The sequence below is a fragment of the Odocoileus virginianus genome, chromosome 1 (genome assembly GCF_023699985.2).
Source record: "Odocoileus virginianus isolate 20LAN1187 ecotype Illinois chromosome 1, Ovbor_1.2, whole genome shotgun sequence".
NCBI lineage: Eukaryota > Metazoa > Chordata > Mammalia > Artiodactyla > Cervidae > Odocoileus > Odocoileus virginianus.
Window position 1 is genome coordinate 39,429,764 of NC_069674.1, and position 264,900 is coordinate 39,694,663.

The window sequence follows — 264,900 nt, forward strand, 5'->3', positions numbered from 1 at the left end:
ATTCTGGATATGTTTTGAAGGTAAAGCCAAGAGGATTTACTTACAAAATGGATGAGGGGTGTGAGAGAAAAAGAGGAGTCAGTGTTGACCCCAAGGTTTTTGGCTTGAACCACTGGAAGGATGGAAATCCATTTACTGAGGTGCGGAAACTTGGTCGGAGTGCATTTATGAAGGATGATCGGGAGATGACTTCTGCTCGTTAAATTTGAGATGCTAATTTAGCATCCAACTGGTGATGCCAAGTGTATATTTCAATATATGAGTTTGAAGTTCAGAGAATGATTGGAAGCTGGAGATAAAAAATTTGTAGTCATGAGCATACGGATGTAATTAAAACCACAAGACCGGATGAGAGCACCTTGAAAGTTAAATACAGAGAAGGCTGTAGGACTGGTATGCTGGCTTAAAAATATTTGTCCATCTCTTGCCTTCACGTCCTCCTCTCAGTGTGGGAAGGTCCTAGATGCCCCAGGCAACTTCCACGTGCTGTAGAGCAGCCCTGATCTGAGTCGCATCACCTCTCCTGACCCGCCCAAGGGAAGGGATCGTGAAGCTCCGGCTGATAGCTCCTACGCATTTTCATTAATGCAGGACTCAGATTTGCAACATTCAGATGTTCAGCAGGTGCGTAACTGGCTGACGCAGCGGGTCCTCCAGCCAGAAGGGTGGTGCTGTCGGTAGCCTGCAGATTGCCTGGGCCAGCCGCGCGGCCGCCCGCCAGGCTGCACCTTCTCCCCCTCAGCTGCAGAGGGCGCGCGTGAGGCACTCAGAAGGGGGTAGCTCAGCGGGGGTAGCTCAGCGGGGGGCGGGGGAGAGGCGGGGCCGGACGCGGGGCGGGGCCGGGCGGCCTGGAGACAGCCGGCTGCAGTCTGTGCGCAGCTTCGGGCAGAGCGGTTGGCGTCCTCGCGCCGGCTCGAGGAAGCTGGAGGCGGGGCCGTTACCCGCCGGGAGCTCCGAGCGAGCCGGGCGGCAGGCAAGGAAAGCACGCCCGTGCGCCATGATTCCTCTCGAGAAGCCGGGCAGCGGCGGCTCTTCCCCGGCCGTCGCCTCCGGCTCGGGTCGGGCTGGCCGGGGTCTGAGCACGCCGCGCCGGCCGCCGCCCCCGACCCAGGCCCGCGGACTGCTGACGGAGATCCGCACCGCCGTGCGGACCGAGCCCTTTCAGGACGCCTACACCCTGACCCCCGGCCGGGAGTTGGGCAGGTGAAGCCGGCGGGCGCGCGCAGATAAGTGCGGGAGGCGGGCCGGCGCGGGCGCAGATAGCGCGCCGGGACCGGGTACAGACGTGGGTGCGGGCGGCGATTAGGGCGGCGGGGCCCCCCAGCCTCCAGTCCACGCGCGGCGTCCCCCAAAGCCGTGGTAGCGGCCATGAGAAAGGCTCCCCCCAGAACCTTGACCCCTTCCTCTCTCTGCTGCGGGCGTTTCAGCCTCTGTGGTCCCTTGTGCGGTAATTTAACAAGGCGGCGTGGGAACCACGCTGCGAACCTTTCCCCGCGGCAGCGAGTCTGAAGTCAGCACAGGTGTGGAGTCAGCTTTGGTTTTGCCTACGAACTTGTGGGTTCCTGCCTCTCGCTCTGTGGCTGTGGTAGAGGAGCGCAGAACCCCGAGCGTGACAGCTTCCTTCGCACCAGCGCTGGGCCAGTTTCCGTCAGCCGCTTTCTGCTAACTTCAGTTGCGGATTCTTGGGTTTGTGCAGTTTGCGTTCTGAAATATTTAGGTCCGTGTGCTTTTTAAGTTCACATCGGTTTCACTTGTGGAGTCTGGGCCCTTGTCTGACTCTTTCTACGCCGTGATACGGCCCTTGCCTTTTCTTCCGCATCCCATTGTTGTTTTGTAGGGGTAGGGAGAGCTTAGAATTTGGTCTGTTTTTAAAATCGCAGAAGGTGAAGGCTGTTTGGATACTTTACGTCTCTTGTACGTTGAAGAGGGGTCACAGAGTGATAGCTTTTGTTGTTCAGTCGTAAGTCATGTCTGACTTTTGCGACCCCATGGGCTGTAGCCCACCAGGCTCCTCCGTCCGTGAGGTTTCCCAGGCAAGAAAAACTGGAGTGGGGTATTGCCATTTCCTTCTGCAGGGGATCTTCCCGACCAGGGATTGAACCCGCATCTCCATGCAGGCAGATTTTTGTTCTTTCTCTCCTTCTTCTTCTTCTTCTTTTTTTAACTGCTGACCCACAGGGAACAGTAGAGTTTTGGGGACTGACTTTTTCTCTGAAAACAGTTTGAAGAAATTGTCAGAAGCACTGGCTTTGGGGTCAGACCCGAGCTCAGACCCCCACTCTATGTGCCTTTGGACGGTGACTTAGTCTCCCCGGCCTCACGTTTCCCACCCGTAAAATCAGCATAGGGACAGTACATCCCTCATGGGGGTGCAGAGAAGGTGCAGGGGCTGCGCAGCTCAAACCACTGGTCCTGGCACACAGCATTTGATAAGTGTTAGCAGCTGTTGCAGACATTTATCAAGGTTGCAAAATCTCACCATGTTGTAATGGGGAGTGGGCCTGACAGTTAATAACAGCCTTCATTTGAGGGGCTTGGAAAAAGGTCTTATAACAGTGATTACAACGTTAAAAACAAGCCGCCTTACAAATATTGGGGTAACCTTTAGAAATCGTTTTTTGGCAAAGAAACCGACCTTAAAAGTGTCTTATTTATTCCACATGAGAAAAGGAAAGACGTCTTCAGGGCCAAGCTTTACTTCACTCTGCTAGGCACTAATTAACTGGATCTGTGTGCACTTTATGACAAAAGAAGACAGCTACTGACTCATCTAGGTATTCTAATTGGTGAAAATTCCAGACATTCTGAAGTAACTGATTTCTTGAAGAAGGAAAACTGGGACTTCCATTGTTTGGTTGTCTGGCTTCATTCCACAGAAGAGAAAACACATTACACAACTGAAAAATGTCTTCAGGTGGCAAGCACTCTCTTGTAGTCTTGTAATAGATGATTTAAACGGAAAACAATTGATTTGCTCCCTACCAGGTGTTGTGACAATCCCTCCAGGAACCAAGGAGGTTAAATCAACTTTCATTTTAACCTCTATTATAAAATTAGTTTGTCTATAAAGTTGTGTTCCTTTGCTTGAAGGTTATGACATCTTTTACATATCTTATATGAATTTCTTTACATAAGCCATAACTCCTGAAGCACAGAACAATACAGTTAGATACTTGATATAGAGCCTAAAACTGAAAAAGAAAATAAATGTATTTGTTTCTTTTTGGTTCCCTTTTTCTCATGGAGAAGTGTAATGCAGTGCTTAAGAACATGGACTTAGGAGTCAGTCTGTGATCGAGTCTTGGCTCTTTACTTACTGGCTATGTGTACTTGAGTGAGTTACCTAATCTCTGATTACCTCACAGAGTTGTTGAAAGAAATAAATTAACAGCACATCTGTAGCATAAAGGTTGTGCTTGACTTAGGGCATGCACTCAAAAACTGTAATGCGTTGAGTATCTCAGTGAATGGTATTTTACATGTAACCAAAACGCAAAAACAGGCGAACCTGCACGACCTCAAAATGTGCTTCTGTCTGTTGCAGAAGTAGAAAACCTCATTGCAAAAGACCAGGGAACTGTTTAGAAGTCTCAGGAAGTGAAAGTTCTGTTTTGTATTAGAAGCAGTTTATGTTTAAGGTTTATGAGTTTTGCCTGAATGTTGTAGTTTTGACAGAATGAAGTGTGTTTTTGTGTAATTCTTTCAGTAGTAAGAAAAGTAGCCTCTTTTCCTAGGTGTTGACTCTGGTTGCATTTCTGATATAAGGAACTGATCTCATGCTGATATAGAACTTTAAAATTACTCATGTTATACTTTAATGATGTGGTATGAAAAACAAAGGTCTATTCACTTTGTTCTCTGGCCTTTCATTTAGTGAAAATGTTGAAGAGGTGTGAAGAGCTGACTGTTCAAAGAAATCAAGTTTTTGCAGGCATTCCCATTATTTTATAGAAATGCAAAGCTTTCCGTGAAATGGTTGTTTGGAGAAGACATTTTAAATGATCAGTATTGATTCCCTAGTAATGAGAGGATGTAATGTTGATTATTTTAAGAAATGCCACATTCTTTCATGTCTCCAGCAGAGTCCATAGCAGCCTAAATGTGGGTAAATATATGATGTAGAATTTTCTTTTATTGCTTGAAACTTGACTTGTTATTCCTGAGGCTTGTTACCTTTCTTTTGAGTCAGGACATGTGCCAGTGTAAACCACAGTAACGATTCAAGGTGCAGGAGACATGACCTTGGGTTCCAAGAATTTTTTCAGAGTTGACTTTCCTGGAGCTTTTATTGATAGTGTAGGAACAAAAAAAATATTTCTAGAAATTTAAAATTACACTAATTTCATATCAAGTGATTTGCCTAGTCTTCAACTTTTAACATTTTTTGATATATGCATAAATTTTATCCTAAGAAAAAAGATATTTTAAAGCCAAAAGAATATCTTGTTTTTTATACTATTACATACTGACAGTTGAATTTTCCTGTGAGGAGAAAAGGTATAAATAAATCCAAGTTCTCTGTTGAAATGGGTACTTCATACGTGGGGCGCTTTACAGTTTTATACGGACTTTCACATACATTATCTCATTTACTTCTTATCCCAGGCAGATTTGGGAAGTCCCGTTTTTCAGATGAGAAAATCAAGATACCAGTAGATTGACTCATATGCGAGACAGCTGAGCTGGGACTCCTTGCAGTCACTTCCATTATGCAGCAGATGTTTCTCAAAAAAAAAAAGCTGTAGTCTATCTTGTGGCTAAAGCAGTTTGCCATCGTTTTTGTAAGAGGACATGTTAATGGGTTCCAAATTGGAGCAAGCACTGCCAAGCTTAAGTGTCATGGGCTTCCCTCCCCGGCTGTGTTACCCACCTGGGTCCCTGGACTCTAATCAATGGAAATTGATAAGAGGCCAGATGAGAATTCCGGGAGAGCCTTTTCTGGGACTTGGACTGTAACTCTCAGGAGTGAAAACAAGAACCAGATGCCCTTGCTTATGCCCCTGGGTGGGAGGGGAAGGGGGCAAGCTGGTCCCTTGGATGGGGTAAGGTTAGGGGCCGATGGGTGGGTTTGGCTGGAGGGGGGCTTCAGTGATTCGTCTACCCCCTTGGTGTGCAGGCCCCTGCTTTTTCTCCCAGCACCTCAGAAATGGCTGTCGGTTTGTGGCCTTTTTTCTAGCTTATTGTTCATAATTGACCCCACCGGTGCATGCATGAAGTTATTTTTTGAGTCCCTTATAGTTCCTTTGTATTCTGTTGCTTGAGGAGATGTTTGTACAGGTGCAGGCACTCAGGTGAAGGGTCCCAGATCCCAGCCTGTCTCAGCTGGGCCTCATGATGGGTAGGGACACCCTATCTCATTCTCCTCAAAGCGGTTGGGAGTAACGGGAACAAGGAAGGAATTTTATCAGAAAATAAGAGGATGTACAAGCTGAAGAGGATGCACAGGTGGAGGTGTTTTAGAAAGTGGATGTCCTTTACCTAAATTCATGTCTGTAGGTAATGGCTTCAGGTTGAGGACCTTATACTACTTGAGCATGTGTCATAAATTGTAAGTCGTAATTTCTTTAGAAATAAAGACCCTTGTTAAATACCATCCATGTAAAAATTGTGCCTTGTTTTAGGAAAATTATTAAGATTTCTTGGCGGCTTATCATCAGTTTGAAAGATATTTACAGTTTTGAATAATCTGATATTTTTGGATGGGTAAAAACAACTAGCCGTGTTTGTGGTTCAGCAGCAGACTTTGCTAGGAAGTATGGCTCCTTCTCTAAGGCACGTGCTTCATTAGGTCAACTGTTTTAATTTTGAAAAGTTGGAGCCTATGTTAAAAGTAAAAACTTAATTTAAATATATAAACCTCCCAATATAAAAGTTTAAAAATATATAAGCTTAAGGATTTAATGAATTTCCACCACTTTACGAACCTAACAAAATTTTATAAAATCCAATTATTGAACCAAATGCATTAGAAAGTTAGGTAGTTATAATCATTAGTTCACCTATTCAGAAAAGGAAGGAGGAACTCCATTTATATAGGAATTATATGCATCAAGTAGAGAGTTCAAATTAAATCACCTCCAAAACTCTTCAGTTCTGTATGATTTTTTTTTATAAATTATCATAGATCTGAAATTAATGCCCCATACAATAAAAATAGCTGCTGTTACTAATTGCAGAGCATTTCCTAGAGGCTACACACTTTGGAAATGTCTTTTTCTTTTGTCTTCACTACCCTACAGGGTTAAGTGCCATCAACCTCATTTTGTAGGTGAGAAATCTTAAGATTCAGAAAAGTTGAACAAATTGCCCGAACTTCAAACCAAGTCTGGCTTTTGGTTCTACCTGTTCTTGTCACTCATGCTGACTGATCTGATGGACTCGCTGATTTTTACACTTAGGGTCAGCAGATGGTTTGGTTTTTGTTCTTTCAGAGGTAAGGAAGACAGATCTGATCTAGGTCATTCTTGAACAGAACTTCTTTGCACCTAAGGCTGTACCCCAGTGCTATTAAGCAAATATTGGACTTGGCATGTTGAGCACATAAGGCTCTTTGGTAGGCTCTGGAAATTATTCCCAAATCTAACAAATCAGTCACTACTCCTTTTATGGGCAAAGTGACATGCCACATGGGAAAATCTTGTGGGGAAAACAACATTTGAGCTGAGCCTGAAAGAATGGATGGAATTTCAGTAGCAGTAGCAATGCAAGACGTTCCAGCCATTGGCAATGAAACAAGCACAGTGCAGAAAAATTCAGTGAAAAAGAGAACAGCAAGTAGCCCTATGTGGCTAAAATATTAAACCTTATGAGGCTGAGTTGCCACAGAACTTCTATTTAGCAAACTAACAAAAACAGTGTATGTATCTAGGGTGTTATCTGAGCACCTGCCATGTGCCAGGCACTACACAAGGAGATGCAAAGATGAAGAGGCCAGGTCCCTGAAACTCATAGTAGGGCCAGGGAGATAGTAGTAGCCAAAAAATTGTAACATGTCAGAAGAACTTAAATAATAGGATACACGTGGAAACAAAGCCCTTTACTGTAATCTAGAATCAAACCTGGAACCTTGGAACTCACTTTTATTTTGCTTCCTCTATATACACTCAAATCAGCACCTCCAGTTTTTTTATCTTTGCCTGAGCCTTATGTATTCTAATGTGTGTTCACCTTTGTGTGGTAACCCAACACTGGTTATATTTGGAATCCATCTATTAGTAAATAAAATTCTCTTTACAGAGAAAGGCACATCAAACATCTCCCTTTTGAAGCCTAACACATGCTCCCCTCCCTCCACCATCTGCAGATCTGTTACCATTCTTCTGATTTTTCTTCTCAGTGGATGGTACCGCATTACCCAGGACCCAGGACAAAGATCTCCAGTCCTCTCCCACCCTCATCTCTCTGCCCGAAGCTCAGTCTGTCTTGACCTTGAGTGCCTTGTAAATTACTTCCTCTCTTCCCAGCCTTTGCTGCTGCTGCTACTTTAGTTCATAGACCCCTTCCCTTGAGCTATTTTCTTAGCTTCCCTAGTTTCTAGTTAACACTTGGCAATACACTCAGAATTAGCTTTTTAAAACATTTATCTTAGCTTTTTTAAACTTTTACTAAGGTAAAAGTCTCATAGGTGCCCGTTCTTCCCTTGAGAAATAAAGCACCAGCTACTTAGCCTGTCATACCTACTGATGTTCACTGAGCCTTCCTAAGCTTTTCCAGTTGCGCACTGGTAATAGAGATCAGTAAAAACCCAGCCCTTGTTCTGAGGAAGCTTAGACTGGTGGGTCTGACTCAAATGTCTCTTCCTGTTGTGATCTTTGTTTATCCTTCCTGTCTTACTACCCTGGAGTGTGTTATCATTGTTATTCTGAAATGTAGTCATTCCTAATATCCCTCCCACCCCCTGCCAAAATGATTAATGAAAATCAGAGTTTTCAGTTTAGTGTGTAATAGTGAACTAGAGATGTTTGTGAAATGGGTGAAGACCTCTGGAAACTGAAACATCCTGATAATCTAGGAAGAATTTTGGCTAAGTCAGCTGAGGAAGTAAACGTGAAACAGACGTCTTATGTCCTTTGAACCTCATCAGTCTCAAGTCCCTGCGTATAACTACAGCCCTGAGAGTCAGAGAAACATCATTTATTTCGTGCTTTGGAGAGGCCTCAATAACTTAAAGGGTTGAGACACAATCACAGTTTTACGGTGAAGTTGTGGTAAAGCAGGCATACCAGAGCACTGCAGGGTGTGGGGTTGAGGGAAACCGTGACTGTCTAATTCTTAGTTCACTCGACCCCCGCGCCTTCAAGACCGAGTCCCACATTTCTGTTTGCCTTGTGGCTCTTGAGAAAGAACAGTTCCTGGAAACCTGGCTTCATCTCTGACCCCCTGAATAGTATTAAGGGTTCCCCTCCCATCACCCCAGTCATCCCGAGATGAAGGCGGTGCCTGTTTCCTGTGATCTGCTGTCCTGCTGTCTGCTTCCGTGGTGCACAGTATCAGAACCGTGGAAGAGTTCTCTTAGCCTGGAATAGGGCGCAAGCTGGTCACCCACTGCTGGCTGCCTGTTTTGATGAGGCTCACTAGCTATATAGAATGATCTGTACATTTTTAAATGATTGAAAAGTCAAAAGAAGAGTCATATTTAATGACATGGAAACTATGTGACATTGACATTTCAGTGCTGGTGAAGTTGTGTTTTGTTTTTTGTTTTTTTAAATCCTGCCTCCCCTGTACTGACCTGTTGTCTGCAGCTGCTTTCACTTACAGCAGCAGACTTGAATGGTAGTGATCAAATCAGCTGGCCAGCAGAACCGAAAGTATTTGCTATCTGGCCCTTTACAGAAAGGTTGGCTGACTCCCAGGATAGTGCATGATATGGGGGAGAGAAAGGGTAAACCTACAGCTGAATGCTTCCTCAAAAACAAGGGTGGTGTCAAGATTAGTGATTGGTGTGCGAACGACTGTGGTGACCCAAAGAAATGGATGCCTAGCAGGAGACCCAGGGTAAGTATAGGTCTCTCCTTTGGTTACTTCTGGCCTCTGAATTAAGCAACGGCTCTTTTATAACAAAGGTTCCCAGAGTTTATAGGCTAGGGATCCATTCATCTGTTGCGTCTCTGGTCTTCGGAAATATCAGGACAGGTATGTAAGCCACAATATTTTACTATAATTTTACACAGGACGATATTGCCTAGAGTGTCAGGTGTGGTAATAGTAAATACCTATGTGTTTGCTGTGGGAATTCTTTGAGGACAGTTCAACCCGCGCATTTCTAATTTAATAGCAATATGCTTGTTGTCAATTACATGTTGGTCAGTTTTTTACAAATTAGACTTTCTCTTTTTCCTCTTTTGAAACTTCAGAAATATAAGTATAAAAAGAAACAAATGATTAATGATTTTTTTTCTCTTCCTTAAATCCAAAGATCATTAGGAACCTTTTAAAACTCAATGGAGATGTTATTAGCCTAATGATTTTGTGGGGCTAAATAAAAAGAGGCATTAGCCTGTGATGCATAGTTTATTGTTGACTCTCTCTAGTGATCTGAAGAAGTGTTTCATCTCACATTCCCGTTGGGCACAGAGAGCCTTGTTCTGAATTAGGGTGCTGTTAGGTAGATTGCCATCTAATTGATCAGCTGTAGGGCTGTGCCTAAGAATTTTTCATGTAACATTTTTATTACTGATGGTAACAAAAATTCAGAGGGGATGAACACCATATTTGTGGTTAACAGCAGCAAAGAAGGAAGGATCAGTCCTCAAAATTACATTGGTAGTCTAGAATGCTGGGCCCAGACCCAGAAAGTAGAATTTAACAGCAAGTTAAAAAATTTCAATGCAAGGCTTTAAGTATATTTCTGAAACATAGTATCAAGACACTGGCTTGAAAGAATCCAAGAGGAGAAGGTTTTATTTGTGAAATACAAAAAACTTGTCAAGTTTTTTTCAAAAGTCATATTAATTTGTATTGGGCCAGCCTCAGCAAAATAATAATCATGAAGCACTTTGAGCTTAGACTTGGAGCAGGTGCTTCAGATTTGGTTGACGCGTTTTACCAGCAAAGACCCTGAGGGGATGAGGAATGATTGAAAATTGGAAAGGGGGAGTAGCAATTAACAGATCACATCAGCTGTGTCCAATAATACCTGATAGACTGTCAGGTTGAAGCTTCTGTATCGCTCAGCAAAAGATATGGACAACAGCTCTTCTCTTGAAGCCAGGTTTAGGCTTATAATGAAAATCTTACTAAAATAATGTGTGCCCACAAGAGGAAAAAACTACCTCACAGTTTGAAAGAAAGACATTGGCTTTGGCATTTGGCAGTAGATTAAAAAAAAAATTATTTGATTTCTAAGTTGCCTTCCAGCTTGAGTACTGGGTGTTTATGGGTGATAATTATTACGGCTCAATGATTTGTTTGCTTCATAGTACTTTATTGAGTATGTGGCAAGTACCATGCTAAGCAGCTGACATGTATTCTTTAATTCTCACAACAACCCTGTGAAATAGATTGTTTGTGTTCTCCTCTATAGATTAAGAAAATGAGATTTTTTTCTTAAGTTGGAGCTTAAATTGCCCAAGGTTATGCATCAAGTGAGTGGATGGAGCCGTTCTTTGGGATTCATGCCCAAATCTAATTCCAGACCTTATTCCATAATCAACATGCTGTGCTGATCCCCTGTGTGACTTATTAGTGTAATAACATGGCAGTAGAGTGTGTCAAAGAAGGCTTGTTATATCTGTCTTTATAGAAAAGCTAGACATTTCCAGCTGATGCTGTAGTTGAAATGATGTCATACAAATGAGATCCCTACCTTTAAATAACTTTGGAAGGTGATCGGGTCTTTTTAGAGTCAATTAGTGACAGTGAAATCCATTGTTTTAGGAATTTTGATAACCAGTTTCTCTTAAAAAGTCAGATGGCTTTTTTAAGATTCAAATTATTTTATGTATAAATGTGTAAAAATTAAGTTATTTATATATATATAAAATGCTACAAAGAAATATTGGCTTAAATATTTGGTTATGCTGTATTTAGAAGAATGAATCTTGCAGATTTTCCCATTGCATTTTATTTATAGAGAGGTGTTTCCCAAGTTATATTGCTACTTGAGTGTTAGCATATGACCTAAATTTAAATACCCACTGATGACTGTTTGGAAATTTCATTAAAATTTATCATCTCTGAAAAGTCAACTTTAACAGTGACTGTGTTTTGCTTAATTCTAGAGGGAAATTTGCAGTGGTGAGGAAATGCATAAAGAAAGATTCTGGAAAAGAATTTGCCGCCAAGTTCATGAGAAAAAGAAGAAAAGGCCAAGATTGTCGGATGGAAATAGTTCATGAAATCGCTGTACTCGAGCTAGCCCAGGACAATCCATGGGTCATTAATTTACATGAAGTCTACGAGACACCATCGGAAATGATCTTAGTTCTGGAATAGTAAGTATTGTCCTCCTTACTGAGTTTGTTTGCTAGTCCACACTCCTTTATACATACCACTCATCTGTGATAACCTGGCAAGCCCCGGTTCTCTGGAAATCTGAAGATTTTCCAAAACTTTTTCGTGAATTTATCGACATATCCCAGATTTGCAAGGATACGTATGTTGTATTTTTCATCTTCATTCTTTAGTGAAATTCTTTTGAAAATAAAGTTCTCTTACGTTCTTATTAGAGGCCTTCTTAAGGAGGTAACTGGTGCAATAATAAAAGGCATTTTACATAATTTCTTATACGTTCATATGATCTAAGTTAATAATCCTTCTTTCAGAAATAATTGTTGGGATTCATACCATGCTTTCAATTTGGGTAAGTAGGTAGGGACAGCAGAGAAAACAGCTTTGGGACATGAAGGACAGTTTTTTCTTCTTAAGAAATCCTGTCAGACTTTGGGGTACAAACAGATGGATTCCAAGGGGGAAAGAGTGGAGTGGGCTGAACCGGGAGATTGGGATTGACATAATACAGTATCTGTGTGTAAAATAGATATCTGTATCAACCTAGAGGGGTGGTATGGGAAGGGAGATGGGAGGGAGTTTCAAAAGGGAGGGGATATATGTATACGCATGGCTGATTCATGTTGAGGTTTGAGAGAAAACAGCAAAATTGTGTAAAGCAATTATCCTTCAATTAAAAAAATAATTTTAAAAAGATATCTAAGGAGAGCCTACTGTATAGCACAGGAAACTCTATCCAATACTCTGTGTTGACTTAGAGGAAACATGTGCCATCTGTAGAACTGAGTCACTTTGCTTTGTACAGCAGAAACTGACAACATTGTAAAGCAACTGAACTCCACTTAAAAAAAGAAGTTGTTTCTCCTGCCAGAGGAGAAGATTGATAGATTTGAATACATTCAGGAGCATTATTAGTAAAACACAAAATGAAAACACAAACTCAGGGGAAAATAGTTTTGATATCTGTTCACCCAAAATGATTTCTCTAAATGATTTCTATAAATATATAGCTAGATCTTACCAGTATACACAAAAGCATGAACCTCTTAGTTTAAAAAAAATGGACAAAGGATATAAAGAGAAATTCCACATAGAAGCATATATGTAAGTAGCCTATACATACATGAAAAATATTGATTCTTGTTTTTATAATGTAAAATAAGTTGCCAGTTTCACCCTGTATAAGATTGGCAAGCATCATAAAGAAAAGTGATATTCATGGATTGGATCATCTCATTTATACTACAGAAATCTCAGTGAAGTTGTTTTTCATTTTCAAAAAACCTTGGTTTAGAGGTTTCTGGTCTTCAGTTTGTTCTGGAGAGGATTGGTTAGAATTGGAAATTGATCCGAAAGGGACTGTCTGAAATGTGATGCTCTGATCATCTTCTCTCTCTCCCTTTCTCACAGAACCTGCTCTGAACCTTCCCTCCTGTCTCCCCTGAGTCCTCCATCATCTCCCGCCTTCACTTCCCTTACATTCCCTTCGCTTCTGGGGTAGTTACTGCAGCTAGTCCCTCACCAGTGCCTCACATGATGCCTTTCTTCTTCTGTTCCTCTGCAATCCATTCTGCCAGTTTAAAACACGGGACCTAAGCTGTTGTCTTTCCTCCTGCCCATTCTTGGGAGGATTTGCATAGTCTTCCATCTGCTTACTACACGAGGAAGAGTTCCATCCTCAGCTGGGCTCTTGGTGTAGTTTTGTAATTCTTTACCTGATCTCTCATCCCCTTCTTTTAACATCCCCAGCAGGAGGGCAGGAGCTTATGAAATCTTTGATCACACGTACTGTCACCCACTTCCCACTTGTTAGATACCAAGCCTTCTCTTCCTTTCCTGAGAAGATGAAGGCCATCAGATGCACACTGCTCAGCATCACCCACTCTGTACACTCTCACTGCCTTTCCTCTGTTCCCAGGAATAGATTCCTTTCCTTAACTCCGAGGCTAAAACTTTGACTTCTGTTCTTTAATTCTCTTCCTGCCTTTTCTAGGACCTGTGTTGTGTGTTTTACTCACTTTTCTAACCTCTCCGAGAGTCCCTCCCACCTCAAGGGATTTTTTTCCATCCATCTTCCAATAATTCAGTCACTTCTCTCCTAAAATTCCTGGTCCTCAGCTTGGACTCTTTTGAACTATTGTCTTGCCCTTTTCTTCTGAATTTACAGCTTTCCTCACCTTCTAGTCAATTTTGTTCTACTTCATTGAACCATCCATTTGTTTATCTGCCAATACTCCATCACTTTTCAATCTGATGCCATCTGCTCCTCTAAAACTTTCATGAGGTCATCAGCCCTGTTTGCTGGAATCGATCTCCTCGTTTTAGTGTTCATTCTGCTTTTAATGCTCTTTAAACACTCGATGTTACACCATCTTCATTGAAATTATGTTCTTCCTTAGCTTTTATGGCTCTCTCTCTCTTTTTTTTAATCTTAGCTCCTTTCCCCCTCCTTCTACTATATAAGTGCTCCCCACAGTTCATTAGTATTACTCTTGTCATGCGTTTATGATCTGCACATTTACCCTGGATGATAACTCTCCATCTTTGTGGCTTCAGCTTTTACTTACATGCTGGATGTTTCCGAATCTTTGTCTCCAACATTAGACCTTTACCTAAGCTCCAGCTGTGTAGTGCATATCCCTTAATCCAGCTGCACATTGTGCCCAATGCAGGGTCAATGTGTGTGCACCTCTGCATTGCTGGGCTTCTAATGCCTGTGTTTTGTTCCCCATTTCCCCTGGTGTCCCAATCTATTTCATCGCTCAAATGTAAACCTTGGCTCTATCCTTGATTGCTTTGTCTCCTTTAATGCTCTTGTATGATGAATTACCCAGTCTTCCACTTAACTCGCTCCCATGCTGGTGCCCTTTCCTCTGTGCTTGCTGTTTTCCCCCGTGTTGGGTCCTCACTGCCTCTCCTGTGGACTGTCCCTGTAACTGTCCCTGATCCCCCAGCTTCAATCCTAGGGCATCCCTCAGGCTCCCATTGGGTAGGTAACCAGCACACAGATGTGGTGATACTATTCCCTTGCTTAGAAACTTTTGGTGGCTTCTGTTGCTTTCATGGTTATGATTCTAGAACCACAAAACCATATGGTTTGGCCAAAATTTTTTTTGTTTTGCATTTTGCTTGAAGAGGAAGTCTTCAAATTAGACTTTAGACATTGAGGTATTAAAATTCTTGGCCCTATCAGCAGATTGTTGTTATGGAAACAGACAGATTTATGATTACTGTGTTACTCATTCCACCTGCCGTGTGCACTGGATACTAATGGGCGCTGGTAATAGGAAAGTGAAAACAGCATAATCCCTTCACTCCAAAAAATGTTTAGTGAAAGAGATAATTTTTTTAATTTTCTCCAGCTTTACAAGATATAATTTAGATAAAACATGTTATAAGTTTGAGGTCTGCAATGTTTTGATATACTTGTATCTTGCAATGTTAGAGCATTAGCTAACACCTGCATCACATAATTACTATTTCTTTTTTGTGGTGAGAACATTTAAGATCTGTTCTCTTAGCAACTTTTAAGTATATAATACAGTATTATTAACTATAATAATTATAGTTACATTAGATCCCCAGAACTTACCTTGTAACTAGAAGTTTATACTCTGACTAACAGCTCCCCTATTCCCCACCCACTAGTCCCTAGTAACCACCATTCTAATCTCTGTTTCTGTGAGTTTGGCTTTATTAGATTCCACGTATGTGATATACAGTATCTGTCCTTCTCTGTGTGACTTGTTTCACTTAGCACAATGCCCCAAGTCCCATCCACATTGTTGTGAATGTAGAATGTCTTTCTTTCTCATGGCTGAATAATAGTCCATTGTATATGTATCCTGCATCTTCTTTATCCATTTATGTTTTGACAGACACTTTAGGTTGTTTCTGTATCTTGGCTATTGTGAATAAGGCATGGGAGTGTAGATATCCCTTTGAGATCCTGTTTTCATTTCTTTTGGATGCATACCCAAAAGTGGAATTGCTGGATCATATGGCAGTCCTACTTTTAATTTTTGGAGGAATCTTTGTACTGTTTTCCAGAGTGGCTGTACCAATTTATGTTCCCATCAGCGGTGCACAGGGCTCGCTTTCTTCCACATCCTTGCCAACACTCGTTGTCTCTTGTCTTTTTGATGATAGCTGTCTTAACAGGTGTGTGTTGATAGCTCACTGTGGTTTTGATTTGCATTTCCCTGACTGTTAGTGATGTTGCGGACCTTTGCATGTGTCTGTTGGCCATTTGTACTCCTTCTTTGTGAGCATGTCTATTGTTCCTCTGCCCATTTTTTAAAAATTGAAGTATTTGGTTTTTTGCTATTCAGTGGTATGAGACCTTTATATATTTTGGATACTATCCCCTTATCAGATATATGATTTGCAAATATTTTCTCCCACTTCATAGTTGCCTTTTCATTTTGTGATGACTTTCTAAGCTCTGCAGAAGCTTTCTAATTTGATGTAATACCAATTGTTTATTTTCCCTTCTGTTGTCAAATCCAAAAATATCTTTGCTAAGACTGATTTTAAGGAACTTACCCCGAATGTTTAGGAGTTTTATGATTTCAGGTCTTACATTCAAGTCTTTGATCCATTTTGAGTTGACTTTTGTGTATGCGTAAGATTCATTCATTTGCATGTGAATATTGAGTTTTCCAAACACCATTCATTGAAGAGACTGTTCTTTCCCTGTTTTGTACTCTTGGCTCCTTCATCATAAATAAAGTGATGATACATGCATGTTTTTATTTCTTGGTGCTCTGTTCTGTTCCATTGACCTGTATATCTATTTCTACGCCAATACCATACTGTTTTGATTATTGTAGTTTTGTAATATATTTTGAAACTGGGAAGATGCCTCCAGATTTGTTCTTTCTCAAGATTGCTTTGAATTTTTGGAGTCTTTTGTGGTTCCATACAAATTTTGGGATAGTTTTTTCTATTTGAAAAATGCTGTTGAAGTTTTGATAGGAATTTCATTGAATCTGTAGGTCGTTTTTGGGTAGCATGTGTATTTAGTGATATTAATTCTTCAGATCATGATCAGACAGACTATCCTTCCATTTATTTGTGTCTTCTTTAGTTTTTTTCACCAGCATCTTAGTTTTCCATGTACAGATGTTTGACTTCTTGGTTAAAAATATTCGTAAGAATTATTATTTTTGATGTTACTGAAAATGGGATGTTTGGTTGATTTCTCTTTCTGATAGTTCATTGTTAGTATATAAAAGGAACACATTGACTTCAGTATACTGATTTTGAATGCTGCAACTGAATTTACTTACAAATTTTAGAACAAGATTTTATATGTGAGAAAAATATCAGAATAATAATTCAGCCTAAGATCACACCACAAGTAGTAGAGCCAAGATTTAGCACAAGAGTATGTGAGTCCAAAGCCTTTGGCCATGAGCTGTCCACCTTTACTTCAAGGGAGAGGCCCAGGAGTGCCCTTGGAGGAGACATTTAGCATTATATACTAGCCATCACTGCCTTACTCAGGACTTTTCAGGCTGTTTGGACCACATCCCATGCTTTTCTGTCTGACTTCTATCTCATCTACTGCTGGTACTGCTCCAGCCTCACCTTCCATTCTGGCCACGCTTTTTTCTCAGTTCTTTAAGGTGTCATTGCACCATTACCTGCCTTACATCACTTATGATGAAATCTGCATTGATTCTTAATTCCCCTGTACATGTGCCTTTTTAAAGATTTTTCTCTTTCACACTGGTTTTCAGCAATTTGAGCAAAATGTGCCTTGATTTTCTTCATTTATCTTGCTTGGGGTTTATTGAGCTATGTGGATCTTTTTGTTTTTAACAGATTTGCGGATTTTTCAGCCTTTATTTTTAAGAGATCTTTTTCTGTCCCCACTTATCTTGTTCCTTCAATTACAGTGTGTTAAATTGTTTGATCCCTGGGTTCAGAAGATCCCCTGGAGGAGGGCCTGGCAGCCCACTCCAGTATTCTTGCCTGGAGAAGCCCCATGGACAGAGGTACCTGGCAGGCTACAGTCCATGGGGGGTTGCAGAGTTGGATACGACTAAGCGACTAAGCACGAACTGTTCCATATTGTCGCTCAAATCCCTTTGTTGTTGATCTCCTTTAGGATTGCTGGTTTGATTTCCTTGCAGTCCAAAGGACTCTAAAATTGTCTTCTCCAGCACCACAGTTGAAAAGCGTCAATTCTTTGGTGCTCAGCATTCTTTGTGGTCCAACTCTCACATCTGTACATGACTGCTGGAAAAACCATAGCTTTGACTGTATAGACCTTTGTCTGCAAAGTAATGCTCTTTAATATTCTGTCTAGGTTTCTCATAGCTCAGGTCCCTAGGTCTTGTTTATTATTTCTCCACCCCACCACCCATACTTTAGACAGATGGCTTCCATTTCTGTCTCCAGATTTGCTGATTCTTCTGTAGGGTCTGATATGCTCTAAAGCCCAGTGAAATCTTAACTATAAATGTTTTTGTTTTTGTTTTTATATCTCTAGCAGTTCCATTTGGTTCTTTTCATACTTTCTATTTCCTTGTTATGGGTATTTTATTTTAAATCCCTGGGTGTATCTATAATACCTGTTTTAAAGTCCTTACCTAGCAATTCCATCATCTCTGGGTCTGTTTTTATTTTCCTGTTAGTTGTAAATTATGGCATTTTCAGATGTCTAGTCATTTTTGGAAGGATGCCAGACGTTTAGAATGGCATAGTGCTTGGGTGGATTTTATGATCTTCCACTAAAAGAATGGTGGTATTTATTTTGGCAGGCGGTTAAATTACTTGTGGATCAGCCTTATTAGTGCAGGTCTAGGAGTACTTTAGCCTTTAATAAGACTATAATATGACATCCTGGGGGGTCTGCTGAATGCCCCAGGTGCTTGGCATGGTTTTTCTACTCAAAATGGGCAACATTCAAATATCCTCTGTCCTCTGTGAATGCTAAGAATTGTTCAGCTTGTGATTTCCTGGCAGTTTTTTGCCTGACCTCACAGTTTTACCCAGTGAATGTGCATATAAGTATCTTGTCTAAGACTCTGGGATATGACTGAACAGATGTCTACAGATCTCTCTCTGTGTAGGACCCTCCTCCCTGGTGCTCTGCTTGTGAGATCCAGCTGCCTTAGCCTTGCCCAACCTCTACTTCTCAGCTTAGCACGGCTGTCTGCCGTATTCTGCTTGGGTTCCTCCCCTGCCCTATACCGCATTCCATAAATTACCTCCAAGTAGGAAGTGAAATGAAAGTAGCTCAGTCATGTCCAACTCTTTGTGACCCCATGGACTATACAGCCCATGGAATTCTCTAGGCCAGAATACTGGAGTGGGTAGCCTATACCTTCTCCAGGGGATCTTCCCAACCCAGGTCTCCCACATTGCAGGCAGATTCTTTACCAACTGAGTTATAAACTGAGCATAGAGCTCAGCTTGTTTGTGCCCCCACCTCAGAGATCATGGTCTTAACTGCCTGTTGTTCTTATGTCTGAAAATACTTGATTCATATATTTGGCTCATTGTTTATGGCTAGAGGGCAAGTTCCATAGCATTTGGCTGCAAGGGGAAATAGCTACTTATCCTTCTGGGGTATATCCTGTATTTTCACACCACCCTTATGTGTGTCCACGCTTCCTAGTATGGACTCTCTGGGTTTTGTTTTTGTGTTTTTGGGTTTTTTTTGTCTTTATTGAGTTTGTTGCAGTACTGCTTCTGTTTTAAGTTTTGAGTTTGGGCCTTGAGACATGTGGAATCTTAGCTCCCCAACCAGGGATCTAACCCACATCCCCTGCATTGGAAAGGGAGGTCTCAACCACTGGATCACCAGGGAAGTCCCCTCACTCTTGGCCATTTCATCTAGTGGGTTCCTGTCCATTCTTGAAGACTGAGAATAAGTATAATCTTTCTAATACTTTTTTCCTTCCAATTAATTGCTCACTTGCTAAATTATCAATAACTTGATGTGTAATTTCATACCTAGATATATTTATGCATTTGTTGTTGTTTAGTCGATAAGTTGTGTCCAACCCTTTTTAACCCCATGGATGATAGCCCACCAGGCTCCTTTGTTCATGGGACTTCCCAGGCAAGAATACTGGAGTGGGTTGTCATTTCCTTCTCCAGGGGATCTTCCATATTCTTAAAAATATCTTTCATTTTTTTCTTCCCCACTAGTACAAGAAATCTCATACATACTTATTCATAATTTATCTCTTTATCCCTAGCACATAGCACAGGGCCTCTAATATATTTGAATGATATTTGTTAAATTTGAATAGTGAGGGAGTAAAGATCCATACTGAGCCTCTAAGCAGGATAGAAATGGAAATGCTAGTTTAGATAGAAAAAGGAGTGTTTGGTGTCAGGTTGGGAGCTATGAGCTCACTAAGGTGCAGGCTGCCAGGGGAACTCGGTTAATCTTACCTTCTAAATATCATTTATTTGACTCTGAATAATGTAAACAAAGAGATACTTGTAATTTTCTGAGGACCATTAGAAAGTTGAAACTCATAGTTCTTAACATTTTCTATAAAAATAGTTTTAGTAAAATTTTTTGAAAAGTCCTTCAGTTAATCATTCTGTAAAAAATACTTGGATAAGAAGTTATATGAATTAAACTTAGTTTCTGAATAATTTAAAGTCATGGAAAATAAGCACTACTAGAGTACTACAGTAAAGCTGAAAATTTTGCTGTAGTGAAAGATGGGCCTAGCAAAACTCCTCCTGCTGTTCTAGCTTCTGTGTGAATGAAGGTGCTTTGTGCAAAGCAGATGTTAATATTTTTGCATTTTCTGTTGCCATACTCGACAGATGCTTTTACCATCTCAAGTTGTTCCATAGTAAAACTTCACTTGGTTCCATTAGTTTAAATGACAGTTGGTTAATGGGTCAGGCTTAAATGTAAACAGGGTAAAATGACTTGGTGATTGTACATTGTACCTAGAGGGTACGTAAGCCTTACTGATCACTGAAGGCTGGTTTATATAGCTTCTTTACAGTAGTCTCTATTTGAAGTGTTAGATTGGCCAAAAAGTTCTTTCAAGTCTTTTTTTTTTTTTTTTTTTTCTTTTCCTTTTTCCCCATAAGATCTTGTGGCACAACCCATTGGCCAACCCAATATAGCCTTCAGAATTTTTAGAAAACTAACTTTGCCCTTCATATCTTGTGTTTGGGAAAACAGAGGAAATCCTTTAGTTAAAGCAAGAATGAGTGAATAGCTAGTGGAAAAGACTTGTAATAAATTGTTCTTAATCTTAGGTAAAGAGATCCTTGAATTTGTGTAAATCGAGCTCTATTTGGTTTTATTGTGGATGGTGGTGTTGAGCTGAGGGGCCCAGAGGACAGAAGATTGAGCTTGAGAAACTTTCTGGCAACTGGACGACAGTCCTCTGTCTCAGCTGAGGCGCGCAGGCCGTCCTGCGTGTACTCCGCAGGTTGTGGCCTGTGTGTGCAGACCCTGCCCTGACTGCACATCGCGCTCGGGCGCGTCTGTAGCTGCTGGGGCCGCGTGGACTCCGCTCATCTTATCTCCCTGTTCATAGCAGACAGCCTGTCAGACTGTCATGAATTTACTTTTTTTTTTTTTTTTGCTGTAAATGCTCACTATTTCCTTTCTTTCGAATTAAATAGTACTTTTAACTTTGCCTGAATATGTCATGGCCATTTTACAGTTAATTACATAAAAATTGTTTTGATGCTTTCACATATGGTTTTCTCATACGGTAATTAAAATATAACAAAAGAGTCAGTTGTATAGGTTTAACCAAAATGAAAATCTAAACCAGCCAATGAATTATTTTCTTTTACTCTTATCACCTGCAGTTCTTTAACCAAACTTAAGTAGGTTCTTATATGGTTTTTGTGAAAATTTTTGTTTCCTTATCTAGACACAATTGGAGAATAGGTTGCTCTAATAAAAAAGAAAAGAACTAAGTTACCTTATGAAAAGGAAATGAATGAGCAGCTTTTGTTTGACAGAAGCATGGCTGCCTGGTGTTATATATTTCACACTAATTCTGTAGCAACTTCATGAAAGCAACCCAGTCTTTTTTTTTTAAACACAGAAAAGAAAATTTGAAGTATGACATGAGTTGTCACTTATGGTAAGGAAAAATTGTATAAATATGGAACTTCTGCTGAAAGGAAAGGAAAGGAAAAATTATAAATGATTTTTTTTTTAATTAGCAAAGTTATTCACAGGGAAAAACCAGGAACTGAGTTGCGTTGGCCAGAGGGTAGAAGAAACCAGAAGGCCGTACTGCTCTTTCGTGAGCCTGAGTCATAGCTACCGAAGTTTGAGAAGCACAGTCCCTTCACGCCAGCGCTTTTCTCCCAGTATCTAAGTTGAAGACTGCAGGCACAGGAGCAGACCAGAACATTCATGCACCTTCTCATCACGATGTCTGTAATCATGAATAATTAGACAAAAAAAAAAAAACCTAAATGTCCTTCAAAGGGGAATAGCTAACTAAAGTATGAGGTTTTTAAAATTATTTTATTGAGGCATACTTTACATAGTATATAATTCAGAGGCTTCAAGTGTGTAATTCAATGGGTTTTAGTAAGTTTACCAAGTTGTACAACCATCACAATAAACCTGTTTTAAAACATTTGTATGCTTTCAGTAACATCCTTATGCACATTATACCCCCCTGCCCCAGGCAGCTACTTCTGTGCTCTCTTTCTCTATAAATTTGCCTTTTGGGACATTTCATATATAAACTATGGTTTATCTATTCACAAGGTTGTAGAAATGGAAAATCATGAGGTAGATAGATAAACCATCATGGAAAAAACACATAAGGCATGTTTAATTTTTAAAAAGTAGTAGTACAGGATAAGTAGAATGTGTCCTGTGTTACCACTTATGTGTTCTTTAGAAATCCACGAAACTGATATTTTTGTATGCATTTTAAGTGTGGTTTTTAAAAACAAAACTGGAAGGATGGAGTATGGCCAAGTGCCAAGAGCTTATCTCTAAGTGTGGCTCTTGGATTGGGGAATGGGTCATCAGTGGAGGGTATTTGCTTTATTTTCATTATTTGCATTTTTTGCAAAAATAGTGTTTTTATGTATTCTGTAACCAAAAATTCTTGAAAATTTTTACTTGAAACTGTTAATATATTTTACCACTTAGGTTTAGTTTTTAAAAGTTTTTTAAGCTGTTTTTATTTAGCTTTGGAAATGCTAAAATGAGCTCATATTAAAGATTTTACTTTTTATTTTAAAAAGTGGATTTCAGCATATAAATAGACAAAAGTTTACACACATTCAAATTAATAGTCTTATCTAAATAAGAATTCCTTCATTGGAGAAGACTCTTGAGAGTCCCTTGGACTGCAAGGAGATCCAACCAGTCCATCCTAAAGGAGATCAGTCCTGAGTGTTCATTGGAAGGACTGATGCTGAAGCTGAAACTCCAATACTTTGGCCACCTCATGCGAAGAGTTGACTCATTGGAAAAGACCCTGATGCTGGGAGGGATTGGGGGCAGGAGGAGAAGGGGACGACAGAGGATGAGATGGCTGGATGGCATCACCGATTCAATGGGCATGAGTTTGAGTGAACTCTGGGAGTTGGTGATGGACAGGGAGGCCTGGCGTGCTGCGATTCATGGGGTCGCAAAGAGTCGGACACGAGTGAGTAACTGAACTGAACTGAATGTGTATAAATATTAGAAACAAAAAAACTTAACTATTTTTAATGAGTCCTTTTCCTCTTAAATTGTGCTTCTCCTCTTTTCTAGTGCGGCTGGAGGTGAAATCTTTGACCAGTGTGTTGCAGACAGAGATGAAGCCTTCACAGAAAAAGATGTTCAGAGACTCATGAGGCAGATTTTAGAAGGTGTTTGCTTCCTACATGCTCATGATGTCGTTCATCTTGATTTGAAGGTAAGAAAACTGAATCACTTTCCAGCTTTAAGGTTGCTGGAGAATCACACCCCAGATGTGAAATGTTTCACAGTGATTTATTCAAACATTTGTAAGAGTTGAATCTTTATTCTTATCCTCTAGCCAGTTTTATCAGGGAGAGAATGCACATGTGTGTACCTGGAAAGATAAATAGTGACACATTGCCCTAGAAATGGAGCTTCAACAATATTTCTGGGTGGGTGCAGGCTACATGGTGTAGACAGGGCTTGGAATGCTGGCGGTGGTGGTGGTTTAGTTGCTCAGTCAGGTCCGACTCTTTGTGGGCTTCCTGGTGATGCCAGTCCTGGGGATCTGGGTGCCACCCACAATTGCTGCTGGATGGTACGCTCCGACACCTTCCACACACCATACTCCATCCATCCTGTTCTGTATCAGCAGCTGTGTTCAGTCTGCATTGCGTGAAGGCACACTCTCAAGGAGAAGTGTGCAATGTGTAACAGGGAGGTTGACTCTTCAAGGAAACTTGGGCAAATTTCATTTGAAATAAAGTGGAAGGGGAATAGATACTTCTTTGAATACCAGTTTCCTATAGGAAAATACAGGGGAAAGGAAACAATTTGGAAATTTTCTTGTTCTCTTCTGAAAGATATCAGGTAGATTCATTCTGTAAATAGTTCTCTTTTTCCAGGTTATTGATTTCTTAGAGTGTCAAAAGTGGGCAGTTACACCACAATAGACCATGGGAAGTGCCTGTGGGACATTTTTTGAAGGCAGGTGTGGACACGTGTGCACCCACGTGTAGTCCCAGGAGGCTGATGCTGCAGTGGCCTTAGAGATCACCTGGTGAAACCCTAAGAGCATGCGCCAGGCACCTGGAGCTCTTGTTTTTTCCCTTGAATGTGTCGTGTGCATTAGAAATGTAAAAAATCCTTGCTGCAAGACATAGCCACCCATGCTTCCCAAGGGAACACTTGCCAGGAAGGGATGGTCTTTGCAGTCCAGCCTTCAGTGAACTCAGACTTTTAAGAAGCCTCAGTATCAGACGTGCAAAAAAAATTCCCCAAAGTCGTGTTTGTGCTGAGCATTCTCTCATGTTTGGTTTTCCACAGTCAACTTTGATTTTACATACATTTAATTTTATGACATTTTGCTAGTTTTATGATGTAGACAGGACCTCCATGAACAGAACCCCGATTTAAATAATATCACACCTTTAGGAAATGAGCTCTCAATTTATGACAGCTCCACCTGTGACATTATCCAGACTAGGAACTAATTAAGTAGCAAGTCAGACAGGTTGCCGACACCGTGTGTCATGCATCTTTGATGTTACTTGAAAGTAGTCAAGGGTGAATGTTAAGTTCTTGACTGCCAGGTTCGACTGTGTATTTACACAAGGAAATTATATCCCTTTCTCCCCAATACACTCAGAATAAATTGTATTCCTTTCTCCCCAGTATACTCCGTGTGGAATACTTTGCAGATTTAATAGAGGCTTTGATGATGGGCCTTTGATGTTGGAAACAGGACTCTTCCATGTTTCCCAGACCCAGAGGAGCTTAAAGACACGGCGGCCTGGAGATGTCTCAGCATCTCTCCTGCCCTCTCGCTCTTCACACACATAGTCCAGCTTGGCTCTTAATGAACTGTGGGGGGAAAGGTCAGGGGTGGGGTTGGGAAGGCAACCATGCAGATGGGAATGATTTCCACCAAAAGGTCATTCCAAGGTTGGCTCCCATGACCCTTGTGAGTCTGGACAAGGAGTGTCTACTGTCCTTTTAGCAGCCATCTGCCCAGTGACAGTGTATTTATAATGTTGACTCTCATTCTTGAAAGACTAAGCTACAGAGCTAAATGTATATTCAGTGTGTGCTAAGTCACTTCAGTCATGTCGGATTCTTTGTAACCCCATGGACTACAGCCCACCAGGCTCCTCTGTCCATGGGATTCTCCAGGCAAGAATACTGGAGTGGGTTGCCATTTTCCTTCTTCGGGGGATCTTCCTGACCCAGGGATCAAACCCTCATCTCTTATGTCTCCTGCATTGGCAGGCAGGTTCTTTACCACTCGTGCCACCTGGGAAGCCCTGTAAAAAATGATAAGCCATATATATATTTATATATATAGTAACTTTGAGTCATTAGACCATTTTTATTCCCCATGATGATGAAAATGGGCAAGTATTGTCCCAGAGACAGAAGTAAGTTAGTTAGGCGACTGTTAGAGTTGCCCCTATGAAAAGAGATAATTGCAAGAATGGGAAATACACTCTTCAGTCAAGACGCTGGGCAGTCAGTTTGCCCAAAGACTGGTTCACTGAAGACCCTCAGCCAGATGCAGGCAGGCCTCGGAGAAGTCGCAGGTTTGCTTCCAGACACACAGTAAAGTGAATATCTCAATAAAGAAAGTGTCACTATCTTTCCCAGTGCCAAGGTTATTGATCACAGATCAGCACGACAAATATAATGAAAATGTTTGAGGTATTTTGAGGATTACCAAAATGTTCAGAGTCAGAACAAAGCTCAAGTCTCAAAATCATCTCAGTAATGTGAGCTGGTCCTGGGTGTAGTGGCCTGCTTTTACATCAAGAGGAGGACTGACCAGAAGGGGCACATATATTTAGTCTTAAAATCCAAGGTTGGGGCTTCCCTGGTGGTCCAGTGGTTTAGGCTCTGCACTTCCAATACAGGGGATGCAGGCTCGAGGCTCCATCCTTGGTCAGGGCACTAAGATCCCACATGTTTCCAAAAAATAAAAGTCAAAAAAATTAAAATAACCAAGGCTGTTTGTGTTCCAGTGGTCTTGTACTGGTCAGATCTTTCGTGTTCTGTACTAGGTGTTCAGTCATTAAACCTGCCCCCACTGCAGTGTGTATGATGGGAAGGAGAGGAGCAGCCTATGCATTAGAAGCTGGAACTTTTCCATTTGAGATTAAATTGATCACTGAAAGTTTAGGCATCAGCGTTTTACTTGAAAGATTGGTATCATGTAACATTTCTAAATAGTTCCTCCAATTGATTTAGGCAGGATTATTAACCTATTTCTGTATTCTGACCTGGGTTTTAGTGCATAAAAAGTCAATTTAACTTAAACTTTCATTGCCTGATAAAATGTTGCTCAAAATTTTGTCCATGGTAACTTAAACTTTATTGAACAGATTAGCCTCAACTTTACAATGATCTTATCCAGTGCTGACTCTCAGTAAATGGTAAATAGACCATGTGCAGAGGTGAAGATACCCAGATAAAGAAAAGGATTCTCCCTTGAAGCTGAGAAATAAGATTTTGGGAAGATGTCTCTATTCCCATTGTCTGAGGATGGTTTGTATGTTTCCTGTGTATTCCACCCCCATTACCCCTCAGTGGACCTTCTTTTTTTTTTTTTTTTGGACCTTCTTTCTTTGTTTCTTTCTACTCGAGATGCGTGCATCTTAAAAATTAGAATTAAGTATTGTGAGCCACAGCCTTGATCGTGAACTGGATTCTACAAAATAGAGGACTGACTGAGCTGTAAATTTTAAGCTTATCTTTGTTTTTAGCACTTATTTTCACTTATGGAAGTGGATTTATTTCTCCATCAGAGACTGATGGAGACTATAGTCTTTTATTTAGAAGAGTAAGTTCTACTTTAAAAATGTACTGGTGGTCAAACCAGGGCACAGTAGGTCGAGAGGACACAAAAAACATAACTGTGAAAATCCATGAAATGGCTGTGATTTTATTATGAGACATGTGTTTTCTCTAGTAATCTCTCACTTTGGCAGATCATGGACACTTGTGACTAAACCTCGATTTCAACTACTACGTAACATTCTAATAATTTGGTCACACAAATACAGAATTTATTGCATTACCTCTCAACCAGCAAGCTTTTGAATAACAACTGAAGAAAGTGTTTCCCAGGGAATATAAAGGGTAAACCAAATGTAAGGGGAAAAGATTTAAGGGAATAAATGGCATTTACAGACATCCCCAGAATGAGCATGTCTTATTAATCACAAATGAAGCTTCAGATCCAGTGATTAGCAGTACTTCTCTTGGCGCTTTTGGTGTACTGGGAGGGGTGAAGCATCCACAGTGATGAACGTATATTCAGAGCCAAACGCCTCTCATCTAATTTGCCTGAAAAATGACATTTGATTGCAAGTAGTATTTCTTTATTGTAATTAAATTACAGTTGCTTTGAGAAGTTGGGGACTTACAATCACAGTGCTGTATAGGATTTTTTTCCCTGAAAAATTAGCAAAAAGCTAAGTAAGAAAGAGAACGTGGCTTTATAAGAGGTTACCAGAACCTCACTGAAAAGAGAAATTGATTCTAACACTGATCAGTTAAGCTTCTCAATCTTTGTGGGCAGGAGAGTGCTTATCTGGTTGGGGTATTTATAATCACTGAGCACGCCTCTGCAGTGGAGACTTCTGTAGTGACAGCAGTCTGTTGCTTTAGCTTTTTATTCAGTTTCAGGTGTTTACTGTAGCCAAACTTTTTGTAATTTAAAAAACAAAACAGGTTTTTATACAAAATTAGAGATAACGCTGGCCATGGTATGGTTTTTTCACTATAGGCAGAAAAGCTTTAGTTATTCTGATGAATTTGTTTTCAAAATAAACTCTCATTCCATTAATTGCATAGTGGTAATAATTAGAACATTGAATAAGAGACACTCAGAATTCTCTGACCATTTCTTGGGGTATCATTTGGATCTTTTTTCCCCCTCTTAAGGAATTTATGGCTGCACCATCAGCCCAGTGGCACTGGCTGAGTGGTGCCGAACTGAAATGGGCTCTAAGTGTGAAGTCCACACCAGAGCTCCGAGACTTGGTGTGGGAAAAAAAGTAAAATATTTAAATAATTTTGCATATTAGTTACCTGTTGAAGGTATGAACTTTTAGATAAATTGAGTTAAATGAATATATCTAATTTCACCCATTTCATTTTACTATTTGTAATATGGGTGCTAGGTAATTTTAAGCTGCCTTCTGTGACTCACATAACCTTTTTGTAACAGGACAGCGCTGGTTTCAAGGGGATCAGGAGACGTTTAAGCCAAAACAACCTGTACTATATCTCTTAGCTTCTCCATTCATTTTTCCGCCTACTGTAAGCTAGTTTTTTCTCCCACAGCTTTACTGAAAGTTACTTTGTCCGAGTTCCTTCATGGTCCTCGTTCTTCCTCTTGTCCTGTTTGATGGAGCACTTCGTCATGGCTCCCCTTCACTGATGTTACACCTGGGTTCTCACTCTCAGACCAGCTTCTCCTCCTCCTGATTCTCGTTGTGTCCCCAAACATAGGTATCAGCAAGCCTTCATCCCGGCCCACTGCTCTTCTGCCTCGCACACACGTCCTCTTGTGTGTGTCACGCTTAATCTTCCTGTGTGCTCTTGGCCCCAAAGCCCTGTCCTCGGCCTTGCTCTCCAGATTGAATTTCCAACTGTCCTGGGGAAACTGAAGTGATGGTCCTGTCTGTGGACCTGACGGATCAGTCAGCGAATGACACGGGCTCCCTCTTTGTGTTCCTTCATGTCATCAGTCACAGTGGCCTGTGCATTTTGCCTCTGATGTGTGAGATTTCTTCTCTTTTCTTTCATTCCATGCTTCATCACATCTGCCTCAGCCTCTCCCCCTCTGGAGGCTTTTAAAGACAGGCTAAAGGCACGTGTTTTAGAAGGCTGTTTGCAGCCACAGGCTTGTATCTGACGGTCCCTTGCACATGTCACGCTGTGGGATGGCTCCCTGCTGTCCTTTGGCCTGTGGTCATGTTCCCCTGGGATGTCCCCTTGTGCCTCCCCTTGCTCTGCCTGCTGCCAGGTGCTCCCGAGTGGCCCACTGCGCCCTGCAAGTCCTGCCCCCAACCCCATTGCCTTCCAGCCTCACACTTGCCTCCCACTTCTGTGTTTGTCTCCAGCTTGCAGTTCATCCTTTTGCCTCCCCCAACCCCTAGATGCTCCACCTTGACTGGCTCCTTCTTAACATTCGTCTCCCTTCAAATACTGCTTCCTCCAGGAAGCCTTCCCTGACTGTCCTAGAAATAGCATCCATACACATACATACTTGGTAGGTGTGCTGTCACCCCTTACCCACTCTGGGTTTTCTGTAGAGCTAAACATTACCTGGAGTTATACTATCTGTTGGTACTTACTTGACCCTATTCCAACAGGGACACATCTTGTTTTCTGCCATTTCCCCTGGTCACAGCTCACTAGGCAGTCCGTGAAACTTGGCTGAGTAAATGGTGAAGTCCTTTTTCCCCTTCAGGGTCTGCTCCCTGGCCTCCTCTGGAACTCTCCAAGGTAGAATCCCTTCCTCCAGTGCATTTAGTGCCCAAACGCTTCGTGGACTGCAGTACTCAACGATGCACAGCAGAGTCAGTTGAGCCTGACAGGCCCATATGCTTCTCTTCTGATTATGAAGTAAGGACAGTAAGGGCTTATTGTTCATAGTCATGTTACCACCTGTCCTGACACGAAGTAGAGACCCTCTAAGGCATTTTTGTAGAGTCCCCTTTCTTCTTTTCATTTACTCAGTGAATACCAGTGCCTGTCTGCCAAGGGCGGAGCCCTGAGCCTGGAGATGCCTCAGTGACCAGGGCTGTGGCTCTGGTTCCCACCGAGCTGGAGGCTCTTCCCACTCTCCACTTCTGAATCCAGACTGTGATAGACCTAGAGCACTTTCATAGTAGAGAAGGGTAGGCAGGATGGTTCGGTCAACAGTAAGACCCCTTTTCCTTAAATTTTTTTTTGTTGTTATTTGCTTTTAAATGCCTTTTAAGACTTTTTTTTTTTTTGGCCATGAGGCACCTGGAATCTTAGTTCCCTGACCAGGGATCAAACCCGCACCGCTTGCATTGGAAACGCGGAGCTTAACCACTGGCCTGCCAGGGAAGCCCTACGACCCCTTTTTAAAGAGAGCGCCTGTCTGTACCTCAGCGTCCTGTGTCGTAGCACAGCCCTTCATGACGCTGCTTCCCTCCCGTGCCAGATCCTCTCACCAAGATGACAGGAGGCAGAGCAGGACAGAGCAGAGTGTTCTGGGTGGAGGACGGGCGGTGTACAGAGATGTGAGAGAGCAGCGCAGGTGCGAGTGGCTGGCAGTGTCCCAGAGCCTGACTTTCCCTGAGCGCGGGAAGCAGGTGCGTGGGGAGTCTGGGGAGCCGGGCCGGAGCTCGCCCTGCCAGGGGCTTCTGGACCACAGTGAGCAGTGGGGAGGTTATTGTAGGAGCTGGGGACAGCTACTGAAAGGGTGTGGGCATGGCACAGAGGACAAAAGACCCTGCTGGCTGCAGTTCAGGCAGTTTTCTGCTGCAACTGAGCAAACAGTGATGGTAGCTGGAGTTAGCAGCCTGTGGTGGGAGAGGAGAAGACCAAGTCTGGAAATGCCTGCGTCTGGGATTTAAAGTCCGTGTGATATGGTGACAGACTAGCTAGATGGCAGAGCGGGGAGGGGGGAGGAAGATGGAGATGCTTCTGTGTTGTGTCCTGGCGGCTGCAAAGAGCATCAGCTGGGATGCCCACAGAGGGTAGGAGAGTCTGACTTGGGAGGAAAATAGGAGTGAGTCTGACTGGAGCTTTTAGAATCTGAGGTTGAGACATCAGAGAGGAGAGATTAGGTAGGAGTTGGTTGAAGAGATCTGAGCCAGAGATGAGGATGGTGACTCCTGAGGTGCGGGTGACAGTTCCGCCTGTGATGCGGGTGGGTGCTGTGGTGGGAGTGGGGTGACGAGACGAAGGAGCCTCCAGGTCAGACTGTGGGGACCCAGTGATTAGCAGGCGGGTAATGGGAGACCGACCACAGAGGAGATAGCAGCAGCCGAGAGTTAGGACGACAGCCAGGAGTGTTTTTTTCTGGAAGCCAAGAGAAAAGGAGCAGTAGTGTCAAGTGCCACTGAGACGGTGCTCAGAGGAGAGCCAAGACGTGCCGTTGACCTCTAGTGACCTGGGCCGCAGATGAGAAGATGGAGCAGCTGGGTGTGAGTGGAAGGAAAGGCGGGTGGCCGTCAGTACCACCCTCGAGAGCCCGTGTGTGGCGGGGGAAATAGGAAATTACTGTTAGAGCAGTTTGTCTTGTATGAGCCTTTGCAGAGGAGACCCACCCACCATGGCTGGAGTGAGAGGCAAGGATAAACCTGTCAGGCAGTGCAGGAGGGGGCTTCCCAAGCAGAGGCAAGGCCGGAGGTGTGTCCCATGTGTGGTGTTTAGGGACTGCAGCCTGATCGATTGGGAACAGATTCCCCACAGAATCCCCTGGGAGGGGGGACGTGGCGACTCACTCCAGTATTCTTGCCTGGAGAATCCCGCGGACAGGGGAGCCTGGTGGGTGCAGTCCACGGGGTCGCCGAGAGTCAGACACGACTAAGCATGTGGGTTTCTCAGTTTATCTTCTTAATAACGAAAGACAGTAAATGCAGACACTTTATGAAGCAAATGTAAACTCATGTTTCGTACTTTATTTTAAAAATTCTAATGAATCTTACATTCTAGTCCATATATATCTGCTTGACTTTTTATGCCAAAGTGTCTGCTTCAAATGAGTGAAAATGGCTCCAAGGATATGAAGCTTATTGATTCTGTGGCTTTGGGTAGTACTCACCATCACCATGTACATCCACCCTCTACCCCCACTCCATTGGAGTGTTGTGTGTTGCTGAAGAATGGCAGCTGGACAACATAGGGAGAATATCATGATCAGACTTCCATTATGGGAAGATTATTGTGTGAGAAGGATGGGCTGAAGGTAGGGAAAACTAGAGACGCAGGGTCATGGTCCAAGTAGGAAATAATGAAACCCCAAACTTTAAGCAGAGGAGATACTGAGGTCTAAGAACTAGAATGAGCATGACTGGTGACTTCACTTGATCTGACAGTGGTAGAAAATGGAGACAGAATTTTATGATGATTCCCAGTGTTTGACTTGGGCATTGAGATGGGAATCTGTGCCCAAGGTGTTTACTGCATTGAAGGCCTTATCCCGAGGTGGAAGCCGAAGGTGTGGCACATTTCAGCAAGATGAAAAGATCTGATTTTAATTGGTTCTGTGAGTCTGGAGAGGACCGAAACTTTGCTGGTAGATAAAATTGCTCAGAAATAGAATGCAGAGTATTGGGAGAAGGTCAGTCAGCAAGAGATCTTGAGCAACACCAATACTTAAAAGGAGGACAAAGAAACCCGGAAAAAAGGGAGAGGATCTATAGAGGGAGGGATATATCCAAGAGGGACTGTGAGGATGTCCAGGAAGGAGTTCCTGATTGTCCAGTGGTCAGTGCCTGCAGGACACCCGGACTTGGCGGGCCTTCGACTGTTAAAGATACTGTGACCTTAGTGACAGCAGATTGTGAGCCAAAGGGGCAAATCTTGATTCAGCTGGATTGAGAAGTGGTCGAAGGTCTGGTGACCTTGCTTTCAACAGCTGAGCTTTGAGGGAGGGAGTGGGTTGGGTAGAAAGAGATTCAGGGTCATAGGGGAGGGTTTTTTTGTTTTTTAATAAGTGGTTTGGTTTTTAAGATAGGAATAGGTGCATATTTATGTGCTGAGGAGGAGCTAGCATCAGAAGAGATGGTGCGAAGCCTCCTGCCGTACACATAGAAGTGTGCTGTAAGCAGAGCTGCTTAATGAATGACTGTCCACTGTAAATTTCTCACTCTTAGTTCCACAGGTAAAATTTGTATGTCTTACAGGCAACCTGTTCTTTTTGCTTTTCATACACAATCATGGTTTATTAATTTGGGGGTGTCATTTTTTAGCCTCAGAATATTCTGCTGACAAGTGAATCTCCACTGGGTGACATTAAGATAGTGGATTTTGGCCTTTCAAGAATAATGAAGAAGAGCGAAGAACTCCGAGAGATCATGGGCACTCCTGAGTATGTGGGTGAGTATTTGTCAGAGCGGGGTGTGTCTTCTGTTTAGGGACAGGCGTCACCTTCACTGGGGAGCTCACACGTGGTGTGATTAGTGGTGGGGCAAGCCATCCACTGTGTTGAAATTCTGCTGGCAGAGAGCCCTTCCTTTGAGTTAAAAAACAGAAAACTTTAAGGTACCAAATTGGTGCTTCATTCTAAATGGAGTGGGCTTCCCTTGTGGCTCAGATGGTAAAGAATCTGCCTGCAATGAAGGAGACCTGGGTTCCATCCCGGGGTTGGGAAGATCCCCTGGAGAAGGGAACAGCAATCCACTCCAGTATCCTGGCCTGGAGAATTCCGTGAAATGTATAGTTCATGGGGTGTAAGAGAGTCAGACACGACTGAGCGACTTCACTTCACTTAGCAGCATAGGATATCAGGTTATCTGAGGGTGGAAGGATATTGAACAAGTAAAGGACCTGTTAAGAACTTCGAGTTGATAATAAATATCGTGAAAGTCATCACAAGGCCTGTGATTGCACACGTTTGGGAAATACTGGGTATTCTGCTAGGTTGATACAAAGCTGAAAGCTCCTGGCAGAGAGAAAAAGGAGAGAGCCGTTCAGGTCATGAACCGTGGCTTCTAGGTTGGTAGATAAAGTAAACTAAGACTTTTTTGATAGACAAGAAGAAAGGTGGAGCACAGAAGGATTAGTGGTTTGAATGAGGTTAAAAAAAGATTTCTACAGAAGAGCAAAGCAGTGAAATAATTTAAAGGTTGTGACCGGGGATTACAGTTTTATTTAAAATCTGAGTAGAAATGGCTCTTTGTGATGACAAGACCTTGGATGTAGCTCTGGAAGTTCAGCTTTAGACCAGGGGTCAGGTGTCGCAGGTCAGTGTGGAAGCTGCCTGGGATGATGTCAGCCCTGGGAGGAGGATGGCTTTTGGGGCTGCAGGTGAGAGCTGAAGATGACAGAGAAGACTGTGGCCCTGTCTGGGGGGGAAAGGTTTGCTTGCGGGCAGAGGTGTGAAGAGGATGGAGAGGCAGTCTCCTCCTAGACAGCCTGGAGGCTTGGCAAAAAGTAGAATGAGAAGGGAGAGTGGTATGTAGAAAGGAAAAAAGGATTCCAGGGCATACAGAAAGCCCCAGGGCACAGTTAGGCTTGAGAAAAACAAAGCTATAGGGCTTTTTTTTTTTTTTTTTTTGATAGCACAAAAAATAATTTGAAATTTTAAACTGTTTTCTAAAGTCCTGCTATTTGAAACCGCAGACCCTTTATTAGGTAATAAAAGATAGCACAGGCAGAAAAAACACCCTTCAAATATTGATTTTTGGGTTTTTTTGGTGGACTAGAACACTTAATTTCCTGTATGCAGACTGATAAGGCCTCATGACCACAGTGTAAGGGTTAGGAATGTGGCTTAATGTGCTGCTTCAGGGCAAGTAGCCTGATGTGTTAGCCAGCGATTAGTGGGTGGCCTTGTAAACTAGAAGAAACACAGACGACTGCAGACTGAAAGGCTATGGGCTGAGACGCCTGCAGGAATTATTGCCCTGAATGAGTTTTGGGCTTTGTTTGCTTGTTTTCCAGTGTTTTCTGCTCTATGGTAAATTCTCAATTTTCTATCAAGAGCTTTTTTCCCTCCAAAAAAATGAAACTTTATTATTATAAAAAAAAATAGTATAAGCCCAATTGGGAAAACCTGAAAATAATTCAGGATATAATACAGAAAAACGTGAGGGCTCTCCTGCCTGCCTTCCCCTGGCCTGCCTTTTAAGGGGAGTTGAAGCCTCCACTGCGCCAACCGCCTTTGCCCGGCTGTGTTCTGCCCTTCACTGGCGAGCTGCGTGACCTCGGTCCCCAAGCCTGTTTGTGCTGCACGCCTCTCTGTCCATGAAACAAGGCTGTGAAAGTCCTGCCTCATTGGATCTGCTCAGTGATGTTCTTCTGTGGGTGTTGAGCACATCATAAACACTCAGAAAAGTAACTGATGTTACCTCCTCCCCCTCTACCCACCATCTACTGCTCTCTTGGCTGTTTTACTTTTTCCCCTTCAGTAATTTGGATTTTATGCATTTGATTTTAAACTTCCTAGTAGTTTCTTTTGAAACTTTTAAGTAATATTCATAATCTGTCTCTCAGCTTGGTGTCTTCAGATAGGAGTGGAAGAAATCTGCCCTCCCCACTTCTCCCCCTTGTACCCCCCCTCCCCCCTCATATTTGGGGGCATGTTTGACCCCAACTGTTCATGCATGTGTGACTTTGAGTGTTTTGGTTTTCCCTTCAACATTTTCATTCCCTTTTTTATGGTAATTACCAGTTTTTTAGTCTTTGATCCGTTTTTAAATGGATTCAGTACTTAACTGTCTGTCTTTGCATAGCCTGGCCTTCCTATCTGTATACTGAAAAAGAAATCATCTTTGGGTTGGCTGGCTTGTGTCAGTGAGTAGTTTCCAAGGAGGAGTTTCCTGAATTTTGCCTGCGGCCTCGCACACTTGGGACTGCCTTCCTGTTGCCTTGGCTGGGCGGCAGCGGTCTAGTTACAGCGAGCAAAGCAGACTGCTTTCTTCACCCTGTGGAGCTGTCCTTGTTTTCTATGATGATGCACGTCATCCGAAGATGCCCAGGCTGTTGTCTAACCTTGTTGACTGACTCTGAGTTAATGGGCATTTTAAAAGCTCACTCCAGCCACAGCCTAGAGTAGATCAGAAGCAGGTCCTAAGGGGTCTGGGGGGAAGTGCTGCAGACTCAAGGCAAGGTTTAAAAGCAGGAACTGGTTAGAACCGATGCTTGATTAGACAGAGGGTGTGGGAAGAGGGGGGATAAAAGTAAAAGTTACCACTTTATATTGTAGTGTTTATGTATTCAAATATCTTTTTAAAAAATTGCTAGGATCCAGCATTGGAGGTTAGAAGTACAAAAAGGAATTAAGTTAATTACAAATGTCTAGTTAGACTTTACACTAATTCATATTAATTTGATTTATAATGTGAACTTATTTTACCCCAAACCTTGATAATGTCATACAGTTTTGAGTATTTAAATTTTTATTTCTAACAGCAAATTTGACATTTTTCCACAAAACTAAGTGTTTTCTTTTGTTTCTGATACTAGCTCCTGAAGTTCTTAGTTACGATCCTATCAGCCTGGCAACAGATATGTGGTAAGAATCACTGATGAAAAATTGATCAAATCAGTCTTAAGAAATGAATCTGATACTGATTTTTCTTTCCTTTTCATTCTGATTTAGGAGCATTGGAGTGTTAGCATATGTCATGCTGACCGGAATATCACCTTTCCTGGGTGATGATAAACAGGAAACTTTCCTCAACATCTCACAGATGAATTTAAGTTATTCTGAGGAAGAATTTGACGTTGTGTCTGAGTCAGCTGTTGACTTCATCAAGACACTTTTAGTTAAGAAACCTGAGTAAGTATTAGTTAATACTGATCTTTATCCATTTTTGAGTCATCTACTCTGAATAAAAGCAGATTAACAACTCAAACCCCAAAATGAAGACATAAAAATGTAGACATAAAACTAGATTAAAATCTTTGGCTTTTTATGTCTGTTGAAAGGAAAAGTGGCAGAAGTGAAAATGTTTTCAGAAAATGTGAATTGCACCTCAGGGTAACAGATATTTTCCATCTGTTCTTGGTCTTTCTTTCAAGGGGGCTTTTCGGAGATAACTTGCTTAAAATACTATTTTTCAACATTGTGGGGAATGGTTTTTACAAGCAAATACAAAAACTTTGTTTAATTCAGGAACTATGGTAAGATTTTTACCAGTTCTTCATATGTCCCAAAATATAACCCCTTAGACTCTGACTTATTTATGATTGAAGTTTTAAGGCATCTTGTCTAAAGTGTAAACTGTGTACCCCACCCAGAGATCGCGCCACTGCAGAGGAGTGTCTGCAACACCCGTGGCTGACTCAGAGCAGCGTTCAGGAGCCTGCTTTCAAGGTCAGAGGGGCCTCAGAGGCAGCACATGCCCTCCAGGAAGCAGATTCTGTGTCTGAAAGTAATTCAGATACTCAGAAGCCAGAAACCGAGGAATCCATCGTAACAGAGGAGCTGATTGTAGTGACTTCGTATACTTTAGGACAATGCAGACAGTCTGAAAAGGAGAAGATGGAGCAAAAGGCCATTTCCAAACGATTTAAATTTGAGGAACCTTTGCTACAAGACATTCCAGGAGATTTTATCTACTGAGCAGTATTTCCCTTTAGAACTTTAAGATTTCTACATTGGAAACATTATTTATGGACTTCTGGCCAAATGGTACATGGACTGAAAGTGGATGACCAGGTATCAGTGATAGAAACTTAAAATAACTTTGTCAAACTTGTGGAGTGAGAGAAATCAAGCCAGATTTATCAAGTGGCCAACCAGGAGGCTTAACGGGTGAAGTTTCCTTTTTCAATGTTCTTTTTCAGAAGGGAGATGTTTGAACCTTTTATTTCTGCATCCTGCTTCTCCAGAATGAGAATTTGTATGCAAAGACATCTGTATTCACTTTCTGTAAAAATCCAAGTAAAAGTGCCAAAATTAACACCTATGTAAATCTGTTTTGCATTATTCATATGTATATCTGCATATATATATGTTGATACCTTTACTAAAATTGATACTTTTTCACTTTGGGTTTTTTTAGAGGGCATAAGATTTTAATTTAAGTATTTTCCAATTTTTTGAGACCTAGAATAAATCCACTAGTTTAAAAATGTCTTATTTTTATATTTTATTACTGCTTTATGTTGACTTAATTTGGCTTCTGTTGTCTGTTTTTTTCTCTAATGCTTGTCACCCCATCAGTGAAAAACCCTGGCTAATTTGTTTTTCTTCAACATCACTAGTAACAAACAGTGGTGTGATTTTTCACCTCTGAAATGGTTCTGGTTTTCAAGGCCAAGGTTAAGTCATCCTGTGATATTCCACCAGCGTCAGCCCACGTCTCCTCCGTCACACCTTCCTTCATAGGCCACATCCCTGCACAGGTCTGTCACTTTGGTCTCTAGGAGAGTCACCTCTTACATGATTGGATCAACACAGTGGTGCTTTGGTCAGTGAGAAGATGGTATAATGCTGTTTTTGTTCATATAATCCCTAGGTGTCGGGAGAAGAAATAACAAAGCATATTCATGCTGACCATCAAGCCTCTATTTCTGCTGTTATATTAGCCCCCAAGTTATATTGAGAAAATTTACAAAAAGCCAGAATATTATAAACCTTTACTTTGTTCATAAGCAATTTGACTTTGGAGACTGTCATTAGGGAGGGTACCCTTCCTTGTCCCCAGAAGACTTAGAATATACTCAGTAGCATTTCTTTAGGGTTGAGTACTTCAGTTGTATCTGGGCCCCACAGTGAACAGTAAATTCCTATTTTAAAAAATGCAAATGGATGCTGTATAACTTAAAGCAACTAAATATCCTTCTTACATGGAACAGTCTGAGCGTCTTTATTTATCTTGTGTTAGGTCCTAGTATCAGGTTAATACAACCTGTCTGTGACCCGTATGCCGTGTGCACACATGTGTGCTGTAATGTCAGCTACTCAGGCCGGTCTCTACACATCTGCTAGGGTATCACACAGGGCTCTCTTCCCCGCCTGCTTGCTCAGTTGTCAGCATCAGGATGAAAGGGCACCAAGCCATCTCTTTAGGTCTGTGCAGGGTACCAGGCTGGACTTGGACACGCATGGTCTGCGTGTGCTTCCAGTCCTGCCATGTGAGCACTGCAGCCTCTGTTGTCCCAATGCCATCAGATGAAACTGATTAGGTAGTTCGAACCCTCAGGTTGCAGTGTTTTCTCCTAAATTGGCATATTGATTTGTACAGTTTCCTAGAAACCAGCTTTTCTAAACAAGCTCTACAAAGAGGAAGAGGAAATTCTGCTGCAGTGGCGGTTTTTAGTGAAAACACAACGGCTGCAATGCTAAGTCTCAGGTAAGTCTTGAAAAGAGGTAAAAAATAATTTTAGTCAAATTTTTATAAATATCTCTGACAAAAATAGGGAGGTGAGAAAAAATACCTACTATTTGAATGAAGCAGTTTTATACTTGATGGACTTGTTCAGTTTTAAAATCAGAATCATGTGGACTACAGTTTATAGACTTTTTCCAAACAGTTTTAAAATTGTATTCATAATGGATACATTTAATTTCTGTATTTGTAAAAGAGAAAAGATGTATTTTCTTTTAGCTGGCCACTTTGCCACTTGTAGTACACTACTATCCTTAGCTGCCTTTGTGCCTTATTTTTTTTTAATTCTCATATTTTTACTTTAACATATAAGGGTAAGTTTATTTGATCTTTCTGATAGGTCTGAAATGCATTTAAAAGGTAAGGTTTATACAATGCTTTATTATTTTTAAAGCCTGGTACTAATAACTTTACTGGGTCGCAGAAACCTGAACGGCTCTGAATGTATGTCAAGCTTCATTCAGTTCAACAAAAACATCTTCAACCCCCTCCAGCTGCCTAGATCACACCTGCCTGTGATGGAAGCAATAGCGTGAAGTCAACCGTTTGAATTCATGGGGCATTTTGCTAATATTTTTCTTAAATATTTGCTTTTGTGTCCTGAAGTGAGAAATTGTACAGTTTCTTTAGAAGCACACTGGTAAAGGGATATATCAACACTTTTTGGTTTCTGTAATATAAGTAGAGCATTCAGAGTCTTCACAATTTTGAACCAAACCATTACTTTACTTACCAACTAGCTCTGCATTTATCTAAAGCTGTTCATGTTAATTTTTTCTTTTCACTAGTTTACAAAGGACTAAACTATACTATTGAGTTATCCATGCAGTTTAGAAATCCAGTTTTAATTATCATAAAATTCAACATTATATTTTAGCTTGATGAGTTGTTTATGAATTATGCAAAATGTACAAGTGGTTTCAGTCAATTGGGAAATTGTGTCCTAATGTTGTGTCCATTTTGTTGTTTTCACCTGAAAAGCAGAATATGGCTTTCTCCAGTAGTTACAGAGAAAGGTCAGATGCTAATTGTGGTATATCTTAAGCTTTTCCTACCAACCTCAGTTTGGAAGAAAGCATACAAGAGAAGAGGTCACTACGAGAACGCCGGACAAGAGGTGAATGCTGTGTGGCTCTGTTCACGGAGGCCTGAGCCAACACTGCTCCATGGAGACCAACATGGATCATTCCAAGGTACCAACAAACCAAGCCTGAATACAGTTTAACCTCACACTTGTAGGATTTTGAATTAGACTGATAAAAATAAGATAGCCAAAACTGTGAAAGATCATTTAGCACTTGACCTTCAATTTGTTACAGAACTGAAAGAGCTGGATTAAAAATGTTAATCTCAAGAGCCTTAGCTATTTTATTGTAGGAAGGGGGATATAATTTACAGGTAATGAAAATGTACAGCTCTAAATCCATTGCAGCCTCTCGAGCTTGACAAATGAATATATTTGTGTAGAGGGAAATTATATGGCATGTCCCCCTGGTGAGGCTCTGACTCCGTGTGGTGAATTTGAGGCTCATCCACACAGGCAGCTGTATCAGTAGTGTGTTCTTGTCACCATAAGGTGCTGTGTGCACACACTACAGTTCATATAAAACTGCATCTCTGTGGACCCCAGGTCTGTTTCAGGTTTTGTCTAATAGGAATAAAACTGCTATAGATATTCTTGCCTAGGAATTATTTATGGACACGTTTTCATTCTTTTCAGATGGAATTTCTAGGCCACAGGATAGATGGCTGTGTATCCATCTTTTTAAGAAAATGACCATTTCCAAAGTGACTGTACATTTCCATTCCTGCCAACAAAATATGAGAGTTCTGGTTGCTTAACATTTGGTGTTGGCCATCTTTTGTTTTAGCCGTTCTCATGGGTATGCAGTGGTGTCTCAAGGTGGTCTAATCTGCATTTCCATGATGACTAATGAACAAATATTTCACGTGTTTGAACCAGTTTTTTGTCCTTTTTAACTGGATAGTGACTAGTGATAATCTTTTAAGATAGGAGTCCTGGATATAAGTCCTTTGTAAGATTTACAGTAGACATTTTTTCCTGCCATAAGTTGTCTGTTTTCTCATGTGTCTTGTGATGAGAAGGTGCTTTTAACTTCAGTGAAGTCCAATTCATCAATTTTTGTTTTATGGTTAATACTTTGTGTCCTCTTTAAGAAGTCTTTACCAACCGCAAAGTCAGGAGTATTTTTCTAAGCTTTACAGTTTTACCTTTTGTGTTCAGGTCCATGATCCACTTTGAATTAAAATTTTTTCCCCTTTGTTATTAGGTAGGGGTCAGAAATGGCAACCCACTCCAATATTCTTGCCTGGAGAATTCCATGGGCAGAGGAGCCTGGCAGGCTACAGTCCATGGGGTCACAGAGTCAGACACGATTGAGCAACTAAGACACACACAGGGCTCAAATATTGTTGTTTTCCATGTGAATATTTAGTTTGTTCCAGCACCATTTGTCACAGCAATTTTCCTTTACTCACTGAATTGTTTTGGTATCACTGTCTAAAACCATCTGACCATATGTCTATGGATCTACTTATGTACTTTCTTCTGTTTTATTAATCTATTTGCTTATCTTTTTGTCAGAACTTTTTAAGTCCTGATGTCAAGTACAACAGGACTTTCAATTCCTTCTAAGGTTGTTCAAAAATGTAAAGGACCTAGAAAAAAACAATATAGTGTGTATTCCTACTTATTTCACTTAAATTCTTCTCAACATTGTTTAATATTTTTCAGTGTAGAGACCTTTGTACATCCTTTGCTAACTTTATTCCTGCGTATGCTGTAATTTGATGCTATTGTTTTGGATACTCATTAAATTTTTCAGTTTTGGTTTTTGATACTCCTAATCCTCCAATGCTAAGTTTTAGCTCATTGTGCTTAATCAGACCTACATTATAAATTATTCAAGTAAAAAGGAGTGTACCTTTCTTCTGAAACTCTTCATTTAAAGTTTTGTTGGTAAGACTGGAAGGAGTTCTGCCGACATAGTACCAAAATTAGGAATGAATAACACTCCCTCCTCTAATTCTCTCAAAGTGGAGATGAAGTGATAGAATCTCAAAATATGTGATTGCCTGAGATCTTACAGCTGCCGACAGAACCAGGATAGAATCACTGTGCTTTCTAGGGCTTTTACTTCAGTGGAGTCTACTTCTGGCTACATCTTAGATAATGTTCACAAAATAATGATATCTAAAAATTATTTCAGTGTAGCTAGATTGTGGATGGATCATTTTTTAATAAATGGAGTATAAGTATCCTGAGACTAGGCTGGTACAGAGGTTGGCGCCTTATGCCCTGTGGCGTGTTTGATAAATGAAGCTTTCTTGGAACACAGCCCATTCATTTACATTTGTCTGCAGCTGCTTTCACAGGAAAATTTGCAGGGTTGAGTCGCTGCAACAGACATCCTAAGGCCTAATCAACCTAAAATAGATACTGTCTGGCCCCTTTCCGAATAAGTCTGCCAACCCCCGGGCTATTGTCATCTAAACATATTTTAAACAGGAGATTTTCCTATTTCAAACCAATATTGACGCAGTCCTTTGGGGAGCAGTTTATTTTACATGACAGAAGAATCTTAGTACTTTGCATTCCTTCTTACAGTTTTTATTAAAATAAGTGAATTTTTATCTACTAAAACTATTTTTACTAAATATGTTACCAGCAACAGTATGACTTTTTACATAAAAATGTTCTTACTGTTGATATACTGTAATGGGTTTTCATGAAAATTAGTATCATGTTAGTTTTCTCCAATATTATAAAGTGACCAGCTTTCTAACAAATTGTGAGAGAAATATACCTAGAAGAAAAAAAACCAAGATTCTTAGGAAGAGATATGTTTAATCCTCAGAGAGTGGAAATCCCTCTGGAGGGAAGGATTATCCATCATCTGTGCCCCCTTCAAAGCAGCATATTCTATGTCCTCATCCTACATCTTTAAAAACTTTGCATTTTGAAATAATTTGAGACTTACAGGGAGTTGGCAAGATAGTACAGACACATACAGCTGTAGTGAAATAGCAAAACCAGGGGGCTGACATTCATGTAGATGCCCTTTTATCACATGTAGTTTCCTATAACCACAATTTATATACATAACTGTTCAATCTCAACAAAAATGGGTTGGTATCAACATTTTACCAGTTTGGGTAAAGTATTATATCAATGCTATCTGTTTTGTTTCCACTATCAAACAATTGAGAAAACACAATAGATGGACAGTTTATCATATTTACCCATATTTTTGCTCTATCGTTCTTCCTTCCTGATGTTCTAAGACTTTTTTTTTTTAAGCATTTCCTTTCTATTTCAAGAACTTCCCTTAGTCACTCTATTAAGGTAGGCCTAGTCAGCAGATTGTTTTTGCTTTCCATCATCTGGAATGTCTTTATTTTTCCTTCATTCCTGAAGAATAATTGTATCAGATACAGAATTCGGAGTTGACAGTTCTTTTAGTTCTGTGCCGTTTCTTGTCCTCCACGGTTTCTGAGGAGACATCTCTCACCTGGATTACTTCCCAGGGTAGGTAAGGTGGTATTTCTGTCTTGCTGCTCTCAGGACTTTTTCTTCACCTGTATTTTTCAGAAGTTTGTCTTATCATAGATTTCTTTAGGTTTACGTTGTTTGGGTTTCACCCAGTTTCTTAAAGGTATAGGTTTATGTCTTTTGCCACATTTGGAAACTTGTCAGCCATTAATTCTTTCAAATGCTTTTTCAGCCCCACCCTTATCTTCTCTCCTGGGATTCCAGTGACATGAATGCTGGATTTTTTTTATTACAGACTCACATGTACTATTTTTGGACTATTTTCTCTTGGTTCAGATTGGGTAATTTGTAATTTCCTGATCCTTTCCTTAAGTTGAGATTTTCCTGGTTCTTGGTATACAAAAATACAATTTTCTCTTGTATACTGGACACTTGGTTTTATGTTAAAAGGCTGTGGATGTTGTTTAAATCTTCTGTTTTAGCACATCTTCTCTGACACCATGCTGGTGGGCAAAGTGGGGGTACGTATGCTGCCTCTTCACTGCTGCCAGTTGTAGGGTGAAGATCCAGGTTCACCACTTGGCCTCCTTTGACACCCTGGCAGGGGTTAAGGGTACCTGTTTACTGTCTGAAGAACACGGGCCTCATTGACACTATGAGAATGGCTGGTAGGTGTAGAAGGGTGGGCTGGCTCCCTGTGTGGCATCCACTGATGCCACAGGGATGGTGAGAGGATATCCTTGGCAGGGATGGAGTCCTAGCTCCCCACTGCCTAGCTCCGCACTGAGCCTTCTCTGCCACCACCCCTGCAGAGGACCAGGGGCAGCCTCAAGAGAGCTGAGTAAGGAAGAAAGTCTAGGCTCTCCACCCGGCCTCAGCTGACAGGAGAAGGCTGGGGCCCTGTTTTTATCCATGGTATCTGGCAATTACTGTGTGGAACTTCTTTGGCTTGAGAAAGCCAGCTTTTCTTGGCTTTAGTTATCTCTGCCATCAGTGTTTTGAGGCTGCTGGTTTTACCAGCACCTAGTCTGGGAAAAATGAGGTAAAAGAAAACACAGGAACTCATTGCTGTGTTACTGTTTGGGTCCAAAGTCCTTAGCCAGTCTGCTGCCTTTTCATTTTTCAGGTTGTTTCTGTTGCTTTGATAAGTATCCTGGGTTTTAGCTATGCTTAATGGGAAGAACAGGGAAAAGGTCTCTATCTTGTCCCTCCTAGGGGGTTTTGCTTCTTAAGACTTGACAGTGGTTCAGTGTATTTTAGGTCTGAGAAAATTAGTAAATTCACCTCAGATTACAAAAGCCAGGTTTGTGGAAAGGAGGAAGTCTCCAGTGAATGAGTGTGAGCGTGTGCGCACACACACACAGTAACACTAGACCAGTCGTAGTTTAAAATTTCTTGGGATTTCTTTTTGCCAGGAGAATATATCCTACTAAGGATGTTAAGGCAGAAAGTCACTAAAAATATTTTAACAAATGAGTCATATAGAGAAGAAATATTTCAAAAGTATTTTAAAGATTTTTTTTCTTTGCAGTTTTATTTTTTAATTATGTAAAAACAAAATAGCATGGTTTCAAAGTCTCAACTGTAAGACAAGGTACGTTGTGGAAATTATAGCTTCCATCCCTGTTTCCTGCTAAGATCCTCTTGCTGTTTACTTCCCCAAAGGTAACTACTGCTACTGACTTTATTCTTCCATTGTTTCTTTTTGAAAGTAAAAGCTAATATATACATAAACATGCCTATGTAAAATTCCTTTTCACAAGTACAGACTCCTCAGTTATAAGGAAATCCCCAAACTGATTTAACCCACTCTCTCTTGATGGATAGTTGGGTTACACTCAGGTTGTTTACAGTTTTTTCCTGTTACAAGCAATGTTGCATTAAATAATCTGTACAAAGGTGGCATTTTGTATTTTTTTGCCGGCATATCTTTGGGATAGAATCTTAGTGCAGTGGGACTGCTGCATATAATGGTAAGTGTACATGACATTATTGTAGATAGCATCAAATGTCCTTCTACAGGTGGTGTTGCATTTTTGTCTTCAAACCAGCAATTTAAATATGCCTGTTTACCCACAGTCTTTTGAGAAAAGTTTCTCAGATTTGAGGATCATTGCCCATTTGCTAGAAGAAAAATGGTATTTTCCTATAATTTGAATTTGTAGTCTTTTTAATAGTGAGGCTGACCATTTTTTTAAATGTTTGAGTCACCTGAATTTCTTTTCTGCGAATTTGTAGTATCTTTTGCCTATTTTTCCCATGGGTTTACTGTTTTCTCAACTTTCACTGTAGAGCTCAGAGATATTAAATTTTTGTAATTTAAACTGTAAATATTTTCCCATTTATCATTTGCTTTTTGCTTTGCTTTTGGTATTTTTAGACATGCAGCAATTTGTTTTTATATAGTCAATTTCCCTTATTTTACAATGAATCATGGTTAGGTAAGTTTCTCCACTTGTGGGTTATAAAAGAATTCACCCATGGTTTTTTGCTAGTGCCTAGATGGTTTCATTTTTATATTTAGATCTTTGTTCCAATTAGAATTTGTATGAGCAGTAGATTCCATTTCATCTTTTCTGTGTATGGCTATAAGGTTGTTCCAACATCATTTTTCAAACATCTTCCTCCCCGTCTCTGCCTTAGAGCTGCTTTGTCATAACCAGGTTTCCATTGCATTGTCTCTTCATGTGCCAGCACACCATCAGTATTTACAGATATGTTTGAATGGATGTGAGACTACCTTCCCTCCTTGCTCTTCCTTTGCAGGGATTTCCTGGCCATCTTTGCTTATGTTTCCTTCCAAATGAATTTATAATTAATTAGCTTATCTAACTTTTAAAAGTCACCAATAAAAATATTAGGGACTTTTAAAAGTTAGACAAGCTACTTAATTAATAAAGATGTCAGGGAGAACTGACATCTTTATGGTGAGGAATCTTGCCATCCAAGAACACCATGTCTTTTCTTTTGTTCAGTTCTGCATTTGGACCTCAGGGAGTGTCTTTTAGCACATCTAAGTTTTGCAGATTTCTTGCTAAGTTTTTTTCCTAAGTAGTTTTTGCGATTCTAAACACTGCTCTCCCTTATTTCTTTTGATTATTATTTATGTGAAGAATATTGGTTTTATAATTTACTAAATACACAGTACTGATCCGTGGATTGCCTTGGGTTTTGCAGATATATAAAATCATCTATGTAAACAGTAACCGCATTACTCTTTCTCATGTTTTAGGCCTTTTAAAAAATATCTAATTGTACTAGATACAATACAGTGTTAAATAATAGTCAATATAATGCACCCTTATCTTGTAAAAAACCTCTACCAGTTTCCCAATTAAGATGTTGGCTTTGAGAATATAATGTATACACACACACACCCCTTAAGAATTATCCATTAATTCTCATTTTTAATATGAATACTTAATTTTAGTCAAATGCCTTTTTGTATCTTTTAAAATTAGTATATATACTTTCCTTCTTAGCTTTTTATTAATGTGATGAACTATACTAGTGGTTCTCCTAATATGAAACCACCCTTCCATTTCTGAAATAGACCTCTCAGTCACTGTTGGAAGTCCAGTTAAGCTGGAGTGAAAATGTCCCCAGTTGTAAGGACTTAGAAGGGTTTACTTCTCATTCAGGCTACCTGTCTCATTTTGGATCATCTATATTCTAGCACCCAGGTCCTGGGAATAGCTGCCATCTGGGACATTACTGATTTTAAGGAAGAGAGAAAAAGAAGACGTGGTGAACCGAGGGCTGGCAGGGAAGTATAGTCTCCCCATAGAGAAGGGCACTGCGAGGGAGGCACCAAAATACTTTGTGAGAAATACAATATACCACTTACTGTATGTCACTAGACTCAGTTTGCTAACATTTTCTTTAGAATTTTGCTACAGTCACAGAGATTGGCCTATAGTTTCGTGAAAGTCACTCAGTCATGTCCAACTCTTTGCGAACCCAAGTCCATGGAATTCTCCAGGCCAGAATACTGGAGTGGGTAGCCTTTCCCTTCTCCAGGGGAGCTTTCCAACCCAGGAATCAAACCTGGGTGTCCTGAATTGGAGATGGATTCTTTACCAACTGAGCTATCAGGGAAGCCCATAGTTTTATAGTTTCTTATTTTATAAAAAAAATTTGTAAGTAAAAAATTACCTTCATATTAAGACTGCAAGGTAACTGACACATGGTAGCCAAATTTAAAAGTATAATGGTTACGTGGTGGCAGAAAAATAACTTCTGCCTTGGAGGATCATTATTTAATAATGAAAGGTGTTTAATGTGCCACATGTGGTCTATGATACATACCCCTGTCTGAGACATGTTTCTAACATTTTCATCTCCCACTTTTGAACCCTGGATCATAAAACGTCAGCTTCTCTTTACATATTCCTGACAGGACTTTTAACTGAACGGGTTCCTGAAGAGTCGAGTCTTCCTGTGGGTGGAGCCTGGAGGTTTTCCCTCACCCTCTCACCACCTCCTTAATACCCTGCCACCATCATCAGGGCTCCTTTGGCCAAGCCTCCAAACAAGCAGTAGGAACACTGCCTCACCTGTAAGACTGGTAACCGATAGGTATTTATTCATATCTATTCATGTCTTTAATATGGACAAGCTGAAAACGCCAGAGTCCATAGCCTAACAGTAGAATCATATACTTACTCCAAAATCTGATGGCTATAAGCTGCATGTAAATTGCTAACACTGGCCACCTTACCTGTCCAGAGCTTGCTTTTACTGTATCTTCAGCTAACTGGCCAAAGGGCAGATCATCTTTCTGGAGCAGAGCTCACACTTTCCCTGCTGAGACCTTTTTTCATGTTCTTTCTGTCTATAAGGCAGTCTCCATCATATCTGAAATCTTAGACCTCAAGGCCCATAGAGTCACCAGTCCACCAAGAGGGAGGGGTGACTCAACTGGCCTCTTGGATTCCTTCTAACTGGTCTCTCTCTCCTACTACATTACTTTCGCACCACTGCTTGGAACTGCTGTGAGTGGACACCAGGCAGCATCTTATTTAGTAAATGCAGGACTGGGAGTCCTCCTGCCATTTGTGGGCTGTGATTGCTTGTCTGCTGTTTTCATAAGTTGATTATTCTTACAATGCTAGTGAAGCCCTTTCTCCAGTGGTGGCTTGGAGCATTTGCTCAGATGGTAAAAAGTCACCTTTGCCTCTGATGATGATGTATATTATCCAAGATTTCTTCAAGGTCATTCCTGGGAGACCATGGCTGAGGCACAGTGATTGCTGGATACACAAGAAGTAGTGGGCTGCACCAATTCAAGAAAAGAATGGACAATGTCTACTACAGTGACTGCATTCTGGCCTGTTCAGAATCAGCCATGAAGGCATTAAGAAGTAAATACACTCAATATGCTTAACTGGAAAAAAGTACCCAAGATGGTGACTTTCAAATAGAAATGAAGGACCTTTTCACTACGTAATACTAGAGGAAAGCCTCTTAATCCAAATTTTACACAAAAATTGTTACTTGCTTTTCCTTCAGAACAGATGATCCACTTGGGTTTTCTAGGGTTTGGCCACAGCAAGAAAAAAATCCAGCAAACACTGAAAGGAAGTAAAAGCTGTTAACAGAACAGCACATAATTGTTAAAAGAATAGAGCAGCGCAAAAAAGACTCCACAGATTGTAATATTTATCAACGAACACACTGGAAAAAGTGCGCTCAGGGGAAAGACTTCTCCACTTAATATTCTAGTCAGAGTATTTTTTAAAGAAACAAACTGTAGAACAGAAATAACAAACTACAGAACAATGATGAAAGGCCTCATACCCTACCAGCATATTTAAGCATAACCTTTTTGAAGTTTCCCTTCAATGAATATTAAGAGGGCAGGGAAAGAGCTGATGAACATCCTTGATTATAACTTCATTAAGGTTAATAACACTGAGGGGGTTAAATTGGCCTTTCCAAAGCAAAAGTGGCAGATTTCTGGGTTTTGCAGGCTCTGGTGCTCAGAAGATCTTGTCCCCCTGCAAGACTAATAAAACCTACAGGTAAGATTCTCTAAAATGTGGTTGTTTTAAGCTTTTGAAATGTTTGGATTAAAGTAGTTATTTTGTGAATCTTCAATTAGGCAGACAGTTGGTGACTAAAACAAGAAAATAAAACAATGAAGAAAAAAGATTCTAAGTACTTGAGAGTGACCAACAAGCTACTTAACATAAATTTAGGATCGAGCAACCAGATAGAAGTGCTTGTCTGTCTCCCTTGGCATTCTGATGTTAACAATTAAAAACCTTGTCAGTGCTAGAAAACCTCAGTGAAAACTTTTTTTTTTGGCGGGGTGGGTTGGTGAGAGATGAGAAATCAACATTATTAATACTGATTCCTTTAATTCTATACTTTGCTTCTATACAGAGAACTTTCAAATTATTATAAATTTTAGTAAGTTTCTGATTAAACTAAAAACTTCAGTAGGGTTCACTGTGGTTAAATTAAAATGACACAGAGATCACCATATGGCCGCACCTGCAGCCCTGGGGGGCACATGGTGAGCAGCGAGGCCAGGAGCAGAGGGAGCTGATCATTTTCACTCCTTTTTCACCTCGTCGTTGTCCCTGCTGGGCTTGAACAGGGGAATCTGCTGACCGTCCTTGAGCTCTAAGAAGACCTCCTGAAGGTTCCACCTGAGAAAAACGAAAAGTATAGTCTCTCATCAACAAAACACTGAGGCAAAAGACATGGTTTAAGAGGAAATAAACAGTTGTTTGGAATGTCTTAAATTTTTAAAACTATATTATGTTAGCAATGTTTTAACCTTTTATTCCAGGCTATCTTTATTTAAATCGCCATCAAGGCAAGTTTCACAATGAATGGCTGGCATCAGAGAAGGAGCACCTCATTCCTGGTTTCCTAATTCCCCTCGACCTTCAGCTCCTCCTCTAATCCCAGGCTCAGGGGTCAGCGAGGCCAGGCAGGGACTGCCTGCTCCTTTTGTCCCCAGGAATTAAAACATATCCTGGCTAAAGAGCAAACATCTCAGAGAGAGGCTTCCCGTGGGGGAAGTGAGTGACTTAGCTCCTGGCAACCAGACAAGAAAAGCCAATTAATGGGGGTGGAGGGAGAGCTTACATAAAGAATGTGATGAATAACTCTGGAAGAGGAACCCAGGCTTTTATTCACTTGTAACGACAGAGGCAGCAGTGTTGGAAACTGTGACACAGCACGGCAGACCTAGACCACACCAACTGTAAAGCTCCTCAAATTCAGTAACATGAGGAGAGGACGATTCAATAATTTGCATTGGATAAAATGTCCGGACTGAGCTAAGAGCAAAAGCACTGGCATGCATGTCGTCCTGGCTGTGAAACTAATTCTTGGTGCCGCACTCATACAACTGCAGTTGAAAAAGGAAATCAAGATTGTTTCCAGAAGAAGGTTCTCCTCCTGCTCCCCACCCACTTTCCCATCATACCTCTTAAAGGGGGCATCTCTGGATGAGCTGACATAGAGATGGCCCTCTGACTTTGGTCCAGAGACAGGGATCTTCAGCTGGGAGGTATAAAGAGACATAAGTGGATACAACGCTGTTCTCTCAGAGATAGCTATAACGTGAGAAGAGCATGAGGCCACACTCAGGTGATAGTAACAGTCTATAATATCTAGGTAGGGGCTTGATTGAGTTGCATAGAGGGATGCATTTGTTAAAATTCATCAGATAGGAGACATAGATCACAGAGGGTAAATTTTATGTCAAAAAAAAAAACAACTATAAACTAGTTAATGATATACAGCTTATGAATTTAAAGGTTAAGTGTATGGATATTTGAAATAATAAGATAGGTTCATGAACAAACAGAGGTAGGCAAATAGGTATGGGATAAAGCACACTGAGAATCCAGGTAGCAGCTATATGGGCTCCAGAGCATAAATTCTTTCATCGTTTCCATATACTTGAAACTTTTCATAATAGAAAAACAAAAAAGTCCACTGTTTGTTTAACTATTAGTAGCAAATTGGTCCATACTCTGATCTGGACCATAAAGGAGTTAGAAAAAGAACAAAGCCCAAAGTCAGTGAAAGGAAATAATAAAAATCAGAGGAAATTAACAGATTTTAAAAAAAACAATAGAAAAGATAAAATCAACAAACCTCTAGCCAGACTCAAGAAAATAGGAGTGGACCCAAATAAGAAATGAAAGAGAAAAAAAAAAAGAAAAAGGATGAGCCACAACTCTTAGTATAGATACAGAATCATAGGAGAAAACTATGAACAGTTTATGCCAACAAACTGTACTAATTAATATAAAATCAACTAGATGTCAAAAGTTTTTTTAAACCACTGACTACTTTTAGCAGAATACTTGAGCACAAATTGCTTTTGTAGTTAGGGGGAGAATTCCAATAGAACTGTTTCTGTTAATAAAACAACAAAAACAAAAATAAACTAGGTTAGATCAGCTCACTCTTATCCTCCAAATACTCCAGGCCTTCTGCTTGTCGCAGAATCAAATGCACACCTCACAAGATGATGTCACAGCCCTTTCATTGCCTCACTCAGCCCATTCTCCCAGCTATGAACTCCCTCAAAGTCTTCTCTGTATTCCCCACACAACTTAGAATCATTCCTCTAACATATTAGACAGAAGGGGAAAAAATGCTTTTTATATTCAGTTGAGTTTTATCAGTTGAACTATAAAAGTGAGATATAGCTGAAAAAATGGACTGGCATTGCATGGAAGCTTTTACATTTAAAACTAGACTTTAAAGAGTTTTTAGATTTGAATGAGCACCAATTAGCTGTAGGTATATTTCAAGTTCAGAATTGAAATACTGGCATACCACCACTGATCATTTCTCGACAACCTTCAGTTCAAGATGGCGACCTGAGCACAAACAGGCTTTTCCTTGCCACATCAATTCCCCGGAAAGGAAGAAAACTTATGTAAAAGTTAATTAATCCACAATGCTTTTTTTTTTTTTTTTTTAAAGGTGCTAAGTAACACCCAGTGGCAGTTTTACATAGTGGATTTTCCCATCTCACACCTGTTTCTCCAGCTTGTTCCAAGACCCTTTCCAGATTACAGCAGCCCCTCCTCAACCCAGTGGGCACCCAGCCGACAGTTCGCAGGGGGAGCAGGTTACCTTTGCATCGGCGATGTCCACGAAGTTGTACTTGTCAGTGAGCTTTAGGTAGTGAACGTTGAGAGGAGTGCCCAGAGCTTCCAGTGCCTCAGGGTGGCTGTGCAGCTGCTCCAGAGCCAGCTGGTAATAGGAAGCTCTGGAAAAAGTTTCTAAGTGTAAAAGAGAGGGGTTACATTTATTTCCTTTATTGAACGTGTAGAAAGTTAGACGACACAATTCACGTACAACATGGAAAACAGAAACAAACATGAAATTAATAGAATTATTATTAAGGTCTATCTAATCTGTCCATTTTAGAGACTCCAAAACCAAAACATAGGAAATAAGCATCTGTAGGGGTGTGGCAGGTGACCTTGAGCAAGGTATTTGATCTTTCTGTGTCAATTTCTTCATTTCTTATTTCCTCACCTCATTCACTGCCTCTCTTCACGTAAGGCGTCTGATCAGACCTTCTCTAACTTTCTATTTATGTCCCGTGATTTCATGACTTGCTCAGTGACACGGCTAATCTGAAGCAGAGTTAGGGCTAGAATCTACCTTGATTTCTGAACATTACTCCTTCCTCTAAGAGGAAGGTCCTGATAAACCAGCAAAATATAAACAGACTGAACCACCAGAAACAAAACCCTTAGGCCAAGTAATAGGACATGAAAAGGCTAACTTGTCAAGTTTACAGATTTATGCCAACATTTCATGTAGATAAACTGCTCTCAGCCTCAGGTATCCTTGGCCCAAAGGCTACTGGGAACTCCAGGAAGCACTTCTCTGAAAGCATCAGGTACGACAAGCCTCCCCAGGGAGAGACCAAAGGAAGCTAAGCTTCTCAAGTATGGTTGTCAGTGCGGCAACAAGAAAGGTTGTGGGTCAGATCACTGTAACGGACGGGAAAGGCGGCTTGAGCCTGGAGAGGTCAAGGAGAATGCCCTTCCAGGATGGCCTCCCAGGAGAGGGCTGCAGGCGCGAGCAAGGTCCCAGCCATGATAAGCGGAGGAGCAGAGGTGGCATCCAGACCACCTTCCCTGAGCAATTTCTTTGTATCCCACAAGTTGTGAGATTGATTTAATTTTTACAACAACCTCACACGTAGGCCCTGAATATTACCCCTCATCACATAGATAACTCACGCCCAGGAAGAAGACAGACTCCCCAGTAAGGTCACACAGCTAGGCCAGAGTTGGGAGTTGGGATTCAACCCAGGCAGTTGATGGCAGAGCCCACTGTACTGTCACTATTAGCTGACCCCAGCTCCCTCAGAAGGAAAGGCTGCCAGGCCCTCAACTTGAAACTGGATTCATTCCTGTCATGTTCTGCCTCCATTGCTCTGGCAGAGGGACAGTGGTGCTGAGCTATTCCAGTATGAATTATCCCTGGGAATGCTCATCTCTGGCCACCTCTAGACCGAGAGACCTCTGGGTCAGCCCTGAAGGAAGCTGGGGAAGAAAGGGTGGAGGGGGCTGAAGCTATCTGCCTGGCTGTGGGTGATGCTCATGTCATGGCAGGAAGTAACAGGGTGAGGAGCCAAGCTGGGCAGGCATAAAAAATCTTCAAAGAAAGTCAGTCGAGAAAAAACTACTGCTGCTTCGCAACTAGTAGCACTGAAATGCCCTTAAATGTCTCGGCTGCTCACAAGAATCGTGGCCTATCTTTACATATTCAAATTTAGGAGCAGTGGGGCTGAAAGCCAGATCTGTCAGGATTTTGCCAGCCTCGACTCTGCTTTTAACTTCTGCTTCTGCCCCAGTCCCCAGCTCAAGGTGTCCTGTCCTCCACTAAATGAACAGCAGAGAATGGCAGGGTGAACAGGCTAAGGACACTGGAGAAAGCCAGTTTTCCACACCTGGGAACCATCTGGTAGTCCCCTTTCCTTTGTTCTTTACATAATCTCAGAAGTCTTGATGGATCCCCTGCGTGTGCACAGGGGTGAAAGCCCATCTTGCTTTATCAAGGCTTCTTATGCAAATGAATCCTGTTTCTTTTATTTGTTCTTGTGGCTCCTGGGAAAACTGGGCTTATAGGGTGAGAAGGAAGCTATAGCCAATGGAGTGGTGTACTGGCTGCTCAGAATAGCCCTTTCCTTCTTTCTCTAATCTGCTGAAAGCATCTGAAGTATTTCCTTCGATGGAGGAAGGGGCCAAGAGAACCAGGATGCGGCCTTGCCGTGGGCACTTCATCGGATACTTACTCTGGACCAGGTAGTACACAATGGCGCAGCTCCCACTAGCTGCCACTCCGGCGAAAAAGACCTGTTTCCCCAGAGGCATTGGCATCCTGCTTCCTAGAGACTTAGGAACAAAAGATGTGAATTTATGGTGAGATTCAGGTTCGTGCCAAGGGCTCTGCCTGGACTGGGCCCCATGGGGAAGGGAAAGCTAAGGAGGAAGCCAGCAAGGAGGCAAGGCCGCCTTCCCTTTCAGAAGGCCAGGGCCAGTTCTGGAGCCCAAGCAAAAGTGCCCTCCGGAGGGTGGCCTGCATCCAGGACCGGGGCCACAGGGGCAAGGGCTGAGCACAGAGCAGGCATTCAGCCCTGCCATCCTGATGGACAGAATGTGGCCCGCGTGCCAAGTCCCACACAGCCAGGAAGCACCACCACTTTGTCTCATGCCGGCTGGTAAACAGGAAGCTTCTCCCTTTGTGGCAATAGCTGGTCTTGTAAGCCTACAAGCGGGCCAGAGCAGTCACTGGCTGCTTTCTTTCATATTCTGAGAAATGCCCCACCCCCTGGATAAGGAAACTGGCCATGACTTTCAGGCTGAATGAAGACATGGAGAGGAGCCAACTCAGCAAGTTCAGTGCACCAAACCCATTGTACTGGACTCAGATCAGCGAGAGTCTCTGCTAACCAACCTGAGTCAAGATGAACACATTCCCGCCGTCTGCTCCTCCATCTTCTAGGGGATGGAGAGTAAGAACAGCTGCCTGCCTATCATTTCTGCAACCTGAAGGTAAATGAATCCTGAAGGTTCAGAAGAAGGCCTGTTAGAGAAAGTTCCTCATGTAGATACTCTTTCTGGGAACTGATCATTAAACACACCCTCTGACGGGCTAAAGCTGACCAGTTCTACACAGAAATATCAAGCTCAGGGTTTAGATAAATCGAATTTAAAAAGATGAAGTTTCTGATCATCCCTATATTGTTTGGATTCTTCCCTGGTGGCTCAGACGGTAAAGCGTCTGTCTACAATGCAGGACACCCAGGTTCAATCCCTGGGTCGGGAAGATCCGTTGGAGAAGGAAATGGCAACCCACTCCAGTACTATTGCTTGGAAAATCCCATGGACAGAGAGACCTGGTAGACTACAGTCTATGGGGTCTCAAAGAGTCAGACATGACTGAGAGACTTCACTAAATTGTTTACTCATATACTGTTCAACTAAGGAAAAGGTACCAAAACTCCAAATCAGTGTACTCCAATGCCGTGGGAGTCTCTGCAGTGCTCTCTGGTAGGTAAGGATATTTCTCAAAGTGGAGGGTAAACTCAATTACAGTAGTGTGATCTGGGAAAAAACCATTTAGTCTCATGATGAAAACAGGCAGAGCATCTCCAAAGAATGCATTAGTCAGATCTTGCTTAACGTGAAGGAGAGTTCAACAGGGTGTGGCGGTGAGCAGGAGTCATGCACAGCTTCCTATACGGCTGTTGTTTCTCAAGCGAGCATGAGATAGGAGGAAAAGTCCTAAGCAATTCAGAGAAGAGCCACTGCATCCCTGACATGGTCTTGCAGCCAGCCACAAGTGAACAGTGACGACCAGGGGAATCCACGACTATTTGGGGAGAGACATCCATCTACTGTCTAACTTGAGGACACCAGGAGGCATCAGATGGGGAGCTAGACCCCAGAACAGTCATTACCTTTGCCACTTCGTAGCCCAGTTTCCTTGAAAACCATCTAAGGAAGGTTGCCCTGCAATCAGACAAACACTTTACATTAGAAGAACTTTTTCAGGGAATTCCCCAGTGGTCCACAGGGTAAGACTCCAGGCTCTCACTGCCAAGAGCCTGAGTTCAATCCCTGGTCAGGGAACTAAAATCCAAAACGCTGCTTAGTGCAGTGAATGAATTAATGGATAAATAATCACCTTCTCAAATATAATTTTCTTTGGTTGATAGTTTTACACAGCTAAGATTACCAATCTAAGCTTTGGAGAAGTTACATTCTAAAATGAGCCTTATCTGGTTTTCCCCTCTTTCTCTTTTGCTATATTAAGAAGAACAAACAAAGCCTGCTGGTTTCCTGTCAGTGTACTGTGCATGTTCTCTTGCAGCAAAGCAGAAAACTGGTGCAGGCAAGAGAGGGTGTTCCACCTCAGCACACAGAATGGGGCCAGTCCGCAGCTGCTGACACAGGATGCTTATCCATGTGAGCTGGGCTCCATGGATTAAGACACCTTTTCAGGGTTAAAAGGAAACAGCAACATAGTAAGTGTCTATGTAGCCTTTAATGGTACTGCTAACAGCTATTACTCATATCTCTTACTATTTATTATGTGCCTGGTGATATTCTAAGCACTGCACATATATTAATCCATTGCACTCTCACTACAACCCCAGGAAGTAGAGGAATAAACTACTGTTAAAACCGAGGCACAAAAAGGTTAAGTAAAATGCCCAGAATCTCACAAATAAGTGTGTAAGTAGCCCTGGGATTCAGGCCCAAGCAGTCCAGCTCCAGGGGCTGTGTCCTCACCTACCACAGTCCACTGACTAAGGTGTCTGTCATTTCAGAAATACTGAGATTGGGGGAGGGGGGGGGAGGTGGAATACATCTCAGCATTATAATATATTCATAACATTCAGTGCAAAAGCCTTGTCAAGTGTGCTTTCCCTGCTATTTTTCAGACAAGAGCATGGTGTGAATTCACACGTTTGTTCTTCCTTTAGCTTAGCAAACAGGTGTTGAGGGCCTGCCCTGGCCAGACTGACGGTGCTGGGGATATGGACAGTTCCCACCAGTTACAACACGGGGCCACTGAGCACAACTGCACAGGCAGGCATCCCCCACCCCCCACACTCAGGGCGCCCCTCACAGGGTAAACAGCCTGGACTCATTCATCCATCAGATGGGTTTCCAGTAGTAGGAAGTCCTACGCAGTACCTTGTTCTAATCTGCACAAAGGCCCCTGTGGGTGAGCAGCCCAGTCAGCGTGACCCAACACATGCAGCAGGAGCAGCAGCAGCACCCAGGAAGTGGTCCGCCCTGCTTTCACAGAGGAAACTGACTCAGAGCAGACAGAGATGAAGGGGTGGGAAGAGGGCTTCAGATTCACAGAAATGACAAGGCCGGGGGGTGGCGGGCGGCAGAGTGGCAGAACCAGAGCTGCAGAAGTGCAGAAGGGGAACCATGGGAAAGGTCTAGAGGGTCTAGAAATGGAGGCATTTGCTCAGAGAGGCGTGCGTCTACCCTGCGCGGCCGGGTCGACTCTGCAGGAAGGAGATGGATGGGATAGGGCACGAGCAGCCAGGTGACTTCTTCAACAGCCCAGCCTACAGCTCAGACCAGAGTGGTTAAGAATCCATCAAGAGGACGGTTTCTTAAAGTATTTAGGACAGTTCTTATGTATTTGCTAATTAATACACCAACTTCTTCTAAAAAGAATGATGGGGCTAATAAGGATATTACATGTCAGAAGAGAAGTAAACAGATGGATAAGGAAATGAAGACAAATGGAAAACAATTTTAAGAAGAAAAGGCTGGGGTAAAGTTAGTACCCCAAACTACACACTGTCATGCACTAGCCGTTCCCTCAAGGTGGCCACAGTCTTGACACTGAGCTTCCTATGTGCTCAGCAGAAAAGGGAGCCTAAGTAGCTACAAGGTCCAGAGCGTCCATGGAGGAACACCACCCTCCTAATACCATACATGCTATCTCTCCCACATGTGTTCAGAAAGGCAATCTCTCAAGTGGGTGGTGTTACAAACAGCACCCCTAGATCTTTTTATAAAATATCATAATCAAAACCATAATCACAGTCCAAGAAAAAAAAGCATAAATGGAATCTCACAAGTGACCCAAGTAGTGAGGACTTCGTCGGGAGCTCTACTGGGCTACTCTGACTCTGTGGAGCACTAAGGCAGTCATGATCCACCTGGTCTCCAGGGAGCCACTGAGTGTGTCCAAGCGAGAAGAAGGGATTGGGATGGGAGAAAGGGGGGGGGGGGGCTCAGTCTCTGCTCCTTTTTACCCAGCTTCAGTTTCCCTGCCCCATTGGCTAACTTTTGAATAAAGTATTCAGCAGCCCCTAATCTCACAAAAAAATTCAAAAAGGTTCTGTAAAACTAGAGACAGACTTTAGGCTACCTCCAGGAAGGTGACATTTTATATCTAAGTGTTTGATAAGAAGTGAAGATTTTTTAACGAAGTGAAAATCTCCCGAGAAACTCAAATTCAACTACTCGTTATTGGTTAGTCACTAAGTTATGTCTGACTCTTTGCAACCGCAGGACTGTAGCCCGTCAGGCTCCTCTGTCCTTGGGAATTCTCTAGGCAAGAATACTGGAGTGGGTTGCCATTTCCTTCTCTAGGGGATCTTCTCAATACAGGGATCAAACCCACATCTCCTGCATTGGCAGGTGAATTCTTTATCACCAAGCCACCAGGAAGCCCTCAATTAGCCTACTACATAACCAAGAAGAATTTTTTTTTTTTTGCTTTACAATTAACCAAGAGGAAAGGGTTGCAACTCATTTTGAAAACTAAGGGATGGTTAGCCACAGGAAGGTGTAACAAAGTACAGGCAAGATGTCTCCAGAAAGCAGTCCTAACAGCTCTGCTCTGACACACAAAGGGTGACTTGGGCCCCAGTCGTTTCAAAGTGCTGACCGCCTTTCTAGAATCAAAAGGCGATCTGTTAGACAGCTGTGAGAGCTGGCACAAGGTTGGAGACTACCTCCTGGCTGCTCCCCTCAAGCCCCTGCAGATGAAGGAGGTCTGCAGAAGCCTCACCAGAGGGGTGGACAGAAGAACCCCTGAGGGTTTGAGCCACAGGAGAAACCTGGGCCGGAAGGAGGGAAGCCGTCCCACGGTGCAATATCAACCTCTGCACATCAGAACCCCGAGGACAGCTCAGGGTCATGTAGCTCTTCCACAGAAGAGCCATGACGTCCGTCTGTCTGACCCTGCAGGCCACGGTCTTTCCACCGAGTGACCAAACACACGTTACAGATCATACATTTCAGAACAGTCAGATTCTCACACAGGTGGTATGTACTGTCCAAAAGTCACTCTAAAGTTCACGTGTCACTATACCCCCAAGTCATCATTTCAGGGGTCAAGACAGAACACTGATCCAGAAAACACTGGACGGAGGAGAGGCAGGTCTCCCCATCTGCTGAATGACACGGCCTACAATACTGCCACTCTCAGAGGGCCACACATCCTTACAGCCTTCAGAAAATCAAACCATGGGGGGAAGAGAGGCCAGAGGAGGGGAAATCTGACTTAAGAAAACAGACATGAAAAAATTAAGGCAGTAAGAAATAAAATTAAAGTGAAGGAATAAGGAAGGACTAGACCAAAAAAGACCAAAAATAGGCAAAAAATAAAAGAAGTAGGACTAGCAAAAAAGAAAATAGGGGCTAAACTTTAAAAGAATGAAATGTAGTATATTTGAGATAAGGCAGACAAAAGAAGCTAAAAACAAAAACCAAAAATACAGCAGCATGCAAATAAATGTGATTAAAAGATTTTTTTAATTAAAAGACAATAAATATTCTCACCAAAAATAATTGAAAGTTAAGTGATGGATTTCTTAGAGGGTATCCATTCACAGTGTTTACATTATATATATTAGATCATCACAGTTGTGTATTTTAAACATCTGACAATTTTATTTGTCAATTACACCGCAATAAAAATGAGAAAGAAAAAAAAAGGTGATCATGTTAAAATGAGACCAGGAAGGTGGAGTTCTAGCCCATTATGACTAATGTCCTCATAAGAAGAGGAAGACACACCAGGGATGCGGGTGCGCAAAGAAAGTCGTGTGAAGAGGCAGCAAGAGGGAGACCACCTGCAAGCCAGGCAACAGGCCTCAGAAGAAACCACCCACCGACACCTGGGTCTCGGTCCCCCAGCCTCCAGAGCTCTGACAGCACACATTTCTGTTGTTTAAACCCCTTCCCTGAATTAAAAGACTAAGAAGGTAAGCATTTTAAAAGTTAAGCTTTCTAACCAGTTTTGGCTCTGTAGTCTTAGAATAACCAAGTGCGTCTAGAAGAAAACTTTCTATTCTGAACTCAGGATAATCATGAGGAACGCACCTGGCAGGAGTCAACCTTCCCCCTGGGTTAAGGTGAGTTAGGTATGTTGATAAAAGGCTGCCCAATGTTGATAACAGACTGAAGTTCCTGTTAGTGATTCCAGGGAAACAATGACTACCTGGAAGAGATCCTGGTGCCGATAAAAAGGACTGTGCTCAGTCACTCAGCTGTTTCTGACTCTGTGACACCAGGGACTACAGCCTGCCAGGCTCCTCTGTCCATGGAGTTTTCCAGGCAAGGATACGGAGTGCGTTGCCATTTCCTACTCCAAGGGATCTTCTTGACCCAGGGATTGAACCTGCGTCTCCTGCACTGGCAGGCAGATTCTTTACCACTGACTCACCTAGAAAGCTCCTTAATATTTTTTTAAAAATAAATGAAAGATAGGATGAAAAAAAAAAAATCTAGCTTAAGGGGGAACCAGGCGACCTGACATGAATTTTTAAATCCCATTTAAAACACCTAGAAAGACACACACAAAAAAAGACAGAAAGCAGAGCCTACTTCAGACAGTATATTACTAAAATCTGGGAGAAAGTTCCACTAACTAGTGTGAAGGAAGAGAGAGACACAGTTCAATGGCCAACCGCAGCCCCACCTACCTCTGAAGGGTGAGAGCACAGCTGCCAGGAAGTGCGTGGGAAGAGGGTGCAGCCCTTCACCTCTCTCCACCCCCAGCCCAGGGTTCCTGGGTTTGCAGCAATCAGGAAGCAGGCAGCCAGCTCCACACTGGGTGAGCCCTGACAGCCACGATCCCTTCCCCATCCAGAGGTAGTTCTTCTATACCCATTCAGAGGCTACAATCCTAATCAGTAAAACTTCACAGTAAGTAGAGACAGGACTGGCACTGGCAACGATTTACTCCAAGAAGTAAAATAATATGAAAAAGAGCACTGATTTGGACACATCCTTAGCTGGACGGAGAAGCCTGGTGGGCCACAGTCCATGGGGTCACAAAGAGTCAGACACGACTGAGCGACTTTGCTCACTTTTTAGTTATTGAAAGACACCGCCTGTAAGAACCAAGTAAGATGGGCTTCCCTGGTGGCTCAGACGGTAAAGAATCTGCGTGCAGTGCAGGAGACCTGGGTTCAACCCCTGGGTTGGGAAGATCCCCTGGAGGAGGGCAAGGCAACCCATTCTGACATTCTTGCCTGGAGAATCCCCAGGGGCAGAGGAGCCGGGTAGGCTACAGTTCATGGGGTCACAGAGTCAGACACGACTAAGTGACTAAGAACACACAAGATGGGAATAAAGAGACATCATGCTAAGAAGGAAACAGAAGAAACTCAGGTAAGATTCCAAGGAAACTTGAAAATGCAACAGCACACCTGACATTAGCGCTGGAGAAAAACAGCAGAATTAACATGACCAGAAAAGCTGAATTCATAATGAGGAAGTTACATTCAAGAAGTTACATTCAAGTCTTCCCACGGACTGGCCTAGTGGCCCAGTGGTTAAGACTCCATCTTCCAGTGCATGGGGCATATGTTTGATCCCTGGTTGATCAGGAAACTAAGATCTCACATGTTATGTAGTGTGGCTAAAAGTTAAAAAAGAAAAGTTTTTACAATTAAAAAAGCTGTACAACAAAAGACCAAAAACAGTAAACGACAAACGCCAATTTTAGAACTAAGATCTAACAAACCTGATCATCATCAGTTCAGTTCAGTTCAGTTACTCAGTCATGTCTGACTCTGCGACCCCATGAATCGCAGCACGCCAGGCCTCCCTGTCCATCACAAACTCCCGGAGTTTACTCAAACTCATGCCCATCAAGTAGGTGATGCCATCCAACCATCTCATCCTCTGTCGTCCCCTTCTCCTGCCCCCAATCCCTCCCAGCATCAGGGTCTTTTCCAATGAGTCAACTCTTCTCATGAGGTGGCCAAAGTATTGGAGTTCCAGCTTCAGCATCAGTCCTTCCAATGAACGCCCAGGACTGATCTCCTTTAGGATGGAGGTTGGATCTCCTTGCAGTCCAAGGGACTCTCAAAGAGAGTCTTCTCCAACACCATAGTTCAAAAGCATCAATTTTTCGGCGCTCAGCTTTCCCCACAGTCCAACTCTCACATCCATACATGACCACTGGCAAAACCATAGCCTTGACCAGACAGACCTTTGTTGGCAAAGTAATGTCTCTGCTTTTTAATATGCTATCTAGGTTGGTCATAACTTTCCTCCCAAGGAGTAAGCGTCTTTTAATTTCATGGCTGCAATCACCATCTGCAGTGATTTTGGAGCCCCCCAAAAAATAAAGTCAGCCACTGTTTACACTGTCTCCCCATCTATTTCCCATGAAGTGATAGGACCAGATGCCATGATCTTCGTTTTCTGAATGCTGAGCTTTAAGCCAACTTTTTCACTCATAACTGCTGTTAAATTGAAGATGAGACAAAACAGAATTATACTAGAAGAAAACAAAATTGAAGAAAGACAAAAATGTACACCATCTTCCAGATCTATTCACCAACCCTCACTGGCAAAAACTTTATATTACAGGGGGAGAAAAAAAATCCAGTACCCTAAAATGGTATACCCATAAATGACAATAAATTTCCTAAGACAAAAGAATAATAACAACAAATTCCTGGGAAGCACTGAGTGTGATCCAAGACCTCTAAAACCAGGAGTTCCCTGGCAATTCAGTGATTAGGACTCAGCACTTTCACTGCTAGGGGCCCTGGTCAAGGAACTAAGATCCCACAAGTTGTGTGGTATGGCCAAAAACAAACAAAAACCTTATAGCCAATCAAACTGTGTGAAGACAGAGGAAGTTATTATATATTTGGAAAGAATGCAGATGTTACATAATCTATACAGCCTTCCTGAAACATTATCTAGGAAAAAAGTGTATTAGGAAAGACAACATGCAATTAATTGGATTTAATTAGATCTCGATTTAATTAGATCCAATTAATTAGATCTAAAAAATTATTGTTTATACAGTTACAAAATGAATGAAAACACCTAAAACTTTTAAAAAAATACATATAATATTCAAATTTATAACATGGCCTAAAATTTCACATAGTATGTATAAAACATAGTAAAATCATGCTGAAGCCCCCAATCATCATAACTGATTCCATTGTGCAGCCTGCAAGGCTCCTCTGTCCATAGAATTCTCCAGGCAAAAATACTAGAGTGGGTTATCTTTCCCTTCTCCAGGGGATCTTCCCAGCCCAGAGATCGAACCCAGGTCTCCTGCATTACAGGCAGACTCTTTATCATCTGAGCTAAATTGGAGTACAAGTACTATTATTTTTCTCGATGTTGATAGAGAAGTTAACAGAATTAAAAGCATATGCAAATTCACTAAAGGAAGTAAAAGTCTAAGCCCTGAGAACAATACCGTGTCAATTAAAATAATAAATGTGAAGGGTTTAGACTCTCATATTGTGGTAAACAGGCTCCCAGAATGCCCTCAGTGAACCACACCTCCTGGTATTCACACCTTGATACGAACCTGGGCTGGCTCTAGGACTCCTTCAGCCAACAGAACGAGGCTGAACTGACCCTGTGGCAGTTCTATGCCTCAGCCTTAAGGAGGCCTGGCAGCTTTCACTTCAGCACTGTTGCGAGTCCCAAGCCATCATATAAAAAGTATGGCTACTCTGCCCTGCTGTAGCGATCATATAAAAAGAATAAGTGAAGACACCACTGGTAAGGGAGAGGACTGAGGCTACAGAGTAGGTAGACAGATAAACAGACAGTACGCCCCACTGTCCCAAGAACTATCCCTGCACCAAGGCACTAATAACCACATGAATGAGCCTTCATGGACATACTAGTCCTAGTGAGCCACCAGATGACTGCAGTACAAGCTGAATAACCATGGAACAGAAGAACTATCCAGCCCAACTATAAATCATGAGAGGTAACAAAACAGTTCTAGCTTAAAGCCACTAAGTTTCTAAACGGTTTGTTATGCAGCAACAGAGAACCAAAACATTTTTTAAAAGCTTTTCTAAAGGATTTTTAAAAACTAAACTCTTTCAAATTTACATTATTTTTAAGAGCAACAATCTAAAATGCAATGAAAGGGTTAAAAACAGAAGACTTGGCATATTCATACAAAAACAAAGCAGAGTGGAAACAAAGAGTCAGTTCAAGGCAAAAAGCATTAATTGGGATAAAAATAGACAAAAATATAATAGTTATAAAAATTAGTGGCAAACAACACTAAAATATACAGCCAAAAACAACTAAAGATAAAATTAAAAAAACTGAAAATAACCATAGTAGGAGACCAACATGTCATTTCCCATCTTTAACAAATCCAATTAACAAAAAAGCAATCGAGAACAGGGAATTTTTTGAACCTTGCAAGGCTCCATGTGTGTGTGTGTAGATACATATTTGAACATACTAAGACTCTGAGGTGTCTTAACAGGTGGCCTTCCTTCCATAAGGCTTTGTGGGACTGATGCAAACATTCTCCTGTTCTCACTGCCCAACCCTGTGACAACTTCTTGGAGAATAAATCTGTATAGCTCATGAGAGGGCAAAACAAGTATAGATCAGTAATTAGATGTCTCAAACCAATTAATCTGAGCCACTGTGGAAATTCATCTCATACTATTACTAGTGGCTAGTATCCTTAATTTGAAGATAAAATGGTAAAATTTTGAAACTGAGTTTTAAATAAGAAGATGGAAGAACATAAATCAGTTTAATACTATTTTCATTAAGAATAAAACAAACTAAAAATGTTAACAGTGGTTATCCATTCAATCAACAAATATTTGTCATCCAAAATATCAAGCATTATATTGTGCACTGGAAATATAGTAGAAAGCAAGACAGTTGTTTGTGAATTTTACACTGTAGTGGGAGGAGATATACAATAAACAATAAGACTATTTTAGTTAGTGATGAATACTTTTGGAAAAAATAGTATGTCAAGAGAACTAGAAGACAAGCCGCAGACTAGGAGGAAGTATTTGCAAAAGATATATCTGATAAAAGACTTCTATCTAAAATATACAAAGAACTCATAAAACTCATTAAGAAAATGAATTAATTAAAAATGGGCAAAATTTTAACAGTTCAACAAAAAGAAATACAGATGACATAAGCATTCAAAAGACACTCAGTGTCAAATGTTACTAGGAAACTACAAATTAAAAGAACAATGAGATACCATATGTATCTATTAGAACCACTAAAATCCAAAACACTGGCAGCACGAAATGCTGGATGTGGATCAACCATTGCTGGTGGGAGTGTACATCCATTTTGGAGGACAGTTTGACAGTTCCTTACAAAACTATGCTACTCACTCACTCACGTGCAACATAAACATGACATGCTAGAGTATGAAAATGGGAAAGAGCAACTTTAGCTGTGGAGTGAGGGAAGGCCTCTCTGCCAAGTTCTGAGTTGAGACTGAAGGAGTAATCTGAAAACTACCGGAAGGGCTAAGGCCCTAAAGCACCCACCATCTTGGTTTGTTCAAAGCAGCAGGAAGCAGACTAGTGCGGTAAACAAGGGTGGGCAGGGTCTTCACCACATAAAACTTTGTAGGGTATGGTATTGAATTTGAATTTTATTCCAAGTTTAATGAGAAACTGCTGAAGATTTCCATCAGGTTTTGTTTGGGGGGGGGTACTTTTTAGACTTCTCTAGAAAAGGAAAGAAGGAAGGAGAAAGTCTAGTTACAAGTCTGTTGCAGCAGTCCACACTGAAGATGATGGCACTGCTGATAGCAGTGGAGATACAAAGAAGGCAAGAGATGTCTGATAGGAAGCAAAATAACAAGGGTGAAGGACAAGGCATGTAGCAGACTGACTTCACAGAATTTATCATTACACTTAAACCTCTTCACAAATACTCTGAGCATTCAAAACTACCATGCAGTTAGAATTTAGAAATGATAAAAACGAGTCTTGGGAGAAAGCTTTAAACAGTAAACTAGGATTCCTAAAATGTGAACATCAACATTTTAGGAATGCATGAACTAAAATGGACGGGAATGGGCAAATTTAATTCAGATGACCATTATATCTACTACTGTGGGCAAGAATCCCTTAGAAGGAATGGAATAGCTCTCACAGAAAACAAAAGAGTCTGAAATGCAGTACTTGGATGCAATCTCAAAAATGACAGAATGATCTTGGTTCATTTCTAAGGCAAACTATTAATATCACAGTAATCCAAGGCTGTGTCCCAACCTCTAATGCTGAAGAAGCTGAAGTTGAACGATTCTATGAAGACCTACAAGACCTCCTAGAACTAACACCAAAAAAGAATGTCCATTTCATCATAGGGGACTGGAGTGCAAAAGTAGGAAGTCAAGAGATACCTGGAATAACAGGCAAGTTTGACCTTGGAGTACAAAAATGAAGCAGTACAGAGGTTAACAGAGTTTTGTCAAGAGAACACGCTGGTCAGAGCAAACACCCTCTTCCAACAAGACAAGAGACAACTCTACACATGGACATCACCAGACGGTCAGTACCAAAATCAGACTGATTATATTCTTTGCAACCAAAGATGGAGAAGCTCTGTACAGTCAGAAAAAAAAAAAAAAAAGACCTGGAGCTGACTGTGGCTCAGATCACTAGCTCCTTACTGAAAAATTCAGGCTCAAAATGAAGAAAGTATGGAAAACCACTAGGCCTTTCGTGTATGACCTAAATTAAATCCCTTATGATTATACAAGGACTTCCCTTGCAGCTCAGTATAAAGGATGTGCCTATAGTGCAGGAGACCCGGGTTCGATCCATGGGTTGGGAAGATCCCCTGGAGAAGGAAATGGCAACCCACTCCAGTATCCTTGCCTGGAAAATCTCATGGACATAGGAGCCTGGTGGGCTGCAGTCCATGGGGTCGCAAAGAGCTGGGCACGACTGAGCAACTAACATTTACTTACTTTACAATTATACAGTGGAGGTGACGAATAGATTCAAGGGACTAGATCTGGTACACAGAGTGCCAGGAGAACTATGGACAGAGGTTTGCAACATTGTACAGGAGGTGATGGCCAAAACCATACCCAAAAAAAGGAAATGCAAGAAGGCAAGGTGGTTTTCTGAGGAGGCCTTACAAATAGCTAAGAAAAGAGAAGCAAAAAGCAAAGGAGAAAGGGAAAGATATACTCAACTGAATGCAGATTTACAAAAAATAGCAAGGAGAGATAAGAAAGCCTTCTTAAGTGACCAACGCAAAGAGAGAGAGGAAAACAACAGAATGGGAAAGACTAGAGATCTCTTCAAGAAAACTGGAGATACCAAGGGAACATTTCAAGCAAAGATGGGCACAATAAACGACGAAAACAGCAAGAACCTAACAGAAGCAGAGGATATTAAAAAGAGGTGGTAAGAGTACACAAAAGAACTGTACAAAAAAGCTCCTAATGACCTAGATAACTATGATGGTGTGGCCACTCACCTAGAGCCAGACATCCTGGAGTGTGAAGTCAAGTGCACCTTAAAAAGCACTACTACGAATGAAGCTAATGGAGGTGATGGAATTCCAGCTGAGCTATTTCAAATCTTAAAAGATGATGTTGTCAAAAGATGATGCTGCACTCATTTTGCCAGCAAATTTGGAAAACTCAGTGGTGTCCACAGGACTGGAAAAGGTCAGTTTTCATTCCAATCCCAAATAAAGGCAATGCCAAAGAATGTTCAAATTACTGTACAATTACACTCATTTCACATGCCAGCATGATTATGCTCAAAATTCTCCAAGCTAGGCTTCAACAGTACATGAGCCAAGAACTTCCAGATGTACAAGCTGGATTTAGAAAAGGCAGAGGAACCAGAGATGAAATTGCCAACATATGCTGGATCATAGAAAAAGCAAGGGAATTAAAAAAAAAAAAATCTACTTCTGCTTCATTGACTATGCTGAAGCCTTTGATGGTGTGGATGACAACAAACTGTGGAATATTTTTAATGAGATGGAAATACCAGACCACCTTTCCTGCATCCAGAGAAACCTGTATGCAGGACAAGAAGCAAGAGTTAGAACCAGATATGGAACAATGACTGCTTCAAAATTGAAAAAGGAGTTCATCAAGGATGTATATTGTTAAAAAAAAAAAAAAAAAGGATGTATATTGTCACCCTGCTTATTTAACTTATATGTAGAGTACACCACATGAAATGTTGGGCTGGATGAATCACAAGCTGGAATCAAGACTGCAGGGAGAAATATCAACAACCTCAGATATGCAGAAGATACCACTTTAAAGACAGAAAGTGAAGAGGAACTAAAGAACCTTGTCATGAAGGTGAAAGAGGAGAGTGAAAAAGCTGGCTTAAAACTCAACATTCAAAAAACTAAGATCATGGTATCTGGTACTATCACTTCATGGCAGATAGATGGGGAAAATGTCAGATTTCACTTTCTTGGGCTCCAAAATCACTGTGATGGTAACTGCAGCCACAAAACTAAAAGACGCTTGCTCCTTGGAAGAACAGTTATGAAAAGCCTAGACAGTGCATTAAAAACCAGACACATCACTTTGCCATCAAACGTCCGTATAGTCAAAGCTAAGGTTTTTTCAGTAGTCATGTATGGATATGACAGTTGGGCCATAAAGAAGGCTGATTGCCAAAGATTTGACGCTTTCAATCTGTGGTGCTGGAGAAGACTCTTTTAAGAGTTCCTTGGACAGCAAGGAGATCAAACCAGTTAACCCTAAAGGAAATCAACCCTGAGTATTCACTGGAAGGACTGATGCTGAGCTGAAGTTCCAATACTTTGGCCACCTGATGTGAAGAGCCAACTCATTGGAAAAGCCCTGATGCTGGGAAAGATAGAGGGCAAGAGGAGAAGGGGGCGACAGAGGATGAGATGGTTGGATGGCATCACTAACTCAATGGACATGTGCTTGAACAAACTCAGGGAGATGGTGAAGGACAGAGAAGCCTGGCGTGCTGCAGTTCATGGGGTCGCAGAGTCGCACACAACTTAGCAACTGAACAACAACAAGGATTCCTAAATCTGACTGCTTGTGATGTCTCATCTATTTGAACAAAATACATTTCAAGACCATTATACCAAAGATTTGAAAACACAGCAAGAAGATAACTGAGTATTTTCCAGCATCCAAAACTTCAAATAATAAACTGATTCATAACTATTTTGCAAGTATGAGTAACACAAACCCTATAAAACATTTACTTCAGCATTTCTATTAAAAGCTCCCATTTTATGAAAAGAAAGTAAAATAATTTGTTATAGGGGATTAGATGATTTAGAATCTGGGAGGCCTGTGGTCTACTCTACCATTCCTGAAACCCTCCCCTTATTTGCACAAACTTAATTCTCTACCTGTTTTCCTTTTACCTCTCTGGCCAGTCCTCTTTAGTTTCTTACGTCACTCTGTAGTCCTCTAGCCACTCTGTAGTCCTCTAGCCATCCTATATTCCCCCTTATTCTATCTTATGGACAGAACATGCCCTCCCACGCCTCACTCACCACATTCATATGTTGAAGCCTTAATACTCAGAATGTAATTATATTTGAAAATAAGGTCTTTAAAGAGGTAATTAGGGCTTCCCTGATAGCTCAGTTGGTAAAGAATCCGCTTGCAATGCAGGAGACCCTGGTTCGATTCCTGGGTCAGGAAGATTGGCTGGAGAAGGGATAGGCTACACACTCCAGTACTCTGGGGCTTCTCTTGTGGCTCAGCTGGTAAAGAATCCGCCTGCAATGCAGGAGACCTGGGTTTGATCGCTGGATTGGGAAGATCCCCTGGAGAAAGGAAAGGCTACCCACTCCAGTATTCTGACCTGGAGAATTCCACAGACTGTATAGTCCATGGGGTCACAAAGAGTTGGACACAACTGAGCGACTTTCACTTTCTTTTTCACTTCAAAGAGATAATTAAGTTAAAATGAGGTCTTTAGGGTAAGCCCTAATCCAATAATGACTGCTGTCCTCATAAGACGAAATTTGTATAGGGACACGTAGGCAAACAGACGAAGGACTGAGTGAAGGCAAATGGAGAAGGTGGCCATCTACAACCAAAGGAGAGAGGCCTCAGAAGAAACTAAAATTGGTTACACCTCTAGAACTGTAAGGAAATCCATTTTTATTGTTTAAGCCACCCAGGCTGTTGTGTTTTGTCATGACGGTCATAGCAAACTAACATACACCATTTCCCCTCTTCCACCAAATTCCATTCCCATCAAAATCTTCACCTAAGATGTTATTCAGTGACTTGAGTCTGGGTCTACTAAGATTCTTAAATTTCTATCTCTAGGCCAGGCATCCCTGGGGGCTTAAACTAAATCTCTCTTAAACACTCACCCATATCCCCAGGTGAGCTCCTTTCCCTACCGCTCCTCCCCATGCCAGCTCTCCCTTATCTGAATTCCCTACTGCAGTCGATGGAACCAACACAGGCAGTTCCAGCAGATAAGTAAGGTATCCAGAAGTCATCTTCATAGAAACAAAAATAGCTACCACATATTTACTAAACATGTGAGAGCTTTACACACATCTCCTCAAAGAGACCAGAACATTCATACACTGATGCTAGGGTATAACCACCATGGACAACTATTTGACAGTATCTATTAAAGTGTACAGGTACATACCCAATAACTCAGAAATCCCACTCCAAGATACACAGAAAAACATACACACATACATCAAAAAGCACATACAAGAAAGTTCATAGCCATATTATTTATAATAGGCCCCAAATAAGAATGTCCGCAATAATGGAATGGAGAATAAAACAGCAATGAAAATGAATGAGAATAAACCTTAGAAACACCATATTGAGCAAGAGAAATCTGGATCCTAAACACTGCACACTGAATAATTCTCTGCACATAAAATGTCTTTCCTCCCCAAATGGTGCATGCGTGTGTGTGTGTGTACACACACGCACGCATGGTAAAAAAACACACAACATACGATGACATCAGCAATAAGGCACAGTAACAGACCCCAGCCTCCATCTCCCAACAAAGAACAATTAGCCAGCTATCCATAAAACAAAATACCTCCTGGAGAAGGAAATGGCAACCCACTCCAGTATTCTTGCCTGGAAAAGTCCATGGACAGAGGAGCCTGGCGGGCTGAAGTCCATGGGATTACATGACTGAGCATGTGTGCAGGAGGGTGGAGGGAGATGGGTTGGTAGCAATAAAGTGGTAGAACTTAAAAAAAAAAAGAAAGAAAATACCTCCTGGAGAGTTCATAGATTCACCTAAGAAGCATCAGCAACACAGTAAAAGAAAAAGTCTGAGAAAAACTGCACATAAAAGGTTAAAAGATTGATTTGCCTTTACCAGCCCAACCCCAGGCCTGCCCTGCTCAGTGCCAAGAGGGAACTTCCCCATGGGAGAGAGTTCTCCTTACCAGGAAAAGGGAAGCAGGTGAGCGACCAGCTTTCCCAGCCTTCCAGGGCACTGCACATAGGACCTGCTGCACTTTCACCCCAGCAGAGACTAGCAAAGCTGACCTGTACAGAGAGGGCTCAGAAAGGGAGGAAGGGCCATATGGCAGGAGTAACACAGTTCCCAGCGGCCTCATCTGCAGAGGATCCCAGCAGCCTTCACTTCTGAGGACAACAACAGGCTTGTGGACGCTGCAGATCTGGCATCCTCATCCCTGAGGACCTCACTGTGGACCCCAGTAGCTTTCACAGCTGACAAAACCAATAGCCAGTACAGCCACTGTGGACCCCCTGCCGGCTTTACCACTGAGATTCTCACCCATAGGTTTTTTCATATTCACAGTCCACACGGCCCATGTCCCTCCCCATTCCTTCCCCAACCTCCTGCTTGAGCCCAGAATCCTCCCCAGCAGCCAACTCTGGCTGCTACTGCTACAGGCAAGCAAGGCACCAGCCTGCCCCACGGCTAGTCCTGGCAGCCACACGCATGCACATCAACAGGCAAGGCCCACGTAAGACTCTGACTCCTGTCACTGGTCTGCACAGCTCCACATGCTGGCAGCTAGCCCCTGTAGGCCACTGGCCCCAGTTCCTGTCACAAGCCTCCAATGTCATGTACATGCCTGTGGCAAGGCCCTGAAGCCACACAAGTGTATGCTGACAGTCCAGATCCCCACAGCTGCTCAAGCACCCAGAGCAGACCCAACTCCAGTCACTGGCCTGCACTTACATGTGCCCAAGATTGTCCCAGGAGCCACACCCCTATACTCAACCACCTTGATCCCAGATGTTGTCATTCAGTCGCAAAGTCAGGTCCAACTCTCTGCCACCACATGAACTGTAGCCCTCCAGGCTCCATTGTCCACAGGATTTCCCAGGCAAGAATACTAGAGTGGGTTGCCATTTCCTTTTCAGGGATCTTCCTAACCGAGGGATCAAACCCATATCTCCTGCATTGGCAGGAAGATTCTTTACCACTGAGCCACCAAGGAAGCCAAGATTCCAGATACCAGCTCCCAAAGTTATGCATGCCGCCGTGGCTAGGTCCTACAGATTTACAAGTAAACTCTTCTAACAGCCAGGTCTCCTAGAGCTGGTCCCAGACCCTGCTACTCTGGCCTTGCATTGCACATGTATCTCCAGCCAATCCTGCCCACACAGGCAACTGCAGCAGCCCTCACACTCAAGCATGCACATCCCACCAACTCTGGCCACACCAGGCCGCCACCACCACCGCCTGTCCTGGAACCTAACTGCTGGATCTACAGGCACTGCTGAGGACCTCGGGAGCCTTTGCAACCACAGTGGACTGCCTCTGGCTCACAACAAGGGTCACACAGTTGTCATGACTGCTTGAACTCACAAGATACCACATACCATGGGGCCTAGAGATGCCATACATTTGGCACCTTGCACCACTGGACCCAAGTTTATAGTGCAGTCCAGTGGGCCCCTACCTGGAGGTGAAGGTCTTTCCTTAGTGAAATCAGTCCATAAAATCTATGAATACAGAGATTCATAGACTTTGAATATAGAGATACCCATTCAAGGCTACAACTGTCAGAAAGAAACAAGGAAAAATGAACCAAACACATACACACAAAAACAGTAAAATTCCAGTACCTGACCTCCCTGCAAAATGGAGACAGATAAACTACCTGACAAAGAATTCAGAGAACTATTATAAAGATGGTCAGAGAGCTACAAGAGATGACACATAAACAATTTAATGCAATCAGGAAAATCATACAAGAACAAAATGAGATGTATAAGAGATAGAAAACCTAAAAAAGTACCAAACAAATTTTGGAGCTGATGAATACAATCACTGAACTAAAGAATTCAACAAGAGCTTTAACAGCAGACTAGATCAAACAGAAAAAACAATCAATGAACTCAAAGACAGGTCATTTGAAAGTATCCAGTAAGAGACATGAAAATAAAAAAGAATGAAAAGGAATGAAGTAAGCCTACAGAACTTATGGGACACCATGAGAAGAAATAATGTATTATGGGAGTCCCAAGAGAAGAGACAGAGAAAGAGCTGAAAGCTTGTATAAAGATAAAATGGCAGAGAACTTTCCAAATTTGGACATCTGAGTTCTTGAAGCTCATAGGTCTACAAACAATTCAATCAAAATATACCTTCTCCATGATACATTATAATAAAGCAGTCAAAAAGTTAAAAAGAGAATTACCAAAATATCCAGTAACTCCATTTCTGGGTATATATCCAAAGAAATGAAAATAGGTTATTTAAGAGATATATGTACACCCATGTTTAATGCATCCTTATCACTATAGGAAAACAACATAAGTACTTGTCAACAGATGAATGGATAAAGAAGATATGGTAGGCATGTACATATATATACCATAAACACACAGTGGAATATATTTAGCCATGAGAAAGGAAACCCGACCATTTGTGACAACATGGATGGACCTTGAGGACATTATGCTAAGTGAGATAAACCAAAGACAAAGGCAAATACAATATGTCATCACTTATATCTGGAATCTAAAAAAGCCAAACTCTAAACAATAGAGAGGAAATTGGTAGTTACCAGGGAATTTAGGATTGCAGAATAGGACAGACTACATTGCTTAAGGGCACAAACATACAACAAGTAGCAAAAAGTCCTAGATATCTAATGAATAGTATAGTAAATATAGTTAACACTATTGTATCATAATCAAACTTGCTAAGAGGCTAGATCTTAATTATCTAACTACTTAAAGAAATTATAATTATGTGATGTAACAAAGGTGCTAAACACTGCTACAAAGACAATTGTTATAGTATAAAAATAAATCCAATCAATATGTTGTATACTTTAAATTTACAGAATGTTGTACGTCAAGTATACTTTAAAAAAAGATAATAACAACTGTTGGTAAGGGTGTAGAAAAACTGAAACTTTTATATACTGCTTATGAAAATATAAAAAGTAAAGTTGTTGGGGAAAATAGTTTGGAAGTTCCTCCAAATGTTAAACATAGAATTACCAAATAACTCAGCAACTACTCTCCTAGGTGTATACCCAAAAGAACTGAAAACAGGCATTCAGACAAAACTTACACAAGTTTAAACTGGGACAAAATAATCCCTATGCCCGAACTACTCAAGAAATAGTATCCAGAAAATAAATCTTACAAACTAATTAAAAAAAAAAAAAAAGCAAACAACCCAAAAGAAAAAATGAGCAAGAAACATAAACAGACATTTCACAGAGGACTTATGACAGTTAACACTTGAAAGTGTTTAATCTCATTAGTTTTCGTTATTCATTAGTTTTTCTCATTAGTTTTAAGACCACAGACTAATACTGCATATCCATTAGAAATGCAAAAATCAAGAAACAAGAAATGTTAAGTGTTGGCAAGGATTCAGATTATGGGAACACTCATATACTGCTGATGGAATGTAAACTGGTACAACCACTTTGAATCACAACTTTGGATATCATATAAAACTCAGCATGTACATATTCTAAAACTCAATAATAGTAGCATTGCTCAAAAGGGCAAAAAACTGGAAACAATTCAAACGCTCATAGCAAGACAAATAAACATGGTATATTAGCAGAAACACATATTAGACAATAATAAAAATGAATGACTTACCATTAAAGGCAACATTAGAAACATGAGTATTCAAAAAAAAAAAAAGCAAAAATACATAACATTTTTGCAAGGCCTCAAAAATATGCAAAACTAGACTGCGTGCATGCATGCATGCGCACTCCATCGTGTCCAATTCTTTGCAACCTCATGGACTGTAGCCTCCAGGCTGCTCTGTCCATGGGATTTCCCAGGCAAGATACTGAAGTGGGCTGCCATTTCCTCCTCCAGGGATCTTCCCGACCCAGGGATCAAACCCGCACCTCTTGTGTCTCCTGCACTGGCAGATGGATTCTTTAACACTGGTGCCACCCGGGAAGCCAAACTATATATTTGTAATATATATAATATATAACTCACAAATGTGTAATTTTTAAAACTTACTTTAAAAAGGCAAAGAAATTATAAACAAAATCAAAAATAGTAATATTTCTGGTGGGAAGGTTAGAGGGTAGAAGGGTAGTGGAGTTTTGTAAAACTGGACCTCAACTATCTTAAGACCTCTAGCTGGACCTGAGAATTAAACTGACTCCAGACAGGTTAAAAGAAGAAAAAATTATATTAGAACTATGACACTATGAAAGAAGAAAACACATTATTTTTTCATGTACATGTAAGTGTCCACAAGAAAATGAAGATCCCTCAAATTGGCAAAACCTAAGTGCTTACATACTAGGTGAACAAAGAGAAGCAACTGTGAGAAAAGAGTAGAGACAGGAGTTATTTTTACAAGGTTTGTTTGTACAGAATACTCAGTCTCAACCTCTGGCTCCAGTGATAAAAATGTTTCCTCTTGGTATGGTATGGAAGGCATCTTTCACTTGCAGAAGAGTTTTATCTTCTGCTTTCAGGAAGAATGGGGCGGGGTGGGACAGGGGGAGGGGGCTGTGGTCAGAACATTCTTCTTGCACCTGTCATTTTTTTAAGTGCATTTAGCTCAAAATAATCCTTATGCCAAAGTGGTATATTTTGCCATTCCTTCAATAGTATTCTCACATTGTTCTTACTCTGGGTGATCAGCTCACAAAAATCCATAACTTATATATGTGACATGTAGATTCTTTGCCATGTCTTGAATGATACATATTTTTTAAATATAAAAAAATTTAATATAAAATAATTATATATTATCTCTATGCCAAAAATATAGTAAATGCCCAAGAAATATTACCTATTTTTATTGTGAGGGGAAAGTATTTACATAAAAGTATAATAGAATTCAATCATATATATGCTGCATGGTCTCAATAAAACAGGACTTATTTTTATGTTTAAAGAATAACTTGAGGAAATAAATCAAAATGCTCCCAATGATTCCTTCTGGAAAATGAGAGGCAGAGTAAATAGATTACTTCTTTCTGGATCTTTATCCTTAATTGTATTTACAAATCTGCTGCATTAAGCATGCTTAAATTACTAAGAGTGACAGCAGAACCAAATAGAACAGTCAATGAATATAATGTCTGACATATTATGCAATTAATCTGTCACAATAATAAATTTAAATATCTCATGTCTTCAGTATTATCCAAATACTAAATGGTTTTGCTTTGCCATTTTATTCCAGCAATAAACACCTACATAGGATATATTGTAAAGGTCCCACACAGTCCCACGTGCTACTCTACAAAGCTTATCTAATCCTCATGCAGCCATCTCAAAAAGACATTGCAGAAACACAGAAGCAGGGCTAAATACCCACTCCATTCTTCATTTGGTCTTTGTGGGCCTTTATTACCCCAGTTGTAAGCCCAAACAGTACTGTATGAAGAATAATGGAGCTTATACCATAAAAGCAAGCGCACTCTGTAAAGGGCAAGACAGCTTTGAGTTAACTCTTATCCTCCTATATTTTAAATATCTTGGGGGCATAATCAGGTCTTTGTAATCCCAGTAACTATCAAGAGTTTCTGAAATAAAAAAGAGGATCAATAATGGCTTCTTAAATAGAATTTTTAAATGTCTTCCTCTTCCTCCATCCTGTAATAGTTCTGACACTTCTGTTTTATAGATTATAAATCTTCAATGATTAAGATGGTCTTTGATAAAAACCAAAACTATTCTTAAAACTCAGCTGAGTGAACCTTCCTTCTGCTTTATGTGTTGTACCTTCCTAAAAAACTGTGAACCTGCAAGGAGAAACTGTGTTACTTGTCTTGGATTCAATCGAATACAATGTGTGGCAAGTGGTAAGCATTTAATATATAACCAAAATTCTTTCTTTCTTGTTCCAAAAAGGGAAAGGGCTTTATAAAGCTTGATAGCTTTAAGGAAATGTTGGAGTAATCACCCTAAATATATAAAATTGCTGATGATCAAATTGCTGCGGGCAATTTGATAATAAGCCACTCCTTGTGTTATAAAAGAAAGAATGAATATAGCAACATGCTTTGTCCATGATTTCAGCCTGACATAATCCTAAAATTGGAGAGTGTGATTTGTGACACATGGACCTGAGTCAAGGACAAGTTTTCCTTAATGAATAGGCTCTACTGAATTAGTCATTGAGGGAGTAAATATGCACAACCCAGTATCAGGGCTTATCTGCAGGACTTATAAGGGCAGACTTCCCGTGACCATTCTAATACTCTGCTCTTCAGCCCACACTGCGCTCTCTCCATAGCTGAACCACGGCACAAGTATCAGGTACGTTAAAACTGTTGACAAACTGATAAAATGTCTATGTTGAAAGCAATTTTAAAAGTTAAAGGTCATTAGTCAATTTTTTTTCCAACAAAGATTACACAGATATTTTTTCACAGATACCCTCCTACTAGAATAGCCCTTCATGTTTTTTTCTTCTCCAACACACATAATATATGACATTTACAAGTGCAAATACCCTACCAGGATATAGAAAAAATAAGTACATTCACTATATTTTAACACCATCTCTTTCTCCCCTCTCAAGGAAGCAAGAAACAATAAAATTACATGTAAATCCACCCAAATTCGTATTGTAAAAGTAATTACAAATTTTAATTCAATTCTTAGATGTAACAAATTACCTGCTAAATGCCTGACGACCAACTACTACTGTGAATTAAAGAGGATAATGGGATTCCCTGGTAGCCCAAGTGGTGAAGAATTCACCTGCAATGCAGGAGACCCCAGTTGGATTCCTGGGTTGGGAAGATCCCAGGGAGGAGAGTATGACAACCCACTCCAGTATTCCTGCCTGGAGAATCCCCATGGACAGATAGGCCTGCGGGCTACAGTCCATGGGGTCGCAAAGAGTCAGACATGACTGAGCAACGAAGCACACACACATGCAACGTCACACAGAAGGGCTACACTTCGGGGGTGAAAAGTACCACTGGTACATAGTTCAAGCGGATTCACAGGAAAAAAATTTTTATCAAGGAATCCTACAATGAATTTGAACAAAGTCAAATGTTATAAACATCTGAATAAAATCATTACTGCACCACTCAACAGATCTCTGAAAATTACTACCTATGAATACTGACTGATTCTAGCTCTCACTTCTGGGAACCCTATACTTGCCTATTCACGTGCAAAGAAGAAATTTTTAAAAGAAATAAAAACATGGGCAGTAAAGGGAACGCTCTTGCACTGTTGGTGGGAAGGTAAACTGATACAGCCACTAGGAAGACAGTATGGAGAGTCCTTAAAAAACTAGGAATAAAACCACCATGAAGTGAAGTTGCTCAGTCGTGTTCAACACTTTGTGACCCCATGGACTGTAGCCCACCAGGCTCCTCCATCCATGGAATTTTCCAGGCAAGAGTACTGGAGTGGGTTGCCATTTCATTCTCCAGGGGATCTTCCCGACCCAGGGATCAAACCCGGGTCTTCCGCGTTGCAGGCAGACGCTTTACCGTCTGAGCCACCAGGGAAGCCCCCAGGCCACCGTATGACCCAGCAACCCCACTCCCAGGCATGTACCCTGAGGAAACCAAAACTGAAAGAGACACAGGTATCCCACTGTTCACTGCAGCACTATTTACAACAGCTAGAACATGGAAGCAACCCAGATGTTCATTGACAGAGAAATGGGTGAAGTTGTGGTGCATATACACAATGGAATATTACTCAGCCATAAATAGCAACGCATTTGAGTCAGTTCTGATGAGGTGGATGAACCTAGAACCTATTATACAGAGTGAAGTAAGCCAGAAAGAGAAAGATAAATACCTTATGGTAATTTCAGCAACAAAAAGAAAGATAAATATCATATTCTAACACATATATACAGAATCTAGAAGAATGGTACTGAAGAACTTATTTACAGGGCAGCAATGGAGAAACAGACATAGACTTATGGACATGGGGAGAGGGGAGGAGAGGGTGAGATGTATGGAAAGAGTAACACGGAAGCTTACATTACTATGTGTAAAATAGATAGCCAAGGAGAATTTGCTGCATGCTCAGAAAACTCAAACAGGGGCTCTGTATCAACCTAGAGGGGTCGGCTGGGGAGGGAGATGGGAGGGAGGTTCAAAAGGGAGGGGATATATGTATACTTATGGCTGATTCATGTTGAGGTTTGACAGAAAACAACAAAATTCTGTAAAGCAATTACCCTTCAACAAAAAACAAACTATAAAAAAACAGCAGTGTATCATTTGAAGATGGTATGATTAATATTTACTTTGTTGCTGAAATTTTTTAAACAGAGAGGTTGCTCCTCCATCTACCTAATTAAACACAATTATTTAAATGACATTAAAATTTTGGATCTAATCCTTACTCATTCACTACTGTGGGGAAAACTTAAAACCATTAAAAAGAGATGAGAATACTTTCACGATTATCAAATTCTTGGTAGCAAATTATGTCTTTGTTTCTTTCACTAGTAATTCAATTCTAAGTAAGATTTATAACCTAGGAAAATGAGATTTAGACTAAAGAATTATTTGGTTATTAAAAAAACACATTCGGTGATAAGCTGTACCTTTTTCCCATGAAAAGTGAAAAAATGCAACCAAACAGTATTAAAAGCTAAGGATAGGTGCTATCTATACCCTTTCACATGTTTTTACAGGATTTAGGTTATCACTTGTACTCTCAAACTGATTTAAAACATTAATGAATTTTCCTATTTTCAGTACAATGGTAAACTAGGTTTTGCACATCAATCTTCCTGTTACAAACAACTTAATGACCTGTAAAAGTATTTAAAAACATTTTTTTTGAAAGCACTGAAAAATAATAAGACAGTATAAAAATTATCAAGTCAGAAAAGTAAGAGGGGATTTCAAAAACTAGTGCTGGAAAAACTAAATATTTACATTCGAAGAAAAAAAAATAAAGGTGGACACTTACCTTACAAAAACTAACTCAAAATGGATCAAAGGCCTAAATGTAAGAGCTAAAAGTACAAAACTCTTCATAGACAACACAGGGAGAAAGCTCCATGACATTGAATTTGACAATGATTTCTTGGATATGACACTAAAAACATAGGCAACAAAAGAAAAAAAAAATAGATAAACTGGACTAAATCAAAAATTTAAACTTTTGTGGATAAAAGAATACTATCAACAGAATAAAAAGGCAACCCACAGAACTGAGAAAATATCTGCAAATGACATACCTGATAAAGAATTCACATCTGGAAGCAACTCCTAATACTAAATTAAAATTGGGCAAATTAAAAAATGGGCTAAGGGACTTCCCTGGTGGTCCAGTGGTCCTGTCAATGCAGGGGACATGAGGTCGATCCCTGGTCCAGGAAGATCTCACATGCCATGGAGCATGGAGTCTGTCGCTACTGAAGCCCATGCACCCTAGAGACCATGCTCTACAGTTAGAAAAGCCACTGTAAGAAGCAGCCCGTGCACTGCAACTAGAGAGAACCCCTGCTCACCACAAGCAGAGAAAGCAATGCAGCAACAAAGACCCAGCACAGCCCAAAATAAACAACAACAACAATTTTAATGGGCTAAGGACTTGAATAGACACTTCTCCAAAGAAGATACACAACTAGCCAATAAGCACAAGAGAAGATGCTCAACATCACCAATCACTGGGGAAATGCAAATTAAAATCACAATAAGATACCACTTCACACCCATTAAAAGTTATTAAAAAAAACAAAACAGGAAACAAGTATTGATGAGGGTGTGCAGAAACTGGAACCCTTGTGTGCTAATGAAAATATAAAATGGTGCAGCTGTTGTGGAAAATAGTACATTGATTCCTCAAAAAATTAAAAATAGAATTACTATATGGTCCAGCAATTCCACCCATGGGTATATACCCAAAAGAAATGAGAGCAAGGATTCAAACAGATACTTGTACACCCATGTTCATAGCAGCATTATAAACAGCCAAAAAGTAGAAACAAGTAAATAAAGTTTCCAATCGGTACATGAGTTGATAATCAAAATGTGGTATGAGTACACACAAACATACACACAGAGAGAGGAATATTATTCAGCCTTAAAAAGGAGTGAAATTCTGGTACATGTTACAACATGAACCTTAATGACATTATGCTAAGTGAAACAAGCCAGACACAAAAATACAACTACTATATGATTCTACTAATATGAGGTACTTAGACTAATCAAACTCATACAAAGTAGAACAGCAATTACCAGGGGCTGGGATGAGTGAGATAAGGAGAGTATTGTGTAATGGGTTCACTATGAGATGATGAAAAAGTTCAGCAGATGGATAGTGCTGATGTTTGTACAACAATGGGAATATATTATATTTAATGCCACTGAACTATACACTCAACAGTTAAAATGGTCAATTTTATGTTATATAATTTACGTTATGTATATTTTACCACAATTTTCTTTTAAGTGAAATGGGAATGAAAATGCAGCATGGAAAGCAAAATCTAAAGCCACATTTCCTCTAAAGGGTCCTTGCTGATCTTGAAAAACTAGAACCTTTGTTTTTATTGATTCTCAGGGTGACTGATACAGAAATAAAACTGAGGGCCTAAGCCCCTCTCATAAGAAGCTAGAATTCCAAAGAGATACAACCTTAAGTGAGAATAACCTGAAGCAGATTACCACTTCGGATCAACCTGCTTTTCTCAAACTATAAACCTGGGTTATAATGTATCCTGGATTGCAATACTCTCAAAGTGTCTGTCAAAAACAAATGTAAGTTTCTTAAGTATATACTCTATGGCCCCAAAAATATTTTTAAATAACTTTTCAAATGTAGTATCCAAGGCCCAGATAAGGATAATGGAATACACAGGAAACTAAAGAGGAATTAAGAATTATCTGAAACAACAAAAAGGAAAAGGGGGTCGGGAAATAACTTAAGAAATTGGAATTATCAGATGTAGACCAAAAACAATTTTGTTTTCTGTGATAGGATAAATAAAAGACAACTCTGAACTTTTAGCAAAGAACTGAAAAGTAACAGTGAAAGTCGCTCAGTCGTGTCAGACTCTTTGAAACCCCAGGGACTGCAGCCTGCCAGGCTCCTCTGTCCATGGAATTCTCCAGGCCAGAATACTGGAGTGGGTAGCTCTTCCCTTCTCCTGGGAATCTTCCCAACACAGGGATCGAACCCAGGTCTCCCACACTGCAGTGGATTCTTTACCATCTGAGCCACCAGGGAAGCCCAGCAGAGAAGTGAAAACCATAAGTGGTGACATAGATTTGAAAAAAACAAAAACTCAGGAATCAAAAGTCAAATAACCCCAATTAAGAACTGAATGGAGAGGTTTAAAAGCAGACTGCTGTATGCTCAGTCATGTCCGACTCTTTACAACCCTTTGGACTGTAGCCTGCCAGGCCTCTCTTCCAAGCGATTTGTCAGGCAAGAAGACCAAAGAGGATTGCCACTTCCTCCGCCAGGGGATCTTCCCGACCAAGAGATCTAACCCACGTTTCCTGTGTCTCCTACACTGCAGCCGGATTCTTTACTGCTGAGCCACTGGGGGAGCCGAAAGCTGATTAGATGCCACTTAAAAGATATTTAATAAATGGAAAGATAGGACAAAAGCCTCGAGGTACGCAAGACCTGGCCTGAACCAGTTTGTGAAAGCCAATTACATGCAGGTCCTTCTGCATCGGTGAAGTCATGTTGGTTGCCTGAAACTTCCATGTTTATACTACAAAAATCAACAAATGCTACAAATCAGGGCTTTATTTTCCCCTGGAGAACCAGTTCACCAGCACATCACTGGAAGCAACCATACAAGATTCAACACAGAGAGACAAAAAGATCACAAATGCATGAGAGAGGTTGAGATATGTGAAGAATATATGAGAACGTCTAATGTATATTTAACTGGAGTTTCAAAAGAAACTGAAGAAATTAAAGAAGAGAATGGCAAAAGTAACATCTGATGAGAAAATGGGTATGATTTTTCCACAACTAATGAAATCATAGCTTGAAAGAAGCCCAGTGAACCCACAGCTGCTGCTTACTCACCTCAGTCGTGTCCGACTCTGTGCGACCCCACGGACTGCAGCCTACCGGGCTCCTTTGTCCATGGGAGTTTCCAGGCAAGAGTACTGGAGTGGGTTGCCACTGCCTTCTCTGAGTGAATCCACTACAGGATAAATAAAAATAAATCTGCAGTGAAGACTGACCACTATAACCATTTACTTTTGAATCTATGAGTTCTTTAAAAATTATAAATGCCATCAGAATTCAAATAGGTGGGGATTTATTTTCATTAATTTTACCTAGAACACAATGAAGCCTACACTTTGGACCTGCAGATTCAGAAACCTGTCAGCCACGTAAGTTTTCTTCTACTTTTATTTTTTGCTTTTGTTACGTTTATTCTGATTTCTCCCTTAGAAATACCACATTCATCAGTTATTTCTCCTCTCTCTGCCCTCAGTATTTATCATCTTTACCCTCATCACCTCACTCCCTGTCACCATTTTCTCCCTATTCTGGACAATCTCAAATACTCACTATAGGACTGATTCTGTTTTCTGCAGGATCAGCTCTGCTATTTACAACTGCCACTGCACATTTTTATCCTGCTACCGCATTTTCAGGCTTGTTGGTTTATTTTTAATCTTCTTCATTCCAGTTCCTCGTAAAATCTTATTCTTTTTTCTTATGACTTTTTGTTTTTATAGAGGTCATATTTTTGCTTCCTTGCTAAGAAAAAAATCTTACATTTCCATAAATATCTTCTGTATATCATAATAAATCATATTGATAATTATTAAGTCTTTCCTCATCATCTTTGGGCAATGGTTCCCTTCTTTGATGCTATATATTTCTTTCATAATTTCCATAAAGATTATTATCTTTGCAAAAAGAATATACACAATTTTTAAAATGGCAGAGTATGTAGATCATCCTTGAGTCTCTCCATTCTTGCCACTATCCACTGGATGGTGAAACTTTGCTCATGTCTTAACTTGGTCACGTTGTGTATATACAGGCTGAAGGACACAGGCCATGGTTCAGTTCATAATACTCAGCAAGCAGTGCAACTCTGCTCAACTGACTTAGATCTTCTATCATTCTCTCTTCTCATATTATGAGGAGAATTTATTACTATTACATCTGGAATGTGCTGTAGTTCGTCTTTTAGCAGAAGAAAATAAATGCTAATCTGAAATCCTAAGAGCACAACTGTTGCAGGGTTCCTCGTAACACCACCTCTACAGGTGCACTGCCTTCCTGGAATGCAATATCCTAACAGTTTCCTTTCATTCTCTTCCACACTGCATATTGCAATTTTTAGCCTATGAATAGATGCACAGAGAAGTGTTAAAGGTAGGTGTGGAGGAGCTAAGAGTCAGTGGAAATAGAGCAAATCTCTAGTCAAGTTAACTGACTTGTAATATATCGTGAAATACAAAATGTGAAGAAAACAGTATAGGCTTCAGTCATTCATGGTCTCAGAAGGGTGAATAAACAATGGGAATAGATTAAAGCCCTTGTCTAACTTCTTCTCCTCATCTAATTTTATTCTCCAGGTTTAGAAGTCAAAGTATAAATATACCACTCAGGCTTTCTCAGTCTACTCCAACTTCAATGTAGTAAGTAGTTAGGGGCAATGCCTCTAAAACTAAGTGGTTTACTGTTACTTAACTCTTTGGTGCTGTTCTGGAACTATCTGAGTATTTTAATGGGAAGCTGGAAGAAAACATATTACACATAGGTAGCCTAAAGTCAGTATTTTAAATAAGTACATTTTTAAAAACAAAAAGAAACTGGTAATCTCTGTGTTTCAACATACAGTCAACTAAAATATCACGGTGACAGGTACTGACTAATAGAGAAGGAGTAAAATAACTAGAACTCTTTCACAACAAGATGAGGATCAAGACTTAAAAGGACTGTATACATTTTTAATGATCCATGATTTTATACATGGTGATGTAAACACTAACGTCTTCTCCATATCACTTAAAAGTGTGACAATCTTCTTTTTGTCCCTTTTTACATATCATGATGAACACTTCACTAATGAAGTCAAGCTGAGCTATTTCTTACATGAGAGTGCTCCCCCAAACACTTAGTATCTAATGGATTTCCCCTAGTTAACAGCTAACATTTAATGAACCCTTCCTATGTGCCAGGTACTTCTCTAAATGCTTTACATAATTAACTCATTTTTCTCTAGGAATACTATTATTATCATGAACATTTTAAAGATAGGAAACACAAAAGGGACACAAAAGTCAAATAATTTGCCAAGATTTTCATTCCACTCACTACTGCTACATCACACAATTACACCAAATGTAGTGGCTTGAAAAACAATTTTATCACAAATTAAGTCTGTAGATCAGAGGTTTGGACAGCGCACAAAAGTAATGTACAATGTCTGAGGCTATAACTAAGAAGACTCAACAACTAGGGATGCTTCAATGGCTGGGGGTGGGAGTCATGTGGGGAATTTTCACTTGTGTATGACTGTTGATGCTACTATGGTCTAGAATCTTAGCTGGAGCTGTCACCTAGAGAACGTACATACGGCCTCGCTGGTGTTCTGTGCTTTCTTTACAGCATGGCAGCTTCAGCATGATAGGACACCTTGCACGGCAGCACTGGGACCCAAGTGCAAGTGTCCTGGAAAACAAGGCAGAGTAAACTGTCTTTTCTGACCGAGCTTCTAACATCACTCAGCACTTTTGCAACATTCCATTAGTCATGGGCACATCTCAAGCCTGTGCAGATTCAAGAGGAGAGGATAGAGACCCCTCCTCTCAAGGGAGAAGTATCAGGGTCACAGACTAGAAAGAGCAGGGGGCTGGAAGTGCAGCCATCTGTAGAAAATAAAATATACCACCATCTTAAGAGCAGAGATTCCAAGTGTATGTTCTTAATGACCATACTCGACTGCAAGATTACAAGCTGGCACTCTTTATGGCACTAACAATCACACAGTCCAAAAGATTGTGTATATGCAATGCCAGAATTCCAGAAAAACATCTACTTCAGCTTCACTGACTACACTAAGGCCTGTACTGTGTGGAAAACTACTAATTGTGGAAAATTCTTAAAAGAGATGGGCATACCAGACCACCTTACCTACCTCCTAAGAAATTTTTATGCAGGTCAAGGAGCAACAGTTAGAACCGGACATGGAACAACAGACTGGTTCAAAATTGAGAAAGGAATTCATCAAGGTTGTATATTGTCACTCTGCTTATTTAACTTACATGCAGGGTATGTCATGAGAAATGCCAGGCTGGATGACTCACAAGCTGGAATCAACACTGAAGGGAGAAACATCAAGAACCTAAAATATGCAGATGATACCCTTCTAACAGCAAAAAGCAAAGAGGAACTAAAGAGCTTCTTGATGAGGGTGAAAAAGGAGAGTAGAAAAGCTGGCTTAAAACTCAACATTCAAAAAACTAAGACCATGGCATCCGGTCCCATCACTTCATAGCAAACAGATGGGGAAAAACTGGTAACAATAGCAAATTTTATTTTCTTGGGCTCCAAAATCACTGTGGATGGTGACTGCAGCCATGCAGCCATGAAATTAAAAGATGCTTGCTCCTTGGAAGGAGAGCTATGAAACCTAGACAGCATATTACAAAGCAGAGACATTACTTTGCCGACAAAGGTCCATAAAATCAAAGCTATGGTCTTTCCAGTAAACCATATCATATCATCCACGGATGTGAGAGATGGACCATAAAGAAGGCTGAGCACCAAAGAATTGATGCTTTAGAACTGTGGTACTGGGGAAGACTCTTGAGAGTCCCTTGAACTCCAAAGAGAACAAACCAGTCAATCTTACATGAAATCAATCCTGAATATTCACTGGAAGGACTGATGCTAAAGTTTCAATACTTTGGCTACCTGATACTAAAAGCCCACACATTTGAAAAGATTTTGATACTAGGAAAGATGGAGGGCAGAAGGAGAAGGAGGTGAAAGAGGAGGATGAGATGGTTGGATGGCATCATCAACACAATGGGCATGAGTTTGAGCAAAGTCCAGGAGAAAGTGAAAGACAGGGAAGCCTGGTGTGCTGCTGTTCATGGGATTGCAAAGAATTGGACATGACTTAGTGACTGAACAACAACAATGCCATTCACAATTTGGATTGGGCAAAGGGACCAAGAGGAGAACGAGTTCTGAAGAGGGTTCTTTAGGCTATATTCCCTTCAAGTCCATCCCCCTCTGGAAGCCATCAGTGAAGACAGGATTCTCTACACCACCAAGAAAACAATGTCTCTTATAATGTCTCCACCATGATAGTATCTTGTGGTACTCAATTCCATCATAAAAATCAACTTAGCTGTTTCCGAAAGATGGAAAGGGATGCCCCATGGACATCCTACTATCATAGACTCGACTTTTGGTCTGCGCACCATCTCTGGTGTTGAATATTACAAACCTAACCCAAATCACACCTTGATTTCTGAGGTCACAGTAAAACTTCCACAAGATCCACATTATTTACAAATAAATCAACAAATATTTCATATTCAGATGGGAATCTGCATGTCTAACAGTAAGTTTCCAGAACCTTTTTCGGGGAGTAGAGGAACTGGAGGAGCCATTCAAAGCAAATCATCTTTTTTTAATCTTACCACTGATTCCTCTGACAATTTCAAGGGGTTTGGAAAAACTAGAGCAGAATGCGAAACTGGAGAATCAGACTATTTAGAGACTGTCCAATGTTAAATCTTTCAGGATCAGATCCCTGGCACAAATCCAGGTGAATAAAAGGTGCAAACTGACTCACTGGACTAAAATCCCACCCTTCAATAGCTGCCAAGGAAGAATATTGTTTTAAAATGGTATGGTTATTATTTGGGCTGTGAACAAATACCTCCCCATTAACAGTCCCTCAGAATATTATTCTGCAAAACCTTGGGGTTACCAAGGAATTTCATGAAATCTGTTAAGGTTTCTTTTTTTTGTTGTTAAAAATAATAAAATCATTGTCTTCAATAAACTGTTGGTTGCTACAAAGGGAAAAACCAAGAATGCCTTCTACCTCTTCCGGTTTACACACTAGGTAAAAGCATGAAAACACTGTGGCAAAATTAGCATAACTAGTTAAGTGTTACTGATTTGAAAATACTGTATAGTAGTAATTTTTAAAAAAAACAAAAACTGGTTTACTCATTTAAACTTTCATTTTGAATTAAATTTCAATTAACACAAACAACTTGAGCTGGCCTATTAAAACAACCAAAGAGCAGAGGAGACATTTAATGAATAAACTCGCCGGTAAACAGTTTGTCTACATGGATTTTTCCAGAGGTACTGTGTTCCGGCTACATGAGGCTGCCTTTGTTTCTTTCAATAAATCAGAGAAGGGAAAAAGGTGGGGAGGGGAAAGTGACAATCACACTTAATCCACACCAGGCTGCCATATGTCACTTTTTGTCCTTTGCTGGTTCATTGATTATTCATGAATTCACTACCTGAAAAGTGCTATATTTATCTTTACAGCCACAAAGCTGTCAATTCAGTTCCAAATATGCCTGCCTTTGTTTTCAATGAAATGCAGTTTGGGTAAAGGTCTTTTGTATATGACACTGCCCTAGGCCATAAAACAAGTATTAAAAAATTGATATAATATAGGTGAAATTTCAGTGTTGATACTGGCCTGAGCCTTATTATTATTTTGTAATGACTGTTTTATCAAAAGAAACATGAAGTAATCTTGGCTTTTAAAGCCTTTGGCCTCTAAGGATTTCCAGAGAGGCCCTAAACCCTATTCCCTCCTCTATTTTGTTCTCAATGGTCTTACTGTTCCCATTTCTTTTCTTCTTTTATACCTGCTTGTTTCTAGTATGGCAGAGGTATAGTATCCTCTGCTATTAAGTTACCTGCTCAAAGCTACCTGAATTCCAACCACTGCTTTCCTGGGATGCATTACATCATTCTAGTTCAGAATCTGCCTCAAAGTTTCCTTTTCCCACATACAGTCACTGCCTTGAAGAATTCCACAGGTCATTTAAATTTCAACTTGTTTGCCAGCACCTAGAGAAGACATACTTTTAGAAAAGCAAAGAGACACTCAGCTTTCAACACTACCAGGCAAGAAGACAGGGAAAACAAGCTTGCATAAAGACATTTTAGATGTTTCCCTGGTGGTGTCAAGCTTAAAACTACCACCACAAATCCATCACCTTTGTCCTGGAGAAGAAAGGTCAGGGGGAGAAAATAGATTACAAATATACCTGCATCCTAAAAATTCTGTGATTGACTTAAAGGATAAAAAAGCGAACTGAAATCTCTACCAAATTACTGTCATTTCAAAGTTTTATGATAATAAAAGCCAAAAAGGTAAACTCAATTTATTTCTCCCTAGGTGAGATCAACAACAATTTTGACATGAAAGTTCAAACATGTGATAAAGGTTAACAGTAAGTGACAGGGCAAAGACCTTATCCAAAGAGAAAAAAGCCCTTCATAAATAGTTTTAATATATCATGCATTCTTTCATGTTTTATTTCAATTAATCTTTTGAGGATACCCAAACCTAAAAGTCTCTAATTCAAGAATGTGATTAATGGAATGTAACTCCATTAACAGGAAAATGAGGCAGAGGGAGACTTAATATTTTAGAACTCCATTATGATGTAAGACTAAGTCATCAAAGTCCTACCATGATTAACATAGGAGATCAGTGTTCATGTCTAAGAAAGCAAAAGGAAAAAAGATTCAAATAAAAAACAAGCTTTAGTCTTTTCATGTTTTAAAAAATAATTTAACTGCTGAGATTTATTCATGTCGGTGCTTAATTGTTTTACAGGATTATCTACCTTTAGAAGCCCCTAACCTGTTTGCCCTTTACCAAATGCATTACTATTTGTTCAGTCATCCAGGATTCAGACCTGGGCCTCCTCTGTCACCTGGCGTTCATTAATCAGGATTAATGAATGTCGACCACATACAACAAGAGCAAAAAGAGACAACAGATAAAGCCAATGGCTTACATGAGATAAAAGGTAATTGTATTCTCACAAAAAAAGCAGCCCAGATGCAGCTGGACCAGTGTGTACAGGCTCACAGTGCCGGGCTTCTTCCCTCTTGATGCTCTGTCGTGTCCCCACCTTTAAGGCTGCTTGGGCGCCTGCTATCATATGCCTGTAACAGCCAGCAGGAAAGAGCGGAAGCAGGGTTCAATCCTTCTAATAACACTTTCTAGAAGTTGCACACAGCACTTCTTTCATCTCACTAAACTGAATTTAGTGATATGGTCACATATAGCTACAAAAAGAACCTGATCTTCAATCTTTTCATTGGGCAACAACAGTATGTCCAACTGAAAATATGGGTTCTATTTTACAAAGAAAATGTTTTCCAGGATGAGCACAGTCTTCCGGATACTTCTTACTTCACACATCCAGTCCTCTTAGCTCATCATCACTATTTAGCTAAGTCAATTCTGTCAGCATGGTTGTAATTCACTTCATCATCATCATCTCTGCCTGAATGATAACATCCTGAGTTCCTTGAGCCAAATGAAAATGAGGGAAAAACAGAGAGATTGGCTGCAATCTGGTGTCTGTGCATTTGTGGATAGTCTTGCTGAGGTTTAGTGGTCAGAGATGAAGAGATGAGGGTACAGAGAAGGAAATCTGTCCATATGTCAGAAAACACTTCTCAGTGGAAAGAATAAAAAAAAATATTAACATAGAAAAAATATTAACAACATTCTATACTCAACACAAATATTTTTCACAAATGAAAGCAAAATAAATACTTTTGCAGATAAATAAAAGCTGATAGAATTCACTGAAAACAGATATGCACTATGAGAAATTTTTTAATTGAAACATTTGGAATATAATATACTAATGAAAGTAATCAAAGATAACAGATGGAAATATGTAACATGTTCTTGGATTAGAAGAATCAATATTGTGAAAATGACCATACTACCCAAAGCATTTTACAGATTCAGTGCAATCTCTATCAAACTACTAATGGCATTCTCCACAGAATTAGAACAAAAAATTTTACAATTTGTATGGAAACACAAAAGACCCTCAAGAGCCAAAGCAATCTTGAGGAAGAAAAATAGAGCTGAAGGAATCAGGCTCCCAGACTTCAGACTGTACTACAAAGCTACAGCAATCAAGATAGTATGGTACTGGCACAAAAACAGAAATACAGATCAATGGAATAGGATAGAAAGCCTACAGATAAACCCACATATCTATGGTCACCTAATCTTTGACAAAAGAGACAAGAATATACAATAGAGAAAACAGTCTCTTCAATAAGTGGAGATAGGAATATAGGACAGCTACATGTAAAAAGAATTAAATTAGAAAACTCCCTAAAACCATACAAACTCCAGTATTCTTCCCTGGAGAATTCCACGGACAGAAGAGCCTGGTGGGCTACAATCCATGGGGTCGCAAAGAGTCAGACATGACTAAGTAACTAACACTTAAACCTGCCATCTCCCACATTAAGAGGCAAGTTCTTCAGCACTGAGCCACCATGGAAGCCCAAAGGAAACCATAAATAAGACAAAAAGACAACCCTCAGAACGCGAGAAAATATTTGCAAATCAAACAACTGACAAGGAATTAATCTCCAAAATATACAAACAGCTCATATAGATCAATATCAAAAAACCAAACAACCCAATCAGAAAAATGGGCAAAAGACTAAATAGACATTTTTCCAAAGAAGACTTATATACAGCAAACAAGCACATGAAATGATGCTCAACATCACTGTTGAAAGTGAAAGTCACTGTCGTGTCTGACTCTTTGCGACACCATGGATTATATAGTTCATGGAATTCTCTAGCCCATAATACTGGAGTGGGTACCCTTTCCCTTCTCCAGGGGATCTTCCCAACCCAGGGATAGAACCCAGGTCTCCTCCATTGCAGGCAGATTCTTTACCAGCTGAGCCACCAGAGAAGCCCAAGAATGCTGAAGTGGGTAGCCTATCCCTTCTCCAGCAGATCTTTCTGACTCAAGAATTGAACCAGGGTCTCCTGCTTTGCAGGCAGATTCTTCACCAGCTGAGCTACCAGGGAAGCCCAACATCACTATTAGAGAAATACAAATGGAAACTACAATGAGGTATCACTTCACACAGGTCAGAATGGTCTTCATCAAAAATTTCATAAACAATAAATACTGGAGAGGGTGTGGAGAAAATGGAACTCTCCTACACTGTTGGTGGGAATGTAAACTGGTACAATCACTATGGAGAACAGTATGGAGGGTCCTCAAAAAACTAAATACAGAACTACCTTATGACCCAGCAATCCCACTCCTGGGCATACTCCTGGAGAAAAATAAAATTAAAAAAGATACATGATGTACCCCCCACCCTCAGTGTTCATTGCAGCACTATTTACAATAGCCAAGACATGGAAGTAACCTAAATGTCCATCAACAGAGGAATGGATAAAGAAAATGTGGTACATTTATACAGGGGAATATTACTAAAAAGGAACTAAATATTACCACAAAAAGGAACGAAAATGGTGCCATCAGACGTGGATGGACCTAGAAACAGTCATACAGAATGAAGTAAGTCAGAAAGAGAAAAACAAACATTGTATCTTAATGCATATATGTGGAATCTAGAAAAATGGCATAGATGAACTTCTTTGAAAGCAGAAATAGACACACAGAGAACAAATGTATGAGTACCAAAAGGGGAAGGGGGGGCTGGTAAGGATTGGGAGACTGGGATATATACACTACTAATGAAATAACTAATAAGGACGAACTATACAGCACAGAGACCTCTACTCAAAGCTCCGTGGTGACCTAAATGGGAAGGAAATCCAAGGAAGACAGGATATGTGAATACATGTGGCTGATTCAGTCCGCTGTACAGCAGAAACTAATGACATTATAAAGCAACTATACTTCAGCAAAAATGTATTTGACATATAACATCATGTAAACTTAAGGTGTACAATTTATATTGTAATACAATTGTCTTTGTAGCAATAACCACCTTTATCACATTATATAACTATTTTCTTTTTAGTGGGTGGAATAATTGAGTTTGTTTCTTAGCAGGTTTGAAAATTGTAATACAATATTATCTATAGTCTCTGTACTATGCATTAATTCTCTACGACTTATTTAACTACTTGGCAGCAGTAGTTAAACATCTTAAACATCTTTCCTTTCCGTCCACCTACGGTCCTCTGGTAACCAACATTTTACTCTGTTTCTATGAGTTTGGTTTTTTCTGATTCTTCATATAAGCGATATCATACAGTATTTGTCTTTCTCTGATTTATCTCATGAGAAATATTGAAGTTCTTCCAGCAGAAGAAAAATATCAAATGGAAATTTGTAACTACAAAAAAGCCATAGAGGCCTACAATGTAAAACACATGGCTAAATGCTAAGGACATTTTTCTCTCAATTTTAATCTTTCTAAAGGTTAACTGAAAGGACATCAGCAAATGGCAGAAGAGGAGTTTTCTACTGCCATTTCCCCAAAGACCAAGTGACTAGGACAATCACCTACCGAGAACAGGGCTTTTGTAGAACTCCGGAGTCCAGCAGAGAAGCTCCAGTACACTACGGGAGCAAAATAAAACAGGGAGTAGATGTAGAAGCAAAAGGACCACATTACCCCCTCCCCCAAGGTGGTATAGCTGAGGATTTCTCGCCAACAATTTCTCCCACCATGGAATGTTTGAGTGCATGTGAGCGAGTACTCAGATTCCCCAGCTGGACAGTATACTGACAAAAGGACCCACTTCTTTCCTGCCCCATCTAGGGGTACTGAGATGAATGTACAACTGAGGGGCAGGGAGGGGCTGCCAGAGCCGGAGATGTGTCAAAGAAACATGGATCCCACTAACCATTTCAAGGACAGCATCAAGTCCACACCTGAGCGGCTGGGGAGGCCTCACCTTCAATAACCTCAACGATCTGTGCACCTCACTCACACACACTCTCCCACCCAGTGGCAGGCTCCCCCCTGCTCCATACTTTCACGAGTGATGTGTTCAACACTCTGCATGCAAGTAAAATTGTGTATAAAAAGATGTAAATACAATGGAATAATACTGAGCGATTAAAAAAAAAACCCACAAGGAAATCCTATCATTTGCAACAACCTGAATGAAACTGGAGGACATTATGCTAAGTGAGATAACTCAGAGAAATAAAAAGAAATACTGCATAATCTCAAAATATGGAGAATCTTAAAAGAAAGTTGAACTCACAGAAACAGAGTAGTAGGGTGGTTGCCAGAGACGGGGGAAATGGAGAGAGGTTACTTAAAGGGTACAAACTTTCAGTTATTAGATGAAAAAGTCCTGAAAATCTAAGTACAGCATGACTACAGCAAAAACAGCACAATGAAAGTACAGAATGTGATTATATTCTGTATTATTTAACTGAAATTTGCTAAAAGAGCAGATATTAAAGGTTGTCACGCACACACACACACACACACACACACACACACAATCACTAAGGTAATGGTTGATTGTGGAAATACTTTTACAATCTATACCAATATCAAATCATCATGTTGCACACTTTAAATATAGTTTTGTCAATTATACCTCAAAAGCTAGAAAAAACTAACTTGGCTCTTTAAAGAAAGTTCAATAATTAACTATGTGGTTTATAACAGGTAGAAGTAAAATGTGATAAAAACAACAAAAGATGAGGATGTAGAGGGAAGTATACTTTGTAAGATTCTTGTGTGAAATGGTATATTAAACATAAATTAATAGTTAGATATACAGACTCTAGAGTAACTACTAAAAAATAAAACAAAAGGTACAGCTAATAAGCCAATAATGGAGATAAAAAAGAATCACAAAAAAAATACTGTTAATCCAAAAGAAACCAGGAAAACATGAAGAAAGAGGAATAAAGATGAGACACATAGAAAACAGAGAACAAGATGGGAAATTTTAAATTGATCATGTTGATAATGAATGCAAATTGTCTAAACATTATGCTTAAATGGCAGAGATCACCATAATGGAAAAAAGAAAAAAAGTAAGACTCAACAACAGGACATCTGCAGAATTAGCTGATCAATAACACTCACCAAAGTCTCTAAGGCCTACAAAAATATAAAATATCTTCTTCCTTATACCTGGGAAAATACTTGATGGAGAAGGGAGGAGGGCCCAGAAGGAGCTAAGAAATCATCACAGTGAGTCAAGAAATTTTGCATCAGTAAAAAATTTCCCTTCCAGGCAAAGAACAAGACCATTCAGATATGACCTAAATCAAATCCCTTACGATTATACAGTGGAAGTCACAAATAGATTCAAGGGATTAGCTCTGATAGAGTGCCTGAAGAACTGTGGATGAGGGTTCATGACACTGTGCAGGAGGCAGTGATCAAGACCACCCCCAAGAAAAACTAATGCTAAAAGGCAAAATGGTTGCCTGAGGAGCCCTTACAAATACCTGAGAAAAGAAGAGAAGCAAAAGACAAATGAGAAAAGGAAAGATATACACATCTGAATGCAGAGTTCCAAAGGAATAGAAACGAGAGATAAGAAAGCCCCCCTCAGTGATCAACGCAAAGAAATAGAGGGAAATGATATAATGGGAAAGACTAGAGATCTCTTCAAGAAAATCAGAGATACCAAGGGAACATTTCATGCAAAGATGGGCACAATAAAGGACAGAAATGGTATGGACCTAACAGAAGCAGAAGATTTAAGAAGAGGTGGCAAGAATACACAGAAGAACTATAGAAAAAATGATCTTAATGACCCAAATAACCACGATGCTGTGATCACTCATCTAGAGCCAGACATCCTGGAATACAAAGTCAAGTGGGCCTTAGGAAGCATCACTAAGAACAAAGCTAGTGGAGGTGATGGAATTCCAGTTGAGCTATTTCAAATCCTAAAAGACGATGCTGTGAAAGTGTTGCACTCAATATGCCAGCAAATTTGGAAAACTCAGCAGTGGCCACAGGACTGGAAAAGGTCAATTTTCATTCCAATCCCAAAGAAAGGCAACGCCAAAGACTGTTCAAACTACCACACAATTGCACTCATCTCACATGCTAGTAATGTTCAAAATTTACCAAGCCAGAATTCAACAGTACGTGAACTACGAACTTACAGATGTACAAGCTGGATTTAGAAAAGCCAGAGAAACCAGAGACCAAATTTCCAACATCTGCTGGATCATCAAAAAAGCAAGAGAGTTCCAGAAAAAACATCTATTTCTGCTTTACTGACTACGCCAAAGCCTTTAATTGTGTGGATAACAACAAACTAGAAAATTCTTCAAGAGATGGGAATAACAGACCACCTTACCTGCCTCCTGAGAAATCTGTGTGCAGGTCAAGAAGCAACAGTTAAAACTGGACAAGGAACAATGGACTGGTTCCAAATTGGGAAAGGAGTAGTCAAGACTGTATATTGTCACCCTGCTTATTTAACTTCTATGCAGAGTCAGTCAGTCAGTCCAGTCACGTCAGACCCTTTGGGAGCCCATGGAATGCATCACTCCAGGCCTCCCTGTCCATCACCAACTCCCAGAGCTTGCTCAAACTCATGTCCATCTAGTCGACGATGCCATGCAACCATCTCATCCTCGGTCATCCCCTTCTCCCCCTGCCTTCAATCTTTCCCAGCATCAGGGTCTTTTCCAGTGAGTCAGTTCTTCTCATCAGGTGGCTAAAGTATTGGAGTTTCAGCTTCAGCATCAGTCCTTCCAATGAATATTCAGGACTGACTTCCTTTAGGATGAACTGGTTGGGTCTCCTTGCAGTCCAAGGGACTCTCAAGAGTCTTCTCCAACACTACAGTTCAAAAGCATCAATTCTTCGGCACTCAGCTTTCTTTATAGTCCAACTCTCACATCTCTACGTGACTACTGGAAAAACTACAGCTCTGACTAGATGGATCTTTGGTGGCAAAGTAATGTCTCTGCTTTTTAGTATGCTGTCTAGGTTGGTCATAACTTTTCTTCCAAGGAGCAAGCGTCTTTTAATTTCATGGCTGCAGTCACCAACTGCAGTGCTTTTGGAGCCCAAGAAAAGAAAGTCTCTGTTTACAAAGAAGTGGCACCAGCTGTAAGATCTTACTTGGACAAGTCACTTAACTTCAGTGTCCTACTTTCCTCATCCATAAAATGAAAAAGTTGATCTAAATAAATAATTCTCTAAAGTCTCTTCAAAGTGCTATGATGTAATGTAATAGGGGAGAAAGGGAAAAAGACCAAAAGTTTACTCTCTTTAAATTTAAAACCAGGGCTTAGTATTTCATCTTCCCATGGAAATAGAAAGTAGAAAAGTAGACTTTTTTATTTTGAGGACAAATAAATAACATCTTGAAAACACTAAGTATGTGGGAAAATCTGACTCTCTAAACTATTATTTATTAAACTTTTGACTAATCCACGTAAATGTAAAAAGTCAACAGATGTCATATTCTGATGATCCTAAATACTTTGCAGACAAAGGCGCATCTAGTCAAAGCTATAGTTTTCCCAGTAGCCACGCAGAGATGTGAGAGTTGAACCATAAAGGCTAAGCGCTGAAGAATTAATACTTTCAAACTGTGGTGTTGGAGAAGACTCTTGAGAGTCCCTTGGAGAGCAAGGAGATCAAACCAGTCAATCCTAAAGGAAATAAACCCTGAATATTCACCGGAAGGATTGATGCTAAAGCTGAGGCTCCAATCCTTTGGCCACCTGATGGGAAGAGCTGACTCATTAGAAAAGACCCTGATGCTAAGAAAGACTGAAGGCAGGAGGAGAAGGGGATGACAGAAGACAAGATGGTTGGATGGCATCACCAACTCAATGGACAAGAGTTTGAGCAAACTCCAGGAGAAGGTGAAGGACAGCGAAGCCTGGCACGCTGCAGTCCAGAGGGTTGCAAAGAGTCAGACACGACTGAGCAGCTGAGCAACAGCAATAATTAAAATACATAAAATGATAATATTATACTGTTAGGAAAAGAAAGAAAATTTTAGAAGGTTAACCAATCTTGAGTTTCGGGGAGGAAGGATTGGGAACCATGTAGGAACCAGTTCCCAGGAGGTAGAAAGCGTCATTAAGGACAAATCATGAGTTATGAAACTGGTAACCAACAGATTAATAAATACCAAGAACAACAAACACTTAAATGTAAAAAAAATGAATTAAATGTCCATGATTTTAGAATACTAATTTTAAAAAGATAAAGTATGAAATATACTATATAGTTAACCCTTAATACACAAGAATATTGTTCATGGTATTTGAATATTTATTGATTGTAGCAATTCTCAGCTATTCAATGTAACTCAATCTCCAGAAACAGTACCTAGGCTTCTTACCAGAAAGAACTGATTATACACAAATGTACCAGAGGAACACAGAAAAGTAAAAAGAATTATGGTCAACCTAAAAGTTAAGTAGTATCTCCTCTAAAATAATAATCCAGATATACACTTTTTGGTCTAAATTAACACTTACATAAATATTAGAAAGGTAGGCTTCGGGAATTCAGAAATAAATATCTCTGGGCAATATACACAGTAAGAAGGGAGCTACAGGTTTTGTAAATGATTCCCTGTTCTAAACGGTGACTATGTTAAAAAAAACAAAAACAAAACAAACGTATATGGAACCAACATTTTAAGAACATCACTGCTGAAATCAGGAAGAATATTTACGTCTATGGACGGAAAGCTGTGGCTCTGGGGATAATGAAGTAAACATCTGGAAGCCTAAGCCCTAGTCTCCGTATCTCTAAATATACAGGTTTGCTCACTTGTAAAATTAAAAAATTCTAGTATTTCAGAGGATAACAGCTAGCTATTTTTCATATTTACTGATGACAAATATTAAGAAGCAGGTGTATACTGTCAAATGAAAGCCTTATGATAGATAAGGGAATAACTTTACATTAGAAAGCACTGTTAAATATTACAACTTGCTATCAAAAAAAACCTGTAAATTACTTTTTAGTTTAGTAGCAAACTTGGTTTTTAGAACAGTTTTAGGTTCACAGGAAAACTGAGCAGGAGAGCTCCCATCTATCCCCAGTCCCATACACAGAGCCTCTCCTACTATCAACATCCTGAACCAGAGTGTCACATTTATTACAATCAATAAGCCTACTGTGACACATCAGCTAAAGTCCATAGTTTACATTAGGGTTCACTCCTAGAGTTAACATTCTATGGGTTTTGACAAATGTATAACCACATGTAGCCACAATTATAGTATCATATAGAACAGTGTCACTGCCCTAAAAGTCCTCTTGACTTTGCCCCTTCACCCTCCCTTGCCACCAACCCATGGCAACCACTGATCTTTCTACTCAAATTACCCTTTTTAAAGGTCAAAGGCTTACCTAGGACAATAACTTCCCTAGGAAGAGGAACTAAAGAGCCTCTTGATGAAGGTGAAAGAGGAGACTAAAAAAGCTGGCTTAAAATGCATCATTCAAAAAACTAAGATCATGGCATCCGGTCTTAACACTTTATGGCAAACAGATGGGGGAAAAGTGGAAATAGTGGCAGATTTTATTTTCCTGGGCTCCACAAATCACTGCAGATGGTGACTGCAGCCATGAAATTAAAAGATGCTTGCTCCTCGGAAGAAAAGGTAAGACAAACCTAGATAGCGTATTAAAAAGCAGACACATCACTTTGTTGACAATGGTCCATCTAGTCAAAGCTATGGCTTTTCCAGTAGTCATGTATGGATGTGAGAGTTGGACCATAAAGAAGGCTGAGTGCTGAAGAACTGATGCTTTTGAACTGTGCTGAGGAAGACTCTTGCGAGTCCCTTGGACTGCAAGGAGATCCAACTAGTCCATCCTAAAGGAAATCAGTCCTGAATATTCACTGGAAGGACTGATGCTGAAGCTGAAACTCCAATACATTGGCCACCTGATGCAAAGAACTGACTCATTTGAAAAGAGCCTGATGCTGGGAAAGATTGAGGGCAGGAGGAAAAGGGGGCAACAGAGATGGTTGGATGGCATCACTGACTCAATGGACATGAGTCTGAGCAAACTCTGGGAGATAGTGAAGGACAGGGAAGTTTGGCGTGCTGCAGCCCATGGGGTCACAGACAGTCAGACGTGACTTAGCAACTGAACAATAGGACAATGCAACCTAAAGGAGGAACAACTCCTTATATGGCCATTCAACATCCTAACCTATCTTTACTCATTCTCATACGTCACTGAGCAACTGACACGAGAATGAAAATATTTCACTCAAGAAATGTAATATCAGTAAGTTATTGGTACATTAATTATAACAAACTCTGATGTTATACTCATCTAAACTTGAAAGAATTTTAGAGAATGTGGTACAACGTGACTATCTGAAAGCAAGCAAGCAGTATTTTGTCCTTACCATTTTTTCCTATTACTTTTTAATATTTATGCCATTTTTTACTAGCTTTATTTTTCAACAGATGCTATAGGTATAGCTAAAATAAAAGAAACTGGTACTTCCTGCTCCTGATAGTAATAAAAAGCTTTCATCATAATGTCCTATGAGCTTTTGCTTCCCTGCTTTTTGTCAAGAAATTCATAGACCAAAACTCCAGCTTTTACATTTTTTTAATAGCAGTGGTCAAAATACTGGAAATTAACAGCTATCAAAAAGCAGAATCTGGCAATGTACATTTATGAGACATATTTTACAGTTAAGAAAAACCACGGTGGCCATTCCTCAGAGCTCTTCCCTGACTCAAGCCTGGCTTACAGCTGTTTAGCAAGCCCTTACCCTAGACTCCGAACCACAGTCAGGCAGGTATGTGAGACCCAAACCGTCCTGGCTAACTGGGTGAGGCCCCTTGTCACCTAGAGCACGTTTTCACTTGCCACAGCAGCTTGTTTCCAGTCAGACAGGAGTAGAGCTGGAGAGAGAGAAGGCTGAAAAGATGATGGTCTCTTACGTGTTCCCCACTACAGTGCACTGCCAAGAGGCCAGTTTTCAGATGAAAAAATGTTATCGTGGATTTTCAAGCCATTTTCTATGTATCATGTACCATGGCTAGGATCATTTTGGCTTCCCGTATTACCTAAACCCAGTACACTTTAATATGAAATTTTTTTCAAGGTAGGCAACATAAGATCCTTTTAAAAATCGAACCTAGCAAATGAGATAGTGACTAGAAAGAGTGGGGGCTCAAATGCGGCTTCTGGATGCTAGTAATGTTCTAGTTCCTGATTTGGGTGTGCATTACACAATGTGTACAGGTGCGTATTATATTTTCATTATTAATGAAATACTTCAATAAACAAGCTCAAACCAAGATCAGACGTTCACCAATAGAAAACTAGAATAATGGGTATCAAACAGGCAGTTCACAAAAACTCAAAAGCGCAATAAACTCTGAAAAGATGTCCCACCCCCTTGAACTTCAGAACCCTTCCCCTACTGCCCTCAGACACGCCTCTAGCAGCCTCAATTACTCAACCTTCTCTCAGACGTTCCTGCTTGGGACACAACCCTGGCTGCACATACAATCACCTGGGAGTTTCAAAAAATTACCCAAGCCTGAGCTCCACCTCAGACTATTTGAGTCAGAAACTCCGGGGGCTGGGACCCAGGAAATGGTATGTTTACAAGCCCTCCCTGGTGATTTAAGTGTGCAGCCAGGGTTGAAAGTCGCTGCCAACTGAAACCTGGCTCTCCCTGCAGCCCTCTGCAGTCTGGCTGCTCATAATCCTCTTCCCATTAGGGTGGAGACAGGGTCGATGCTCTTATTTCTCATTGCCACTTCCAAATTCCTGTCTCACTGCTCTCTAAGCTTCCAGCTTTCAACCTCACATTATCAGACCACATCATTCCTAATTCTATTGTGGTCATCAACATGACACCCCCAACCTCACTCCTGAACAATTTTAACTCGTGGCTGTGATACTCTCTCCAACACTGTTGTTATCAAACTGCATGAAAAAAGAAATCAACAAATACCTGGACAGTGGAAAAATAACATATTAAAACTTACAGGATACAGCAAAAGCAATTTTAACAGCGAAGTTCATCATAAGGATAAATGCCTACATGAAGTAACAAGATAAATCTCAAATAAACAAGCTTATTTACACCTCAAGGAACTAAAAAGAGAAGAACAAATGAAACCCAAAGCTTATAGAAAAAAAGAAAGAAAGATCAGAGTAAAATAAAATAAATGAAATAAAGACTAAAAAGACTAGGAAACGATCAATGAACTAACAGCTGGTTCTCTGAAAAGATAAACAAAATGGACAAACATTTAGCTAGACTTATCAAGAAAAAAAAAGGACTTGAAGTCCAAAATGAAAGATGAAACATTATGATTGACACCACAGAAATACAAAGGATCATAAGAGACTATTATGAACAATTTATGTGCCAACAAATCTGACAACCTAGAAGAAATGGATAAATTCCTAGAAATAAAATGCATGATAATTTAAATATCCACACAGACGATCCCTGACGGTCTCCTCTCCTCTCAGAATCTGGTACTCATTTGACCACTGCAACTCATTCCCATAGTCATACCCTAGAACCTGTCATTACCAATAACTTGACCCCCTCCACCATCTCAATTTCTAGCATCCTACTCTTCAGCCACCCCTTATTTTTTCCAATTCACCTCCTCAAAAATCTTTTTTAAAACTCCAGTTCTACAATCCATTGATCCTACCACCTTTTCACTGTTCTTCCCCAACCTAGAGTCCACGGCCCATCACTATACACCACTCTTTTGAACACACCCTCAACGACCTTGTGCCCTCTTCCCCTATCATTATCACCAGGCCAACCCCAAACCTAGATAAATCCTACCTCCACAATATCCACACGGGTGAGTTTTTTTAAGTCTGCTGACTGACCTCACTATATACCTGTGATCAGAGACCAGTGGGCCAAGGCAGGGCCTTGGAATCACAGGCCGCTTCTCTACTCTCCTGAGAGACTGCTACCGTTGTTCAGTCACTGAGCCGTGTGGAACTCTTTGCAACCCCATGGACTGCAGTATACAGGCCTTCCTGTCCCTCACGAACTCACAGGGTTTGCGCAAGTTCACGTCCATTGAATTGGTGATGCTATCCAACCATTTCATCCTCTGCAACCCTCTTCTCCTTCTGCCTTAAATCTTTCCCAGCATCAGGGTCTTTTTCCAATGAGTCGGCTGAATAATTAGGTCACACCTTTTACTCTCTTCTCACTCTCCTTCATTTCAGTCCTACATCACGTTCAATGAGAAAATAAAAAGCAATCAAATTTATTAGTTTACCCATATTTGTGCCAAAGTACTCTTTACCTTCCCTTTGCCACTGGGATAAATGGTCTGTGCTCCCACCATTAATAAAACCAGTCCCTCCACGGTATGCTAGATCCCTCTCCTTTCATCTACTCAACTCATTCCAGCAATTCTCCCTTCTCTCTTATGCATGATCAGTTTCCCCCATTTTACATATCACTCATATTAGCATGAAACATGCTGAAATATCTCCTATCTTTGAAAAAACTTTCTTAACCCCGTATCTTCTTCCAACAATAGTCCCATTTCTCTACTCTGCTTTTGGAGAGAAATTCTTCAAAGGAGATGTCTATTTTTGCTATCTCCAGATCCTGTCTTCCCATTGGTATCCTCTGAGAGGATACCAACCTAGTCTTGATCGCCTCACTGCTCCACAGAAAAAGCTCCTGTGGAAGTCTTCACCGTACTCCACGTTGCTAAAACCAAAGGCCAGGTCTCAGCACTCACCTTACTTATCTATCGGAGCATATCTGATATCACCAACCAGTCCTTTTTTAACACACTTCACACTAGGCTTCGAAGACACTACTGCTCTGGTTCTCCTCCTCCTAACTGGGCACTCATTTTCAGTCTCTCTTGTTTGTAAGCTTCATCTTTCTGACCTCTGAACACTGATCTGGCCCAGGGCTCTTCCCGAACATCTCCACATTCATCCCTCCAACCTCATGGCTTAATCCGCTCCTCAGTGCTGACATCCTTGCTTCTAGCTCAGACTTCTATTGCAGACTCATGTATCTACGTGCCTCATCAACATGTTAACCAAAATGCTGAGGAAGCATCTAGAACTTGCCAGTTCAAAAATCAAACTCCTGAATTCTCCCTCCTCCCCAAACCTACTTCTCCCACTGGTCCTTTTCGATGAATGGCAACTCTAGCCTTCCAGTTTTCACAGCCAAAAGCTCTGCTTTGATACTTTTTCGCTCACAGCCCACATCTAATATATCAGCATACCTCACTGACTCTGCTTATAAACATTATAAATAATACATGCATAAGTCTGTATAAATAACACATCCAGACTGTGAACACTTTTCATCACCTTCATCAATTCACCATTATCTAGCTTGAATTATAACAATGACGTCCTAATTAGTCTCCCTGCTTCCTCCTTTAGCCTCTCTTACAATCTTTTCTCAACACAACACTCTATGATCCTTTTAAGGCCTAAATGAGACGATGTCATCCTCTGTTCAAAACCCTCACATTTCAGATGGCAATCACACTCAAGGTAAAAGACAAAGTCTCTAGAATTGTCTATGTCACTATTCATTCTCTCACCTCACGTCCTGCTACTCCCTTACTTACTCTATTCCAGCTGCCCTGGCTTCCCTGTGGGTCTGTGAACAGGTCACACCCAAGGGTCTTCTCATTTGTTATCCCCTCTGCCTGGAATGTTCCTCTGGTTATCCACAAGGTACTTGCTCTCTTCTTTCTCTCCACAGCATAGCACCATCTAAGATTCTATGCATTTTCTCATCTATTCATTTATACCTCCCCTCACTAGAATATAAGCACACAGAACTTAGCCAGTACTCGGTTCATCAGTTGGGTGAATGAATGGTGTTTATGCTCATTAATAATTAGTAAAGTAAAAATTAGAACAGTATGAAAAACCATAACACACCAATCATATGACAAGAATTTAAGTTTGATAAAACCAAAAGAACGGTCAGAATATGGAACAGAAACTATTATATACCAGTGGCAGGAGTATAAATTAATGCAAGTACTTTAGAAAACAATTTGGCAATATCTAGTAAATCTAAATATGCATATACTCTTCAACCCTAGAACTCCACTTCTACATATGTATCTCTTAGACTCTAGGGCCCAGAGCAACTCTCTCACAAGTACACAAGGAGACCCCTGCAAGAATACTCAGTTCCACATTGTTTGTAAATGCAAACCAGAAACCTAAATGCCTACCAGCAGAAATGTATAAATTATAATAAATACACATAATGGAGTACAATCTCACAACTAAAATGAATGACCAAATATGAATGACCTACAAATATCAACATGCTAAAATACAATGCTGAACAAATAAAAAACAACATGCAGAATGATATGCTTTATAGTATGAAGCTGTTTATTTTTGGGGAGGGGGTGTGTACCTTTAATACTAACATTTTTAGGATTAGCTTTTTTAACAGAATGACATTTTCAAGCATTCTTAAACTTTAGTTTTAATATTCACAATGTTTCAGTTCAAATCAACAAATATTAGAGCCTACATGAAAACAGAATGAAACGAGATTACCTTTTTTATATAATTAGCTACATTATTTTCAAGAGTAAAAAGTTAATACTAGTATTTAAAAACCTAAATTTCCAATGTTACTGTTAATTCAACCATACATATATTACTTTAGGCCACAGGACTACCCATTAGCCTTTCTTGTCAGAGAGCAATTAACCTCTTGAACTTTTCCTCAGCATCAGCTTTCTCAGTAAATAAATTTGGATGAGCCAGAGAATTGTCCTGGTACTTGATAGCGTAGGGATGCTGCTAGGGTCTATTTATTTTCTCTTTTTTTTTTTTTATTTTTTTTTTTAATTTTTTTTCCATTTATTTTTATTAGTTGGAGGCTAATTACTTTACATCATTGCAGTGGTTTTTGTCATACACTGAAATGAATTAGCCATGGATTTACATGTATTCCCCATCCTGGTCCCCCCTCCCACCTCCCTCTCCACCCCATCCCTCTGGGTCTTCCCAGTGCACCAGGCCCGAGCACTTGTCTCATGCACCCAACCCGGGCTGGTGATCTGTTTCACCCTAGATAATATACATGTTTCGATGCTGTTCTCTTGAAACATCCCACTCTCGCCTTCTCCCAGAGTCCACAAGTCTGTTCTATACATCTGAGTCTCTTTTTCTGTTTTGCATATAGGGTTATCGTTACCATCTTTCTAAATTCCATATATATGTGTTAGTATACTGTAATGGTCTTTATCTTTCTGGCTTACTTCACTCTGTATAATGGGCTCCAGTTTCATCCATCTCATTAGAACTGATTCAAATGAATTCTTTTTAATGGCTGAGTAATATTCCATGTTGTATATGTACCACAGCTTCCTCATCCATTCGTCTGCTGATGGGCATCTAGGTTGCTTCCATGTAAAAATATGGAACGCTTCACGAATTTGCGTGTCATCCTTGAGCAGGAGCCATGCTAATCTTCTCTGTATCGTTCCAATTTTAGTATGTGTGCTGCCGAAGCGAGCACCTATTTATTTCTCATTACTCAGTGGACCAGCCACCACTGATGCTGTCCTGAGGCTGCAGCAGAATGCTTTTCTTCACTAGGTTCCACTGACTTTTTGACTTCTTTACTTGATCTGAATGTTTGCTGAAGAATCACTTTCAATGACTTCCATTTCTTTGACTCTTTTTAACATGTTCCACCAGGGTGGCTTGGTCCTCCTCCTTTCTTCTCCTTCTTCATTTCTTTCTTTGGGTTTCAATAACTGAAAACATGGAAAACGAAGCTATCTTGTACATGACTATGAGTGAGTGCATGTGTACGCGCTCAGGCGTGTCTGACTCTGCGACCCCATGGACTGTAAACCACCTGGTTCCTCTGTTGGTGGGATTTTCCAAGCAAGAACAGTGAAGTGGGTTGTCATTTCCTACTCCAGGGCAACTTCCTGACCCAGGGATCCAACCCACGTCTCCTGCATTGGCAAGTGGATTCTTTGTCACCATGCCACCTGGGAAGTCCATGTCACTATATTTGTACATAATAATATACATCAGGACTGTGGTTACCTCCGAGGAGGAAGGGAAGAAGAGAGAAAAACAGATTCGGGGAGGAATATACAGGGTACTTCAACTGTATCCATTTTGTTTCTTAAAAAATAAAAGCCTATTCCATATGGGAAAATAGCAGAATTTGACAGAAGTAAATAATAGCCATATAAATATTTGTTATGTCATTCTCTAAATTCTTTTGTAACCTTAATTCATAATTTTAATGGAACATATTACATTCTAAGAAAGCTTAATATGATTAAAATTTCACATTTTCCCAACTTTGTAAATACCAATTGCCAGCTTCTTCTAACTGAAATGAATGTTAAGGCTGCCAGGGCTTTTTGAAAATTCTGGAATTCCATGAGAAGAGAGCTGACTGCCAGCACACCCAGTACTCCACGTCAGCTTCCTTTTCTTACAAAGAACTTCGAGTGGCATATTTCTATTTAAATATTAATCATCTGTAAACACTGCCACATAAATATGCCCCTGAGGAGAGCTGTGAAGTGGAAAGACAATTTGAAGCAGATACAGCAATAGGCACCAGGACTCATGTGAGCTTCTAAAATCACCAGTTGGTGCAAATGACTGCCGTAAAGGCAGGTAACTGCTCTACGCTTAGGGCCTTAGCCTTCTGAATTACGGCTGGACCAGTGAGATCTCTGTTGTTTTCTCAGACCTTTTACCACAACTAGAAAGGACCTATCTAACTTCAACTCAGAAGAAAAATTCTCCTGAAGATTGCTTATTGAGGCTTCCCTGGTGGCTCAGATCGTACAGAATCCACCTGCAATGCAGGAGACCCAGGTTTCATCCCTGGGTTGGGAAAATCTCCTGGAGACGAGAACGGCTACCCACTCCAGTATTCTTGCCCAGAGAATTCCAAGGACAGAGGAGCCTGGCGGGCTATAGTCCATGAGGTCACAAAGAGTCAGGCACAACTGAGTGACTAACACTTAGAATAATACAGGATAAAAATCCAAGAACATTAAAACATAATCTTTAGGAAAATTAATGTCTGCAAAATAAAAACAAAATTTGTGGGATCACATATAATATGAAAAGTGAATGTTTATCCCTTAGATAAATCAGGTTAATTTCACTGACATTAACACAACCAACTTGCTCTTATAAGCAAGATTGTTTTAAAAAATCTCAAACACAAAAACTGATACACAATATGTGGATACAGAGGCATAAATCCAGCTGGCTAGTATAAATGACAAACTTCTCGATGCTATGGTTTCCTTGATATAATATCCAGGAAAGGTAATAAACACCTGCCACCCACTAACATTTATACAGAAACTTTGAGAATCACAAGACAAAAGACAATGCAAAACGTGCTTTATTAACCAGAGTGAAGACACAGAGTTGATTCACTAGGTAGCCATGAGTCAAAAATGATGAGTCAACTAGCACAAGAACAACTCTATTATTCTAATTATTTGTATAAAATGTGTCAGTGGCTATGTGATGTGAATCATCAATAGCTTGCCATACTTGTGATTTGTACTTGGTTGGGTACTTAGTTTCCAAGGACACTAATCTAAACTAGAATGTGCTTTTAAAAGCCCATTATCAGTGATTACTGATTAAATAAGTAATCTTCACAAGCAGATACTGCTTGGAGGGCACATCAAGCACACAAATGTGCCATCCATATAAGGGCTAATACATCCATTCTGAAAAGCATCTGAACATTTGAAAGTCACAAGCCCTCACCACCAGCTTATATTAGCACAAGCGTTTTTGCAACTCTCCACCAGAAAGTTTCAAATTCCCAGGGCTTTACCATCTAGAGCTTGGGAAAACACACAACAGGGTGGGTTAGGAAAGCTACAATTATATCTTGACTGCCTTCATCAGATTATAGGAGTAGGAGGTAAAGACATTAATTGAGACACTCATAAAAGAACACACCCTTAAAGGTGAATTCTGCACTCCGATACACTAGGATCAGATGCAGAAGTCACAGACACTCTATCACTTGGTGAATTTTTCAGGAAGCAAAAACAATGGGAAGTGCATACACGAGAGGAGACATTCAGTGCACCTTTCTGCATACAATCAAGGTACTTATTACAATTTAATTAAAAGTTTTTACATCATGCGTAATGCCAGGCTGGATGAAGCACAAGTTGGAATCAAGGTTGCCAGGAGAAATATCAATAAACCTCAGATACACAGATGAGCACCCTTATGGCAGAAAGTGAAGAAGAACTAAAGACCCTCTTGATGAAAGTGAAAGAAGAGAGGGAAAAGCTGGCTTAAAACTCAACATTCAGAAAACTAAGATCATGGCATCCAGTCCCATCACTTCATGGCAAATAGATGGGGAAACAGTGGAAACAATGACAGACTTTATTTTGGGGGGGGCTCCAAAATCACTGCAGATGGTGACTGCAGCTAGGAAATTAAAAGATGCTTGGTCCTCAGAAGAAAAGTTGTGACCAACCTAGACAGTGTATTAAAAAGCAGAGACATTACTTTGCCAACAAAGGTCTGTATAGTCAAAGGTATGGTTTTTCCAGTAGTCGTGTATGGATGTGAGAGTTGGACTACAAAGAAAGCTGAGCACCAGAAATGATGCTTTTGAACTGGGGTGTTGAAGAAGACTCTTCAGAGTCCCTTGGACTGCAAGGAAATTCAACCAGTCCATCCTAAAGGAAATCAGTCCTGAATAGTCACTGGAAGGACTGATGCTGAAGCTGAAACTCCAATACTTTGGCCACTTGATGCAAAGACCTGACTCATTTGAAAAGACCCTGATGCTGGGAAAGATTGAAGGCGGGAGGAAAAGGGGATGACAGAGGATGAGATGGTTGAATGGCATCACCGACTGGACGGACATGAGTTTGAGTAAGCTCCGAGAGTTGGTGATGGACAGGGAAGCCTGGCGTGCTGCAGTCCATGGGGTCACAAAGAGTCAGACACGACTGAGCAACTGAACTGGACTGAACAAGTAATACCACAGCTATGTAGAATGCTGTTAACATCCCAACACCTAATTAGCATATCAGCATATCATAACACCTATTAGCACTTCAGAATGAGAGCTGTCTTAGAAGTCATGGCCAAAGGCATTTCAGAAATAAGTTGAAAGAGAAATTAGGCAGGAGATGGGATATTCCTAGGGCATGATTAGAGTCAGCCTACCTTTTCAAATATACAAATACCAGGGCATGGGACTATTTTAAGTACATTTTTGGTATGTCCTTTTGATTCGTCATCTCAAAGATCTATATTAAGTATATAAGTATATTTATATATTTAACATAACTGTTTTTATTTAAAAAACAATTTGTCAAAAAAAAAAAACAATTTGTCAATTTATTTTACTAATGCTCATTGGTGTAAGAGGTGCTCTGAAATATGCAGGGTTTTTTTTATTTCTCCTTCATTTTTTAAAATTTATTTTTAATTGAAGGATAATTGCTTTACAATATTGATTTTATTTTTGCCCTACATCAACATGAATTAGCCATAGGTGTACACATACATGTCCCTTCCCTATTGAAACCTCCCTCCACCTCCACTCTTTCCCACCTCCCTAGGCTGTTACAGAACCCTGGTTTGAAACACCTTAAGGGCAAGGGAAACTTAACTTCTATCTCGTTAGTGTCCGCCACTAAACAAAAACCAAGACTATGCCAGCAAATCCAGGATGCTCTATGATTTTGATGGATCTGATCCAAATTAAACTTTAAATATTTAGCATCATCTGGTGTTAAATTTATTCTTTAAACTGAAGAAAGTATGGATCACAACAAGTAATATAAAACCTCAAATCAGTAATAATATTCCAACATTAGTGTGAATTAAAGCTTTGGGAATTGCTAGAAAATGTTAATTTTGTGTATATATAAAATTTTCCTTTAAAAAAAAAAAAGCCTCTGCTGCTGCTGCTAGCCTTATTTGTCTCATGGAAAAATTCTTTAGACTCACAGTCTAACTAATTCTGGCCTCAGATTGCAAATATAATTTCTAGTAACAGAGAAAAAACTAGCAGAGAAGCCCTGATAAACTTTCCAAAAATGCAGGATGATCCCTGTACATAAATGGGGCGGGGGGGACTTAAACTTATAGTTTAATACTCAAGATCATAGTGATCTTTTATTACAAAAGTTTCATTTTTTAAATGGGATGGCAATGTTCTTTACAGTTTGCAAATGTACCAAGTTAAGAAAATGAAGCTATAGCAACACTAACCTCTGCACCCAGAACACATACCTCTCCACTGGGTGCTCTGTAAAGAAGTATTAATTCTTCTCATGTTATCGGAGACTCAGAGGGGTCCCTTGCCTCAAAGAAATTATAATATGGACTAACATATCATTTTGTCAACAGCAGTAATGAGATTATACCAATATATCCTGCCTATTTTACCAGTTTTCATTTCTAAAAGAGAAAGCTACAAACAAAATAAAAAACTTATGTAGACTTAGAGCAATATATGACTTTGAGGAATCCTTTTCAGAGAGAATTAAAACACGTCTTTACCACTAAATTATTTTTAAATAATAAACTGTGAAAACTCTTTTAGTAACTAACAAATAAAAGTACTAGAGAAAAAAATTTCATTTTATATACTACTGAAAAGAAAACCTCTTTTACACAAATGCTTAGTGTATTTTGATTCAGAAGCTAAAAAGTTATCACCATTATTAATACCAGTTGATATAACTGATATGACTATATGAAAAGATAATACAAAGAATTACTTAAAACCATTACCAGAAAATCAATGAGTTTAATCAAGTGTGATGTAAATGATAATCATAAAAATCAACTCTTATAAATACTCAATTACAAAAAATTTTCAAAACAATATTCCATTTGCAATTAGAAAAATAAATATATTGAAACTTTCAAAATTTAACCAGGAATGTACATAACTTTTACAAAACCACAAACCTCTCGGGTTAAAAACAAGGTTTGAAACAACAGAAAAAGTACCCAAAAAAAGTGATAGCTTCAACTATTTACAATTAAGACTTTCTACAATGAAAATTAAAACATTATACTTCTGTCATCTTTAAAGAAATATTATACAGCTATTGGGTCACAGAAAAACTTGGAGCATCTCAATTATCAAGGCCAAAGTCACTTTTATTGTGTGCTGGCTAAAACAGCCAGTAAAGATTAAACTCTAATCTTTAAAGAGTTCACAAATTTATAAGTATATCCTCAAGCCCAAAATTAATCAATAATCAAAGGACATGCAGATACAAATGAAATGGAGAAGTAAGAAGGACAATCTCATATGGAATATCTACTGGGCATTATAAAGCTGGGTGGTTCTTTTCTTACTGAAGTTGAACACAAGAAAAGCACACAAAACATAAATGTTCAGCTCAGTAAATTAGAACAAAACAAACATCCATGCAATCACCATGCAGGTCTAGAAACAACACTGCTAGTATCTGGGCAGTGAGGAAGAGACTTCCTCCCAATCATAAACCCCTTCTTCCTCTCCAAGCGAAACTATCATGGCTTTGAAACACTGGTATCATACAGTAAGTGCTCTTTAGCATGTGGGTTCTTTGGGTTAACATTTTGTTTTTCAGATACATCCATTTTGTTGTGTGACCCGAGTTTGTTCATTTTCGTTTACAGTATTATATTCCTAGGCAGGAACATATAATAATGTACTTACCTACTATACTATGATGTACATTTTTCACACCGCCACAATATGAAGCGAGACCAAACAGGGCTGCTATCAACATCAAGGTACACACAACTTGGCTGCACACATGCAAACCATTTCTGTGGCAAGTGGAACAGCGGGGTCCAACCAGTTTACCAAAGTGGCTGAATCAATTTATACACACCAAGAGTGTATGAGAATTTCCTTGCCCATATTCCTACAAACTCTCTATTGTTAGTCTTTTTCTCTCATTTTTCTATCGTTGTCTTTTTCTCACGGATCTGCAGCAACCCCACTGCCACTCTGCTGGCACAGCCACCCCTCACCTCCAAGGAATAACAACTCCAACAGTGATGATACTACCAGCCTTAAGCTCTCCTGCGTGCAAACACTAGTCTATGTCATCTCACTAACCCTAACCGTGTATGGGGGATTCTGTAACTATCCCTATTTTAGAGATGAGGCAAAAATACACAACCAAGAAATGAGAGAGAAAGCGCGTGTGCACGCGAGCGAGCCAGGGTTCAAGCCCAAGTCTGCTCTCCCAAACCAGGCACCCCTCACTGCTCTCTGGCTGCCCTTGCCGCGTGCTCACATGGGCTCACTGCTCACCCAGGAAGCCTCCTAGCTGCTGAGCACATTCCCAGGCCTATTCCCTCGGTATTATAAATCCTACTATGCCTTTATTCATTCCACAAACTCTGTGAAGGGAAAAGCAAAATGAAGTCAATGTCGATAAGAGAGCTCTCTAAACTGGATCCAAGAGGCCACTGAGGAAGTGAAACGTCACATCTCAACACAGATGGGAGAACTCTTTGTCAGACTGCTGCCAATAACTTCTCCCACTCTGTGGCTTGCCTTCTTACTGCCTTAAAGGTGATTTTTGACTAGCAGAAATTCTTGATTTTAGTAAAATCCAATTTATAATTTTCTTTTTGTACTTAATCATTTTTGTGTCCTATTTAAGAAAGCTTTGCATACTCTAAGGCCACATATTTTCCTGTACTGTCTCCTAACATATTTACTGTTTTGCCTTTCACAAATAGATCTATGATCCACTGGGAATTTGAATGTAGTCTGAGATACAGGTCTCGGTTCACTTTGTTCCATGTGAATATGTGTGATGCTCGAGCACCATTTACTAAAACACCACATTTACACTGTTCACTGTTCTGTTCTGTGTGCCACCTTTCCCACAAATCAAGTGTCTATATATGTGTACGCTTGTTTCTAGATTCCTTATTCTATTCCACTGATCTAATGAAACAAGAGTATTGTATATCCTTGTACCAACAGAACAGTCTTTATTAATCTAGCTTAATTTTAATTAAAAATCTTGAGATCTATCAAATTGTTCCACTTTTATTCTTGAAGAGTGTCTTGGCTTTTCTCAGCTTTTTGCATTTTCATATAAATGTTTCTCTTTTAATGATTGTCACAACCCTTTAGGTAACTAAAGCTTATCAACCCACTTTAAAAACATGGCAAAGCAAACCTCGAAAACTGATATAACTTGACTGAGGTCATAAACTGCACAGTTTAGATTTGAGCCCAGGAATGTGCTTGTGCTAAGTCCACACCTACAGTATCCTGCATGCCTATAAACTTACACACGTGAAAATGTTAAGCCTAAAAACAGACACAAGTAAAAATAACAACAAATTATTATTTTACTACCTACTGGATTTCCTATAAGTAGTGTTAAGATAACTAATTCTACCAATGCTGGCAAATAAATTTACTATGAAATTGGTACAATAGTACCAATTTTGCCAACAGAAGTAAAAATGACTATTAATACAATCCTTTTAGAGTTCTAAGGAACTAAATGTGGTTACTGCTAATAAAGGTACAAGAGAAGTTGATATCCTGAAGCAATGATTTAGTTACTTCCTGCTTAAAGCCCAATTGTTTTAAAATGTAGGTCATGCCTTACTCCCATTCCAGTGCATTAAGGAGATGAAATAAGTAGATCTTCGGTAGGTAAAGGAGAGAAAAGATTCATGGACAACTCCCAAATATCTAGCTTGAGCAAAGGGTACTCAAAGAATTAACAGTCTATGAACTAATACCTCTTTAGCAACTACACACTGTGCTAAGTGCTTGACATAAATTATCTCATCTCATCCTACCAACTCTAGCAGGTATTACTGCTGCCCCAAACTACGAATGAAAAAAATAGGAATGGGAAAGAAAGTACCGAGTATCAGATCTTAACTGAACATTCCAGTTGCTAAGCTCTTTCTACCATAACAAACTGCTAACATCTATGTGATATTTATTTCACAACTGAGCTGAAAAACTAGATTTTCCACTGGGAAATATACAAGTGACCCTAAAACAACAGCCTGGCAGCTGTCAGGATTTCACTGTAATTCAATGTAGCAAGTCACATGGGAGCCTTTTGACATTATTGCCCCTAGCAAAGTCACCTTTGAAAACAATACTACATTTGTTTGCCTGGGTTTTTCTATCTTTTTTTCCCCTTAAAGATTGGCACTGTAAACGTAAAAAAAAAAAAAGTTTAGATCTTTAATATATCTTAGAAACGAAACAATAGCTCACCCTACACTTTTTACAATCCCACTACAGTGACTAGTAAATTTAAACTAGTATGACATGGATAAACAACAAGTTCCAACTGTTTAGCATAGGGAATTATATTCCATATCCTGTGATAAACCACTGTTGAAAATAATATGAAAAAAATATATATGTCTATATATACACACACACACACACACATAACTGAGTTACTTTCCTGCACAGCAGAAATCAAACACAGCACTGTAAATCAACTATACTTGAATAAAAATCTTAAAAAACTAGGAGCAGAGGGTAAGATGGTTAGGTAGCATTACCAGGTCAATGGGCATGAATCCGAGCAAACTCCAGGAGATAACGGAGGACAAAGGAGCCTGGCGGGCTGCAGTCCGTAGAGTCACAGAGAGTTAGATATAACTTAGCGACTGAATAACAACAAAATGTGTGTGTGTGTGTGTGTGTGTGTATACAATAGAATAATACATAGCCATAATATTCTTGCCTAGAGAATCCCATGGACGGAGGAGCCTGGTGGGCTGCTGTCCATAGGATCACACAGAGTCGGACACGACTGAAGCGACTTAGCATGCATGCATGTATTGGAGAAGGAAATGGCAACCCACTCCAGTATTCTTGCCTGGAGAATCCCAGGGACAGAGGAGCCTGGTGGGCTGCCATCTATGGGGTCACACAGAGTCGGACACGACTGAAGTGACTTAGCAGCAGTAGCAGCAGCCATAAAAAAATGAAATTTTTCCATTTGCAACAATATGGATAAACCCAGAGGGTATTACGCTTAGTGAAATAAGTCAGAGAAAGACAAATACTGTATAATATCACTTGTATGTGGAATCTAAAAAATACAACAGATGTGAATATAGCTAAAGAAGAAACAGACTCACAAAAGTAGAGAAAAGACTAGTGGTTACCAGTGGGGACAGGAAAGGTGGAAAGCGAAAGATAGAAGCAGAGAATTAAGAGGTACAAACTGGGACTTTTCTGGTGGTCTAACAGCTAAGGCTCCATGCTCCCAGTTCAGGGTGTGCAGGTTCAATCCCTGGTCAAGGAACTAGATCCCACATGCCACAACTAAGAATTTTCATTCTGCAACCAAAAAGATCCTGCATGCTGCAACGAAGATCAGAGATCCTATGTGCTGCAACTAAGAGCCGGCACAACCAAATAAATGTTTTTTAAAAAGAGGTACAAACTACCAAGTATAAAATAAGCTACAATGATAAACTGCACAACACAGGGAATATAGTTAATGCATTTTGATAACTACAAATGAAATATAATCTTTAAAAATTCTGAATCACTATGTTGTACATCTGAAACTGATATATCATAAATAAACTATACTTCAATAAAAATAACTCAAATTTTTTTAATTACTTGGAAACAAAACTAGTATTACAGACTCACGAAAGGATAAGAGATCACTATGATACATCTCAATAAAGTGGGCAGAAGAGAATAATTTCCTTATATTCACATGCATGGAAAATACAAGTAGGGCAGACATGAACCTGCTTTACTCTGTGCTCTCCAGACCACATCAGTAAAACTGGGCAATGCCCTTAAGAGGACAACATATCAACCAGAGTAACAGTTTTTACCTAACAGTAAGATTTATAACGTAGAGTCCTGGAAATTACTTATAAAAATAGTCTCTCTTTCACTGAGTCTGAAGATGGGGCCTAGAAATCTGACTTTTTTTTTTTAAGTTTCTATAAAACAGGCAGAAAACAACAAAGTGGCAATAAGCACATACCTATCAACATTACTTTAAATGAAACGGACTATATTCTCCAATCAAAAGGGATAAAGTGGCTATACAAATAAAAATACAGGACCCAACTATGTGATGCATGTGAGAGACAAACTTCAGCTTTAGTTATACATACAGGCTCAAAATGAAGGGATATTCCATGCAAATGGAAATCAAAAGAGAGCATAGGAAGCTATATGGAGAAGGCACTGGCAACCCACTCCAGTACTCTTGCCTAGAAAAACCGGGAAAAGCCTGGTAGGCTGCAGTCCATGGGGTCTCAAAGAGTCGGACACGACTGAGCGACTTCACTTTCACTTTTCACTTTCATGCATTGGAGAATAAAATGGCAACCCACCCCAGTATTCTTGCCTGGAGAATCCCAGGGACGGGGGAGCCTGGTAGGCTGCCGTCATGGGGTCACAAAGAGTCGGACACGACTGAAGCGACTTAGCAGCAGCAACAGCAAGAAGCTATATTTATTTCAGAGGAGATAGCCTTTAACTCAAAAGTTGAAAAAAGAGACAAAGAAGGTTATCATATAATGATAAAGGGGTCAAATTCATCAAGAGGATATACTGAACATACATAAACATACATACACACACACTTAACAATGTACCACATACATATCTTAAGCAGATACAAGGGAAGAAACAGACAACAATGCAATAAGAGTAGGGGACTCAGAAACCATAAGGAAACCTAGTTCTTGAACTATATGTTAAACCAAACGGGTCTAACAGACTAATATAGAACATCTACCCTAAAGCAGAAGCATACACAAAACATATTCCAACACAGATCGTATACGCAGTCACAAAACAAGTCTTAGCAAGCTTAAGAAACTGAAATCACACCAAGTATCTTTTCTGACCTAAATGATACCACTGACAGAAGGAAAATCGGAAAATCCAAAAATGTGAAAATCAAACAACATATCCCTGAACAACCAATAGGTTAATGGAGGAGTCAAAAAGGTAATTTTAAAAATCTTGAAACAAATGAAAAAGAAAACACAACACACCAAAATTCGTGGGATGCAACAAATGCAGTCTTAAGAGGGAATTTTATAGCTCTAAATGCCTATATTAAGAAAAATATCAAATAAACAACCTAAACTTAAACTTCAGCAAACTAGAAAGAGAAGATCAACTAAGTCCAAAGTTAGCTGAAAGAAATAACAATGATGACAGCAGAAATAAATAAAATTGGGACCAGAAAAGCAATAGAAAAATCAACGAAACTAAGAGCTGGTTTTGATAAAATAAACAAAATTCAAAATCCTTTAGCAAAAAAAAATCCTTTAGCCAGACAAACTAAAAAAGAGAAGACTCAAATAAACAAAATCAGAAGTGAAAGAGAAGACATTACATCTGATACCACATAAATGCAAAGAATCAGAAGAGATTACTATAAACAATTATTGCCAACAAATTGGGATAACCTAGATGAAATGGATGAATTCCTAGAAACATAAACCCTGTTGAGAAGGAAACATGAAGAAACAGAACACCTGAAGAGACCTATTAAGGAGTAAGGAGACTGATTCAGTAATCAAAAAACTCCTAACAACAACAAAAACAGAAACAGTTGATTTCACTAGTATGTGTTCAGTCACTCAGTCCTGTCTGACTCTTTGTGACCCCATGGACTGACAAGTCCATGTGGAGCTCCTCTGTCCTTGGAATTTTCCAGGCAAGAATTCTGGAGTGGGTAGCCATTCCCTTTTCCAGGGCATCTTCTCAACTTAGCAATTCTCTAGTAAATTCTACAAACATCTGAAAATAAGTTTATTACAACAATCCTTCTTAAACTCTTGCAAACAACCAGAGAGGAGAAACTCATTTTATCAGACTAGCATCACCCTGATACCAAAGCCACATACAGACACAGACAATACAACAAAAGAAAACTACAGGCCAACATATCTGATGAATACTGATATAAAAATACTCAGCAAAGTACAAGCAAATTCAACAGCACATTAAAAAGTCACCATGATCAACTGAAATTTATCCCCAGGATGCAAGAATGGTTCAATATCACAAATATCACAAATCAACAAATGTGATTTAACATAATGAAAGCTTAAAATCATATTTCGACAGATGCAGAAAAATGATTTAACAAAAATTCCACATGCTTTCATGATAAAAACTTTCAACAAAGAGAGTAGAAAAGAAATGTACATCAACGTAAAAAGAGTCAGACAACAGTTAATATCATACTCAATGGTGAAACGCTTGAAGTCTTTCTTCTAAGATCAGGAATAAGTCAAGGATGCCCATTCTTAACATTCCTATTCAAAATAATATTGGAAGTGTTAACCGAAGCAATTAGGCAAGAAAAGAAAATAAAAGGCATTCAAATCAGAAAGAAGAAAAGGGTCTCTGTCTGCAGATGACATGATCTGCTATGTAAAAAATCCTAAAGACTATACCAAAAACTAATCAATAAAATCAGTAAAACCACAGGAAACAAAACCAACATACAGAAACCAAAGCATTTCTATTCATTCCCTATGAAATATCTGAAAAAGAAATAATGAAAACAAACCCCTTTATAATAACACTGAAAACAATAAAATACTTACAAATATATTAACCAAGCAGGTGAAAAATCTGTATTCTAAAAACCATAAGACACTAAGAAGTTGAAGACACAAATAAATGGGATTATAGCTCATATTCATAAACTGGAAGACAATATTGTTTAAAAAAAAACAGTCATCCTACCCAAAGCCATCTATAGATTTAATGCAATCCCTATGAAAATCCCAACTGCATTTTTTTACAGAAATAGAAAATAATTGTAAAATTTGTATGGAACCGTGAAAGACTCAAATAGCCAAAAAAATCCTGAGAAAGAAAAAAAAAATCACACTTTCTGATTTTTACAAAGCTGTAACATCAAAACAGTATGATACTGGCATTAAAAACTGACATATAGATCAATGAAACAGAATTGAGAGCCCAGAAATAAACCCATGTATATGTGGTCAACCAATATTTGACAAAGTAGTCAAAAATACTCAATTGAGAAAAGCCAGTCTCTACAATAAGTATTGCTGGGAAAACTGGATATTTACATGCAAAAGAATGAACTGAAATCCTCTCTTATACCATTCACAAAAATGAACTCAGAAATGGATTATTAAAGACTTAAATGTAAGTAAGACCTTAAACATAAAACTCCTAGAAGAAAGTAAGATTAAAAGATCCTTGACATTTTCTTGGCAATGACTTTTTCAGATATGGCACTGAAAGAAAAAATCAACAAATGAGACTACATCAAACTAAAAAGCTTTTGTACAGCAAAAGAATCAATAAAATGAAAAGGCAATCTACAGAGTAGGAGAAAATATTTGCAAATCATGTATTTCATAAGGGCTAATAAAAATATATAAGAAACACATAAAATTCAATAACAAAAAGCAAATAATCTGATTAAAAATTAACAAAGGACCTGAATAGACATTTTTCCAGAGAAGACATACAAGTGGCCAACAAGCACGTGAAAAGATACTCGATATCACTAATTATCAGAAAAATGCAAATCAAAACCTCAATGAGATACCACCTCACACCTCAAAAAAAACAAGAGATAAGTGTTGAGAAGAACATGAGAAAGGGAAACCCCTCTGTATTTTTGGCAGGAATATAAATCAGTATAGCACTATGGAAAACAGTACTGATATTCCTCAAAAAATTAAAAATAAAACTGCCATATGATCCCACTTCTGGGTATACATCCAAAGGAAATGAAATCACTATGTCAAAGAGACTTCCATACTCCCTGTGTTCATTACAGCATTATTCACAGTAATGAAGACATGGAAATAACCAAAGTGTCCATTGATGAATGGATAAAAATGGATATATATACATACACTAGAATATTATTCTGTCATTTTTAAAACATGAAGGAAATTCTGCTATTTGGGGCAACATCAATGAAACTTGAGAGCTGAAATAAGTTAGAGAAAAACATTTACTCTATGATATCACTTATATATGAAATGCATAGCGCAAACTCACTGAAACAGAGAATGGCATTTGCCAGGGGCTTGGGACTGAGAAAATGGGAAGAGGCTGGTCAAGAAGTAAAAATCTCCAATTATGAAATGAATTAATTCTGGGGATCTAATGTACAGCGTAGTGACTACAGTTAATACTATTATATAGTTGAAAGTTGCCATGAGAGTAAATCTTAATTTCTCACCACACACCCACACACAAATGGTAATTATGTGAGGTGACAGAGGTATTAACTAACTGTACTGTAGCAATCATTTCAAAATACATACATGTACCAAATAATCACTTTGCACATCTTCAACTTACATAACGTTACACATTATTATTCTCAAGAAGTCTGATAAAAGAGCAAGATCTTTAAAAAGAAACAATATAAAATGACAAATTAATATCTTTGTAAAAGTTAATACACCATGTATTATTTGTCCTGTTCAAAAGTCTTTCATAACAAATATTCCAGATGTAGAAAAATTCCACTCATTTTGCATTGACATTGGTCAAATACAAAGTGTATCAAAAAGAATCCCTCAGGTGAAGTATTGGGGCACATGTTACCTCTATAAGCGCCTATAATTTTTTTAATGATAAACTATTTTGCTTACTCTGGTTTTGGTTTTGCTTTGAAATACTGCTTTTAGTATTCAGATTTTATATTAAGTTCTTATTTCATACTGGAGTATTCCATAAAAACATTCATACCTTCAATTCCTTAGTATTTAGAAAAAAAAAAAAACCCTACAGTCTATCAGTGAATATTCTGAACTTGAAAACACCATCAAACATTATTGGGTAATATTTATATATACAACATTGAGATCTCACAGCAAGGTTAACAGTACTACACAAAATACTAAATTGTAACTGCCAATTTACCAATTTATTTTCCTCCCAAACTTGTTATTTCTTGGAACACCACCCATAGGATTTATAATTAATATAAACTTATTTTACTTCTAAGAATACCTGTTAGCAGCAGATAGAGGATAAAAACATATTTATAAGATGGCAAAAACTATGAGTAAGACGAGCTTATTAATCATGATTCAGCTTTTCTCCCAGATGCTTCTGTCTCAGTTCCCAGACCTTTACTTTCTACTCGGTATGTCACCATGCCCCATTCTTGCTTTCCCCTTGATGCCAGAGGAACTCTTAAAACAAATGGTAACCAAGAGTACAGATTGTTAAGCTTTAATTCTCAGGAAATTTTAAATTCATTTTTCCTGTTTCCCTGACTATTTAAATGATTTTTCTCAGCTTTTGGAATTCGAATAAACGTAAAATTTCCTGAGAAGTGCTAGGAATGCCTTCCCACATGGAAATCCTATTTTATCCAGAGATCATTGCTGTGAGTCTCCAGAATCTGTCCCAAAGTGAACAGCATTCATTGAGAGTTACTAATGAGCAGTATTCACCCAATCTTCCTATTTCATCTCCCGTGTATCCCAATTTGAGAGATATCTGGTATTAGCTAGTTTTTGAGCTTTTTGAGGATTTACAAGGTAAATCTGGTCTTCTGCCAATTTAGGATTCGTAAGTCTTGCGTGTCTAGATAAATTGCCGTTCTTGTTTAGGCTTTTCAGTTTTTCAAACTGTACTGCTCATCTCCTCTCCTGATGTTCTGTCCTTTGGATCTTTACTATAGTTTCAGTAGAGTTTCAATAGGGAGCTAGAACAGAAGTTAATTTACCATCTTAATCCAATAAGAATCTTCACTTTTAACTAGTGTCTTAAGTGACTGTGTTGCATGTAGTCTCAAAACACACTTTCAAACACTAAACTGGAGGACAGTCAGTAGAAAGTACGCAGAATAGTGAACACAATGAGAAAATACTTGAGCTAAGCCGTCTAGTATGGATGTGAGAGTTGGACTGCAAAGAAAACCGAGCGCCGAAAAATTGATGCTTTTGAACTGTGGTGTTGGAGAAGACTCTTGAGAGTCCCTTGGACTGCAAGAAGATCCAACCAGTCCATCCTAAAGGAGATCAGTCCTGAGTGTTCATTGGAAGGACTGATGCTGAAGCTGAAACTCCAATACTTTGGCCACCTCATGCGAAGAGTTGACTCATTGGAAAAGACCCTGATGCTAGGAGGAACTGGGGGCAGGAGAAGGGGACGACAGAGGATGAGATGGCTGAATGGCATCACCGACTCAATGGACATGAGTCTGAGTAAACTCCAGGAACTGGTGATGGACAGGGAGGCCTGGAGTGCTGCGATTCATGGGGTCGCAAAGAGCTGGACACGACTGAGTGACTGAACTGAACTGAAGCCGTTTAGTCAAGGCTATGGTTTTTCCAGTAGTCATGTATGGATGTGAGAGATGGACTATAAAGAAAGCTGAGCGCAGAAGAATTGATGCTTTTCAACTGTGGTGTTGGAGAAGACTCTTGAGAGTTCCTTGCACTGCAAGGAGATCCAACCAGTCCATCCTAAAGGAGATCAGTCCCGGATGTTTATTAGAGGGACGGATGTTGAAGCCGAAACTCCAACACTTCGGCCACTTGATGCGAAGAGCTGACTCATTTGAAAAAGACCCTGATGCTAAGCAAGATTGAGGGCAGGAGGAGAAGGGGACGACAGAGGATGAGATGGTTGGATGGCATCATTAGCTCAATGGACATGGGTTTGGGTGGACTCCGGGAGTTGGTGATGGACAGGGAGGCCTGGTGTACTGCGGTTCATGGGGTCGCAAGAGTCGGACACAACTGAGCAACTGAACTGAACTGAAGGAGATTTACAAAGGAGAATATGGTAGGAGCCACAACAGCTACTGCAATAACTAAAGAGCTAATGGGGGAAGAGAAGTTAGGCTTGTTCTCTATGCCTCCAAGAAAAGCTAGAACCAGTGTGGGGAAACTGTAGGCCATAGATCTCATACAAGACAGAGAACTTAAACTCTCCCAAAAAGGAATGAACTGCCCCGGGAAGCCAGAAATGCAAGAACAGGCTGCACTATCACCACTTATTCGGGGTACCACCAACAGCATCTAAGCCCCAGATGGTGGTCTGGTCCAACCAGTGGCTGAGGCAAGACTCATACACATGAAAAACAAAGTTAATGGATAATTAAGAGCAAGAAGAATGATTTGACAAAGAGAGTCATTTTAGGTACACTGAGAGTTCTCAAATACAAAGCGCTGTCTACACTTCAAATATACCAGGTAATGACGGCCTGGTCCCAAACTTCCTTTTCGCAATCAGAATATAATTTTTTTCTACACATAATCTGAACTCAAATGTGCTTTTATCCCAAGATTTGAGTGGAAAAGTGACAAAGTGATGAGTCCCCATGAGTTACAAACCTTAATATATTCCTAAGCCATCACTTCTTTACCTAAAATGCATGTTGGCTTAAAACAAGTCACCCTGCTTCCATTCTGCTCCCCTAGTCCAAACAATGAACAAAGAGGACACCAGAGAAGATGGAGCATAGTGACCAAAGGAAAAGTGGCATAATGTGAGGCTGCAACAGTAAGCAGAGAAGTCAGATCACAGGCAAGGGCCAGAAGGGTGGACTGTTGGTCAAACTAAATATTTCTGGCTTATCCTAAGCATAACGGTAAATAATAGAAAAGTTTCAAGTAGGAGTTTGACATTATCACATTTTATATTTTTTAAAATAGTTTTTGTGTGAAAAATAAAGTAGAAATATCACATTTTGTTGTTGTTTAGTCACTAAGTCATGTCTGACTCTTTACAACCCCATGGACTGTAGCCCACCAGGCTCCTCTATCCATGGGATTTTCCAGGCAAGAATACTGGAGTGGATTGCCACTTCCTTTTCCAGAGGATCTTTCCAACTCAGGGATCAAACTTTTTGCATCTCCTGCATTGGCAAGCGGATTCTTTATCACATTTAGGCAGACCAGTTAGGAAGTGGAATCCAGGTGAGAGATAAAGGTAGTTTGGACTTGGATGACAGAAGTAGAGATGAAGTAACCAGGTTTAACAAAGTCTACCTAAAAGGTAGAATTAAGAGAATATTGAGAGGTCTCAAAGATGATCCCCAGTATCCTACATGAGCATCCAGATAAATGGTGGTACCAATTCCCAGGGAAGTATATACTACCAGATAAAAGTTAGGAATCCCTTTTTGAGTGAGTTAGGTTTGAAAACCTGAATCACCTAACTTTGAATGTCTCAAAGGCTCCACTTCATCATTTCTCACTAAACATTTCCATTAAAGCTTCAAACTCAGGATCCTGGGGATCAAAATCTGCATCTTTCTTCTGCATCTGCTCCATATGCTGATTAATTAATGCTATCAACTGTGAGGGATGTTATAGATGGGGTTCCTGCCCACAATAAAGAATACTGGAATATAAAACATCTGACATACGCCTCTGATAAAATTCTACCAGATCACAGGGAGGGGCTGGAAGGGAGGATTCACAGATTCACCCATAATACTCCAGGTATTCCTTCCACAAAGGTTAACCTTAAAGAGTTAACTGCTAATTCTACAAACATTTAAAACCATCTGAAAACAAATACAAAAAAAAAAAAAAGAATTAATCCATAGACTTTCATCCATAGACTGCTTTGCTAGGAGTAAGATAGCTTTTGAAATAGATCCAAAGAAACTAGATTCTAGAGTTAAATGTCAATTCTTAATTAACTTTTTTCCTGTTTTCCTGAAGTAAAAACTTCAAGTTAGTTATTTTGCGGCAATCTGTGTGTCCTGTTATGGCCCAACACTGCCCCCTGTTGGAAGGCATCACAGGCAAAATGATCTTATTTCTAATTAAGTTTGTGAAAAAGTTTTGAGTTTCTGAAAGAAAATGAAAAGGGATTATGTTTATTTTATCCTTCTTAGTCCATCGCATTTGAGTAAAAATCACTGGTTAAGAGTAAAGGAAGGAAAACCACCTTACTGCTTCCCACAGTAAAAAGCACAAAATGACATTTACCTTTTGGTTACCTGGGTAATGGAAAGGTGACCCTGAAGAGAGCAGGAGGGAGTTTTTGAAGTGAGGTGTACCCTGACTGTAGTAGCAGTCACACAAATCTATATGTGTATTACAATTTACAGAACTAAACCAAAAGGTAAAATAGTCAGTTGTACTGCATGATAATTTTTTAAAAGACAGATACAGAATAAGAGGATAAAAATACTCAGTGCCACATGTTTATAGAAAGGAAGAAAAATCCTAAAGTTAGAATGCAAAAACATTCACATAAAATTCAAGTTTTGCTGCTTATACCTCAATCTGAGCTACAGAAAGGTCCTGATCTGACACAAGCATGTTGAAATATTTAATATGGACTCGGAAGCATTTATAAAGGTTAATGATGTACACCAGCAATAAAATCACTTTGTCCCTAGCAGAGACAAGTCTGATGAAAGGTAACAATCTATTACCAAAAACTAGGAGTTAATATTCACCTTTCTCTGGTAACCTCAAAAGAATTATAAAAAGCATTTTATGAGTGTGTTTAGTCTTACTCAGAGTGAGTGAAGTCACTCAGTCGTGTCTGACTCTTTGCGACCCCATGAACTGTAGCCTACCAGGCTTCTCAGTTCATGGAATTTTCCAGGCAAGAGTACTGGAGTGGGTTGCCACTTCCTTCTCCAGGGGATCTTCCCGACACTGGAGCATAAACAGTCCAAGCTGGATACTCAGCATCTATGTAATCTTGGTATTTTGGATGCCAAGGAAATCCCACACAAATTTAAGTTATATTCAAGTTCCAAGAGTCTGGAGCACCCAAACCTATCTGGGGACCTTTCAAGTGCATCTGTAGTTGCCAAATGAAATAAGGTACCAAGAGCCCACACAATGGATGACCAGGTGAGAGAGCCCAGATGACCAACTGACCCAAACTGAGAGCAAAAGCCACATTAACACCTTTGTTCCTTCCATCTCTCCTGATAATATGCTTGCTGTTTACCATGGGGTATGGGCTGTAACACTGATGAGGAAGTATTAAACAGGGAGGTTACGAAAGATGTTAGAATTGGAGCGGAAGGGGAAGAGAGAGAGTCTGGCAAGCATGAGATCTTAGTTTTCTAAGATTTGGTTGAGTCATACTGCTTTCTGTATGTCTACACTTCCCCAGTAATCGCAGAGAGGCCAGTTACTGAGAGGGATCCCAGTACCCACAACATAACACTTCCAACTTCAGGGGAGTAGTTGAAAAAATAATGGTACAGTAATAAGAGAATACTATTAGTCATTTCCCACTCTTCACTAATTAATGACATGGATATCTTTGCACTAAACTTGCTTGTCAGAAGCAGCAATATTCACAGCATACCAGAGTAACTGCCAAAGTATCCAACAAGATACTCAGCAGAATAACAGAACAATCCAGACCTCTGCAATGATGCAAGTCTGCAAAATCACCCCCATCTTACCATCTGCCATGACAAGTTATTTCCCCCCAAAGATTGAAAACACAGAAAACAAACATTGAAATCAAATAACAGCAAAAAGAAAATAAAGCAGGAGATTAGATCATAAACAAGTTTGGGATCTGGGAACCTATCCAGGTAAACTTCTTTCATCTGAATTCTAGCAGATAATTTTAAAACTCCAAGATCTCCAAAACCTAAGACAAAAACTCCCACATACCTTCAACCAGTAGATGGCTCTTTGAATTCATATTTTTAGAAAGGTAAATGTGATCATTAATGTACGCCTAAATTACACAATTCTTTTAAGCCTCATATTTTATGTGAATGACAAAAAACACTGAAGCAAACTGATGGATCCTCAAAAAATCAAACCAAGAATTACCCTGTGCTGGGCTTAGTCATTCGGTCATGTCCAACTCTTCGCAACCCTATGGACTGTAGCCCACCAGGCTCCTCTGTCCATGGGGATTCTCCAGGCAAGAATTCTACAGTGGGTTGCCATGCCCTCCTCCAGGGGGTCTTCCCAACCCAGGGATCGAACCCAGGTCTTCTGCATCACAGGTGGATTCTTCACCATCTGAGCCACCAGGGAAGCCCAAGAATACTAGAGTGGGTAGCCTATCCCTTCTCCAGGGGGTCTTCCCAACCCAAGAATCAAACCAGGGTCTCCTGCATTGCAGGTGGATTGCTTACCAGCTGCGCTACTGGGGAAGCCCGCAAATTATCCTATGACCCAGCAATTCCACTTATGGTATACACTCAAAAGAACTCAAACAATAACTGTGTACCAATGTTCATAGAAGCACTATTCATAACAGCCAAAAGATGGAAACAACCCACATATCTATGAACTAATGAATGGATAAACAAAATGTGATATATGCATACAATGGAATATTATTTAGCCTTAAAAAGGAAGACAATTCTGCAATATGCCACAAGGATGAACATGAAAGACATGATACAAAGCAAAATAAATCAGACACAAAGAGAAATACTATATTCCAGAGGCAAAGTGGAAAGGTGGTTACCAGGGGCTGGAGAGAGGGGGGAACTGGGGAGTTATATGTAACAGGTTATACAGAATTTAAGGAAGATAAAGGTTCTGGAGAGGATGGTGGTGGCAGCTGCACAACAAAATGAGTGCACTTAATGTCACTGAATAGTACACTGAAATGGTCAGAATGTGAAATTTCATGTTATGGACATTTTACCACAATTAAAAAAAAAAAAAGCAAACACTAGAGCAAGAAACACACAGTCCTCCCGACAAATCAGGCCATATGGAAATAATGAAGCCTCAGGTATTGCATGTAAAATAGAATTTTACATGGGAGCTATTTTTCTAGGGAGCTATGATGGATAGTTTTCCTCAGTCACTCAAAATGTTCAGAGACCCTAAAAATATCTGAATCACCACTACCCATGAAATGAGAAAAACAAACACCAAATAATGTTAATAGAATTTTATAAAACTACTATTCCCAGCATGTCACAATCCAGAACCAGCATAGTTACACTCAAGTTCTGCACACATAAAATCTTCAAATAAACTTCTGCAGGCATGTATTAAGTACCTCTATTTGATAAACAACTGTCCAGCACAGCTCTCACAAATCTAATGCACTAAACACGAAGATGAGAATAAGAAAATAACTTCTAAGTGTTTTAGAAAGTTTAAAGAACAAAGCTGAAGCAGATTTTAGCATGTTTTTCAAGGCAGAAAAACAGGGAGGCACAAGAGTCTGAAACAATTAACACTCTACAAGCACACTTCCGAGATATTGTGGGTTCAGCTTCAGACTGTCACAATTAAGTGAATATTGCCATAAAGTGAGTCACATGAATTTTCTGTTTTCCCAGGGCATGTGATAGCTATGTTTACACTATACCACAATCTATTAAGTGTGCAACAGCATTATATCTAAAACCAATATATATAATTTTAAAATAGTTTACTGCTAAAAAAAAAAGCTAACCATCATGTGAGCTTTCAGAGTCATATCTTTATGCTGGTGGAGGGTCTTTGGCTGATGTTGGTGGCTACTGACTGATCAGGTGGTGCTAGTGGTAAACAGCCTGCCTGCCAATGCAGCAGACATGTAAGAGGCATAGGTTCGATCCCTGGGTCAGGAAGATTCCCTGGAGGAGGGCATGGCAACCCACTCCAGTATTTTGCCAGGAGAATCCCATGGACAGAGAAGCCTGGCAGGCTACACTTCATAGATCACAAAGAGCTGGACATGACTGAAGCGACACACACACTCTGACTGATCAGGGTATGACTGCTGAAGGTTAAGGTGGATGCAGCAATTTCTTAAAGTAAGACAAGAGTGAAGTGTGCTGCATCAACTGACTCTTCCTTTCCCAAATGGTTTCTCTGTAGCAAGTAATGCTGTTACACAGCATTTTACCCACAGGAGAACCTCTTTCAAAATTGGAGTTAACCTCTCAAACACTGTCGCCATTGTATCAAACAAGTTGATGTAATATTCTAAATACTTGTTGTCATTTCAACAATCTTCACAGCATCTTCACTGGGAGTAGGTATCATCTCAAGAAATCACTTTCTTTGCTCATCTGTAAGAAGCAATTCCTCATCCATGAAAGTTATATCATGAGATCACAGCAATTCAGTCACATCTTTAGACTACTACTAATTCTGGCTCTCCTGCTGTTCCCACCACATCTGCAATTATGTCCTCCACCAAGTCTTGAACTCCTCAAAGTTATCCATGAGGGTTGGAATCAACTTCTTCCAAAGTGAAAGTCGCTCGGTCGTGTCCAACTCTTTGTGACCCCATGGACTGTAGCCCGCCAGGCTCCTCTGTCCCTGGGGAGTCTCTAGGCAAGAATACTGTAGTGGGTTGCCATGCCCTCCTCCAGGGGGTCTTCTCAACCCAGGGATCGAACCCAGGTCTCCCACATTGCAGGCAGATTCTTTACCAGCTGAGCTACTCAGGAAGCCTAACAAGGTAATACCTGCTTTCACTTGAACACTTAAAGGCCAGTGCAGGGTTATCAATTAGTCTAATTTCAATATTACATTTCAGGGACTATGGAAGCCCAAGGAGAGAGGGAGAAACGGCGTAACAGTGAATTGGTGGAGCAGTCAGAACACATACATTTCTCAATTAATTTCACTGTCTTATATGGGCACAGTTCATGGCACCCAAAAACAATTACAATGGCAACATCAAGGATCACGATTGACAGATCATCATAACAAATTAAAAATAATGACAAAGTTTGAAATATTCTGAGAATTACCACAATGTAACATAGAGACACAAAGTGAGCAAATGTTGTGGGAAAATGGCGCCAACAGAGTTGTTTGATGCAGGTTTGCATCAGAGACCTTCAATTTGTAAAAAACACAATAATCAAACCACAATAAAATAAGGCTTGCCAGTAAAGCTAAACATAGTACCAGAACTCAGACTAACCAGGGAACTTCCATGTCAGTTTCTGTAATTCCTATCATTTAAGAACAGTATCCCAAATGACCACCCAGAAGCCTTTTAAGGAAAACATTCACAGTACTGACCACATAAAAACATAAAGCATCAGCATAGTAAAATATAGGAAAAAGTTAACAAATAGTCTGAAAATATCTGTTCCATATCTAACAGCTAAGGGGCTAATATCTTTACAGAAAGAACTCCTACAAATCAATAAGGAAAAGGCAAAACCAGTAAGAACTGGAAAAATTATATAAACTGTTTTCCACTGCTTCATTTTTCAAATCTTAAAATGCTGCTCACAGGTTCTTCGCATCAATTTTCCTGAGCCTGGTCTTTCACACTTAGTAATTCACTCTGAATTGCTCCCACATATCTATATAACATGGTCTCCAGGAAAAGTCAAAATTAAGCTCATGTGCTTCCCATTTAAAGGAACTATTGCATAATTCCAAAGACTGTCATACACCTGATGAAAGACTTGACCTAGAATATATAAAGCACTCTTACAACTCAATGGTAAACAACAGCTTAGTTTTTAAATAGGCAAAGGAATGAATAGACATTTCTCCAAAGAAGATAGACGCAGTGGCCAACAGCACACAAAAAGATGCTCAACATTAGCCATCAGGGAAATACAAATCAAAACCACAACGAGACAATGCTTCACACCCAATAGGACAGCTAGAACTAAAAAAAAAAAAAAAAAAAGATAATAAGCGTTGGCAAGAATGTGAACCTTTATATCAGAACCTTTATACACTGCTTATAGGAATATAAACTGGTGCAGCTGCTTTAAAAAAAAAAAGTCTGGTAGTTTTTCAAAATGTTAAATGTAGAATTACCATATGACCCAGGAATCCTACTCTTATGTACACAGCCAAGAGAAATCATTATGCTCACACAAAAAAACGTGTACACCAATGTTCATATCAGCACTATTTAGGATAACCAAAACAACTGAAATACCCATCAACAGGACCAATGGATAAATAACTGGTGGTATATCCACAGTGAAATAATATTTAGCAATAAAAAGAAATGATGGGCTGACACACTTCAACATGTTAAGCGAAAGAAGACCACATGGTTTATAATTTTATTTATCAGCCTATTTTAGAATTGTCCAGAATAGACAAATATATTTATATATTCAGCAGATTAGTAGTTCCTTAGAGCTAAAAGTGGGGTAGGCTAAGGAGAGTCTCTCTCAAGGGAGACTGCTTATGGGTACAGGGTTTCTTTCAGGGGTGATGAAAATGTTTTAAAATCATGGTTGTCGGTTGTACAACTTTGTGAATGTACTAAAAAGCAATGTGTATTTTAAATTCCATGGTGTGTGTCCATGGAATATTACTCAGCCATTAAAAAGAATTCATTTGAATCAGTTCTAATGAGATGGATGAAACTGGAGCCCATTATACAGAGCAAAGTAAGCCAGAAAGATAAAGACCATTACAGTATACTAACACATATATATGGAATTTAGAAAGATGGTAACGATAACCCTATATGCAAAACAGAAAAAGAGACTCAGATGTATAGAACAGACTTGTGGACTCTGGGAGAAGGCGAGAGTGGGATGTTTCAAGAGAACAGCATCGAAACATGTATATTATCTAGGGTGAAACAGATCACCAGCCCAGGTTGGATGCATGAGACAAGTGCTCGGGCCTGGTGCACTGGGAAGACCCAGAGGGATCGGGTGGAGAGGGAGGTGGGAGGGGGGACCGGGATGGGGAATACATGTAAATCCATGGCTAATTCATTTCAATGTATGACAAAAACCACTGCAATGATGTAAAGTAATTAGCCTCCAACTAATAAAAATAAATGGGAAAAAAATAAATAAATAAATTCCATGGTGTGTGAACTGTATCTCAATCAAGCTGTTATTTTTTCAAAAGGACTGCAGGTTGGGCTTTTTCTCCCCAGTTTTAACTCCATTTTCCCCCCAGTTCCTAAAACAGTGTCTGGCAATACCACGAATTCACTAAATTCTGACTGAATGGAAAAGTAAATTTCCAAACGTGGGTAAACCATTATAAAACATTATCACAGCCAAAGAGATGAAATTACTGCAGGATGGCATGACAGGGGCATACAGCATGTATGTGTAGGTGTGTTTCCCATGAAAGGAGATGAGACTGAAAAATTCAGCAGAAACAAGACTTTGAAGTGTCTTCAATCCAGCCAAAGGAATTTGTACTATCCTGAATCAATGGGAAAGCCAGTAATGTTTTAAGTAAAGGATTAACAGTCAGATCTGTGTTTTAAATGTGTAAGTTCAAGTAGAGAGTTGCTGCTTATATCCAAAGGTGAAGGAGAGTAATGCCCCTCGGGTGAGAATAAAGAGGAATGAGGAGAAGAGACCAGGAAAGTAGCAAAATATACTACTTGTGGATTTTTAAAATTACAGCCCTTTCCACACACGCACAGACTGACAAACATGCATACGCACGCTTATACAAACACCCGAAAAATCACTTAAACGCTGAAAATCACTTCCATGGTCAGCCCCCTTATGCAGCTCAGCTGTGATGGAGACAAATGATCATGACCACCGAGCCAGAGTATTTTTATACAATCACCTAGGCAGGGCCTCTCTCAGACTGTTGTAACCAGGGACCACCGACAAAGTGCACAGTTCCACCTCTTCACAAATGTGCTCCTGGAAACGCTCACCAAGGACCACGGGGCAAGGTCACGATTAGCCCACAACAGGTCCCCCAGTCACGCAGCTCCAGGAGGTCGTGACCCAGCAACAACAAGGAGGTGGCCCCTGACGTGCTGCCCTAGCAACAGTCCGCCCCTCGCGCAAAAGCCGTCTCCAGAACAGCGAGAACAAATGCTTTTGGAGCAGGACTGACCCGACTCTTTTCTCCCGCGTGGACGCTAACCCGTCAGGCGTAGAAACACCGCGCCACATAGAGCGTGACGGCCCCTTCCGGAAGTGGAGCGTATGGGAGTGGGTGGGGCAAACGCCGGCGGGTGGACTCGCCCCTCGAGGAGCAGTCGAGACTTCCGACGTCACCTCCTCTCGGGGCTAGAGCAGTCAGGACGCACTAGAGCAGTTGAATGATTGCAAAATCCCGGCGCCAAAGCGGCAGCTTCTCAGGCGGAAATTGGTTCGGCTGCCCGGCTTCTCAGAAGCTTGTCGAGCGCGTGAAAGGCATTTGTCTTCCCAAATCTCAGCTTTTTGTCTTGTGCCCCTCATTAGCCCCCAACATACTGTCAGTCCATCAGCGGTTGCCTAGGAAATTTAAAACCACTGGTTCCTGTTGCTTCTCGCAGGGATCTGGCGCTTCGATTCACCTCCAAGGATGCGAAACCACGGGCCCTCTGAGCCCCGCTCTGGCACTGAAGTCCATCTTGCCAATTCGACTGAGAAACTTAACAACGCTAACTTTTTTTATTCATTAAATATTTATTAAATTCTTACCGTGCTCCAGGGAATGGATTGTTAAGAAAAATGTAACGGTCTCGTTTCTTATGGCGTTTAGTAGCAAAATGCATTAGTAGTAGTAGTTACTTAATAAATTTGTCATGAGGATGTAAAGCGATTAGACTCGTCTGGCAGTATGTAAGTGTTCAATAAACGCTAGTTATTATTTTCATCTTGATTATTCCATTGTCATAATCGCTATTAACGTCACCCTTTGCTTTAATGACAAGTTTGAAGTTCGAGAGTTACCTACCACCCAGGCCCTTGGATTCTTTAATCAAAAGAAACTGATAGAGGCCAGAGAGAAACAGAGCAGACCATACGGAAAAGAAACCTAGAAATGATACAAGTAGAAAAGAAAATATTAAAAAGAAGGAAGGAAAAAAAGAAAATGGGGACATTTTGACACAGCTACTTTGAGAAAACAACTGAGTAGGCCATTAGATCTTATCATAAAAGTTAAGTGTAAACTAGACAATATTTACCTCAAAGATTAATAAAATTTGCATTAAGTAGGTTGGAATGAATGTCTTTTCTTACTTATCTTACATACTATCATCATGAAATTGAGTCCTGACTAGTTTGTTTACAAGAAGTTTTACAGTAAAACTTTCAGTTTTAACCTGGAAAAGTTCTTTATAATCTTTACCAAAATATTATCTTTAATCCAAAGTCTATGCTTCCTCTATATGTTTTTTAATGGGAAAGTGCATGGATCTACTATAGTTTTATATATAAAACTTGTATCCGTTATAAAAAATTGTACCTGCTCAAAAAAAAATTTTTTTTAAATTGTACCTGCTCAAATATGTTGGTTGTTGAAAATGGGGATATTTTATAATGATAATGAGGTTAGATCATCAATAAAATTTAACAATTCTAAACTTGTATGCTTTTGAACTGTGGTGTTGGAGAAGACTCTCGAGAGTCCCTTGGACTGCAAGGAGATTCAACCAGTCCATCCTGAAGGAAATCAGTCCTGAATATTCATTGGAAGGACTGATGCTGAAGCTGAAACTCCAATACTTTGGCCACCTGATGCAAAGAACTGACTCATTGGGAAAGATACCCTTATGCTGGGAAAGATTGAAGGCAGGAGGAGAAGGGGACGACAGAGGATGAGATAGCAGGATGGCATCACCAACTCAATGGACATGAGTTGGAGTAGCCTCCGGGAGTTGGTGATGGACAGGGAGGCCTGGAGTGCTGCAGTCCATGGGGTTGCAAAGAGTCAGACACGACTGAGCAACTGAACTGAACTGAAATGTGTATGCAACATATATCAGAGGTTTGATATTTGTGAAATAAAAACTCCAAGGAGAATTAGAAAAATCAACAACTACGGTGAGTGATTATAACATTCATCTCTCAGTAATCAGAATTAGATAAAAACCTCAATAAATAGATTCATGCAATTTCCCATTTAAAAAAGTATACAGAAGACTAGAAAAAGATTATCAACCAACTTGCCCAATTTATAGAACACTTGACCTATTTATCAACCACCTTGACCTAATATCTCCTAGAGCACTGCACTCAATAACTATAGAATACATAGTTTTTAAATGTCTATGCTTTGTTCACCAAGATAAACCATATGCTAGTTTTTGAAACAAATCTCAATAAATTTTAGAAGACTGAAATCAGGCTTTATACTTTCTAATAATAAGTTAGAAATAAATAACAGGAAAATATTTGAAAAATCCCTAAGGAATTGGAGATATTTACAGGACAATTTATAACTTTAAATACTTGTTTTCAAAGAGAAGAAAGGTGAAAGTCTGCGTATCCACCTTAAGAAGCTAGAAAAAGTGGTCAGCATCATGGCATTATGAGATGCCTCTCCTTTGATCTACAACCAGAAAACAGCCATAACTCAACAAAGGTGCCTCTGCCCAACACATCAGGCTGGCCAGAGAATGCCACACACTTATACACTTAAAGGTGGGTGGATGGAAGAGGTGGAACCGGGGAAACAAAAAGGCAAGAATTCTGGAGTGGGTTGCCACTTCCTTCTCCAGAGATCTTCCCAACTCAGGGATCAAGCCAATGTCTCCTGCATAGGCAGATGGATTCTTTACCACTGAACCACCTGGGAAGCGGGACAGATTGAGTAAAGGACGAAAAAGTGCTGATTGTCAAATAATGCAGCTTAGGTAAGAGAAACCAAAAACTTGTGCTGTAGCGCCACCTACTGGGAATCAAGAGAATAACCCCTAATTCTTAATCTGTTAAATCGTCGTTTCAGTCCTAAAGTCATGTTCCACTCTTTTGCAACCCCATGGACTGTAGTCCACCACTCTCCTCTGTCCCTGGGATTTTCCAGGCAAGAATACTGGAGTGGGTTGCCATATCCTTCTCCAGGGAATATTTCTGACCCAGGGATCGAACCCGCGTCTCCTGCATTAGCCGTTGGATTCTAATACATTAGGATCACGTAAAAATAGACTGGCTGAGGAACAACTCATCAAGCACCATGAAAAACCGCGCTAACATGGGATATTGTGAGCTACCTCATAGAGAATTCAAAATAGTTGTTATGTAGAAATCCAAGCCGCAAGAAAACTCAGAAATGCAGTTCAGTGAACTCATGAAACAATCAATGCACATAAGGCATGCTTTACCAGTAAGTTGAAACTTTAAAAAGCACCAAACAGAAATAATTCTGGAGCCAAATAATTGAATAAGTAAGATTAAGAACACAATAGAAAGCACTGGAAATAGAACAGACCATATGGAAAAGAGAATTAGCCAGCTCAAAGATAGAAACCTAGAAATGATGCAGGTAGAAGGGAAGAGAAAATTAAGTTAAAAAAGAGAAATTCTATGGAACTATCCAACTCTATTAGGAATGGAAATATTAGGTAATGGGCATCCCAGAAGGAGAAGAGAGGGAGAAGGAAATAGTTTAAAGAAATAACAGCTGACAACATCTCAAACATAGGGGAGGAACTGGATATACCAGTCTATGAAGCTAATAGAACATATAATTACCTCCAGTGCAAAAAGAACTTCTCCAATATACATTATATTAAAACTGCTAAAAGTTAATGATAAATAAAGAATTTTAAAGGCACCCAGGGAAAAAGGATGACAACCTACACATGAGTCCCATTAGGCTATCAGCAGATTTCTCAGCAGAAATTCTACAGGACAGAAGAGAGTGGAATAACACACTGAAAATATCAAAAAATAAAACTTTCATCCCAAAATATTCTATCCAGCAAAGTTATCATTAAAGATATGAAGGATAAAGTCTTTCCCAGCCAAACAAAAGCCAAGGGAACACTAAATTTATCAACACTAAATTTGCCTTAAAAGAAATGTTGAAAGGAGCTCTTCTATCTGAAACAAAATGGCAAAAATACACAAAATTTTGAGTAAAGTGTAAAACACACAGAAAGAATCAGAAAATTGCAGCTCTATATCAGAATAGTTTGTTAAACAGTTATAGCATGAAGGTTAAAAGAAAAAAAGGAGTAAAAATATCTATAGTTACTTCATCTTGGTAATGAACTCACACTTTAGAAAGGGGAAAAAATGAGACAACAAAAACATAAAAGGGGAAGAGAAAATGGACAGAAGTCATATGGGAAAGTGAGGATAAGCTACCATCAACAGAAAAAAAAAGCTGTTTTATTTGTAAGAAGTTTCATATAAACTTCATGGCAACCACAGAACATAAATCTGGAGCAGAGGCATGATGCATTAAATAAAGAGAAAATTAAGGGCTTCCCAGGAGAAATATCAACAGCCTCATTTATGCAGGTGATACCACTAACGGCAGAAAGGGAAGAGGAACTAAGGAGACTTGTGACGATGAGAGTGAAAAACGAGAGTGGAAAATCTGGCTTAAAACTCAATATTCAAAAAACTAAGATCATAGCATCCAGTCCCATCACTTCATGGCAAAGAGATGGGGGAACAGTGACAGATTTTATTTTCTTGGGCTCCAAAATCACTGCAGACAGTGACTACAACCATGAAATAAAAGACACTTGATTCTTGGAAGAAAAGCTATGACAAACCTAGACAGCATATTAAAAAGCAGAGACCTCATTTTGCTAACAAAGGTCCATATAGTCAAAGCTATGATTTTTCCAGTTTTTCTCACATACAGATGTGAGAGTTGGACCATAAAGAAGTCCGAGCCCCGAAGAACTGATGCTTTCAAACTGTGGTGCTCGATAAGACTTTTGAGAGTCCCGTGGACAGCACAGAGATCGAACCAGTCAATCCTAAAGGAAATCAACCCTGAATATTCTTTGGAAGGACTGATGCTGAAGCTCCAATACTTTGGCTACCTGATGTGAAGAGCTGACTTACTGGGAAAGACTGTGATGCTGGGAAAGATTGAGAGCCAGCAGAGAAGGGGGCGATAGAGGATGAGATGGCTGGATGGCATCACTGACGCAATGGACAAACTCAGGGAGATGGTGAAGGACAGAGAAGCCTGGAGTGCTGCAGTTCATGGGGTCACAAAAAGTCAGACATGACTTAGCAACTGAACAATACAACAGCTGGTGGCTCAGTAGTAAGGAATCCTCCTGCCAATGCAGTAGACATGGGTTTGATCCCTGATCTGGGATGATCCCACGTGCCGCGGGACAGTCAAGCCCACACACCACAACTACTGAGCCTGTACTCTGGAGCCTGGGAATTGAGACTATTGATGCCTGTGCACCCTAGAGCCCACGCTCCACAAAAAGAGAAGCCACTTCAGCAAGAGCCCCAGGCACTGCAACCAGAGCCTAGGCCCCGCCTGCCCCAGTAAGAAAAGCCCACACAGCAATGAAGACCCACCACAGCCAAAAATAAACAAAATTAATTTTTTTTTCATTTATTTTTATTAGTTGGAGGCTAATTACTTTACAATATTGTAGTGGTTTTTGTCATACATTGACATGAATCAGCCACGGATTTACATGTATTCCCCATCCCAATCGGGATGGGAAAATTAATTTAAAAAAAATAGCATAACAGAAAAGCCACCAACTAAAATGGAAGACAGAAACACAAGGAAAAAGAAACACTGGAGATATACAGAGCAAAAAGCAAGCAAAGATAAACTGGCTGTCCTAAATCCTCATGTGTCTATGATCACCTAAATGCAAATGGATTGAATATACCAAGCAAAAGAAACAGATGGATTAAAAAATGAAACCAAGTGATGTGCTGCCTCCAGGAGGCTCATCCTAGTTCTAAAGACAAACATTAGCTCAAAGTGAAGAAATGAAAGATGATACTCCAAGCAGAACAGCCCAAAGAAAGCTGGTATAGCCATACTTATATCAAACAAAGTAGACTTCAAGCTAGAACAGGTAACAAGAGACAGAGATAGGCACTTTATAACAATACACAGAACAATTCCTCAGGAAGACATAACAGTTATTAATGTATATGCACCTAACATAAAAGTATAGGCTTCCCAGGTGGATCAATAGTAAAGACTCCACCTGCCAATGCAGGAGGCACAGGTTCAATCCTTGGATCGGGAAGATCCCCTGGAGAAAGAAATGGCAACCCCCTCCAGTATTCTTGCCTGGAGAATCCCAGGGACAGAGGAGCCTGGCAGGCTACAGTCTGTGGGGTCACAAAAGAGTCAGACATGACTCAACAACTAAACAACAACAACAACAATCATAAGAGTACCAATATATACATCAAAAGGGAGAAATTGATAGTAACACAGTAATAGTAGGGAACTTTAATGTCCCACTTACACCAGTGGATGGGTCATCCAGACAGAAAATCAGTAAGGAAATACCAACTTTAATTAAATAATAGGCCAAATAAGCTTGACAGATTTATTTAGAACCTTTTATCTGATTGTAACAGAATACACACTCCTCAGGTACACATGGAACTCTCTTAAAGAAATAGTAAATAGTATATTTACAGAGTACAGAATGAACACACAAAAATCTGTTGTATTTATATACACTACAACAAGCTAGCAGAAAGGGAAATAAACAGTCCCATTTACAATCTCAACAAAAAGAATAAAATATCTAGGAATATATTTAGCTAAGGAGGTGAAAGACCGGTACACTGAAAATATCAGTTATTGCTGAGAGAAATTGAAAAAGATACAAAGAAACGGAAATATATTCTGTGTTCATGGAATGAAAGAATTAACATTGTTAAAATATCCATATTACCTAAAGCAATCTACTTAAGTGTAATCACTATCAAAATCCCAAAGACATTTTTCACAGAAATAGAAACAGAATATCCTAAAATGTATATGGAACCATGAAAGACCCTGAAAAGCTAAAGCAATACTGATGAAAAAGAACAAAGCTGGAGGTATCATGCTCTCTGCTTTTGAATTTTGCTACAAAGCTATAGGAATCAAAACAGTACCTTACCTGCCTCCTGAGAAACCTCCTGATCAAGAAGCAACAGTTAGAACCAGACATGGAACAACAGACTGGTTCAAGACTGGGCAAGGAGTATGTCAAGGCTGTATACTGTCGCCCTGCTTATTTAATTTCTATGCAGGGTACATCATGTGAAATGCCGGGCTGGATGAAGCACAAGCTGGAATCAAGATTGCCAGGAGAAATATCAGTAACCTCAGATATGCAGATGACACTATTCTTATGGCAGAAAGTGAAGAGCTAAAGATCCTCTTGATGAAGGTGAAAGAGGAGAGTGAAAAAGCTGGCTTAAAACTTAACATTCAGAAGACTAAGATCATGGCATTCGGTCCCATCACTTCATGGCAAATAGATGGGGAAACAATGGAAACAGTGACAGACTTTAATTTCTTAGGCTCCAAAATCACTGCAGATGGTGACTTCTGCCATGAAACTAAAAGATGCTTTCTCCTTGGAAGACAAGCTATGACAAATCTAGACAGCATATTAAAAAGCAGAGACATTACTTTGCCACCAAAGGTCCATCTAGTCAAAGCTATGCTTTTTCCATGTATGGATATGAGTTGGATCATAAAGAAAGCTGAGAGCCGAAGAATTGATGCTTTTGAACTGTGGTGTTGGAGAAGACTCTTGAGAGTCCCTTGGACTGCAAGGAGATCCAACCAGTCAGTCTTAAAAGGAAATCAGTTGTGAATATCCATTAGAAGGACTGGTGCTGAAGTTGAAGCCCCAATACTTTGACTCCCTGATGAGAAGAGCTGACTCATTAGAAAAGACCCCGATGCTTGAAAGATTGAAGGCAGGAGGAGAAGGGGATGACAGAGGACTAGATGGTTAGATGGCATCACCAACTCAATCGGCATGAGTTTGAGCTAGCTCCGGGAGATGGTGAAGGACAGGGAAGGCTGGCATGCTGCAGTCCATGGGGTTGCAAAGAGCTGGACACGACTGAGCAACTGAAAAACAACAAATGTATAGTAATCAAAACAGTACCGTATTATCAGAAAAACAGACACAGATCAGTGGAACAGAATTGAGACCCCAGAAATAAACCCACATGTATTTGGTCAATTCATTTGTAAGAAAGTAGCAAAGAACACACAAGGGAGAAAGAATAGTCTCTTTCATAAACGGTGCTGGGAAGATGGGAGAAGGATGAAACTAGGCCACTATCTCATACCATACAAAAAATCAACTCAAAATGGAAAAAAGTCTTGAGTGTAAGAACGAAAACCATAAAACTCCTAGATGAAAACATAGGCAGTAAACACTTTGACTTAGGTCTTAGGAGTATTTTTCTAGATATGTCCCCTCAGGCAAGGGAAATAATAGCAAAAATAAACAAATGGGACTACATCAAACTAAAAAGTTTTTGTACAGCAAAGGAAACCATGAACAAGAGGAAAAAACAACCTACTCAGTGGAAGAAGCTATTTGCAAATCATGTATCTGATAAGGGGTTAATACCCAATTACAGGGTTCAGTTCAGTTCAGTTGCTCAGTAGGAGGGTTCAATTCCTAGTGGGGGGACTAAGATCCCACCTAGCACACAGCATGGCCAAAAAAGACAGGTAGAATTTAGGCAAAGGAAGGGTAGAATATTTCTACCTAAACAGGAAATTTGTGAGACAAAGCACGGAGATAAGAAAAGGAACACCTAATTTAATTTCTGAAACTATATAAACATTACATGGATTGGCAAATAATGCATGCTGAAGTTTTACAAACTTTTATTTTGCAACAACTATAGATTCACAGAAAGTTTGAAAACAAATGTAAAGGGAGGGCCTATGCACCCTTCACCCAATTTTCGCCGGCGGTAACATCTGCCGTTGTGCAATAGCAGATCCAGGAAACTGACATTGTCGTGATCCACAGTTTATTCAGATTATACCAGCCTTATACACACTCGTTTGTGTGTGTAGGTGTGTGTGCATGTTCGTACTTTGCAGCACTTTTATCACATATTTAGACTGATGTTACCACTACCCCAGTCAAGACACAGAACAGTTGCATGACAAGGGTTCCTGGTGCTACTTTTTCAGGGTGTTTTTGTTCAGTCGCCCAGTCATGTCACACTGTTTGCGACCCCATGGACTGCAGCACACCAGGCCTCCCTGTCCCTCGCCATCTCCCAGGGTTTGCCCAAGTTTATGTCCATTGCATTGGTGATGTCATCAAGCCATCTCATCCTCTGACTCTCTCTTCTACATCTGCCCTCAATCTTTCCCAGCATCAGAAAAAAAAGAAAGTGAAGTCACTCAGTCGTGTCTGATTCTTTGTGACCCCATGGACTGTAGCCCACCAGGCTCCTCTGTCCATGGGATTTTCCAGGCAAGAGTACTGGAGTGGGTTGCCATTGCCTTCTCCAGGGGATCTTCTGAACCCAGGGATCGAACCCAGGTCTCCCGCATTGCAGGCAGACACTTTACCATCTGAGCCACCAGGTAAACCTTTCCCAGCATCAGGGACTTTTCCAATTAGTTGTCTGTTCACATCAGATTTCCAAAATACTGGAGCTTCAGCTTCAGCATCAGTCCTTCCAGTAAATATTCAGGGTTGATCTCCCTAAGATTGACTAGTTTGATCTCCTCGCTGTCCAAGGGACTTTCAGGAGTCTTCTCCAGCACCACAGTTTGAAGGCATCAATTCTTTGGCATTCTGCCTTCTTTACAGTCCAGCTCTCACAACTGTACATGACCACTGGGAAGACCATAGCCTTGACTATACGAACCTTTGTTAGCAGAGTAATGTCTCTGCCTTTCAACACACCGTCTAGGTTTGTCATCGCTTTCTTGCCAAGAATAGCTTTCCTGCTTTTCATAGCCACAGTCAATTCCTGTCTTTCCTGCTCCACATTCTCTGTAACCTCTAGCGATCACTAACCTGTTCTCTATCTCTGTAACTTTGTGGCAAGCATGCTGTCTTTTCCATTAAAATATAGCTTTGCTGTTGCTGCTATTTAGTAGCTAAGTCATGTCTGACTCTTTACTACCCCATAGACTGTAGCCCACCAGGCTCCTCTGTCCCTGGGATTTTCCAGGAAAGAATAGTGGAGTGGGTTGCCATTTCATTATCTAGGGATTGGAGAAGTTCTTCCCAACCCAGGGACTGAACTCGCGTCTCCTGCTTGGCAGGTGGAGTCTTTACCACGGAGCCATCTGGGAAGCCCAAAATATAGCTTTAATCACACTCGATGTTATTTTGCAAGAAACTTAGTAGCATCTTCACCTTGGACTTAAAACTTCATCAGTAATCTTTTCATTTAGGAGTCAGATTTTATACTAAATCAGTCAGTTTATAGCCAGTCGACTTATACTAAGGTTATTGCAAATGAACTGTCTTTAAATTTCTATCCTTCAGTTCTTCTTCCCTTTTACTCTGAAAGATGGTTTTATCAAATACTCTACAAAAATACCTGTGACCATCAGGTATGAGTGACTTTACTCATTAGCTGTGAATGGCTTCCAGCTTTGTTTTAAAAACTTTCTTAAAAAAAAAAAAAAAAAACTTTCTTCAGTACATCTTCATTGAGCCTTTCTTCCCTTCTATAGAACAGATGCTTTTACTCATCTCTGTTCATGTTGGAGACTTTCTCTGAAAGTATTTCCTCCTTCTCTAAGATAGTTATCCACACACACCTTGCCCTCTCTAACTGCTTCTTTTATGTGCACGAATGTTTTTAATCCTATTACAAATCAATATTGCGTATCCAGGTCAAAAAGGTTCTCAGCCACAAAGGAATTGCAGCCTAGCAAGGGAGAGACAACCTATGCTAAGAGCTGAAATTCAGCCAGGGCACACCAGTGCAACCCTACTCGTTGCCAGATATCAAAATACTTCTGTTCTAATCGCTAAAAAGCTGATGCTATAGACCCCATGCCTTGTCACCCCAAAACAAAAACCTTTGGCACAACCAGGTCCTACCTCTGAGACCCACCAGACACCCCTATGATCCAGTAAGCAAAGATCTGGAATTTTAGACAGCTCTTCAATGATATTTTGAATATTGCTCCACCCTCTACCACTAAATAAAATGCTAAATAAATGATAAATAATGAAAATGCTAAATGAAATGATAAAATGCTATTATATTTGATGATTGAAGTGAAGTGTTAAAAAAAAAAAAAAACCTCAGAGAATGGGGTACATATTGGGATGGGACTAAGAAAGACTAGAGAGCATCCAGGGAAAGTTTACAGACTTCCAAACTCTCAATTAATAGTAATAATAACATGAACTTCCCTGGCAGTCCAGTGGTTAAGACTCTGTGCTTCCACTGAAAGGTGCGCGGGTTGAATCCCTGGTTGGGGAATAAGATCCCTCATGCTTTGCATCACAGCCAAAAACTTTAAAAAAAAAAAAAAAATTCATTCATTTAAAACATAGTAATAATAAATACCATTTATTAAGTGCATACTATAAAATAGGCCCGGTGCCAAATACCTTTAACAAATATTTACTTCATTTATTCCTCATACAACCATAGAACAAATAAAATTACAATTCCACTTGACAGATGAGCAGTATTGATCCTCAGTCAGTTCACAGTGATACAGCTGAACCAGTCATTCAAAGGCACCTGTTTTGATGGGTCACAGTGTTTGTTGTGATCAGTCAGCACTTGGACTCTATCAGTTACTAAGATTTTTGAATATCACCCCTACAAATAAGAAACTTGACCCTGAGGATAAACCAGCTGCACAAGATTACATAATAAATAGCAGAACTGGAGTTGCAATCCAAGACTGAGGAACTCTAAGTTCATGAATACAGCTTTTAAAAAACATTCATAATATAATAATATGCTTAATAAATTGATATAACATATATTAATATAATATATATTGTAACATAAACATAGTAAAAACTTGGGTTGGTCCAAAGTTCATTCAGGTTTTCCCTATGGGTACAATAAAACTTGAAAGAACTTTTGGCCCAACCCAATAATATGTTTCCTTTCTTTGTATCTTCTGGGAAAATGACAGTGACGCTATATGTTTTTAATCTCCCTAAAGCTTCCCATAAAAACAGAAAAAATAGGGTAGGAAAGCCAAAACTCAACAATGAACCAGGTGGTATTCTCACAAACTCTCAAATTTGAGTAGGTAGGAATCAAACTCCAACAGTGGCAAAGCTCACAAGGTGTCAGCAGCAACGCAGGGGGGTCTTCTGAGAGCTGGAGAGCCCCCAAATGACCACAGATATTCTTGGCAATGCTCACAGGGCTAATCTGAGAACTGCCAAAACTCCGTGGAGCTTTGCAGACTCCAGTCCCAAGTAAGAGCAGGAGGGCTGGAGTAGTGTGAGCCCCATGAACCCTCCACTCTAAGTGACCAAAGCTTTCTTAAGGGTAAAGCCCACCTTAAGGAGAGACTGCGGAAGCAGAATTGAGCAGAGCAAACCCATCAGGTTGGCTTCCCAGATGGCGCTAGTGATAAAGAACCCGCCTGCCACAATGCATGAGACGTAAGAGATGAAGGTTCGATCCCTGCGTGGGGAAGATCCCCGGGCCGAGGTCACGGCAACCCACTCCAGTATTCTTGCGTGGAAAATCCCATGGACAGAGGAGGCTGGCAGGCTACATTCCGTGGGGTCACAAAGAGTCAAACACAACTGAAGCGACTTGGCACGCAAATTGATCAGGTCAGAAACAGAAAGAGGAAAGGAAGCAGAAGGAGGAGTACTTTACAACAACAACAGAAGAGGGCGCTCTAGAACTGAGAGGTTTAAAAGAAGTTTTTAACCCTCACCGAAAGGCGCTCAGTGGTGTCCTACTCTTTGCAACCCGATGGGCTATACAGTCCATGGAATTCTCCAGGCCAGAATACTGGAGTGGGTAGCCGGTTCCTTCTCCAGAGGATCTCCCCAACCCAGGGATCGAACCGAGGTCTCCCACAATGCAGGCAGATTCTTTACCGTCTGAGCCACGAAGGAAGCCAAGTACTCACCTCACTTAAACATGAGCAAGCAAACAGATCACATAACTGAAACTCATAAAAGTTACTATGAGAAAAAAGGAATAAGCAGAATAACATCCCTACAGACAATAAGGCACACTAAAAAAACATGCCCACAAAGTAAGCCAAAAAATGAAATATTCACCAAAGTTTTCTGAATCTGATTTAAAACAGTGGCAACAGCAATAAGCTGAGATTCAGGAACCTCAAGCAGTCTCCCAAGACTTTCAGGAAACCACACCTAGACGTGAAATATTACTAAATTACTAAAAACCAGAAGAGAAGAGAAAATCTTAAAAACAAGGAAAGCAGAAAAAGGACACATGCATAAGAAATATGGCTGGTTTCTCTTCAGAAACAATGGAGGCAAGAAGGAAATGAAATAGTCCTGGTGTGGTGAAAGGGAAGAAATTGTCAACCTAGAATTCTCGATTTGTATTTTAAAACTTCCCAAAAAAATTAAAAAATTAAAAAAAAAAATAGAACTTCCTACACTCTTGGAGAAAGGAAATACAAACTGAAATTATAAAATTAAAAAGAATGACAATGAAATCATTACATATTGAAATCTATGAGATGCATGTAAAACAGTGATCAGAAAAAAATTCATTGTACTAAACACTGTTAATCAAAATTTTTAATTAAAATAAATTAATTAAACTTCCAGGTCAAAACCAAGAAAATATAATAAACAAAAAAAAACAATAAGAGGAATAATGAAGATAAAAGCAGAAATGAGTGAGAAGAGAAGCAGCAGGCATAAATCTAAATCCTATTTTTAATAGCTTTATTGAAATGTAACTAACTATAATTCATTCATTTAAAGTGTACTATTCAATGATTTTTGTATATTCACAGAGTTGTGCAACCATGACCACAATCAATTTTAGAACATTTCATCACCTCAAAAAGAAACCTCACATCCCTTAACTATCGTTTCCCCAATGTCCCCTCACAGCCTACCCCACAGCCCCAGGCAACCAGCAACCAACTTCTGTCTCTACTGCTGTTTCTGTTCAGTCACTGAGTCCTATCCAACTCTGTGATTCCCCGGACTGCAGCATGCCAGGCTTCCCTGTCCTTCACTATCTCCTGAAGTCTGCTCCAATTCATGCCTGTTGAGTTGGTGATGCTACCTAACCTTCTCATCCTCTGCCACCCCCTTCTTCTTTTGCCTTCAATCTTTCACAGCATTAGGATTTTTTCGAATGAGTCAGCTCTTCATATCAGGTAGCCAAAGTATTAACTGAAGCTTCAGCAGCTGTGTCTGTAGATATGCCTATTTGTGCCATGTCATAATAGAATCATACAAAATGCTGCCTTGCTGACTGGCTTCTTTCACTTAGCAGAATATTTTCAGCGTTCATTGTTAAAATAAAATGGTTTATATGCTCTATAGATTAAAAGAGAAATATTCAGAGGCAGAAATAAAATTATGCATATGGATGTTAACTGCATTAATTGCATTCTTTATAATAAAAATTAGAAAATTGCCAAAATGTCTAACGGTAAGAAAATAATTAAGTTGACCTAGCATACCCTTAAGACAGAATATTTACACTGCCATTTAAAAATGTTATAAATATGAAATGAAAAATGCACAAAGCCACTTATTTTGGCACTATGTGTATTAGTAAAGACTGGGTTTTACTGAATATCCTATTAATTGGAGAATAGTCAGACAAATTATGATATTCAATGGAGTTCTGTGAATCTCTAAAAAGAAATAACGAATATCTGTTCACAGGGCCATGGAGTGATTTCCAGGATATAGTGTCAAAAAAAAAAGTTTCTATGAGTTAGAAGGATATGGATAATATGCTGTATTTTGTATAGAAAATAGGGGAGGGGAGAAAAATTAATATGCTTTTGGTAATGTCTTAGAAAAAATAGATAAATAAAATCTAATCATTTTATAGGAAGTGAGTGAGGAATGGAGGAAAGGAAACAGGTATGGGAGCCAGACCACTTTAGATTTTATAATTTTTATTTTTGCTTTGAACAGTTTTATAAATATTTTAAAATTTAATTTTGGTTTTTAATTATATTTATAAAACCTGTTCAAAGCATAAAGTAAACAAATGAACTTAACTGTGGATAAAGTTATTAGTATAACCACTTTTAGAAAAATTATTATTACTTTAAAAGCCCTGTATGGACTCAGTAGTAAAGAATCGGCCTGCCAGTGCAGGAGACTTGGGCTCAATCCCTAGATAAGGAAGATCCCCTGGAGAAGGAAATAGCAACCCATTCTAGTATTCTTGCTGGGAAATCCTATGGACAGAGGAGCCTCATGGGATATAGACCATGAGATCCCAAAAGAGTCAGACATGACTTAGTGACTAAACAATAATAGTTTTGACTGTACACCTAAAGAAAAAAAAAATAAACCTGCAAAGATGTCTTAAGTTGAATTCAATTGGTTTGTTTTTGTACTAATATTATTACTTTGAAGCTATTACAATGGTTTATATATAATATTTAATGTCTGTGTTTGTTGGGTAAAAATCAAGTATGTAATGACATTAGTGTTGTTGGAAACCAATTTTTTCACAATAAGAAAATGAGATGCAAAAACAAAATCAAAGAATGAAAAATTTTATACCCTTTATTTGAATTAAAAATACTGCTATACGTGCAGGATTTATTCATTTTCCTTTTCCTAAACAAATGCATATTCCCTAACCCTGACCACTGAAAAGGCTTAGAAATAATGACAATCCACTAGCAATGAACCCCTCCAGTGCTTATATTGTGGTTGTATAATATTATTCCTTCTTAAAAGAAACCAGACATTTTGAAGAAACACCTGACACCAGATATGGGACAGAAAATATGAAAAATGTCCTTGGGCTGTTTCATGATGTATGAAAGCAGGTGAGCTGTCAAAAACTACTGGAGTCGTGTTAGAACTTGAACTCATAAATAGAAATTTGTTCCCTTTGACCAGCATCACCTCCTTTCCTCAACTCCAGGCCCTGGCGACCACCATTCCACTCTGTTTCTAGGAGTTCAGCTTTTTTTAGATTCCATAAAGTGATACTATGCAGTATTTGTCTTTCTGTGACTGACTTGTTTCACTTATCATAATGCCTCTAAGATCTACCTATTTAGTTCCAAATGGCAAGACACACTTATTTTTTATGACTGAACAAATTTTGTATATATAATAACTATGTACATGTTTTTTCTTTATTCTTTTATCCATCAATGGACACTTAGACTGTTTCCATGTCTTGGCTACAATGAATTATATGATAGGCCTATGTCTAATTTTTTGAGGAACTTCCATACTATTCTCCATAATACTGCACCAATTTACACTTCTATCAACAATTCACAAGGGTTCTCTTTTCTCCCCATGTTCACCAACACTTGTTACCTCTCTCTTTTTTTAATCTTTTGTTTTGACTGCACTGGGTCTTCCCTGTTGCGCACGGTCTTTCCCTAGTTGCGGCGAGCAGGGGCTACTCTGCTGTGGCCCGGGCTTCTCATTGCGGCGGCCTCTCGTTGCGGAGAACAGATGGAAGGCGCACAGGCTTCAGTAGCTGCGGTTTGCGGGCACATGTAGTTGCGGCACATGGGCCTAGTTTCTCTGAGGCATGTGGAATCTTCTCAGACCCGTGAACCCGTGTCCCCTGCATTAACAGGTGGATTCTTATCCACTGTACCACCGGGGAAGTCCACTTGTTATCTCTTTTTGATAACAGCAATTTAGCAGGAGTGACTGATATCTCACTGTGGTTTCAATTTCCATTTCCTGATGATTAGTGACCCTGAGTAGCTTTTTGTGTACTTTCTGGCCATTTCTGTGTCTTCTCCAGAAACATGTCTATTCAAGTCCTTTGCCCATTTTTGGATTGGATTATTATTATAATTATTATTATTATTTTGCTATTGCATTGTATAGTTTCTTATATATTGGATATTAACTTATCAGATATACTGTTTTTAAATATTTCTCCCATTCTTTTTTTCTTTTTTTTTAATTTTCTCCCATTCTGAAGTTGCCTTTTCATTGGTCGATTGTTTCTTTGGATGTGCAGGTGGTACTTAAGAAAACAAATTCACCGATCCCTTTGGTGGCTGTTAGGGCGCCAATATAGTATTCAGAAAATAGATTAGTAACAAATAAGCATTCACCTGCATTTTCTCGACACATATTTCAGTTGAAGAAAGGAATTTCTTCTGAATAGAAGAATTCCAACTAATGAACACAAGAGAATGATACATTTATAAAATCACCTGGAACAAGATAAGCAGTTGGGCATACAGGGTCAGAGCTCAAGAGAGCAATGATCCCTGGAGGTACACCCTTGGAAGTCATTAGGATACGAGGTGTGACAAAACCCTTGGGAATCTTTGGGACTCCAGGATAGACTGAAAGAGAACTAAGAGTGTAATTACCTGTATGAAGGAATGGGTGGAAGAATCCTCTGGAGGAAGGATAACTAGTGAGAATAACCGAGTTGAATTAGTCAAGGATGTATGAAGAGAAACACGCAAGAACAAACTAGTGATACGAAAGTCAAGTGGGAAGGAAGAACCCTTTTCTTTTAAGGAAATGATTTGGAAATTGTATGAATCACCTATACCCAACTAAAACTTAATCTCATGACTACATCTGGCTGCCAAGAAGACTAGGTAACATGGTCTGTTCTGGGCAGAGTGTGCCCAGCTAAAATCTGGGGCACCAAAAGCAGGAGAATGGATATTGAGGTTGATGAGTAGTTTGCACCACAGTATTCAATTTACAGCCAATTATGATTACTGGGTGGACATCTACTCCAAACAATTAAAGAAAAAGTGGTAGAGAAGTCCAGTTTCCCAATGCAAGTGATAGGAGATAGATGCGTTTCTATGTGTGGCTTAAATCAAAATCTGAGTTTGGAAAGACTAAAGTAAAGAGTAAAGATAAGAAGTAAACAAAGTCATGAAACTTGTGAAGAATTTAATACTTTACTGCATCCTGATAGCCTAGAATTGAAGAGCAACCTTGAAACTTAAAGGAGGTTGTAATTAGAGTAGTGGGTGAGGGTGAAGGGTAAGGCAGCTGGAAGAACAGGACCAGAGGAGATTTGCCACATCTGGTCAAATTTGCCAGATTTGCCAAATCTGGTCTGGCAGATTTGGGGTACACAGTCAAGGATTTGAAAGCAGAGGGAAGATCAGGGCATCTCCTCTAATGAAGTCAGCACCCTCGCTGACCCAAAGCAGGAGTCAGAGTTAGGGGCTGGAGGTGTGAGACAAAACAGAGATAGCTAATGCTGATTTGTCTAAGAGGCATCATCTCAAAGCTAGTGTATATACATTTAGTGTTTCTACCTGCCCCAAACTCATCCCCTGTGCTTTTGATACTGTTACTGTTTTTTGATAGAGCCCCCTGCCTTTACTCAAACCACATTCTTTGTGTAGAACATAGGACCTCATCCTCCCAAATCAAAGCACTGCTTTCCTCTGGGATAGTGACTGATACAGAGATAGGCATGAAAAATAAATAAATAAATAAATAAAAAGAGATAGGCATGGAACTGTCTCCAAACCAAGGACTTGATGGGGCTCTGAAAGTAAAGCAGGGACTCTTTGCCCCAATCTTGAACTTGGGAGGATATGGAAAAAATGCCTTCTGTGGCCCTCAGGGAGATTCTATCTAACAACTGAGCCAACAAGGACAGAGATGTAGACAGAGAGACCAGGTTCTGGAATGTTACTTATAGAATTGAGTCCAGCTGTGCCTGGAGCCAATGCTACCCTCAGAATTTGTTACTGTCAGGAGCCAATGCATGCTCTTTTTGTTTAAGGCACAGTAGATTCAGTTTTCTCCCACTTTCAACAGAAGCACATCTAATACTACTAGACAATTTAAATACATTGTTTCATTTAATTTCACAATGTGGTTTGCAGGTGTTATTATTCCCATTCTATACAAATAAGGTAACTAAAGCTTAGAAAAATGTGGAAACTTGCACAAGATGCATAGTTCATTGAACCAAGTTTCAAACTCATATCTAGTTCCAAACTTTCCATAACAATACAGTAGAGTCCCTCTTACTCACGTGATCAGCACATAAATGATGAATTAACCAAAAGAGTAAAGGCAGAGAATTAGCTTTAAGTAACGTGGACATACTCGGTGACCAATTTCTGGAAGATTTCAGAGATTTTGCTTTAGTTTAGTTATGACTTTTTAGTGTTAAATCACATTTACATTCTTGATCTTATTTCACTATCTTTATTCACTGCATAATTCAATTTGCTGGTATTTTAGTTGGATTTCTGCACCTATATTTAAGAAATGGGCTTACAATTTTTCTTTCTCATATTTGTATGGTTTTCATATCAAGATTTGGAGAAGGAAATGGCAACCCACTCCAGTATTCTTGCCTGGAGAATCCTGTTGACGGAGGAGCCTGATGGGCTGCTGTTTATGGGGTCGCACAGTCAGACACGACTGAAGCAATTTAGCATGGACAGCACGCACATATCTCGAATATTTTAAGACACATAAGTGTATATTTGTTTGCCAATTTTTTCTATAGGTTCAAGACATTTGTTTGAGTGTATGGCTGATGATTAGAGTTTTGTAACATCTTTCTTACATGAACCACACCAGGCATTGTGAAAAATTTGCTTTTAGCAATTTGAGTGCAGAACCCTACATTTTTTCCTTCCAATAGACTACAATTGCTTGCCTACGTGTAATTCAACAGCAGGTATTTCAAAGACTCACTTCTATCTTGTCTTTCAAAGCATTCAACTTAAATCTTAGAAATAACAGCTCCCTTTTAAAAAAATTTTTAAACTTTTTATTTTCTATTGTGTGTGTATGCATGCATGCTCAGTCACGTCCAACTCTTTGTGACTCCATGGACTGTAGCCTGCCAGGCTCCCCTTTCCATATGATTTCCCAAGCAAGAATACTGGACTGGGTTGCCATTTCCTTCTCCAATTTTCTATTGGAGTATAGCCAATATAACAATGGTGTGATAATTTCAGATGAACAGTGAAGAGATTCAGCCATACATATATACATGTATCCATTCTCTCCCCAACTCCCCTCCCATCCAGGCTGCCAGGGAACAATGAGCAGAGCCCTATATGCTATACACTATGTCCTCATTGGTTATCCATTTTAAGTATAGCAGTGTGTATGTGTCCATCCCAAACTCCCTTACTCTCCCTTCCCCTATCCTTCACCCTGGCAACCATAAGTTCATTCTCTAAGTCTTGAGCCTCTCTTAACAGCTCCTTTTTGCATTAATTCTTTGGTTGACATATTTACTTAAATTACAATGACTAATATAACTGGCATTGGTATATTCACACTGTGGTAGCTTTGTGTGGCTGCCTAACTAAGTATCACAAACTGAGTGGTTGAGAACCACACAGATTTGTTGTCTCACAGATGGGGAAGCTAGAGTCTGAAATCAAGGTATCAGCAGGCCCACATTTCCTATGAAACCTGAAGAGGAAATATCGTTCCTTGCCTATCTCTACTTTCAAATAATTTTCTGGAAATCTTTGGTGTTCCCGACTTGTAGACATAATACTCCAGTTCTGTGTCTTTACATGGCCATCTTCTTTCTGTGTATGTCTGTCCAAATTTCCCCCTTTCATAAGAACATCAATGATATTGACTTAGAGTCTACTCTGAGGACTCTGTGGTCGAGATTCTATCTCCAAATAAGGTCACATCCTGAGGTACTAGGAGTTAGGATGTCAGCAGATCATTTTTAGGGGGACACAATTCAACCCTTAAAAGTCCACCCACTACACTGATGCTTAGTAAATTTACTGTTCCACTGGTGGGAACAAAAGTGGGTGTGCCATACCATAGCTGTGAGTATTTAGCATTGGTGAGTACATTTGTAGGGAGAAAAGAAAATGTGTGTCGGTAAAAGGAGTCAATAAAGAAATCCCAGTGTAGGTTATGGAGGAAGATGCAGGGGATGGAGAGGTAAGTTGATAGGGTAGAAGTTGAACCATTTTTCTGGGCAGGCCACTTTAGCCACTGCTTCCTTTTACAAATTAGAGGTAGGTTTTCCTAAGCAGTATCTCCTGGGAAGGGAGGAGTCCCTCCAGATCTTAAAGGCAATCCAGATGGACATGAAGATTTTTTCTGATACAATAGAAAATATAGTAATCCCTTTAAAAATTTAGAATATATAGATATATATCTACATATTCAAAATTTACATTCAAAATTTTAGAATATGTAGATATATTTCTGGTGTTCTGCAACTTCCCCTGCCTGTGTATAAATAAGGCCACATTTTCATTTACTCTCCATTTTTTTCTAGTTGACCACTCTTATCTACACACGCAAGACCCTGTTCAGTGCCCCCATCTTCAGGTGGTATCTCAGAGGATATCATAAAGAGGCCAAGACATGTGGGACACTGCACTCTCCTGTTTCTGCCTGAGAATCTTCTAAAACTACAATGTCCTCCAAGTAATGCCATCTAGGACTGTTTCTTTAACGTGTTTCCCCAGTATCTTATACCAGTGATCATATAGCATGTGCTCAATAAATAATTACAGAATGATGAACCCCTCTAAGCCCTTAAGTGGCAGAGACAATGAGACCCTCCAGACATTCCATTTAGTGCCCCATAGATTCAAGCCAGTTATGGAGTTAGATGGAGCCATGAGACTAATTCTAACCAAGGAGAGACATAAAGCCTTAACATTGCTCTTAAATGGCTGGGGGCAAGGGAACTGGAGCTTGATTCTGCATTTCTGTTAAGAGACCGTAAGTAGAAATCAGAACCTCTTGGGTCTTAAGATCAAATAGGGCTTGAGATTTGGATGGAACAAAACACAGTAAGAAAAATACCTCTCACTTGCAGACTTTCTGCAAAAAAAAAGCCAAATGAATTTATAAGCAACTCGCTAATTCTGTGAGGGAGATCCTGAAATGGTTCTGACTGGCAAGGAATAATAAATGGAACCTAGGTGAACAGTTCCTATTATAAGATTTTGAGATAATCATGCATGTGTGCATGCTAAGTTGCTTCAGTCATGTCTGACTCTGTGCGACCCTATGGACTGTAGCCCACCAGGCTCCTCCATCCATGGAATTCTCCAGGCAAGAATACTAGAGTGGGTTGCCATGCCCTCCTCCAGGGGATCTTCCTAAATCAAAGATCAAACCTGCATCTCTTATATAAGTCTCCTGCATTGCAGATAGGTTCTTTACCATTAGTGCCACCTGGGAAGCCCTGAGAAATACATATATGATCTTAATTTTGGACTGGGATTTTTACAAACTCTTTGGAGGTGACTGTCACCAAGGACCTCTCTCCAGCAATTCTCCTGCCCTAAGCAGATGTACTGTTGAAACCTCAGTACCTCAGATGGTACTTGAACCCAGCCAAACCCCAGGCTGGGATGTGAACCCACAGGATGGGATTCAGACACAGCTGAACTGCAGATTGGGACTTGAATCCACAATCCCTGATTTAGAAGGGGACTTGAACACACTGTCTTTTAATTAAAACTCCTCACCTGGTGTCAGGACTTACTGATAGTCAGGTCCTCAGGTCTCAAACCTGAGACCAAAAGGAATTCAATGTGGGGCTAAGTGACAGGAAAGAGTGAGTTCATTAGCATAAGACGTTTGTGAGAGATACAATAAGCTGGCCAGGGAGCGCAGCCCTGAGTCGGGAATCCTCCGGCCCTTATTAATTCCTGAATATTCAGGAATTAAGAGGAGAGGCATGCCTTTCCCCCGGGGCTGAGGAATCCAGGCATTTCCTTTGTTAGTTTCTCATTATGGCGATAAGTACCCTCTTCTCTCTTTATTGGGGATCGCCTTGTGTTTTGTAAATTTGGAATTTTAATCTTTATCTTTGCTGAGAATAACTACCTTGTAAGACAGTATACATGCCCACGCCCTGTTGATGAAAACATCTTTGCTCCATCAGAGCTTTGGTCCCCGTGTCTTTCTTTCTTTCTTTCTCTCTCTCTCTCTCTCTTTCTTTCTTTCTTTCTTTCTTTCTCTATCTCTCTCTATTTCTGGCTGATTCCCTGGAGCGCGGAAGGTGGCTGCGTAACCCAGGGAATGTTAGCCTCTTTCCTTCTTTCACTCTCTCATCATCGACTCCGGACCACCAGGTTCCAGTCCATTAAAGGACCAACAGCCCTGAGAACAACTAGGGCTACATTTTTATAATCAAGGAAAAAGTGGGGAGGAAAGAAAACCACCTTCTTTTTCATTCCTGGGTAGATGTCAAGGCTTACATCATTAGTTCCTCCTTTAACCCTATATGGTCTAAACAGAACTATCTTGGCGCTATTTAAATCATGTATTTATTAGCAAAAGAGTGGTAACATATATTAAAATATGGGAATTCATCTCAAGTTTTGGTGTAATGCCCCTTTTGCTTAGTTTCTTTCCCTTTTCACCTACATTCTTGGCTTGGCCACATATAGGAATGCAGTTTTTCTCAGGGCCCATTATCTTATAGACCTCACAAGGTCAAATGCAGGTCTCATATCCATTTTTCTGTGGCAGTGACCTAAGTAAGTCTGTTTAGTTTCAAAATGTTCTGATTGTTGCTTAGCTGCCAGATATTCTGGACATTTTCTGGTTGATGTCTAGCTGATGGTATTCTCCTAAAGTCTCTGTCTTTCCCTAGTGGGTTAGGATCCTTCTTCAGAGGATCCCTCTGTCCCTCTAGGCGGCTTGATTGGACTGGACCCAAAAGGACTGTCTCTTCTGCATTGCTTACACCTGACCATGGGAAACACGAATGCATCCTATAAATGGGCCCTCCGTGCACGCTGACCAGCGCCAGCCAAGCAGCACGCTGCTGGCTCTGCTTCCCCAGCTGGCTGCAGCCTGTCTTTCCCAGCTGAGAGTAGATGACAGTCCAGAGGGTTCTTCAAGTTTACTGACACTCTTATCAAGTTCTCCAAGTGGTCTTCTGGAAGCCTGGAGGAATGATGCTGGCTGCAGCTTCCCTCAAATGGGGAGAAGGGGAATTCACAGCACAGCAAGAACCCATCAGAGATTTCATTACCAAACCATCCCTCCCCTTTGATTGCTTCTTATATCCTTGGAGATCTGGTCCTAGAGTTTCACATCTAGATTATCTTGATTTCTAAATCAAAATCGACACAAAATCTGTCACTCATGGGCGGAGGGGGGAAGAGCAAACAGAAGGACAGGGAAGTGGAGCTGGGGCCCTAACACAGCCCCTTGTTTAATGTTGGCTGAATGGGGGCTTCCTGCCACTTGAGGCTCAAGGCAGCCTGTCACTGTTCCCCACCCCCAACCTCCACAAACTCCTTCAGGTTGGAGAAGGTTACTTTTCATAATGGGGAAGTTCTTACTCATAAAAGGAGTAGAAAATGGACATAATATCAAACTACACAAGGATTAAGACAAACAACACATTCATGACACATTACTACAAGAAAGGGCTTTGGCAGTGTCAACTACAAATCGGCACTTGCCTCAGGCACTTTCCATCTACATACACAAGGATTAAATCATGAGCTGCTGCAAAGCTAACCTCCAACACCCCCTGAAGGAGTCCAGAATGGAGAGCAGAAATGAGGCCTCTGTGTTCTGGGAAAACTGGCAGGGCAGGTCCTAATATAGTTAGATATTCGTGGGAGCTGATTTTATGAGCCCAATTCTTATATCTCCTCCTATCTAGAAAAGCACTAAAATCCTTCATGTGTAACAATTGTTTCTTGTGACTAGAAGAAGTTTCACAAGATCAGCAGAAATTTTCTACAAAAAAATATGTGCTTGATTGCAAATGTACTCCCCCTTTACCAAAATCACATATATACTGTCCTCCCTGCCCTCTACCTCTTTGGAGCAGTTTCTCAGAGCTATCTGAGGTACTGTCTCCCGGGCGGCAGTCCTCATATTGCCTCAAATAAAATTTGACTTGCAACTCGCACATTTTGCATTTTTTTAGTCGGTAGCAGCCTCATCCTTACACCCTACACTTGAGGACATATGTGGCCCCTTTCATAGACTTTCCCAAAGTTTCTCTGGGTGAGCTAGTCTGACTCAGCAAGTGAACATCTTGTGGCTTTTGCCTAGCCAGCATCTCTTCTCCTGATAGCAGAACATAGCATTTCCTTATGGGGAACTACCTCTTCTCCATGCAGTTTATTTAAAATTATCTCACATTCAGACCCCAGAGTTTTGGCTTATGATCTAGGCCTTGCCTGTGAAACTACAGCATCCTTCTCATGGCAGTTAATTTTTTTTTTTTTTTTTCAAGAAAGGGCAAAAAAAAAAAAAAAAGAAAGAAAGAAAGGGCATATCATGGCCCAAGAAGCAAGAATAGGAGTAGGTGAATGGAAGAGACAGATAATAAACAATAAGCAGAGTAAATAAATAAATAATAGAGTCTATTAGAAGGTGATAAATGCTATGAGAAGAAATAAGCAAATGAAGGAATTAGGAGCAGGGAGATGATAATTTTGAGTAAGGTGGTAGGGATAGTTCTATCTCTGAGTGATAGTTCTATCACTGAGATAGAATTTAAGCAAAGATCAGGAAATGGGAATTAGTCATGCATTCCAGAGAGGGACAACCCAATGTAAAGGCCCTGTGGCAGAAGTCTGCCTGCCTTTTCAAAAAATGGCAAGAAGGCCAGAGTAACTGCATTAGCCAAAGAGGGTTGTAGTGTTTGAGGTCACTGAAGTACCAGGAAAAGATCATCTAGGGCCTTGAGGGGTTTGGCTTTTACTCTGAAATTAAATGGGAAACCACTGGAAGGTTTGGGAAGAGGAGGTAAGTAATCTTTTATTTTTTTCCAGGTCACTCTGGCTACTGTGTGAGGATAAACTGCAGGAAGGCCAGGAAGAAGACTTCAGTGACTCCGGTGGGAGCTGAAGGAGGCATGGTAAGAAGTAGTCAGACTACATATGCTAGGAGGGTCCACCCAACAGAATTTCCTGGCCCACAGATGTGGGACGTGAGAGAAAGATAAGTCAAAGGTAACATTAAGTTTTTGGCCCTAACAGCTGGAAGGATGGAGCTGGTAAAGTATGGGAAGAGGAAATTTGTGAGGAAAAATCAGGGGTGCGGATCTGTGCATGTTAAGATGGAAATGTATTTCAGACATCCAAGGAGAAATATTAAGTGGACTGTGAAAGAGAAGAGTATGGTGCTTAGGAGACAGGAATTTAAAGGCAAGATAAAGACTTGTTTTCTCTCTTCTCACTTGGTTAAGCAGGTTTGTCAGGTCAAAGGATAAAGTGTGGGCGGGTTTGATCTCTGGGTCTGGAAGATGCCCTGGAGGAGGGCATGACAACCCACTCCAGTATTCTTGCCTCGATAATCCCACGGACAGAGAAGCCCGGTGGGCTACAGGCCATAGGGTTGCAAAGAGTCGGACAACACAGGATAAAGTGTGAAAACTCTTTGTTGAGGGAAATGCCAGTCAAACTAACAGGTCACAGTCCTGATTATGGAAAGAGCAGGACACATCAAGAATCTGTCTCCCTATCTAGACAACAACTGCACTGTCAGAATCTGTCTGAGGTAATTATTTTGGAACTCTGGAGTCTGCTGAAGGCTTTCAACTTCCAGGGGAAGATTTGGACAGTAAATCGTGGTTAATTTCAGTCAATTTCAACGGTTAGCACAGTAGCAACTACCCATCCTCCATCCCCAGCTGCACGGCAGACAGCTGTGTACATGCTCCTGGAATGGCTTATATAGAGCTTGCAGGAGGCAGGAGCCTGTCCTCTGAATATCTGTCTCTGAGCACAGATTACTACTTACGATCACAGAGGTTCAATCACAGAGGGGGGCAGCCACAGTTGCACCTCCCTTCATTGGTGCAAGTCCTTCCTCCCCAACTGAAATGAACTACAGAGGATTAAAAGGGCCCTTCCTTTCCCACCTCCCCTTCCTCTTTTGCTTTTTCCCCCCTTTGGGGGCCAGATATTAAAGACTAGGACATAAAAAACAACTGTATGTAAAGGGGGAATTGGAAAGTGACCACACATACCCAGGAAAAGTTTCACAAAAGACCAGGGAAAACCTTAAATTTACACATCAGGCTGATCCTCATCACACAAGTAACCTACAACAATCAATAAAAACAAAAACAACAGAAATCAGTAAACCCTGGGGAAAGGGAAATGTCACACGAGTGTATGCTCCTCGGTTCTGTCTCGTCACAACAAAGATTCGGAGTGACGGACACTAAAGCCCCTTGGCGGGTCACAGCTCTCGGAGGACAGACCATGTTATAGCTCTCAGGTCTCGAACGGACCGTGTTATAGCTCTTAAATAAATCAGTGTTACAGCTCAGTGTTACAGCTCTATTTATTTAGATAATAGCAGGAAAATCCATCTTTGAGGCCTGAGGGCACATCGATCTAAAGACCGAAGAGAAGCTCGCCCCATCACGCGGGAGAGAGAGAGAGAAGAGGGCTTTGGCCCCTTTTTTTTATATGTTTCTGTCCCTGGGCCTGTCTTATGTAAATTGGGCCAGCCAGGAGTGCTGTTTGTTTTACCTGCGGTTCTCACTCCGGTCCTCGGACCTTCCTTTGTTCTATTTTCGCGGGCTTTCCCTTCCAGGTCTTTTAGCCACCGCCATTTTGGACTCTTTTTCCCTATTCTACCTACCTAACAGAAAGATCTGATTTCCAGCATTACCACATTACTAGAGTCGAATGATCAGTGTTTTAAACACCCACACACACAAAATCACAAGGCCTACAGAGAAAGTATAGCCCATTCAAAGAAAAAAAATTAACAGAAATTGTCCCTGAAAAAGATCTAATGGCAGATACACTAGACAAATCTTTAAAACAACTGTCTGACAGATGCTCAAAGAACTAGAGAGACATGTGGGAAATGTCAAGAAAACAATGTGCGAACAAAATGGAAACACCAATACATGGAAAGCCTAAGATGAAATAAAAAAGAAATTCTGGAATTGAAAAGTACAGTAACTGAAATGAAAAGTTAACAAGAGAGATTCAAAGGCAGATTTGAGCAGACTGAAGAAACAATCAGTAACTTAATAGGACAATTAAAGTTATCAACTATGAAGAACAGAAAGAAAATAAATGAAAAATGAACATAGCCTAAGGGGCCTTACAGGACATCAAGCAGAACAATATGCGCATGTGAGAGACCAAGAAGAACAGAAGGGGGCAAAGAGAATATCTGCAGAAACAGTGACTGAAAGACGCTCAAACGTGGTCAAACACATGAACATAAACATCCAATAAATTTGACCAACTCCAAATAAGATGAACTCAGATATCCATACCAAGATACATATAATCAAACTTTAAAAAGCCAAAGAAATGATCTTAAAAGAAGCAAAGAGAGGAGAAAATCATCACAGACAAGTATACTCAATAACGCATATATATGGAATTTTAAAAGATGGTAACGATAACCCTATATGCAAAACAGAAAAAGAGACACAGATGTACAAAAAAGACTTTTGGACTCTATGGGAGAAGGCAAGGGTGGGATGTTCTGAGAGAATAGCATTGAAACAAGTATACTATCAAGGGTGAAACAGATCACCAGCCCAGGTTGGATGCATGAGACAAATGCTCAGGGCTGGTGCACTGGGAAGACCCAGAGGGATGGGATGGGGAGGGAGGCGGGAGGGGGATCGGGATGGGGAATACATGTAAATCCATGGCTGATTCATGTCAATGTATGGCAAAACCACTACAATATTGTAAAGTAATTAGCCTCCAACTAATAAAAATAAATGAAAAAAAAAAGGTATACTCAAAAAGATTATCAGCAAATTTCTCTTCAGAAAACTTGGAGGCCAGAAGTGGGCTGATATATCCAAAGTGCTAAAAGGAAAACATATCAATAAGAATCCTAAATGTGGCAAAACTGTCCTTCAAAGTTGAGGGGAAAATTAAGATAATCCCAGATAAACAAAAATTGAGGGAGTTTGTAACCATTAGATCTGCTCTGCAAGAAATGCTGCAAGGTGAAATGAGGACACTCAATAGTAACTCAAAACTGTATGGAGAAATAATGGTTTCAGTAAAGGTGCATGGGCAATTATAAAAGCTATATTATTGCAACAATGGTTTGTAACTGCACTTTTTGTTTTCTACATGATTTAAAATAATTATTCATCTATGTTTTGGGGCACACAATGTGTAAGATATAAATGTGCAACATCAACAGCTGAAGGAGGTGGGGAAAGAGCTATAAAGGAACAGAGTTTTGGCAGGTTATTGAAGTGAAGCTAGAGTAAATTAACATTATTATGTTATAACTTTAGGATGTTAAATATAATCTTCTTTGGTGGCCACAAAGAAAATAGCTATAGAATATGCACAAAAGGAAATGAGATAGAAATTTAAACATTTTACTATCATCTAAACACATAAGAAGATAGTAATGTAGGAAATGAGAGACAAAAAAGGTATATAGAAAACAATTAGCATGTGACAGAGGAGCTTTGCTATCAGTAATTACTTTAAATGTAAATAGATTAAACTCTCCAATCAAAAGACTCATATTGGCAGAATAAATAAAAAACATGATGCAACTCTATGCTATCTATAAGAGATGCACTTGAGATCCAAAGACACAAACATGTTGAAAGAGAACGGATGGGAAAAGATAATCCATGAAAACAGTAACCAAAAGAGACAGATATGGCTATAATAATACCAGACAAAATCGACTTTAAATCCAAAAAGTTTATGTGACAAGCACATTATATATTCATAAAAGATTTAATCAAGAAAGAAGATTGAACAATTATAGACATATACACACTTTAATATAGAACATCAAAATATATGAAGCAAAAACTGACAAAATTGAAAGGAGAAACAGACAGTTCTACAATAATAGCTGAAGACTTCAATGCCCCACTCAAAATAATGGCTAAAAAAAATAGAACATAAGAAAGGAAATAGAGGACTTAATACAGTAAACCAACTGATCTAACAGACATACACAGAGCACTCTACAACAGACTACACCTTCTTCTCAAGTGCACATTGGACATTTTTCAGGATAGATCACATGTTAGGCTGCAAATTTAAGTCTCAATAGGTTTGAAAACATAGTATCATACAAAATATCTTCTCTGACCACAACTGATGGAATTAGAAATCAGTAACGAAAAGAAAACTGGAAAATTCACAAAGTTGTAGAAATGAAACAATATCCATACAAACACCCAATGGGTCAAAGAAGAAAATATAAGAGAAATTAGCAAATACTCAGAGATAAATAAAAATGAAAACATGGCATACCATAATTTATGGGACTTATCAAAAGCAGTGCTAAGGGGAAAATATATAGCTATAAATGCTTACATTAAAAAATAAGAAAGATTTCAAATCAACAACCTAAGGGACTTGAAAAAGAAGAACAAACTCAAAGCTGGAAGAGAGGAGACAATGAAGATTAGAACACAGATAAATGAAAATGAGAATATAAAAACAATAGAGAAAATCAATAACACCAAAAGTTGGTTCTTTGAGATCAGCAAAACTGGCAAACCTTTAGCTACATGGACTAAAAAGACTTAAAGAAGGAGACTCAAAGAAGAAGACTCAAAGAAGACTAAAATGGCTAAAATCAGAAAAGAAAGTAGAGACAACACTACTGACGCTACAGAAATAAAAAGGATTGTAAGAGAATAGCATAAACAACTGCACAACCGCAAACTGGAGAACCTACATGAAATGACCAATTCTAGACACACAGAACCTACCACGACTAACTCATGAAGAAATAGAAATTTTGAAATATAGCTACAACAGGTAAGGAGATTGAATCAGTAATAAAAACTTCCCACAAATAAAAGTCCTGGACCTGATGGCTTCACAGTGAAGCTATCATTTAAAGAATACTACTAATCCTTCTCAAATTTTCCAGGAAAAAAAAAAAAAGAAATGGAGGAAATACTCCCTAACTCATTCTATGAGGCCAGCATTACCCTGACACCAAAGACAGACAAAGACATCCTAAAAAAGGAAAACTATAGATCAATATCTCTTATAAAATTGATGAGAAATGCTCACCAAAATACTAGGAAATATAATTCAGCAGCATATTAGAAGGATTATTCACCATAACTAAGGACGGTTCAACATATGAAAATCAATCAATATCATGAGTCATACCAATAGAATGAAGTGGAAAAAACACATGATCGCTCCAGTTGATGCAGAAAAAGCATTTGACAAAATTCAACACCTTTTCATGATAAAAAACACTCAATACACTAGAGTAAAATGAAACTACCTCACCATAGTAAAAGCCATTTATGAAAAACTCTCAGTGAACATCATAGTCAATGGTGAAAGACTAAAAGCTTTTCCCATAAGACAAGGAACAAGGCAAGAATACCCACTCTTGCCACTTTTATTCAATACCATACTGAAATTCTAGCCAGTGTAATTAAGTAAGAAAAAAAAAAGTCATCCAAATTGGAAAAAAAGAAGTAAAAGTGCATCTGTTCATGGATGATATGACCTTATATATAGAAAACCCCAATTCATCAAGGGAAAAAAACCACTAGAACTAATAAATTGTCATCAAGGTAGCAAGTTATAAAGCCAACACACAAAAATTAGTTGCATTTTTGTACACTGACAATGAACTACCTGAAAAGAAATTACAAAAATAATTCTATATATAACAGCATCAAACAGAATAAAATACTTAGGAATTAACTAAGGAGGTGAAAGACTCGTAAAATGAAAATTACAAAACAATGCTGAAAGAAATTAAAGAAGACATAAATAAATGGATTAACATTCCATGTTCATGAAGTAAAAGACAACATTGTCAAAATGTCAATAAAATTCAACTAATCTATAGATTCAAAGCAATCTATATGAACATTTCAACAATTTTTATTTTTGGCAGAAACAGAAAAAACCACTCTGAAATTCATGTGGAATTTCAAAGGACCCCAAATTGCCAAAACAGTCTTGAAAAAGAGCTAAAGTGGAGGACTTCACCCCTGATTTCCTGATTTTAAAACTTATCATAAAGCTACACTAATCAAAAAAGTGTGGTGTTAGCATAAACACAGAGACTTTGATCAATGGAATAGAATAGGGCATCCAAAAATAAACCCCAAATGTGGTCAAATTATTTCTGACAAGGGAGCCAACACCATTCAATGGGGGAAAGTACAATCTGTTCAGTAAATGTTGCTGGAAAACTGGATATCCACAATGAAAAAGAATAAAGTTGAACCCCTATCTGACCATATACAAAATTAACTCAAAAACAGATGAAGGACCTAAATGTAAGATATAAAATTCCTAGGAGAAAACATTTCATGACATTGGATTTAGCAGAAATTTCTTGGATATGACACCAAAGGCACAGGTAACAAAAGGGAAAATAGACAAATTGGACTTCATTAAACTAAGACAAATTGTGCATCAAAAGTAAAAAGAGTAAAAAGGCAACCACAGAATGGGAGAAAATATTTGCAAATCATATATCTGATAAAACATTAATACCCAGAATATATGGAGAACTCCTAAAACTCAACAACAAAAACCAAACAACCTGATTCAAAATGAACAAAATAGATTTTTCTCCAAAGAAGAGATCCAAATGGCCAAAAAGCACATGAAAAGATGTCAAACATCACCAATCATTAGGGAAATGCAAATCAAAACTGAATTGAAATACCACCTCACATCCATTAGGCTAGCTACTGCTCAAACAAACAAACAAACAAACGAACAGAATATGAGTGTTTGCAACGACATGGAGAAATTAGGACTTTGTGCACCATTGGTGAAAATGGTGAAAATTGGTGAAAATGTAAAATGGTATAGTCACTATGGAAAACTGGTGTTTCCTCAAGTAATTAAAGATAGAATTACTATATGATCCAGCAATTCCATTTCTGGGCATATACCCCAAAGAATTGAAAGCAGGGCCTCAAAAGATATTTGTACACCCATGTTCATAGCAGCATTATTTGTAATAACTAACCCAACAAAGCAAGTCATGTTTATCAGTGGATGAACAGATAAGCAAAATGTAAATATATTATACATTCAATGGAATATTGTTCAGTCTTAAAAAGGAAGCACATTGTGCAATATGTTACAACATGGATGACTCTTGGGGTCATTATGCTAAATGAAATAAGCCAGTCAGAAAAAGATACATAATATATGATTCCACATATTCGAGAATTGCTCAGTCCTGTCTGACTCTTTGAGACCCCATGAACCGCAGCACGCCAGGCCTCCCTGTCCATCACCAACTCCCGGAGTCCACCCAAACCCATGTCCATTGAGTCAGTGATGCCATCCAACCATCTCATCCTCTGTTGTCCCCTTCTCCTCCTGCCCTCGATCTTTCCCAGCATCAGGGTCTTTTCAAACAAGCCAGCTCTTCGCATCAGGTGGCCTCAGTATTGGCACCTGTGGCCAAAATATTCAAAAGAATATTTGAAGTATTCAACTTCAAAATCAGTCCTACCAATGAATACCCAGGATTTATCTCCTTTAGGATGGACTGGTTGGATCTCCTTGCAGTCCAAGGAACTCTCAAGAGTCTTCTCCAACACCACAGTTCAAAAACATCAATTCTTCGGCGCTCAGCTTTCTTTATACGAGATACAGCAGTCAAAATCATAAACACAGAAAGTAGAATGGTGCTTTCCAGGGCTTGGGGGCAAGAAATAACCAAGGAGTCATTGTTTCATGGGTCTAAAGCTTCAGTTTCACAAGATGAAAACAGTTATGGATAGTGGTGTTTTTGCACAACTAAGTAAATGTATTTGATATCACTGAACTGTATACACTTAAAATGGTTAAGATGGAAATTTTATGTTACAGGTATTTCAACACACACGCAGAGGAGGAAAAAAAAAAAAATGCCTCCCCTGGTTGTTCCACCAGGGCCGGAGCTACTAACCCAAAAAGGATCCAGAGAGTTCCCGTGGCGGGAGTGGGGCAGAGGAGGGGGCTCCGATGTCCCCCACTAGAGATGGGTCACACGGTGCACAGCCCCAGACACTCTGCGGGCCCGGAACAGGAGCCTAGGGCTCCCCGCTCCCCTGCGGACTCGTGCCCCGGGCCCACTGGCGCCGCCAAGCAAGGCGCAAGGGACAGGGCAGGAGCTGGGCTGAAGGCTGCCGCCTGGACAAATTCACAGCCAGTCCCGCGGCTCGGGTAATCTAGCAGAGTGCTGGGGCTGCGCCCTCGCGGGAGGAGGCGTAGGCGGGACCCCTTCCCCACACACTCCCCACCCCGCCCGGTCTCTCCTCCTCCTTCCTTCGCGGGCCTCTCCCGTCCCTCCGACTCGGCAGCCAATCCCAGCCGCGCTCCTGCAGGGTTCGTAGGGCGGGTGGTGGCACGGAGCTGGGAGGTGGCTCCGGGAGCTTCAGCTTTGTGCCCAGCGGCAGGTAAGGCGCGCGGGGGGATCGGGATCGAGCTTTTCTGAAACCCTCCAGAAGGAGCTTGAAAACCGAGGCGCGCGGGAGACCCAGCGCCTGACCGGCCACCAGCCCAGAGCTCTCGGCGCCGCCCACCTCGCCCCGACCGGCGGGGAACCGGCGCAAGCGAGACTCGGCTGGCGGGCGATCGCTACGGGCTCCTTGGGGAGGGCCTAAGTCAAATAAACAAAGGCCGAGTATTAAGAATATTTCATCCCTATTTCATTTGTAAAATGGTGATGGTTTCGGTTTTTATGTAGAGGTATTCAGTTAGTGTTTCGGGCTATGCGGCGTAGTGGGGCGGCTGGGTGAGCGAGCGGCTCTGTTCGGCATCTCCAGCGGGGGTGAGAACTCGGCCGGCTGGGACTCCAGGGACCCGCCGGCCTGGGGTTCTGCTCCTTGGTATGTATCCTCCGCAGGTCACTTAGTCTCTCCTGACTGCGCTTTCCTCTTTGGAAACTGGAAACTCTTAGCACTTCAGACGTTCTGAGGGTTACATGATTTAAGTGCACACTAGAGAAACTAAGGCTGAGCTCCCAGCAACAGCAAGTTTCTCTCGACACAAATATTTAAAAGTACTGATATCCTGAATTGTCCCACAAAGGAACTAGGGTGGTTTGCAACAAAATCATGTAGAGGCCAAGCAAGTCAGCAGAAAATAAATGTAACCAGATATGGGAGCAAAGATAATGTAAGAAAGTTAAGTCCAGGGGGAAAAAATAAAGTGTGAACTTGCTGTGAAAATGGAAATGTTCTATATTTAATTACTTTACATTTAAATAGTGTATGTCTGTTTGTTTAAACAGTATGGAGGTTCCTCAGAAAACTAAAAATTACCAAAGGATCCAGCCATCCCACTCCTGGACCTATACCCCGAGAAAACTGTAATTCTAAAAGAAACATGCACCCCGATGTTCATAGCAGCACTATTCACAACAGCCAAACATGGAAACAACATAAATGTCCAGTGACAGATGAATGGATAAGTAAGATGAGATACATATAAACAGTGGAGTATTAACTTAGCCACAAAAAAGGAAACACAGATGCAACTAGAGATTATCATACTAAGTCAGAATGAGAATACCATATGATATGACTAATTTGTGGAATCTAAAATATAGCACAAACATAAAAAAAATAAAATATAGCACAAATGAACCTATCTACAAAGCAGAAATAGACTCACAGACATAGAGGACAGACTTGTGGTTGCCAGGGGGGAGAGGGGGAAGGGAGAGGGATGGACTGGGAGTTTGGGGTTGGTAGATGCAAAATAGTACATTTAGAATGGATAAACAACAAGGTCCTAATGTATAGCACAGGGAACTATATCCAATCTCCTGGATAAGCTATAATGGAAAAGAATGTTTTAAAAAGAATATTTAATATGTGTGTAACTGAGTCACTTTTCTGTACAGCAGAGATTGGCACATTGTAAATCTACTGTACTTCAATTAAAAAAAATAGTGTGTGTCTAGCGAAGAGTTGACTCATTGGAAAAGACCCTGATGCTGGGAGGGATTGGGGGCAGGAGGAGAAGGGGACAGCAGAGGATGAGGTGGCTGGATGGCGTCACCGACTCGATGGACATGAGTTTGAGTAAACTCCGGGAGTTGGTGATGGCGTGCTGCGGTTCATGGGGTCGCAAAGAGTCGGACACGACTGAGCGACTGAACTGAACTGAACTGAACTGAATGGCTATCTTGCGGCTTCCTTGATGGCTTAAGCGGTAAAGAATCTGCCTGCAGTGCAGGAGCCTCAGGAGACGCATGTTTGATCCCTGAGTCAGGAAGATACCCTGGAGAAGGAACTGGCAACCCACTCCAGTATTCTTGCCTGGGGAATCTTGTGGACAGAGGAGCTTGGTGGGCTTTAGTCCATGGGGTTGCAGAGAGACACGTAGGAAACAAATTAGCCTACAGTGGCTACCATATAGGACAGTGCACGTCTATATGCTTTTGTGCTGAGTCTCAAATTTGCCTCCAGGGAAGTAACCTTGGTCAGTTGCATAAATACATGTCATTTGAAAGTAAAGAATACTTCATTCATTCATTTATTCCTCAAATATGAATGATCTTGAAGGAAGTAGAGTCATTCCTTATAATTGGCTGTAAAGACAATTTTCTGTGTTTCATTATTAAAGCACCCTGATATATTGCCATGTGAAAGTCTGTGCACTTGAGGAACTGGGACTGGGAGGGATGGAGTCAGTGAATATGGCATAATAGCTTCTTTTTAGAGTTTTAAATAATTATATAAATGTTAACCTTTATAGCAAAATTTATTAACTTTTTGGGGCTGCACTGTGTCTTCGTTGCTTAGTTGCCACATGGCATGTGGAATCTTGGTTCCCTGACCAGGGATCGAACCTATATCCCATGCATTGAAAGGTGGATTCTTAACCACTGGACCATCAGGGAAGTCCCACAAAATTTAAAATATATACATAACCACAAAGAAATCACTAAAAATTCTACCACTCAGAGACATATTAACAATTAATATTTTGATGTGTATTTTTCCAGACTTTTGCCCCATGTAGTCATTTATTTTTCTTGGTAGGCCCCAAAGTATCAGCTCCCTTCAAAAAAGAAAAATTCAGCGTAGGGGGAAAGGTCACTTTTACCATAACTCTTGGACCTCTCAGGCCAGCACCTGGCCCTGTCTGAGAAGGTCACCATCTCGCTAATCCTTCCCCCATTCTTTGTTGAGTCAATCTGAGCACAGTTTGGAAAAGAATTTCCAGACATAGAGCATTTCAGAAGGGAATGAGTTTTTTAAGAAGCAGAGATAATGTGGGCAGAGATAATGTGAGCACAGTGGGCCAACCTCCTGACAGATCAGGGAAAGCCAACAGTTTTCATGAGTTAATAGCCAATTTTTATAACCTCAAGACAAATGAAAATTCCTGCAGAAAGGTTGGCAGTAGGTGATTGGTTGGGGCACTATAGTGTGTTTACAGGAGTGGGCGTCTTTGCCTAATTGGGAATCAGGAAGTTTGTCAGTGATAGCAGGGGCTTTGGGCAACAGTTACAAAGGGGCTCAATCAGCTTTGCAGGTGACCTGGGTTCTGGGCTCCACTTCTGAGGCCTTGGTGCAAGACACCTGTGGCCTGGGGCAGGACTCAACATAATTCTGCCAGTGGCCTGGCTTGAGAGCAGTGGGTATAGGCATCAGAGAGCATTTCAGAGAGGAGGAAAGTCACAGCTGTGGGGCATTCTGCAGGAGGAGTAATCAACCTCGGAACTGTTGATATTTGGGGCTGGATAACCATCCTGAAGGAGATAAGTCCTGGGTGTTCATTGGAAGGACTGATGCTGAAGCTGAAACTCCAATACTTTGGCCACCTAAAAGACCCTGATGCTGGGAGGGATTGGGGGCAGGAGGAGAAGGGGACGACAGAGGATGAGATGGCTGGATGGCGTCACCGACTCGATGGGCATGAGTTTGAGTAAACTCTGGGAGTTGGTGATGGACAGGGAGGCCTGGCGTGCTGCGATTCATGGGGTCACAAAGAGTCAGACATGACTGAGCGACTGAACTAAACTCTTTGTTGTGCGAGGCTGTCCGTGCACTAGAATATGGTTAGCAGCATGCTGGCTTACTCCTCCCTTCTAATTCTAACAGTCAGAAATGTTGATGGAGACCATTGGGTTAACGGAAATTGCCATATTATTCATGGTAAGCTCTGCTGCTGCTCCTGTTGCTGCTAAGTCTCTGCAGTCGTGTCTGACTCTGCGACCCCATAGATAGAAGCCCACCAGGCTCCTCCGTCCCTGGGATTCTCCAGGCAAGAACACTGGGGTGGGTTGCCATTTCCTTCTCCAATGCATGAAAGTGAAAAGTGAAAGGGAAGTCGCTCAGTCGTGTCTGACTCTTCAAGACCCCGTGGACTGCAGCCTACCAGGCTCCTCCGTCCATAGGATTTTCCAGGCAAGAGTACTGGAGTGGGTTGCCATTGCCTTCTCCGTGGTATGCTCTAGAGAGGTTCATATTCCAGTTTGCGCTTAGGAGAAAGACTAAGATGGAAAGAGAGGCATAGTTTAAGCCAAAGAATCTGTTTAGTCCTGGCTGTACCATTCATTTACGGTGAGATTTTGGTGGGCAAGAATATTGGTTAGAATGGAAAAAGGAAAAAACCACGAAAATGCAAGACATTTTTGAAGGGCCTCTATAGAAGAGGGGGTAGGTTTCGCAGAACCAACAAATGACAGTGAGGCACCCAGGTAAGAGGGTTGGTGGGGTGTCATCCCCTCCCTGGTCTGAAGGAGCAGGGAAGGGGCTGTGGTTCCAGAGCTTGCAGGTGACAGTGGGGATGGAGTTCCCAAGGAGGGCTGGCCCTCCAGGGCCACAGGGGGCCTTGGCAGAAGTCAGCCACTGCCGGATTAGCGGGACAGGACATGCTGGGGATGCGTTCACCAGCCTCTCCTTTTATCCAAACCCTGTACTGCTCAGCCGCATGACTGGCTACTCAATCAAGAGACGAGGTGTTGGGGCAAAATATAGTGACTTTTTTTGGAAACCGAGCAGACAGAAGATGGTAATCTAGTGTCCCAAGGAACCGTCTTACCCCTGAGTTAGAATTCAGGCTTCAAAGGGGGCAGGGTTGTAGCTGGTTGTTGCAGAAATCTTGGTGCGGACCAGACCAGGAAGGGGAATGTGATCATCCTTTGCTCTCGCAGCTGTCCTTGTAGGTCTGCTGTCAACCTCGGACAGGACCAGTGTGGTCCTCTGTTGTACAACTTTTTATCTTCATATAAATGAAAACTGTTAGGCCTTGAAAGAACAAGCCTGGGAGGCAGAGCCTTGAGAATGTGCTGCCTTGCATATTTCAGGCTAGAGGCAACATTGTTTTGCAAAGAGGCAAGATCCAGAGTGAGCAGGGAGTCAGGTTCGTTTTGTGTTACACCTTTCTTCTCCTCTGATCTCCTTCTCTGGCCAGTGTCAAGTGGAAGCTGGAGGGTGAAGCAGGCCAGGAGACGCAGCACAGGGAGGTCAGCCAGTTCCTGAGTGGGGAGGAGGAGGGCAGATGGAGAATCACCAGCAGCAAGTGATTTAAAGTTTTCCTGTCTCTGCAGAATGTAAGTTTGAGGGCTCTAACTTCTTAAGGATTGCTGTGGGAGTAAATGGCGATAGACAAAAATGTTTTTGAAAAAGAAAACACATACACATGTAGCCACTGCTGCTTTTGACCTCTGGCTGTTTTAAGTGGTAACGTCAAGTCATATTGTTTTAGCTATGGCAGGATTTTTTTTTCCAGCTTTATTGAGGTGTAATTGACAAAAACATTCTAAGATACTTAAAGTGTATATAGTGTGATGATTTGATATGCAGATAACATTATGAAAGTATTCTCTCCATGGAGTAAACTAATACATGTTTACTGGTTTTGATGAGAACATTTAGGTTCTGCTCTTAGCAAATTTCAATCATACATGACTGCTATCAACTGTAGTTACTATGTTTTACATTAGATCCTCAGACTTTATTCATGTTGTACCTAAACATTTGTACCTTTTTACCTATCTTTCCCTATTTCCCCTACACTGGGTACCAGTTTTCTAATCTATTTTTCTGTGAGTTATTTCTTTTAGGTTCCACATATAAGTGATACCATGCATTAGTTGTCTTTCTCTGCCTGGCTTATTTTACTTAACATAATGCTGTCTGAATTCACCTATGTTGTCACAAATGACAATATTTTCTTTCCTTTTTTTTTTTTAAGGTTTTCTTTCCTTTGTAAGGCTGAGTAATATTCCATATAGAGTTGTCCCTCCCTATCTGTAGGGCATTGGCTCCAGGAGCGCCTATGGATACCAAAATCTTTGGGTCCTCAAGTCCCTTGTATAAAATAGTGCAATACAATGAAGATAGTCGGTTTCCTTATCTGTGCATTACACATCCTTGGGTATGCAGGGCTGACTGTAAGAATCACATTTTTATCCTTTCATCTGTCTACACTGAGGTTGTTTCTGGGTCTTGGCTATTGTAAATAATGCTGCAGTGAACATGGGAGTACATATATATCTCTTTGAGATAATTATTTGGTTATTTTGTTTCCTTTGGATGTATACCCAGAAGTGGGATTGCTGGATCATACAGTGGTTCTATTCTTAATTTCTTGAGGAATCTCCATATTGTTTTCTATAGTGGCTGTACCAGTTTACATTCCCATTAACAGTACACAAACTTTCACTTTTTTCTACATCCTAACCAGTATTCATTCTCTCTTTTCTGATGATGGCCAAACTAACTAGTGAGATAATTTCTCTTTTTGATTTCCCTAATGATCAATGATGTTGAGTGCTGAAAGCCTTTTGTGTACCTGTTGACCATTTGTATGTCTTTTGAAGAATGCTTATTAAGTTTCTCTGCCCAGTTTTAAATTGGCCCATTTGGGGTTTTTTGCCATTGAGTTGTAGGAGTTCCTCATATATTTTGGTTATTGACCCCTTATTAGATAATGTGATTTGCATATATTCTCCCATTCCATGGCCTCCTTTGCCTTGCAGAAGCTTTTTAGTTTCCTGTAGTCTGACTTGTTTGTTTTTGCTTTTGTTGTCTTTTTTTTTGGTGTCAAACCCAAAAAATCATTGCCAAGACCAAAGTTAAGGAGTTTACTTACCCCTTATGTATTCTTCCAGATCTACAGTTTCTGATCTTAGGTGGTTCCATATAATATTTAGGGTTGCTTTTCTATTTCTGTGAAGAATACCATTGGAGTTTTAATAAGGATTGCATTGAATCTGTAGATCACTTTGGGTAGTATGGACATAAATAATTTTAATTCTTTCAATCCATGAGCACAGAATATCTTTTTTCATTTTTTGGTGTCTTTTTCCATTCTTTTCATTAATGTCTTATGGTTTTTTTTCTTTTTTTTCCTGGCCATGCCATGTGACTTGTGGGATCTTAGTTCCCTGACTAGGAATTAAATCCAGACCATTGGCAGTGAAAGCACAGAGTCCTAACCATTGGACCGCCAGGGCATTCCCTTGTAGTGTTCATTGTAAAGATCTTTTCTTAAATTGAAATTTAGTTGGTTTACAATATTGTGTTAATTGTGTTCATTTCTGCTATACAGCAAAGTGATTCAATCATGCATACATATATATTCCTTTTTTATATGTTCTTTTCCATTATGGTTTATCACAGGATATTGAATATAATTCCCTGTGCTATACAGTAGGACCTTGTCATTTGACTCCGCCTTTCTTACCTGTTTTGATGTGAATATTTGCTTATTCACCAGATGTGTAGGAGTCACTGAGCTAGTTTCTGGATCTCTTTCAGAGGGGACTGCTCCCACTGTAGCTGTATACTCTGTATCCATAGCAGGAGGGGAGCCAGGAGCCTTCTATGTCGTCATCTTGGTCAACTTTATTGGATTTCTTTAAGCTTTTTAATCCTCCATATTCCAACTCAGTTGTGTTGTTTGGTGTACTAAAACATATCTTTGCTTGTGCCTGAATAGTTTGATATTTTCTATATGTCTTGTACAGAATGATTATTCTTATAGCTTAACTGTTTACTTTTTTATCATCATAGAAACCACATCATAATACTTCAGAGTTTGAAAGGGGGCCTTAAATTCTCTCATCTGAAACCTGAGAATCTCAGCAATAGGGGACCAAGGTTTTGACCTGGACTTTCTTGGGTATTAGTGCCTAATAGCATGTATAGGCCCCGGAATATCCTGCTCTCAACCCACCTTTAAAATTGAGTTACACTCAGATTGTATTGTTTGCAATTATTTGAGTGAATAAGCTGCTGTTTTAAAGGATGGACACACCCTTGTAAGTTTAAATACAGGATACCAGCTGTTCATTCTTAGTAAGAGTGCTTTGACTCCTGATACAACATTTCTTTCCTGTTATATCAAGGTCCGTCTAGTCAAAGCTATGGTTTTTCCAGTGGTCATGTATGGATGTGAGAGTTGGACTATAAAGAAAGCTGAGCGCCGAAGAATTGGCGCTTTTGGACTGTGGTCTTGGAGAAGACTCTTGAGAGTCCCTTGGACTGCAAGGAGATCCAACCAGTCCATCCTAAAGGAAATCAGTCCTAAGTATTCATTGGAAGGACTGACACTGAAGCTGAAACTCCAATACTTTGGCCACCTGATGCGAAGAGCTGACTCATTGGAAAAGACCCTGATGCTGGGAGGGATTGGGGGCAGGAGGAGAAGGGGACGACAGAGGGGTGGGATGCCTGGATGGCATCACCAACTCAATGGACATGAGTTTGAGTAAACTGCGGGAGTTGGCAATGTACAAGGAGGCCTGGCGTGCTGCAGTCCATGGGGTCGCAAAGAGTCGGACATGACTGAGTAACTGAACTGAAGTAAATATCAAGATCACTCTGGGTGAAAGGCAGAAGGTTTTGCCATGGCCACTAGGAGTAATAGGAGGGTCATGGAGCAAGTGGGAGAGGCTGTGAAAGTTGGGAGGGAAGGACAGTGACAAATGTTCAGACAGTGCTGAGTGACGGGGACTCGGGGCAGCTGGGCAGCAGCTTCCCTAGATCTGATGACCTGAGCCTGGTCCTCGGTTACTCGTGTCTGTCTGTCCCTAAGTGAACCCCCCCCAGTCGTGTCCAACTCTTTGCGACCCCATGGACTATACAGCCCATGGGATTCTCCAGGCCAGAATACTGGAGTAGCCTTCCCCGTCTCCAGGGGATCTTCCCCACCCAGGAATCAAACCCAGGTCTCCTGCATTGCAGGTGGATTCTTTACCAGCTGAGCCACAAGGGAAGCCCTAAGTGAACCCAAGAGAAGCTAATAACCTCCAGGTAACCAAGCCACACATGAAGAAAGCTAAACCAAAGAAGAAACAAAAAATTGAAGTGAGTTAGAATTTATAGCATGTCAGCACTGAAAGAGTGTGTTAGGGGTCATCTAAGTTCATTTATACTCATCTGCCCCCCTTTTTCAAGGTGCTCAGAGACCATGTGCCCTGGCCTTAGTCACACAACTAGTGGATACCCAAGCCAGGTCTAGAACTGGCCTTTGTTTTAAAAAATTTATTTTTTTTGAAATATAGTTGATTTACAATATTTTGCTAATTTCTACTCTATGACAAAGTAATTTAGTTATACATACATATACATTCTAATTCATATTCTTTTCCTTTATGGTTTATCACAGGATGTTGAATATATTTCCCTGTGCTATACAGTAGGACCTTGTTTATCCATTATATATAATACCTTGCATCTGCTCATTCCAAACTCTGAATCCATCTCTCCCTGCCCCCTCTCCCTCATGGCAACCATAAGTCTGTTCTCTGTGTCTGTGAGTCTGTTTCTGTTTAATTGATAAGTTCATATGTTGTGTCATATTTTAGACTCCACATATAAGTGATGTCATATGGTATTTGTCTTTCTCTTTCTGACTTACTTCACTTAGTGTGATGATCTGTAACCCCATTTCCCAGAGGATAGCTTGTCTGCTGCAGGACATCTGAGGAGAGGCTTACCTACTTGAAAATGCTTTAAGCAGGTTATTTATGCCAAAGTGTTGACTTTTTTCCATTAACTTTCTAGTGAGCCACTGCAGCCTGAGCTGTCATTTGTAATTATGCAGTAATTCAAAACTAACTGGAGATTCTTTTTCTGTTTTCTTTACGTGGCTTCTCCTACAGAGGCATACCATATATTTCTGGGTGGAAAGGCTGAATGATTAATCCTAATTTAATTTATCAATTTGATGCAATCACAAGCACAGTCCCTGTGGAATTTTTTTTCTTAACTTGACAAAGCTGTTCTAAATTTAATCTAGAAGTCTGAGTGAGCAAGAATAGATAAGAATATGGAACAATTTAATGGGAGAACTTGAGCTACCAGAAAGCAGAATATGTTGTAAAGCCACAGTCCTGTAAATAATATATTATAGGTATGGAAATCGGGGTCAATAATATGAAAGAAAGAATAACCATATTCATAAGAATTTAAATATGAGCCACTGGGGAAAGAATGAATCTTTATGAGAATAAATAAACTTATGAGAATAAATGTTATGAGAACAATTTACCTATTTGGGGAGATTACAGTAGTGTTCTCTTATGCCATATACCAAACTACTTAGATTGATTAAAACGAAACATGTAAATAAAGGGGGGAAAAGTTAAAAATCTAAAAGAAAAAATGTATATGTAAGTCTTTCTAAACATAATGCTAAAAGTAAGAAACTTAAAGCCTTTAAGCTTTTAAATATTAAAATGTTTTAAATATTCTTAAAATATTAAACCCTTGAAATAAAAATCAAACAAAAGTAAATCTTGCACCCCAGTGATTTTTGCAGCACTATTTACAATAGCTCAGACATAGAAGCAATCTAAACAGGGGAAAGGATAAAAAAGATGTGGTACATATATCCAATGGAATATTACTCAACCATAAAAAAGAACAAAACAGTGCCATTTGCAGCAACATGAGTGGACCTAGAGATTATGATACTAAGTGAAGTAAGCCAGAGAAAGACAAATATAATATGGTATCATTCATGTGTAATCTAATTTTAAAAAGGATGTTGCTGGTCAGTCACTAAATTTTCTGACTCTGCAACCCCACGGACTGCAGCACACCAGGCTTACCTGTCTTTCACCATCTCCTGGAGTTTGCTCAAAATTTATGTTGACTGAGTCAGTGATACCATCGAACCATCTCATCTCTCATATTAAAAAAGATACAAATAAACTTATTTATAAAACAGAAACAGACTCACAGATTTCTAAAACAAACTTATAGTTACCAAAGGGAAAATGTTGGGGGGAAGGGATAAATTAGGAGTCTGGGATTAACATACATAAAATACACACACTACTACTATAAGATAGATAACCAACAAGGACCTACTGTATAGCACAGGGAACTCTACTCTGTAGAGTAACAATATTCTGTAATAATGTACATGGGTAAAGAATCTGAAAAAGAATGCATATCTGTATGTCTATAATTGATACACTTTGCTGTACCCCTGAAACTAACACAACAGTGTAGATCAACTATACTTTAAAAATAAAAGAGTACCAAAAAAAGTAAATCTGCTTGTTGTAGGGTTAGCTCTTAGATCTTTTAGAATATGTTAAAATATAGGATAAAGTCCTCCTTGGGTTCTGTTCAGACTGTAATGGTCTTGGCAGGACAGTGGGAAAATGGGCAGGGCAGATGTTAAAAAGCGGCCTGGGGCTGCACTTCCCCCAACAGTGCCATCTTATTACAAAGGAAGTTGAGACTTGGAGGAGGAGAATGGAAAGAATCTGTCCAGGATACTCCTGCTGCCTGTGCTTTGTAAATGATAATACAATTCATCCTTGGTAGTAGACCGCTGGTGCCTAGGGTGGTGGGATTTCCAGGGGGGGTTCTTTCTCATGCATGTGTAGCTCTGCAAATTGTTTCTGTTTTGTTTTGCTTTGCCCAGATCCTGTGGGAAGGCAGTAACGTTCATAAATAATGTTTTAGACTTTTTATAGGAAAATAGACTTTTTATAGGAAAGCTTTTCTGGAAGTTCTTACTAGAAAGGGAAGGCAAGCAATAGTATTATTTCTACAAGAAGAAAGGACTCACCCTTTGGTGTCCACCTGAAACCATCACAACGTTGTTAGCTGTATTTCAATATAAAATAAAGAGTTCAAGAAAAAAAAGGACAAAGGACTCAGGGCAATTTAGTGATTTCTCCTGAATGTGGTTTGGGGTCAAGAGACAGAAATGGAAAGCAATGGTTATTACAAAATATTGAATATAGTTCTCTATGCTATACAGTAAGTCTTTATTTATCTGTTTCATATATAAGAGTGTGTATATGTTAATCCCAAACTGCTGACTTATCCTTCACCCTCTTTCCCCGTTGGTAACTGTAAGCTTGTTTTCTGTGTCTGTGAGTCTATTTCTGAGGTTTTTTTTCCTGTTTTGTAAATAAGTTCACATATCATTTTTTAGATTCCACATATAAATGATATTATATGGTATTTATTTTTCTCTGTTTGACTTACTTCACTTAATATGATAATCTCTGGGTCCATTCATGTTGCTGCAAGTGGCATTATTTCAATTCTTTTTATGGCTGAGTATTATTCCATTGTATATGTCCACATCTTTATCCATTCCTCTGTCGATGAACATTTAGGTTCCTTCCATGTTTTGGCTATTGCATATAAATTAGGTATGTATATCTGTGATATATATAATTGAATCACTTTGCTGTGCACCTTAAACTAACACAACATTGTAAGTTAACTGTTAAATCTTGAAAAAAAAATTTGTAATTAAAAAAAGGAGGGAGCAGTAGAATTGCTAGGTCAGAGTTCATTTGCTCACATTTGGAATTTTAATAGATGTTGCTAACCTGCTGTCTGTGGAGATACCTATCTATAGTTCCCCAGTGATGTTAGGGAATTCACTGGTGGTCTAGTGGTTAGGACTCCCTACTTTCACTGCTGGGGCCTTGGGTTCAATCTCTGGTTGGGGAGCTAAGATCCTACAAGCTGCTAGGCGTGGCAAAAAGAAAAAAAAAAATCAAAGATATTTGACTAACACTCTGTGGCAAACATTCTGATCTTTGTCAGTCTGATAAAACATCTGGGTAAAGTCATTTCATAACTGAGGTTGAGCACTGTTTCAGGAGTCACCAGATTTTCCTTTTTGGGGAATCAGAGCATCACAGAGCTAGAAGAGACCTTAGAGATGAAGTCCAGCCATTCAGCCTACATATGGGGAACCTGTTTGACCCCAGTCACTTGAGTAATCCATGACTGAAGCCAGATCAAACCCTATATCTCTTGTTTATCATAACAGCTCTCTGGCTGAGTGTCAGACAGCCCTGGAAAGGTCTCTGGAGCATTCTGGGTTTGGCTCCAGAGCCAGGAAGCTGAGAGTTACAGCTCGGAATCACAACATGATGACTGTGAGGCCAAGTGCTTTAACCTACCCTGAACTTCAGGTCCCTCATATGTAAATGGAGTTAATATTATTGGCCTTTTTGTCAGTTTTCAAAGATTAGGTTCATGTAGATAAAGTAGCTGACCCAGTCATCTCACAACTGTCATCCACCTCCTCGTGTTTTGTTATCTGACTTCCCCACCCACATGTAAGCCCCCAGGGACACTCACACTAACATTCTCAACAGTATAAGTAACTTGCCATAGAGTGATGGAGAGGATTCTGTGTGGGGCGGGCTCCTCCGGGAGCCCCTGTAGTCCAGACCATTGCCCTGCATACATCCTTGACTTAGTTGTGGCTTTTTCTGGCTTTGCCATCAATGTCTTGGTTATTCTTTGGAGCTATTTTATGAACAAGAAGACATCACACCCATACTGACCCCTGAGGACCTGAGAAGAAAGCTCACACTCTTTATCACTCACTCTTTGCTTTTTAGGGTCTGATTTCTAAGAAGTTCCTCTGTTCAAATTTTCCAGGAAACTTGAAAAGCTTCCGTATGGCCAAAGGAGAGACAACATGTGTGCTGACTAGCTTGGGTCATGAGACCCACTGTCAAAGCAGGAAGGAGGAACAGGAAGAGAGGAGGGACGGGAATTACTGAAAACTTGTTATTTTCAGAAGGGAATTACTGAAAACCAGTTATTTTCAACACACAGCCTAGGTGATCTGAGGATTGCCAGGAGTCAAGGCTTTAAAGACGGGTATTATTTTTGCTGTTGCTAGTCAGTTCATTTCATTATGCATAACCCCTTATATTCTGAAAGAGAATAAAATCAAATGCAGGACTGGTCCAAGGACAGGGGCTAACTCAGCCTTCCTTTCTGGAGGCCCTGGAGGGCTCTCCTTCCCCTTCTCAGCTCCTCAGGAGCATCCTTTTTTTTGGCATCCCGGACAACCCCTCACCCCAGGTGGAAGGGCTAGAGAGGCTTCCTAAATCCCTTCTCCATCACTTCTGTCCCCCCACCCTCACTCACCATCTTAGTTAAAATCAAGTGAAAATTCTACCTGATCTGAAAATGAATGAGAAAGTTCACTCTTTGGGACCCATCTGTTCTACTCTCAATTCTAGTGATTCTCCAAGAGTGGTTCTCAGACCATCTGAGCATAATCTCCTAGATGCCTATTGAAAATGCACACTCTTAGCCTCCCTCCCCTGTAGAAACTCTGGGGGTGCAACCCAGAAAAGCACATTTGCAACAGGCAGCCCCAGGAGTCCATTAAAGTTTGGAACCCCAAACTTTGGAACCCCATTATTCTGCACCAGTTCCTTATTTCTTTCCCTTCTCTCTGTTTCCCCTCATCTTCTCTTTCCTTATTCCCTGTGACTCTTGCTCACCTGTCTCCTCCCTTCCTCCTTCTTAATGTCAAGGCTTCAGAGTAGCCCACTGAACTATTTTTTTTACCTTTTATTGGAGTATAGTTCATTTACAATATTTATTAGTCTCAGGTGTACAGCAAAGTGAATCAATTAATATATATATACACATATATCCACTCTTTTTTAGATTCTTTTCTCATATAAGTCACTACAGAATATTAAGTAGAGTTTCCTCTACTATACAGTAGGTCCTTAGTAGTTATCTATTTATACATAGTAGTGTGTATGCATCAGTCCTGATTTTTTAACATATTCAAGTCCCTGAGAAACTCAGCGAAGAGGGAAAAAAGAAGGTATATATTTCTTACTGCCTTGTTTGTCCCCATAAAAGAAGGGTAGACATGAAGCTACCTTCTCCAAGCCCCACCTTTGGGAAATGCATCATTCTTTAAAGTACACACAGGCATCCCTTGCAGTATAGGAGAAAAACTTAGAGGTTGGCAGTATCCTTTAGAGAAACAGTACTGGTGTGATGTCCCAGGGGGGCCAGTGAGTACCTGCCTCAGATCAGACACCTGGGTCCCCTCACTGGATGGCACAGGTGATGAAGGCATTGAAGGAGATGGAGCCAATTGGACAGGAAGTGGGGGAGAAGGGAGGTGATCAAGGAGGGTGTCTGCACAGAGCTGGGGGCGAGTGCCGCCAAGGTCCTGAAACTCTGCTTTTGTTTTCACAGCTTCTACAGAAAGAGACCAAGATGAACACAGAGGTGAGTTCTCTAAGAGGACCGATTGAAGGATGCTTTTCTTGCAGCATACTTCATTTCTCCTTCACAGAGCGTCTTCCCCTCCAGAGCTTTCGGAAACATCAGCACAAACTTGAAAACGTGTCCCCTGCATCCTGCCATGCACATGGCTCCGGGTGATACGGGAAGAATTCGGCCCCTCTGAGCTCTTATCTGTGCCTGTCCAGCTTCAGTTAGATTAGAATTTATCTACCTCAGTTAATCCTGAAACAACACTCATGGGCTGGGGTGGAGTGGGCTACAATGGAGTGTGGCAGCTGCTGGGCCCTAATGTCATTCTGGGAACAATTAACTCTGCTTCTAAGGATCTTCCTCTGCATCATCTCCTTGTATTCTCACTACCACTGAACCTGTTCTGCAATCCAGCGAGCTGCCTCGTTTCTTTGTACCTTTGTTTTTTCCTGACCAATCAGCCCTTTCTGCTTTCACTCCCTTCAGGTCCAGCCTAGACCCTGGAGTCCTCTCTTCCACAACGACTGTGCTCATGCTCCCAGCTCCTTTCCCCTTGTCCTCTTGATCCTGCATGGCCAGCCTAGAGACCATGCCCAGAGGATGGTGGTCTTGGGTGAGTGGCACAGTTTCGTGCTATTTGCAGCTGACAAACTTCTCAAAACCCTCATCTGGGTACTCAGCATGCCCACCAGGGCCCCTCCTTGGCCCCCAGAGAGCTCTCTTTCCCTCTGCCCTGAATAGCCAGGTCTGGTCTTCCTCACTCCTCCCAGCTCCTTCCTCACTCTTAGCTTCTGATCACCTTTTACTTTGTGGAGAAAAATTGGAACCATCAGACATCATCTCTTGTGAATTTCTGCCTCCCCATCTGGCTTGTTTTTCTTCCTAGAGGAAGGTTTTTTATCAGTGAGAGAGTTCCAGACTGCGAGTAAAGAAAATCCCAATTCAATGTGGTTTTTGTGCTGGAAGTCCAGATGGAGGGCAGGCTCCAGAGCAAGTTGATCCAGTGGCTCAGCCATCTCAACAAAGATCCAGGATCTTTTCATCTCTTTGCTCTCATCCAAGTGTTGGCTTCATCTGGGAGATAGTGGCCCTCATGGTTATAGGATGGCTGGCAGCAGCGGTTGGGGCTACATGCATCCTCATTCACTCTGAGTGGGAGAAAGAGATGGATTCCTGCAGCTCTCCCCGAAGAGTGGGAGCCTCCTTTCTTGAAGTTCCAAGTGCCTTTTTAGGCCTCATTGGCCAGATCTGGGTCACATGTCCGTTCCTGGACCAATTACTGTGTCAGAGGAGCCAGGATTTTGCCAACTAGCTTAGACTAATCAGGCTCAGCTAGAGCATCTTCTCCTCTACCCCAGAGCTGGATCTAGGAAGAAGAAAGGGAAATGAAACTTCAGGAAAGGACCTACTGCATCACATCACAGATATTTCTTGTGAATGTGGGTCAATTGAAAAAAATGCAAAGTCGAGAATTATGTTTTATGGGAAAACTTACTGAGAACTTAAGCCTGGGCTGCAGTTTCTGTTATAGCTCTGAGGGACTGCTCTAAAGAGGTAAGGGACGTGCCAAGGATATATAGAAGTTTTTGCAAACAAACACAAAAAACAAAAAAACAGGTAGTTGGAAGGTAATCAAAAGATTACTATTAATTAAAGGAAAACAATTATCTCAAATTAATGAATTTATCACTTTTGTGTGTATGAGAAGATGCAAGAGTCTAGGATTATTGAAATCATTCTTTTGATAAGCACCTTAGCTATCCCAGACCAGTATCCTACTCCTTCCCATCCTGAGGGGGCACCATTGTGGGTAGCTTCAGAGGCTGCCGGCTTGGTGGCCTCAATATCCTTTGTTTACTGGCATGACAAGGAACACTGTTTGTCCACACTCAGAACTGAAGACTCTGCTGCCTGTTCAGGTTCTGTACCACCTGTCTGAATTCCTCTTTGACCAGCTGCATTGTTCAGCTTGTTTCTACTAGTTCTTTCCCATCAGCATTTCCAACTGCTTTAGTTTTTACTTTTTCAGAACGAAACAATGCCTGAGGTCTTCTCAAGCTACTGTAATCCTATTTTCTCATCCCCTTCAGAGGGGGGATTGTTGACATGCTCAAACTGCTGTAGTCTTCCTAGCATTATACTGAAATTCATCTTTAAAAAGTAGTTTTTAAATATAATTCTAAAAGAAACATGTACCTCTATGGTCATAGCAGCACTGTTCACAATAGCCACAACATGGAAGCAGCCTAAATGTCCATTGACAGATGAATGGATAAAGAAGACGTGGTACATGCATACAGTGGAATACTACTCAGCCAGGAGGAGGAGGAAATAACGCCATTGCCGCAACATAGACACAACTAGAGATTGTCATACTAAAGTGAAGTAAATCAGAAAGAGAAAGACATATGATATCACTTGTATGTAGAATCTAAAATATGGCAGAAATGAGCCTATCTACAAAACAAAAAGAGATTCATTGACATAGAGAACATACTTCTGGTTGCAAGGGGGAAGTGGGGAGGGAGAGATGGACTGGGAATTTGGGGTTGGTAGATGCAAACTATTACATTTAGAATGGATAAACAACAAGGTCCTAATGTATAGCACAGGGAACTATATCCAATCTCCTGTGATAAACCATAATAGAAAAGAATATAAAAAAAGAATGTATATACATGTAAAACAAAAAACAAGTTTTTTTTTTAAATTTATTTTTGTAGTAGTGTCAATACACAGACCTGGAACAAAACTCAAGAGCTACAAAATGTTAAATAGTCAAAAGTGAGTCTCCTCACTACCTCATCACCCCAGCCTCCCCTACCCCAGGGTTGACCTCTGTTAACCATTTTCTGGTGCCTCTGCCCTCTTATCCGAAGGCCCCATGACTTGCTCTAATTCTCATGGTCTTAGAGATTGTGCAGAAAGAGTAGAAACTTTGCACTCATATTAAGCTCATAGAGCCTGGCTCAGTAATAGTTCTGTCAATCATCAACCACCCCTTCTGTTCTATAATTTTGATTTTCCTTCTTTGGTGGCTTTTCTCTCTCAACCTTTTAAAAATATTCCCAGACCATGGGACCCCCTTTAACTAGTCCACCTTCTCTTCTGCCTTAAACACCCTATGACTACCTTCTGTGACCCCCTTCTCACTTCCATTTTCTGTCTAATCCCTGGGCAGCCTGACATGGTCCTCACTGCTCCGGTAAAACATCTCAGAGCTCTATCTCTCTCTCTGGAAGTGATACCTCCCTTGTGTGAATTTCCATAGCCCTTTAATGATCTTTTTTGTGTGTGTGTGACCTTCCATTCTCTGACTTGGGTAGAGCTGTCTGTGTGCCTTCATCTTAGCATCCCCACAGCATCTGACCTGGTGCCTTAAACACCGTGCACCATGTGTTCTCACTGAGTGACAGTTGACTCAATGATGGGATGATTCAGAGACTGTCTAGTCATCGTGTACAACAATCCAGAGCTTGGGTGGATCGGTGAAAATGCAGAGGAAGAGAAACCTGCAGTGACTTGAGGCTGGCTGGAGCGGGGAGGGAGGAGCAGGTTCTCAGCTGCAGTCAGCCCTTTGGTCTCAGAGGATTTGCCCGAGGCAGCAGAGACTCCCAGGATTTCCAGCACGTCATGCTGGGTGCCTGATGGAATTTGCGGAGTCCCCGGCCTTTGCCCGGAAGTTCAGAGCACAGTCTGGTGAGGTGAGTTCAGAGCACAGTGAGGCTGGTGGTTGGAGTCTAGCACAGAACATGAGGATCCAGGTCAGGATGGGATGGCCAGGTGGAAATGCCAGTTGGCATTCCTTCCTGGGTCTGGAGCTTGGAGGAGAGGACAGCTCACCATGCACGATGTTGGAGCCTTTAGCACAATGGTGTTCTTGGAAGCCTTAAGAATGAGAGGCACCCCTCCCCTATTCGGGGAATACAGGGAGGAGAGAAGACCAGGAGGACAGGATTGAACATGGGGGAATGTGCACCACCAGGGAGCAGGATGAAGAGGGAAAGCAGTGAAGGGTGAAAAGGAAATCTTGCTGGGAGGTGAGGGAAGACAGGGAAGGAGTGAATTTTAAGAAGGTCCCCTCAAGTATCAAACAGGAGTGAGGCCCAGGAGAATGCAGCCTAGGGAAAGCCCTTGAATTTGGCGAAGATCTGAGATGACCTGTAATGAGGCAGAGAGGTTTGGTAGGGAAACCCAGATTACAGCTTGGCTGGAAGGGTGAGTGGGGAGAGCAGACGCAGCCTGGAGTTGTGGGGTGTCGGCTGATGTGGGGGCAGTGGGCACCATCAGGGGCAGAGTGTCCTGGAGGGCAAACAGCAGAGGACACCCAGCTCTGTAGTGGGGGCCCAGGAAGGGAGCAGCGTGTAAGTCCAACTCTGTACAAACTGTAGAGTTCTCGTCTTCTCGGAGCATTCCTCAGATTTTTATATCTATCTTAAGTGTTTGTGTTTTGGATAACCTACATTCACATGATTCAAAATTTTAAAGAATTTCACACACACACACACACACACACACACACACACACACACACACAAACTTTATCCTGAGAAGTCCTCTTCTCTCCCAGGTACTCTGTTCTCATGCTCCAAGGCAGCCACCCTTGCTGGTTTCTTGTCTGTCCTTCCAGAGAGAGTCAAAACATATACAGCTATTTTTTTTTCCTTCAGCCATTGCCCCGCCCTCCTTTTTTTAGTTTTTTAACATAAACTAGAGAAACATCTTACACTGGTCTGTATTTTTCTTTTCTCACCCAACAATGTATCTTGGAGATCAGTCCCTTCTAATACATAAAAAACTTCCTTGTTCTTTTTTTACAGTTATGTAGCATTCCATTTTCAAAGTATACCATAATTATCTAACCAGCCTGCTATTAACAACATGTACTTTATATTCAGTCTTTTGCTGTTACAAGCAAGGCTGCAATAAACTTGAGTCATTTCACTTATGTATGTGCTTTGAAAATGAATTCCCCCCCATCCCCAACAAAGAATATTTGCATGTTAAATATTTCCAAGCTGCTGTCCATAAAGGTTGCCTGTTCTCCTCATCCTCCTGCAACATATGAACATGCCTGTTTTACCATGCCAGCCAATGTGAGGTCAAACTTACCGATTCTTGTAAATGAGAGAAAAACATTAGATTGTCCTTCCTGATTGTTTGCAGTCATCATGCCCGTTCCTCGAGTGGGAACCCAGCACTTGTCCTCATACCTCCCACCTTGAAGTTCCATGGTGAGTTTACATTTTCTTCTACCCTCCTTATCTCAAAACAAAATTTTTTTTTCTGAGTTGGCAGAGCATGTGTTCCTAATCTTAGAATCCCATCATCTAATCTCTAGCTCCAAACACTTAGCTTCTCTGCATCCAAGACAGGGAGAGCAGGCTCGCTTTGTGACGATAAGCTGGTCCCCAATTAAGTTTTTGAGTCACTTTGCTGTTCTGTCTGTCCCTCTTCTGCTGTCTCGAAACTATTCCTATTCCTTTGTTCATTAAAATGGCACCTCTCAGGGCTGGATATATAGTACATTTTGTCAAAAGTTCAAGACATCAGGGCACAGTGAGACAACTGAAATGGAATTTTAGACATTCTAGAAACCTGTTTGCCCACCCCTCCGCTGGGCATATCTCACCATCTCCTTTCTCTCCATACTTCAGCCTCCTCATAATCTACATACACATTCCCCTTCCTACTCTTTCCTCCCATTTTCTCTGCTTTCTGCAGGTTCTCACCCTGAAAGTTTTAGCTTCTAAACTGCAGAAGAGTTTAGCCAACTCTTTGACTTGTCTTTTTTTTTTAGCATTGTCCTACTCTTTGTGACCCCATGGACTGTACAGTTCCATGGAATTCTCCACACCAGAATACTGGAGTGGGTAGCCTTTCCCTTCTCCAGGGGATCTTCCCAACCCAGGGATCGAACCCAGGTCTCCCGCATTGCAGGTAGATTCTTTAACAACTGAGCCACAAGGTTTAGTCTCTTTATATTTGGAGATTTCTAGTTATCGTTCTGTTACTGATTTCTAGTTTAATTCCATTGTGGTCTCAGATCAGACACTGTATGATTTCTGTTTTTTTAAACTTGCAGAGGTGTATTTTATAACCCAGAATGTGGTCTGTCTTGGTGAATGTTTTGTGTATGCCTGAGAAGAATGTGCATCCTGCTACTGTTGGGCAAAGCAGACTACCGATGTCAGTTTTGTCCAGTTGATGGGTAGTGTTGAGTGCGAATGTGTCCTTCCTGATTTTTCTGCCTGTTCAATCTGTCCATTTCTGTTAGAGGGGTGTTGGAGTGTGATGCAGCTGTGATTTTGGATTCATCTATTTCTCTTCACAGTTCTTTCAGATTTTTATCTAATGTAGTTTGGTACCCTGTTGTTGGGTGCACACATGTTGGACCTTGTTATGAAATGCCCTTCTTGCAATTGACATAGATACTCCTGCTTTCTTTTGTTTATAATGTTAGCATGGTATATTTGTCTCCGTCCATTTACTTTTAATCCATATGTGTCTTTATATTTAAAGTGGATTCTTATAGGCAACATAGAGTTGAGTGTTGATTTTTGGTCCCCTCCAACAGTCTTTATCTTTTAATTGATGCATTTAGACCATTAACATTCAAAGTGATTACTGATATAGGTGGATTAATATTTGTTATTGTTTTCTATTCATTGACTTTGTTCTTTGGTCCTATTTTTGCCTTCCACTCTTCTTCTGCCTTTTGTGATTTAAACTGAGTATTTTATATGGTCCCATATTCTCTTTTTTCTTAGCATATTGGTTATATTTCATTTTTTAAACTTTTTTGTTGGTTGTGCCAGAGCGTGTGATATACATTCACAACTAATCCAAATCCACTTTCAAATAATAACTGTACCACTTCACAGGTAGTGTGAGTACTGTAAAAATAACAATAATCCCGTCCCTTCTTCTTGTCCTGTGGATCAGTGCTGTCTTTCATTTCACTTATGTATACACATTTACATAAACATAAATATATACATAAGCATAAATAATTCAGTACTTTGTTGCTGTTATTATTTTATCTAGATCAATTAAGAATAAGAAAAGTAAGGTTTGTATTTTACCTTCACTTAGCCCATCTTCCTTTCTTTAAGTAGATCTGAGTTTGTAACCTGTAATATTTTTCTTCTCTCTAAAGAAATCCTTTTAACATTTCTTGCAAGGTAGGTCTCCTACAACAAATTCCCTCTAATTTTCGTTTGTCTGAGAAAATCTTTATTTCTCCTTCACTTTGGAAGGGTAACTTCACAGGGTATAGATTTCTAGGTTGGTAAGTTTTTTCTTCTTGCCACATGAAATCTTTCACTCCATTCTCCTTGCTTGTGTGGTTGTTGAGGAGAAGTTGGATATAATTTTTATCTTTGTTCTGTAGGCAAGGTTTTTTTTCCCTTTGTCTTCTTTTCAGGATTTTTTTTATCTTTGCTTTTCTGTAATTTGAAAATGATATGCCTAAACATCATTTTTGGGGACAGGGCATTTATCCTGTTTGGTGTTCTCTGAACTCCCTAGATCTGTGGTTTGGTGTCTGACATTAGTTTAAGGAAATTCTTGGTCATCATTATTTCAGATATATCCTGTGTTCTTTTCTCTCTTCCTTCTCTTTCTGGTGTTCTCACAGCATCTGTGTTACATCATTTGTAGTTGACCCCCAGTCCTTGGACATTCTCTTCTTTTTTAAGTCTCTGTTCTCTTTGCTTTTCAAGTTTTGGGGGGTTACTATTGAGATATCCTCAGTTTTAGGGATTCTTTGTGGTGGCGTGTCTAGTCTACTAATAAGCCCATAAAAGGCATTCTTCATTTCTGTTACATTGTGTTTGATCTCTAGCATTTCTTTTTTATTCTTTTGCAGGATTCCTCTCAATTTCTTACATTGCCCATCTGTTCTTAGATGTCTTCTATTTTATCCATTAGATCCTTATCATAGTAATCACAGTTGTTTTAAATTCCCAGTCTCAGTAATTTCAACACTCCTGTTATGTCTGGTTTTGATGCTTCTGTCTTTCTTCAGATTGTGTTTTTTGTCTTGTTATGGCTTGTCGTTTTTTCTTGATCTCCAGACATGATGTAGCATATGAAAGGAACTGCTTTAAATGGGCCTCACATGGTGGGCAGGTGTAGGGGGAGGGGACACATTCTACAGTCTCGCGATCAAGTCTCAGTCTTTCTGGTGAGCCTGTGGCTCTGTACTGTGAACCATAGAAGTATTTTTCAGTTTATTTTCCTTCCCCTCTTAGGTAGGGGAATATGGCTAGAGTGGGCTAGAGTTGGGTGTTTCCCTTCTCCCAAATGGAATTCTAGAGAAGCCTGAAGTTTTGTACAGTTGACCCTTGAACAGTACCAGGGTTAGAGATGCTATCTGTATAGTTGAAAATCTGCCTATAACTCATAGTCCACCCTCCATACACACATTTCCTCCATATCCAGAATTCTGCATCCACAGATTCAACCAGATGATCTAGTACAGTGATAATTTAGTATTGAAAAAAGTCTACATACAAGTACTGTTCAAACCTGTGTTGTTCAAGGGTCAACTGTTTTTCCCTACCCTGCAGTCAGTTAGGGTCTAATAATACCCCAGCAGGTTAGGGTCTGGTTAACTAGTTTCCCGTGAGGGCAGTCTCCTTAGGAAGCACTAAGTCCTGGTATATTTCAAGAGTGATGCTTTTACCCAGTCTTGTTGGAAACCTGAGAGGAAATGTCTCCAGTATTTACTATGAGAACCTGGTCAAGCTCCTGGAGCTAAATGTCACGAAATTGAGAGGGTCTTCCTGTGACTGGGTCCCTCTGGAGTTTTTAGGTCTCAGAGTTGTCCACACTGAGCCCCCGGTCATTCATCTGTTACCGTTCAGGCTTTCCTACTGGTTCCTGCTGTGTGTGGTTTCCACCCTTGAGTCTCTTCTCCGCCAAGTTATTCTCTGCATTAGTCCCTGTTTCTCCAGTCATGGGGGCAGCAGTTTGCCTCATGTTCTCACCTCTCTTAAGGATTCTAGAGGAGTTAGCTTTAGTTAGTTTTTCAGGCTGTTTAGCTGTTTATTTGTCAGGGTAGAGCAGCAACTTTCAAGCTCCTTACATGTGAAGTGGGAAACCAGAAGCCTTCATCTGTTTAATTTGCAGTTTCCTTTCAGAATGTGCCTTGATGCCTCATGTAAAATGAACAGACATAGGTGAAATGGTCTAGCAAAGTCATTTTTCTCAAAAATGAAGTTCTTTCCCAGTGAGGAACTCAGTTGTTAATATGTCAGCATTTTCACCCATATCTTGTCCCTTGTTATCAGTTTTGCAAGGGAATGTTGTCTAAACCAAATTTGAATGCACTTTCAGCCAGACACTATGCAAGCCAGGTTTACAAGTGTGTGCATATCATTAATTATTAAAATGGAAAAAGTGACTTGGCTTCTTACAATAAGGAAGCTGTTTCTTAACCTCATGCCTCTTTTAAAGCTAATAGAAACCTATGATCCTCGTTATTTTCTGTAATGTAGTAATTTAGTAGTTAATCTTAGGAATGCCATAAATATTCAGCCTCATAAGGAGATTGCTTGTTTCCTTTTCTGAGTGAAAGAAGAAACAAATATTTGATCAACCTCATAAGGAAGTTGCTTGTTTCCTTTTCTGAGTGAAAGAAAAAGCAAATATTTGATCAGATGTGTATTTTGGCAATTCAGTACAGATTTCTCTAAAGACTGTCCTTCTGCTTTTTGTGTATGAGACTATCAAAAATAAAAATTAAAAGCTAGGCTTGTAACCCAGAAGGCACCAACTGGGCTAAATGGCCTGTGGTCAGTTGGGCATTGTAGCCACAAGCTTAGAACTACATTTCCCAAAGTTCCATCTCATGTGTGAATTTGGCCAGTAAGAGGCGCTCCCGGGAGATTTGGAGGCTGAAGAAAGAAATTTATTCAGAGGGCACAGTTGCTCTTCCAAGCTTTAGGCTGCAGATGCTCTCCTGAGGTCTTGGCTTCCAGGCAAACTCTTGAGAATCACTTGCTTGATTGCAGTAGGAGATGGTCAGTGATGGCTTCTCTGGATTTAGCTCCCTATTGTTTGAAATGGTGATGTAAACCCCTGATTCCCCATGTTAAAACTCTGTGCTTAGATCACATTACTGAATCCTGACTGGTACCTTGAGCAGTTTATAAGTTACGTAACAACAGTAGTACAAAGTCAGGGAGAGAGGAAGTGGAAGTATACTGTTGTAAGGTTCTTAGGTTTGAAATGGTATAACGTTATCTCAGTCATGACTTAGCGACTGAACAACAACTCTCATGAACACAGATGCAAACATTTAAAATAAGATTTTAGCAAATAGAATCAACAGTATATGTAAAGAATAATACATTATGACCAAGTGAGGTTTATCCTAGGAATGAAAGGTGTCATTGTATCAACAGACTTTAAGAAGAAAAATATCACGTGATCATCTCAACAGACACAGAAAAGACACTTGACAAAGTTAGACCATTTATGGTTTTAAAATGTAAGCAAAATATGAATAAATGGAAATATCCACATCCTGAAAAAGGATATCTACATAAAAATCTATAGCCAAGATCATTCTCCATGGTGAAAGAACAAATTATATCCCTGAAGATTAAAAGGTGAGCAAGATTGTCCTCTCTTACTGCTCCTGTTCAAAACCATACCCACCCAGTGCAGTCAGGCAAGAAAAATGAGCAAAGCACATACAGATTGGAAGTAAAATCATCTCTAGTTACATCTGACTGTATGGTCTATGTGGAAAATCTAATAGAATTACCAAAAAAGCTGCTAGAAGTAATAAGTGAGTTCAGCAAGATTGCAAGATGCCAAGTCAGTATACAGAAATCAGTTGTATGTCTGTATACTCACAATGAACAATTGGAAATGGAAGGTAAAGTGTAATTTCATTTATAAATAAAAATTTATAACAGCACTAAAAATCATAAAAATTTAAGTGTAAATTTAACAAAATGGGTGCAGAATCTATCCACTGAAGTGACAGAATGAAAGAAATCAAGGACCTAAATAAATGTATATATATACCATATTCATGGATTAGAAGATTCATTTTACTGAAGATGTTGGGTTTTTTCCTCAAACTTATCCATAAATTCAATATAATCCCACTCAAAATTCTGGCAGGAATTTTTATTTTATTTCATTTTATTTATCTAGTAATTGATTCTAAAATTTATATGTAAAGGCAGGAGAACTAGAATTTTGAAAAAGACAATGAATTCACAGTGATGGACTTCCATACTTACCATAAAACTGTGGCTGATTCATGTCAATGTATGACAAAAACCACTACAATATTGTAAAGTAATTAGCCTCCAACTAATAATAATAAATGAAAAAAAAAAAAACTATAGCAATCAAGACAGCTTCCACCAAGGTACAAAGGCATTTCAGTAGAAAAAGGTTGGTCTTTCTCAATAAATGATATTAGGACAATTGGATATTGTATGCAAATAAAACAAAACAAAAAAGCTTGATGGCTTCCAGAGAAGATGACCCGTGAGCTGGGTTTAAGGACCCAGTATATTTAAAGACAGGCCTGGCATACCCCTGCCTAGTTGTACATAGTTGATACAGCCTGTGAAATGAACAGACGCCTTACCAGTGAAGATTTATAGATGGCAAATAAACACGTGAAACAGTGCTCAACATCATTAGTCATTATGGAACTGCAAATAGAAACCTCAGTGAGAGACCACAACACACCTATTATAATGGCTAAAATAAAAAGAGGAGAAGACCTGATGATACCAGCTGCTGGAGAGAATGCAGAACCTTTCAGACATCAGTGACAAGAATGCAAAACAGTATAGGTATAAAGGTACACTTTGGAAAAAAACAGTTTGGCAGTTTCTCATAAAGTTAAGCCTACACTTGCCCTATGACACAGCAAACTCATACCCAGGTATTTACCCAAGTTAAATGAGAACTCAAAGTAGGACATGACTGTCTACAGCAGCTTTATTCATAATTGAATAAATTATGAATTCATCTGAACCAGCAGCAGCATATTCTTCAGGTGCCAAATGGATAAACAAGCTATTATGACTAGTACTCATAAAAAGAAATGATTGATACATGTAACAAAATAGATAAAAAACACATTGTTTTAAGTGGAAGCCTGACCCAAAAGACTGCATATTGTGATTTCATTTTTATGATATTCTAGAAAAGGCAAAACTACCGGGATGGTAGACAAGTTGAGGGTTGCCTGGCAGGGGAAACAGTTGACTGCAAAGGGGTACAGGTAATTTTGGAGGAGATGATAGTATCTGTATAGATTCTGTATCTTGATTGTGGTAGGTATGTAAGTGTCTGTTGGTCAGAACCCATAGAACTGTACACAAAATGGGTGATCTTTATTATATGCAAAAAAAAAAAAAAAAAAATCTAACTGATAGCATCAGGAAAGGCTTCATAAGGTTTAAGTTGCCCAAATCTTGAAATCTTTGAAGGCATCCCCTTGTGGACAGTAGGGAGAAACTCCTTCCAGGCAAAGAGAACAGGATTTGCAAAGACTCAGGGAAGAAACAGTCCTGTGTTGGAAGGTCTGAAGCCTAAAGTTACACGTGGAGGAGGTGACTGAAAGGCAGGGCTGGAGAAGCAGGCCGGTGCTGAATTGTGGAAGGACTTGTGTTTGGTAGAAAACATGGACTTGGATTTTTTTTCCCCTTCAATTGTTTTCTTACAGACTGTCTCACGGTTTGGGCTGCTGAACAGTGCCACAGAAATTCTCATGAAGTTCGGAGTCTAGAAGTCTGAGATGGGTTGAGATATGGGGGGCCCCCTTAATGGGCTGCAGGCGGCTGACTCCTCATCGTGTCCTCACGTGGGCAGAGAGCAGGGAGAGGAGTCAAGCTGTCCGGTGACTCTTAGGACCAACCCCATTCATGGGGGCTCCTCCCTCATGATTTCATCTCACCCCGATTACCCAGAGGCCTCACCTCCTACTGCCATCATGTTTGGGGGACAGGGATCCCAATATGCCTTTTGAGGGGAGGGAAGCAGTCATTCAGTCTGTAACAGTTGGGGAAAATGAAGAGCTTTCATCAGGGGAAGGACTTAGTTTTCATCTGAAGCATCTGCTCTGGCAGTCCGGGGTACCACCCATGGGAAGGGTGAGACCAGGGGGGGATTTATCAGATCATTAGGCAGGAGGCAAAGAAGTCCTGGGCTAAGACTAGAGCACTGGATGCAGGAAGGGGGGCAAACTGTAGGAAATGGTGACACCAGATGACAAAGGTGAAGGGAAAGGGAATCTAAGGGGGACATTTGAGTTTTTGTGCATGGAGGCATCCAAGAAGAACTGGGTCTGAAGTTTATATATAGAGAGAATTTTTATCAGTTTAGATTATAGTAAGTTGCTATATAACTTGAAAAACTTGAGTTGATTTTTCATTCTAGTACTATATGCATTGTACCCAAATAATGAGTAAGCTCTCACAGTAGGGTGAGAGTGACATTAGTTGGAACCCAGAAAGCCAGGGTGGTGAGGGGTCTGAATAAGGTCACCATGTGCCCATGTGCGCTGTCCCCCTGAATCTCACTGAGCACTGTCACTTCTGTATGACTCTCTGTTACCTTAGATTTGCACGTCCACTGGAGGAGAGAGAGAGGGAGGACAGAGGTACCAGACTAGGGCTGGGTACAGCTTCAAGATGAAGATCTCTCATTAGCGGGGAGGTGGCAGTAGAAGTGGGTGGAGAGCCAAGTGTGCAAAGAGCCTTTTCCATGGATAACACAGGTCAGAGCAGCCATAGAAATATTTTGGGGGGAGCTGACTTCTCTCCATCCTTGCATTTCAGGGAGTCTCATTCCTCCTCCCCTGCTGTGGCTTCCATGATCCGTGTTGGCTCCTGGCTTGCTTGTCTGGTCCCTCACTGGTCTTGCCCACGTGTCTGTTTTGCTGTTCTGTGCTATCTGCCCAGACTGTTGTGTTTGGGGGGTGTTCTTTTAGATTTTGATAAATGTTTGTTGGATTTTAAATTTTGTCAGAATGAAAAATATTTGGTCTTTTCAGTTGATATTGTACTCAAGCCAAACAAGCTCAGCATCTATACACGGCAGGGGGGGGACACAAATACTCAAGTTAAACATTGTAAGTATGAGCCTGGACCATTTTTAAACCCCACCTTGATCCTGTGTGTTTCAGCCCGAGAGGAAGTTTGGGGTGGTGGTGGTCGGCGTCGGCAGAGCTGGCTCCGTACGGATCCGGGACCTGCGGAATCCACACGCTTCCTCGGCGTTCCTGAACCTGATTGGCTTCGTGTCCAGGTGGCTTTGCTTTATGCCCTGTAATTCCCCGGGAGCTGGGTGCATGGATTACGGTTCTCCAGACCCCAGAGAGAGCAAGTCAGCTCAGGGGTCATTCCAGGGAACTGTGCAGGGTCAGCCCCACAAGATCTCAGACAGGTCTGGGAACTAGAGTGCTGGCCCTGCAACCGGGATGTGCAGTGAGTCATCCTATAGGGGACTGCAAAGGCCGAGGCGGGGGAGGTGAGCACCGGGCCTGATGGTGACAGGAGGGGCACAGTGAACACACGTGGGTTGGCCTGAAAGAAGGCTTGAGGTGTGTTCCATCAGTTAACCGTGACAGCCTTCCCAGGGCCCTGGGCTTTGTAAGCCTGACCAGTTATTTGACATCAATGCCAATATCAACCTACTTGACAGATACAGAAGCTGAACCACAGAGAGGTTAAGTAATTTGCCTGATGTTACACAGCTGGAAAAATCGAAGAACTGAACAATAGCGCACGTCTATCTGATTCCAAAGCCTGGCTTTTAAATACCATATATTCATTTCCCCTATGATAATTCTTTTTTTTTTTTCCCCTATGATAATTCTGAACCCCGCTTTTAAAGATTATCATTTATTTCCTGTAACTCAGCCAAAACCTAACTTTCACTGCTTTTCTTCTTCCCTTAGTCACCCTCAGCTCCTCCTTGACGCCCACCACTTCCACACACACTACTTACAAAACTCACACCACGTAACGTCAGTTATCAGCAGTCATTGTGAACCGGAGGTGGGCCCTGTATCAGCCCAGGCATTGGGACAGACAGCAAGTCAGGCAGGTCTCTGCTTCTTAGTGTTTTAGAGAAATCACCTAAATGTCAGTACGAGCATAAGTAACCATCATGATGGTCCATGTAGAGTTTCTTTCATATTTTAATTTATGGGACCTGCTTTCTTCCCGTTTGTCTGTCTTAGAACCTAGCCCTTCCTTAAGGACTTAAAGTGAATTTGGGGGCACAGAGGCAACCCAGAAGTGCTGGCACCCTGTCCTTGGTCAGTCTTCCCCTCCCAGGAGGATTCTAAGGGAGCAGCACAGATGGGAGACTTGATATCATGATTAGCGGTACTGTTCCTCCCCCTGCTCCCCTGCCTGCGTCTGGGGTCTCATGTACAAGGGCTTCGGGCTGAAGTGGGGCTTCTGCTTCCCTATCAGCCTTCCTCTGCCAGCTGATGACATGCCTAACCTACCCAGGTCCCATAGGATGACCAGCTCACCCTCCCTTCCTCTCACTTTACCAGCCCCCTGCTGTTACCACACTGTCCCCTTGCCACATGCTCTGTTCCTCACAACCTACCTGCTGAGACCTGTCACCTCCCCAGGAACCCTCTTCTGAAACCCTAAACTGGATGTTCCTTGCCTTCCTGGAATCTCCCACTTGTACCCCTGGCATAGCATCCCTCCGGTTATTTTTATTTGGCCATGCTGCACAGCATGTGGGATCTTAGTTCCCCAACCAGGCATTAAACCCGTGCCCCCTGCATTGGAAGCACAGAGGTTTAACCACTGAACCACCAGGGAAGACCCCACCTATTAGTCTTGTGTTGTGGTTATGTAGTCTCTTCCTCTCTCTATCAGACCGAGCTTGCTAGAAGCTGAAGACTTTAGTTCATGCCTCACTGTTGCAGAATCCAGTAATCGAGAAACCCAGCACCACACTTGGAGAATTGGAGAACTCAAGTTTATTATGCCGGTGGACCCAGAGGAGTTAACATTCTAAGCTCTGAGCCCCGAGTAAAGGGGTTACAGAGTTTCTATAGACAGACTATAGTGGGCAACTCTAGCTGCTACTAGGCTGGTTTAAGGGGTTTCATTAGCACAGGAACAGCAGTCAAGATGGGGAGGGGGATGCCAGACCTTAACATGGACAGGCATGATTAAGCAGGTTGGCAGAGTTGGGCAATTGTTCTGTTGGGCAGAACAGGACAAGGGTGAGTGAGATAAGCTCCAGTTCCTGGTGTTGTCTTTCTGAGACTACATGACCTATATGATCCAGACTTTGCAAGCAGCAAGATGAGTTACAGAGGCAGAACGAGCAGGAGGTTATGTAAAATTTTAACTTTTCCTCTTCACCACATCTTCCCTACTGGAAAGGCACAGGGAGGCAAGCGGGAGGCATTGGTCAGACCAAGCAGTGCAGATGGGTGGCTCCCACAGGAAAGAACCTACCAGGATGTTCTTCAGCAGCCAAACTCCCCCAGCTGCCCTCTGGCTGCTGCCACTCAAGGGGGCTCTGCGCTGCCCCAAGCCTCCTGCCAGCTGCCCCATTTCCTCTGTGACAACCTTTGTTGGAGGACTGCTCCTCTGCTCCAGCCTCAGCCCCAGGGCAGCCGGGACCCTCTGCTGTTCTAAAGCAGGGGTCCTTCTACTGTGTGGGAGTCAGGAGGCTCAGGCTCCTGTCCTTGCCCTACTACCAGTGAGCTGTGGAGCCCCTGCCTCTCTGGGCTTTGTCAGCTCAGCTATAAAGGAGGCAGTGACGCCCACCTTCTGCTTGACGGACACAAGGCCGTGATGTACGTGGAGGAGCTCAAAGCCCCACAGCACTGTGCCCCGCAGAGGTGTTAGAGTCTTGGATCTGGATTAGGTTTGGTAGTCCTAGTGTCTGGCCAAGTGCTTGGAGCTGGCAGTGACCGTAGAGATTACTTCTTATGAGATAACAAGAGATCTGTTCTTTTTATTTATTTTAGAGATGACGTAAATTCAAAGGCTCCCACGTCGTACAGGCTGTTAGCAGTGGTAGCAGGACTCGATGCCAGTTCCCCGATTCCTTACTCTGTGCTGGAGGTTCTGTCTGTTACTCTGTACTGGAAGTGCCCTGGAAATGAGATGGGAGAAACTGCTTTCTTCGTTTCCAAAAACTGATCACCAGGACATTGTTGGGAGCTGGGGAGCAGGATGGCACTCATTTATTGTCAGCCGATGTTCTGCCTGCTTTGAGTTCCACTTGTCTGTCCTTCTCAAACAGACGAGAGCTGGGGAGCATTGATGAGGTGCCGCAAATTTCTCTGGAAGATGCTCTTTCCAGTCAAGAGGTCGAGGTTGCTTTTATCTGCAGTGAGAGCTCCAGCCACGAGGACTACATCAGGTGGGTATTCAAGTCCTCACCTTGCACAGTAGTATAGGACAGTGAAAATACCTGGGCTGACATCTTACACAGGGATCTTAATAATCAGGGGGATGGATCCAGGGCTTTAAAAAATTGTCATCAAAATGTTAACTCTCACTATGGGTTATAAAGGTATAAGGACATGAAAAATATAGTAGAACTAGTATTTAGTTCACCATAATTTAAAACATTAGACACATTAAGAATTAAAGTGCTTTATTTCATTGTAAAAAATTTATTGAGATTAGTTTGACTAGTGCCTGCCTTCTTAGAATCTGCCTACAATGTGGAAGACCTGGGTTTGATCCCTGGGTTGGGAAGATCTCCTGGAGAAGGGAAAGGGTACCCACTCCAGTATTCTGGCCTGGAGAATTCCATGGACAGAGGAGCCTGGCAGGCTATAGTCCACCAGCCGCAGAGTCAGACACGACTGAGCGACCAACATTTGCCTTCTTCTCAGTATATAACTTAGGATATGGAGCCAGTGTCTTTTTTGTGTCTTGGAGAAATGCCATAGTTCTTTCAGCTTCCAACATTTTATCCTTTGCACTTTAAACAATGTGAAATCTCTCTGAGAATATCTCTAGGACTTCTTTAATAGGAAGTGTTTTTTGCCATGAGATGATTAAGGAAATAGTGGTGGTGTAAGATTGGGGAGGTCGCATTATATTCATATAGAGAAATGAAATGTTTCCCCCACACATACCCTACCTTTGAATGCTCCACCTTTGAATGCAAAACCTAGAGCTCTCTAGGCATTTGGTGGAATGGAGCCTGGAAGGAAGAGCCCCATGGGAGACCTGGCAGCTAACAAGGTGCTGCCACCTGCCCATGGAGCTCAGCTTTCTGTTTAGGTCCTGACATTAAACCACAGCTACTTGCACAGTGTGGTTGCCCAGAAGTCAGCTGCTCTCTCTTTATAACACTCACTCTAAATGTGGACAGATGCACCTTTACGTGGATCCCCTTTTTGGCACCAGAGAAGACCTGAACGAAGGTATCATATAATTCCCATACTTATGTTTGTCCCCTAGAATATCTGGAGCATAAAAGCCAGACTTCTGAGCACAGCAGTCTGGGTCCTTCCTTTACATCAGACTCCCAGCTCCTCTTAGGACCTCGTTTCTCTCTCCCTCCCCTCCCCTGCCACATAGAAATGCTGAAATTCACACCATGTCTCAATGGACAAAGCCCCATAAATGCCCAAGCCCCTGCCTATGCTGCTCATCGTGAAACACCCTCATCCCCTGGCACCTGGAAAATGCCTGTTTACACTTCAAGACCCAGTTCAGAGCCTTAGTGAAATGTTTTCCAATTGCCTCAGACAGAGCTGGCTGCCATATTTTGTAGTCTTTATTTATAGCTCTCATGTGGTAATGGAGCTAGTAGAGGTGATAGAATTCCAGTTGAGCTATTTCAAATTCTAAAACATGATGCCGTGAAAGTGCTGCACTCAATATGCCAGCAAATTTGGAAAACTCAGCAGTGGCCACAGGACTAGAAAAGGTGAGTTTTCATTCCAACCCCAAAGAAAGGCAATGCCGAAGAATATTCGGACTACCACACAATTGCGCTCATCTCACAAGCTAGTAAAGTAATGCTCAAAATTCTCCAAGCCAGGCTTCAACAGTGTGTGAACTGTGAACTTCCAGATGTTCAAGCTGGATTTAGAAAAGCCTGAGGAACCAGAGATCAAATTGCCAATATCCGTTGGATCATCAAAAAAGCAAGAAAGTTCCAGAAAAACATCTACTTCTGCTTTATTGACTACGCCAAAGCCTTTGACTGTGTGGATCACAGCAAACTGGGAAATTCTTAATGAGATGGGAATACCAGACCACTGACCTACTTCCTGAGAAATCTGTATTCAGGTCAAGAAGCAACAGTTAGAATTGGACATGGAACAACAGACTAGTTCCAAATCGGGGAAGGAGTACATCAAGGCTGTATAATGTCACCCTGCTTATTTAACTTAAATGCAGAGTACATCATGAGAAATGCTGGACTGGATGAAGCACAAGCTGGAATCAAGATTGCTAGAAGAAATATCAATAACCTCATGCAGATGGCACCACCGTTATGGCAGAAGAGTGAAAAAGTTGGCTTAAAGCTCAACATTCAGAAAACTAAGATCATGGCATCTGGTCCCATTACTTCATGGCAAATAGATGGTGAAAAGTGGAAACAGTAACAGACTTTATTTTTGGGGGGCCCCAAAATCACTGCAGACAGTGACTGCAGCCATGAAATTAAAAGACGCATGCTCCTTGGAAGAAAAGTTATGACCAACCTAGACAGCATATTAAAAAGCAGAGACATTACTGTGCCAACAAAGGTCCATCTAGTCAAAGCTATGGTTTTTCCAGTAGTCATGTATGGATGTGAGAGTTGGACGATAAAGAAAGCTGAATGCCGAAGAATTGATGCTTTTGAACTGTGGTGTTGGAGAAGACTCTTGAGAGTCCCTTGGACTGCAAGGAGACCCAATCAGTTCATCCTAAAGGAAGTCAGTCCTGAATATTCATTGGAAGGACTGATGCTGAAGCTGAAACTCCAATACTTTGGCCACATGATGCAAAGAACTGACTTATTGGAAAAAACCCTGATGCTGGGAAAGATTGAGGGCAGGAGGAGAAGGGGACGACAGAGGATGAGATGGCTGGATGGCATCACCAACTTGATGGACTTGAGTTTGAGTAAGCTCCAGGGGTTGGTGATGGACAGGGAGGCCTGGTGTGCTACAGTCCATGGGGTCACAAAGAGTCAGACATGACTGAGTGATTTTCAGTCACTGCCCAAGGACTGCAGCACACCAGGCCTCCCTGTCCATCACCAACTCCCAGAGTTGGGAACTGACTGTGGCAATAGACAATTTACCTGTTGACATGGCTGTATTTCTCCTCCAGAATAACTGGTAAATAGTACCTGGTTGGATATATCAGTGGATGAATGGGTGAATGTTCAAGTGATGACATAACTAGAAAACCTTTCTCTTACTGCTTAGTAGAAAATAGCATGAGATGCAGTTCGTCCTCCCCATCCCCTGGCCCTGAGTCTCATCTGCATTCTGTCATGACATTTACATGGAGACTTGTGTGCATTTTTCATAGTCTGTCATGCAGGGTACTTAAGCAAAACTTAATTGAAGTGCATTTTATCTGTATTTATCCCTCTTTTCCAAAGGCAATTCCTGAATGCTGGAAAGCATGTCCTTGTGGAATACCCCATGACACTGTCTTGGGTGGCAGCTAAGGACCTGTGGGAGTTGGCCGAGCAGAAAGGTGATGTATGTTCTGTGCATCTGGGGCATACACCCTCTTACTTAGAATTCCTGCCTCTAAGACTTCTATGGTACCATCTTTATGCCTTATAAGCAACCCTGTGTCAGACATGTTACCGGTCCTATGGGCCCCCAGCCCAGTCCTCATACTGTAGGCACATAAAGAGCGGGGTGGGGTGTGTTTGTGGAGGAACAACAGGGCAGAGGGATGGGTGGGAACTTGCAGACTTTTGTTCAAGACTTACCAGCTTCTTTTACTCTCATGAAAAATATTAATTAGCTTCCACTTAGGCTAATATTATATTATCTTGCTTTTATTCATGTGATACTTGTATTGCTAATGGAAAAGTGCCTAGGAGGGTAATTGATTGTCTGATGTGCACAGTTTATAGTTTTTGTTGTTTCTCAAGAGGAGCACCATTTATTAATACTGGGAACTTGGAAACTTTTCTAAGCATATGTTATTTTGCTTAGTTCTCTTAGAAATCCTTGGAGGTAGGTATTTTCTCTAGCTTATATATAGGAATCCATGGCTCAGAGAAGTCAAAAATTTTTCTACCAGAAATGGAGCATAACCTTCAAAAATTGTGTGCCTGTAACTTATATAATATTGTACACCTACTATACTTTTTAAAAAAGTTTTGTACCAGGTCACAAAGCTAGTAATATGACCACTAAATGAGAGGTGGAGATTTTATTTCAATCCTTTTGGGCTCTGAAGTCCACATTTTTCCCTCTGAGCCTTGCTGAACACCACAACTAGAGAGAAGCCCACATGCCACCACTAAGACCTGATACAGTCAAATATAGAGAAATATTTTTTAAAAGACATATAGTCCAATGAAATAGAATAGAGAGTTCAGAAACAAACCCTTGTGTATATAGATGGTCAAGTGATCTTTGACAAGGGTCTTTGAGATCACACAATGGGGGAATGGACAGTCTCTTTAACAGAAAGTGTTGGGAGAGATGGATAGCCACATGGAAAAGAATGAAGTTGTACCTTTACCTTATACCTTTTTAACTCATACAGCCCTAAATTTAAGATGTAAAACTATAAAACTCCTGGAAGAAAATGTAGGGGAAAGCTTCTGGACATTGGCCATGGCAGTGACTTTTTTCTGGATGTGACACCCAAAGTACAAAAGCAAAAGTAGACATGGGATTTTGCACTAAACTAAAAAAAGCTTCTACACAACAAAGGAGACAATCAACAGAGTGACAAGGCAATCTACAGAATGGGAGAATGTATTTGCAAATCAGGTAGCTGATAAGGGTTAATATCCAGATTATATAAAGAGCTCTTAACACTCAACAACAACAATAAAAAACCTGATTTTAAAATGCACAAAGAACCTGAATAGGTACTTCTCCAAAGAAGATTTACAAATGGTCAAAAGAAGCATACAAAAAGATGCTCATTGTCACTAATGATTATCACACTGGAGAAAGGCCTCAAGAGTACTCTACATGTGGGAAATATTTTACAAGCAAATCTGTTTGAACACTGGAGAATTCACACTAGAGAAAGGCATAGATGTACAGGGAATTTTCAATTTTCTTGTTCAGTATAGGGTCACTGGAGGAAACTGAGGGGCCATCAGTCTGAATTGGATCTCATTTCCAAGTGCCTCTGAGAGCAGCCTGAATTTTTCCGTTACTCAAATTAGAGATTATAGGGTATTGAGGCACTATTGAAGGGCGTGTTTTTCTCAAGTCTAAAAGAACCATATTTCGTGATGTCCACAGTTCTTTGAGCTAATGTTGCTGTTTGTAAGACCGTTGGGTCCAGGGAAACCATAATTGGTACAGAAACTTATATGGCAGTTGGTAAAGAATCCACCTGCTAGTGCAGGAGATGCAAGATGCGAGTTCAATCCCTGGGTCAGGAAGATCTCCTGGAGAAGGAAATGGCAACTCGCTCCAGTATTCTTGCCTGGAAAATTCCATGAACAGAGGAGCCTGGTGGGCTACAGTCCATGGGGTCACAGAGAGTCGGACACGACTGAGCAACTGAGCACACATCACTAATGATTAAAGGAATGCAAATCAAAACTGCATTGAAATATCTCCTCAAACCCATGAAGATAGCCACTATTAAAAAAAACACAAAACGAAACTGGGACTTCCCTTTTGGTCCAGTAGTTAATACTCCAAGCTTCTATGCAAGGGGCACAGGTTTGATCCCTGGCAAGGGAACTAAGATCCCATATGCCATACCGTATGGCCAAAACAAAACCAAAAAACAAAACAAAACAACAAATGCTGGTTAGAGTGTGGAGAAATTAATTAGAGCTCTTGTGCCCTATTGGTGGGAATATAATATGGTTCAGCCACTCTGGAAAACTCTATGGAGGTTTCTGAAAAATTTATAAATAGAATTACCATATGATCCAGCAATCCCAGTTCTGGGTATATACTGAAAAGACTTTAAAGGATTTGGAAGAGATATTTGCACACTCTGGTTCATAGCACATTATTCACAATAACCAAGAAGTGGAAACAATTCAGATGTCCATTGATGAATGAATTAATAAAGAAAATGTGGTGAATATATACAGTGGAATATTATTCAGCCTTAAGGAAGAAGTGAAAAAAAAAGTGGAAAAAAAAAAGAAAGAAGTGAATCTTGTCACAAGCTACAACATGGAAGAATCTTAAGAATATTATGGTAAGTAACATAAGGTAGTCACAAAGAGATTATATGAAGTATCTAGAATAGTGAAATTTGTAGAATCAGAAAATAGAAGGATGGCTGCTTGGTGTGGAGGAATAGAGGGAGTTATTTTAGTTAGGTACAAAATTTCAGTTTTACAAAGTGAAAAAGTTCTAAAGATCTTTTGTACAACAGTGTCCTTATAGTTAATACTACTGAAAAATGGTTAATATGGTAAATCTTATATTATGTGTTTTACTACAATTTTTTAAAAAGCTAAATAAATTTAGAAGAATCAGAGCAATCAAAATTGAAGAGAGGATTTAACCTCAAGTGGAATGTTGATGCACAATAATTAAAAGCCCCAAATGCAACATCATTAATTTAACAATTTGGGCAAGTCAAAATACGTATCAAAGAATAGTAAAAAGCTCAGATCTTTTGTAAACCTAATTTTACAGAAATACATTAAAAAATTATTTTGTACAGAAGTGTTCATGCCAACATTTTAAGAACAAAAATTGGCACACAATTCAGTATTCAAAAGAGAATGGTTAATGGTTAATTATGGGTATTTTCATCTGATGAATACTATTCAGGCTCTAAAAGTCATAGATTCTTACTGTCATAAAAAAGGTACATGATACATGACTAAATACAAAACAGGTTACAGAACTACATGTAGTTTCACTTTAAAACAAATATAGATGTGTGGACAATTTGTTTTAATAGTGGTTATTTCTTGATAGTGGTATTTTGGATTATTTTATTTACTTTCTATTTTTCTTTATTTTTCACGTTTCCTATAATGAGCATAATTTGTTTTAATAATATGAAATAACACATTTTTAAAAATTGTTAAGAAGGTACTAAATTGTATATACAGTGTAGCCCCCAAAAACAAAAACAAATTTTAAAAAGTTACACATAATTTGGACAAATCCCTAGAGAAGTTTAAATATTTAATGTAAAGGAGAGAAAAATTAAGATATATTAAAAGCTCTCCATAGAAAGAGAAAATAAATTTATGTTATATTGCTTCTGCTGGTAGGGGGTAGAATTATAGAGATGGAGAGCTCATCTTCATACAAGAAAGAGTTTTCTAAGAATCATAACTGTTCCAACATATTTACCCAGGACGCCATAGAAAATAGTTTCAGCATTAGGTATCATACAGTTGACTACTACTTGGTTAAGGGTACTCTTTGCATTTTAAATATCACAAATAGAATGGAAAATCATATTTTTGTTTTCATGGGCACACATAAAATGAATCTCTAGCCCCATCTGTTACCCCACCAATCAGATGGGATAGCTTGCCAAGTCTGACTTAATTAAGTAACAAGTGAGATAAGCTTTTCTAGCACTTGTGTCTGTGGTTAAACTAGTTACAAATCACGAACCCTATGACACAAGAATTTCTGAGAAGTACAAAAATTTTATTTCTTCTACAAAAATAGCTCTGAACAGGCTAACACCAAAGCCACTGAAGAAATTGAATAATAATTCTGGTGTTCATCTGATTATCTGAGTTTTTGTAATTTGAGATAGAATTTCCTTGTGATAAATTCAGAGATTTTAGGTGCAGAGTTAAATGAGTTTGGACAGAGTATACCCACGGTGACACTGATTGTCTACTACCAAACTTCCTTTCCAATTATCCCTGGGATCTGAGACCTTTCCTGTATTGCTTAAACATCAGTGTCAACATCATGTCACATATACCGGAGGGAAAAAAAAGCAAAGGTAACAAAATGACAACAGTGATGAACTGGTAGCATTCTGAGTGGTTTCATTTTTTTCTTTATTCTCTTTCACATTTTCTCAATTTTCTACAATGATGTGAATTTACATTTATACTTTAAAACTAAAAATAATTTTGTTTTTACCGTATGATCACAATCATGAAAAATAATTCATAGCCGAATGACAAAAGGGAAATAAACCAATATCTTAGTAGTGGTTCTTTCTGGTAAATAGGATCATGGTATTTTTACTTTTCATTTTCCTCCCGAATTTAAAAACACTTATTATTTCTAAGATAAACAAAACACCCTATTTTGGAAGATGAGGCCAAAATGGTTCTTGAGAATTTCATAAATTACTAGCTATTTTAGAAAGCTGCTGAAATATGTGTGAGAAAATGAATGAGTTGAGACTTCAGGTCCATTAATTGCAAGCTGCCCTTTCATTTTCTCCTAAGAAGTTCTTATTTCATAATCCATGATTGTTTCTGGCTTGCTCTCATATTTTTGTTGCTATAACTATTTGTTTTGTTGAAGATTATTTATTTGAAATAATAACAGACTTACAGAAGAGTAGTAAATATAATACAGTACAGAGAACTATTTTTTCTTGAATCATATAAGAGTAAGTTGCCCAACTGATTCCCTAATAATTTCATGTGTGTATCCTGCAAATAACACAGTTGGTAATAACTGCCTTTTTCACTCCATCCTTGTCATGACAGGGAAGGTCTTGCATGAGGAGCATGTTGAACTCTTGATGGAGGAGTTTGCATTCTTAAAGAAAGAAGTGGTGGGGAAGGACCTGCTGAAAGGGTCTCTCCTCTTCACAGGTCAGTCCTTGGTGGGATCACAGGTCATGTGTGACTGGTAAGGCGGGGTGGGGTGAGGTGGGGAGGCTGAGTTCTTTCCTAGCTCTCTAGGATGTGAGCTTGGATTCATTTCTACCAAAGAGTCTCTGCGGGCCGATTTAATTTTCCCAAATAGCCACAGACAATAAAAGTACCTATTTTACTTCTTTCCTCAAATGAGATTTGATTGCTTGGTAGGCCTTGGGTAAAATATGTGTTAGAAATCTGAAGTGCATTTATACTTTTGGCCCAGTCAATTAGGCAGAAGCTTCTCATGAAATCCTGACAAATTGGAGATTATATTCCACAGGTTAAAAGTGAAAGCTCTCTTTTAAAAAGGACTGAGAAAAAGGTTCCTTGGAGAAGAGAATATTTTTATACTTCTCTATGCAGCAAATAGAATATGCATAGCCCCTTCCTTCCTCCAACAAGTTATCAAAACATTAGCTGCAGCCAAAATATCTGATCTACTATATGTTCAGCCGTTTATGTTGGTCTTTCTGGGAGCACCTCCACTAGCAGTAGGAAATGAACAACCTGGAGCTTCCAGCTCTGCAGTCTCCTTTGGGCGGACTCCTTAGATTTGTCTGTACCCTAAGGCATTAGCAGTAGGAAATAAACAAGCTGGAACTTCCAGCTCTGCACCCTAAAGCATCTGGGCTACCTTTCCCGAGGACGTGCATTACAGGAAGGAAAGTCTGACATTGTCGAGTGGGAAAATCATTCATCTCCACGAATTTCCAGAAAATACAGTGGAATCTCATTTCAGAATCCGTCTTCATCCTTTATTGTATTCCTTTTTGTATGTTTTAAACTCTTTATTTTATATTGGAGGATAGCCATGAAACAATGTGTGATAGTTTCAGGTGGACAGCAGAGGGACTTAGTCATACAGATACATGTATCCATTCTCGCCCAAACTCCCCTCCCATGCAGGCTGCCATACCATTGAGCAGAGTTCCCTGTGCTGTACAGTAGGACTTTGTTGGTTATTCATTTTAAATATGGCAGCGTGTACATGTCAATCCCAAACTCCCTGTCTCATCCCTGCTCTCTTCCCCGCTGTAGAAGTTCATTCTCTAAGGCTGTGATCCATCTTCATCCTTTAAAATGACCACCTAATGAGCGTTGTGGCAACAAATAATAATAACCATTAATCTGCACAAGGAATTGTGCTAAGTATGTGACATGCATTATTTCATGTTTAAGTCATAGGATAATCCCATAAAGTGGGTATTCATTACCCCTGTCATACAGATTGTTTTTAATGAAGCTCAGAGGTGGGTAGCTTCACAAAGTTGACCCAACATTTATGACTCTGGGGCTCAGATTTGTGACAGCTGCTCAGTCCTCTGCCAAGAGCAGGAGCAGACGGTAACCAGCCCAGAGGGAGCTGCGTTTCCTGTGTAAGTTTGACACTTAGGTCCTAGTGATTTCAAACCATGTTGTCTATGAAATTTACAGTCTTGGTTTGCTACTGTTTACCTTTTTTTTTTATTTGCTTGTGATTTTCTTTAGAACATACTCATAATTATGAGTTGTTTTAAGTCAGTATCAAGTTACAAAAAATCTGTGGTTTAAAGATCAGTGAAACAGATATGAAATCTTATAAATTCAAGTTATGTTTAAAATTTAGACTGGGAACAGAGGGGAGCAGCATCTTGACCATGTTTCTCACCCAGATCCTCATCCTCTTCGGAATGTACTGTTGTACCTGAGATGATAGATATTGAAGTCTAAGAAAACACCACTGTATCAATTTTCTTGATATTGATATAGTCTACAGGTATTACTGTTTTCTTCACAGCTATCATGATTCCTTCACCCTCTTATAATTTACACAGTTATATATTTATAGAAATATAGGCTTGCAGGACTAAAATATGTTAATTCTTCTTTTGCTTCAAGTTACTAAGGGAATATATATGTATATGTGTGTACCATATATATATTTGTGTATATATATATACACACACACATACACACACAACATATACACGTTAGAAGCCTGAAACATTTTTCTTTCCCTGTGGACCAGATAACCTACAATTTCCAATGAAATATTTTATTTTACCAACAAACTGAATTTCAAAAGCAGGAGCAAAGGGAGACATTTTTCTGAAAGTCTCCATGAGAATCATCTCGGGTACCCCCGCCATAAGGCCAGGTTGTGTGTCCTGATCCCCAGCCACATCTGCTGGCTCCCTGTCACCCCCTAGTTGTCAGCCTTTCCCCTCCAATCCCCGTCTTGTCTGTGATTCCCCACAGCTGCCCCATTGGAAGAAGAGCGGTTTGGCTTCCCTGCATTCAGCGGCATCTCTCGCCTGACCTGGCTGGTCTCCCTCTTCGGGGAGCTTTCTCTCGTGTCTGCCACTTTGGAAGAGCGAAAGGAAGACCAGTATATGAAGATGACCGTGTGCTTGGAGACAGAGAACAAAAGGTAGGTCAGGAAAAGCTGTGAGGAAGGGGCAACATAAGGACATGCTTGTGGGTTCATGAGGGAGAATTTGGGGAGACCCAGGGACCTGGACCCCCACCCCCGACTCCAGAAGAGCCATCTGCTTCTGCAGTGGAACAGGTGCTGAAATTTCACTTATGTTGCTTCACACCATCCTCCTAGTTGCCCCATAAGGTTAAGAGAAGCATACAGATCTGATATGTTAGATACATTTAGATCAGAAGAGCCCCCAAATGGCTCACAATTAAACAATCTGGCAGTCAGAAGCACTTTACAAAGGAAGAACACTCTAGTAATGAAGATGCCCCAAGGAACTCCCTTGGAATTGTGGCATCCAATTCTAATTTTCCCTGTGGGAGCCCTGGAGAAGGAAATGGTAACCCACTCCAGTATTCTCGCCTGGAGAATTTCATGGACAGAGGAGCCTGGTGGGCTATAGTCCCTGGGGTCGCAAAGAGTCAGACATGACTGAGCCACTCAGACACAACACACAGATAGCAATATCTAAGCCACACAGTAAGCAATATCAGATACAGGAGCAAAAGTCCAGTTACATCTGTGACCTGCATTCATTCCAACATTTTATTGTGAAAGTTGCAGGCATTGGTGAAGTTTTTTTTTTTTTTTTTTTCCAATTATTTTTATTAGTTGGAGGCTAATTACAATATTGTAGTGGTTTTTACCTTACATTGACATGAATCAGCCATGGATTTACATGTGTTCCCCATCCCGATCCCCCCCCCTCCCGCCTCCCTCTCCATCCCATCCCTCTGGGTCTTCCCAGTGCACCAGCCCTGAGCACTTGTCTCATGCATCCAACCTGGGCTGGCGATCTGTTTCACCCTTGATAGTAGACTTGTTTCAATGCTGTTCTCTCAGAATATCTCACCCTCGCCTTCTCCCACAGAGTCTAAAAGTCTGTTCTGTACATCTGTGTCTCTTTTTCTGTTTTGCATATAGGGTTATCGTTACCATCTTTTAAAATTCCATATATATGAGTTAGTATACTGTATTGGTGTTTATCTTTCTGGCTTACTTCACTCTGTATAATGGGCTCCAGTTTTGTCCATCTCATTAGAACTGATTCAAATGAATTCTTTTTAATGGCTGAGTAGCATTGGTGAAGTTGAAAGAACTCTGCAGTGAGCATCTGTACATAGATCTTGCCATTAACATTGTACTCAGCTTGCCTGTATCATGCCCAGCTCTTTATCAGCTTTATCACATCATACTGTTGTAATGTTCCCCAAATACTGATTCTTTACTTTCCATACCAAGTCTTTTTTTTTTTTTTTTTCCATTTAAAAACGTTCAAGAGACTAAAATAGTACAAAGATGTTCAGGTTGAATATAAGGTCATACTGAGGTGTTGTCTGTTGGTTGCTCCATTGCTAAAGCCTCCATTTGATCCTGGTTTATTACACACCCTGATAATTCTTCCAGTTGGGTAGTAGTGATACTCTTTGATTCCCAGCATCTTCCATAAACAGCCTTCAGTCCATAAATGACAGAAAATGCAATGCCAGAAATAATCACTAAATGTTTGCAGATTTTACTTGAATATCCTTGATGTGTTGTTTTTCGAAACCAAGTCCTCTTGGTCCATTTGGGAAACCAACATCATGATGGGTCCCATCTGGTTCGAAATGCAGCTCTTTCGCCAGCAAACGCCCTTCAAGATAAAAAGCTTCATAACAAGTCTTTTTAAAACATTAGGAGCCTCTGCGAGTTGTTTGCAGACACAATTCCTCAAGTTAGAGCCGCCTTCCAACAACATAGTGAAACAGAGCAGAAACGCAGCAGGGGATGAGGAGGTGGGGAGGCATGGCCTCAAAAGGTCACAGTAAAGGCACCAGTGAGACCGGGATCGTTGCCTGAAGCCCTGTTGTACAAAGTGCTAGTATTTGCTGACGTTCACTGAGTTCTCGCCAATGTGCCAGGGCCTAGCGCTTTTACAAGAGTTTTCTCATATAATCTTTATACCAACTGTCTGGAATGGGCACTATTATGATCACCCAGGAATTACGATCACCCGAGGCTCAGAGAGGTTAAGAAACTCACCAAGGGCACACAGCTAATAAATGGTTATGTGAGAATCATGCTCAAGCAGCCTGTCTGCAGTCCCCCAATGATCACACCTTCTCCTCCACAATGCAGAGGGAAGGCATGAGAAAGGAATACCATTTAGAACACAGCAGGCCTTGTCTTTCCCTCATCCTTACCTATCAGTGAGGTAGGTATCGTTCGCTTCAGGCCCCAGATCATCCGGGAAAACCCAGTGCAACTCACTTCCAAGCCTGTGTTCTTTCCATTTTACTAGCAGTTTTCAAACTTTGTAAAAATAAGCATTCAAACACTTTTTCAACCCAGTCCTATATACAAGAGGTGCACATTTCCGTCCTCTTGTTGAAGCTGGTTGGTAGGACTGGGACCAGAGCCAGGTGCATCCCCCACCCTCTCGTCTTATCAGAACTTAGAAGAACAGTGTTAGAAATTGCCACCTCTGCTGTGCTTGAGACACATGCTGCCTAGAGGAATGTGGCTGTGGCTGTGGGCGTGCACCTTCCTATGGAAGGTGAGACGTAAGAAGCATTTTTGCAGGTAGTCAGAGCTTAGGCTGGTGAATGCAGATAATTGCAAGTGGAGGTTTCCAGAGAGGACCAGAGGAGCTGTCTGAGTCCAAGCTTGTGGTTTGGGTTGGGATGCCTGGAGCTAAGAGCTGTCCAAGCCCAGAACATGGGTGGACCCAGGGCTACCTTTAGCTCCACTCTAACTGACAGTAAAGTCCCAACAGCTGATGTCCTCGCTTAAATATGTGAACAGGGAGACTCCCCTGATTGTCCGTGGTGGAAGACTCCCCACTTCCAATGCAGGGGGCGGAGGTTCAAGCCCTGGTCAGGGAACTAAGATCCATATGCTGCATGGTGCAGCCAAAAATTATATATATATATATATACACACACACACACACATATGAACAGGAAACAGCATAACTAAGTTTTGAACAGATGGGACCACAAAAGGAGGAAGTTTCTCTGTCCACATCTCTCTTGATGTTTCCCTGTGTGTGTGGGTGTTGGCATGCTTCCCCCTTTATGTACTTCACATCTTTTTCTCTTAAACATTTTACCGACCCTCTAGTGTAGGTCTCGGTAAGCTGAGGGAGGGTTCCTTTACCCTGAGCTTCCTGCAGCCCTCAAAACAATCTTAAGTGATCGGTTTGGGCCCCTTTCTTGTAATCTCACACCTTATATGTTTTATTTTGGTTTTGTTTGTTTTTTGGCCATGCCACACAGCATGTAGAATTTTAGTTCCCTGAATTTCCCAACCAGGGGTTGAACCTGTGCCCCCTGCATTGGAAGTATAGAGTCTTAACCAAGCTGGGCCACCAGGGAAGTCCCCCCATACCTATATATTTAGCTTTATTATGTGCCATCCCTCTAGAGGCAGAGAACAAACAAAAGGTAGTTCCGCTTCGTCCATTAGCAACACTGGTCTAAACTGCCCATCCTGGGCCTGCCTGACTGCAGCCTGGGGGGAAGGGGGAAGGAATCTGAAGAATGGTAATAGGAGACAAGACCCTGGTGCCTGCTCAGGATTAAACCCTTTCCCAGTTCACATCACAGCCGTCCAACCAGATTGCCTTGTCCTTGACCCTGACTCAACCCTGTAGGAGAAGTAAGGACGGGAAGGAAAGAGAAGTAGCCAGAGCAAGTCCTCTTCAGACTTCCTGAAACTCTGTTCCCAGAAGAAGGAAGGAAAACTATTATGCATATATGTGTGAAGAGTTTGAATGCAGGCTATCCATATTAAATTGAAATTGGAAAGAGCTTGAATATTTGGCAATAATAGTAAATGAATTATATAATCAGTTGTCCATGATGTGCAGACAAAAGTAATCATCACAAGCAGTATCTGTAGGATGATATTTTTAAATAAACATAGTCAAAAATTAGTTATACCTTAGGGTTAATATGCCACATACATATAGACAAATCCTTCTTTTTTTGTTTTTTTTCATTTATTTTTATTAGTTGGAGGCTAATTACTTTACAATATTGTAGGGATTCATTGACATGAATCAGCCATGGATTTACAAGTATTCCCTTTCCCGAGCCCCCCTCCCATAGACAAATACTTGAAAGGACTGTCTCAAACTGAAGAGGTTTTTATTTAGGTGAAAGAACTATGGATTTTTTTCTTTTTCCATTGAAAAGTCTTTAAATCAATGCTGTATTGTTTTTAGAATAATTTTTAAAGCAGATTTTGTATTTTTGTTGTCATATTATTCAGTGAAGCTTCTTTAGATCAAAGGCCTAATTAGGCTTCTCTGTTTCTGATTAAGCAGGTAAAACAGTTATTATCTACTATAAAGACAGAAAAAATAAACCCAGAGAAAGGAGAAACTTTAGGGAAGTGGGGTCTGTTCCATTAGGACTGGAGATTTTTGTGAGTGCTGACCTTGGCCTTGACCTGGGGGGCACATGTGAAATGGAAGCAGATGCTTTGAGAGTAGGCAGGGAGTGTCTAGTCTTTTCTGGCATGTGCGGGGGATCACAGATCTCTTTGAAAATGGGATGGGAGCACTCTAAGAATTCTTTCCCGTAAAAATGCACATATACTTAGAAACAACAGTTTGCTCTAGAATCTCAGGTCTGCATCCTCAGGGCTCAGGGTTCAGCTCAGTTCAGTTCAGTCGCTCAGTCGTGTCTGACTCTTTGCGATCCCATGAATCGCAGCACGCCAGGCCTCCCTGTCCATCACCAACTCCCGGAGTTTACTCAAACTCATGCCCATCGAGTCGGTGATGGCCATCCAGCCATCTCATCCTCTGTCATCCCCTTCTCCTCCTGCCCCCAATCCCTCCAGGGCTCAGGGTAGAAAGTCCTAAATAATGAACTGATATTCACACCAAAATCATTGCACAGATTTCCCTTCCTGGTGGCAAAACTGAATAAAGGGACCATTGGTCAGTTGCCGACAGTTACCTCTGGAAGGCTGGTGGAGGTCGGGATGCAGCGGCTGCAGGAGAGACGGGCTCACGATGAGGATCACGCAGGGGGTGCTCAGGCCCCTCAGTGAGATTAATCCTGTGCCTCTTGCCTCCACAGCCCGCTGACCTGGACCGAAGAGAAAGCACCTGGCCTAAAGCGAAACAGACGTTTAAGCTTCCATTTCAGGTCTGGGTCCCTGGAGAATATGCCCAACGTAGGCATCAATAAGAATATTTTCCTGAAAGATCAGAATATATTTGTCCAGAAACTCCTGGGCCAGTTCTCGGAAGAGGAGCTGGCTGCCGAGAAGAAACGCATCCTACACTGCCTGTGGCTTGCAGGAGAGATCCAGAAACACTGCTGCTCGAAGCAGTGAGGCGAATGGGCAGTGCTGCTCTGCTCAGCAAAACCGGAGCCTGATCTTTACCGAGAGTTGGCCTTTATCTCTATTCTTACCATTAAATGTGTCTTGGGTAAACAGGATTTGCTTATTGTCACCAGCTATGTTGGGGCCTCCAGTGGGGGCCCCCGTGGGAGTGAAGGAAACAAACAGCCAACCTTGGTTGAGCGGCGCTAAATGCTTTAAGATGCCTGTTTCACTCACGCTTCCCAATGGCCCTGCCAGATGAGTGTGACCAGATATGTTTTCCTTAGTATCTTAGAAAACCTTATTTGAAGTCACCCAGATAGTAAACAGCAGAACCAGCCTTTAAACCCCACTCACACACTAAATCACCAAGAAACAGTGCCTTGAACCCTCTTCCCTGCCTTGGAAAAGTCTTAGTCACTCAGTCGTGTCTGACTCTTTGAGACCCCATAGACTGTAGCCCACCAGGCTCCTCTATTCATGGAATTTTCCAGGCAAGATAACTGGAGTGGGTTGCCATGCTCTCCTCCAGGGGATCTTCCTGACCCAGGGATTGAACCCAGCTCTCCCTCATTGCAGGCAGATTCTTTATCATATGAGCCACCAGGAAAGCCTTCTTTCCACCCATGCACCCCCCACCCCTGCCCTGCCAAACTGGATGGTCATGCCTAGTGCTGGGGATCCTAAAAATGAGTAAGATGTAACCATTGCCTTCAAAAACTCAATATCCAGAGGGAAACAGGTCACATAAACTGGTCATTGCAGGTGGTCCAGAGTGCTCCTGGCCATCTGGAGAAGGGTTCGGGGAAGATGTCCATACCAGGTCCTGATGATGAAGAGGTCAACCGTGTGAAGGTCAGAGGAGGGCAATGCTGGCTGGGAGCAGGGTGAACAGAAGGGAGTGAGGAGCAGCCTGGCCAGTGCCCTGGGGCACTGGTCTGAAAGTGAGAGTCCCAGGGAGGCAGATCTGATGGTGAGGGCCCTGTAGACCAGGTGAAGGGCTGGGGAGTTATTGGGCTGTGCAGAGGCACCAAAAGGTGTTACTTAAAGCAGGGGGGGCGAGGGTGTGCACAGTTAGGTTTCTGGTTTAGGTAGAGAACTAGGAAGGCTGCCTGGAGAGGAGAATGGAGACCCAGGAGGAGGTGGCCAGGGGAGCCACACGTGTTTGTAGCTGCAGCCCTTGGCTCCTCTGGACTCAGTCCAGTTCTGTCTGCTGACCTTGAGGCAGAGTGCAGTCCCAGGAAGCTGCTCTTTGGTTTCACTGGTGGCCCTGTTGCATCTTCTAAGCTGGTGTTAGAGTCTTGCTTCTGTCAATGTCTCTCTCGGTTTGTTCCTGCTCCCTACTTGCCTTTGTGAGATTTAACTATTTTGGAATCTGTGAGATGGAGGCAAACTCCATTTTCTACCTCTTTTTCTATCACTCCATCTCCTTAGTTGATAAAGCAGGCAAATAGATTAAATCTGAAAAAAAAAATCCTTTTTCTTTCATTTGCCACATGAAATAATTTGTAATAAACATTAGCCCACTGGTTCTCTTCTTTTATTATCCACATCAAATGTTGCTCAAGGCCAGGAAATATGGTATCTGTTTTTGTATGCTCAGCTGCATCTAGCATGAGGTAAGTGTTACAGATTCGATGACAAATACAGTGCTGTGGTCTCTCCCATTTGGGCTTCTTAACTTGACTGTTTCAAAATATTGGCCCTGTTTGATAGTGGAAGTAGGGTGGGTATCAAAGAAAACCAGAGCTGGACAGTAAAGTGGTATAAGCAGATTTTTTCAGGACAGTTGCAAAAGGGGAAGAGGGACCTCAGTATAGAACAGGACTCAATTCTGCACAGACCATGGGCAAGTGGGGATTTATAGCCATGAGCAGGTCAGTGGATGAAAAATCACTGAGAGGAAACATCAGGTGTGAGGGGGTTTTCAGCTACACTGACTTGAGATGATTCTTGCCAAAGGCAGGCTGGCAAGATCAGATATGAAGGGTGAGGGATGAGGAATCTGATCTGAGGGATGAGGGTTGAGGAATTTATTAGGATTCTTGCTAAAACTGGGCAATGGAAAGACAGATGGGGAAGCCAGAAGGTTGAGGTCTAGTTGAGCAGAGGGTTCAGAGCAGCCTGACTGAACCTGGTCCAGGAAACAGTCTTTGTCGTGGGGTATGTGATTATTAATCGATATTGATAACCACTCTACTCCAGCTTGTTTTGTGTTTGGTCAAGAGATTTGAAATGAAAACATTCATTAATTGTACTAACTGGAAGGAACTGCAGAGGGAGAAGGAAGAAGAGAGGAGAAAAAAGGCAAGAGAGAAGAGAGAGCAGCGGTCTCACTCTTCTGTTTGCAGCTGCCCTTGCCTTCTGGGGCATCTGGAACCATCCTGGTTTCCCACCCCACTGCGGCTGTTCCCCACTGACGCCCTTCCCAAATATTTTCTTCGAAGGCTGCACTCCACCCTCCAATCACAGCTCCTCACAGAAGAAGCCACAAGTAGAATCTGAAAAATAGGACAGGGACTTCCTTGGTGGCCCAGTGGCTAAGACTTCATGCTTCCAAGGCAGGGGGCCTGGGTTCGATCCCTGGTCAGGGAACTAGATCCCACATGCCATAATTAAAAGGTCTTGTGTGCCACAAGATCTGGCATAGCCAAATAAATATTTAAAAATATATAATAAAAGCTTGTGTAGGGAGAAGATTTTCTAAGCGAGAAGTCAGGGAAGGCTTCCCAAAAGAATATGCTGAAGCCTATGGAGGTTGAGAAGGACTCGCCGCAGGCACAGGCAAGCGAGGGAGGGCAGGGCATTCCAGGCAGAAGGAAAAACATGTACAAAACCTGTGTCCAGCCAGGCCTGAGGCCAGCCCTGCCCTGGATGGAATAGATTCAGGTATCTGAAGTTCTTTTTGTGAATTCCAAGTGTCTTTAACCCTAGCTTTTTTTTTTTTTTTAAGTTGTGGGATGAGAATGATCTACTAACATTGGAAAGTCTCTTTGGCTGACATTTAACAATATAAGCTATTGTTGACTAAGCAAGCAAGGTGCTGCAGGCCTGGTGCTAAGAGTTTTACCTCCCCCAGTTCACTTACTCTTGTCATTTCCACACAAGGACTTTTCATTCAACTTTTTTAAAACAAATGATGAAACAGACTCAGAATTTAAGCCACATGGCCAGGTTCCCTCATCTAAGTCAGCAGTGTACAGCCTGCAAGCCACATCTGGGGTTCACTGACTGTTTGCGTAAAGATTGATTGGAATACAGTCACATTGGTAGTGGGCACAGCTGCTTTCATGCTGCAACAACAGTTGAGTCATTGTGACAGTAGTTGTGTGACCCATGAAGCTGAAAAGCTTTGCCATCGGCCCTTTATGGCAAAGGTTAGCCGACCCCTGTTCTGGGTGAGAGAGCCAGTGTTGAGCTCTAGGTTCCTCTGGCTGCACTTTTCTGTTCAGTCCCCACGTACCCCATCATGTCAAGGTAGAAGGTGAGGTCACTGTCGTAAAGTCCAAACTACAGTCTGGAGATCACAGTGGGCAATTAGAATCCACCTCCCAAAGTTCACTGTAACTATTCCTGGTTCCAGTATGCATCCAAGATTCATTCATTTGTATTTAGCTGCGTTTGAGATGGCATTGTTGACTCAATGGACATGAACTTGGGCAGACTCCAGGGGATGGTGAGGGACAGGGAAGCCTGTTGTGCTGAACTCCACGGGGTCATGAAGAGTTGGACACTACCTGGTGACTGAACAATAACAACGTTTGAGAGATCTGCACTGTGTGAACACTGCTGGTTCCGGGCTCCAGGAAGACTGCAGTGATGAAGACTCGGCCTCTGGATGCTGACAGCTTACAAGGGAAGGGGTCACGCCAGCTTGAGAGTTTCGTGTCCTAGGACAGGCAGCCTGAAGTCAAGGGACCCCAGAGGAGGGAGTACTTGTGTGTGAGAATTCTGGGAGGAAGCAGCATTGGGGTTGAGCCCAATAATAAAGCAGGAGAACAAGGAACGTTAGAGGAAAGTTAGCCATGCAATTTGATAGCGCAGAAGAGCATGGTGGGAGACCAGGCCAAGAGGCAGGAAGGGGCTGAACCCGGAAGACTCCAGGGTGAGAGAAGGTAGATGCTCGGTAGAGTGGCAGAAGGCTGGCTGCAGCCCCAGGTACTTCACTAAAGGGAGCTGCAACCTTGATTTTAAAAAAAGTCAACATTGCTGGGGTTCTGTTTCCACATCTTAAGAGAAGGGATAGGAAACCAGATCATCTTCATTCCTTGCAGGAGGACTGTGAGCAGGAAAGTAACATGAGTCAAGCTGCATCTCAGGCTGATGAAACCTGAGGAGAAGGGGGTTGGGACCCATGTGTTCTCCCCAGGCAGGGGACTGAAAGAGGGTCTCTCGCCTGGGAGAGAAAGAAGCTTCCACATGATGACAGCTGAGTTACAGTAAAGAAACAGAAGCAATACACTGAACCATAACTGAAGTATCTTCCATAAAAAAGAAGTAAACCCCAAGAACTCTTTGCTGAATCTTGATCAACAGAACTAACCTTCACAGAAAGGTAATTTGGGACATTTCTATGGAGATTAGAGGGGCCTCTGAAAGAATGAGAACATCACCGACTCGATGGACATGAGTTTGAGCAAGCTCCAGGAGTTGGTGATGGATAAGGAAGCCTGGTGTGTTGCAGTTCCGTAGGGTTGCAAAGAGTCAGACACGACTGAGCGACTGAACTGAACAAGAAACTGGAGATCAGATGTCAGAGACTGCAACTTGGGCCCAGGAATTAAAGGCCTTTTTTCTTTATCTGAGGATCTAGAAAGTTTAGGCTCAGCATGAAGTAGGAGGGAAACAGGCAAGAAGGCAGAGTCGCCGAGAAGAGGGCACAGCTACAGAAAAGCATGTCAGAAAGTGTGTTCACTGCCTAATCCTTGTACCTCCTTCCTGAACCTATGGCAGATTTCTTCACGTGGATAAAAGGCTCCCATGGCAGCGGCCACCTGTACCCTGTATGGGAACTGCAGCCAGTCAAGAACCCTCTTTAATGGTACTTTTCTTTTGCGAAGTGGTCAGTCCATATCTCATTCTTTCCACTTGGGGGCGCGAGAGACTTATCCAACCAACGCTAACCCACCTCGAGTCTGCAGCCTGCCTAGCTAGCCTTGTTATTGTGTTGCCCTAGGGTGGAGGACATGTTTTCAGCAGCTCACAGAGCAAGGGAGGATGTTACAGGTGTTGAAGATCTCCAGGGACTTTGGACTCCTGTTCACATCAGGGAACTCAACTCAGATTTCCAGGAGAAACTAAAACTTACAACTGAGATGCTTGCCTGGATTACAGAGTGGGTAACCTCATCCTTGAAAAAGGGGAGTACAAAACAGTTCTATGAAGAAGCTATAGTTTCAAAGGAAGGACCAGGCTGAGCTGAGCTGAAAGCCCAGGGGGAGCAAAGGAATACATGTGCTGTCCTCACCATAAAAGTGCCTTCAGAAGGAGGCTGTCAGGGTTGGAGGGAGGGGACGGGTTTGTCAGCCACTCAAGAGCAGACTTCTTGGGCTAGCTACTTTGGATGTGGGAGAAGCTGGAATCCATCACAAGTAATTAACAAAACGCTTGGCAAGGAGGGGGGATGGGTAGGTGGCCTAGTGAGAGAAGGATGCGCAGGAAGAGAGAGGCAGGGAAGGCTGGCTTCGCTTCAGCTTGACAGTTGGGGAAAAAAAGAGAAAGCCATGGGACTCCAATGGCGAAATCTGCATTTACAGAAAGACAGTGCTGAACCCACTCTCTGCTTTTCTGTGTCCCAGGGAGAGAGGCGGGGAAGGAACACTGCAGGGCAGTCCCGCTTGGCAGGCCTTCTGCCTTGTGCACGTGTACTCGGTCATGTCCAGCTCTTTGCAACCTCATGGACTGTAGCCCGCCAGGCTCCTCTGTCCATGGAATTCTCCAGGCAAGAACACTGGAGTGGGAAGTGGTGCTCATATTTAAATAGCTTGTCAAAATATTGAAATCGATGTGACATCCGTGCAGGCTGAGAAGGATGAGTTGGTTTTTAAGTTCCAGAAATCAAAAGTATAAGCAGTTACCTGATGAAAAACTTCCCTTCATTCCTGTCTGCATCTACCCATTTTCTCCCATCTGCTGTCATGAAGGTGACAGATGTTGAAATGAGCCCCTGTCATTTTAACCACCTAAAAGTGTATGGTTCCATGGGATGAAGTACATTTGCATTGTTATGCAACCATCACCTGTATCCAGGTCCAAACCATCCGAAAAAGTGACTCTGCCCATTAAGGAGTCAGGCCCCAGTCCTCCCTTCCCTGTTTCCTGGCGTTGCGCTGCACTCCAGAGGCCTGCCAGCCTCATAACTGCCCAACCACAAGACTGAAGAAAGAGCCCAGAGACAGCAACAGACCTCAGTGCCTTAGGGGACAGGGGACCCCACTCATCTGAAGCAAAGGGTCCTAAAGGAACTCCCCATCATGCACAGCCAGTGGCGGGTCAGACATGGCAATAATTTTCACTACTTGGAGGAGGCAGCCGTTTATAGGGGGAATGGACATCAGGTTGGCTCATCAGTTACCATGGAAACCATCGGCTGGGGCAAGGGGCAAGCACATAAAAGTTACTGATTACGCCCTATAATTAGGAGGATTGGATAGTCTTGCGAGTGAAGTTGGGCCTGGTCAATCAGGGAGTGTACAGGGAGCAAGAGAACAGCCATCTTGAGTGACTTGACCACACACTCCACCACTATACACTTTGCCTGACCCTTACAGTCTTGGCCCATCCCTCTCCCGTAATATCTCTGAGGTCAGGTAGGCAGAGGGTCACTGCAACCAAATACCAAAATGCAATACAACAGCAGCTAGAGAGTATCAAGAGAAAGAGACCTAGTATGCTAAAAATGTTAATAGTGATTCGCGAAGATGTGAGCAAACTTTGGAAGCAGGCGCTTATCGGGTCAATTTTGCACGGAAGTCCAGAGGAGGATGACAACAGCATCTCACTATCGACCCAGCAATGAGACCCAGTTCACAGCAAGGTCACCCCTCTCACCCAGTCTGCAAACAGATCCCTCTGCTCAGACTAGGGATGAGATGTAAGACATTTAATAGGCACAGTACAGAGGAGATCATGACCATTAAGCAAAATACAAGCAGTGACAGCATCCTGAGATAACACCACCCTGCCTGTGGCTTTTGTCCCAGCCTGCAATACCACACTGTCCACCCATCCCCAGTCCCTATAGCTAGTGCTGAACGCAGGACAGCTGGGATAACCACAGATGACAAGGGTGATGTAAGAGTGTTCAGGTAGGGCCGGCTAGAAGACAGGTGAGATCTGTAAGCCCCTTGTGAGTCCTATTCCCTACCAGGCAGCAAACCCAAATCATGGGGGACTTACCTGTCAGTTCCAGGCCATTTCACAAGGTGTTCCCCTGGGGGTAGGTCCTGTGGCCAAGGCAAAAGCAAGGTACTCTCCTGATCCATGATTGGCAATGGTCCTTCTGTGGGCAACAGTTGAACTTGGATGGTGTTGACTCGTTGCCTCTGGGTAATCATGGCCGAGCCACAGGGACAACTGTTCCTAGAGTGTTCGAGATCGTAGTGTTAGCCACTCAGTCATGTCCAAATCTTTGTGACCCCATGGACTGTAGCTCACCAGGCTTCTCTGTCCATGGAATTCTCCAGGCAAGAATACTGAGAGGTAGGTAGCCATTCTCCTCTCCAGGGGATATTCCCAACCCAGGGTCAAACCTGGGTCTCCTGCATTACAGGCAGAGTCTTTATTGTCTAAGCCACCCTTGAGTTAGCCTCCTCAGCCACACGTTGAAAGCGGGTTTTGTTCTCTATTAAATAGTCTATTCATCCTTTCATTAGCCTGGCAGCAGTGGGGTCATAAGGCAGGTGGAAATACCAGCAAAAATTATTTTTATCAACACATTCCTGAGCTTCATGGTCAGAAAACTGGGTTCCTTGGTCACTATTGATGTCCACAGGGGTCCTGTACATCACACACAGCTGTTCTAGACTCCAAACTTTTGCTTTTTGCATTGTGCGGTCTTGTGTAGACCTTCTGTAATGTCTTGCACCTGTTGTAAGGCATTGTAGACGCATATAGCTGGCCCATCCTGTCATATCATTGCCCTGCCCCCTTCCATAGCTGGGACCAGAAGTCAAAGAATACTCTTATTATTTTGCTGTTGCCTCAGGCCCCAAACAAACCCTTCTGGGTGACTGGCCATGTCCAGTTCACAATCCTGTCCCTGAGTTAATATCCCTAAAGCATGTGTCTGTAATTGCTTAGGGGTGGTGGGTCAGGGGTAGGCTTGTCTTACCCAAACAGAGAACACCCAAGTAGCTGATAGATAATCCAGATCCTGGTGTTTTGTCCGTATCCACCAGCCATCCCAGGCAGTCAGAAGATCCATGAGCTGAGGGCTGTTACTTTTAGGCTGGAAAGAGACTTAGACTTACAGGTCTCACATGTTAGTGGATGGTCACCTCAGGATTTCCCCCACAGTCCTCTGTTTCCCATCCTTATTTACCAACATCTTGGCACTCACGGGGGTTTCCTTAGCTTCCTGGCTGGTTGCACCCTGCAGGCCTGCAAGTCTTGTATTGGCCTAACCTCAAGACCATAGCAAGAGCCCAGGAACAAGTGACAGAGACATCAACAGCTTACTGTACAGGGGGTCTTACATGACCAAATCAAAGTGTCCTGGAGCGATATCCCACCATGTGCAGCAGACGACGGGAAGGACACGGCAGCCATCTTTGCTACTCGGGAGAGGCTGCCATATATAGGGGAATTGATGTCAGGTTGGTTTATCAGTTACCAGGGAAACCAGGGCCAGGCAGGGGGCAAGCACATAGGCAGTTACTAATTAAGCCCTATAATTAAGAGGATTGTATAGTCCTGTGAGTGCAGCAGGGCCCAGTCAAGCAGGGGATGTACAGGGAGCAAGAAAATAGCCATTTTCAGTGGCCTGAACCTTATACCTGGCAACCACTAATCTCCTTTCTTTCTCTATGGATTTGCCTACTCTTCAGTTCAGTTCAGTTCAGTCGCTCAGTCGTATCCAACTCTTTGCGACCCCAAGGAATGCAGCACGCCAGGCCTCCCTGTCCATTACCGACTCATGGAGCTTACTCAAACTCATGTCCATCCAGTCAGTGATGCTATCCAACCATCTCCTCCTCTGTTGTCCCCTTTTCCTCCCACCTTCAATCTTTCCCAGCATCAGGGTCTTTTCCAACGGATCAGTTCTTCACATCAGTCAGTTTAGATGCTCAGTCGTGTCTGACTCTTTGCCACCCCATGAACCACAGCACACCAGGCCTCCCTGTCCATCACCAACTCCCGGAGTCCACCCAAACCCATGTCCATTGAGTTGATAATGCCATCCAACCATCTCATCCTCTGGCATCCCCTTCTTCTCCTGCCCTCAATCTTTCCCAGCATCGGGGTCTTTTCCAATGAGTCAGATCTTCACATCAGGTGGCCAAAGTATTGGAGTTTCAGCTTCAACATCAGTCCTTCCAATGAACACCCAGGACTGATTTCCTTTAGGATGGACTGGTTGGATCTCCTTGCAGTCCAAGGGACTCTCAAGAGTCTTCTCCAACACCACAGTTCAAAAGCATCAATTCTTCGGCACTCAGCTTTCTTTATAGTCCAACTCTCATATCCATACATGATCACTGGAAAAACCATAGCCTTGACTAGATGGACCTTTGTTGGCAAAGTAATGTCTCTGCTTTTTAATATGCTATCTAGTTTGGTCATAACTTTCCTTCCAAGGAGTAAGCGTCTTTTAATTTCATGGCTGCAATCACCATCTGCAGTGATTTTGGAGCCCCCCAAAATAGTCAGCCACTGTTTTCACTATTTCCGTATCTATTTCCCATGAAGTGATGGGACCAGATGCCATGATCTTAGTTTTCTGAATGTTGAGCTTTAAGCCAATTTTTTTCACTCTCCTCTTTAATCAAGAGGCTCTTTAGTTCTTCACTTTCTGCCATAAGGGTGGTGTTATCTGCATATCTGAGGTTATTGATATTTCTCCCGGTAATCTTGATTCCAGCTTGTGCTTCATTCAGCTCAGCATTTCGCATGATGTACTCTGCATATAAGTTAAATAAGTAGGGTGACATTATACAGCCTTGACATACTCCTTTCCCAATTTGGAATCAGTCCATTGTTCCATGTCCAGTTCTAACTGTTGCTTCTTGACCTGCATACAGATTTCTTAGGAGGCAGGTCAGGTGGTCTGGCATTCCCATCTCTTTCAGGATTTTCCACAGTTTGTTGTGATCCATACAGTCAAAGGTTTTGGTGTAATCAATAAAGCAGAAATAGATGGTTTTTCTGGAACTCTCTTGCTTTTTCAATGATCCAATGGATGTTGGCAATCCTTACCTCTGGTTCCTGTGCCTTTTCTAAATCCAGCTTGAACATCTGGTAGTTCATGGTTCTTAATATTGCATATAAATTAACATATTATAAGCATATAAGTTAACATTGCATATAACTTACATGCAATATAAGCATATAAGTTAACATTGCCTACTCTTAACATTGCATATAAATGGAATCATACAATGTGTGGCCTATTGTGGGGCTTCCCTGGTAGCTCAGCTGGTAAAGAATCCGCCTGCAATGTGGGAGACCTGGGTTTGATCCCTGGGTTGGGAAAATTCCCTGGAGGAGGGCATAGCAACTCACTTCTGTATTCTTGCCTGGAAAATCCCCATGGACAGAGCCAGCTGGTGGGCTACAGTCCATGGGATCGCAGAGAGTCGGACATGACTGAGCAACTAAGCACAGCACAGCATGGTCAGTTGTGCCAGGCTTCTTTCACTTGGCATAATGTTTAAATTAGTGTCTTCTGTGTCCAACCACAGTCAAACAAAAATGAATTCTGCCACATGTTATTCTGTCCCTTTAAAAAATACACAGAAATGGTAGCATATTATTTCCACTGGGAAATTACTGTTGGGTTCTTTGTGACAGTGGCTGGTTCTCCTACTTCAGAATCCTGTGGTGGCTTTGTGTTTTCAGAATGGCAAGGACTTTCATCTAAAGATTCTAAGCATCTTTGTTGAATCAGCCCTTGGCTGCTTGCTCAGAGCACCCTGCCCTCTCTCTGATTGGGTCAGACTGCTGGGATTGATTATCCCACTGCCCAATAAGGCAGTAAAACTGCAGCCCAACCCCGCCCCCTACCTCAAGGTGTGTCATTGAGGCTCCTACACACCTGGCCTGACCTTCCAAGACTCAAACAATAGTGGGAAAACACTTGGATTGATTCCTCTGTTGAAAGAATGGTTACTTTAGAGTGGTAGGAAATTCCAAGTGAAGAAACAGTTTGGGGGGCTCTGACTCACATTTCCTTGGCTACAGTTTCTGGATTTCAACATGTTTGATAGACTAATTTCACTGATCTTTAAAACACCCAGCAGGTGTGGGGAGAGACAGTCACTCCTAGTTCTGGATAGAGGCCAGAGAGAGGAGGAGTTTGAGACATCAGAAGTGAATTTGGAGGGGGGCTTTTTTAAAACCCAGGATGAGTATCGTCAGAATCATTATCAAATAGCAGGCATCTCCTAGGCAACTAGTAACCTTGGACTTAGGAAATCTGGGTCTATGGAAGAACAATGAAGGAGTGACAAATCCAAGACGTGTTTCTTCAATGCACAAGTGACTGGATGAACAGGTTCATAATGGGGTGTGCAGACTAGCTAGCAAGATGGAAAACACAGAACATAAATAAAAATAATATGATTGTATTTTCTCAATGATGATTAATTGGTATTGCCAAGATGTTTTTGTAGGAGTGTCAGAGGAAGGGTTGTATTTATAAAGGGTGGTTAACTTTGAAGCCCAAGATTTGGATCTAGCATTTGCAGGGACCTCTAGCTTATCCATTTTGTGGAAGGTGGTCCTTTAAGGAAAGGAATATAGAAATTAGGTGTGTAAGTGAATATTTATTTAAAACAATAAAAGGACCCACAAACTACAAATTTCTGGATTCATGATTATTCAAATGTATTCCCTATTGATTGAATCCCATAGAACATATAGGTTCTCTCCCCTCATATAAAAATAATTATTTAATTTTGGCTGTGCTGGGTCTTTGTTGCTGCATGGGCTTTCTCTAATTGTGGAACACAAGCTCTGGGCTGTGAGGGCTTCAGTAGTTGCGGTACATGGGCTCAGTAGTTGCAGACCCTAGGATCTAGGGCACCATCTCAATAGTCGTGGTGCACGGGCTTAGTGGCTCCGAGGCATGTGGGATCTTCCTGGTCCAGGGATCGAACCTGTGTCTCCTGCACTGGCAGATGGATTCTTTACTACCGATCCACCAGGGAAGCCCCCTCCCCTCATTTTTATTCTTTATCTTTGTTCTGGTATAACTCTTTATTTCAAAATTCCTTTCTTCTAGGTCATTTATTCTATCTTCCCTCTGCTTTACTACAGATGCTATTTACTACAGAATGCTATTTCATTCTTCAACTCATTCACTGAATTCTTCAGCTCCAGAATTTTTGTTTGGCCCATTTTTATATTTTCAATGTCTTTCATAAGTAACTCATTTTGTTCATGGATCTTTTCCCTAGTATCATTGAGCTTTTTTTTTTTTTTTTTTTGGCTGTGCTGGGTCTGTTGCTTTGGCACACGCTTTCTCTGTTTCAGCGAGCAAGGGCTACCCCTCACTGCAATGTGTGGGCTTCTCATTGTGGTGGCTTCTCCTGTGGAGCACAGACTAGGCACATGGGCTTCAGTAGTTGCGGCTTGTGGGCTCTAGAGTGCAAGCTCAGTAGTTGTGGCATATAGGCTTAGTTGCTCCGCAGCATGTAGAATCTTCCTGGACCAGGGATCAAACTCATGTTCCCTGCATTGGCAGGTGGGTTCCCATCCACTGCACCACCAGGGAAGTCCTACTGAGCTGTTTTAATTCTTTTTGTAGCTTACTGAATTTCTTCAGTACCACTATTTTGAATTCTTTATCAGATAGATTGCAGTGTGCTGGGACTTTGGGCTCAATTCTTGGAGAATTGTTGATACATTTTGGTGATGGCGTATTTCCTCGACTTTTAAAGTTCTTTGCGTTTCTGTATTGCTGCTTTAGCGTTTGAAGTCTCTTTACTGGTTATGTTTGATGAGGTACTGTTCTTCGGTGTTGCTTCTCCAGGGATCCCAGGTTTCTAAGGAGTAGACTTGCTCCACTCTAGTCCTCTCCTGGGGTAGAATTCTTAGCTCTGTTTCCTCTTGTTCTCATAACTCAGCATGCTGGCTGCAGGAAACCTCTCTTTTATCTTCCAGAAGGTGGCACTGTAGCCTCAGTTTCTTTGATTCTCACTTGTCCGTGGACCCTGGTCCATCTTTCTGAGAGTATTCAGATTACCTAACCTATTCTCACTGCCACACTTGGGAGCACACGGGAGGAGCTGGCTGCAGGGTTGAGGGCAGGGACTAGGGGGAGAGATGTGTGGGTTTAGCAGTTGGAGCTTTGAGACGCCAGCGGGGCCAGGGGGAGATCTTCCAATGGATACTCCCCAGAGGCTTGTGGGTGGTCCTAGTGAAGTCCTGAAGCAGCCAGCAGGACCTGCACATGTTTAAAGCCCACAGATGTTACCACGTGCTTCCCTTCTTCTCCCTTCCCCATCATGGAGGTCCCGCCTCAGAAAATCCAGTGCTGCTGGAGAGAAATAAGGTCCTCCAAGCATAACCTGCCCAGCAGGAGGAGCCAGGCAGGCACTCACTGTTTTCACTTTACCTGTCCTCCATCAAGAGGCTGCTTTCAAACTACTCTGCCTAAGACATTGCTGCTGCTGCTGCGGCTGCGGGAAGCCCAGCCTGTTACATCTTTGCCGTAGGGAAGGAGGCTTCCTTGGCAAGTGCTACCCTTTCCTCTGCATCCAAACTCTACCTCATGCTGATGGCATGACACAGTTCTCCCCTTACGCAGACTTTTTTTAGTTGCTCAGTCATGTCTGACTTTTTGCGACCCCAAGGACTGAAGCCCACCAGGCTTCTCTGTCCATGGAATTCTCCAGGCAAGAATACTGGAGTGGGTTGCCATTCCTTTCTCCAGGGATCTTCCCAACACAGGGATCAAAGCTGGGTCTCCTGCCTTGCAGGCGGATTCTTTACCGACTGAGCCACCCTGGCCCTCCTCAAATTCTTTATTGCTCATGAGTAACCACCTAGTTCTGTACTAACCAGCTCCCTCCCCTCTTACCCAATCCCAGGGCATAGGGGTAGGGGTGGCTTGCCAACTCCTTGGATTCCATGACTGAGATCTGATATGTAAGAACTTCCTGTATATCCAGGTACATTGTGATGTGCAGAGGCACTTCTGTTTGGTTAAGGATATCCAAATAGTTGTTAATTAAAAGGGAGAGAAAAAAGAGATGCTCCACACCACCTAGAACACTTGTAATAAAAACCTCTCTGAGAACTGCTTGCTTGCAGCATTGAGAACAGTGTTATATGAGAGAATGGAGCTTATAACCTTTCTCCAATGCATAGAGAGATGAGTTTAAGAACAATTATAATAATACAGATGTTTCTAAAACTGAAATTTGCTTGCTGAGTTGAGAACAGTTTCTATCAGTGAGTGGCAGTTCTAGGCATCAACAGTGCATATACAGATGTGTTTAAATACACTTGTCTTAAAGCAATTTTTCAGAACACTAACACTTGCTGCATTGAGAACAGCGTTATATCAGTGAATGGAGGTTATGCCCATTCTGCACTGCATGTACAGAAATCTTTGGGAATGCTTATAATAAAGATTTTTCTAAGAAACTACTTGCTGCTGCATTGAGTACAGAGTTATATGTGATAATGGAACAGGTTTTGCGATGCATGTGAAGTGCTAAGAATACCTGTAATACAGATGTTCCTAAGTACATTTTTTTCTGGCTGCTTTGACCACAGATTTGTAACAGTAAATGGAAGTGGCGCACATTTCTCAATGCATTGAGAGAAGTATTTGAGAACATTTGCAAAAAAAAAAAAAAAGATGTTTCTCAAGAACGGTACTGGCTTTCTTTATTGAGAACAGTGTACACTGGTGAATGGGAGTGGGAACTATCTACAAGGCATGAAGAGGTGTGTTTAAGAACATTTATACCACTATGGAGAACAGTATTGAGGTTCCTTTGAAAACTAAAAACAGAACTATTATATGAACCAGTAATACCACTCCTGGGCATATATCCAGAGAAAACCATAATTCGAAAATATATATGTGCCCTATTTGTTCACAGTAGCACTATTTACAATAGCCAAAACATGGAAGCAACCTACGTATCCATCAACAGATGAATAAAGATGTGGTACATATATACAGTGGAACATTACTCAGCCATAAGAATGAAATAATGCCATTTGCAACCACATGATGGACCTAGAGATTATCATACTAAGTGAAGTAAGCCAGACAAAAACAAATATTGTATGATAACACATATGTAGAATCTAAAAAAATTATGCAAATGAAACTTACATATAAAACAGAAATAGATCCACTCATAGTCATAGAAAACAAACTTGTCATTACCAAAGTAGGGGCAGAGATAAATTAGGAGTTGAGGGTTAACATTCATACACACACTGCATATACAAAACGGATAAACAAGGACTTACTGCAGAGCACAGGGAGCTACACTCAGTATTTTGTAATAACCTATAAGGGAAAACAAGCTGGAAAAAATAGATGTATATGTATGTATGAGTGAATCCCTTTGTTGTACACCTGAAGCATACAACATTATAAATCAACTATACTTCAATTTTTAAAGAAGCATCTAAGGCAATAATAGCTATCCAAAAAAAAAAAAAAAGGAACACTTGTAATAAAGATGTTTCTAAGAGTGCTACTTGCGGCTACATTGAGAACAGTGTTAAAACAGTGAATGGTAGTGATACCCATGTGGCAATGCATGTAGAAAAATTTAAAAGCATATTTGTAATAAAGCTGTGTCTGGTAACAATCCTTATTTGCTGTGTTGAGAACAGTATTATATCATTTAATGGAATTTATACCTATTCAGAAAATCATGTAAAAAATATTTAATAGCTATAATAAAGTAAATAGGTGTTACTGTAAATGCTATTTGCTGGCTGCATAGAGAACTGTATTATGTATCAGTGAATGGAAGACGCACCCACGCTGCAGCACATGTTGAGAAGTGAAAGAATACTAATGAGAAGACATTTCTAAAAATGCTACCTGATGCTGTATTGAAAACATTGTTTATACGAAAGAAAGGACCTGTCGCCCATTCTGCAATTCATTTAGAGGAGTGTTTAAGGCCAATTGTAATAAAAACAATTTCTAGAAACACTTGTTTGCTGTGTTTAGAACAGTTTTATATCAGTCAAAGGAGGTTATACCAGTTCTATAAAGCATGTACAAAAGTGTTTTAAACACTCTAATAAGATCATTTCTGAAACACCACTTATTAACACATTCTGTGTGGAGAAAAGTAATCTATCCATGGAAGGAGGGGCACTCCTTTTGCAAGGCATGTAGAGAGGTTTTGAGAACCCTTGTAATAAAGGTGTTTCTAAGGATGCTACTTGCTTGCCAAGTTAACAGTGTTTCCTGGGTGAATGGAAATGGCACCATTTCTGCAATGCATGTCAAGAAGTGTTTAAAACTACATGAAATAAAGATATGTCTAAAAGCAATACTTGGTAGGCGACTTGAGAGCAATATTACATCAGTGATTGACATTATGCCCATTCATTAAGGCATGGATGGAATTAAGAACAATTTTGGAAAGATTGTTCTAAGCACACAATTTGCTTTCTGCATTGGCAAAAGTCATATCAGGAAGTGAATGTTATAAAAAAGAATGTATATATGTATATAAGTGAATCACTTCTATACAGCAGAAATTAGTACAACACTGTAAGTCAACTATACTTCAATTTTTTTAAATAAAATAATTAATTACAACTAAAAAAAGAAAACAAATGTTACACACATTCCACACTGTATGAGTAGAACTTTTTAGGGACACTTGTCATAAAGATGTTTCCAGGAACACTACTTCATGCTGTATTGAAAACAGTGCACTGCCGATGAAAAGACATTGTACGCACTCTCAAACGCAGTCCAGGAGTCTTTCTGAACACCAGTTAAAAAGATGTTTCTAAGAATCCTACTTGCATGCTGCCTTACAACACTGTTTTATCAGTACATCAACTTAAAGAAAAAATACACAACATAAGAGTTGTGAGTTTAAGGGAATTCCCTGGCAGTCCAGTGGTTAAAACTCTGCAATTCCAATTCAAAGGGTACAAGTTCGATCCCTGGTCAGAGAAGTAAGATCCCACATGCTGTGCTGCCAAGAAAAAAAAAAAAAGAGTTGTGAATTTAAGTTTTATTCAGGGAACTTACTGAGGATGATAGCCCAGGAGACAGCCTCCCAGTAGTTCTGGGGGAACTGCTCTGAAGAGCTATGGAAAGAAGCTAGTTTATATGTGATTTTTGGCTATGGGACACTTAGAGTCTAATATGTGTGTGCATGTTAAGATGCTTCAGTCATGTCTGACTCTTTGCGACCCTATGGACTATAGCCCGCCAGGCTCTTCTGTCCATGGGGTTTTCCAGGGAAGAATACCGGAGTGGGTTCCCATGCCCTCCTCCAGGGGATCTTCCTGACCCAGGGATTGAACCCCCGTCTCTTACGTCTCCTGCATTGGCAGGTGGGTTCTACCACTAGTGCCACCTGGGAAGCAGAGTCTAGCACACATCTTGCTAAAAGATGACTGCTAGTCACAAAGAACAGACATCTCAAGTGAATGATTTTAGTGCTTTTCTATGTATGGCAAGATGCAAAAATCTGGGTTCCTTAAAATTCTTCCTGAGATCTAATTATCTAAGAGACCTGCTTGCCCAAAGCACAGAGAAGCTGGCAATGGTCTTAATTTTCTCTTGGAGTGCACTGTCAGCCAGCAACTGCAGCCAGTTATAATTAATCCTAATAGAATTGAGTGGTTAGTGAAAACACTCTGTGATTTTCCAAGTGAATGGAAGTGGCACCCATCTGCAATGCATTTAGAGAAATGTTTAAAGACACTTGTTACAAAGATGCTCCAGAGAACTATTTATTTCCTGCATTAAGAACACTGTTATATCATTGACTGGAAGTTATAACCATCTGTAATTCATGTAGAGAAGTGTTTAAGAAAACTTGTAATCTAGCTCTTTCTAAGAATACTACTTACTGCTGCAATGAGAAAAGTGATAGTCATTTAATGAAAGTTTTACTCATTCTGCAAAGAATGTACAGACCTGTTTCAGTTCAGTTCAGTTCAGTTGCTCAGTCATGTCCAACTCTTTGCAACCCCATGAACCGCAGCATGCCAGGCCTTCCTGCCCATCACCAACTCCCAGAGTTTACCCAAACTCATGCCCATTGAGTCGGTGATGCCATCTAACCATCTCATCCTCTGTCGTCCCCTTCTCCTTCTGCCTTCAATCTTTCCCAATTAAGAACACATAATAGACATGTTTCTAGTGCTCGCCTCAGCAGCACATATACTAAAACTGGAACGATACAGAGAAGATTAGCATGGCCCCTGTGCAAGGATGATACGTAAAGTCGTGAAGCGTTCCATATATTTAAAGTTGATACAGCCACTATGAAAGATGCTATGGAGATTCCTTTAAAAACTAGGAATAAAACCACCATATGACCCACCAATCCCACTCCTAGGCATATACCCTGAGGAAACAAAACTGAAAAAGACTCATGTATCCCATTGTTCACTGCAGCACTGTTTACAATAGCCAGAACATGGCAGCTGCGCGGCGCTGGAGCAAGCAGCCATGAGGAGATACCCTACATCCAAGGTCAGAAGCAGTGACTGTGCTTTGCTGGAGCAAGCAGCTGTGAGGAGAGAACCCACGTTCAAAGTCAGGAGCGGTGGCCGGGCTTTGCTGGAGCAGCTGTGAGGAGATACCGCACGACCAAGGTCAGAGAAACCCCAGTAAGACGGTGGCGCTGGAGCAGCTGTGAGGACATACCCCACACCCAAGGGCAAAGGAGAAGCCCCAGCAAGACGGCAGGAGGGGCAAATTTGTGTTTAGAATCAAACCCCATTCCCGCCAGAGACACTCAGAGGGCTCAAACAAACCTGTGTGCACCAGGACTCAGGGACCCCACAGAGACTGAGACAGAACTCTGTTTGAGCGTCTCCTGTGGAGGTACGGGTCAGCAGTGGACTGCCTCAGGGACAGGGGCTCTGGGTGCAGTAGACCTGGGTTTGGCATAAGCCCTCTTGGAGGAAGTCACCATTAACCCCACCATAGAGCTACCAGAACTTACACAGGACTGGGAAATAGACTCTTGGAGGGTACAACAGAACCTTGTGCACCAGGACCCAGGAGAAAGGAGCAGGGACCCCAAAAGACACTGACCCAGACTTGCCCGTGAGTGTCCAGGAGTCTCCAGCAGAGGTGTCGGTCGGTGGTGGCCTGCTGCAGGGTTGGGGGCCCTGGAGTGTACCAGTACACGCATGGTTTTGAAGGAGGTCACCATTATCTTCATTGCCTCCACCATAGTTTGGCCCCAGGTAAATAGTGGAAAAAGTGGCTGACTTTATTTTTCTGGGCTCCAAAATCACTGCAGATGGTGATTGCAGCCATGAAATTAAGACACTTACTCCTTGGAAGGAAAGTTATGACCAACCTAGACAGCATATTAAAAAGCAGAGACGTAACTTTGCCAACAAAGGTCCATCTAGTCAAGGCTATGGTTTTGCCAGTGGTCATGTATGGATGTGAGAGTTGGACTATAAAGAAAGCTGAGCGCTGAAGAATTGATGCTTTTGAACTGTGGTGTTGGAGATGACTCTTGAGAGTCCCTTGGGCTGCAAGGAGATCCAACCAGTCCATCCTAAATGAGACCAGTCCTGGGTGTTCATTGGTAGGACTGACGTTGAAGCTGAAACTCCAATACTTTGGCCACCTGATGCGAAGAGCTGACTCATTGGAAAAGACCCTGATGCTGGGCAAGATTGAGGGCAGGAGGAGAAGGGGATGCCAGAGGATGAGATGGTTGGATGGCATCGCTGACTCAATGGACGTGGGTTTGGGTAAACTCTGGCAGTTGGTGATTGACAGAAGCCCGGCGTGCTGCAGTTTATGGGGTCGCAAAGAGTAGGACACAACTGAGCGACTAAACTAACTACTACTGACTAAACTAACTACTACTACTAAATAGCAGGGAGGGAACACAGCTCCACCCATCGACAGAAAATTGTATTAAAGATTTACTGAGAATGGCCCCGCCCATCAGAACAAGACCCAATTTCCCCCTCAGTCAGTCTCTCCCATCAGGAAGCTTCCATAAGCCTCTTATTCTTCTCCATCAGAGGGCAGACAGACTGAAAACTACAATCACAGAAAATTAACCAATCTAAATCACATGGATCACAGCCTTGTCTAACTCAATGAAACTATGAGTCATGCCCTTTTGGGGTACCCAAGACGGACAGGTCATGGTAGAGAGTTCTGACAAAATGTGGTCCACTGGAGAAGGGAATGGCAAACCACTTCAGTATTCTTGCCTTGAGAACCCCATGAACAGTAGGAAAAGGCAAAAAGATAGGACACTGAAAGATGAACTCCCCAGGTCGGTAGGTGACCAATATGCTACTGGAGACCAGTGGAGAAATAACTTCAGAAAGAATGAAGAGATGGAGCCAAAGAAAAAACAATACCCAGTAGTGGATGTGACTGGTGATGGAAGCAAGGTCTGATGCTGGAAAAGAACCATATTGCATAGGAACCTGGAATGTTAGGTCCATGAATCAAGGCAAATTGGAAGTGGTCAAACAGGAGATGGCAAGAGTGAACATTGACATTTTCATTTCAGTTCAGTTCAGTCGCTCAGTCGTGTCCGACTCTTTGTGACCCCATGAATTGCAGCACACCAGGCCTCCCTGTCCATCACCAACTCTCGGAGTTTACTCAAACTCATGTCCATCGAGTTGGTGATGCCATCCAGCCATCTCATCCTCTGTCGTCCCCTTCTCCTCCTGCCCCCAATCCCTCCCAGCATCAGGGTCTTTTCCAATGAGTCAGCTCTTCGCATCAGGTGGCCAAAGTATTGGAGTTTCAGCTTCATCATCAGTCCTTCCAATAAACACCCAGAACTGATCTCCTTTAGGATGGACTGGTTGGACCTCCTTGCAGCCCAAGGGACTCTCAAGAGTCTTCTCCAACACCACAGTTCAAAAGCATCAATTTTTCGGCGCTCAGCTTTCTTCACAGTCCAACTCTCACATCCATACATGACCACTGGCAAAATCATAGCCTCAACTAGACGGAGCTTTGTTGACAAAGTAATGTCTCTGCTTTTTAATATGCTATCTAGGTTGGTCATAACTTTCCTTCCAAAGAGTGTCTTTTAATTTCATGGCTGCAATCACCATCCACAGTGATTCTGGAGCCCAAAAAAATAAAGTCTGACACTGTTTCTACTGTCTCCCCATCTATTTCCCATGAGGTGATGGGACCAGATGGGAATCAGCAAACTAAAATGGACTGGAATGGGTGAATTTAACTCAGATGATCATTATATCTACTACTGTGGGCAAGAATTCCTTTGAAGAAATGGAGTAGCCATCATAGTCAACAAGAGTCTGAAATGCAGTACTTAGATGCAATCTCAAAAGTGAGAGAATGATCTCTGTTCGTTTCCAAGGCAAACCATTCAATATCATGGTAATCCAAGTCTATGCCCTGACCAGTAATGCTGAAGAAGCTGAAGTTGAATGGTTCTATGAAGACCTACAAGACCTTTTAGAACTAACACTCAAAAAAGATGCCCTTTTCATTATAGGGGACTGGAGTGCAAAAGTAGGAAGTCAAGAGATACCTGGCTGCTGCTGCTAAGTCACTTCAGTTGTGTCCGACTCTGTGCGACCCCATAGACGGCAGCCCATCAGGCTCCCCCATCCCTGGGATTCTCCAAGCAAGAATACTGGAGTGGGTTGCCATTTCCTTCTCCAATGCATGCATGCATGCTAAGTTGCTTCAGTCGTGTCCGACTCTGTGCGACCCCATAGACGGCAGCCCACCAGGCTCCTCCATTCCTGGAATTCTCCAAGCAAGAATACTGGAGTGGGTTGCCATTTCCTTCTCCAATGCATGCATGCATGCTAAGTTGCTTCAGTCGTGTCCGACTCTGTGCGACCCCATAGACGGCAGCCCACCAGGCTCCTCCATCCCTGGAATTCTCCAAGCAAGAATACTGGAGTGGGTTGCCATTTCCTTCTCCAATGCATGCATGCATGCTAAGTTGCTTCAGTCGTGTCCGACTCTGTGCGACCCCATAGACAGCAGCCCACCAGGCTCCTCTGTCCACAGGATTCTCTAGGCAAGAATACTGGAGTGGGTTGCCATTTCCTTCTCCAAGAGTAACAGGCAAATTTGGCCTTGGGGTACAGAATGAAGCAGGGCAAAGGCTAATAAGGCTTTGCCAAGAGAACGCACCGCTCATAGCAAACACCCTCTTCCAACAACACAAGAGAAGACTCTACACAGGGACATCACCAGATGGTGAATACCAAAATCAGGTTGATTATATTCTTTCAGTCAAAGGTGGAAAAGCACTATACAGTTAGCAAAAACAAGACCGGGAGCTGAGTGTGGCTCAGATCATGAAATCCTTATTGCCAAATTCAGACTTAAATTGAAGAAAGTAGGGAAAACCACTAAACCATACAGGTATGACCTAAATCAAATCCCTTACAGTTATACAGTGGAAGTGAGAAATAGATTTAAGGGACTATATCTGATAGACAGAGTGCCTGATGAACTATGGACAGAGGTTCCTGACATTGTACAGGAAACAGGGATCAAGACCATCCCAAGAAAAAGAAATGCAAAAAAGCAAAATGGCAGTCTGAGGAGGCCTTACAAATAGCTGAGAAAAGAAGAGAAGCAAAAAGCAAAGGAGAAAAGGAAAGAAATACCCATTTGAATGCAGAGTTCCAAAGACTAACAAGGAGAGAGAAGAAAGCCTTCCTCTGTGATCAATGCAAAGAAATAGAGGAAAACAATAGAATTGGAAAGACTAGATATCTCTTCAAGAAAATTAGAGTTACCAAGGGAACATTTCATGCAAAGATGGGCTCAATAAAGGACAGAAACTGTATGAACCTAACAGAAGCAGAAGATTTTAAGAAGAGGTGGCAAGAATATACAGAACTATCCAAAAAAGATCTTCACGACCCAGATAATCATGATGGTGTGATCACTCACCTAGAGCCAGACATCCTGGAATGTGAAGTCACGTTGGCCTTAGGAAGCATCATTATGAACAAAGCTAGTGGAGTGATGGAAGTTCAGTTGAGCTATTTCTTTTTTTTTTTTTTTTTTTTTTTTAGGTTCACTAAATTTATTTTAAAAATCATAAAACGTTTCTTACAAAAGAGCATTACATTCTGCACACTGCTCTGAATAGATGCCAGGGACATATGGACTACTGTTACTTTTCCTCCCTGTCCCACCACCCCAAATGTTACAGTGACCACAAAGCAAAGTGTTCACAATAATTACATGGGGGGACTTCTTTAAACCACCAACAATGAACAAAAATTAAAATTCACTCACTCTGCTGCTGTTTCAAAATTTCAATGTTAGTTTTTGCACACCCTCCCCCACCCCCCACCCTGTTTGTAAGGAACTAAAACATTACATCTGGTGAACAGCAAAGATTTCACTACACCTCAAATGCAGAACACCTATGAAGCAGAGGAATGTTGGCTTTTTAAACAGAAGCAGATAAAAAAAAAAAAGATGCAGGACTCCTTCAGTTCTTCACTAGTCTTAGAAAAACTTTCCAGAATACTGCTTCACACTGTTCTGCAGCAAATACTGTGCATTCTGTATCTGGTCCTGTGTTCCTGTAATGGTAATGATCCGATCTTCGGATCCTTCTAAAGGCTCATCAATTTTGATCGAAGCTCCTGACTCATGACGGATTTGTTTAATCTGCTGACCACCTTTGCCAATAATAGATCCAGCCAAATCTTTGGGAATAGTTACTTGTGTAGTAATAGTAGGTCCACCAAGATCACCATATGAGCCACGACCCCCTGCATAGGAATAATCATATCCAGAGCCACCCTGTGGTTCATAAGCCATCTGCCACTCTGATGGGCTCCATGTATCTATTGCAGAGTCCCAGGTTTCATCAGCACTGAAACCAACCATGCCATCATAACGGTCTCCAGGTCTTCCTCTTCTGTCATAGGCCATTAGATCTCCTCCTCTAGGTGGTGGTGGTGGTGGAAGAGGAAGATTCCGAGCTCTACTACCACCCCGGCCACCTCGCCTGGGAGGGGGTGGAGGAGGTCCTCGACGAGGGCTCATATCATCATAATCTCTTCTGGAGGGAGGCATGGGACGCCCACCCCAACCAGGTGGCATTCTGTCAAAACCACCTCTTCCCTGCATGGGAAATCCCACAGGACGTCCACGGCGGTCATCAAACATCATTGTAAAACCACCATAGTCATAGGTCTCATCATAAAAATTGGGATCGTAAGGCTGAGCACGTCCTTTGATGGGAGACTCTGATATAAGATCAAGGATGATCTTTATGCACTCTACAACCCTATCAGGTTTTCCTCCGATAAGAACGACTCTGTCAGTAGATTGAGGACAACATTCCTGGAAAAGCTTGATTGTTGTCTGAGTGTTCTCTCGAAGTTCTTTGATTTTAGCACCTTTGACTCCAATAATTCCTCCTGCCAGACTCTGATGAATCAACAGTCTCAACTCGCAGTCAAAGTCGCTTCCTTTATAGTGTTGGTAATTTAAGCATTCCACAGCATCAGATTCGAGTGGGAGCTGGCTGGTTGCAGTGGGTGATGGCAACTGCAGGCCCTCTTCCAAGGTAGGGATGATTTTCTTCAGAATTTCTCCAATCGTTTCAATATCAGCACTGATACTCAATATGCGCTCGGGGCCACTGCTGTCTGGGACTGAAACACTGGCATTGTAGTCTGTACGGAGAGCCTTAATATTCTTGCCTCCTTTTCCAATCACTGCTCCAGCATTCTTGCTCTGAAGCAGAATGCATAATTCAACCATCTCATCAGTGTTTCTAGATCTTTTAAAAGCTTGTTCCTCTTCCATATCTTCAGCAGGGCGTTTACCAAATTCTCCATTGGTTTCGGTGTTGGGAAAGGTTTCCTCTGGCTGTTCAGTTTCCATTTTCTTGTATTCAAGGGACACACCAATCCGTTATTAAATATATCCTTCCAGGGCAGAACTGAAGTGTTCTGGGCGGGACCAACTCACACCCTAGTGCTGTAGTAGCCTCTCCTCAGCCCGATCCGACAGGAAATCCAGTTGAGCTATTTCAAATCCTGAAAGATGATGCTGTTAAAGTGCTACACTCAATATGCCAGCAAATTTGGAACATGCAGCAGCGGCCACAGGACTGGAAAAGGTCAGTTTTCATTCCAATCCCAAGGATAGGCAATGCCAAAGAATGCTCAAACTATCACACAATTGTACTCATCTCACATGCTAGTAAAGTAATGCTCAAAATTCTCCAAGCCAGGCTTCAACAATACATGAACCATGAAATTCCAGATGTTCAAGCTGGATTTAGAAAAGGCAGAGGAACCAGAGATCAAATTGCCAACATCCGTTGGATCATCGAAAAAACAAGAGAGTTCCAGAAAAACATCTATTTCTGCTTTATTGACTGTGCCAAAGCTTTTGACCATGTGGAACACCACAGACTGTGGAAAATTCTTAATGAGATGGGAATACCAGACCACCTGACCTGCCTCCTGAGAAATCTGTATGCAGGTCAGGAAGCAACAGTTAGAATTGGACATGGAACAACAGACTGGTTCCAAACAGGAAAAGGAGTACGTCAAGGCTGTATATTGTCACCCTGCTTATTTAACTTATATGCAGAGTACATCATGGGAAACACTGGGCTGGATGAAGCACAAGCTGGAGTCAAGATTTCCAGGAGAAATATCAATAACCTCAGATATGCAGATGACACCACCCTTATGGCTGAAAGCAAAGAAGAACTAAAGAGCCTCTTGATGGAAGTGAAAGAGGAGAGTGAAAAAGTTGGCTTAAAGCTCAACATTCAGAAAACTAAGATCATGGCATCCGGTCCCATCACTTCATGGCAAATAGATGGGGAAACAGTGATAGGCTTTATTTTGGAGGGCTCTAAAATCCCTGCAGATGGTGATTGCAGCCATGAAATTAAAAGACACTTACTCCTTGGAAGGAAAGTTATGACCAACCTAGGCAGCATATTAAAAAGCAGAGACATTACTTTGCCACAAAGTTCCGTCTGGTCAAGGCTGTGGTTTTTCCAGTAGTCATGTATGGATGTGAGAGTTGGACTATAAAGAAAGCTGAGTGCCAAAGAATTGATGCTTTTGAACTGTGTTGTTAGAGAAGACTCTTGCGAGCTCCTTGGGCTACAAGGAGATCCAACCAGTCCATCCTGAAGGAGATCAGTCGTGGGTGTTCATCAGAAGGACTGATGCTGAAGCTGAAACTCCAATACTTTGGCCACCTGATGCGAAGACCTGACTCACTGGAAAAGACCCTTATTCTGGGAAAGATTGAGGGCAGGAGGAGAAGGGGATGACAGAGGATGAGGTGGTTGGATGGCATCACCGACTCGATGGACATGAGTTTGAGCAAGCTCTGGGAGTTGGTGATGGACAGAGAGGCCTGCCATGCTGCAGTCCATGGAATCCCAAAGAGTCGGACATGACTGAGTGACTAAACTCAGAACATGGAAGCAACCTAGATGTCCATCGACAGATGAATGGATAAAGAAGTTGTGATACATATACACAATGGAATATTACTTAGCCATAAAGAGGAACACATTTGAGTCAGTTCTGATGAGGTGGATGAACCCAGAACCTATTATACAGAGTGAAGTAAGTCAGAAAGAGAAAGATAAATATCATATTCAAATGCATATGTATAGAATCTAGAAAAATGGTACTGAAGAATTTATTTACAGGGCAGCAGTGGAGAAACAGACATAGAGAATTGACTTACGGACACAGAGAGAGGGGAGGAGAGAGTGAGATGTATGGAGAGAGTAACATGAAAACGTACATTACCACATGTAAAATAGATGCCCACGGGAATTTGCTGTATGGCTCAGGAAACTCAAACAGGGGCTCTGTCAATCTAGAGGGGTGGGATGGGGTGAGAGATCGGAGGGAGGTTCAAAATGGAGGGGATATATGTATACTTATGGCTGATTCATGTTGAGGTTTGACAGAAAACAACAAAATTCTGTAAAGCAATTATCCTTAAATTAAAAAAAAAAAAAAACATGTTTCTGAGAATGCTACTTGCTTGCTGCCCTGAGAACAGTATTACATCATTTAATGGAAATTATGCTCATTTGGAAATCATATTAAAGTGTTCTAAAACACTTGTACAAGAGATGTTTCAAAGAACACTACTTGCTCTTTGCATTGACCAGTGAGTTTTATCAGTGAATGAGAGACATATATTCAGCAATGCATTGTAGATTGGTGTTCATGAACACTTGTAATAAAGGTGTTTCAAAGAAAAGGCTCACAGACAGAAAACAGATTTGTAGTTCACCAGTGGGGAGGGGGGATAGTGGGTGGATTGGAAGCTTGGGATTAGAAGACACAAAATATTGTATATAGGATGGATAAACAAGGTCCTCCTGTAGAGCACAAGGAAATATGTTCAATAACCTGTGATAAACCATAATGGAAAATAATATGAAGAGGAATATATATATACAACTGAATCACTTATCTGTTCAGCAGAAATTAACACATTATAAATCAACTAGACAATACAATTAAAAAAAAAATAAAAAACAAACCAAAAATGTGTTTCTAGGAACACTACTTGCATGCCTCATTGAGAACATGGTTTTATCAGTGAAAGGGTAGCACCTATTCTGTAACTGCATGTACAGAATTTTTAAGAACACTTGAAATAGAGACTTATAATAACGCTACCTGCCTGTTACATTGAGAATAGTGTTACATCACTGATGGAAATGGTAGGCATTCTGCCAAGCATTTAGACATGTTGTTTAAGAATCCTTGTAATAAAAAATGTTTTCTAAGAGTGATACACAGAGGTCTCCAATCCCCAGGCCACAGACTGCTACTGGTCTGTGGCCTGTTAGGAACCAGGTCACACAGCAAGAGGTGAGCAGTGGGCAAATACGTGAAACTTCATTTGTATTTTCAGCTGCACCCTATTGCTCACATTACCACCTGAGCTCAGGAAAACAAGCTCAGGGCTCCCACTGATTCTTCATATGGTGAGTTATATAATTATTTCATTATATATCACAATGTAATAATAACAGGGCTTCCCTTGTAACTCAGACGGTAAAGAATCTGCCTTCATTGCAGGAGACCTGGGTTCGATCCCTGGGTTGGAAAGATCCCCTGGAGAAGGGAAAGGCAACTTACTCCAGTATTCTTGCCTGGAGAATTCCATGGACAGAGGAGCCTGGCAGGCTACAGTCCGTGTGCTTACAAAGAATCAGACATGACTAAGCGACTCACACACACACACACAATAATAATAGAAATGAAGTGCACAGTAAAAGTACTGTGCTTGAATCATCCTAAACCATCCCCCAGCCGCCTGGTCTGTGGAAAAATTGTCTTCCATGAAACCGGTCCGTGGTGACAAAAAGGTTAGGAGCTGTTGCTTTAAGCTGTTCTGCATGGCGTTAGAGAAGTGTTTCAGTCAGTTCAATCGCTCAGTTGTGTCCGACTCTTTGCGACCCCATGGACTACAGCACACCAGGCCTCCCTGTCCATCACCAACTCCTGGAGTTTACTCATACTCATGTCCATTGAGTCAGTGATGCCATCCAGCCATCTCATCCTCTGTAATCCCCTTCTCCTCCCGCCTTCAATCTTTCCCAGCATCAGGGAAATGAGTCAGCTCATTTTCAAATGAGTCAGTTCTTCGCATCAGGTGGCCAAAGTATTGGAGTTTCAGCTTCAACATCAGTCCTTCCAATAAACACCCAGAACTGATCTCCTTTAGGATGGACTGGTTGGGTCTCCTTGACCTGAGAAGTGTTTAAGAATATTTAAAATAAAAATGTTTCTAACCATTTGCTTGCTGCATTGAAACAGGATTATATGTGAATAAAAGTGGCCCCTATTGTGCAATGCATGTAGAGAAGTGTTTAAGGACATGTAATAAAGATGTTTCTAAAAATTCTACTAGCTTGCTGTGCTGAGAACAGAGTTATCTCTGTGAATGGAAGTGGTATTCGTTCTGCAATGAATGGAGAGAACTATTAAGATCACTATGTATAATGCTGAAGAGCATGTGGAGAAAGGGAACCCTCCTCCACTGTTGGGGGAATGTAAATTGGTGCTGCTACTATGGAGAACAGTATGGAGATTCCTTAAAAAACTAAAAATAGAGTTACCATATAATCCAGCAACCTGGGCATATATCTAGAAGAGATGAAAACTATAAGTAAAAAAAATACATGCACCCCTATGTTCACTGCAGCACTGTTTACAATAGCCAAAACATGGAAGCAAACTAAATGTCCATCAACAGATGAATGGATAAAGACAATGTGATATACATACAATGGACTATTTACTTAGCCGTAAAAAATCAAATAATGCCACCTGCAGCAACAAGGATGGACCTAAAGATTATTATACTAAGTGAAGTAAGTCAGACAGAGAAATACAAATATTATGTGATGTCAATTATATGTGGAATCTAAAAAATAATACAAATGAACTTATTTATAAAACAGAAACAGACTCACAGACATAGAAAACAAAGTGTGATTACCAAAAGGGGAAAGGATTGGGTGGGGGGAGGAATTAATTAGAAACATGGATTAGGAACACGTGTGTGTGTGTGTGTGTGTGTGTGTGTGTGTGTGTGTGTGTATATATATATATACACACACACATACATAGTAATGTGTATCTGTTAATCCCATGTTCCTAATGATATATATTTTATCTATATATTAGATATTATTATATATATAATGGATAACCAACAAGGACTTAATGTATAGCACAGGGAACTATATTCAATATCTTGTAATAACCTACAATGGAAAATATCTGAAGAAAGGATGTATATAGAAGAATATGTATATCTGAATCACTTTGCTGTACACCTGAAACTAACACAATATTGTAAATCAACTTAGTTCAATAAAAAAATAAACCTTAAAAAATCCCTAATTATAAAGACTTATCTAGAACTTCTTGTGCTTGCTGTACTGAGAACTGTTTCATTCAGTGAGTGGAAGTTATACCTATTTTGTAATGCATGCACTTACATGTTTAGGAAAAACTGTAATAAAGATTTTCTAAGAATGCACCTTGCTTGCTGAATACAGTGTCATATCAGTTTTACCCACGCTAAGAGTTTTCTTTTTATTTATTTTATTTTTTGGCTGTGTTATGGCTTCCCAGGTGGCGTTAGTGGTAAAGAACTCACCTGCCCATGCAGGAGACTTAAGAGACGCGGGTTCAATCCCTGGGTGGGGAAGATCCCCTGGAGAAAGGAATAGTAACCCACCCCAGTATTCCTGCCTAGAGAATCCCCATGGACAGAGGAGCCTGGTGGGCTACAGTCCAGAGGGTCACAAAGAGTCAGACACAACTGAGGCAACTTAGCATGCACACACAGGTCTTCCTTGCTGTCAGTGGGCTTTCTCCAGTGGCAGTGAGTGGGGTCTGCTCTCTCGTTGTGGTGCATGGGCTTCTCATCATGCTGGCTTCTCTTTTTGTGGAGCATAGACTCTAGGGTGCACAGGCTTCAGTAGCTTCGACATGCGGCCTCAGTAGTTGCAATGCACTGGTTTAGTTGCCCCGAGGCATGTGGAATCTTACTTGACCAGGGGACATGCATCAAACCCATTTCCCCTGCATTAGCAGGCATATTCTTAACCACTGAACCACCAGAGAAGTCCTACCCACTCTGTACATGTGTGGTAGTGTGTAAGTACACTTATAATAGAGATATTTCCCTAAAAGTACTTGTAGTTTACACTACAAAGTGTTGTTATCAGTGAATGAAAGTTATACCTATTTTAAATTATTTTTAGTTGACAGATAATATTATATGAGTTTCAGTTGTACAATATTATTTGATATTTATATATATATTGTGAAATGATCACAGCTCTAGTTACCATCCATTGCCACACATAGTTCTATTTTTTCTTATGATGAGAACTTTTAAGATCTACTCTTAGCAACTTTCAGACCCACACTACGGGATTATTAACTATAGTCACCATGCTGTACATTACATTCCAGTAGTTATTCACAAATGGAAGTTTGCACCTTCTGACCCCCGTCACCCATTTCTCCTCCCATCCCCTGCCTCTGGCAACCAATCTGTTCCTTACATCTATGAACTTGGGTTTGTTTGTTTGTTTGTTTTAGATCCCACATATAAGTAGGATCATAGGAATTTGTCCCTCTTTGTCTGACTTATTTCACTTAGTGTAATGCCCTCAAAGCCCATCTATGTTAACACAAATGGCAAAGATTTCCTTCTTTTTTAAAATTCACTTTGTAATGCATGTAGAGATGTAATAACCTAGTTATAAAGATGTTTTCAAGAGTGGTACTTACTTATTGCATTGAGAACAGTCTTATGTCTGTGATTAGATTTATACCTAAGGCTTCCCTGGTAGCTCAGCTGGTAAAGAATCTGCCTGCAATGCAGGAGACCCCAGTTCAATGCCTAGGTCAGGAAGATCCGCATTTCAATGTATGACAAAAACCACTGCAATGATGTAAAGTAATTAGCCTCCAACTAATAAAAATAAATGGAAAAAAAAAAAAGATCCGCTGGAGAAGGGACAGGCTATCCCCTCCACTATTCTTGGGCTTCCCTGGTGGCTATTCTGTAGTAACTGTACAGAAGTGTTTAAAAGCTCTAGTAATAAAGATATTCCTAAGAAGGAATTGCTTGCTGTGTTATTGCTTGCTTGCTGTCTTAAGAAGTCTTATACTAGTGAATGGAAGTTACACCTACTCTGCAATGCACACATAGAAGTTTTTAAGGATACTCACAATGGATTGCCATTTTCATTTTAGAAATTTTATTCAAAACTTATATCCCCCAATCTCCTTTATATGATTTTTTTTTTTTTTTTGCCACATTGCTTGTGAAACTTCCCTGACCAGGGATTGAACCCTGCCACCTTGGAGAAGAAGCATGGAATCTTAACCACTGGACCACCAGGGAAGTCAGCCTTACATAATTTTTATGTTTTAAAAGAACTTATTTATTTTTGGCTGTGCTGGGTCTTCGTTGCTGCACTGGCTTTTCTCTAGTTGCAGCACACAGGCTTCTCTTTACAGTGGCTTCTTATTGCAGAGCTCAGGCTCTAGGGCGCTTGGGCTTCAGTAGCTGCAGCATGTGGGCTCAGGAATTGTGGCTCCCAGCCTCTAGAGCACCGGCTCAATAGTTGTGGTGCATGGGCTTAGTTGCTCTGTGGCACGGGGGATCTTCCTGGAACAGGGACTGAACCCATGTCTCCTGTATTGGCAGGTGGATTATATACCACTGACCCACCAGGGAAGCCCCTATCTTACATCATTTTTAAAACTAACCAACAAGACTGCTGGGAGAAACATCAATAACTTCAGATATGCAGATGACACCACCCTTATGGCAGAAAGTGAAGAGGAACTAAAAAGCCTCTTGATGAAAGTGAAAGAGGAGAGTGAAAAAGTTGGCTTAAAGCTCAACATTCAGAAAACTAAGATCATGGCATCTGGTCCCATCACTTCATGGGAAATAGATGGGGAAACAGTGGAAACAGTGTCAGACTTTATTTTGGGGGGCTCCAAAATCACTGCAGATGGTGATAGCAGGCATGAAATTAAAAGATGCTTACTCCTTGGAAGGAAAGTTATGACCAACCTGGAGAGCATATTAAAAAGCAGAGACATTACTTTGCCAACAAAGGTCCGTCTAGTCAAGGCTATGGTTTTGCCAGTGGTCATGAATGGATGTGAGAGTTGGACTGTGAAGAAAGCTGGGTGCTGAAGAATTGATGCTTTTGAACTGTGGTGTTGGAGAAGACTCTTGAGAGTCCCTTGGACTGCATAGAGATCCAACCAGTCCATCCTAAAGGAGATCAGTCCTGGGTGTTCAGTGGAAAGACTGATGCTGAAGCTGAAACTCCAATACTTTGGCCACCTGATGCAAAGAGTTGACTCACTGGAAAAGACCCTGATGCTGGGAGGGATTGGGGGCAGGAGGAGAAGGGGACGACAGAGAATGAGATGGCTGGATGGCATCACCAACTCAATGGACATGAGTTTGAGTAAACTCCGAGAGTTGGTGATGGATAGGGAGGCCTGGCGTGCTGCAATTCATGGGGTCACGAAGAGTCAGACACGATTGAGCGACTGAACTGAACTGAACCAACTGGAATAGTTGTGTTTGAAGAAAAAGCAAAGTTAGTATTAAGAAAACTTGAACAAAATAATTTTGCTCACTATAAATTTGAGGAATAATATACATTACTTCTTTAATTCATTAATCTAAAAAAAAGTTTTCTTTTTTTTTAGAAAAAGGGCTGGGAAAAAAAATGGAAACTGGAAAAAAAAAAAAGAACAACTCTTGAGTTGTCTCTTATGTTTGAGCTTTTGGAGAGTCATTGGTTAAGAATGTGAAAATGTGGCTTCCTACATCTGCCATCTGTCTGTGATTATCGCTTTGGCAGGCTGTCAACCCTCTAGGCAAGCCTGGGTTTATAAGCTATGCTCTAGGAGTAAGCTGTTTTTAAAGAAAAACTATAATTATATTAATTTATAATATAGGCAACCATTTAACAAAAGTATGATTTGAGGCCTACAAAAAAGCTTATTTTTCCATGTATACTGATGACAGAAATATCAGCCAAATTAAGGAAAAGGACAGCCATTGCTATTTATTGCTCACCACCTACGTGCATACAGTAGAAAAGAGAAGACAATGAATTCATACAAGAGAGGACTGAAGTGGGGAAGTGAAGCTTAAGTAGAAATTACCTACTAAACAGGTCTTCTAACCCTAAAATTCTATGGTTCTGTGGAAGAGAATGATAAACACAAATCATAAATATCTATTCTGGTCCTTTGCCCAATTTTAAACTGGATTATTTTTTAAATTTTTATTTTTGCTATTGAGTTCTACAGTTCAGTTCAGTCACTCAGTCATGTCCAACTCTTTGAGACCCCATGAATCGCAGCACACCAGGCCTCCCTGTCATCACCAACTCCCGGAGTCTACCCAAACCCATGTCCATCGAGTCGGTGATGCCATCCAACCATCTTATCCTCTGTCGTCCCCTTCTCCTCCTGCCCCCAATCCCTCCCAGCATTAGGGTCTTTTCCAAGTCAGCTCTTCGCATCAGGTGGCCAAAGTATTGGAGTTTCAGCTTCAGCATCAGTCCTTCCAATGAACACCCAGGACTGATCTCCTTTAGGATGGACTAGTTGGATCTCTATGCAGTCCAAGGGACTCTCAAGAGTCTTCGCCAACACTACAGTTCAAAAGCATCAATTCTTTGGCACCCAGATTTCTTCACTGTCCAACTCTCACATCCATACATGACCACTGGCAAAACCATAGCCTTGACTAGACGGACCTTTGTTGGCAAAGTAATGTCTCTGCTTTTTAATATGCTATCCAGGTTGGTCATAACTTTCCTTCCAAGGAGTAAGTGTCTTTTAATTTCACGGCTGCAATCACCATCTGCAGTGATTTTGGAGCCCAAAAAAGTAAAGTCTGACACTGTTTCCACTGTTTCCCCATCTATTTCCCATGAAGTGATGGGACCAGATGCCATGATCTTAGTTTTCTGAATGTTGAGCTTTAAGCCAACTTTTTCACAAGTTCTTTATATATTTTGGTTTATTAATCCCTTATCAGATATATCTTTTGCAAATATTTTTCCCCATTGAATAAATTGTCCCCACTTTGTTTATGGTCTCTTTTTCTGTTCAGTTCAGTTCAGTCACTCAGTCCTGTCCAACTCTTTGTGACCCCATGGACTGCAGCATGCCAGGCCTCCCTGACCATCACCAATTCCCGGAGTTTACTCAAACTCATGTCCATTGAGTCAGTGATGCCATCCAGCCATCTCATCCTCTGTCATCCCCTTCTGCTCCCGCCTTCAATCTTTCCCAGCATCAGGGTCTTTTCAAATGAGTCAGTTCTTCGCATCAGGTGGCCAAAGTACTGGAGTTTCAGCTTCAACATCAGTCCTTTCAATGAACATTCAGAACTGGTTTCCTTTAGGATAGACTGATTAGATCTCCTTGCAGTCCAAGGGACTCTCAAAGAGTCTTCTCCAACTTTTTTGTTTGACGTAGTCTTTTTGATTTTTTGTTTCATATGCTTTAGATTGATTTCCTAAATACCAATACCAAAACCAATGTCCGGAATTTTGTTTTGTTTTTAAACTTTTTATTTCATATTGGTATAGCCAATTAACAATGTTGTGATAGTTTCAGGTGGACAATAAAGGACTCAGCCATATATAGTAAGGAGTTTTCTTCCCCCTCTGTTTTCTTTCAGGAGTTTCATGGGCTTTAGGATTCACATTTAAGTCTTTACTCCTTTCAAGTTAATTTTTTTGTGAATGGTGTAAGTTAGAATTCATTTCACTCTTAAACATGTGACTATTTCCAATATCAAGACTCCCTTTTCTCCAGTGAGTATTCTTGACCCCCTTGTCAATTATTAGTTTACTATATATGCTTAGGTTTATTTCTGATCTCTCAACTATGTTCCATTGGCCTGTTTTTTTAATGCCAATACCATATTGTTTTGATGACTAAAGCTTCATAGTATAGCTTAAAATCAAGAAGTTTAATGCCTTATGCTTTGTTCTTTCTCAGGATTCATTTGACTAATTGGGTCTTTTTGGTTTCATATAAATTGTAGGGCAGTTTTTCTATTTCTGTAAAAAAAAATGTCATTGGACTCTTAATAGAGATTGCATCTATAGATGGCTTTTAGTAGTATTGACATTTTAATAATATTAATTATTCTAGAGATTTCCCTGGTGGTCCAGTGGTCAAGAATCTGCCATCTAGTGCAAGGGACATGGGTTCCAACCCTGCTGAGGATCTAAGTTCCCATAGGCCGCAGGGCAACTAAGCCCACATGCACTATAACTACTGAGCTCACACATTCTAGAGCCTGTGCACCACAACTACTGAAGCCTGCTCACTCTAGAGCCCATGTGTACACTGCAACCCATGAAGCCAGCATGATGCAACTAGAGAGAAGCCCCCATGTACTGCAAGGGAGAACCAGCATGCTTCAATGGACACCCAGCACAACCAAAATAAAAATATTTTTTTTAAAAAGACTAGAGATGAGAAATTTTTTTTTTTTACTTCTAGATTAGTTTATTATAAAAAGATCTAACTCAGGAACAGCCAGATGAAAGAGACACACAAGGCAAAGGTACAGGGAAAGATTGAGTAGCTTTGCTAAATCTCCATGTGTTCCTCAACCCAGAAGCTCTCTGAACCCTGGCCTTCCGGGTTTTTATGGAGGCTTTATTACCTAGATATGATTGTTTAAGTCACTGGTCATTGGCTATTTTGTTTTATTTTTTAATTGGAGTATAACCACTCATCTGAATGCAATTTACAAGTAGTACTGTAAGAAACATGGCATCTGGTCCCATTACTTCATGGCAAATAGATGGGAAACAGCGAAGGGCTTCATTTTCTTGGATTCCAAAATCACTGCAGATGGTGACTGCAGCCATGAAATTAAAAGACACTTGCTCCTTAGAAGAAAAGATATGACAAACCTAGAGAAATCACTTTGCTGACAAAGGTTAGTATTCCAGTAGTCATGTACAGATGTGAGAGCTGGACCATAAGGAAGGCTGAGCACCAAAGAATTGATACTTTCCAACTGCAGTGCTGGAGAAGACTGTTGAGAGTCCCATGGATAGCAAGGAGATCAAACTGGTCAATCCCAAAGCAAATCAACCCTGAATATTCATTGGAAGGACTGATGCTGAAGCTCCAATACTTTGATGCAAAGCACCAACTCATTGGAAAAGACCCTGATGCTGGGAAACATTGAAGACAAGAGGAGAAGGACAACAGAGGATAAAATGGTTGGATGGCATCATCAACTCAATGGACATGAGTTTGAGCAAACTCCGGGAGATACGGAAGGCCAGGGAAGCCTGGCATGCTGCAGTCTGTGGAGTTGCCAAGAGTTGGACACAACTTAGTGACTGGACAACAACCGTAAGAAACACATTTATTACAAATATTTTTAAATACTCATTCCTTGCATTACATTTGTGTACAAGTCTTATTAAACACTTCAGTATATGTGTTACAAAATGAGTACATTCATTCACTGAAAGAACACTGCTGAACACAGCTTGCAAATGGCTTGTAAGAACTCTCTTACTACAAATCATGTGTCAAAAATACTATATCAATGTGTAATAAATGTAAAAAATCATTGAGACAAAAAAGAACTCTCTTACTACAAATCATTACAGACAACAATAATAAAAGAACAATAAGAGAATACAACACTATGGACAACCCTACATACATACATTCAATAGGTTAGATAAAATGGACTGATTTCTTTAAACTCAAAAACTATCAAAATTTACCCAAGGTAAGTAGATAAACCTGAATAGTCTGTATCTATTAAAGAAACTGAATTCATAGGTTAAAATCTTTCAAAAAAGAACTTTCCAGGCCAGAAGTTTCCACTGGTGAACTCTATTAAACATTTAAAGAAAAAATAATAATTCTACATATATTCCAAAAAATAAAAGAGGAGGGAACGCTTCCCAAAAAAGTTTATAAAGTCAATAGTAATGATACCAAAACCAGACAAAGGCAGTATAAGAAAACTAGAGACCAATATCCTTCATTAACACAGACACAAAAACCCTCAATAACATACTAGCAAGTTAAACCCAGGAGTATACAAAAAAGAATAACACACCAAGACTGTGTATTGGTGGGATACACAATGGGATTTACCCTTGGAATGCAAAGCTGGCTCAATATTCCAAAAATCAACCAATGTTAACCACTAAAGACAAAAATAATCATGATCAGATAACTTGATGCAGAAAAGTGAAGGTGAAAGTCACTCAGTGTGTCCAACTCTTTGCGACCCCATGGGTTTAGTTCATGGAATTCTCCAGGCCAGAATACTGGAGTGGGTATCCTTTCCCTTCTCCAGGGTATCTTCCCAACCCAGGGATCAAACCCAGGTCTTCCACATTGCAGGCGGGTTCCTTACCAGCTGAGCCACAAGGGAAGCCCAAGAATACTGGAGTGGGTAGCCTATCTGTTCTCCAGCGGATCTTTCTGACCCAGGATTTGAACCAGGGCCTCCTGCATCACAGACAGATTCTTTACCAACTGAGCTATGAGGGCATGATGCAGAAAAAGTATCTGGCAAAACCTTACAACCACTCATTATAAAAACTGTCAGAAAACTAATCATAAAAGTGAGTTTCTTTAATTTTATAAAAGGCACTTAGAAAAGCTCTGCATTTAACATTTTACTTAATAGTGAAACACTGAAACCAAAAGTTGGGAACAAAGCAAAGATGCCCACTCTCGCTATGCCTAAGCAACATAGAACTGGAAATTCAAGTCAGTGCAATAAGGCAAGAAAAAGAAAAAAGGCAACCAGATTCTGAAAGGAGAAATGAAATTGTTTCTGTTCACAGATGACAAGATTATTTATGTAGATAACAGAACGGAATCTACCAAAAATCTTTTAAAATTTAAATTGAGTGTTGTAAAGTTTCAAGATGAACATATGAAAATCAATTGATTTCTATGTGTTAGCAATAAACAACTGGAAACTGAAACAAACAAAATTCTATAACAGCTTCAAGATAATGAAACATGTATAAATCCAGCAAAACAGGTACTGGTTTTATATGTTGAAAATCTATTTATTTCACTCATGAAAGAAATCAAAGAAGGCCAAAGAACTTTCCTCAAATTGTTTTATAGGTTTAAGGCAATTCCAATTGAAATTCCAAAACAGTATTTTATAGACAAATTGATTCTAAAATGTCTTTGGAAAGTCAAAGGCAATAAAATAGCCAAAACAAATTTTAAAAGAACAAAATGAGAGGACTCACACTATCTGATATTAAGCATTACTCTAAAATTCAAGTTAATCAAGTTTACACAGTATTTTTAAAGGAAAAGACACTAGAGATAAATGGAACAGAATAGAGTCCAGAAACGGCACCACATAGATAGCTAGCTGACTTTTTACAAAGGTTCAAAGGCAATTCAGTAGAGAAAGGATGGTGTTTTCAAACAATAGTGCCAGAAAATTTGGGCATCCATAAGCAAATAAATGAATTCAACCTAAACCTCCCACTTCAAACAAAAGTTAACTAAAAATGAATTCTAGATATAAACTGTACAACTATAGAAGAAAACAGAGAAAATGTTTATAACTTGGAGTCACCTGAGGTTAGAGGCATGATTCAAAAGGGAAAAAAAAATGAGAAAAAAAATGGTAAACTAGACCATCAAAAATTAATATATTGCCTTTGAAAAATTACACTGAAAAAAAAAAACACTGATAAGAGAATAAAAAGATAACCTACACACTGGGAGAAAATATTTATTAATCACATAACTAACAAAGGACTTATATAAAATACATAAAGAATTTTCAAAATTCAATAATAAGAAAACTAACCATTCATTTTTTTTAAATAGGCAAAAAATTTGAATAGATACTACACCAGAGAGAATATACAGATGTAAATAAGCCAGTGAAAAGATGGTTAACATCGTAAGATATTTGAAGAATGTAAATTAAAGCCACAGTGAGTGGGACTTCCCTGGTGGTCCAGTGGCTAACACTCTGCCTTGCAGTGCAGGGAACATGGATTTGATCCCTGGTCAGGGAACTAAGATCCCATATACCATGGGGCTACTAAGCCTGTTCATTGCAACTACTGAGCCCCTGCACCACAATGAAGATCCTGCATGATGCAACAAAGGATCCCGCGTGCCATAACTAAGACCTGACGCAGCCAGAAACCCATCCCTGCTATACACCTACTAGGGTGGTTAAAGACTCAAAATACTAAGTGCTGGCAAGGATACAGACTATCTGGCATCTGGTACATGTTTAACCTACATGTGTGGCTCTCCTCACTAGCGATGTAAGTGTGACCTGGAAGGGTTAATTTTGACTCCATACTGGATCTACTCCTGTGACTTTATCATTTTGCCACTTTTGTTACTGTAGGCAAACATAATGGCCTGCCTCAGGGAGCCCTGCCTGTCCCCCACCCCACAGCCTGACACTTGGGCCTTTGTTTGGCTCACAGGGAGATAGCCTGACTCTGCCCACCTGTGAAGGACTGTGACACTCTTGAGTTCTTCATGTGGGAAATGGCGCCCCTCGTCTGCTGCTTACGGGCATGGCTCAGAAATTCACATTTTGGGGGCCAGAATTGCAGGTAGCTGTGGCATCTCTGTTTACTGATACGACAGGAAATATTCCATTTCACCCTACCCGTGAAATTAATGTAAGGATGTGAAACTAACACACACCCCTGCCTGAGGCTTGCCATTTTAGGAGGTATTTGCAATAATTAAATGGTCTTTTTACTTTGTTTCCTTGCTTCCCCCCCCCCCCCACCCGTCTCTGATCCATAAAAAACCTGGCATCCAGGCCCCTACAAGATGGTTATTTCCAGACTTTAGTCTGCCATCTCCTCATCAGCTGGCTCTCCAAATAAAGTATTCCTTGCCTCAACACCTTCTCTCTCCGATTTACTGGCCTATCATGCGGCAAGTAGAGTGAGCTTGGACTTGGTAACAAGCACTATGGAAAACAATTCTACACATTCCTACAAAGTTAAACATACACTTACTGTATAACCTTGTAAATCCTATGTCTCACCCAAGAGAGATGAAAAGCTCTGTTCACATAAAACCTCTATAGGAAGTCTATTCATAATCACCTAAACCTGGAAACAACTCAAATGTTCAACAGGTAAATGGGTAAACTGTGGACTATCTATGGCATGGAATTTTATGCAACAAGAAAGAGAAATAGCAGCAATCTAGATGAATCTCAAAGACATATTGAGTGAGACAGGCTAGCCACAAAAGGTTATATACAGTCAGGATCCATTTATACGACCTTTTGGAGAAGGCAAAACTATAGGGACACAGAAAAACCAGGTGAGCAGGGACACATGACCACAATGGGACAGAATAAGGGGATGTCTTGATTTTGGCTGAGGTGAAGGGGTCTAAATATGTGTTAAAATCTATACTGAAAGAGTCCATTTTCCTGAATGTTAATTTTAAAAATTAATTTTATGCGGTGATTGGCCAGGGAAGTCCTCGTTCAATAAAGTTCTGAATTGCAAGGCTAATTCCAGGTGGATAGTGCAGCAAGGGAAAAGGCCCTGAGGCAAGCAGCATGCCTGGGGATTTGAGAAACAGAGGACAACACATGGCCAGCACCCCAGTGAGAGGATGAAACACCCCCTGGCCTTGTGGGTGTCTGGGACAGTTCAAATGGGAAAGCAATGAGTGTGGGAATGCACCTGGCTCCTCACAGGACAGTGGAACTTGAGAGAGGGGTGGTGCAGGAGATAAGGCCAGTGGGGGTGCATGGACACAGAAATACTAGAGCCCCAGGGGCCACTGTAAGGACTTTGGCTTTACTGAGGGGTGGGGAAATGTTGGAGGCCTTTGCTCTAGAAGTAAAAGACACCATGTAACCTGTTTTTAAGACTTCTGAGGACAGACTTTAAAGGAAACAGGGTGGAAACAGGAAGCCTGGGAGCCTGGTTGGGAGATGTGAGCTTAACTCAGGCAGAAGGCAATGGCTCTGCATTGAAAGTTCTCTTCCTCCCACTTTGCTACCCCTGGGCCCTTTTTCCAGGTGCCCTAGCACACCCTTTAGTGCCACAGACCAAACAAAGACTCCTAACAGGCAAGAAAACTGCCTCTACTCCTCAGGTCACAGACCTGGAGGGTAGAAGCTGAATCATGCATTGTGCAAAGCACTTGCCATCCAGGCTCTATAAGAACCCCAGAAACAAAGCCCCATTCAGGTCCCCACTCTATAGGGGAAAAGCCTGAGGCCTCTGGCCCAGGGTCACTCAGCTATGATGCCATTGTTAAAAAAATTAATAAACAGAAACTTCAGTTAAATAGAGCTGGGAGGTCAGAAGGGGGAGCTCTCACACTCTACAATAGCAGACTGTTGAAGACTGTTGGGAAGAAGATTCTTCTCAATCCTGACAACTCAGCCAATTAAAAGCCCTGCCAACTTCCTTTCTCCTGCCTCCTTCCCTTGTCACATGCGGACTTGCCTGCAGCTCACTGTGGTTGCAGACCCTGAATTGCAATTCTCTGCTGATCTCATATAAACCCAATTTTGCTGGAGAAGTAACTGACAGTCTGTTTTAGGTCAACATTTTGGTGGCTTTTACTGGGATCTAAAGACCTCTGATGGGCTGGTAAGTAAACGGGTGATGTGCCTACCTGAGCCCATTACTGATGATTTTCTCATTGACCTTGGAATTTGAAGGTACTTCTTTCTCCTATATCTGAGCCTCCACCCTCTTTGCATTTTGAAGCTCTCCAAGCTTTACCTGGGATCTGTTTCAAGATTTGTCCTTTCTGGTTAAGGCCTTGTTCTGTACTTGAGTACTCGTTTGGAACTTCAGTCTGGTTTTGAAGTCAGACTGTTCCAACTGGAACTGGCTAGGCTTCAGCCCATTCCTTTGAGCACAGAGGCTATTTCATTGGGATTGTGCCAGTTCAGCCTTCAGGCCATTCCTTTGGAATAGACAGAGATTGTTCTATTGGAACTCTTCTGGGAAGCCTTCGGCCTGGCTCCACTAGGACCAACCTGTTCTTTAGAACTGGCTGGGTATTCGGTCTGCAGGCTGTTAGAGACATCTGAACTGTTCAGGCAGACTGTTTAAGCTATAAGCTGCTTGAGCTGTTGAGGCTTTTAAAAAATTCTTCTCTTATTCTAGGAAAAAACTTCTGAGAAATGGGATTCCAGTTATCTAAATATTTTGAGAGCACCCTTCTATAAGGACTCTGGCTGATTTTGTGCTTAAAAATTGTAACCCTTCCTCATGAGAATTTCTAGCTAGACCGACCAACCTAAGACAATCTAGAACATCATGTGGCCATTATGGGGAACTTTAGAAATCCCCAAACTTACTTTTCTTAAAACCGAATGGGACTATCAGAGCCCTAAAATTTCCAAAACTGAATGGAATGCCTATTTTGATTGGTATTTTGAGGCTTCCAAACATTATCAGCAGCCTAAAATTGATCTAATATAAGACTGAGGCAAACAAATGATCAAAAAGACAGAGTGGCTCCCCAAGCCTCAGGCTGTGCCTCCAGGGCCATCTTGTCTCCCCTCCCTCAGCTGCTTGTGCTCAGGTCCCATCTCCAATGCCATCTTCCTGCTTCTCTCCTAGACCACCTGCACCTGCTCCTGACCCTCAGTTCCCCAGTACGGATTCTCCCACTGAACTTCCCCTTGTCTCTAAAACTCTTCCCATTCCCTTTTCCTTTGAACTTTTCAGAACCTGTCCCTTTATTTTTTTTTTTTCATTTATTTTTATTAGTTGGAGGTTAATTACTTTACAATATTGTAGTGGGTTTTGTCATACATTGACATGAATCATCCATGGTTTTACATGTATTCCCCATCCCAATCCCCCTCCCACCTCCCTCTCTACCCACTCCCTCTGGGTCTTCCCAGTGCCCCAGGCCCGAGCACTTGTCTCATGCATCCCACCTGGGCTGGTGATCTGTTTCACCCTAGATAATATACATGTTTTGATGCTAGAACCTGTCCCTTTAAAATTAAGCCTCCTGAGGATCCAGAGGATAAACGCTCTGTTTTATATATTGCCTGGACTAAAGCTGAACTCTGAGACATAGTCAAAGATTTTTTCTCAAGTAATTGGAGAGCCTCACAGATTTGCTGAGGAATTTAATACAGTCCTTCAAACTCAGCAACTTGTTTTCTTTGACTGAATCAGCTAGTTCGTAGCTTGTCACGAAGGCTAGGCCCAGCATTGGATGAAAACTGCTACTTGGGAATATCCTAAAAGGCCTTTAGAATTACAACTGGGAGCCCACCCTCCTAACTTCTATGATCAGGCTCAGGCAATCACTAAGTGGTTTCATGGGGCAATTCCTACAGCTCTTCCAAAGCCTGCTGATTGGAATAAAATGCAGGCTTATATGCAATAACCTAATGAATGTGTTCATGACTATTCCAATTGACTTCAGATTGTTTTCAAAGAAAATTCTAATCTTCCTTCAGATGTTAATCCTACACAAGCAGCTTTTAACTCCATGTTTATTAGTGGACTGAAGCAGGACCATTCCCTTTTAGCAAAAAGGACCAAGATGGAAGGGGAAATGTTCATTCCAGATTTAATTAATCTGGCAAACCAGCTCTCTCACACTGTAGAAGAGACACCTAAAATGGAGACAGCTAAAATCCTTTATCTTCAACTCCAGCAAATGAAGCCTCCTAAATGAAACAAAGCCTCCTAGTTTCTGCTATTATTGCAAAGATCCAGGACTTTGGGAAAGAGATTGTTACAAATTTAAGTGCTTCAGGCACCTTCAGTCTTTTAATCAGCCTTTTCAAGTGAAGTGAAGTGAAGTGAAGTCGCTCAGTCATGTCCAACTCTCTGCAACCCCATGGATGTAGCCTACCAGGCTCCTCCGTCCATGGGATTCTCCAGGCAACAATACTGGAGTGGGTTGCCATTTCCTTCTCCAGGGGATATTCCCAATCCAGGGATTGAATCCCGGTGTCCCGCATTGGAGGCAGACGCTTTAACCTCTGAGCCACCAGGGAAGCCTTTTCAACATCCTCCCAATTCTCAATGATTGGATCCAAAGAACTCTAGAGGCTCTTTCCAATCCTTCCTCTTAACTGGTTTAGAGAAATATTTCTCCAGATTGGGGTCAATCTCTTCCAGTTCTGGCACTGGAGCCACCCTCTCATTGATCAGCCCCACTACCATAAAAGCAGCCCTTGCCTTAGAGTAAACAATTCAAATAGCAGGGATCTCTAAGGAATCTATTCCATGTTGTTTTAGGCCCTTTGAGAAACACACTCTTTTCTCCTTAGTTCTTCCCCCTCTATCCATTTATTAGGGCAAGACTTTTTAAAGAAGTATCATGCCAGAATTTCTTTCTCCCTAAAGGGGGAAATGATTCCAGAATTTGGCAGTACTCATCAAAGTAATCAACAAGGTGAATTAAATGACTCTTCAATATCTCTGCTCCATCTCTGATGATACTAGAGCTGATTCTATAAGCACAATTATCTTCCCCTATTGAATCAGCTACCATCCTCCTTATAGGCAAAATCTCCAGCTGATATTGGCAAAATTCACAGATGTCCCCCATCAAGATTCAAACAAATCTCCCAAAACCTCTTCCCAGAATCACCACCATATATGTAAAGAAGCCATTCCAGGCATAAGGGCCATAACAGAAGATACAAAGCTTAAGACCTCATTATCCCTTGTATTAGCTCCTATTACACTCCCATTTTACAGGTGAGGAAACCTAAAAGCCAAGGGTATAGGTTTGTCCAGACACCAAAGTATTAAACAACACTGTTAACCCCTGACACCTTGTTGCTTTTCTCATGTATTAGTAACAGCCATTCCTATAGAAGGTAAATTCTTTACTGCAATTGATTTATGCAGTACATTTCTGTAACATTCCAATTGAAGCAACTAAATACCTTTCTGCCTTCACTGAAGAAGAAAAACTATCCACCTGGACAGTAATACCTCAGGGTTTTACTGAGTCTCCTTATTTCTCAAAAACCCTGAAGGCTGATCTGATGATACAAAGTTTCCAAGAGGTTAAACTTTGATACAATATGTAGATGATTTGCTTCTCTACTCTCTTTCTCAAACCTTCTTGCAGAAGTCATCATCCACCTCCTAAAGTGTTTAGCCTTAAAGGGACATAAGGTGTTGAAGATAAACAGCAATCTGCCCCAAACCTAGGTTCATTATTTAGGGCATCTGATATCAGAACAAGGACAACATTTAGATACAGATAGACTTCCTGGTATCCTAAGTTTCTCTAAACCCAAAATGAAGCACCAACCGTGAGGTTTTTCTTGGGTTAGTTGAATACAGACAAAATTGAGTTCCAAATTTCTCTTATGGCCAAACCTCTGTATGTTTTACCAAAGCAAAACCACAACCCAATTTTAAGGTAAGAACCAAATGACATAGCTTTTAAGGACTTAAAGGAGAGTTTGATGAACCCACCTGCCTGTGGGCATCCTAATGATCAGATTCCCTTTTTGTATATGAAAAGGAAGGGACTGCCCTTGGGATACTCTCCCCAAAACATGGGGACCACCATCAACCCATAGGCCACTATGGCCAGCAACTGGACCCTGTCACACAGAAATACCCCTCTTCCCTAAAGCCTGATATCATGGCCACTGTAAATACTGTTAAGGCTGCTGAGAAAATCATCGTGGGACCTCCTTTCCACACCTCATGCAATAGTCCTCACGAATTCTCATCACACTCAACATTTCTCAGCCA

General features: G+C 40.9%; 3 protein-coding genes, 2 non-coding genes and 1 pseudogene across 20 annotated transcripts; 3 read left to right on the forward strand and 3 right to left on the reverse strand.

The window, feature by feature from the left end:
- Positions 1–855: 855 nt before the first annotated feature.
- Positions 856–37,884, forward strand: STK17A (serine/threonine kinase 17a). 2 transcript variants are annotated; one of them, XM_020890873.2, is made up of 7 exons: positions 856–1,203; positions 11,223–11,435; positions 23,189–23,333; positions 33,052–33,178; positions 36,269–36,317; positions 36,405–36,584; positions 37,046–37,884. In XM_020890873.2, the coding sequence occupies exons 1-7, from the start codon at positions 998–1,000 to the stop codon at positions 37,368–37,370; spliced, it is 1,245 nt and encodes a 414-aa protein (XP_020746532.2). In that variant the 5' UTR covers positions 856–997; the 3' UTR covers positions 37,371–37,884. The 2 variants fall into 2 exon arrangements, with proteins under 2 accessions (XP_020746532.2, XP_020746533.2); XM_020890874.2 differs by lacking the exon at positions 856–1,203 and adding an exon at positions 5,925–8,997.
- Positions 37,885–49,996: 12,112 nt separating this feature from the next.
- COA1 (cytochrome c oxidase assembly factor 1) lies at positions 49,997–135,187 on the reverse strand. Of its 13 annotated transcripts, XM_070467066.1 has the most exons (8): positions 135,080–135,143; positions 104,367–104,544; positions 94,886–94,938; positions 56,619–56,670; positions 54,951–55,050; positions 52,769–52,917; positions 51,099–51,175; positions 49,997–50,310 (listed from the first exon to the last, which is right to left on the reverse strand). In XM_070467066.1, exons 5-8 carry the CDS (start codon positions 55,033–55,035, stop codon positions 50,214–50,216), a joined length of 408 nt encoding a protein of 135 aa, XP_070323167.1. In that variant the 5' UTR covers positions 55,036–55,050; positions 56,619–56,670; positions 94,886–94,938; positions 104,367–104,544; positions 135,080–135,143; the 3' UTR covers positions 49,997–50,213. The 13 variants fall into 13 exon arrangements, with proteins under 13 accessions (XP_070323167.1, XP_070323122.1, XP_070323115.1 ...); XM_070467021.1 differs by lacking the exon at positions 104,367–104,544 and having other exon boundaries at positions 135,080–135,187; XM_070467014.1 differs by lacking the exon at positions 56,619–56,670.
- On the reverse strand, positions 107,749–107,855 carry LOC139036698 (U6 spliceosomal RNA). Its single transcript, XR_011489533.1, has one exon. It is a non-coding gene; the product is annotated as a U6 spliceosomal RNA (small nuclear RNA).
- A 33,924-nt stretch (positions 135,188–169,111) lies between the features above and the next one.
- Positions 169,112–218,310, forward strand: BLVRA (biliverdin reductase A). 3 transcript variants are annotated; one of them, XM_070467085.1, is made up of 9 exons: positions 169,112–169,380; positions 178,135–178,257; positions 184,405–184,437; positions 198,596–198,717; positions 201,703–201,822; positions 205,027–205,124; positions 210,250–210,357; positions 212,644–212,815; positions 217,945–218,310. In XM_070467085.1, exons 2-9 carry the CDS (start codon positions 178,219–178,221, stop codon positions 218,201–218,203), a joined length of 951 nt encoding a protein of 316 aa, XP_070323186.1. In that variant the 5' UTR covers positions 169,112–169,380; positions 178,135–178,218; the 3' UTR covers positions 218,204–218,310. The 3 variants fall into 3 exon arrangements, with proteins under 3 accessions (XP_070323186.1, XP_070323192.1, XP_020769236.1); XM_070467091.1 differs by having other exon boundaries at positions 169,118–169,380; positions 178,135–178,203; XM_020913577.2 differs by lacking the exon at positions 178,135–178,257 and having other exon boundaries at positions 169,118–169,380.
- An 18,422-nt stretch (positions 218,311–236,732) lies between these two features.
- LOC139036591 (U6 spliceosomal RNA) lies at positions 236,733–236,839 on the forward strand. Its single transcript, XR_011489409.1, has one exon. It is a non-coding gene; the product is annotated as a U6 spliceosomal RNA (small nuclear RNA).
- A 4,743-nt stretch (positions 236,840–241,582) lies between these two features.
- Positions 241,583–243,571, reverse strand: LOC139034866 (heterogeneous nuclear ribonucleoprotein K pseudogene; annotated as a pseudogene).
- Positions 243,572–264,900: the final 21,329 nt, after the last annotated feature.

What these genes read in the sequence shown, in the direction of transcription:
- STK17A (XM_020890873.2), top strand. Translation starts at nt 998, where the DNA reads ATGATTCCTCTCGAGAAGCCGGGCAGCGGCGGCTCTTCCCCGGCCGTC. An exon ending in TCGTTCATCTTGATTTGAAG is followed by an intron (nt 23,334 to 33,051) that starts GTAAGAAAACTG and finishes GTCATTTTTTAG; the next exon opens with CCTCAGAATATTCTGCTGAC. An exon ending in AGCCTGGCAACAGATATGTG is followed by an intron (nt 36,318 to 36,404) that starts GTAAGAATCACT and finishes ATTCTGATTTAG; the next exon opens with GAGCATTGGAGTGTTAGCAT.
- COA1 (XM_070466999.1), bottom strand. Translation starts at nt 135,138, where the DNA reads ATGTGGCGCGGTGTTTCTACGCCTGACGGGTTAGCGTCCACGCGGGAG. An exon ending in CAGAGTCGGACACGACTGAG is followed by an intron (nt 55,051 to 84,394) that starts GTGAGTAAGCAG and finishes TTTGTTCCTAAG; the next exon opens with TCTCTAGGAAGCAGGATGCC. An exon ending in AGAGATGCCCCCTTTAAGAG is followed by an intron (nt 50,311 to 51,098) that starts GTATGATGGGAA and finishes CGTTTTTCTCAG; the next exon opens with GTGGAACCTTCAGGAGGTCT.
- BLVRA (XM_070467085.1), top strand. Translation starts at nt 178,219, where the DNA reads ATGAAGAAAGCTAAACCAAAGAAGAAACAAAAAATTGAA. An exon ending in AGCCACGAGGACTACATCAG is followed by an intron (nt 201,823 to 205,026) that starts GTGGGTATTCAA and finishes TCTTTTCCAAAG; the next exon opens with GCAATTCCTGAATGCTGGAA. An exon ending in GGAGTTGGCCGAGCAGAAAG is followed by an intron (nt 205,125 to 210,249) that starts GTGATGTATGTT and finishes TTGTCATGACAG; the next exon opens with GGAAGGTCTTGCATGAGGAG.